Source organism: Canis lupus, chromosome 6 (genome assembly GCF_048164855.1).
Source record: "Canis lupus baileyi chromosome 6, mCanLup2.hap1, whole genome shotgun sequence".
NCBI classification, from domain to species: Eukaryota; Metazoa; Chordata; class Mammalia; order Carnivora; family Canidae; genus Canis; species Canis lupus.
In genome coordinates this window covers 20,144,844-20,433,201 of record NC_132843.1, presented here as the reverse complement: position 1 = coordinate 20,433,201, position 288,358 = coordinate 20,144,844, and the positions used below count along the sequence as shown (strand labels likewise).

Genomic DNA, 288,358 nt, shown 5'->3' with positions numbered 1-288,358 from the left:
TCTCTGTGACTATCATAAATAAATAAAAACTAAAAAAAAAAAAAAAAAAAAAAAAAGAAAAGAAAAAAAGAGTCATCATCATGAGTTCAAAAAGTTAAATAAATAAAATCAAATGCCAAATTCTGATTCTCCATAATTTCCTCTGGGTTTCAAATAGGTATTTCAGGCTTCCCCACTTTCTAGGTCCTCTCACTTTTAATAAGTGGTCTCTCAAGGACACTAGAATATTTTCACACTTGCTCACATTTTTTTCCCATTTTCTAACAGAAAAGAATCCAGTGATATACAAGAATGAAGAAAAGCTTTATGAATAACAATATTTATTATGCTGTTTTTTCTTGAATGTAGCTTCAGAGAACAATAATTAATATATATAGGAAGTGAATGAGACTTCCCATCCTCAAAGGCACTTTGTACCAACTTCTAGGCTAACTGTAGAGGTGTGGATTCTGGTATGGACACCAGGAAACCTGGGACACAAGCAACCCTGATTCTTTATGTCCCACATCCCTCTACAGTCCTCTTCTATCACCGGGGGTAAAAAGATTTCCCTTCCTTGTTATTTTTTGTTGGATGAATAACCCCATGTTATTTCAGCTCCAAGTTTGGCAGCATAAAACCCACCCCAGCAATCCCCATAATTTGTGATATTGGAAGGAACTCAGTATCAAAAATATCCATTGATTTTTTTTTTTTTCAGATCACACACATCTGGGGTCGAGAAAGTTAGAGAATTGGAATGGAAGGTTGAATTAGAAGTATGAGTATTTATATGCTTTAAAAACTCCCCAGGTGATTCTTATTTGACCCAAATCCTAATTCCCCAAGAACTACTCCATAGATGCAACACTGCCTCTAAAGCAAAATGAAATAGAGTATGTTAAAGAAATCAAATTTAGGATCAAGGTATGATCTACTATTTAACACTCTTTGTAGTCTGAATTCTTAGCAAATTTGAAACAGAATCACAATCCCCCTGAGCTGATCTAATTTGCTTGTTCTGCCACAATTCTATGGCACATGATGAACCAAGGCGAAGCCCTGAAGAGCAGTAGCAGATCTCGCTGAAAATCTTATTTAAGGGGCAGGGGCAGTGATGTTGCTGAGGCCATGGCTAGCTAACCTCTATTTTTCATTCCCTAATAATTATCTCAGAATAACACCTTTGGGTATACAATTTATCTTGCTTAGTTTTAGGCTCAAAAGTGAATTTGAGAGAGAAAGTCTTTGGTGAAATTCACTAGGTTTTAAAGTTATGCTTCTGTGATCAGCTGAATTGTCTTTGCTTCAAGATAAACCAGCAGAACTTGCTTCAGGATACACTACTAGATGTTTACGGCTTGATTTCAACCCCAGAATGGCTTATTTTGAAAGTCAAAATTATGTGGACATTCTAATATGGGCAATGATAAGTGATGAACAAAATATTTCTTGTTTACTGGAATGTTCAAAGCATAAGATAGCTATGAACTAATGAGTCTTTCCTCCACACTGAAAAATAGATGAATAGTAAACGTTTTCTCCTTAATTTAATCACTATGTCTTCAAAAGAGAAGCCATAAGCGATTCATTGGAGAGCACATAATCATTGTAAAGTCCAGTAGTTCAGCCTGACATTTTTCCAAATAGAAGAAGACAGACTTTTAAAATATGCTTTTGTCAACCAAATCACAACTTGAGTTTTGGTGATGGGTAATTCGTGAGCTACTCAGAGGAAAGACATATAACTAAGCCTTTGCATCCAAGTACTTGTTATAGTGTCAGATACTGGATAAAACCACATACACAAATAAAAATCAATAAAAAAACAAGCAAATGACAACAACAAAAAGATGAGGCAGGCCTCTGGCTTGCTATTATCAAGTCTTTCAAAAAGGAAGGCCTAGATATTCTTTGGCATTCCTAGGTTTGGTCATCACCCAAATAGAGTGCTAAGGTTAGAATCTGGAGGGAAGTATCTGGAGTGCTCACCAATTAGCAAAGTTTCAAATGTTTTAAGGTCAGTTAAGTGTTGGATAAAAACCACCTTTAAGAAAACCTATCACAAAAAGCTAGCTAATTATAATTTTTATGTTTGTTTGATTGAAAAAAACACTATTGAGGGACATCTGGGTGGTTCAGTCATTTGAACACCTGCCTTTGACTCAGGTCATGATCCCAGGGTCCTGGGATTGAGCCCTGCTTTGGGCTCCTTGCTCAGTGGGGAGCCTGCCTCTCCCTCCCTTCTGCTGCTTCCCCCTGCTTGTGCTCTCTCAATCTCTCTTTCTCTGTCAAATAAATAAATAAAATATTTTCTCTAAAAAAAAAAAAAAAAAAAAGGAAAGAAAAAAACACCATTGAAAGCAGGAGGTGACATTCGAATCCTTCTGTTCATTGTTCATTTTAAGATGTGGTGATTTCGGTGCTGGAAAATGGGAGCAATCAGAAGAAAATACTCAACAACTTCTTCAAAGCAAAAGTGATTTTCTGTAACATATCAATGTAAAGAATTTCTTTGCCTTCTTATCTACCAATTTAGCTTGTTGCCCCCATCTCCTAACCACAGTCCCGGACCCCAACCAATGCTTGGTTTCCCCTTCCCTTTAGCTATTCAATACCAGGGTAGGCTTGGGCTCTGTAGTCACCTGCAGCATGGATTAGATTAGATGCAGGTTAGATTAGATACTACTCCAGCTTCTCACGTTTGAATATGCTGGCTTCTAACTTCAACTCATGAAACTCGTGAAAATTAAATATACCTCTTCCTAGTACAACATATATCTATTTATTTCTAGTATAATTGGTACATTTATTTTCCTATATAACCTACAGCTGCACGAGGGGAGGGTATCTGGAATCTAGTCAGTTTGGGGTGAAATTTCTCTTGTGTAATTCCTGGAGAAACTCTGACAGTTTAATGGTCCTCTGCAGTTTAGCTTCTAGGACAGGGGTGGCATTGCGATGAACTTCAATAGGAACTGGCTTCTCCGTGAGCCATCTGCAACAGGAGGGAGGGGAAGTGGTGGCTGATGACATCAGGCACGCTTACTGGCCTGCAGGGAGGCATCTGGTGATGCTTTACTCACCACCACTCAGGCCTGCAATAATCTTCACAGCAACAAATAAGTTCTAGAAAGTATAATCCTGATGAATGCATTTCTGAGAAAACCCATTGATTAAGAAGTGCTCAAAAAATATTCCTTCTATACCTTTATTGTTCGGTTTTTAAAATAATTGACTATTTTTAATTTTGCTGCTTTTCTTCAGAAGTAAACCTTGGCATTCCTGAACATGAGACTTGATACCTCATGGCATCAAATAGAGAGAGTGTCTGAAGTCTTGGGAATACTAAAAAATGACAATTAGGAAAGTTAAAAGGCCATCCATTGACATTATCGGCTGTGGTGTTTGATCTGCCCTCTTCTATTTATGAGTTTAATGAATGTATTTGACCCCTGCATGTGGGAAGCACAGTACAAGGAGAGGGTGAAAGGAGACAAGAGAAAACAAACACCCACCTTAGCCTTCCATGGTTATGTGACAAAGAGTAGAAAGAACAAAGTATTGCGAGAGCACTAAACAGAAGCAATAATTTCTGCTTGCGAGATCTCATGGAGAATAAATCATTCACATGGTTCAATTTCATCTCTCTTTACAGATAGATGCCAATGATATGCCCAGCTTCATGCAGGTGCGAGGGAACTAGGAGGGCCCTAAAGCCTCCCTGCAAGGCTCTGAGAGTCTAGCCAGGAAACAGAAGCAAACGAACAACCAGGTTTGAATAGAGGCATGAGTGAACATGGCCCATCTTTGGAAATTATTATTTCTGGGTTATACATTGAAATAAGAGGAAGTGATTGGAAATACGTATGAGCTAGATGAAAGACAACTGTTTCTGTCATGCAAACAACTTAACTTTCACATTAAAATATTACATTTTGTGATTATGAGAGGCCATCACCAGCATTAGAGTGACTCCAAAATATTTATCCATACTCCTATCGTAAAATATCTGATACATATCTTAATTTTAACTCAGTTTCTCTTGCCATATTCTAAATTCCTTCAAGATAATCAACATATCTTGATGGCCATACCTCATCCAGTAGGTGCTATGTAAATTGATTATCAGCACAAATTATTTTGGAGGAAAAACATACTTAACACAGACCAAATACACCAACTACTTCCTAAGTGGTAGTTTTCAAAATAAGCTGGTGTTTGCCAAAATCAAACTCACTTTTTCCTTTAGACAGATCTTTGCTGAAAATACAGCCTCAATTGCAAGCATAATTGCTTCTATAATTCTAGAACTAGCAGTGAATAAAAATTAGAATAAGTAATAAACAGCAAATAGTTTGCCGTTATTAAATAGTCCCATTTTTATGGAAGATTTGGTGGCATGTTTATACCCATGGGAAAAAAACACCCTAAATTCTTTTATCCACTGTAGGCTTTTTTTTATAAAGAATCGTAATACCTGAATATTGTCAGGGAATCCAAATGATGCAATCACTTTCTCATGATTTAAATATTTTTACTTTTAATTAGCCATGATCCTGGTAGTTAAAAATCAGAACCATCTAATAGTGTTCCATTTTTTAAGAAGATTTTATTTTATTTATTCATGAAAGACACAGAGGCAGAGACATGGGCAGAGAGAGAAGCAGGCTCCCTGTGTGGAGCCGGATGCAGAACTCAATCCCAGGACCCCAGGATGGTAACAGAGCCAAAGGCAGACGCTCAACCACTGAGCCACCTCAGTGTCCCTAATGTTCCATTTTTAAATCATGTTTTCTAGATTATTTGGGATGCTCAATCCTTGACTCAGTTTAACTACTAGTGTGCCCCTTATGTTCTCAAGGGGTATGTGCAGAAAATCCACACCAGAATGAAGCATAATTTATACCTGCCTGAGCTTCATCTCTGAATCTCTGGCTGGGCCCTTCCTCTGCTGAGCTACATTTCCCCGTGGATGCAGTACAAACATCCACTTTGTTAAGAGCAGACAGGAGAAACCTAGCTCCTGCCTTCATTCTTCTGGCCCCTTCTTTGTTTTCACTCCACTTTCCAATAGAGAAGGCTCCTACTATCCTGGCTACATAGGAGCGATAGAGGGAAGAACAGCAAGCTATGTGAGGAAAGCAACTTTCAAAGGAGTTGTCCAGACCTGGACTACTCATTTCCTCTTTAAAAGCTACACCCCTTAGTAAAATAACCTAGTCATACATCTTTGGCATATCTTCTTTTGGAATGAGAAGAATCCTTGATTCATGCTGAGAAATGAAAGAATGTGACCAATTTGAAACTACTTAGAATTGCTGTCAGAGGGATGCCTGGGTGGCTCAGTTGCTGAGCATCTGCCTTTGCCTCAGGGCGTGATCCTGGGTCCCAGGATCGAGTCCTACATCGGACTCCCCACAGGCAGCCTGCTTCTCTGTTTATGTCTCTGCCTTTCTCTCTGCATCTTTTACGAATTAAAAAAAAAAAAAAAAAAGAAGAATCGTCAGAGCTAGAAGAGACTTTTTGAGGTGCTCCAGACCAGTGGTTTCCAGCCCTCACTTTGCTCCCTGGCCCCTGGAAAAAGTGACACACTCCATTGGGAACATGGAGGGTGGTGACTAGTGAAGGGATTCTTCAGAAGGGAACACAGAAAGGGGCTCTGAAGGGTAGTAGAAGATTTGCATAATTTTAGAAGACCAGCCTGCCACCAATGCCATGCAGGACATTCTGAGACATGGCTTGGCACAGAACTGCATAGGTGTGTGTGGGGGTACATTTGTGGATTGTTGTTTTAAACAGTCCTTTCTATTTAGAGGGGAGAAAACTGAAGCATAGGAAGGTTAAGAGATTTGTTCTCATCCCACAACCAGTTATCAACTGAGTCAGATGTAGAAACTGTAAACCTTACCTCCTTGAAATGTTTTTTTATCACATTCCACTGTTCCTCATTAAATTTAGATTCTGTTTTTGTGTTTTTTTTCTTTTTTAAATTTTCATTTATTTATGATAGTCACACACACACACACACACAGAGGCAGAGACACAGGCAGAGGGAGAAGCAGGCTCCATGCACCGGGAGCCCGACGTGGGATTCGATCCCAGGTCTCCAGGATCGCGCCCTGGGCCAAAGGCAGGTGCTAAACTGCTGCGCCACCCAGGGATCCCTAAATTTAGATTTTGTATAGCATTTCTCTGTGCCCAATTAGAAAGAAGGAAGGAAGGAAGGGAGCATGGAAGGAAAGAAGGAAGGAGAGAGAGAGGAAAGAAAGGAGGATATGAGGATGCCAGGGAAGGAAGCAGGAATAAAAGAGGCAATCAGCAATAAAATATAAAAGAACAAACACGGAGTGCAGACATGCCCCAGAATGCCCTGGTAGCGGAATTCAGACTGGACACTGCCGAACAGGGACCAGGCTCTGATCCTCTATAAATAAGGAATGGAGGGGTTGATAGATCGACAGTTCACAACAATTGCTTGGGAGGACTTCATCTCCTACAGGCCATGCGGGGAAGAAGGATGGCTTCTATTAGCACAAGCTCCTCCCTGGATCACTGTGCCATTCTCCTAGAAAGTCCGTAGTGTCCCAAAAGGGGACAACTTCATGGAGCATCAGCCAGCTAGAGCCTTCACCTGTCAGACCTCATCCATTCAGGAGAACCCTTGGAATTCTAATTCTTGGAATTCCTTTTCCTTGAGGTTCTTATTTCTGTTAAAATGTAAATAGCCCAGAGGAAGCACCCAAGAGGGGTTTTGATAAGGGTTGTGTGATGAAAGTAGGAATCCACTGGCTGTGAGGAGGTGGTGATGAAAGAGAGTTACCTCTGAAAGTAGAGCAATTCCAGAAGATTTCGAGCAGCTTGTGCAGTGAAGATGAACACGACACTGAGTAAATTTCTGTCTAATGTGGACCCTGCTCAAAGGAAATACTTGCCTCTCATTTCCAGTTGAAGTGGAAAGAGAGATCTCTTTTTCAAGAGTCATGGACAAACTGAAAAATAATAAATGTGGAAATGTTTAAATGAGTGTGTTGGGGAGCATTAAAAAAAGACACTTTTGAGATTAAATGTGTTCTCGAGTTTATTTTGTTTTATTCTGCACCTATTAATAACCCAGAATATATCAAAATACATCATTAGAATTGTTTATTAAGTACTATGTTCTTGTCACTATGCAGATTGTTTACTGACTTTTTTAGCTCTTTGACAGGGGCCAGGGTCCATCCAGCATCTCCTTCACTGTCACAGTGAAAGAACACCTGCCTCCTTCCATGTGATCTGGAGATCTGCCATCCTGGTATCCCACACACGACTAACCCCTCTGTTCCCTTCCCTATTCCCGTTCCATTACTTTACCCCTCAAGCTTGCTACATGGATCTATGCCCATGTCCTAAGTGAGATGGATTCTGTCCCAAAAATATACATTTTGAACAGAGACACACAAGGGAACGAAGGAGACTGAGTTGAAGATTCTCATGCCGGGAATCTGCAGGGTGGTCTCTGGTTCTTGCTGTTGAGATCACAGCTACCCGAGCACGCAGCTTCCCTGAGGCCTGTTTCCTCTTCTTTTGACTCATTGAGTCCCTGTTGCTCCCAATTACTCCCCTCTTTTTTGGCTTAAATTAGTCAGATATTACTCTTTTAAACAGAAGAAACATTTTGAACATAGAATTACAGGAATAGAGAGGTGAAGTAAAGTCCCATGACTGCTAAGATTTTTATGGAAAATTGCATTTTCAAGAGAAAGTTATTTTGCTGATTTGTTGTTGTTTCAGACTACTTGTCTTTTTTTTTTTTTTTTCCTTTTTTTTTTCTTTGGCATGGTCATCTTACTCTTTTATTCTTTTAGTTAAACCAACTTCAGTGCCAGAAATGAAAAGAATGTCTTTGGCCACCTTAAGAAACACTCTAATATTCATTTTAAGTGTATAAATTGAAATACAGTATAAAATTCTGATTAGCCCTTCTGGTGAACTCTGGAGTTGCAAGTATGTTTCTGAAATGTGATTGTTTGCACTTGAAAGGATTTTGTTCCATCCTTTGGTGTCCTCAAAGCATCATTTCTTCTTTAACATTCTGCATTAAAAACTCAAAGCTACTCTTTTCATTTTCCAAAGTTTTTCTGAAAAACATACTTTGTTTGAAATAGACCCTAGTGTACGTAGAGCAATGGCTGATACGGATATTGGAGAGTGTTGGCTAATTCTTCCATTTTTATTCTTGTGAATTAGCAAATGCATTTCTGATTATGACCCTTAAATCAAAAGCAAATGTTGGATAAATTCAACATTATAAATAATTCAGTAAGTAGGATGCATAATTTTATCTTTCTTTACAAGATAACATGCTGACATTGCTGTATTCAGTAAGGCTCATTTAAGTAGATATGATTAGAGACTGTCTTCATTTAAGGGGCTATGAATACTTTTCTTTATTTTTAGAAAGGATACATGAAATTCTTCTTTTTCCTAACAAAGAATGGTATTTTTGATCTTGAAAACAACAAATATTCTGATAGAGATAGAAATTTAACATATTACTTTGGAGTCATCTCTTTCATTGCACACTCCTTACTCTGTAGAACACTAATTAAACTAGAGCAATAGATATATTTTCATGACAAATCTCTACGTAATGCTAAGCAGAATTGAGAAGTTCGTAGAAAATGTGCTGGGTAGCCATTCTAATTCCCCCATTTGTCCAGAGAAGTTTTGGTAAAGGAAATTGTGTATATAACCAAGTAAATAAAACACAACAACTCAATACCTCTTGACCAATTTTTTTTCACTAGGCACACAATTATTTCCATTCATTCCCCCAAGTCTCTACTATTAAAAAGATGAGTAAATTGCAGATTGAAGCTTTTTAAAGGTGCCGAAGCACAAAGAAAAGATTCTTTGTGAAATGATTTCACATTTCTGAGAATTATAGTATTGCCTTTAGAGTGAGTTTTACTTATCATAATATCATGTCATTCAATAGAAGTTAGGTAAAAGCAAATGGTATTATTGTGTTTAGAAATCGAGAGGCAAATGAAACATCCAAAATATATACTTAGATGTAATTCTCTCAATTTTGGTAGATAACCTAGTAGTAGTTTTCTTTATAGCAGCTCAGAAATATTTTTGTCCTTTTGTCTCTTTATATTATGAAATGAAATAAAGGGATTCTAAGATACTTTATAAAGACAATTTTATTTAAATCAAAATTTATCATATGTGAAAAATTTATTTTATCCTTATGTTTTGCTTTGATTGTAGATATTAACAAACTAGTTTAAATATAAATTATAAATATTTTTATCAATAGCTGAAACATTTCAAAATCAAAATTATTTGATTACTTTATAAGCTTCTCTGCTATCTAATATACAGAATTGTTTGGAAAATTTGTTTAGGGATTAATTCATTATTTTGTGAGACAAACTTGGATCAATTGATTTTTAAAAAATATTTACTTATTTATTTGTTTCTTTATTTGTTTATGTCATCTCTACACTCATTTTTTAAAATTTTTATTTATTTATGATAGTCACAGAGAGAGAGAGGCAGAGACACAGGCAGAGGGAAAAGCAGGCTCCATGCACCAGGAGCCCGACGTGGGACTTGATCCTGGGTCTCCAGGATCGCGCCCTGAGCCAAAGGCAGGCACCAAACCGCTGTGTCACCCAGGGATCCCATCTCTACACTCATTATGGGGCTCAAACTCATGACCCCGGGATGAAGAGACACACACTATCTGACTGAGTCTGCCCAGTACCCATGGATAGACTGATTTATTTATTTATTTATTTATTTATTTTTTGGTTTCTTGCTAGACTTTTAGTAATTGTGTGCCTAAGCTAAGAAATGGTCTGCAGAGCTGAAGACTGAGCCTTAATTAAACCTAAGAACTCTTTACAGTGTATTTAAAGAGTTCTCATACCTTTTCCTAAGTGAAAAGGATATAAAACAGTGTTTGGTTGAATAAATATTCACATCCACATCTTTGGGCTAAATACAAAGCAAGTGAGAGTAAGGTGGAACTAGGATGAACTCTTTATTACCCTGGAGGTGGTTCATAATGACAACAGCTACCGGTTGTCCAGCACCATAGCGTGCCTAGGACCTCCGTGGTGCTCTCCTCACATTATCTCATTTAATCCTTTTAAAAACCTTATGAGCAATATGGATTTATGAGCAATAGAAAATGCTAAGCAATTAATGGAGTTGTATGGCTTATAAGTGGCAGGGCTGTATTTTAATCTGACTCTAGAAGTTGTTCTGTTAACTGCTAGGCTACAGACTAGCATTGTGTTTTCAATCTTGGCCTCATTTTCTCCAGTTCATTCTCTACCCTTGATAATCATGTTTGACTCTTGGTTTCACAGATTTATAATATAATAATAGATGGCCTGTGATAGTCTCAGCTGATACCTACTGAGTCTTTCTTGTGCTCCCAGTCTTGTTCTAAACGTTTTATTATCCCTGTTTTAATGACCAAGAGTTTACACCACACGGCTAAGGGGGAAGAGTAGGAAGGAAGCTGTGTTGTGCTGAGTTGTGTCCCCTCAAAATCCATGTGTTTAAGTCCTAACCCCCAGTAGCTCAGAATGTGGTTGTATTTGGAGATAGGGTCTTAAAGAAGTGCCTAAATTAGACCCCAGTCCAATATGATTGGTGTCTTTATATGAAGATGACATTTAGACACAGACATGTATGGAAGGAAGACCATGTGAAGACAGAGGACAAAGATGATCATCTGTAACCCAAGGAACAAAGCCGCAGAAGAACTCACTTTGCCAACAGCTTAATCTTGGGCTTCCAGCCTCCAGAATTGTGAGAAAATAAATTTTGTTGTGTAAATTTTCTGTTATGTATCGGTCTGTGGTACTATGTGACAGGAGCCCTAGCAAATAATATTGAAGTCAATAAAAAGGTTATTTTCTAGAATAAGGGTTTAAGCTAACATGTGGAATAAATTTATTTCACAATCCCTATGACTTGCATTGATTGGAGATCATATCTAAGTAGGTTGAACTGTTATTATGCAGATATGTTAAGTTCGCTTCATTCTGAGCTCTCACAACTTAGACGGTGGAAACATGCAAAGGATAAAATCTAGGCCATTTTTTATGTCTATTAATCAGTAAAGACTGGTGCTTACATCAAATAAGAAAATGGCTGTAAGATAAAAATGAATGGATTCATAACAATTGATTATCAAGGCAAAAAGCAGGAAAAAACATAAAACACTGAGTAATCAATGAGAATTAAATGCCAAAAAGGAAGAATTTAACAAATGAGAAATATTTAATGATAAGACATGAAATGAGAGTTGTTTCTGTTATCATTTGTTTCAAGAAAGGTCATTGCTTTTATAGATCAAATTGAACTCTGAGAATGTGCTCTCCTTCTCTTTGCCCTATGAGGATTCATTACTATAATGCATGACCACCAGCATTCATCACAACTGGATTTTCAAGGGGACTTTCCAGAGTTCTTTGAAAACTTCGTTTCATGGTTCTTTATTTCTTTGGTGGGAAGTAAGATAATTAACTTTTATCTGCCTTTTACTTGTGCAGTCTTTAAAAGAGCAAAGAGTATTTCACCTGTGACATTTTCCATTTAGCCATCATCACCTCAGAGTAGTGAATCCCAAAGTGTCTTACAAAACTCCAATTCCACAGACTATTAATAGAAATTGCATCTTCCTACTTAGAACTCACTTTTGAGAAATTTGTGTTGTATAACTACCTCACATCCTACCAGTAAAGGTCCATATTTTTATTTTAACATCCGAAATTTCCAAAATCAAAAGTTTTAGAACTTTATGAAATTATTTTAAAATTATTTTTTTAATGTAGACTAACATTAAAAGCCAACTGGCTGGAAGAATCTGAGAGGTAGATTAATGAAGTATAAAGTTTCAAGGACCTGAATAGAGAAATTTAATTTGTATCTAGCAAATAATAAGGATGATGATGATGGAGTGACTGAGTGGCTCAGTCATTTGAGAGTCTGACTCTTGGTTTTAGCTCAGGTCATGATTTCAGGGGCTGGGGATCAAGCCCTGAGTCAGGGTCCACACTCAGCAGGGAGTCTGCTTGTCTCCCTTTCTCTCTACAAGTCCCCTGCTTGTACTCTCTCTCTCTCTAAAATAAATAAATAAATAAATAAATAAATAAATAAATAAATAAATCTTTAAAAAAAGGATGATGACAGTGATGATGATAATGATGACAATGATGAGCATTTATTGAGTAGTTACTAGGATTCAGACCATGAACTTACAACTTCTTAGAGGCTGTGTGTGCTAATGTACATTGTGAAGCTCTGATAGTAGAATGTGGTATGCACCCTTTCTTAAAATAATTTCACCTCAGTGATGCCTCTTTTTGTGAGTATCTAGAGTATCTAGTAGGACTCATGCTTGGATGAGGACAATTTGGGAAAGGTTAGGGTAAGCTCACATTTGCCCTTAAAATTAACATCAGTTTAAGGCACTAATTGCTATTAGTATTATAGAGTTAACTCTTCCTGGGGACCAGAGAGGATGCAATGTAAGCCCTTTCTACCGTCTCATGACATTTAGAAATACTTACAACAAGTGTATGAGTTAGCTATGTATGCATAAAAAGCCCACCAAACTTCAGTGGCTTAAAATAGCAATAACCATTTATTTATCTCACAGGTCTACAGATTAATGACTTAGACTGGGCTTAAGTGGGTGGTTTTTCTTATCTTTGCTGGGCCTACTCTCATGGCTGCAGGCTGTGGAGGATGGGCTCTCTCATGTGTCTTGAGCCTCAGATAGAGCAACTGAGTTCTCTTCCAAGTGGTCTCCCATCTTCTAAGAAGCTAACCTAGAGTTGTTCACATGGTAGGTGCCAAATTCCAGAAGACAGAAGGGAAGCATGTAAGGACACTTGAGGCCTAGGATTAAAACTGGAACATTGTCACATTTTATTAGTCACAAATGCAGCCCTGCTGACCCAGCATTAATTTTAGGTTGGTCTTCAAACCTGGTTTATAGTAAATTTTTACTGTTCATAAATAGTTAAATAGTATAATTTACCAATTATTAATATATGGATTCTAGACTTGATGTCTTATTTAGATAAGCTAGTTTATTTGATGATTTTTCCCTAAAAATTTTAAAAAATAATAAAAGTATAAACTTAAAAACATTGAAGAAAATATGGAGATTTTAAAACTAACTTCAGTATGAAAGAGGCCTCCTAAACTGAAAAGCAGTAGAAGAAATCACCAAAAAAGAAGGCTCAACAGATTTGCCCTTATAAAAAACAAAACATGTGTCACTTTCAGCTGATGAACTTGCCTTCCGATTTAGTAAGAAAACAGAAGCCAATCAGAAGGAAACTTTTAAGTTTTTACCAGTATATCTACCCATCTACCAGCATCCATGTCTTTATCTTTTATCTTCCCTCATGTCCCTATGGATAAACCATCCATATTCTTGCCTAAAGTCAAACCTTCCATTGGTCTAGTAGATCCCAAGTCTCTTTGGAACTCAGTACGTTGCTGCATTATGTCTTCTCTAGTTTGAATCTTTTCCCTCTCTCTAGGTCTTTCTCATCAACATATAAACAAGCCCTGTTACTCTATCTAAAATAAATCCCGCTCTTATTCACCTTCCCTCTAGCTACCACTCTTTACAGCGAAGCTCAACCCAAGCATTGTCTTTACTTGCCACCTCTAACTACTTTGCTCCTATTTTTCTCTCAAGCCTGTTTGAAAAGGATGTCATCCAAACTCTTCTTGTCAAGGTGATCCACAATTTCCATGTTGCTATATGCACGGCACGTATGAATCTCAGTCTCCATCTTACCCAAACCATCACTAGTATTTGACCCCATTGATTTTCTCTCTTCTTTGAATTCTTTCTCCATATGTGAGCAATCTTCTAGCTTTCCTCTTCCCAAACGGCCACTTTAATTCTTCCGCTTGGTATTCTCCAGAACTTAAACTTTATTTCTCCTATCTTTACTATCTATAGTCACTCCTTTAAGCGATCTCAATCTCATTTCCTGGATTCATGAATTAATCATGTGTGATGACTCCCAAATGAGTATCACTAACTCTAAGTTCTCTCTTAAAGTTGCTTTTTTCCAAATCATTACCGATCATCTTCATGAACATTCCATCCTACTAGTTGCTCAGGCCCAAATTCTTAGAATCATCATTGACTCATTTGCACCTTCCAGAAACTTACTTGAGTAAATCTTGTCAAGTCTTCCTCAGTGTATATCTTGAGTCTGACTATGCTATATTCCTAATACCCTGTTCTATCTCTTGTTTGGATTATTATAGTAGCCTCCTGACTAGAGTACCTGCTTCCACTTATTCTCAATATGATACCCAGAATAAGCCCATAAGTCAAATGCACTTACATACATAAAATTCCTCAATGATCCATTTCTCATTCAAAGTGAATGCCAAAGTCTAACAATGGTGCACCAGGCTTTTCATGATTGAGGTTCCCATATCTCTCCTACAGCATCCCAAACTCTACGATTCTAGCCCATGCTAGTATTATCCTTTACTTTTTCTTAAACAACTGGAATATCTCACTTGTCAACTTCGCACTTGCTATTCCTTCTGCCTGGCTAGCCTCACACTTCTTTCAAGTTTTTGCTCAAGTGTCATCCCTCCTGAACCCTACTGAAAATTGCAACCTCCATCACTAACATCTTTTATGTCCTCTGTATCACTTGGATCCATGGTATTACCACCTTCTAATAAAATATAAATTTCTATTTGTTGTGTCCCCCCTCAACTAGAATATAAACTTTATGAAGGATAAGATCTTTAATTATTTCTTCGAGTTTCACAAAGGTCCAGAATTTTTATTATTCATTCCTATATCACAGGGCTCAGAACTGTATGCAGTCCATTGCAAGCCCTCAGTAGTTACTTCATGAATGAATGTCAAAAGGCACTCTGAACAAAATTAAAATAGAAATCAAAATTGGGAAAATATTTAAAAAGTTATCATTTATATATTTGATATGTAGTGTGTTTATAGATAAATACAAACACTAACATCCCTATTTAAAAATAAGCAATCATTTATGAAAAAAATTTCAAAAATATACATACAAAACTATGCAATCTTATTATATAATAAAAATACACATTGCAATAATAAAATTTTATGTTCTTTCATGAATTTGGTAGAGAAATAAGTTTTTAATATTTAATTATATTAGGTTTGTGAAGAAATGGATACTTTGATATGTTTTTTATATCCTTTAAACAACTTTGTAATATACATAAAAAACCATGGTAATTAAACATTTTGATTCCAGAAGTTTACTTTCAGAGATTTGTCTTACTAATTAGAGGTACCTAACAATGCATAAGAGAAAAACAAACAAAAACAAATAGACACCAAAATCATTGAAATATCTACAATGGGGGAATGATTTAAAATATAATAACTATATCGTTAAATATTGCATGGCTATTAAAAGCATGCTTCATAAAAATATTTACAACTATAGGATAAACTTTTTCTAGCAATGACCTTGACCTTGAATCTATCCATAAACCCAAATCTAAATTTAACCCTTACCTCAAACTGAATATATAATATAAACATAATCATAATTTTACACGAAGAATTTAAATATATATATGCACACATAACATTGGAAGGAAATGCAATATCATTTCAACAATGGTTTCCAGTACTGTGGTAGCTCTAGGAATAAGTCTTATATATTTCCTGTACTTTTCTTACTTCTCTGAATATAAAAATGAACACTTATTTTTGACAGCCAAAACCAACACAACTTAAATAATCTAAATAAAAATAATTACAATTTTGCATCTGTTTTCCTAGCTGGCTATGGATGGTCTTCTATCTCCCCACAGAGTATCTGCTTACAACATACTTCTATGTATTGATGTACTGATTGTACTAAGTGGAATTTAAATTCCCCTCAGTGGGTAGGACAGGTATCTTGTGAAACTAAAGCTGCCAGTATCTACATCTAATTTTTAATTAAGTACAGTAATTCCTAGCCGGTACCAGCTGTTATCATGTTTCTTCAATTCTGTGCCTTGATAAATAGCTCAAGGAATGTTATATGAAAAACATAATCATGCAAACCTCTTCTCACTTTTAAAATAAGCTTTGAAAATAAATTCCCTTTGAATTTCTATTTTCTCAAAAAGCTGTGACTGGATGTTTATTGAAAATAACCAACACATACCCACACCCACACATCACACAATTTTTTTCTTCTGTTACACCTTTTTAGTATCAGATTAAAGCAGTTTTTCAAAGATTAATGGAAAACCTTGAAGAAGGCACAATTATTGTTCCATTTTACAGCTGAAGAAGCATTGCTCGGTAGAATTTTTCATTCCTGGGCTCTCAGATCCTTGATCTAGTTCACGCTTGGTTTATTGGCTTAGCCTCTTGTTGCTCTTTGCTTCTAGTCAGAAGTTGCCAATCTCTTTTCCTGTATTTCAAGGTATCTTGCATTTTCTGAAGGCTATTAGCACCAGGTCTTCAGCTGAGATGTTCTGATCTATGCTGTATATTTCTCACAACCGTAAGTGGACCTAGGTGAAAGTTGAGAGACATCTGTCTTCCACTGCAGTTGCACACTCCTTATCCTTTGTGAAGTATCTCCAGGTCAGCTACAAAGGGTGAAAGAAAATGATAATAACATTTTGCTTTAAAGTTGCTATAAAACATGGATGGATGGATGGATGGATGGATGGATGGATGGATGAAGGGATGGAAAGATGAAGGAAGGGATGGAGGGAGGATGGATGACTAGCTAGCTAGATAACTTATTCAGTGTCTTCAACAGACAATTATTGAGCCCTTAAAGATATTTTTAAAAGTCTTATCATGGAAACAATGGTAATCAGTCTATTTGCAAAACTGGATACACTTCTGTTAGAATATAGAAGCAGAGAAAGAGGCTTCTGTTTGAAATGTCAGATGGCAAGACTACCAATTTTAGAAGAGTTCTCCATGCTATGGGGGTGTGTAGAGCTATGGGAGGCAAGGAGCTCCTTGAGGGCAGAGACTGTGCTTATTTCACCTGTGTTTCCCAGGCATGTGGTTCTGGTGTCTGAAGAGAGCTTGCAAAGTAGGAGGAAAGATGAGCGTTATTTCTGGTGTTTAGACATATAGGTGAAATACAGTGAGGTGAGATGTTTACATTTTACCCCTGCCCATGTTTGCCTTGCTAGCCAGGTATTTATTTATTTATTTATTTATTTATTTATTTATTTATGATTTTATTTATTTATATGTGTGTGTGTGTGTGTGTGTGTGAGAGAGAGAGAGAGAGAGAGAGAGAGAGAATATGCAAGGGGAAGGTCAGAGTGAGGAGTCCCAGCACGCTTGATCCCAGGACCCTGAGATCATGATCTGAGCTGAAGTCAGACACTTAACCATCTGAGCCTCGCAGGTGCCCTGCTAACCAGGTATTTAGACATTTCCGTTGCTCATCAAAGTTTTTTTTTTGAGGGCCCACCCTATTTCAAACATTCCATGATGACAAATAATGTCAATCTATACCAGTTAAAATAACATTGGGGCAATCCCCAAAATCTGTGTTAGGTACATAAAAAGAATATCTTGTTGGCTTTAGGGAGGGAAAAACGTGGAAGTTAAAGGAACAGAGAAAAAGCATAATAATGTACTCTTGGCATCCATCCATCCATTCATTCGTTCATTCACTCACTGAGTATTCATTTTATGAGAACTCCACTGAGTGCTGAGGAACTAATGATAAGAACATCTAATGTGGTCACTGCTCCACTGGAGCTTCAAGGATAGTGGAGATTAAGACATTAATTACATAAGTACACAAATACATAAACTGGTGATAAGCATGAGGAAAAAGATAAGGATGCTGACTGTGAGTTCAGTTGTGGATCTGACTTAGGCTGGAGAGCCAGGAAAAGCTTCCTTGAACTGAGATCTGAATGTGAGCAGAGCTCACTCAGATGAGGGATAGCATGTGAATGGACACTCAGGCAAAACATAAGTACAAGGAACAAGAGCTAGGATGTTGGGTGAGTTGGCCAAGGTAGGGAAGGAGATGACACAATTGCTGGGAAAAATGAAAGAATGTGAACAAAGCACCAAGAACAGTGAAAGGATGGCATAAGATAAGCAAGAGGGGTAGGTAAGGGTGAGATCAGGTGCCATATTAATAGAAGGACGTTGAGGCATCTTAAGAGGCCAGGTGTAGGGAAACATAGAAGATAGGGGTTGTGGTGATGGTAATATGATCCAAATTGGGTTTTGAAAATGTCACTCTGGCTCCAGAGTGAGCACAGACTGAAGTGGGAAGTAGTTTATGTAAGATGATTGGGAGGTTGTTTGAAACGCAAGGTGAGAAGTGATGGCAGCTGAAACAGGATGGTGGTAAAGATAAACTGAATCCTTGAAGGGCCACTGGGGATTTAAAAACTGGATCTTCAAAATAAAAATTTAGAAATTTATATAAGCAATGAAATCCTCAGGGAGAGGATGTCATGTTGAGGTAACCAACTGTAGCAGCTTACTTACACAATGAAGTAATTCTTGTCATCCTTTGGACAGGTTGATTATTAGAAACGAAACTCAACTACCTATAAAATGTGACAAATTTAATAAGACAACAGAACCAGATGGGCTTTCAGCTTAATTTTGACAAAGTTATGCCTGACATGCATAGTTTTTTTTTTTTCCTTATAGTTTTTAATGATACTTTGAAATCTGGGAAGTTGCCAGAGTCAATAAGAAAGGCCATAGTGAACCTTCCCAAGAAGCTAAGCCAAATTGAGTTTTAAATTGTGCATATTGCCTGAGTTATTTTATTTCGGTTTAACTACAAGGATAGCATTCTAACAGGAAATTGTTACTGAAATCATGAGTAGTTTGGGAGAGGGAGGATTCCTTAAAAATTGCACTCCTCACTGTATCTGCTGTTGTGGTTACACTGTTGACTTCTGGTGACAATCAGACAGAATTTGACTAAGTTGAGCTGTTGTAGGTTAGATTCTGGCTTTGTGAGGAAAGGATATTAGTATCATGAACTTGAAAACACTAACCAACATTATAACAAAAGTCATAGTAAAAGAAAGAAAAACAATCACATTTCTCTAACATCCAAACTGCTTTCATTTACCCAAGCTTTAATTAATAATTTTGCATAGTTAAATTAATGTTTATAATTTAATTAATAATCAAAATAGAGATATTTTATGGTATGAGATATTATATAATAAATATATTTCCACATTGATCTATTATGTTAATGAATTGCTTCAACAACATAAAGTTGATGGTCTGCAATGGATTTAACTATTTTCTTATTGAACGTAAGGGTTTTTATTTTTCCAATGTGATGTTACTATAATAACTTGCACTATCTTGATGCCCATTGGTATAACCTTTCTCTTGTAATTTCTTACATTCCAACAAGTTGCAATTCAACCAAAATGGTAGAAACATAATTTAAAAACTTAAGATGTATTCTCTACTCTCTACCATAGTTATGTTAGCTTACACTGCTACTATCAATGCATTGAATACCTAACAAGATTGGGTATGATTGCCATCAAGTTTTAGTACTTTAACAGATAGAGGTATATGCCATTTTCATTTTCGTATTGTTGAGAAAATGAGGGTACTATTTTTCCAAAGTTTGCTTACAATCTATCTCCTTGTGGGAGGAACACATTCATATCCTTTTTCAATGCATCCACTGGTCATGTTATTACTCTGTATGAACTTGGCTCATAGGAAAAGAATAACAGGAAATAGTAAGCTGGGTTTTTTTCTTTAATATGTTCCACTTTACGACTTCTCTCACACCCCTTTGAGTTATGGGAGAAGCTGGTGGAGATTCCTCTTTTCCCATACCAGCTAAGTGCCGTCCGTTAGTTGACTGACAAATTCGCAGTCATCCCTGCCCCCAATATTCTCAGTATCACAAAATTCATCTAAAGAATAACCAAACTCTATCAATACAAAATGATGGAGGAATAGTTTGGTGAAAGTTTGGAAGCAAAAGAGCATGAGGTGTGTATGGAATATAAACGGAGCTTTTGCAACACCTGGTGCTTTGCTCCCAGGAAAGGGTGAGTACATGCAGGGAGCCAAGACCTACCCCCAAGCAGAGCTGCTCAAAGCCATCTGCTCTCTGCAGGTGCACCTGGAAGATTCTTCTACTGCCAAGATTATGTTAAGAGCATCATGAAATAGAATTATGAGTATCCGAAGGAAAAGTTGTGGCATTCACTGTGTATATTAAAAATAATATCATAATTCTTAGATATTTTTCTTGATAGAGGAAAATAATAGAGTGATCATTTGGAAACTAATATTGAATTTTTTTTGAGTGTTACAAGGTTGGCACTGATAATATCCCTTTAAGAACACCAAATTGCTATTTTTTCTAAAGAATATACACACGTATTATTTTATATCTATGATTTTGATACATCCCATCACTAATTAGGAAGTTAACACAGGTATGTTTTTTATTGTAATTATGTGTGAATTTAAAGCCTCAGTAAATTTTAGAGGTTCTTAGCACATTAAAAATCATCTGCTCATTAATGCAAGATCACAGATTGTATTTGCATTTTTGAGGTTTTTTTTCCCCCAAGTTAGAATTTCCCCTTGGGTGTGCTAACATTTTCTACTGAAGATCATAGACTTTAGGAATCATCTATATGTCATGAATACGTTAAAGACCATTTTGGCTATCTGTCTAGTAGTTTTCAAGGATCGAGAGAATAGTACAACATATTTGGCCTATGAATTCATTTGGTTGGAGCTTATATTTGCAATGTTTATCACATTCTCAAAATTATTCATTTCTCTCTGCTACCTTGCCTAAAGCAGACATAGTACATTTACTTATAGAAATAATTCCCTTCTAAAACCAAACAGAAAGAAAGTAGAAAAGAAGCATGGTTTTTTAGGGCCACTGCTCGATTCTTGGGGTACTCACACCCCAATTTATGGAAGATTTCGGAAGTAATGACATATGAGCTAGCGTTTGCTTAATGCTTTAGTAGAAGGGACACCTGGGTGGCAGAGCGGTTGAGCATCTGCCTTCAGCTCAGGACGTGATCCTAGAGTTCCAGGATTGAGTCCCACATCAGGCTCCCTGCATGGAGCCTGCTTCTCCTCTGCCTGTGTCTCTGCCTCTCTCTTCCTGTGTCTCTCATGAATAAATAAAATATTTGTAAAAATGCTTTAGTAGAGATCTAAGGAAGTCACAGTGAAATTTAAGAGAAAAACATATTTTTTAAGACATCAGCTTAGAGATACAAAATTTGCTAGTGAAGGTAGATTTTATTTTTTAAAAAAATATTTATTAAAGATTTTATTTATTTATTTACTTACTTATTTACTTATTTATTTGAGAGAGAGATAAAGAAGGAGAAGGAACAGAGGGAGAGGAATGAGCAGACTCCACACTGAGCATGAGCCCAATGTGGGGCTTCATCCTAGGATCCTGAGATGATTTGAGCCAAAATCAACCCACTGAACCATCCAGGCACCCACAAGATAGAGAATTTTAGACCAACAGGAAACTTTAAAAACCATGAAAATATGACATACTGTATTCTATACTAATAATGCATGTGGATTCTCTATGTTAGGGACTTTATTAGAATAAATATAATATTTATTAATATCAATGTGATATTTACTAAGACCTACAAAAACCAAAGATATTAATAAATATCACACTTACTGATGGGGCTATAGATGGTATGACATTATCTAAAACTGACTCATTAGAAAGGATAGGTCTTATGTTTCTCAATCATCTTTAATGTATTATTTATTATTTGAATACACAGGCAGTGTTCTGAGAACTTTTCATCTCATTTAGTCACAGTATTTCTAGAGAGTACGAACTATTATTTTATCCATTTACAGTAGGGAAAACTGAAATTTAGAAAGGCTAAAGTAATTGTTTAGTGTGACTCAGTTGTCTAGTGTACCCAAGGTAAGTACTTAGACATTCTAAAGCCTGAGCTCATGCAACTCTATACTATTTTATATTGCCTTTTATGTGGGTATTGGACATGGGTATTAGAGCATTGAAGGAATTTACACTTTAAACCTGGTTATCTAATGACCTAACTGTATAGGGTTTGACACGCTATATTATAATTTGGGTTATCAGCAAGTAGATAGATAATAGATATTGACATTTTCTATTGCTTTGTGTCCACTTTAGTAAGTTGCATCTTTCTAAGAATTCTTACATTACATTGATGATTTTTAACATATTGGCATAAAGTTGTTCATAACATCTTCATATTATCATTTTTTTTAAAAAAAGATTTATTTATGTATTTAAGAGAGAGAGAGAGAGAGCGCGCGCGGGAGATGGGGAAAGGAAGAAAGAATCTTAAGGAGACTCCTCGCTGAGCATGGAGCCTGGCTTGGGGCTTGATCTCACCACCCTGAGATCATAACCTGAGCCGAAACCACAAGTGTGCTGCTTAACTGACTGTGCCACCTAGGAGCCCCCGTATTATCTTTTTTTCCCCATATTATCTTTTTAATACATATAGAATTTATTGTGAGGACCCCTTTTCATTTCTGGTATAGTGGACCTGTCTCTTTTCTTAATTGGTTTTGAAAATTTTTACTATGTTAATTCCCTCTGCTATATATTTTTTTCTCTTTCATGACTCTCTCTTCTTATTACTTATATCTATCATTCTATATTCTTTGTGATTAATATATAATTTAACTTACTCCATAAAATGCATATTTAGATGATTCATTTTCAACCTATTTTATTTTCTAATTAATGCATAAGTTACTATAAATGTACCTCTAAATATAACTTTAGCTGCATTCCTTAAGTTTTGGTGAAGATTTAGAACAAACAGAGCTCTTATACATTATTGGTGGAAAATTGGCATTTTCTACTAAAATCGAATGTAATAATTCCCCACATTTCAGCAATTCTAATCTTTTGTTTGTTTGTTTTTAAGGATTTTATTTATTTATTCATGAGAGACAGAGAGAGATGGCAGGGGGCAGAGACACAGGCAGAGGGAGAAGCAGGCTCCGTGCAGGGAGCCCGACATGGGACTCGATCCCGGATCTCCAGGATCACGCCCAGTGCTAAACCGTTGGCAGTGCTGGCTGCCCAGCAATTCCAATCTTAAGCATATGTTCAATAGAAGTATGTACATATGTGCAAAAATAAGCGCACAAAAATTCATCTTTTAATCTCTAGAATTCTTTTAAGTAGTTCCAAATGGGAAACAACGCAATGTTTAACCACCGTATAATAGGACAAATAAATCAATCAATCCTGCAATAAGATACTACACAGCAATTAGTATAAATGAATCATTGCTAAGTGTAACAACATAAATAAATCTTATAAATATAATGTTGAGTGAAACAATCCAGACAAAAAGACATACATATTAACTGATTTATACAAAATTCAAAAATACGTAAAGTTAATCTAAAGTATTATAAGATTACCAGTATCCCTACTCCTTTATTCTGCCCCAAAGTAACTCTATCCTAACTTCTACTTCTAAAATTTTTTAAAACAAGGATTTATTTAAACAATATTCTTGACTTGAAGAGAAAACTGGAATTTATTTTATTTTATTTTTTATTTATTTATTTTTTTTTGGAATTTATTTTAAAGTAATTTCTCCCTATTTAAAGATTAATTACATGTTCAAAAAAGTTCATAATTCATTTTTCTGAAGACTTTTGTGTAAGTATGTTGTACTTCAATTTAAAAATGCAAAGTAACTCATCCTGGATTTCCTATAAAATAACAGAAGAGGATTAAAGGACCCTAATGTCTTTTTAAGTACAAAATTCAATGCTCCTGTAGTGTATTTATTAAATTATGAAGCATTATGATTGCCTCATTTAAAAAGTGATGGGTAGGATTTTTTTTTACCATGATTATTTTATATTTTGGTTTTGAGAAATACCTGGAAGATTATCTTTCTGGAGCTTTAGATGGGCTAAATAAAAAATAAACTTATCTGCATTCAGAGATGATTTCATAAATGACTGTAATATATATTAATATATCCTTCTTTCCAATTTTAACCTACCCATCTTTAGAATTCAGTCATTAGTACTAAGCAATAAGTGTAAATCCATGTATTCTTTATTTTTTCAATATTTTATTTATTTATTTTAGAGAGAGAGAGAGAGTAGCAGAAGGAGAGGGAGAAGCAGGCTCCCCTCGGAGCTGGGAGCCCTATGTAGGACTCAATCCCAGGATCCTGGGATCATGACCTGAGACTAAGGCAGAAGCTTAATTGACTGAGCCACACAGGCTCCCCAATCCATGTATTCTTTTAAAGAAGATTCTATATGTTGTAGTCACATAGTTGTAAGTTCTATCTCAGGTGGGAAACATAATTCTATCATCTCCTTTCCTATGCTTTCGGTCTCTTCTGCACTGCAGGATTTACTTATCACCAGTTGGGTTCTACTCTACAGTAGCAATCCTTGTGGATTTAAAAGTTACTCCCTAATCTGACATGAACTCAAATTCTTTCTCAGATGCTATCAAACTGTGGCTGGGTAATAGCCATCTTCAGACCAGGAATCACTGAAAACACTTTGAGGCATTTTCTCTGGGAGGAAAGAGTGCCCATCCATCCAGTGTATGTGGAAAAAGGCACTGGGGCCTTGTGCTCAGAAAAAATCCAATCGGAGAATTCATGTTAAGAATGAGTCTAGGGCTGTGGCTGTAATGAAATGTCTTGGTACTTGATTTCTCACCCAAAAATAAAATAAATATCCAATTCTTGCTGGGACACTGTAGCTTTTCTATCAGACCGAATAAAAGCTATTTCCCAGTGTTGAAGAAAAGTGAACATTCAAAGTACTCACAGTTGTGTTCATCTTTCTCTACTAAGATCTTCTCCATGGACTCAGAACAGAATGAAGATCAGTTGACGATTTTGAGGCTCTGGTTCAGTCTCTAGTAAGAAGCCTTATTTTTCTCTTTAATGGAGTTGGATATACTACCAAATTTCATTTAAAGATAAATGTTTTTACTAATACCAAACACTTTTCAAAATAACATGCTTTGTGGGGCACCTGGGTGGCTCAGTTGTTGAGTATCTGCCTTTGGCTTAGGTCATGATCCTGGGGTCCTGAGATTGAGTCCCACATGAGGCTCCCTGCAGAGAGCCTGCTTCTCCCTCTGCCTATGTCTCTGTCTCTGTGTCTCCAATGAATAAAAAAATAAATTTTAAAAAAGAACATGCTTTAAAAAAAAAAAAAAAAAAAAAAAAAAAAGAACATGCTTTGCCACATCTATGACAGATACATTTTTGGTTGGAAGGGACATGAACAAAAGGTCAAGTCTTAGTTAACCCTAACAGCTTTTCCTGACCAATGCCTCTGCCCACTTAGGAAACCATCTCCTACCTCTCCCCATCTGACCCCATCAACCACTAAGAACCTAGAGCTTATATCTGTGTATTAGATATTGAATACTTCACACCCAGTGTAATTCGTGGAAGTTACCAAAGCTTGTACTGCACTCAGTCTCTGAGTAAAACAATTAGTTGCACAAGAGAAAGTGTACTGTCAACCACCAGATCGGGTTCAACCATCTCCTGTATGCTTTATAAGGCCTGCTCTTGAGTTTCTGGGAGTTCAAGAAAAAAACCACATAGACAATTAAAAACATCTAGGAAAGCGACTCAAAGCTAGTAAAAAATAAGTAAAGTAAAACGAAGTCCCTGGTCTCCGGAGGCAGGCTCTGACTCAGGCATGGGGTGGCAGAGAAAGACCAGGACTGTGGAACATTTCACAGCAGTCCCCGCATCCCTCAAAGGGGCAGTTCTGACCGACTGGAGAGTGAATCTGCTGGCACTTTAGAGAGCAGCAAAGAGTAGAGGCATTACGTGGATAATTTCATGACTATAAGGAATTAATTAATAACATTTCATCTGACCTACCTCTCATTTTTGGCTTCAAAAAACAATTGTGAGGTGTTTTTCCTTTTTCTGAATTATTAAGAGAAAAATCCATGTAATTTTGGACCTAAGCCAGAATTTACAGATGTTTACCAATCCAATATTATGGATTGAATTGCACCCCCCCCCAATTTTATATGTTGAAACCCTGGCCCCCAGTATCTCAGAATGTGATTTATTTGAAAATAGTGTTACAAATGCAGTAAGTTAACATGTGGTCATTACGTGGGGTCTTGATACAGCATGACTGATGTCCTTATAAAAAGAGGGGTTTGGGGGTGCCTGAGCGGCTCAGTGGGTTAAGTGTCTGCCTTCAGCTCAGGTCATGATCCCAGGGTTCTGGGATCCAGCCTAGCATTTGGCTCCCTGCTCAGCAGGGAGTCTGCTTCTCCTCCTCCTTCTGCCCCTCCCCACTGCTCATGCTCTCTCATGCTCTCTCTCTCTCTCAAATAACTAAAAAAAAAAAAAAAAAAAAAAAAAAAAAAATTTTTTTTTTTTTAAAGAAAAGTAAGTTTGGACACAAACATGCATAGAGGGAAATGATGTGCAGACACAAGGAGAGGACAGTCATCTACAAGCCAAGGGGAAAGGCCTGAAAGAGAACCTTCCCTCACAGCCTTCAGGAAGGATCAGCCCTACTGACATCTTCACTTCAGACTTCTAGTTTCTAGGACGTGAGGTGATACATTTGTGCTAAGTCTCCCAGTTTGTGGTACTTTGTTATAGTTGCCTTAGCAAATGAGTACATTTTTTTTTTTAAATAATTAAAGACGTTACTACGGAAATAGGGGGAAATTTGCTGAAAGTGGCACTTATGGCTGTGAGGAGAGCAGGGAGTAATGTTAATATCCAGAGATTCAGATCAGGCTCCTTCCACCTCACACGTTCTCACAAACAGTCCCCTTCACTGCTCAAGTCCTGTCTAAAGTTATTTCTCACAATATTCCTTAGCAGAAGATAGTAGCAGAAATGGTCTACTCTGATGCATGGAATTTCTGAGGATTTGATGGAGGCAATATATGTCACAGTTTGTATCTTTTCTTCTCACTATTTTCCAAAAACAAGTGCTCTTCACGGGCCATTATATATTATTTACATTTTCCTAGGGCCTTGCAGAAATACTTGGTTCTCGGGTTGAGCTGTAAAGAATTGTGTTCATCATGCTCTTAATATACAGCAAAGATTAAATTTGAATCTAGAGAAATTATATTTATTTGCACTTGTTATCTATTTGAAGGAACCCAAATGTGCTCCACTCCTGTGGAGTTAAGAATAGCCATTCCCCTTGCCTATGGGATACAAACCTTCAGAACTAGAATCTAAGGTAGGAGCAGCAATTGAAAGAACAGTGGCGAAGTGGTGACAACAGAATCGCACTTCTGTCCCTGACCCATCCCTGACTCACTTCAAGATATTTCCCATCAATGTATTTTTATTTTTGGGGTTTTTTTTAAAGATTTTATTTATTTATTCATGACACACACACACACAGAGGCAGAGACATGGGAAGAGGAAGAAGCAGGCTCGAAGCTGAGAGCCTGATGTGGGACTCGATCCGGGGACTCTGGAATCACACCCTGGGCCAAAGGCAGGTGCTCAACCGCTGATCACCCAGGCATCCCCAGTTTGCTGTTTATAGAAAACCCAGTGGCTGTTCATTTTAAAGCTCTTGATGGAAACCAGACTCACCAGAGTGATAACACCGATGAGCACAAATTTCCTTTCCAGTTGAAACTTCACTGATATAGATTAACCTTCACGGGTAGTAGAACTATCAAGAAAAGCGGTTCACAGAAGGAGAGTAATACATCCTTTGCATTCAGGAAAGTCTCGATTTCTAATTACTCAATTAAGAATTACCTGGGGGGGGTGCAGATATAATTTCTGTAATCGAAGCAACGTGGCCTGTGTATTTTCTTTGTAACAAAAATAATCACTGATCTGATAAATATTTGCTATCAGTATAAGATAAGCCCCGACGGATACTGAGTGGCAAGGGGCTGGTGCATTTGTTAAAGGAACAGGAAGTAATCAGGGGGAAGGGATGGGCACGCTTCACTGAGCAAATTACATTTTCCAGCCAACGCTGGGGCCTATCAAATATCGCTGCGTGGAAGAGCATGCACATCGTGCGCGCTGGCCATCCTGGCGAAGAGCAGACCGTTCCCTCCAGGATTTATTTATGGCTAAATCAATTGTACCTTAAAGGGATAGTTTTTCAAATACTTTTGCTCTTGCAGGCGGCTCAGGCAGCAGCAGCCACCCTGAAACCAGAGAAGCAAGGTGGCTTAAGGTCTTCCAAATCCAGGTCATGGATCACGCTAGTCTCCTTTCTCCCGTGTCCCCGATGCTGCACAACTGTCGTGCCTTGGGATTTCTGATCATTGAGGATCCAGGGTCAGGACAGGGTTGAGGCAGTCCTCCGAGTCATGACAATTCTTCTTGCTTCAGGTGGCTAAGTTCTTTCCGTTCCTGATCTTTTATTCTGTGCTTGGGAGGGATTCATAAAATTACACACTGTTGTCTCCGTTGTTGGTGTTTTAAGACTTTTGAGTCAAGGCAGGTCCCTTGGGGGACAGAAATCATGGATTCCCAAAAGGTGCTTGTAAAACAAAACTACATTTTCACCTGTGCCAATGTCACACACACACACACACACACACACACACAGAGGGATATAAAAAAAAGAAGAAGAAGAAGAAGAAGAAGAAGAAGAAGAAGAAGAAGAAGAAGAAGAAGAAATATGCAAAAGAGGCCTTGTGGCTTCTTGCTTTGCAGTGCCTGGCCCCAGAGCAGCAGCAGGAGGCGGAGAGGCAGGCCCGAAAGGCGTGGGGCAGCCGGGCCTCCAGGAGAGCTGTGGGCAGCTGGGAAGCCGCAGAAGCTGCAGAGCCAGCCTGGCAGGCTGCAATCAGGAAGGACACGGCTTCCCAAGAGTGAAAGTTCTGGCTGACCAGGAATTCCTCAGTGCCATGCCGAGCCCGAGCCCTGGAAGGAGCAGCTGCAGCTGCAGATCAAAGGGTTTTGCGTGCGGACAGCATAAAAGGCAGTGCTGGTCAGACGCTGGAATTCTCTGCCATGTTGTCATCATCTTTTGTCAAGGAGCTTCTACAAAGCCAAGGAAAGCTATGTGTTTTCTCCTTTGGTTTTGTGTGAAAGTGAAGCGGGCTGATGGCAGCTGCTAGTACCTATTTGAGAATTACAAGTAGTTTCTTGGTCTATAAGGATTAAGAAATTAGCATAACCTGAATCTGTCTATGCTGGGAGAGTTTTCCTGGGCCTCACAATGATATTAGCTGGACACATGCATGTGCCTATATACGTGCCCACCCACACAAACCCAGGAGACGCTAGCCACCCACCAGCCTCAGCAGGACACACGCAGCACGGAGGGGCTGAGGAGGGGGAATGGGCTTACTTCCAGGTGAAGGAAGCATATTCCATTTTGAGTCTAACTGGAAGAAAGGAATTAGGCTTCTCCAGGAGAAGCACAGGAAAGAAGTGACTTGAGACAGCCCCGAATGCTGTTAGGACTCAGCCTCTGTACCTGTCCGCGTCAGGATATGTCCATGGTGGGAATGGCCACCTTTGTGCAGTGTACAACCACAGCATCCTTACATGGTGGGTCCGAAAATGGTCGTCATTCACCTCTTATCTGTGTTTGAGGATAGACCTTTTAGACTTTTTATGGAAGAAATATTGTAAGATGGATGTAGAAACAGGGAAAGAAATGAAAAATTCTTTCATGCTGCTGGTATGCGGTAGTTGCCTCTCTTTTTGGCTGCTATGTTTGCATGTGCAGATCTCTGTGCATATCCTGCAAAGTCTGTTATAATCTTTTTTTTCTTCTCCCCTAGAAAATAATTTACTCTTGTACCTATTTGTTCTTTTTGTCTCCCTAGACCCAGTGCCTGGAAGAGTGCTGGCACTTAAATCTATTGAATAAAAATCCCATGAGTCACAATGGAAAGAAAATCAGGGTAACTCAGTTATTTTGGACAAATATATTGTGCTCTTCCTGACATCCCCGCTTCCAGGGTCAGGTCACACAAGTGTTTTGCCATATGTTCTGCTCTCTGTGCCATAACCAGTAAAACACTAGGGGCTTGGTCAAAGTCTTTCAAGAGAACCTTGAGATGTTAGGGATCACAGAGTTGTTTCTAAGAGGAAATGCCCTCTTCTTAAGTGACCACTTTAGAGGATCCTCAAGTGGTTTCCAGTAATAGAAGGCAACATTCATAGTTAAGTACAAGTCTCCAAAATTGACAGGTTGTCCTCAAGTATTTGTTTGCCTGGAAGCAGTTTTGCTTCAGTGGTTTGCATCTCTAATTGTTTAATGGAGAATGTATCGTTTAGGTCCAAAGAAAAAAACAAGAAATATCCATGTTGCATTGTTGGGTTTAGTAAATGCATAATTAGAATTTAAATCAGCATTTTAGGTTTGATGACAGCTATTTCTAGACAGGCCTGATTAGAAGGCATGAGGGATTTGGAATGCTTCCTTTTGGGCAACACAATTTTTCTCTGGTGTGCCCTGCTGACCTGACCACATCCAAACCTATAACTTAATATATTCAATCAACAATTATTGGTTTTTATACCTGTTATACAGGAAGTTTCATAGTAAGCCTTAGGTGCTGTGTTGGTCTACTTGAGAGACCATGTCTCTGAGCATCACTGTACTTTATGTATTCCTATGGATGCTTTTGTCTGTATTAGATTATGGCCTCGGTGCTTACTTTAGAAGCTAACCCCATCATAAAATTGTACTGCACTCTAAGGACTATATTAGGATCCCAGAATGCAGATGTCTAGCAGATTACTGTATATTTAGGTCTGATTCTCAGAGGAGAGTTTGGGAATAAAATGATGGGTAGACACCCATTATATTTGCCTTTTATTGTTGTTCCATTTTTTTCCCACAGATATGTTTGGTATTTATTTTGTGGATTAAGTATTGAATAAAAATAGTCAGGACCTTTACCCTCATAGAGTCTACAATACAGCAGGAAAGGCAGACATCACACAAATAGTGTCAAGTATGAGGGGTGCTCCAATAAGGTAAGAATAAGGTCCTAAAAGCAAGTTACAAGGAAACCTAATTTCATGCTATGAATAGAGAATGTGACAGGTGAACTGACATATTTTGGGGTACTAACAATTTAGTGAAGACCTGAATTGGCTTCGAAAGGGAGAAAGATATGTTCCCTCCTTGAGAATGTGCCTTTCTAAATGAATCTCATGTTTTTGCCCAGTTCGTGGATGGAGATGCTCTAAAATTGGAGAAGGTAAGACTGTGTACATGATTAGTGTTAGTCACAATTATCCATGCTCACTGGGCCACATTGTCATTTTCCTGAAGCCAGGGACATATGGTGGGAATGTTCTGATAGAGAAGACAGAAAGGGGTGTATGCTGGTAGGGCCAAAAAAGAGGAGGAGAAAGTGTTCGCCTCTGCTTCTCCTTCTGGCTTGTGATGTTGGTGTGAGGTCTTGTGACAGGAGGCACTCCAGCTGTCTAGTGGGGGTGGGGGGAGGAGACTGCCAGGTGAGCTAATTAAATCAACGTATCGATTAAACCATTGTTCTTTGAGTACTTTCTTACTTATGCCTGAAAGCATTCATAAACCAGGCAAAAGGAAGCTAGGGAAATTAAACAGGGCAGATTGTTCCAGATGGACATGAACAAAGGCCCAAAGGTGAAAGAGCATGTGGTCTAAGGATAGAAATAAATTTCGTGTAATATAGGGTTCCTGTAGAGTGTTTGGCAATATGGTAAAAGTGGAAAATCCTGTCTATTTTGAAATAACTGATGTTGGATGAATATATCCTCCTCCTTCTTTCAACATTTCGTCCCCTCCTCACCTTTACCTCCCTGCCACATTCCCTTTCTCCTCTTCTTTCCCACTCCCCTTTATCTCTCACTTTTTCCTCTCCTCTTTTCCCTCTGAGCTCAGGAGAAATTAAGATAAATTTCTGGACAAAAACTAAGTGAGCTAAAGACCAGAATGACAAGCAAAGCTGCAGATGCTCTGAGCATATTTATCTGCATGAGGACCTGAAGCCTTTGGCGTTGCCAGCTGGTGTGGCCAAGTGACAAGGTTTTGGACCTTTGCAGTGAACAGAGTTAGAAATGAGATATTGCGGAAAGCTAGGGCCCTCACGGGCCACATAGGGAGGGGGTTGGTGAGAAAAAATCGCCTCCTGGCTAATGCACATGACAGAAACACTTGTCTGTCCCAATGCATTTATAATCAGGCATGAGCTCTTCACACAAATTTGGAGATTAAATAACCCTATTTTGTTGTTATGAAAAATCTTGAGACAAGAAAGTAATTTCAAGTGGACTTCAATTGTCATGTCCAACAGCACTTAGTGGAATCCAGATTCATACTGAAAGGACAATCTCTCAATCCGGTGTCCTCCAAATCTAGAGTCTCATCAGTCAAATATAAATTCATAGTCCAAAGTATTGAACACACAAGTAAATGAGCCATTATGCCTCCACAAGGACTTTAGATGACAGAATCATTATAAAATACATAGAATTTTAAGAACATTTAAAAAATCAAGATGGAGTGAAAAAACAAAGGAGAAACTGATGATAAATATTATCAAAAAAGTTGAAAAAAAATGAACAAAAGTCTATAAATTAAACAATACACTCATTACAATGATAATATATTAATAAATGAGACTAGCAGCATATTAGACACACATAAAAAAAGAGGCTGAATGAATCAGAGCTGTGCTTTTCAACCTTCAATGTACCAGGCAATGACCTAGGGAATTTGTTAAATTCAGATCCCATTTCACTAGGTCTGGGGTGGGACTCAAAAGACTGCATTTCTAATAAGTTCTCAGGTGATGCCCACACTTTGAGGAGCAAGGGACTAGAAGATAGATTTGAAAAATGTGGCCCAGTGAGACAGAGATAGAAAATATCTCTAAGGGATGCTTGGGTGGCTCAGTCCGTTGAGTGACTGACTCTTGATTTCAGCTTGGGTCATGATCTCAGGGTCAAAATTGAGCCCCAGGTGGGGGGTCTGCATTTGGCAGGAAGTGTGCCTGAAACTCTCTCCCTTTCCCTCTGCCTGTCCCCCAGCTCTCTCTCTCTCCCTTTCTCAAATAAATAGATAAATCTTTATTTAAAAAAAACCTGAATAGCAAGAATAAGAACAGCAATATTTGAATATGAAGCAATTTTTGAAAAGATAACAACAGAGAATGTTCCAGACCAAATGAAAAACATGAACTCACAGATTAAGGAAACCAGAGCCAAAGAAGGAAGGAAGGAACATAGGGACAAAAATCTTACCTTGGAAAACTGCCTATTATTAAACAAAGGGAAGATCTTAAAATCAGCCAGAGGAAAAAAAAGTTTACCTACGAAACAACAACAAAAAAACAACCAATGATGAAATTAATGTTAGAATTCTCAACAGTACCAATGAATGTGGAATAATATTTTTCAATGTGGAGAGAAAAAGAAAAAAAGAAAAAATCCTGTCCATCACCTATTGGAATTGTCATGTATCCATGACCCTTCAAGAGGAAAAGACAAATTAAGTCATTTTCCAGACAAGCAGAAGCAGAGTTCATGACCAACTCTCAGAGTATTCTAATGATTCTCAAAGAGTGGGCACCAGCAGCTTCAGCATCACCTGTGAATATGAGAGAAATTCAGCTGTTCCGGCTCCACCCTAAACCCTTGAGTTAGAAATGCCACAGTGTAGCTCAAGCTCTCCCAGTGATGATATGTGGCTCTGATTAGAGAAACCTTGCCCTGGAGACTATGTGAATTAGGAGAGAAAACAATTCTGAGGGAAGGTCTGAGACATAAAATGGAATCTTGGTCAAATAATTTGATAAACTTTAGGTTAACTTAAACCCAATATTAACTAAGTAAAACAATAATATCAAATTTAGGGTCAAAAATAAGAAATTTAAAATATTGAACAATAAGAAAAGTAAGATAGGATGGGGTGATTGTAGTTCACATGTTCCTAAAAAAGGCAGAAATCAGATAAAATTTTTCTGACTATTACAGTAATAACAATTATTCAATGACATGATCGCCATGTTAGCCATATTAATGCTACCTATGATACTCAGTTTAGAAATATTATAAATTACACTGTTCAAATGCTGTTAAGTGCATTACCTTATTTAATCTTCATAACAATCCTTTTAAATTAATAGCCCATATATATTCTCCTTTAAATAGATGAGACAACTAAGGGACATTATAATGACCAAAATCCCATGTTGGTGTGGCCGAGATAGAATACAAGGTTTTGGATTCTAGGCCTTCATTCAGCCTTTTTGCATTATCTTACCACTGCCTTTTTATCACTAATACAAATGTTACGTAAGCATGCTCTTCTGTGGAAAAATATATTCTTTGAAAAAGTTTCAGGGATGCCTGGGTGGCTCAGCGGTTTAGCACCTACCTTCAGCCCAGGGCATGATCCTGGAGTCCCAGGATCGAGTTCCACATTGGGCTCCCTGCATGGACCATGCTTCTCCCTCTTCTTCTCTCTTTCCCTCTCTATGTCTCTCATGAATAAATAAATAAAATCTTAAAAAAAAAAGAAAAAATTTCAAAAACAATTTTTGTATCTCCTTTTATATAATACAAAGAGAAAAGGAGCTAATTCTTTTTTTAAAAAAAACTTTTTTTTTTAAAATTTCAATTGTAACAGAGCTCTGTTCTTTCTATACATATGCTTAAATGATGTATGGCTTTGTTCTTCCCAGAGAAATAGACTCAGAAGGAGAAGATAAAATGACAGCATTATTTTTTTTTTCCAATGTGAAATCTAAGAAGACTTGGAAAAACTTCCTCATAATAATATTCTTTTAAAGATAAGATTGGTTCCCATCAGTCAAATAGAGTGGATAGTATAAATGACAGAGTTAACCAAGTGCATCTGCTTTGGACTCTAAGACTAAGTGTTTCTTGAAGTGTCTTTCATGGATTCTGTAGAATAGCTGGTGATGATTACACTATAATGAAAGCACTGGCCCCTTTGCCTGCAAACCATTGCAGAGAATAAACAGCAGATCCTCCTTCCACAGCAACTAGAAATAATATCTGTCTGTGTCTAAGGTTGGCTGTTACCAGAGCCCCTTAGCCTTATACAGTGCTGTAGAATTTTCTAGAACCTTTATCTATAATTAGATTTACATTTTAAAACTAAAAGATCTTTTGATTTTAAAATTTACTCAGGGTCAAAACCTGGTGAGTCATTTATGGAATTTTTTTCCACAATAATTGAAGAAATTTTCCAATTGGAACAAATGCCAGGATGAATTTCTTGGCCTTCTGTAACACCTTTCATGTAAAGGTCTTCATGTGCATTGCAGACACAAGCTCATTAGCTTCCTGACAGCCTTGGGAGCCAGGTAAGTGTTATCAGATGTGGAAACTGAGGAGATTAAAATGCAGTGGATGCTGGTCCATCTTAGATTCAAATCAGGAGCTCAGCATCTTTCCTTGGAACACAGCTCTTTATTTTTACAGGACGTAATAATTACATGTTTTAGATTGCTCAGTATAGTTTGAAGTGACTCAAATATGGAAACATTCATTACATCCTTTGGGAGATGATTTTGATCTTGTGGATGGTTTTTTCTGTCTAACTTGTTATATATATTTTGATTCAGTAAATCTCATTCCATCTAAGAGAGTTCTTTTCCCCCTGGGGGAGGGACTTGTTTTTCTTTTTAGTCTCTCTCCTTTAGTTTAATCATTTTGAAACATATTCTTTTTTTTTTAAATAAATGTTGTGGAATACCTACTACATGCTCATTTCTACAGTATATCTGATACACAAAGATAAGTAAAGCATAGTCTTTTCTGCATTGGAAGGAGGCATGAGATTAATCTATAGATGGGAATTAAGGGATTAAAAGGTATGAATCTTGCTTGAAGTACACCATAGAAGGACTTTTTTCCAGCAGAGAGGGACTGGTAGGGTGAATTTCATTATGTCATTATGCCTTCGCCATAAGGGGAAGGGGGAGGTGATCTCATTGCCCTGGACTTTGGCAGATGTTTAGAGTAACAACAATAAAATAGCTTCAAGGCTGTCACAGAATGGAGGACATGAACCCAAGCCTCCAAATGACTTGAGTTCTTGGGGAGAGCTTTCACTGCTGGGTAAAGAAAGGAAAAACAGGAAGAGAGAGAGAGAGAGAGAAAAAAAAAAAAACTTTGAGAGAAGTGGTAGATGAACACCCTTATGGGTCAATCTTGGCTGCTGGTGTACTGTTTGTCTAAGTCTATAAGACGTGTGTACAGCAGCGTTAGTGGAGTCAAACATTTATTTACTCACTAAATGTTTATGTGGATCAATTCTGTCTCATGAAGCTTACATTTTCCTGAGGGGGGATAGGAAATAAATAATGAGACAAGATGCATTCAGATAGTCGTAATTGCTATGCATTGAATATTCGTGTCCCCTCAGAATTTATATGTTGAAGTCCAATGCCCAATGTCCCGGTATTAAGAGGTGCGGCCCTTGGGAGGTGCTTCAGTCACAAGAGTGAAACCCTCCCGAAGGGGATTAGTGCCTTATTAAAGAGCCCCCAGAATGCTCTCTTTTATCCTTCTGCCACATGAGGTTACAGAGACACTATGGCCATCTGTGAGCAAGCAGGTCTCTCTGGAACTAAGAGAAATAAGTATTTGTTGTTTACAAACCACCCAGTTTCAGTATTTTGTTCTAGTAGCCTGAGCTAAGACGATTGTTATGAAGAAAATAAAATAAGATGCTGTGATAGTGATTTGAGGAGATTTATTTTAGATAAGACAGGACTGGTCTTTTTATCTTAGACGTAAATAATAAGGAGATAGCTTATATAAGGTCCCAGAGAAGCAGCATTGCAGAAAGGACAACGGTTTCTGGAAAGACTCTAAAATGGGAACACATTTAATATCTTTAAGCAATGGAAAGAAGTGGCACTACAGCTGGAATGAAGTGATAGGGGGAGTAGTACGATGTGGTAGGGCTCAAACAGTATAGGGACTAGACTAGTAAAATGCTTGAAAAATATTCTAAGTCTGGTAGAAATTTGTTGAGGTATTGTAAACAAGGGGATGACATGAGTTTCAAGTGACCTGATTTGAAAAAGAAAAGATCCTTATAAATGTCGTATACAGAATAAATGATTATAAAGAAGCAAGTGTAGAGGGACGCCTGGGTGGCTCAGCGGTTGAACATCTGCCTTCAGCTCAGGGCGTGATCCTGGGACTCCAGGATTGGGCTCCCTGCACAGAGCCTGCCTCTCTCTCTGTGTGTCTCTCATGAATAAATAATTTTTTTTTTATTTTTTTTTTTTTTTTTTTTTTTAATTTTATTTTTTATTTATTTATGATAGTCACACAGAATGAGAGAGAGTCAGACACAGGCAGAGGGAGAAGCAGGCTCCATGCACCGGGAGCCCGACGTGGGATTCGATCCCGGGTCTCCAGGATCGCGCCCTGGGCCAAAGGCAGGCGCTAAACCGCTGCGCCACCCAGGGATCCCATAATTTTTTTTTTAAAGAGGCAAGCATAGAAATTGAGAAACTAGTAGGTGGTAAAGCAATTTAGGCAAGGGCTGAAGACATCTGGATCAAGTGATGGAGAGAAGTGGACATATTTGGGTGGTACCACTGACAGTTTGCTTATATCATGCCTTAGTGGATATTAAGACAAGGCACCATTTGCCAAATAAAAACAAAATTTAAGTTAGAATTTTATTATACAAACAGAACTATTTTGGGGGCTGCATGGGATCTAGTCTAACTTTTTAATAATCCAAGTGGGTAACAGTTCTGGCTGAGGCATATACATACCCAGTCACAGACTCTATGGATACCAGGAGTATCCCCTCTCTGGCACCCCAGCCCCTAAGCAAGCAATTACACAGATCTAGAGTTGTGGGTATGTGTATGTGGGTTGGGAGATGGGATTCAAATTCTCCGGAATTCTACTGGGACTGGGCTTAGCTGCCTGAACACAGATGTTTCAGTGAATGTGTGTATGCACATGGTGCTGTGTACCCATGTGTGGTTATGGAGGAGGAAGCTCGGTTGTGCTCCTCTAGCAGAGGAGAGTTATGTGTTACTGTGAAGGTTTACTCAGAGAAGGAGTGCTGCTCTGAGCCAATGATTCTTGAGCTGATATTTGAAAGATAACTCTGGTATGTAGCTCTAATAGGTCCAACTGTGGCTCCCCAAAAGATATGTCACCGGTACTAGGGGTGAACATAACCTTATTACAAAAAAGTCTTAGCAGATGTAACTTTGTTAAGGATCATGAAATGAGATCATCCTGGATTCACCAGATGGGCCCTAAATTCAATAAGAATTGACACTGTAAGAAGACAAGAAGACACAGAAATAGGAAAAACACAGAAAATGGAAGTGAAAGGCCAGGCAAAATGGAGGTGAGAGGCAGAGTTTGGGGTTATGAAGCCATTAGGTAAAGATGGCCAAGGATTGCCTGGAACCACCAGAAGTTGGAAACAGCCAAGAATTCTCCTTTGGATGCTCCAGAAGGCCTTACCATCATCTTGACTTTAGACCTCTGGACTCCAACTGCAGGATAATAGGTTTCATCTATTGTAAGCCACCATGTTTGTGGTAATTTATTATGTCACCCCTAAGACATGAATAGAAGAGGTGAAGGGGGTGGAGAGATAATGAGAGTTTACTACACAGAGGAGGGACATATAAACAAAAGTTCTGTGGTGGGATTGAACACAGTGTTGTTTAGGAACAGCATAGTGACTGTGGCTGGTGCCAGTGAAGATAGAGCTAGAGCAGTAGACAGGAGCAGAGAATTCTCAACTTTGAAGGTTTGTTAAACACAACGATCTTTATTCTAAGGGCAGTGGGGAGCCAATGAAGTGTTTTTAAGTAAGAAATAACAAGATCATGCTTGCCTTTTAGCATATCACTTTGGTTTTATCATGGAGAATGATTTGGAGGGAGCCAAGAGTAGCTATAATGAAACTGGATAGAAAACTATTGATTGCTATAGTCCAAAGTCATGGCATTAAAATCCAGGAGAAATAAAAGAGTTATTTGGAAGAAAAAATCTATAGGACTTGACTACACTTAGGATATGGTGAGTGAAGGTAATGAGACTGAAGTATCAAGAAAGTTCTTTATAGGAATGATTAGGGATACCTGTGACAGTAAAGCCACCGTATTTCTTGGGGAATGTGATGGATAATTTTATGTATCAGCTTGACTGGACTAAGGGATGTCCAGATAGCTGGTAAAACATTTCTGGGGGGGTCTGTGAGGCTGTTTCTGGAAGAGAGTCACATTTGAATTTGAAGACTGAGTGAAGATGATTGCTCTCATTATTGTGAGTGGGTGTCATCTAACACACTGAAGGCCTGACTAGAACAACAACAAAAACAACAAACTGAGGACAAGTAAGTTTTTCCCTCTCTGCTTGAACTGGGACATCCATCTTCTCCTGATGTAGGACATCAGTACTCCTGGTTCTCAGGCCTTCCGGTTTGAACTGGAATTACACCACCAGTTTTCCTAGGCCTCCAGCTTGTAGAAAAGAGCATGGAACTTCTCAGCTTCATAATTACAAGAGCCAATCCTTCACGATAGGTTTCTAGCCAATCCTTCACGATAGGTTTCTTTCTGTATGTCTACATATATTCTGTAGGCTCTGTTTCTCTAGAAAGCCCTGACCAACTCAGAAAAGGTTATGAGTGCAAGTGGGCATTGGGGGTTTGTGGTCTTTAAGATATCCAAGCAGAGCCAGAAGATGAGCAGTTGGATCTGAGAGACTGGGCATCAGAGGAAAGATCTGAGCTCTAGGCATAAATTTAAACTTTTTTGGATATAAGTGGTCACAGAAGTACATGTGGATGATACTTCTTGGGAAAGAATCAAGAAAAAAATAGCATTGAAAAACCATAATATTTAATGGCTGGCAGGACAGTGGTATCCAGAGAGGCATGAGAAAAGCCAAGATTGTTGAGTCATGAAAACTTAGTGAGGAGAGAATTTCAGAAAAGAGGTGGTGTTCAGAATTATGGACATAAGGTAAGATGTCAACCCTTACTAATGTGGAGCTCTCTGGTAACCCCAACAAGAACTGTTTCAATGAGGTGATTGGGGTGGGAGGGGAGTTAGGGTCCTTTAGGACCTATCTATATCTATGATGTTAAGGGTTTTGGCGTGTTTTAGTGAAAATAAGTTATTACTTACAATATGGAGCCAATCCAATGACAACTTTAAGGAAATGATGAGTGAGCATAGAAATGTCAAGGCCCCTTGCTCCCCACCTTTCCTTACCACCATTCCTTCCAAAGATAAAACCACAAGCTTCTCATTGCTCCAGTGGCTAATACCACAACTCTGCTTGCAAGAATGTTATTCTTAGGATTCATAGTGGGAATCAAATGCCAGGGGAGAGAAAACTTCAATTACATTGTTAGATTTTATTTTTAAAGATTTTACTTATTTATTCATGAGAGACACAGAGAGAGAGAGAGGCAGAGACACAGGCAGAGGGAGAAGCAGGCTCCCTGCAGGGAGCCCGATGTGGGACTCGATCCCAGGACCCCAGGATCACAACCTGAGCCAAAGGCAGACGCTCAACCACTGAACCACCCAGGTGTCCTACATTGTTAGATTTCTTTCTGCTTTTAACTTTCCTGATTCTATGATTTAAGGGTGGTCAAAAAATGTATGAAAACAGATTTGAGGGCAGCCCCAGTGGCTCAGCAGTTTAGCCTGGCCTGCAGCCCAGGGCATGATCCTGGAGACCCGGGATCGAGTCCCACGTCGGGCTCCCTGCATGGAGCCTGCTTCTCCCTCTGCCTGTGTCTCTGCCTGTCTCTCTCTCTCTTTCTCTCTCTCTCTCTGTCTCTTTATGGATGAATAAATAAATAATCTTTTTTAAAAAAGAAAAGAAAACAGATTTGACATCAGGGATAGGGAGAGAAGGGGAGAGTAAGGAGTCTCTGGAGCAGGAATGGCAAGCACAAGGAGCAGAGTTGTGCAAAATGGGATACTGTGGCTGCCTCTGGCTCCACTTTTCACAGGAGCTATTAAAGTGAGGATAATTCAAATGTTAACTTCCTAGAACCTATAATCTGGATGCTGCCACCGGATTGGAGATTGTCAAGAAGGCAGAGGAACAATCACTTCATGCTGGAGATCTACACATAGTTTCATTAGATTCTCCTCAGGTTATTATATTATTTCTTAAGACTTTATTTATTTATTTATTTATTTATTTATTTATTTATTTATTTATTTATATTTATGCGAGAAGGAGAGAGTGAGAGTGGGAGCAAGGGGAAAGGGACAAGCAGACTCCATGCTTCACACAGAGCCTGACACAGGGCTTGATCCCACAACCCTAAGGTCATGACCTGAGCCAAAACTAAGGGTCAGAGGTTAACTGACTGAGCCACCCAGGTGCCCTTCTCCTCTGGTTTTATAAGAGGAATATTAAAGTTCTCATTTACAGGTGAGCAAATTGAGAGTTAAAAAAAAAAATCCTGTGCTGTCCACCCATTATTAGTTTGGGTACTGGGTTGGGTTTTGTTTTGTTTTTTTATGTATTTATTTATTTATTTATTTGAGTCAGAGACAGAGAGTACATGTGAGTGCACATATGAGCATGAGAGGCAGAGGGAGAAGGCTCCCCACGAGCCGGAAGCCCAACTCAGGGCTCAATCCCAGGACCCCCAGGATCACCACCTGAGGCGAATGCAGACGCTTAACAAACTGAGCCACCCAGGTGCCCCTGGCTGCTGTGTTTCTCAAATTTCAGATTGTTACACCCACTGTATAGTTATACCCACTGATGGAAACTTGCTAGAATGACTTCGCTGTGGGCACAATATGTGCTCAGTTTCTCTAGGAGGGGAAGAATGAAGTAGAAACTTCCAGATTTGTTTGGGAGGGTGACTTAGGAATAAGTTCATATTGCTCCTGGCAGCAGGCTCAGCAAATCTCAGGGTAATCAGCACACCCAGCCAGTTCCTTTCCATGAGCCAGAAATAAAGAATGAAATTGAATGTTTTGGGTTGTATGGATCTCTCATAGTTCTGCACCCCCGCCCTCCATCCTGGTTCATGTTTTCTGGTGAAATCTCTGTGCTAAATGGCCAACGGCAGACAAATTAGAGCCGGGAGCAGAGTTAAACTGTCAATGCCATAGTTCTTGGACTTTCAACATTTTACCTCCAATGAATTGATGTCATTGTTCCCTTTTCTTGAGAATAGAGAGAGTGAGTTGCTTTTTCCACATTCCTCCTGCCCTTCCTCCTTTTTCTCCCCCTCCTGCCCTAGTTTTAACTCAAGCATGTAAACATAATATGGTTTTGTGGATAAAACATTTAGTCAGAGAAACAAGGATGCTGAGTTCCTTTTGTGGCTCCTTCCCTGACAGTAAGAGAAGAGGAGAGGAGATAATTTATTTCCTTTTACTAATTAGGGTATTGAGAGGAGAGATTTAGTGATGGAATCAGAGTGACAAAATTGGCAGTGACTTATTCACAGATTCAGGAAGATCTCCTTTCGGTTTGTTTTTTGTTTTTTTTTTTGGGGGGGGGGGATTCAATTTTTTTTTTTTTAGATGCTGATTTTAAAAAAATAAAAATTGAGCACCATCACCCCTAGAGGTGGGGTGGAGAATGAGTTTGAGCAATGGCGACAAGCACAGTACTTAGTGCTTCCATTACCATGGCCACCGTTACTCTACCAGGCTTCTTTGACAATTCCCCTTCACGAGAGGAACAACAGCTCTTAATGGGAAAATAAATCTCTAGAGGCAGACAGCTCTGGGTTGGCGTCTCACCTCTGCACCCTCCACCTTTCTGAGTGAGCTGAACTTTTCTCAGCCCCTTCTTTAACCTGGAAACAATAGGAGCAACCTCACAAGTTTCTGTGAAGATGTGAAATATAATAGGCATGTTTCCAACAATAACCACATATTTAGGTTGGATCTGAATTAGATTAGCTAACTTTGTATGCTGCCTCTAGTGCCTTTGAATCTGGTTTGTATTTAGTTTGAGCCAAGAATCTCATATGGATATGGCTTATGTAGGTCTGATTCTAGTAGGTTCTATACTACTCTAGAAGAGATTTCAGAGCTGAGACACAGGTCCTTGCTATATCCTTGGGAACAGGCTAGTGGCCCATGATTCTCCTATGCAGGTGTGACTCAGAAGCAAATGGGTGGCTGCATGTCAGGCTACCTTCTGGTATCTGAAGACAACCAAGAAAGCCTTTCCATATAGAGGTTATTTGGAGAGCATCCAGCATGTATCAGAAAGTCAGACCCACATTTGCCAGATTTCCCAGACCATGTAGTAGATTCAAATCCTGCTCAGGTAGTAAACAAGAATCTCTGCTTTTTCAAAGCCATGCTGTGATCAACAGAATGGAAAGGCCCAGATAAAAATAATGCATAACTCTTATTTGTGGATTTTAGGGGTTCTAAAAAATAACATTGCTTGCATCATTTGTGTTTAGTTACTTGGTATTGACCCTGTCTTTCTGAGGATGCTTAGAGGTTTTCTTCTGCTTTGGCCTTTGAAATTGCTTCATCAGTTTTTTCCAGATGTCAACCAGTCAGCACAGGATAGAGGCACTGCACATTAGTACAATCATCAGCCAGGCAGCTACTTTCAGGCTTTCATTGAAACCTCCTGATTTAGATAAGTGCCATGGTGAGGCCATTGGAGAAATCATTCATTTTAGTGACAATGATCAGTTGTACCAATTGGTTGAGTAACCACCAAATACAAACCAACTTAACTTTTCCAATTTATAGCTAGTTATATCATCCTGTAGACAAAGTCATGGGGTGTGGTGAGACTCTGTCTTGAGTTTCTTGCCATCCTATCAGTTCAAACTAAATTATGTAAGTGCTAGGAGAATCATAACACCTTGGCTCACTACGTCCTCCAGGGCATAGATACAGATAGAAATCACCAGATGAGCTGATCATGTCTTTGGTGAAAAAGACACATCTGAGTGTTGTGTGCCAAGGGACTTAGGAACCCTGCAGTCATATCAGTTTGAGAACAATCTCATTGGCTCTCGTAAATAAAGCAAGTGCAGAACAAGCCAGTTCCTGGAGAGTAGATGCAGAATCTCCTGGGGAGACTCAGTAAGTAGTGCTAGGAATCCAAATAGCACTTCTCCCTTTGCACTGATGATAAATCAGTACACAGTAGGAGGCTAGAGGTTGCCTTTTAATGGGTTCTTCTCTTCATCCAACTTCATTCCACATGGTCTACCAAAATGACTTTTGCACTTACCTGTATTTTGAGGTGAGTTCTTTATTCCTCCCCCAAATGAAATACACCTATTTTCCTCATCACCTATCATGGAAATAAATTCTTTAGTCAGGATCCCTGGGTGGCGCAGCGGTTTGGCGCCTGCCTTTGGCCCAGGGCGCGATCCTGGAGACCCGGGATCGAATCCCACATCGGGCTCCCGGTGCATGGAGCCTGCTTCTCCCTCTGCCTGTGTCTCTGCACCTCTCTCTCTCTCTGTGACTATCATAAATAAATAAAAATTAAAAAAAAAATTTTATAAATTCTTTAGTCATATTCTCCTCTTGCTTGTAGCTACAAAGATGTATCATGACTACTTTTTATTTCTCCAAGGAAATGGTAGAGTTTAGAGGTGAATGAACGAATCTTCTTTAATATAGGTAGTAAAATGCTGTTGATCATTGGATTTAGAAATAGATATGAAAATGCAAGTTTGCTCTCATGGTTTATCTTGCTTTTTACCCACACACAGAGCTCATGCTGGGGCTGTGTAAGTCCCCATTTACCTGCCCCTTCTTCCAACTGTGAATGTATTATGCTGGTTCAAACGAAGAAAGTTTCTGATGTTTTAACTTTAATTTTATTTTTCATGGTAAAAATGCTTAACCATAACCTCTACACCTTTACTTGTGCTGATCTACCATTTGAACAGGGTTTCATCGTGTCACTGCATATTTAATGTCATGTCTTCTTAGCTATGTCTCGTGTAACCAGCTTCTAATTTCAGCTTCTGCTTAGTTAAAACACTTTGTCAAACTTCCCTATCACATACATTTTTTTTTTTCCTCTCACACATCATTTCATCCTCGCTCCTGAAAAATCTGTTAGTGGCAATTCCAATATTGGCAATGTAAGAGTGAAAAAGAAAATTAAAAAGGGAAAACTGAATTTGAATGTCATCATTGTAAGAAGGAAACGTTGATTGAACATTCTCAGTGAAAGGGCACATTGCATCCCAGATAAGTGTGGGCTGTTTAGCAAGAATTATTACACAAAGGTTAAATAACATGTCATTCACTAAAATAAAAGGAGTCACTTAAATATTTATTTAAATAGATATTCCTCCAATACTTTTAAGCTTGGTTTATGTATAATTAATGAATTGAGAGAAAGATTCTGGAGCACAGAAACATAAAGTGTGAAGAACTACTGCCAATTGAGGTTCAATAAAAATGAAAAAAGAATGTAATCCTTGAAATGACAATGCTCTTCACTTGGAAAATAGGATTCCATTTTTAGACAACTTTTTTGGGAAACATATCTTCTTCATAAAGCACTGTGTGGTTATGTAGTTAAATAGCTTTAGACAATGCAGGATGTGTAAGTATAGTATCCCCTCCCTTATCTACAGGGGGATACATTTCAAGACACCCCAGGGGATGCCTGTAACTGCAGATAGTACCAAACCCTATGTATACTGTTTTTTCCTATATATACATGCCTAGGATGAGGCATATATATATATATATATATATATATTTATGCATATTTATATATATGTATATATTTTTAACTTATAAATTAGGTGCAGTAAGAGATTAATAATAACTAATGATAAAATAGAGCAATTATAACTAAATACAGTAACAAAATGTATTATTGGACTGTGCTCACCCTTTTTCTTGTAAGGATGTGAGGTGATAAAATGCCTGTGTGAGGAGATGAAGTGAGGTGAACCCCGTAGGCACTGTGACCTAGAGTTAGACTGCTATTGACCTGATGATATGTCAGAAGGAGGATCATGTGCTTCCAGACCTGTGTTTGACTGTGGGTAACTGAACAGGGAAAGCAAAAACCACGAATCGGGGGGACTCCTGTAGCCTACTTGCAGGAAAAGGGCATCAGAGACTTAATCAAACCTGAGTGTCAGAAATGGCCTCCCTGAGGACATCACCTCTGAGTAGAGACCTGAATGATAATGATGTGAAAAGGTCCAATTTCTGGGAAGAGTAAGCATCACACGTGGAGTCACAAAAGGCCCGTGAGACCACGGAGCACTAGAGGAATTGGAAGATGTTGTTGGAGGGGAAAATTCTACCTCTATCGTTCCAGATATTCCAACTGCACTGAGAACCCAATTCACATAAAACAGATTAACAAGAATAAAAGGCCCAAAGTTTTATTACCTGTGCACGGAGGTCCAGTTATGAAATTGAGACCCAAAGAAATGACCAAGGTAGGCAGTTTTTATACATTTTAGACAAAGACAGTAAATTCAGGAGGAATTTCCAGGACAAAGAAAACAGGAGCTTTAATTAGTAAAGAATTCCAAGTGGGTTGATGGTAGTAGGGTAGTAAAAAGTAACAAAGTTTATTTTCCACAGTTCTTTTGACTTTAAAGTCCCTTATCTCTGGTGTTAAGGATGTCTTTTACTTCTTACTATGGGGAGGGCATTTTTCATATAGGAGATTTGTCTCTTGCCTTCAGAGGGATAGAGGAGAGTCTAAGGGTCCTTGCACTGGCTATTTCCCAAGTAGCTTTATTTCAAAATAATCAATATGCCATTGTGGTACATTTGGGGGCAATGTCTAAAGGCTGAGCTTAGGCGTGCCTGCATGGCTCAGTTGGTTAAGCATCTGACTCTTAATTCGGCTCAGGTCAGGATCTCAGGGTTGTGAGACTGAGCCCTGTGGTGGGCTCTACCCTCTGCATGGAGTCTGCTTGGGATTCTCTTTCCCTGCCCCTCCCCTTGTTCATGCTCTCTCTCTCCAAATAAATAAATCAATAAAATCCTTTTTTTTTTTTTTCTTTTTAAAGGCTAGGTTTAAAAAGCAAGAAAGAAATTGTGGAAAAGTGAGCTAAGTGTACACAGGAGCCATCTAGGTGTCATCTGGTAGAAAGAAATGAATGCAGTTAGGTGTAGATCTTTTCCTAATTAATTCTGAAACTTATAATTTGGGAATTTGCCAAAAGAAATGCATTTTACAGCAATATTTTTAAGACAGATAAGGTTTCTTATATCCAATTAAGTACTACGTTTTGATATTTTAACCTCATTATTTGAGAACCATTGCTTTGGGATACATTTGCTCTTGATTTATTGATTCACTTACATATTATTATACACATGCAGATATAAAGATAAATAAGACAGTAGTTGCCTTCAGGAGATGATGGTATAGTGTGGTGGTGTAGGGTGCAGAGTAGGAGACAAAGGAAAGGCTATGAACCAATAGGCTAAGGAGGCAGAGAGATAGCGAGAAAAAGAAGGTGATATTAGATCACCATATCATCAAAACATATGGCAAAATATGCACAACACTAGAGACAGATGCCCTGCATCTCTCTTACCAGTAGGAAGCTTCTGTTTTTATAATAGTTTATTTTGGTGGGATCTCCTGGTTCTTTTGGGGGGTAGGGAATGTGGGATTGGGGAAATGGCCAATGATAGCAAATCTTCATTAACAGGTCACTTTACACAACCCCAAGGGGACCATTCACCCTGTATCCTATCTAAACGAGGCTGTGGTGACTCTCAGAGAATGTGAAAGTTCTAGGAGTCTGCAGGACTGATCCCTATGATCCTTTTCCTTTCAGGTCACTCTTCAATACTTCAGCATCAGCCATTATACCTGGACCACGGTAAATAGTGAAGCATATATTTATAGTGTCCAGTATTGTCAGTTAGGAAGACTAGTCTTAACATTGACTTCTTAGGTTCCAGAATTCCTGTTTAGTGTTCTAAGTTTGGTCTCCTCCCACCCAAAGTTGGTCATTTTGGGGAAACAGAGTTTTTCTATTTAGCTTGGGACATACCCACATAGACACACATGCACACATGTACACTTACTCCTTCCTGTATTTCTTTTCTCACATTAAGTCTTGCCTAACTTTACAGAATAGCATGTTCTCTTGACTTACTGAAGACTTTCTTTAGTTGGTACACTTTTCACTCCTCCAGTATATAAAATCCTTTCCCGCTGATGGGTTTTTTTCCAATATTTCTCTCCTAGATCACAAACCAATATTCACAACTATATTTTTAAACATAAATTATATATAATATTAACAAGTGGTCCTTTCTTGCAGCCAAGAGAAGTATACTATTGAATAAAAAGAATAAAAGAAGAATATGTATAATACTTTCCTGTTGGTGCCAGCTCACAGAAACAGAGCTTGACCTTACTTAACAAAATTGCCTATCAGTCAGAATGTTTGATCTTCATTATATTATTTTCAACCATTGTGGCCTTAATTATTTGTCCTGAGACTTTTCAGAATTTGTGTCTTTCATTAAAATATACCCATATAACCAGGGACTATTTGGAGTAAGGTTTGGCCTCCAAGAATGCGATATGGGAGCAGAGTTTTGAGGTGGGGGACTGTTCAGGTAACACCACTGTCACAGCCTGGGTGGGATGCAACGGGAACCAGAACAAAGGGGAAGGCTGTGAGGATGGAGAAAAGATACAAAATAGAAAAAATACTGGAGAGGTAAAAATGGAAAGGAACTAGTGTCAATGTTTTGAACTCAGACAAATCAAAAGTGAACAGATGGAGATGTAAACAAGATATCAAGAGAGATTAATTTAAAGAAGGGATGGAGAAGGCAGAGTGATGACCTTTTAGGTTTACTTGAGCTGCTACTAGGAATCCACCCTTTGAGGGCCAAGCAGAGGCTGAAGCCCACTTGGGCTACTCTATCTCTCGCTTTCCTTCCCTGGCCTCTCCTTTCTCATCTCCCTCTTTCATTTTCTTTTCTGCAGAGTCCTCCAAAAGGGAGTGAGGTGGTAGCTGCTCTGGCTCTTAGTCCAGTTGGAGAAAAGTGCCTTTGCGAGGCTCATCTGCAAGCTGAATCTATTTGATTTTGCCAGTTGGTCTGGCATGCAATGAAATATTTGGGATTGGAGCTCAAGAGAAAAGTCAGAACTCTGCACAGCTATTTGGAAGTCCTCTGCTTAGAGATGGGCATGGAAGGGGTGATAGCAAGCATGTTTTCCTGGAAAATAGGGGGCCAAAAAAAGAACTCCAGGGCTGAACCCAGAAAGGAAGAGTGGAGGTGAGGTCAGGGAAGAAGCAATTCTAGGAAAACACAAACAGGATGAAGAGTTCCAAAGGAGAGATTTAGGGGAAAGGATGCTGATCAGCCATGTGATGTTGCAGAAAGAGAAGACAGTTGACATGGTGGTGGATTTGGAACCAGAGGAAGAGCAGGGTATGTGAGCACAATGTCTGGATGCAGACTGTGGGCTGTCGAGAATGAGTATGCATTGGAGACAGTAAATGAAGAAGAATTAAAGACAGAAACAGTGGCTTGAGGAATTAATTTTAAAAAGGGTTAAGTTTTCAATATGTGTATACTTTACAGACTGCTTCCTGGCTGAGTAGAAATATCCAATGGAAAGGAAGAGTTAGAACATATGGCAGAGAGTACAAAGTGGACCCCCCACCAACACGCACACTCACATTCACACACATATGAGCCTATACAACGTCAAGACAAAAGTGTCTTCCCCAGTGGATGAAGGATGCGACCCCTCACTAGAGCAAGTGGCTTGGTGAGTAGAAAAAGGAGGGTTCCATGGTGCCCCCCTCCCCGCCCCGCTGCTCCTCACCATGCAACTTCCAACCAGTACAGAGTTACATGATAACACTCGATATAGACAGCCTGCTGTGTGCCTACTTGGAAAAAGCATTCATGTCCACTCCACTTGGTTTGTCCTCTGTGTTCAGCCACAGTCATTACTCTCCTCAGGATAGAAGCTTGTTCTTACTTAGAGCCAGAAAATCAGTTAGTCAATGTCCAAGGCCGAGCTCCCTCCAAATGCTGCCTCCCCAGGGTCCACAGAGTCATTCATGTAGAAAAGTCCCTAGCTGAAGCGTGTGGCGGCCAGTAATCACATTATTAAGGACACTTTTCCTTTGTTGACGAACCCAGTCAGCTCCTTTCCTGCCACTGTTCACTGGGACTTGGTTATAATTTTGTGGTGTCGGTTATGTTTTGAAAACGAAACACATTTTTTTTTCTCTATTCGAGTAGGTAGCTTCTAGTTAGAAACACACAGTTTAATCAGAGTATGCCAGGAACAGAAATAATTGGTCCTTTTTCTTCTTTCCCACTTGGAAATGAATGAAAAAAAAAAAAAAAAGCAAAGTTAGTCTTGGGTATTATTTAATTTCCTTGGGAGGACGCAAGCCATCAGGATTTTAGCATTTGTGCTTTCTTTGTGTGAAAATGTCGCAGGTATATTTTTAGTAATTTCTTTGGGGATTTTATAGAAGAAATTTTCTATTTTAATATATCTAGATGACAATGATCTGGATAAGAATCCACAGAGGAATTTAGGAAAGAGTCTGTCAATGAACAAAGGAGACAGGAGGGAGCCCTCTAGCTCCCTGACTCCAGATAAGAAGGCCACTTGCCTGTCCCCTTCTTTGTGTCGGTGGCATTGTTTGCAAGAGGAGAGAAGAGGCTCCTATTTGTAGTACCAAACTGCTTGGATTACATTTCTCCCTTCCAGCCTTCCAGCAGTCTTTGCTTTGAAAGCATGATCACCTCATTATCCTCCCTATCTCTGTTTCCATCACTCACCACCAGAAGTGAGAACCTCATGTCATGCCTCATTCCCCTAATCTGAATCCCCTTTGCCCCAAACCCTGTGCAACCTACCCTCTTCATCACCGCCAACTACCACACAGAACTTATTTGTTTGTCTTCTCCCCCCAGTTAGAGGGTGAGTAAAGACTTTGGTCTGTTTTGCTCACTGCCATATCCCAGGGTTCTGGAACAGTGACAGGCCCCCTGTAAGCACCGCATAAATATTAGTTGAGTGATGAATGGGAGAAAAAAACGAGGAAAGGAAAATTTGAACTTGACATGGGCTTAGATGTGGTTTGTGAGAGACCAAGGATAGGCTCCAGGATAGTGGGCCTGGGATGTCTCTAGGGTCGCATTCAGTGCGTGGTAGCAGGAGGGGCAGCCGTAAAGATAACAGGCACAAGGACCAGGAGGTCTCTTTAGGTAGAAACTAATTTCATATAATGAGATGCCATCTTATCAATTTGCTGCATGCAGAATATTGCTTTTTTTTTTTTCAAAAAATCTTCAAAGCCCTTGAGTAGCAGTGGCTATCTACATGATGGTTTTTCCAACACGAAGGCAGAATTTATGAATGCCTGTTTTCTAGGTCAGTGTTTGCCTTCATGCAAGCTGAAGTATTTTAAATAAAATGCAAAGAGAGTAGAAGCTCACAGCATATAATTGGTGCCCAACTACTGTTTGTCAGGTGAGCAGAGATATTCATGCCTGGGCAAAATTTGAAGAGTCTATTTTCTACCTCAACTTTGTGGGACTGTTTCTGCCCTGCCATGTGCCACCCATCACGAAGGGGCCTTTCACAGACAACTTAACTTCTCCTTTGCCTGTTCTCCCACCCTGGATGTAATTGCTTGACTTTTGGACTTTATTCCTGCAGAATCATACTTTCTCTTGTGAGACTTAGTGATACTGGGTTAATCAGACAAAAGAATTCTAGCAAGTTCCTTACTATTTTAATAGACAACAGCACCCAAGAACTTAGCAATGCCTAAAACAAGTCAAAATGATCAAGTTTTCTAAAGGTCCCTATGGTATGATGCTGGTACCAGAAATGTCAGGCAGTGTGACAAAGACAGTGATGTGGGTATTTGAGAGTGACCAGACTTTTGGAGTTTAGAATTTAAAACCTAACCAAGAGGGGAAAGCTGTACAGATTCAGAAGCCATTTTTTTCTAAGATAATCCTTTCATTTCAGTAAGAGCTTTGAATAGAACATTTAGACATCCTTATATGCACACAAACAGTATGATTTTCATATATTCTTTCTTAATAGGAGAAATTTCAGGTTGTAATGTCAGATCTCCTCATATTTCCACATCAGGAATAAATTGACCATGTGTTAGAGCTCATAAGATAAATGTTTTGTGATTTTTCTGTTGCTAAAAGAATCAATGCATTGAAGACACCGTAAGATAGATAGCCAAGTGAGAATGTCAGTTTATATCTAATTTCCCATTGTTTTTGTTTTGGAGATAGTAGAGTGAGTATCAACTTTCAGGGAAGCTTACTGGGGATTCATGATCTGCCCCTGGAGTATGAAGGAATGACGGCACAAAAATTATATATTAGAACACTTCAGTTACACCCCTTCTTGCAGTTGGATGGATAAAGAAGTACAAATAGATTTTATTTCATGTTACTGTGGAGTAAATCAGTTAGAATTTTTAAAATCAAAATTTGTTGTACTAATGTATTATTTTAGAATATTTCTGAATGCCTAACCATATTCTAAATACAAAGGATCTCTCAGATGTATACAATTTTCTCGGTAACAATTCCATAAGTGGGCAATGTTAAGAGGAAAAGTTGCAGGTCAAGTGGAGAGATGGTGAACAGAAAATAAGAGAATAAACCGTTTTGAGTAACTTTTAAATTCGAGTACATTCTCATAAGGTCTTTGAAGCTTCACGATGGGATCATGAGGCAGATTCAGTTAGAACAAAGGATTTTGATTAGCATCGGGATTTCCTACACCACGTTCTGGTAGTAATGTCAACCTTTAAAACTGCCAACCTGCCTGACCTTTCCTCTTCCTTCTCCTCAATCAGACCATTACAGGATGGTTTATAAGAATATAGCTGGGAGCCTGGGGGGCTCAATTGGTTAAGCATCTGTCTTCGGCTGAGGTTGTGATCCCCGGGTCCTGGGATGGAGCCCTGAGTCAGGCTCCCTGCGGACACCTTGCTTGTCAGGGAGCCTGCTTCTCCCTCTCCCTCTGCTGCTCCCCCATCTTGTGCTCTCTCTCTCTCTTTCTCTCATAAATAAATAAAATCTTTTACAAAAATAAAAAAAATAAAAATATAGCTGGACTTGGTAATTTAGAATTTCCTCTGTTCAAAGAAAAATACTATTTTTTAAAAAATATTTTGTTTATTTATTTGAGAGAGAGAGAGAGAGAGAGAGAACATGACCACAAGCAGGAGGAGCAGCAAGCAGAGGGAGAGGGAGAAGCAGGCTCCCCACTAAGCAGTCAACCTGATGTGGGGTTTGATTCCTGGACCCTGGGATCATGACCTGAGCAGAAGTCAGATGTTTAGCTGACTGAGCCACCCAGGTGCCTCAAAAAATACTTAAAAAAAAAAATGATTGGGCAGCCCCAGTGGCCCAGCGGTTTAGCGCTGCCTTCAGCCCGGGGTGTGATCCTGGAGACCCGGGATCGAGTCCCACGTCAGGCTCCCTGCACAGAGTCTGCTTCTTCCTCTGCCTCTCTCTCTCTCTCTCTTTCTCTGTCATGAATAAATAAATAAATCTTAAAAAAAATAATGATTACTTAAAAAATAACCTGAACCTTCCAATTGTTCTAAAACATTTTTTGCCTATAAAACAATAGCTTTATTTTTTTATTTTTTCTCTCCTAACTTTTATTATTATTATCATCATCATCATCATCATCATCCTTAGTATAACATACCCTAGCTCCATCTGTGTCATCGAAAATGGCAAGATTTCATTCTTTTTGATGGCTGAGCAATATTCCATTGTATATGTATGCCGCATCTTCTTTATCCATTCACCAGTTGATGGACATTTGGGCTTTCTCGGTAGTTTGGCTATTGTTGATTATGCTGCTAAAACATCGGAGAGCATGAATTCCTTCAAATCTGTATTTTTGTATCCTTTGGGTAAATACCTCGTAGTGCAGTTGCGGGAATACAGGGTAGTTCTGTTTTAAACATTTTGAGAAAGAACCTTCATACTATTCTCCAGAGTGGCTGTACCAGTTTACATTCCCACCAACAATGCAAGAGGGTTCTCCTTTGTCCACAACTTCACCAGCACCTGTTGTTGCCTGTGTTGTTAATTTTAGCCATTTTAACAGGTGTGAGAAAATATCTCATCATGGTTTTGATTTGTATTTCCCTGATGATGAGTGATGTTGAGCATATTTTCATGTGTCTGTTATCCATCTGGATGGTTTTTTTTGGAAAAATGTCTACCTATTTCTAAACTGGGATATTTGTCTTTTGGTGTGTTGAGTTTGATAAAACTATATAAGACTTATGAAAGAAATTGAAGAGGAGACAAAGAAAAACATTTTTTTTAACAGAAAAGACATTTATTCATCCAGAAATCCTTATGACAGTTATAAAAATTAAGAGTTAAAGTTCATAAATACCCCAAGCTCTGATTATTTTCATGAAAAACCTGCCACACTGGAGGAAAGGCAGCAAATTACAGCTAAAATTCCTTATTTATTGTATGTCTTTAACTTCTTTTTAACATTTTTGCCATCCCCAAATCATGGAACTATGAATGAAATGGGTGAGTTGGTACTCATGTATCACATAGTTCATTATCTTGTAGTACAAATAAGGAATGAAGACTCTAGCAGACATTTGACATAGTTTTAGCTAATATTCCCAGGGTTTTGTCTAAACTGGTGGGCAACAATTATTCAAGATGAAAATTGCCACTTTGTTGAATGATCCCCTCCTGTTATACTCAACATTATAATGTAAAGCAAATGATACTAGCATCCCTCCTAAATTTAGTTTTATTGTTTGAAAAGGGATTTGTTTTCAACTTTGGGTCTAAATCAGGGATTTTTGGGTCATTTCCTAGAATAATTTAACTGTTACTTAAAAAAGTGTTTCCAGGGATCCCTGGGTGGCACAGCGGTTTGGCGCCTGCCTTTGGCCCAGGGCGCGATCCTGGAGACCCGGGATCGAATCCCACGTCAGGCTCCCGGTGCATGGAGCCTGCTTCTCCCTCTGCCTGTGTCTCTGCCCCTCTCTCTCTCTCTGTGACTATCATAAATAAATAAAAATTAAAAAAAAAAAAAGTGTTTCCAGGTAATTCTGATGTGAAGTCAAGTTCAGAGGAAGAGTGACAAGGTGGCATGCAGGAGGATGTGTTAAGGGCTAAAGTGAACTCAGGATGAAGGTGGCTAAAGAAAAGAGACCAGACCGTGTGAAACTGGGACACCACCCAGGAGCGGCAAAGAGCAAGTACAGAGAAGAATTGCCAGGAAGGAGAGCGCGAACAGCTGCGGGAATGAATATGTCATGGATACTTAAAAGAACATGAGAAGGCTAGCTTTTGAAGGTTCACTTTGCAAAGTGGAAGAAAATATTGTAGGAAAGGGAAGATTTATTGTACTATGCCTGGCACATAGTAAGCGCTCAAGACATATTTGGCAATTGAATACGTAGGTGGACCAGATTATGGAGGGACTTTAGAGAGAAACAAAATAATTTGTATTTCTTATTCACTATATACTCCCAGGGACTGGCATATATTAAAAACTCTGTAAGTAATTACTTAATTATTGATCAATTAATGTGCCTTGCACATAGTATGCACTGCTTAAATGGTTGATATTGCTCAAATTACGATTATCGTGAACACCTTTGTTTTTCAGATGGAAAATGCAATGATTTGTTTGTGTTAGGAGATAGTTTCTATTTTGGTCTGATGGAATAGCTCAGAGAAACCATATTGTTTAAAGACATTCCATCATGTTCCAAGGGGACATTTTACAGAAAAAGCATTACATCACCAGGTATAGAGTTAGAGTTCCTACAATAAAATCCTCCCATGAAACATGAAAATAATGAAGCTATCCATGTAAGAATTCAATTAAGAATGCCTACTATGGACCTTCTGAGCAAAGGATAAAAACATTTCTGTCTCCTCTATAACGCTTACACTCTTGAGGGGAGCAGAAAATAAGCAAAAGATATAATACTACAGAATCTGGTAAATGGTAAAGAGAAGAAAAGAGTGCAGAATGGGAGTGTTGGTGGGGGAGAGGTGCAAAGAGAAATTCCGGTGTCAAGAATGGTGGCCAAGAAAGGCCCTACTGAGAAGGGGAACATTTGAGTTAAGATCTGAAGAGTGATGAAGGAAGTCATGGAGATGAGTCTATTTGGGAAAGTGTATTTGAAGCAGAGGGAACAGCAGGTGTAAAGGCCCCGAGGCAACAGCAGGGAAGTGGTCAGTATATCTTGAGTGAACCAGAAAAGAATGGTAGCATATCAGTGTAGGACCTTCTAGGTCACAGGAAGGACTTTGGCTTTACCCTGAGTGATGTGGGAAGCTAGCTGGGGTTCTGATTTAGTCATGTTCTTGGCAGCCACAAGCCTCTCTGGAAGCTGTCCACAATTGTTCTAACTAGAATTGATTGATGTCTCCTGGGTTTTCTTAGTATTTCTTTCTTTTGGATTACCACACTTCCTTTATTTTTGATAAAAATAGGTAGTTTTCCTCCTTTCCCTGGGTTACAAATACCTTGAATGTACCTTGTTCATATTTATGTGTCCAGAGACATCTGACATAAAATCTCTATATAGACATTTACCAAATATTTCATATAACTTTAGAGCTTTATATAACTTTATATCTTTAACTATATAGCGTTTATATACCTTTTCAACTTCATTTATGGTGAATTATGATCATATAATATCACACAAGTGCAGAACAAGTGACACTGGCTATGCTTCTTTGACATGACTAAATAAAACTTGAGCATTGTTTGTATGAAAAAAAATTGATTGTATTAGTGTGTTCTTTTTGAGCAATAAATTGATGTGCCATTCCATGGATAGCCAAAAACACCTAACCATGTTGCAGTCTGAGTCTCATCTGTAGGCATTTGAAATAATCTGGCAATTCCTTTAGAATTCACTCAGTGAACTACAGCTCTGCAATTAGTCATGCGTGTGATTTGAGGGTACTGAAAGGCCCCTGCTTGCCCTAAAATATTTCCACTATAAAGACTGCCTCCTCCCTGTCCTTACTCAGATCCCTTATCCTTCAGTCTGCACCTCTGGAGCAATTTCATTCTCATTTAGCAAAGGAAAGGGCATTGCTCTTAGAAAGCTTTTATAGAATGCACGCTGATGCTAAGCAGTTGGAATCACTCTGAGCACAGCCTGGTGGAGACCTTGTTAAAAATTATGCTGTACTTGCACCTCTCTTAACCAGCTCAAGACAGAACCAGTGTTCGTTCTATCATCTATCTATCTATCATCTATCTATCTATCTATCCATCCATCCATCCATCATCTAACAGAGGGCCTCTAATTCTGCAGCCCTAATGACATAGTGAGCAGCTCTCTTCTGCACGATCAGCTATTGGATAAAACAATTCAATCAGCTTTGATAATTTGGAATAACAGGACTCTGCCAAGGGACTGGCTCTTCTGATTTGAAAGTAAATGTCTTAACCTCCCTCGCCATGACATTTATTTTCCATAAATGGTGCTGGCTTTGCGTTGGCATTCTTTTAGCAGCAGGAGACCATTATCCTGTGAGAATGTTCTCTCCCCTTTCACATTATCTCTTAATTATTGCCCTCTTTTCAGCAGACAATGCCTTTAGGAATTTTCATGTGATTTTCCCCTCCGTTCCTCCTCTGACTTGTACCGCCACGGGAGAGGATTTTTGGGTATTAACCCCAGAAAGTCTACAATAATGAATCTTATAGACAGTTGGCTCAGTCTCCACGGAATCCTTTGAGAGGGGCTGAGATGCCGTGAGCAACGTGCAAGGCAAATGCTTGGGAACTACAACATTTGCATGGAAGCCTTCGAGGGCAAGGAGGGAATGACAATGCAAATCTCCGAGCTGGCGAGTCTGGCTGGAAGATTTAGTTTTTCCCACATGTTAGGCTCTCCAGACCATCCCTTTTATTTATTTATTTTGAAGAAAAGGTTTCGCCCCTCCCACTAACAAAAATAGCCTTCACTAATGTAAATCCCATTTCTGCAGTTTTGGTGAGTCTGTAGCCAGCCAGATTAAAACAATAGCTGCAGAAAACCCAAGAACTCCCCCGATGCATCTTAATGGCTGTTTGTTAACTTCAAAACTGACCATTTAAATGCTAACCCTATTTAGCAAGTAATCCAAAACATAAGCACCCAGCTTGAATCATTAGCATTTAATTGTGTAACATTTCTATTGCTAGTCAGGGCCAATTCTCCTTGTATATATATATATACGTTTTTCAAAAAGCACTTTAGGACTCAAATTTATGTTCTGGCATAAATGCTTCTCTTGCATTATTTATGAATCCATGGGAGCCTAGGTTAAGGTTACATCTTGTGCAGAGGCAGAAGTGCATACAAAACTTAAGAAGAGCCCCCCACCCCCTCATATATTTGGAGGTTAGCGGAAGGGATCCACAGTATTCTGTTGAAGTTGTCATCAATATTTATTGATGACGACTGTGATGTCATACAACAGGGAACACTGAGCTCCACACACGTTTCTGGCAGCGAAAGAGTGGGGTTGAAGGTCCCCCCCCCATTTCTTTGAAAATACAGGAAAAAAAAAAAAAAGAAATTCCTGGTGCTTTTTCAACATAATATAAAGGTCACTGACAATAGCCCACCTATAGATGGTGATGTGTGACATTTAAACTGAATACAAGGAAAGCATGATAAGCATTAAAAAGAACTAGTCACTTTCAAGATAATGCTGTTTACCAAAATCATTTCTCTTTGGAAAAAAAAATACTATACCATTTCATTTTATTTCTCAGATATTTCTTGAGAAACATACAGTGTCTTTGGGAGAATGTGAATAAAGAATAGACTGTCCATGACTCTTATTTCATCCACTGATTTATGAATAATATTTTAAAAGCGTGGCCTAGTAGGCCTTGGAAACTGGCCCCGGGGAAGAAATATCTTTGGGTGTTATTTTCAGTTGTTATGTTTTGGTGGAAAAAAAAAAAAAAAAGCATTGAGGTGTTTGTGGAGTGCACGTTGCCAAAACTAACAGTTGTAAGAAAAGAAAGTCATTTAGAAAATGGTTCTATTTTTACACTTCTATCGGACGCGACCAGCTGGACCGATCCTGCTTTCTCTCCGTGGAGTCGAATTGTTTAACTGCGTGCACGAGACCTCCCCGTCTCAGCAGCGGGCCAGAGGGGGATCTGAGCGTGGGAGAGGGGTGAAGGAGGGGTGCTGAGAACCCTTGCCCCCATTAAGGCTCCTGAGAAACTGCTGAGACCTGGCAGGTTCCTGGAGTCTGCGGGGGAGCCAAAGAAAAAGAAAGAGGAGCATTAGAAGGGGCAGGAGCCCCACTGGGAATGGGGATCTGTCTACCCTGTAGGTTGGGGGGTGGGGTTCGGAGCAGGCCCGTGGGAAGCGGTGGTTCTCCACGGCCTTGGTACCGTGCACCGCGCTGCCCAGGCCACCCCTGACACCGAGTGACCACCAGGACGCGGGGCTCGGTGCTGGGCCCCAGGCCTTGCTGATTGCTCACCCCCCCTCTCCCCGCCCCGGGGGTCGCCTTCTGAGTCAGAACCGCGGGAGGGTAAAGCGGGAGCGAGCTGCGGCCCTTCCCATTCTGCAAGCGCCCCGCGCGGGTAAGGGAGGCCCGGGCTCCTGAGCTGGATCCGGGCGCCAAGAAGGGCCCTTTTCACCCCTGCGGGGAAGGTGAGCGCTGAGCTCCCGCGGCGGCCCGGAGCCGAGAGGGGCGCAGGGCAGCCTGCGGGCGCCACCGGGTCAGCCGAGCGGCGGGGCTCGCGTGGGCCTGGCCCGCGGCAGGTGCAGGAGCGCGCCGCGTCCTGGGGCGGGGGGGGGGGGGGTCGCTCTCCGTTGCCTGGACGCTGGGAATTGTTGCTTAAGCAGGAGTAACACGCTGATCCTTTTGAAAAGCGGAGCTAAAAGCCAATGACGCCTTTCTGTTTCTGCAGTGGCACTGCGACCTCAGTATCAGGAGGACATTGGGGGGGGGGGGGGCAGCAGGCCAAGCAAGCACCACTATTAATTGAATGAGGGAAAGGAAAACTATCCCAGTGCCTACTACTCCCAGAGTGTAAGACACTCAGTATTTTCAGTGAGTTTGCATTTAATCCTTACGATACTGTAAGGCTTTACCCACTTCTTAAAAAAAGAATTATTTACTCATGAGAGACAGAGAAAGAGGGAGAGAGTGAGGCAGAGGGAGAAGCAGGCTCCATGCAGGGAGCCCGACGTGGGACTCGATCCCGGGTCTCCAGGATCACGCCCCAGGCCAAAGGCAGCACTAAACCAATGAGCCACCTGGGCTGCCCAGACTTTATCCATTTTGTAGCTAAAATCTTTGAGCGTAAAAATTACATGAGATGACTATCGGCCAGGTAAGTTTAAAGTCTAGGACCAAAAAATAAATAAATAAATAAATAAATAAAGTCTAGGACCATATTTAAATAATTGGCTCATAGGTTAACTGGAAGGAGGTTATGGATAGCAAACCCTGCGTTTCAATTTTGCTGTTAGGATTATTCAACCCGAAGTTGCAAATGGTATTTAATATTTTGGAAGACAGACTTCCGATGGAAAACAGACCCAGGTTAGCTGCGATGATGGTTCAAGACCAAGAACGTGAGATCAATCACGACTCCATCTATTTGGCTGCGCATCAGTTAAAGAAAAGTAACCATTTCAAAACTATAGTTGAGAAACCTGAAAATGGCAACTCCTGTTAAAAAAAAAACAAAAAACCCTAAAAACTAATGATAGTGCTTGAGTTCTTTGTTCAATGTGGGCTGCCAAAGAAGATAATGGCACGTTAGGTGTTTTGATGGGTAATACATATTAGAATTGGGGAATACATGCAAAGCACTTTGCACAGTGACCAGCCCCAAAGTAAAGGCTAAATTATCAGCTGCGACTGAATTGGATCTTAACTAAGGAAAGTCCCTGTGCTGAAGGGGAGACACCTGCCCCGTAATTCCATGTGTCAGACATTTATTATGCTTTCCAGGAATCTCCTCTTACCCTAATGATAACCTGGTAGTTAGGGGGTATTATTCCCATTCTACAGATGAGAAAATGGAGCATTGCTCTAGGTTATTTAACTAATGCCTTGTGGAGCTGGGTTCCAAACCTGGGCATTCAGACTCTGGGAGTGGGTCCTTAAGGTTCTAAGATTCCAATCATTTTGAATGTTCAGATTTTTGTATAATATATGTTATCCAAATATAGGACTTCTATCTCCTTTGTATACATGCCTACTCATGCTACTAATTGCACATAATAATAACCTGTTAATGCTATAATTTTAGCAAGTGGGGCCATAGTAGACTAAAAGACTTAGCTTCCAAATATTAATAAAAATAAGTTTTTCTTTGGTAATACTTGATATTTTCACATTATTTTTCACATTTCAGAGTGGGGGATCCCCTTGCCCTTCTTCTCTATTCAGAAATATTCTTTATTATTTTTTTAAATATTTATGTATTTATTTATTCAGAGAGAAAGAGGCACAGAGACATAGGCAGAGGGAAAAGCAGGCTCCATGCAGGGAGCCCCACATGGGACTCGATCCCGGGTCTCCAGGATCACACCCCGGGCTGCAGGCGGCGCTAAACCACTGAGCCACCGGGGCTGCCCCAGAAATATTCTTATATGCATTTACAAACCCGTGGCCTTTTTAGGAGAACTGCTTCCACTGGATATATTGCCAATTTGTTCTTGCCATGTTTGTCAGAGTTTCAGAAAGATCTTGTTTAAATTTTTTAACTTCCTAATGAAATGAGGCTTTTGGGAACCCCGAGGCTCTCCTTGTTTTATTGAATCCTTCCTCCTGTAGATCTTCCCTGTTGACTCCTATATCCAGGCACTGTTACAGGCATGGGATGTATAGTATTGAACACAAGGCACCAAGCCTGCCCTTGGACCACTCAAATTCTCTTCCTGCCTTCACCATTTTAGACTTCTGCTGTTCTCAGACCACAATTAGTGGTGTGAAAAACCTTGTTCTTGGTTATTTTTTTCTATTAGTGGATACACATGTGTGGTGTAATCTTAACCTGTTAGACATCTTGGTCTCTTCTCGTTTAAACTCTTTAAATTAAATTTGGTCTCTTTTGGAAAATCTCATCTTTGGAAGCTTTGGTTTATCCATTTTCTCCTTCTACTGGGCTACTTCTAGCTTCCCAAATAACTACTTGAATCCAATCTGCTTTGGAGGCAATGGAAGCTAAGATACTAGGTATGAAAAGAGTGAATTACCAGGGGAGAGATATTCTAGATTGAAGGAGATTATAGATTCAGCCTAAGTGGAATTAAAATCAGCATCATGATACTGTTTATTTTCTTTGAACATTAGGTCTTCTTGTTGTCAAACTTTCCTGATAGTAGTGCCCTCTCTGTAATCTGTAGTTTTACGAAAGTCCTTGCTGATTGTAGAGGGGAAAACACCATGAAATACCACTCTGAGACTTCATGTTCCAAATATTAGAGGAATGGCATTCCACAGCCACCTCAACAGACATGAGTCACTGGTATAACAAAATGTCTTATACTGATAAAATTCAAATTTCTAAATCTAATAACATAAGATAGTAGAAACTTTAATATTTTACGGTATAATAAAATGAATATATTTCTAATTCTCCTTTTCAATCCCTTATGCAAGCCTTCTATGTGACTTGAGTCTGATTTGAGAGTAGCCCTTTACAGATGACACCTGTAAGAAAAGGCAGGAGCAGCAGCAAATCAAATTTTTATTAACGTAGTAGAAATAAAGGATAATGTATTTTGAAATAATTGGTGTTGTGTTTTTTCCTTTGGATTTCTCCCCATGTAATCCTTCAGCTTTAAGATCCCTTTTTTTTTTAATTTATTTATTTATGATAGTCACAGAGAGAGAGAGAGGCAGAGACACAGGCAGAGGGAGAAGCAGGCTCCATGCACCGGGAGCCTGACGTGGGATTCGATCCCAGGTCTCCAGGATCGCGCCCTGGGCCAAAGGCAGGCGCCAAACCGCTGCGCCACCCAGGGATCCCCAGCTTTAAGATCCAACAGTGGGACTGTAGTGGGCAAAAGGTGCTCAGCTCTGCCGGGAAGCTGAGAGGCACATGTTGGAATTGTCCCATCAGTGGGGAGGAAGCTGGACCACCACTGGGCCCTTGTTGATGGAGTGTGGCTCCAGGAGTGTGAACTATGGCCTGCCCTCCATACTCCCTTGGCTTCCAGGAATGAGGGAAGTTACTAGTATATATGGGAACATCTCATAGATGACCCCCTAGTAGTAGATAAGAGCATATGGACAGGGCATCAGTTAGTCAAATCAGTTATTCAGTAATGAATACTGATTAGTAACTTAGTATAGGTGGGTAGTGGAATAGCTTGCCAGGGCTGCCATGACCAAATACTATGGACGGGGTGAATGAAATTATTTTCTCATAGCTTTAGACGCTGGAAGTCAAGATCAAGGCATTGGCGGGATTGGTTTCTTCCGAGGCTTTTCCCTTTGGCTTGCAGATGGCCACTTTCTCCCTGTGTCCTTAAGTGACTTTTCATTTGTACAGAATTCCTGATGTTTCTCCTTTGTGCTGATTTCCTCTTACAGAAACAGATTGGATCAAGGCTTACCCTAAAGGCCTCCTCTTTCCTTAACTCTTTAAAGGCCCTATCTCCAAATATCCCATTCTGTGGTACTTGGGCTTAGGACTTCAACATATGAAATTTGGGAGAACACTGTTCAGTACATTAACAGGTGCTATTAGATGCATAAGGGAAACCAAAGATGTATCCAAATTATAAAGTAGCTTGTGAAATGTGGGTCACTATAGAATATCGGTCACGTTTCTGTGCAATGGGCTAACTTCTTGATGTTTTTGCCCTGAAGGAACAGTTGGAGATTAGGTATAAATTTACAAAACTGAATGGCAGCCTTTCCAGCTCTTTTCATCTAATTGGGGAGGGGGTGTCATCTTAACTGAAGTATAGTTGATACACAATGTTACATTAGTTCCATGTGTCATCTGATTTTTTGGAACTTGTATGCCTGGGCAGAAAATGGGAAGTTGTTTTCCCCCACCTAAGAAACCATATGAAACAGGTAATGACACTTGTTGGAAGGTCTGCAAAGAATTATCCAGTTCGCATTCTGACTATCCTACAAGTAAAATCCAAAGTCTCAAAAATTGGTCAAACACCAAAACTGCATTTTATTTAATCCCTCATTCTAAATTATGTAAGGCTATCAAAGGACCATAAGCTATTTGAAGAACGCCTCTAACATGAAAATGAACCAAAACAAACAGGAGAAAATTGGAGGTAGAAGCAGTGCAGAGAACATTTTTTTTTTAATCTGAAAGACAAACTTGTGATCTGATAATTAAAAAAAAAAAATAGACAAAAACGCTGAAATAGCAAAAAAAAAAAAAAACAAAACAAGGGGGGGGGGCATAATGGGATAGAAATGAGACCTCTAGGTACCAGAGCATCTGATATCTAGTAGTCCATAAAGAGAACAAAAACTAGAGGAGAGAAAGTTATCAAAGAAATGATAGAAAACTTCCCAAGAGTGAAGGGCCCTCAGAGTGCCTGCTACAGTGAATAAAGAGGTCTATGAAGATCTATTATTCAGTAATAACACCCTGAAGATTAAAACTTACAGAAAACTATAGTGAATTGGGGGGAAAAAACATGGCATTGAACCCTAGAAGGTAGTAAGTGCTAGGGAGAGACCTTGTAATTCTGATGAAAAATGCTTTTTAACCTGAGATTCTAATCACAATCAAGTGGACCCTCAAATGTCCAAATGAAAACTTTTTTTTTTTTTTTAATTTATTTATGATAGTCACAGAGAGAGAGAGAGAGGCAGAGACACAGGCAGAGGGAGAAGCAGGCTCCATGCACCGGGAGCCCGACGTGGGATTCGATCCCGGGTCTCCAGGATCGCGCCCTGGGCCAAAGGCAGGCGCCAAACCGCTGCGCCACCCAGGGATCCCCAATGAAAACTTTTGAATGTGCAAGAACTCAAAATCTTAACCTATGTTGAATCCCTTCTCCGGAAGTTCCTGAAAGATGTACACCACCAGAATGTATGGCACCAAGTGAAGATGAGCTGGGGGTCAGGAAAGAGGTCCTCCAACATAAAGTAAGAATGTGGTGGGGAAATCTTTACAACCAATTCAAACTCCAGGAGAATGTTCTCTAGGGAAGAATGGAACAGATAGTTTACCTGATGTATTTGCGTAGGAAGTATTACTGAGAAGAATTTTCCTGAGCTGTTGGAATACAAGTAATTGTTACCTCCAAAAGAGCAACAAACATCGTCATGGTAAATTGGTTAAAAAAAAAAAGCTCCCCAAACCCCCTATATTTAGAGTCCTAGTAGTATAAAGAATATTTGCTAAATATGGCAATAAGAGTCAAAAAGTAAAGCATTAGGAACTGGAGGTGATATAAGAAAATGAAATCTTCATCCTCATGATAGGAATGTCTAAAATTGATAAATTAACAAATAAAGTCCGCGTGTTTAATAATACGAAAATAAGTTAGCTAAAACATACTTAAGTGGTGGTAATACAACCAAGGAGCTGCTATTTTATAAGGTTTTTATATTTTTGACCTATGTACTATATTAAGAATAAAACCAAAAATCTAGAAAATCAACAAAATAACAGATTATGCATTTAAAAAGTTTAATAATCCATTTCATGTATTTATATACCTTTATAGCTGTATATATATCTTAAGAATACATAGCTATATGTGAAGATATGCTAACATTTATTATGTTTATATGTGCCAACACCATACTTAATATGTCTGTCAGTCATTGCACTAAGTATTTTACATATAGTTTCTTAATTTTTGCAATAACACTTGAAGAGATCTTATGACCCCATTTTAAAGATGGAGAGTCTGAGGCCAAGAATGTCTTCTCCAAATAAGATTGCTAAAACAGAGTACAGTGGTTCTCACTATTAGGGAGCATCTGAATGACTTAAAAGACTTAATAAATCAAACACAGCTGGGTCTTATCAGTTTTTCTGATGCACTAATCTGGGATGGGGCCAAAAACATTCCAGGTGGATGCTGATGCTACTGGTCCAAGGACCAAATCTGAGCTGAATTTGAGTTGAAAGTGAAACCAGGGAGTGCAATTGTGGGCACCTCTGATTCCAATTACACAGTAGTGCTTATCTGAAACCACACATAATGGGGAATATTGACTGTGTGGATGCAAAGACTTAGGAAAAATTTTGTTCCCAGAGTCCTCAAGTGAGCAGAAAGTGGGCTCTTAGGCCAAATATGCCAAATTACATAGAGCCTCTGAACATGATAAAAATGATCATTCCTACATAGGGGTTAAGTATTCCAGTAAACACTGTTAAAGCAGTTCATGCTTACTGGAGCCAATCTTGATTATGCCGTACCAGTTGCCAATGACTGATTTAGAAAAAGGCTTGTGATGCAATTCTAGCCAATAGGATCTGAGAGGAATTCTCCAGGTGGACTTCTGGGAAACCCGTTCTGGCTCTTAAAAAGACCTACTTAAGAAGAGATGTCACCATTGTAGACCTGAGATCTATATTCATGGCAACAATTTGGTGCCCAGGAGAGAGCTATTCTGAGGGCCAAGCTGATGTCTTAAACAGTTGTGTGGAAAGATAAACTCCTGGTGCTATTTTAGAGCTGCTGAACTAAGCAAATCTGGAACTCAACATCTGGATTTCTTGGTATATGAGAGAATAAATTTTCTTGCTCTCGATAGCCAATTTAGGTACTTATATCTGTAGGCCTCCTAAATGCTAAAAGTACATAAAGATACACGTGAAAGATCTGGAAACTAAGTGAATGCCAGACAGGAGTAATTTGGAGAAAAATCAGAAGGGAGAATAAAGTTTAGCAAGGGGAATGGACTGAGCAGCATAAAGTGTAATACCCTCCTTCCCATTTTATCCCCACCATGGATGTGGCTTCCCCTGGAATATCTGTGTGCTCTAAAAAAGGATCTATAATAATGTAATATACTTCAATATAATAGCCTAGTAAAATAATACAGTATTGTAATGAAACACTTTTAATATTCTAATACATAAGGATATATCCTACTATATAGAAGGCTCAAATAGGTCTACCATATAAAGTGTTAACTGATCTAGAGCTACTTGCTATGTGGGCAGCTTACCATGGGTATGCAATAGCATATTCTGTTAATTACCGTGTAACAAACCAACCCCAAATTTAATGACTTAAAATAACCAAGTATGTGACCTGTACTCTGTGGGTCAGCACTTGAGGCTGGCCCCAACTGGATGGCTGCGTCCTGTGTCTGTGGGAAGAGCTGCAGGCCAGTTAGGATTCCTTGCCTCTGAGAGTTAGCTTTCTGTCACCTGGGCTGAAAGCGGTGACTGGTTCATGTGGTCTGGCACTCTAGGGCGAGCTAGCTGGGCCTTTTCTCTTGGGGCTGTGGAGGTCTAAGAAGCCAAAGTAGGTAAGGCACATGTCACCTCTGCTACATGCTGTTTGCCAAAGCAAGTTGCAAGTCCAACCCAGATTCAAGGGACAGGGAAATAGATTCTACTTTTTAATGAAAAGGAAGGAAGGAAGGAAGGAAGGAAGGAAGGAAGGAAGGAAGGAAGGAAGGAAGGAAGGAAGGAAGGAAGGAAGGAAGGAAGGAAGGAAGGGGAAGGGTGAAGAGAGGTCCTTACTTTTTTTACAAGCAATCTGCCACATACATCCAATGGAAAACTGAGCAGAGAGCCATCTGACAAGTCAGGCAATGACAGTTGCTGCAGAAGTGTGGGCAGCAGCTAGTTGTATGGGAGGCAAAATAACTACTTGGCTGTGGACCGCAGTCAGCATTGACCTTCTGAGGGGGTAAGTGAAGTACGTGAGCAGCAAAATCTGTGCCTGGTAGCAGAGCATTCCTATAGGATGGCAGGCAGCTAGGGCTGTAGTAAGGCATCTGTTGAAATCAGGAGAAGTGGGAGAACGTGAGTGGACTTGGAGTACCTGTGCAGCACTCTTGGCTTTTTCCCTCCCCTCCCTAGATGTAACAGGAAGAGACTATACCGAAGGAAGAGTGGTGGTGAGGCTCTGTTGGGATGGCTGGGAGATGTGACACACAGGTACTGAAATTACCACAGGTATACCTGCCACTTGTCTTAGAGCCATAGTAACTAGAAAATACGCAGCATGATCCAATACTAATTTCCAGCTGTCTTCAAATGAATGAATTACCTCCTTGCAGTCCAGGCCAGTGTCCTGTCCAGGACCTGACTGGATTCTCCTGGCTTGTCATCCTGGTTCCAGCTTGCTACCTTTTTTGGGAATCTCTGTTCTTCACCCATACTGATTGCATGAAAACAGCAGTTTGTGGGCATCAGGCTATCCCAATTGTACAGATTTTTCAGACTCCTTAGTCTGAAGATGCTACAATTCATACTTCAAGTACAAAGTTGATATTTTAGTTTTAGTGATCTCTCTTTTCTGATGATGCATAGACGTGTGTGTGTATGTGTGTGTGTGTGGACTTGGGCTGAAGGTGTTGGATTCTTTTATGATGTGTACTCCCTCAGGGGAATGATGCTGTCATGCTCTGGTCTCCCTCTTGTCCGTCTTGTAAGTGCTACAGTTTTGGAGAGTTCTGTGGAGTTCATCTTATTCTTAGGCATCCGAAGAGAAGCTCCCAATTGATAAACCTTGACCACCTCCTTCACTGTGCAAAATCATTGACTCCTTAGTATTTTATCAAGCCTTATTTCCCTTTTCCCTTCTTCCCTAGTAAGTAGCCTACTGATCTAGAGGCCAGTTGGGGGTTACGCTTATAATCTAGCTGGAGTAATGAACATACATGAACAAAATAATTACATGCTAAGCCTTGTGTTGAAGGAAAACCTGTAGAGAGAATATCACAAGGGGTTGTCCTTATAGAAAGCTAATACCTGAACAGTGTATGGAAAATTTGAACAGGCGGATGACAGCAGAGAAAGTATCCTGGACAAATCCTCGATTTAAAGACTGAGAATAATGTATTTTAAATATATTAAGAGTGTACACGTATTAAATACAAAATGTAAATTAAGCCACAGATCTGTTTCTAGAGGAAAGGTGAATTGTAACACATAAAGAACAGCTGGCTCCTAAATTATCAGATATGAAGGATTATTAATGGTTTATAAAATTTTCTCACCATATTGAAAGTTTCGGTGTATAGCTTTTCAAATAAATCCTTCATTAAGCATTTGATAAATATTCCTCAGTGTTAAAAATGATTCGGGCTGTCCTATTTTTTAATAGGATATGTTTTGAGAGTGATGGCATGTAGGGAGAACTTTGAATCAGCAAAGGCTTTTTTCCCTCCCTTTGCATTTCCAAACCAAATCCTGTTTCAGGAGTTCTAGTAATACTGTTGGAGTGTGGATTGTTAGGTGTGAAAATTATACGGTGGGAGCATATTTGTTAGAGTATGTTTAGGTGGTGGATAATACAAGATACACAGCTCATTTTTACAAATACTTAAGACAGTGGCAGAACAGAGTCCGTTAAGGATGTTAAACTTCCCTTGGGGGCTGAGAGAGTATGGAGAATGGCCTGTGTTACCGAGTAAGGCCCATGTGCCAAGATCAGTTTGCTCAGTCTAGCAGAGATGAGTGAGGTTGCTCCATCCTGGCAGGGGGCTCGGTAACTGGGACCAAAATGCCAGTCTTCCAGTTTTCCTTCAGATGGTACCAGGACATTCAAATGTGTGGATCAATCTGGCAACCAAAGGAGAACAACTTACACTGTGGGGTGTTTGACCCCAGCTCTCTAGTTTGTCTGGAGCTCCCCTCTCATCTTTTCTTTCTAGATCATTTTGTCCTTCTGGTAAATTTGTGGAACAAGAAGGGAAGAAATAAGGGAATAATCCTAAATATCATTTTAAAAAGCCAAAAGTCTCTGTCTTCCTCTTGATCCTTTCCTTAAAACACACACACACACACACACACACACACACACACACACACACCTGCTGGGAAGAAAGTTAAGGAACTTTTAATTAGTATTTTGAAATTTAAATCAAAGTCTTCAATATTCAAACTATTACATAAATTATGAAAAAGTTGAGATATAAGGTACAATAGAGTTCTTTGTAGTAAAACTTCCTCTTATGTTCTACTCCTGTTTTTGTAGACTTATCCATATTTTAACTTGGTCTCTAATTTTTAATCCCCAGTGTAGAGATCATACTTCTTCATTGAAGAGTATATTTCTCACATCTTGACAAAGCCCTTTTCATCTTGCTATTAATAAATTGGCATTTAGTTTTTCTGAATGTGTTGCTTTGAAGCATTTCACTTAAAAACTGAAAAATACTCGTTTTATGTAAGGTTTATATTTGCAGTGAAATATTGCTATAGGAAAAGTTACCTATTTTAAACTTCAGAAAATTTGATTTATACCTTTCATGTTTTCAGTCTTGTTTGCTATTTGATTACTGGGGTTCTTGATTATGAAGTCTTTTTCAACATGGATCATGAAGCACTAGCCATTATTTTGAGAATGTTACATTTTCTGACTATTACTCAAAGAAATGACTCATATTGGATTGCATTCTAGGATATTAAATTATAAATGGTTTCTAAGGCTTCACACTTCCTCTTTTTCTTATTATCTTTGACATGAATCCCCTGAAACTGGATAAATGTAGTTTGAGATGGTAATAGAAATTGCAGGCAATCCCTTAATTGCCTACCAAAATCCAACAAGTGCTGAAAACTGACAAATCTCTCATAATTCATTTGGTAGCATTCTGACCTGTCCTGAGATTTTTCATTGGTAGAATCAAACCTGAAATAATCTTTTTATAATCTTCATGTAATTTTTATGTAACCTTTATAATCTTTCACCCTATGAAGCACAAATATGTTTCACTGAAGACATACTAAGATGTTTGCATATGGGGTGCTGTCCCACATACTGCTGGGGAGTTATCTATATCTAGAATATAAAAATACATATAAAAAATACATTTCTGCACCTTCTAAAATCTGACTTCTAAATTCCAAAACCTACCTGATCCCAAGTATCACGCAAGATTTTCAAAAGTAAAAAACCTTTTTTTTTTTTTTTTTGGCAAATGTAAAATGAGCTCATGTCAAAGATTCTATTCAACTCATTAATGAGAAAACCAATAACCTACCTACTAAAGCTGATTCAAAGAGAATTTGAAAAATAGACTTCTCTAGTCAAGGCGGTCCAGCATTGCTGAAATTTGTATGAATAGATTTAAAAAGTAGCTAATGGCTTACAAAGGTGAGCACTCTTACTCAACAAATTTACACATCATGCAATTTCAACGTATCAGTATTCTGATTAAATATTAAATAATAAAGTCCTATATAGATGCGTTCTCCTAGATATTTATAGAATCCTTAAACAATGACACTGAAAAGATATCTGCTATCAAGATTTTATTTCCAGATTTTGAATTTTTTCCACTGTTTTCTCATCCCTACATAATCTCTAAAGTTTATTAGTAATAAGGTCTTGGCCTTTTATGTGTTTACAACTCTTGCAGCGTGCAGTCTGTTGTAAAGTAATGAAAAAAAATAACTATTTTAGTTTTTTAAAAGAACCTTGGCTTGGACTTTTTTTTTTTTTTTTAAGGTTTTACTTATTTATTCACAAGGGACAGAGAGAGAGAGGCAGAGACACAGGCAGAGGGAGAAGCAGGCTCCATGCAGGGAGCCCAACGCGGGACTCGATCCCAGGTCTCCAGGATCACGCCCTGGGTTGAAGGCGGCGCTAAACCGCTGAGCCACCTGGGCTGCCCTTGGCCTGGACTTTTAAAAGCCTCTGTTTTGAGTCTTGGAAAGCAAGGTCAAGAATCTCCCTTTATGAGATTTTACTAGCAGTACCTACAGTGCTTATAGGTTGGGGTGAAATGTTATCTCCTAGATAGTCCCAAAATTTAAAAAGCTACTGACTCCTGGAAAGTGGCCTTTCTTATCACTGTAACCTAAATAATAGAACAAGTTCCATAGCAGTTTTCCTAGAAGGATTTGATAGCCATTGGTTCCATACATCAAGTATGATTTTTATTGGTAAGCTTGTTATACAATATCAAATAGGAATCCTTTACAGATAGGATAGGCTAGATATATGATCTTAGTGACACCATTTGTTAGTTGTATCCTAGTAAGGACAGACTCCTTGAATAAATGTATATTACCATGTCTTCCTTAAAATGAGAGGCAAATAGCCATATTTTCATTTAAAGTAAGGAGATTCTGTAACAGCATCTGAATTCTGAGGTCAACAAGAAGTTTACCAAATGGTTAATTTTAATCCACAGAAGCATGCTCTACTAATTTGAGAGATTTTTTTTTTAAAAGAATTTTCTCCTATACTGATTAAAAAATAAGACACTAAAAATACTAAATACATTAGAATGGCTACAGCGAAATTTCTCACTGGTTCATTTAGTCTGATATAAACTTTTTCATGAGCTTGTCTGCTTTTAGAATAGTTTTGCAAATCCTGATGGTTTTCAGGAATAATGAATTGTCTAAGTGATGTCACCCACCCAAAAGCTCCAAGGCCTGATCTGTGAGTTTTTGCCTTAAATTCTGAAATGGACCTTCCATGAGTTGCTGAGACCATCTTTCTGTGTTGAAAATACAAAATCATGCCTGTAGCTTCGTTTTCAGGCAAGAATCAGGGTTAGACTGAACTCTGTTTGATAATGGGGCTAACTGCTGTGATTAACTTAAGTAACCGATAACCTAAAAACAAAGGAGTATAAAATTCTTTATTGCAATGAAATCTGTAAATCTTTCCGGTTTCTCCTGAGGGTAGGAATTTATAATGGGTGTTATAACAAATAGTCTAGGGTCTCTCAAAGAGCTCTGTAAAACAATAGTTTTCAAACCTTATCAGATTGCTGGGTTCCACCCTAAGAATCTCTCATTTGATAGCTCTGAGTGGGGCTCTAGAATCTGCATTTCTAACAAGGTCCCAGGTAATGCTGATGCTGCTGATCTGGGGACCAGCTTTAAGAAACACAGTAAGAGGGTATAATCTTAAACACTTTTATGAATATTTAATCAATACACTTATCCTGTCACCTAACTTAAAATACTGTTCTTACAATTGTGTTGAGCTGAGAAAGAACATACCAAATATGCCCTATCTTTTATAGTCATTCCCCTTTGAATAAGGCAAAAAAATATATATATTTGATTTATCCAGAGGCTAAATGGGAAATCTCAGTTAGCTTTACATAACAAATACATTGAAATTTGTCCTTCTAAACAGATTCTGCCCTCGAAGGCAAAATCAGGAGTTGTGCCAAGAGCTTGCTTTTTTTTTTTTTTTTTTTTTTTTAAGATTTTATTTATTAATGAGAGACACAGAGAGAGGTAGAGACATAAGTAGAGGGAGAAGCAGGATTCCTGTACGGAGCCTGATGCAGGACTTGATCTCAGGTTCCCGGGATCACAAACTGAGCCAAAGACAGATTTGCTCAACCACTAAGCTACCGAGGTGCCCTTTCAAGAGCTTTCTTACCTTCGTAAGAGAGGATCCTTGGTTTCCTGAGATAAAGTGCTTGGCCACCTATTGAATACAATAACGGTATTTGAAAATGAGCATAGGAGAGGGTATGTGACTGCAGAGAATTGTGGTGGACATGAGGATGAGCTGTTCAGGTTGCTGTTCAGGGAGAGCATTGTTGTCCATGTGTCAGCATGCAGCCTCAAGCATTCTGTTGCCTAGTCCAAGCACATTCTTTTCAAGGATGGCCCATATCCAGTGATCCCAGGTAGAAAGCCTGGCCAATTTGGCCTAACGTTGGATATCGTGATGAGCCACGTTCCAGAACTCCCTATGGGGTTGGTTGAAGTGCTGGGGGTCTAGCGTCGGCAATTCCTGCTTGTGTCTGTGGGATTTCACCTTGTGCCTGCCTCTGCTTCTAACATACTCTCTTCACAGGTATTGATCCCTGCATGCCAACAGTCTCAACGTCTGTCTGTTCATGTGCAACCCCATCTCTGACCTTAGCACTTTCACAAGTGAACAGATGTAGTCTTAAAAAAAAAAAAAAAAAAAGACTTGATAAAGTAGTAAAGTAGTAAAAAGCACAGAAAATTATCCTAGTGAGTAGACTTGTATTTGGACATATTATACAGAGGTAAAGAGGAACCATTTTACTACCTATGAAGATTAAATATGTCAAGATTATTTGCCATTTTAATAGCAAGAAAGGCCAAGTTCTAGTTTGCATTAATACAGTATTTGGCAATAAAGGGTTCTCAACCTCTTTTACAAGATAACATGAATAACCCCATCAAAACTAAGCAAACTTTGTTGAAATTAACTTTTCAGGGGTGCCTGGGTGGCTCAGCCCAGGTACATGGCTGAGCCTTTGTCTCAGGTCATGACCCAGGTATCCCGGGATCAAGCCCCAGTTTGGGATCCCTGCTTGGCTGGGAGTCTGCTCCTCCCTCTTCCTCTGCCCCTCCCCCTGCTGTGTGCTTACATGCATGCTCTCTCTCAAAATCATAAATTAACATTTCATTCCTCTTAAGACTCCAATGTTATAAATCAAGGTAAAATTCAGTTCCCTAAAAACAACTACAAACTCAAATTTTGTATACAAACTCGATTTGGTATACAGACTCAAATTTTGTTCTCCACTATGTTTCATATTCTGGAGAACCATACTTATTTTCCTGGAAAAACAACCCCATCCCATTACCTTGCACACACAGTTATAATTCTCTGACGTTTGTGCTGCTGGTATAATTTCAATTTCCCATAGAACTCTTACAAAATTCCATTTTGCGGAGAGGTAGGTAATTGATAATAGCTTATCACGATTTAGCAAACTAGCAAAGCTCAGTCCCAATAGCCACAGATATCCAATTTTATACATTTTTACAGTGGCAAGAATAAGCATGTTTATTAACATTCAAAATTATAATCACTCTGGAACATCTTAAAGAAGCAAATGTTAGGTTTATTAAGTTTGTGCTTGGATTTCAGTGTTCATTTTACCTAGAAATTACCCTGGTATCTGAAGATTATCGAATAAGCTATCTAAAATCTTAATCTAAATCTAAGATTTAGTTAATTGAGGGATCTAGAAAATTGTTTAAGCTGATTCTCTACAGAACATAAGCTTTTAAAAAACTTTTTGCTCTCCCTTCCCATGTTTTATGTATATATCCTATTTTACATCCTTTAATTTGTTCCCTTGACTGATTTTTATAGACATAATTCATTTTCCTGCTTCTGTGCTTTAACATCTGTGTTGGTTTTTATAAGTGATTGGTCTGCTTCTATTATGTTTGTATGTACCTATGAAATTTTCCCCCTTTTCTAATTTTCTTATTCCTGATTGTGACCTTTCCTTTCTACTCAAAGAATTTCCTTTAACCTTCCTTGTAAGGCTGACTTAGTGGTGAATTCCTTTAAATTCTGTTTGTCAGGACTCCTGGGTGACTCAGCGGTTGAGCATCTGCCTTTGGCTCAGAGCATGATCCCAGAGTCCCCGGATCGAGTTCCACATTGGGCTTCCTTTTTTTTTTTTTTTTTTTTAATTGGATTTCAATTTGCCAACGTATAGCATAACATCCAGTGCTCATCCCAGCAAGTGCCCCCCTCGGTGCCTGTCACCCAGTCACCTCCACCCCCCACCCACCTCCCTTTCCACCACCCCTTGTTCATTTCCCAGAGTTAGGAGTTTCTCATGTTCTGTCTCCCTTTCTGATATTTCCCACTCATTTTTTCTCCTTTCCCCTTTATTCCCTTTCACTATTTTTTATATTCCCCAAATGAATGAGACCATATAATGTTTGTCCTTCTCCAATTGACTTATTTCACTCAGCATAATACCCTCCAGTTCCATCCACGTCAAAGCAAATGGTGGGTATTTGTCGTTTCTAATGGCTGAGGAATATTCCATTGCATACATAGACCACACCTTCTTTATCCATTCATCTTTCGATGGACACCGAGGCTCCTTCCACAGTTTGGCTATTGTGGACATTGCTGCATCGGGGTGCAGGTGTCCCAGCGTTTCACTGCATCTGTATCTTTGGGGTAGATCCCCAGCAGTGCAATTGCTGGGTCGTAGGGCAGGTCTATTTTTAACTCTTTGAGGAACTTCCACAGAGTTTTCCAGAGTGGCTGCACCAATTCACATTCCCACCAACAGTGCAAGAGGGTTCCCCTTTCTTCGCATCCTCTCCAACATTTGTGGTTTCCTGCCTTGTTAATTTTCCCCATTGTCACTGGTGTGAGGTGGTATCTCATTGTGGTTTTGATTTGTATTTCCCTGATGGCCAGTGATGTGGAGCATTTTCTCATGTGCTTCCTGCAAGGATCCTACTTCTCCCTTTGCCTATGTCTCTGCCTCTCTCTCTCTCTCTCTTTCTCTCTCACTGTGCCTCTCAGGAATGAATAAATAAATAAATCTTTAAAAAAATAAATTGTCTAGAAAACTCTCTCCTATTCTGAATGATAGCCTTTCTGGATAGAGCAGTCTTGACTGCAGATTTTTCCCTTTCAGCACTTCACACTGAGTAAAGAGTGGCATCTATTCAAAGCTTTGGCTGAAAAATCAGCATAGCCTTACGAGGTTTCACTTGCAGGTACTGTTGCAGCTTCCAAAATTCTCTGTATCACTACTTTTTGCCATTTTAATTACTATGCCCCTTGGTATAGACTCCCTTAGGTTGGTTTTGTTGGGGGCTTTCTGTGCCTTCGGATTTAGAAGTCTGTTTCTTTCCCCAGATTAGGGAAGTATTCAGTTAGTTCTTTCAAATTTTCTTTCTTGTCCTTCTGAGAAACCTATAATGCGAATGTTACTATGGTCAATGGTGTCACTCAGTTCCTTAATCTATTCTCATTTCTTTCTTTTCTTCAGCTTGGTTGCTTTCTGTTGCTGTCTTCCAGGTTGTTGATCCTCTAACTCTTCTCTGCTTTTGCTCTTGATGCCCTCTAGTGTATCTTAAATTTCAGTTTTGCGTTTTTTTTTTTTTTTTCATGTCTGATTGGTTCTTTTTTATAGTTTATATCTTTGCGGAAGATCTCACAAGATCCTCCACTCTTTTCTCCATCCCAGTGAGTATTTTTATTACCATTACTTGGAATTCTGTGCCCGGCAAATTGCTTATCTCTTTCATTTAGCTCTTTGGTTTTGATTTTGTCCTGTTCTTTCATTTGGGACATAGCCCTGCTTTCTCATTTTGGAGGGTTGGTGAAATCTCCTGATCTGGAAAGTAGTGGCCTTATGAAGAAGAGGTCCTGTAGTGCCTTGCAGTGCAGTGTTTTCTGTTCCCCCAGACTCTAGTGCTTCAGGTATTGCTGAATACCTGTATTGCTGAACCACATTTGCCTTTAGTCCAGTTGTCTACAATTGCTTTCTTTGCCTGTTGTGGGTAGGGTTTGGTTTCTTTGCTGTTAAGGCAGCCCCAAACTGGTCCCTTATGTTTTTCATAATCTTAATAACATAGGAGTAGTATTAGCTTATTTGATCAATAAGCCAGTGTAAGAAGTTTTTGGAAATTCATAAAAACAAAATCAAATCCTTAAAAGTGTATTCTTTTATAATACTGAACTATAATCTAATCACAGAAAAAATATATTCCTGTTTTCTTAACCCAGACTATCAAAGACTATCAAACCAGTCTTATTTATCCAATGGTTCATCTTGATTATGTGAACTTGAAATCTTATGTAACCATTCTTCTGGGCAAGCAGTTTACTTGTTTTGTCTTAAAAGGCTATCACATTTAAAATTCAGTTTATTTTCCAGAGAAATCTTAGGAATGTTCCACTTACATAACAGTTATTAATCTCCATAAATTAATATAAAACTGGCTTGAAGTATTTGTCCTCTAATTCATTAATACCCCTCAGAGGCAGGGCAATACTTCAAATTTATACAGTGAGAAGTTAAAGCTTTTTCTCAATAGTAGACAGATACATACTTATACTATCTGAGCCACAAATCTAAGTAAACAGAAACACAGTCACTAGTTTCTCGAAGAGCAGTTTTCCTATTGAATGTGTGCAAAATATTTTCTTAATTGCCATGAAAACATCAAGGGATAGACAAAAAGTTCTTTCTCTCCTGACCGAGCAGATGTCTATCATCTTGATAGAGATAACCACACTGTCAAGCCATAAAACCAGATCCCTACTGCTGTTACCAGTGGGAAATAATCTATTGGCTATGCACAAACTAGTCAGAACCAAATGTAGCCAAACCAGAAGCAGAACAAAAATACAGGCAGGAGACTAAAAAAAGAGAAACCGAGTCGGCAAGCGTCTCCTGCTGCTTGAAATTCACTCTGGATACCAAGAAAACATGTGCCTGGGCTGAAGCAACACAAATTGTATTCTTTGACCAACAGAGTTTAATTGGCTTTGGCAGGCAAGTGCATTTGTGCATCTCCATAGAACCTCTAAAGCTGCAGAAGCACAATTCTCGAAATAAAAACCTGACTCCCCTACAAATGAATACATGTCAATATTTTGATTCCGCCCATTGCTTCATGAAAGAACTAGTCAGATGGTGAGATAGGCTCAAGAGAGAATTTGAAGAGTGGAGATTTATATGTAATCAGTCAGATAAAAGAATATTGGCATAAATTGGCTCATAGATGCAAACCTGGTTAATACCTTATAGGACAACAGCACTCTAACTTTTGTGATTCTCTTTCCTTATGAATAGAGACTTTTTAAGTTTATGTATAACTTTACAATGCCTAGGTGCTAATTAAACATCAAATAGCAGATGCTTTCCCTTATATAATTAAATAATCCTTAGGTGAGCCTGTTAAACAATAGGGTTGAAATGACCATCTTTATTTCTAAAATTTGGCAACTTTAACAAAATTCTTTGACTATGGGTTTGAATTTACTTTGGCCACTTGGGTTATGTTATTATTCAATATTTAGCAGTTTGTGAATTTGTGAAGGCTCACTTTCCTCCCCCACCGTGATACCTTGGTCATCAAATAAAGTGATTGCCAGGAAGCACTGTTTGACCCATTCAGTACCTAGAACATTCAAGATTCTAGTAGCCTAGATTCTAGCCTAGCCTAGTTTCTCAAAGGCTGTTCCATGAAATAACTGTGTTGGAATCACCTGGGATACTTGTTTAAAAAAAAAAAAAAAAGGATTCCCGGGAAGATCTCAGGCCTACTGAATCCATCTCTAGGGGGTGAGGCCTGGGAATATGCATTCTACAAACTATCTTAAGTGATTCTTATGCCCATTAAAGGTTATAATCACTTGTCCAGGAGAGGGGAAAGATGCCCACTTTAAAATAAGTTAATACCAAGAGAGGCTCAAGAAAATAGGTCTAAATCATTTCATGCCTCCAGAGATCAAGTCACTGTTTGAGCAAAAAAGGGTTATTGTTGACAGACTATTCCAGGGTTAAAATCGTGCATGTACTTAAGGGACCTTGTATCTCAGTAGGGTATTGGTGTTACTGAACACTATTTACGTAATCTTAAGTATGATATTGAAAGCCCTTGTTGGTTTACAATCTTTAATTTAACCTCCATGTAAAGTTGATAGTGATCTTTGCTGTGGAACAAAATCCCAGACTCAAAGGAAAGAGGGTCGATTTGTCACAAGAGGTGTGCATGCTGTGGGGGAGATTGAGTGGAATCCCTTTTAAGAAATTTAGATTTCTATCATTTTACCTTCTTTTCTCCTTGCCTACATAAAACTTAACCAATCAAATTTTGTTTGAAGAGAAAATGGTCAGAAGTGGTACGAGAGTTAAGTTGGACATTTTCATAAAAACAATTGTAGCAAGGCATTTATTTTAAAAGTATAATCTTTTATTCTGTGGTCTGTATCAGAGATAAACATTTGCTAAGTTAATACTTCATCATGCTTAAAAATGGAGCTCTTACAGTTCTTTCTCATCAGCTGTTGGTTTACTAGTGTGGGTGTGTTATATAGTGTGGGGAATGCAAAAGGAGGAGTGGGCAAAGAGGGGAAGATATACATATTAAAGAGTAAACAAAATTATGAAGTGAAAAAAAAAAAAAAAAAAACCACAGTAGCAAATCTTATTCCTTATCCCAAGTCATTTTAAAAACAATTTCTTCCTGGCCAGAACCTTTAGGCAATATAATATCAAGATGATTGCAAATAGTATTTTGAGATCTATTTTACTCCGAAAAATTCATTTTCTTTGAAACAGACCTCAAATTTCTTCCTTTGACTTTAAAATCCCTTTATCAACAGGCAGAGAAAAACAGGCCTAGGGAATGTGTCTTCAGCAGGAATTGAGGTTTGGGGTAAGAAAAAATACAGGAGATCTAAAATCTTTCCATTGAACTGTCAAAGTAGTCCTGAATTAATAGGAGCTGAATTTTATTGGCTTTGACCTGATTTTCCTGCTGGAGCTAATCAGTAGAATGCTGGTAGCAGGAGTTCTGGAGGCTTAGCAGTTTCCCTTAGCCACTTATTAGCTATGCATCTGCTTATTGTCATCTGGGATCCCCAAAACCTACACACTTCACAGCAGAGCTTGCTTTCACCATTCTAGCAGCTTCCTCAGAGCACAAGGCCCCAAAGATATGTAGATCGTTAAAATAAGATTAAGAAAAAATAGAAGAGGTGGTGTTGTCAGAACTGCCTTATACTTGGGTAAGAGAAATCCTGTAGAAGCCAGTGCTTTTAGAGGGCCTTTTCTGGAGGCTTCCCCAGGCTGTGCCCTCCCTATAGAAGGTGAGGCTCTAGGCCAGAGGGATGTCTACACTGGGCCCCTTGTCTCCTAGGCAGAAAGACAAAGCTTTTCTATCCATTTGTGGGTAAGAACTACCTTCCCTGCCTTTTTAAGAAATTTCCTGTTGATGAATGACCAATACTTCTGTAAAATACAAAATCCTGTACTTGGATATTACAACAATGTCAATTTCTGTGAAAGGCACTAAATGCTTGCTTTCTTTTCTTTCTTTTTTTTTTTTTTTTAAGATTTTTATTTATTTAGTTATAGACACAGAGAGAGAGAGTCAGAGACACAGGCAGAGGGAGAAGCAGACTCCACACAGGGAGCCTGATGTGGGACTCGATCCCGGGTCTCCAGGATCACACCCCAGGCTGCAGGTGGCACCAAACTGCTGCACCACCGGGGCTGCCCCAAGTGCTTGCTTTCTATAGTGACTTGGTGCACACTGTAACAGTTCAAGGACCAACAGGGTTTCAAAGATTGTCCTTTAAATAGTATGTTCCAGATCATGCATGGGTTCCCAGAATCCTCTACCTGAAGGGACCTGAGCTTGCTTCAGGATCTGTGTAGAACTGTTTACTAAATTCTAGACCCCAGAGCAGACCTCACCACTCAATAGCCAAGGGACAGCTATGGGGGTGGGGGTGGGAGTGGGGGGTTGTTGTGAATAGTGTTTGAACATGTCAGGTGGGTGACCACAAATGTGCATGCCAGGCCCCTTGCAGTGTGGGGGTAGAGCCAGGGCTTGAAAGAGTGTATGTGGAGGGGAGGTGGGGAGAGATAGAGTGCCATGCTATGAGCTGAGGTCTTCTAAATGTGAACTTGGCCTTCCAGGCCTTCTAAAGTATATTTATCAAGGTAGAAGTATAGAGCATATCTAATAGCTTGTTAGATTGACTTATTCTTTTTAGTATTTAGGCAGAAGGCATATGGACTTTTTGTTCTTATCCAAGGCCCTACCAGTGAGAAAGGGTAGGTCTGGGTATGGTCCAGAATCTTACTTGGCAGATAACAAAGTCCCCTTTAATAAACTCCGATACTGTTAATACATGTCATTATTTAAAAGTCCTTGGGGGAACTTAGTTTTTCTCTAGAGGTTCTACGTTTTAAAGACCATGGGCTTAGGATTGACCATGTAGCTCAGGATCTGAGCTCCTCTTATGCTGTAATATGTTGTAACATGAGAAATTTATGCAAGTTACTTAATCTCCATGGTTCTTAGTTTATTCACATGTAAAATGGGCACAATAACTTCCTATATATCCTAGGGTTGTGTTAAAAACATTACTCATTTAATCTTAAAGTGCCTGGTATGTAGTAAATGGTAGCTGCCGTTTTTATGAAGAATTTTTCACTGTAGAAGCCACCTTGCAGCTCTGGTTATAATCTTGCATTTCTAGGTATAATTTTAGAGTTAGGATGGTGACCCATGTGCCAGCAAGTGGCAGTTAAATCAATAACCCTTCTCACTAAGACTGAAAATCCGGTCCTGTGTTGAATATGGCAAAACCAATCCAAAGAGCTACGTCTGCCAACTTAAGCATTTACCTCTCTGGGAATTGGTCATCTGAATTTGGAGTTTGAAGGTTTTGCTCAATTTGAATAATATGCTGCTGATGAAAATCCTTTGCCTACTCTGGTCTTAGTCCTCTCTGCTTAGCTTTTAAATTGGGATTAAATTTTAACAAACCCTCAATTGTGTGCTTATGTTATCCCAGAATGTTATATCAGGCATTATAAATAATTCCTAGGCAATATTTAGAATGGCTGCAAGCCATTTTTAGAATTGGAAGAGAATTATTTACAATACCTTGCTCACACACTTTGCCTGTTGTATGTTTGCTATGTGTTTTCCTTAAAATCCTCTGAAGCAGAGAGGGTACCACTGCTACCCAGGGGTTTATTCCTATGCCAAGTCAAGGATGGTAGTAAACATTTCTTTTTTTCCACTCCAAAGCCTGAATGAACATGCAGTTCCACGGACTCACCATTGTCTAATTTGCATCCAGGTGTGGCTCAAACCATTTGTCTAGAGCCCTCTGTTTCATGTTTCTTTCTTGTCCATCCTGCCCATCTCTCTGCTAACCCTTATCAATCCAGAGGGCTTTTTCTTTCCTTGGAGTTCAGTTTAGGCACTGCTTCATACAAGTACCTGTGCTTATCTCTGATCTGTTACTTGGCCTGACTTTACCAGTACACTAAAAGCTTATCAAAGACAGAAATGGTCTGTGTACACAAATACTTAACAAGTGATAGTAAATATTAATGAGCCTGGCCAGCTGATTAAATACAGCCCTAGGGGTCCCTTGCTATATGTCAAAGTGAAGGAGAAACCAGGAGGGACTTCTGAGTGACCACTGAACACCTTCAGTGAATCACCATGTGTCGTATAGAGCACCTTGTTCTTCAAGGCTAGCTGATTCTTTGGAGTTTGGATCTTTCATCTTCTTTGAGCTATCCTGCAACTCTAGAGAGAAACTGCAGGAAACTTATAGTAATGCAAATATCTGTAGATATGCAAAATATACTGTCTGGATGCCTTTTCTCCCCCCACTGTAGAAGCCAGTGTTGTACCTATTAAGTGAATACATTTTCACATATCTCATGGGCTTATATATTTGATCTTTGAATTCTCCTTTGAACTGGTTATAACACCTTTTCTGATTCTCTCAATTCATTAATTAAATACCATCTTTGGCAGGGTGTGTGTTTTATGTATGTGGGAGGAGTCACCTTACTTTTTTTCTTAAAAATTATCCTTAAATAGTTGTAGAGCTCCTGGGATGATTTAAGAAAAACCACCTAATGAAACAGCTTCCCCCCTCATAAAGGAACTGAGGTTCTTTCTAGTCATGGCATCTTTATGTTTACTTTTATTTATTTTATTTTTTTATGTTTACTTTCAAATACTTTATTGTTACTTTGATTAAATAGGTTAACAGGTACTTCAAGTATCTGTATAAGGTCCTATATTAATCAGACATCCAAATTTCCTCTTTATTTTTGCCTTCAAAAAGTCAAATTCTTAATATAGAAAAAAGACCTTTCCGGGTATCTTTTATACCTGAAGCTATATTTGAGATTTCCCAGAAGAGCTCTAGAAAATTACAATGATTTATTTCTATAAAGTAATGCTAGAAATAATTAGGTTTGTATAATGAGTTACCAAATCAGAAGACATGCCAGGATTTCCCTAGGTTACATTTGAATACATAACATGTATTAATATAAATATTTCAGAAATTATATATTTTCATGGGAAATTCCTAGAGATTGTTCAATGCCCTCATGGTCCATAATAGGTTCCTATTGATTAGAATTCTGGTGGTAGCTTGCCTGCTAATATTAGGCAAAAACAGTGTGGCCAGTCAGCTTCAGTTATTTAAATGTTTACTTGGAACAAGCTTCTTTTCCCCTTCTCCCAAGCCTTATAGAAACATAATTGAGATATGCATTGTGAATTTAGGTAAACAATGTGATGATTTGGTACATATATATTACACAATGATTACCACAATGAAATGAACACATCCATCCTCCCATCACTGTTTTATAGTGAGAGCATTTAAGATTTATAACCCTAGCAACTTTGAAGTATATAATGTAGTATTAACTATAGTCTTCCTGCTGTGCAATAGATCTCTGGAACCTGTAACTTGAAGTTTATACCTTTGATCAATGTCTCCATATTTGCCCTACCGCCTCAACCTCTAGACAACCACCATTCCATGTTCAGGTGTTTTTAAGATACCACATATAAGTGAGATCATACATTATTTGTCTTTCTCTAGCTTATCTCACGTGGCATAATGCTCTCAAAGTCCTTCCCTGTTGTAGCAAACTGAAGGATTTCTTCTTTCTTTCTCTTTCTTTCTTTCTTTCTTTCTTTCTTTCTTTCTTTCTTTCTTTCTTTCTTTCTTTTTCTTTCTCTTTCTCTTTCTTTTTCTTTCTCTTTTTCTTCTTTTTTCTTATGGCTGAACAATTATTTGTTCATTCATCCATTGATGAACACATCTGTTTCCATGTCTTGGCTGTTGTAAATAATACTATAATGAACACGGGAGTGCAGATCTGAGATGATGATTTCATTTCCTTTGGATACATACCCAGAAGTGGAATTATAGTCATTCTAGTTTTAATTTTTTGAGGAACCTCCATATTGTTTTCCATAGTGGCCACACCAGTCTACATTCCCATCAACCATGCCCACAGGTTCCCTTATCTCCACTTCCACAATGCTTGTTCTCTCGTCTTTTTGATAATCTGCTTTAGTTTGAATCTAGCATCTTCAAGGCCAGGGCTTCTAAATTGGACATGTACACCAGACTTACCCATAGTTCTATAAAAATTTCTTTACTTGACATTCTTTATATAATATCTCAGGATTATTGTACATAATAACACAAGATTTCCTCTATAAAAATTTATGTATTTATAAATCAGGTGTAACATCAGAAAACAGACTCGCTTATTACCCTTGGAAACATTTTGCCTAAAAACATTGGGGTGGCTTTGTGTCATGTCTGGCACATCATCACGTTTCCTGGTCACTTTATTCTGAGCTCTCCTCAGATTTCTTGGAAATTAAGGTAATAACCTCACCTGTGTTACATCTTTTATCTACAGATTCTGGTTTATGGATCCTCACCTGAGTGAGCAGAGTTCCTTTTTTAACAAAGCTGCCTTCATGTTCCAAGTACTTCAAACTATTGACTCTTCTAAGAGTAGAGTCTTGTGTGCAGATGGCATTGCCTGCCAGTGGGCTGAGTCAGGATTTTCAAGCTTTCTTTAGTCAAGAAGCAGACGGCTTCCTGCGTCTGCTAGCTCAAGATTTAGCAGAACATGACTTAATTACATAGGACTGAGGAACTGATGAGGGCATTTTTATTATGGATATTTGTTTAGAATATTGACTTTTTAAAAAAAATGTTAGAGATGTAAGCACGTTCTTCTTATTCTTAAGCTATCTAGAACCAATAACAAGTTAGCAGACCCTTCCATTGTTAACATATCACTTTCAAATGATGTCTGATTCTCACTAAGCCTGTGTTCCTCACCTCCACTGGAAATGCGAAACTCTTACTAAATTTCTTTACTGTTTAACAGTATAACTTACATATATCCAATAAGAACATTTCCTTAGTACTGGGAGATGATTGGAAAAGTGGGTACAAAAGAAGTCTGACCTGGAATGTCTTAATTGAGAATTGTAATTTCATCAGGTAGGATGGTCACTTTTAAGGGATATAAAGTGGACTTTTTTTATTTAGGCTTTTTTATGAGGAGATGCCTATGAAAGCTGCTCAGGGAAGATTGGCCTGGAAGCTGGCTTGAGTGGGTCCAGTCTTTATAGAGGGTGAGGAAGACCAGCCACCTCCTAGAAAGCCAGGGGCTCTGAGACAGGGAGTCACCAACACTTATAGGTACTGCAGGTTAAACTTGATGAGTTTTTTTGACTTGGATTCTAGCCTTGACATAATAAATACTAGAAATGTTAAAGTGCAACCTGAAATTCCTTATGAAAACCTCCACCAGGGGCACCGCTGGGTGGCTTAGTTGGTTGAACTAAGACTCTTAATTTTTGGTTCAGGTCATGATCTCAGGGTGGTGGGATTGAGCCCCACATCGGGCTTCCTGCTCAGCAGAGTCTGCTTGAAATTCTTCCTCTCCCTCTGCCTCTATCCCCACTTGTGCTTGCTCAGGCTCTCTCTCTAAAATAAAGAAATCTTAAAAATACCCCAAAACTTTCTACCAGCTTGTTTTGTTATCATTCAATACTATAGAGCTCTAGCTTTCCAAAGCAAACTTGAGAAAGCCTCGTGCTGCACCTATGCAAATGAGGCCAAATCAATCAAATGAGAGCAGCTTTACAAGGATGATTTTTCTTCAGGATTATTCTTGATCAAAGGAGGAAGACTATACCAAAAAATTGAAAAGACTTAATTGGGCCAGAAGAAGACCAGGTATCTTCAGTGGAAAGCAATGCATTATTTAGAATGTTCACAATGATATGATTCAACAGAGCTTGTTCTTTTGTCTTTGAGTTATTTTACAACTCTACAGAAATTACTAAATATAACTATATCCACAGAAGCTAACTTGTACTTGTTCTAGAGCAAATAATTCTTGTCTATAAACATGGAGGTAGTTTTGTGCCTTGGAGTTTCAATTGATTCCCTCTCCATCATGGAAGAATCCAGTTTTGCATCCCTTAAGCAGAGGTTTCAACATTCCTGATGGGCTTTGTATCTCTGTCCCAACTGGTCTTTTTATTCTCCTTTTGAGGTATTAGTGACCACTTCTTCAGGTCCCTCATGCATTAGTTAAATCTTTGATGTTTAGTATTCCAGGTGTATGAGAGTCAGGGTTGTCCCTTGTTTTTTTTTTTTTTTTTTTTTTGTTTTTTTTTAAACAACTATCCTTTACCTACAGGCAAACCTTTCTGCTGGGTAATGAGCCACTCTTGGGGGCCCAAGGAAAGGAGGTACCTGGGGAGCTGGAGTTCTTAGGAATCAGCTGGTAAAATCCCCTCAGCATTTCAAGAATCAGCAGGTCTATATCTGGGCATCCTGCCTGAAGAGTAGCCCTGGTTACATCTCTGCATTTACAATAGTACCTGCTTGGAGGGTGGCACTCAAAAACTGCCCATTGCCCAACATTCAATCACAGATAGAAAAAAAGACCCATGAAGGTGATTGGATGGCTTGATGTTCAAATTTGCTAATTCCTCAACTGACTCATAACCCAATCACAATTTTTCCCCCCCGGCGGCTGTTACTAACTTAGGTAAGGCAGTTTTAGGGAACTTCTTTGAACTACTTCTGATTAAAACAACAAAACTTACGTTTTATACTGTGTGCCTGGAACTATTATGTTACTCTTGTTCCCTAACTTAATCCTATTTAGACCTAAAAACAAGTCACTCCTATCAGATCCATTTTTATTTTTTTTATTTTTATTTATTTATTTATTTTAAGATTTTATTTATTTATTCATGAGACACACACACACAGAGAAGCAGAGACACAGGCAGGGGGAGAAGCAGGTTCCATGCAGGGAGCCCGACGTGGGACTCGATCCCGGGTCTCCAGGATCACACCCCGGGCTGAAGGCGGCACCAAACCGCTGAGCCACCGGGGCTGCCCCAGATCCATTTTTAGATGAGAAAAGTAGAGCATGGAGCTGAATTGTTGAATTGTTCAGGTTATACAACCAGTTACAGATGAAAATCCTCACCCTTCTCTTTAATATTAGATTCAATACATTCAATTAGTCTTGTGGTCAAAATTTTATTTTCATGCAATTCTTACAATAGTCCTATAAGTGAGGGCTTATTACCCCCATTTTGTAGGTGAGAAAATGGAGGTTAAATAAATGGTCATTAAACTTGAAATTTATCACAATATGGTCTGGGATCAGCATACATGGTCTTCTGCTGAATTAGTCCCTTTCCTCCTTGTGTGCGCATGTGCTTTGCCTAGTTTAAATCTGTACAGCTGCTTGAACCTGCTTTTCCTACACAGTGGGTGTGTGGTTTCAGGTGCTTCGCATGTCTGCTTAAGGTTTGGAGTGTTTGGCTCTACCCCTGTTGGAGTTTGCATATTTTCCTCTAAGAGAGGCTGATACACTCTCTTAAAGGCACTTGGGAAACTGCTGTTTTAGGAGGTTATTGTCCCTATTTATGGAAGATCTAGAGAGAATTGCTGATCAATCAAAATGGTCACAAAGTATGAGCCCAGAGACCAGTGCCTTCTAGGAGAGGGGTGATTCCCTCTTTGTTTTTTGCCTTGTTATTCAATCTAACTAGCTTAAATGTCACTGCCCCCCACCCTTAGTACCATTTCCCAGCAGGCCCCACCCTTGCCCTGCTCTGGCCTTCTGGCAGAGTAAGAATTGCAGCTCTGCTAATTTGGTCTTGCTCTGTAATGACTTCCTCGGTGTGTTCTTGGCTGCCTCTAGTTTGATTTCAGCTGGTTTTTGTTCACCCAGTGGCAGATTGTTAAATAACATGTGTTTTTTATGCACCAAGTTCCTCAACCATGTGGCATCTGACATTTTCATTACTGCTTGTCACAAACTTCACAGTGTCTGCGTTGTAGTCCTTAGCTATTAGTTCAGTATTTACTTAATGCTGGGTCTTCGCTCTAGCACATGGAGACCTTGCCAGGCCTTGGGGAGTCAGATCTGTCTTCTATTTCTTGCAGCCACTGTGTGTGTGAAAGCTAAAGCTCCGTTCCTCCTCTTGGCACAGGAACACAGAACCTCCAGCCTTGCTGCAATAAGGGGACAGATGAGGAGGAGGTGCGCTCCCTCTCTTGGGCTCCAAGCCTCTTTGTTCCTAGGATTTGTGAATGTACTGCAGTGCAGGCACTCTTGTTCTAGCATGTTTAAGATCAAGCACTCTTCTCTCAGCCTCCCTCCTTCTGCTAACGACCATTTCCCCATGCAGTCCTTCTCAAAATCTGGAACTCTGTTTTTTTGTTTTGTTTTGTTTTTGTTTTTTTAATGCTTTTTTATCTAGTTGATTGTAAGCCCTAGCTTGTCTCTTCCCACCCTCATCCTGATATTCATCTCCAAACTCTGTTTAGTTCCTCAGCATCCATAGCTGTTTGTCTAAGAATTACATACAGTCAGCACCCCTTCCCCATGCTTTCATGCAGTGGTCCACCACTGTATTAGGTTCTAGAAATATTTGCTCAAGTGGAGGGAGGTGGTATCCTAGACAAGGTGTCTGTCTTAATACTAAGGCTTTGAATTTCAAAACACTGGCAGCTCTGTTCCGATGAAGGGAGCTGGGCTTTGAGTTTGAAAGACCATTTTTCTCTTTAGTCTCTTATGGCCTGGACAATATATAGCTTAAGCTACATATGCCCAGCATTTCCTTATCTGAATCGAACTCCGTCTATTTTGCTTTGCAGGGGAGCTGTTTGCCTCCCAAGCAGGAGGAGCTCCAGTAATTTTTCCTATAGCAATCCTGACTGCACTACTACTAATCAGAGGAATGAAAGTTAAGTGTCAAATTATTGAAAATCCTCCATGCCCTCCCACCTGTTCATCATCCCTACTGAGGCAACCCCATTCATTTTCTTTCTGGATTCCATTTTGTCCTTGGCATCCCTCTACAGAGGCATCATTGGGGGAGCAGTGAAGGAATAGGTGACTCAAATTGGATTCAGCCTTCCTGCCTCGTGTTCCTCCCAGGCGGTGCTTCCATCGGGTCTGTGGTGGAGCCCGCTGTCAGACGTGGCTTCTTAAAATGTCAAGTCACTACACTACCTTCAGTAGCTTTCGAAGCAGCTCGTTACTTTCAGAATAATGGCCATATTTCCCAGTCTCTCCTCTGAGCCTCCGCCTGCCCCATCTCCCGCCAGTTTCCTTGCCTCACCCGTGCCCAGCTGGACTGCAGAAACACTGCTCCTCATTACTGGAGATTGGCCACTGCATTATTCAGTAGCTCGGCTCAGGATCTATACCTTTGTGTTCAGTGAAGTGGTTCTGCACTCTGTGGGGTGCAAACACGAAAAGGTTTTATTTTTATTCAATCATTGCTTTAAACCAAGTTCTGTTCACTGGGTCTTTTGTCCTTTGGTGTCTGGGAATGGCAGCCTATTCATTTTATGAAAATCTGGACAAATCTAAAACTCAGGTGTTTTCCCTGGCCCCCAGCCAGTTCAGGGTTGATCCATAGCCCTGGGGGATCCCCACGCAGCATGAAAGGGAGTGGTCTGCTGGGTCACTGCCCCTCTTCACCCTCCTCTGGGGAGGCTGCAGGGATAGTTTCCTGTGGCTAATGTGGCTGTGGCTGGGCATTTCTTGGCTATTGCTATTCTCTGCTCTTTATGAGGCCTCATTTACACCCTGCTCTCTAGGAGCCATCTTCAGGTGGTCCATGGTGTGTGAAGGATTCCCCTCTTGAGTGGGACTTCTACGCCTCTACAAAGACCTAGAAATCATACCCCCAAGCCAGTCGTTGACACCATAACTAGAAGGCAGAAATCCAAGTATGTTCTTGGAATTGGCTGTTCTTGGGTCATCTTTCTCCTCAGAATAGCAACAGAGAAAAGAACTCTTAAAAATAGATCCCAGAGATGTGTACTTTGGGGTGTGCAGCTAGCACTGTATTTGATGGCTTAGCTTTCTTCTTTGGCTAAGTTAGCTGAGAGGACTAGGGAAGGGAGTGACTTGGCACAGAGTCACTCTTCCTCTGTGTGGGGGAAGAAGTGTGCTTTCTTCTGCTGTAAAGCACTTGAGTAGGGAAAGTCAAGGCCTGGGATCCTGATGACTGCCTCCTTAAGTTGCGGGAACATTTGCTCATGTTCCTGGATGTTTTTCCCCCCACCTCCATTCTCTCTTCCCCAAGAGCCTTTCTCTTACATGGAAGTCATCTTTTTTCCCTCTCTCCCTTTTGCAGAGGGCTGAGGCTTATTCAAGATGTGGGCTAAGTTCCCAGTAGAGTACAATCAATAATCGGCCTTTGTGCCTTCTGGGGTCCCTTCAAGCCCTGGTGGTGCCTGAAGTTTTGAAAAACTTTATTCTAAAATTAACACAGTAAAATTGTCTTATGTGCAGTTCTATGAATTTTTATACGTGTGTATATTCATATAAGCACCACTACAATTAGGATACAGTATAGCTCTACTACTTAAAAAACAAAAACAAAAACCTCCCTGTGTCTCCCTTTGTCTTCTCCCACTCTTAATTTAACCCTGTTGTATCCTCTGATTGGTTATCTGTCACCGTAGACTTTTCAAGACTGTGATCCAAGTACAATCATATGGTATGTGACATTTTGAGACTAGCATTTTTCACTTGGCATAATGCCTTGAAGAATCCTCCAAATGGTAGATACCATTTTTTCGGAGATATAATTGACATAAAATACTAGTTTCAGGTATACAGCATAATGACTTGATATATGTATATATTGATATGATCACCATGGTGTCTGACATCTGTCACCACACTGCTACAAATGTTGTTTTCTTATGAGAATTTAAGATTTGCTTTCTGCAACTTTCAAATATGCAATACAGTATTCTTATAGTCATGTTGTATATTTTATTCTCAGGACTTTTTTTATAGCTGAAAGCTTGTACCTCTTCACCCTTCACCCTTTTTGTTCATCCTCCTCACTCCCTGCCTCTGGCAACCACCAATGTCTTCTCTTATCGATGAGGTTTTATTTCTGTGTTTGCAGAGTCCACACATAAATGAGATCATAGGGTGTTTGTCTTTCCCTGTCTGACTTATTAACTTAGCATAATACCCTCAGGATCTGTCCATGCTGTCACAAACAACAGGATTTCCTTTCCTCTAGCTGAGTGATACTCCTTTGTATATATACACCATGTTTTCTTGATTCATTCATTCACCAGTGAACACTGCAGTTGTGTCATGTCTTGGCTACTATAAATTATGTTCTGAGCATGGAAGTAAAGCTATCTTTTTGTATTAGTGTTTCTTTGACTAAATACCCAGAAGGGGAATTGCTGGGTGATATGGTAGTCCTACCTAATTTCTTGAGGATGTGTATACTGTTTTCCATAGTGAATGCATGTATCAATGGTTAATTCCTGTTTGTTCCTGAGCAGTATGCCATGGTCTGGATAGAAAGTTTCCTGGTGGTGCTCTGGGGACTGTGACTACTCTCTCTCCAGGGCCAGATCCTGGTTTTCCTCTGAACCTTGGTATTGATCTTGTTCATTAATAATTACTGCTAATCCCAGTCCCTAACTTTGTCTTCATTGAAGCAGCAAATAGAGCCAATAAGAGTTTTGCCCTTTCTTTCTGTAGCTTTCTTTCCAGTAGGATGTGACTACTCACTCAAGTTTAATGCTTCCCTTGTCCACGGACTCAGGGCAAGTTCTAGAGGGATCATAGACCACATGCAAGACTGCCCAGTCTGATGTTTGGGTATTTTTAGAACTCTGAAGGGATTTATATGTTTTATGGAGAACTTGTAGCTTAGGGCAGGGACTCCAATCTCACAGAACTCCATTCTAAACCATTCCAGGTTCTCTTGCTAGGATCCTGAGATCTCCACTTGCTCTCATATGAGTCTCTTTTGGATCTCTCATGTCATGTGCAGGATGTAGGTGATTTTAGAGTAATAAAATGGAAAATAGTGCCTACAGTAAAAGCACTTTAGTCTCCTTTAATCTTTATAACAACTTTATATGGAGGAGGGAGAGACTAGAGTTGACAATCAATGCCTACTATGTGCCAGACACTTTAGATCTATCATCACATTCAATATTAGGAACTTTATGTAAAATGATTCTCATTTCCAACAGGAGTAATCTGCAGCTCAGAAGTTAAATGAGTTGCCTAAAGTCCACTAGTAAATAGGCATTAGGATTCAAACTCAGGTTTTCAAACTCCTTCTACCATACTCTCTGCAAAAACAGAGGGATCTAGGAAGGGAGAAGTATGCAATTTATGTGATGCTTGTATTTGTGTTGTATGACTCCTGTAATAAAATACCACAAGTTGGGGCACTTAAAACAAAATCTGCTTCACAGTTCTGGAAGCTACAAGTCCAAAATCAAGATATTGGCAGAGAATTCTTTCATTTCTCTTCCTGGCTTCTGATTTTTTTTTTGTTTGTTTTTTTGTTTGTTTGTTTTTTTGCCAAGTTTTGGCATTCTTTGATGGGCAGCTGCAGAACCCCAGTCTCTGCCTTTCTTGTCACATGGCATTTTCCTTGTGTCCATCTTCGTATGGGCAGCTCATGAGGGCACCATTCCTACTGGATTAGGGACCCACCCTACTCCAATATGACCAAATCTTAACCATTCACATTGACAATGACCCTATCTTCAAATAAGATCACATTCTGAGTTGCTGGGGGTTAGAACTTAAACATTTTTTAGGTGGATACAATTCACACATAATGCCTATTGTGTATTGGAGTTCATATTAGACATTTAGACAACCACACAGAGAAAGTAACTATCCTTACCTTCCTTTTTTTTTTTTTTAAATTATCACGTTGGGCTGGCTCACTCTCCAAAACACTTTAAAGTAATCATTTGGAAAAAATGTTGTTCCATAAGAGCCCTAATAGAAATTATAATGTTCATATTCTAGGTCAAACTGGTTGAATTGAAAAGTCCATCCCCTCAACTTCCCACAGTGAATAGTCAACATGCATGGTAGTATGGTAGTGTAATGTTAAGTTAAACTTTGTAGTTTTCATTTTCAGGTCTCATAATCTAGAATGTCTACACTTTGTCTAATCTTTATTTAGCTTTTAGGAGACTCCTTTCTGAGGACATGCTTTGTGACTCTTGATCTGTCAAGCTCAAGATGGCGATAAATTGTGGCTGCTATTCCATTAATTTTACAACATATTGAAGGAATTTAGTGTTTTCTAAATTTTCTGTGAAGACGAAGACTGGAGAAGACTCACATAGGGCATTTTGATCACATATTTCAATGATTGTCATTGAGATTTTCTTAAAATCCACTTTCAAGAACACAATGCTATTTTAGAAAACCATTTTTACAAATTATTGACATTCTGTGATAGAAAGTTAATTGCTTATTGCCTTTTTAAATTCAGCTTTTCTCTAAACACATCTCATAAAGTATCCTATATGACTTACCGCCATATTGAATTTGAAATTCCAACTCCCTTGACAAAGATCATGCCTAATACACTGGTCTTACCTGTCCATCTCAAATATTTAATATTTACATACAACTATACTACATTTTACACCTACAGTGATGAAGTACCTACTTGCATTTTATAAGAACTATGCACAAATCTTTTCTAAAGATATTGGTAAAGATATTGGCACAAGTGCATTAAAAGCTCATCTTGATAGTATCTTTGACACAAAATCTAAGGTGTGAATATAAAAAAAGTGGATGAAGTCGTTAAAGCTTTTTTTTTTTCTAATGAAACAACTTTGAAATCGCTAATTATCTAGTTCTTGTTACATGTGTATTGCTGTCCTACCTTTCATCCTTAACAGCAGAATCCTCAAGAGCAGATATATAGGGTGTTTTACATCAAACTGATTTTATGAGCTTTATCTCTTTTCATTGGTTTTGACCAAACTTCTATGTGGTGATGGACTGTTCTAGTGCATTACAATCTTTAGGAGTTTCTTGGAGACATATTGCTATTTTCTGAAAAAAAATTTTAGGTGATTTGAAGCAAGACAGCTATGTTTTTAAAGAAAGTCAAGAGAATGACCTAGAAATAAGAATTTTGGTATCTTAAGATTTTATTTTTACTTACAGAACATTTGGGAATTCAATCTTTATTGCTGCTCTATTTGTATTTGGCTATTTATACTGTCCAACACTAGGCCAGAATCCCAAAATATTAGGCCTTAGTATTTTTTATTTATCCAGAAACTCCCAGAGCTAGGACAGGGTGGTGGTTATGAGCACAGACTCTGAAGCCATACTACCAACTGTTAATCATGTGACCTTGGGCCTCTGTCTACCCTTCCGAAGATTAAATTAAATGAATCCATCAAATTCTGAGAGCAATGCTTGATACACAGTAAATGCTACTCAAGTTTTACTATATTTCCAGGCTGGCTTTGCTTCTATATTAGCTATGTGATCTAGGGCAAATCCTTTAAACTTAGGTTTTATTATTTACATTTTACATAACTGACAAGCTTTTCATGAAGATTAAATTAGATATTTTATGTAGAAATCCCACGCACCACATAGCTTACTGCTTTTAACTATGCCGAAATGTCTATATATTTGGAGGGTTTTTTCAAGACCTTCTGGTGACCAAAATGGTTAACGTGTCTTCAAAGACTCTTAACACCTATTATTTCCTGGGAGTTGTTTAGATATTGTGGACAATCTAAATCATCACTGCTAGTTTAACATGTTGGTTATTACTGCAATATATTACATGTGTATGTAGTATTGAAGTGTAAGTGTATCCAACCACTTATAATTCAAGCCATAATCAGAGTAGTTTATCAAACTGTAGAGTATCAAAGTCCCTTGAGTAAAGATCAAATAGGAGACAGCATTATTTGTTACCCTCAATATCCTCATTCTAAGACTTGTCTTAAGGAAACCACTTGCTGTTAATAATAAATTTGGTTATGTAAACCCCAGCTGTGACTTGCACAAGGTTAGAGCTTTCAACTTAAAAATATTGTCACCTAGGGGTGCCTGAGTGGGTCAGTTGGTTAAGTGGCCAACTCTTGATTTCAACTCAAGTCATGATGTCAGGGTCGTGAGATCAAGCCTGGTACTGGGTTCTTCACTGCATGTGGAGCCTGCTTAAGATTCTCTCTCTCTCTCTCTCTCTCTCTCCTTCTCTCTCTGGTCCTCCCCCATTCATGTATGCATGCACGCACATGTGCTCTCAAAACCACAAATATTTAAAAATATTGTTACCTAAAACTAATAGGATATTGTATGTGAGTTACACCTTAAAAAACCGTACATCTTTGTGCAATAGTCAAAATACAGCCTAATGTTTTATTGAAAAAGAAGGGTTAAAATATTTCTATAGTTTTCTCTGAAGTTTGTGAGAACTGCCTACATCCTTTGGAATAATTTGGAGACATTATAAGACTTACTGGGCTGAGGTGATGATATCAAGATTAGAAAGTAATATTCTTTATCATTTGTGAGTGTAGTAATTTCAAAAGAGTGCTATAACCTTGTTTTGTGTTTCTAAGTAGCCTGACTAATTCAGTTCTTGGGTTGCTTGGTTCATTATGTGATCATCATTCCATATGGTGGTGTTCTCTTCCAGCTCATATTTTCATCCACTAGCGCTAGCTTGTTGCCCATTTAATGATGCAGAAATTCAAATTCATGGATGGCAGTTTCAGATGTTAAAACACCATTGCAAATCTACCTAAGGGAAATGAGGAAAAGAACATTTTAGCATGCAGGGCAAAATGAGTCTTTATGCTAAGGAAAAATTCTTGATCCTCCTCAGTTCCCATACCATATAAAAACACCCAATTATAGAATGCCTATAATAAGAATTTTAGGGTCTTGTGGGCTACTCTGAATTGAATTAAAATAAGGGAGGAATGTATTTTAACTCCAGCCATGTGCGTTAGGTTTACCAAATTGCCATAAACCTCTCATTTGTTAAAATGATTCAAAGAGAACAAACATGTTTCCACAGATATTCCCGGTTTTCTTTAAACCTCAAAATTAAGTTCTCTTAAATCCACCTATGATTTTCATGCTTTAAACATCTGGCACATGCTAGATATCCTTAAATTGAAGATGACAGAAGCTAACACGTGAGTTGAGCTATTCTGGTGGGTTAATGACAACACAGAACCATGTCAGGTTGTGAATTCAGTCACTGAGCAGAATTCTAAGCCCTTGGTATGAAGTCCATGAATCTCAAGATAAGTAGCCTGGTTGAGGACCTATAGCCATGTGACCACCACTCATTGTCTTTAAAACCACTACCAAGGTCTCTGTTAGGATCCTTCAGATCCAGGAAGGTTGCCCAATCCTTCTTCTTCTTCTTCTTTTTTTTTTTTTAAAGATTTTATTTATTTATTCATGAGAGACACACAGAGAGAGAGAGAGAGAGAGAGAGAGAGAGAAGCAGAGACACAGACAGAGGAAGAAGCAGTCTCCATTCAGGGAGCTCGACATGGGACTCGATCCTGGGCCAAAGGTGGTACTAAACCACTGAGCCACCCGGGTTGCCCCCAATCCTTCTTTTGACAGGCTGGAGAGCTATGCCCATGACTGCTCAGTGGGTGCCTTTTCAGAAGAGGTGAGTGTGGTTTCTATAAATGAGATTCCTAGATTTTCTTTCTCATTACTTCTGTCTGGGAATTAATCTTTTTCACACAGTAGGTTGTATTTGTTTTAAAGTTTGCCCTGGGTTCCTTTGTGGGATTTGAAAATGGATTCTTACTATTTCATTGATTCTTAGTTCCAGCTCTTTGTTATAGCCAGGCAATACACAAACTGCTAGAAAAAGGTGTTAGTAAGTGATGAAGTGGCATAGCTAGTGAGTGAATGGATTTTTTTCTTTCCTTAAGCAAATGACCACCCTTGTTTACCTAAATAATTAGGTCCTAGATGTCTTACAAATAGCAGTTCTCAAAAGTTAGTGGTAAGAAAAAAGGCTCATGTATCCTCATTTGAATAGGCTATTGGGCCCATCCTTAATTCTTCTGTTACAAGCACTGCCAACAGCTCAGATCCTGTAATTGGACTTCATAGTTTTTATTCATGATACAAAGCAATGCTTTGTATGCTTAAATGTTTTGAAACACACAAAATGTGCTTATTTGTCAAATACTTAAAAATCTATTTTTTTGTCACTTGGAACATATATACATGTGTAGGAAAAATGTCACTGATCATTGGTCAGCTGCTATATCATCTGAAGGCTAAAATCTAGTGGCTGGGAGAACTTGATATAACAATTTTTAATTTCTGTCTCTAGCACCAACTTGTTAGAATATCTGATATTGGTCACAAATCTTCTGGGCCTCCTTTTTTATCTCTAGATGGCAAACACACATCCCTTTCTTTGCAGGTCAGCTGCAGATTTAATTAAGCCTGAGGAAGTAGCTGGATGCTTGCCCTGAAGTCACCAGGCAGGTGAGAACTTGAGTGTACCTACCATATATACCAACCAGAAAGCCAAATGGCATTACTTTGTTCTTTCTCTTTGCCTCAGTCTTTTCCTATCCAGATTTCAAAAGCTTTTATTGAAAGAAATGAAATGTTTCCTTCTTAATGAAATCAACAAGAATATTTGTGTATGTGGGCATAACTTATTTCTCAGATCATGGCTCATCTTGGGGTAGATATTTAAGGAATGAAAGGAGCCAAGATAGCTAATATATTTTAGAACATAAGCAACTGACTTAAGTAGGTTGAGGGGCAATTATTGGTTAAGAACTCAGAGCATGGGTTTTTCACAGCTGTGAGTTGAATATACAGTGACAAGAATCACAGAGCAGTCCATAATGATATTCTCTTTGTGCACTGGTCAAGAACATTTCATTTTATGTATCATTTATAAAGTCTGTGCTATGTCAGTGTCATTCCCAAACACAAAGTAAGCATAAAGAAATGCAAGGCGATGTGTCCACTGTCTGTGGACTGCTGATACCCTGGGTCACATAGTATTTGGAAAAAAAATGATTCAAGAGCCCCTTCACAGCCAAGGAGAGGAAGATTCCGTTGATTTTTGAATGTTCCATTGTGTATTTGATGCATTTCATTGAGTTCTAACTCAAGCCAGCCTTGGAATAGTTTCTCCTTCCACTCTTCTGGAAGAAAAGCAGGAGTTTTTTACTTCCAAAAATGTGCACAGATGAATACTGCTTCATTGTCATCTTCCTAGTTAAATGCATGAATCTGATTTAGCAGCCTTTTCTTGAATGTCTGTGTCACTTAGGAGTTTTCCTCTGAAGTCCTTTCCACTGAATCTTTAGTGAAGGTAGACTTATTTCAGGCCTACGGATCATCACATAGGTTTTCTCCAAGTGGCAAACTTCAGACTAACCTTATTCATCCTCAGTCCTGTCCCTATGAAAGAGTCCTGCTTCTTTGCTTTTGAGGTTAAAATAACCCAGTTGTTTAAAGCTATCTTTTCCTTTGATCTTGGAACATTTCCTTTCCATATCAGCTTGTATGCTCTGTAACACTCTGACTTACCTTCTAACCTGTAGGTTTCTTAATTATCCTTCTAGTCAGTGGTTCTTATTCATACCCAGAAATCAAACATCTCTTTATACTCTCTCTAGGCTAAATAGCTGAAGTATGGAGTCAGTACAGAATGATGGAACTTAAGGAGGGAGTAATAGTGTGGACATATGAGGGCCAGATGGCTTTCTACCCGAGGTACTATTATGTTGTGTTATTACTATAGCCCATGGTCTCCCTCCCTACTATGTTCAGCACTTCATAGACTTGGAAAGGCTGACTCATGCTAATCAAAACTGCATGACACTGAAATACATAAACCATAATGAACATTTAGAATGGAGATACGCTTTTCTCATGATGGAGAAGAATATATCTACCAGCATCCCTGAGAAGTAGACCTAACTAGAGTTGCCTAGTGAGTGGAGTGAAAAGGCAGCCTTCAGGAACATTTCAACAAAGCTATTCTAAATCTGTTGAGCCATCCAGTGGGGGTCTTCATGGTCCACCAACATATAATTAAATACTAAAATTATTTGCAGATTAAAACTAGGGAGTATAGAAGCTCAGCTATGATTCTGTAAATCATTCGTCATTAACCAAATAAGTTTGGTTTGTGAGTATTTCTCCACTGTAGCCTAACTGCTAATCATGAAGCAGAAATCTATTGACAAGGAATTCACTCTTTTATGGAATAATCTAACATATTTTGAGACTATAAAGTATCAGAAAATTTCTACTTGAGGCTACTTGCAACAGCTTCAGATTCATTTATCATGAGGGTAGTTTCCATGCCTCTTATAAGAGAAGAAGAATTTCCTGCCCTTCAAGATCCTTCTAGCTGGACTAAGAATCAAATTGACGTAAGACAGACTAACAGGAGAAATAAAGATTATGTATGTGGAATCCACATATACATAAACATTCCAAAGACTGATAAAATGAGGTATGTCCTTTTAAAATGAAGGAGACTAGAGGTGCCTGGGTGGCTCAGTCAGTTAAGCATCTGCCTTCAACTTAGGTCATGATCCCCAGGTCCTAGGACTGAGTCCTGCATGGTCTCCCTACTCATCGGGAAGCCTACTTCTCCCTCTCCCTCTACCATATGCCCATGCTTGCAAATAAAAAAAAAAAATCTTAAAAATGGGATTTTTACTGTCTTAGGGCTCTATGCCTTTCACAGAACTTTGAATAGAGCTATGTTGGGATAGAGCATCTAGAGGTTAACAACCTCTGTGGTCCATAGGAGCCACTGGAAGGAGGACCCAGGGAAGAATTTGCCATTTTCAGTGGAGAACAAGTGGTGATGACTAGTTATAATGACTATATACTTTGAATCTGGATTTGCTGCATTTTTTAAATAGTAAGACCCTCAACTGCTTAAGAAATAAGGGTGTTTTAATTCTTTAAACATTTGGGGGGAAAAAGAGCATTTTAAGAGAGGCAGTCTCATTGAAAAATAGATCAAACTCATGAATTCATACTAGATATATTTGTAAATTAATGGCATGAATCCTTAGTCTTTTTTTTCTGAAATATGGAATGTGATAATTGTTTATTTGGGAAATATTCCAGGATCTGGTCAAAATATGTGATTTAGTTTTTCTTGGTTTTAAATCTTGAGATTTTACTTAATTTTTTACTGCTAGGTCATAACCTTGTTAGTAATCAATGGTAGGAAAGAAAAATGCAAACTGGGGCACCTGAGTGGCTCAGTCGGTTGAATGTCTGACTCCAGATTTCTGTTCAGGTCATGATTTCAAGATCATGGGTCCAGCCCCACGAAGGGCTCCATGCAAGGCATGGAGTCTACTTGAGATTCTGTCTCCCTTTGCCTCCCCCTACCACCCCTATGTTTGCTCAGTGTGTTGCCCCACTCTGCCCTGCTCATCTTTAAAAACTAAATATCAAACTGGGAAAAAACCATGAATGGTAATGTGGGTATAGGGGTTTGGGACTTTGAGGGGAAAGAATGCAATTTCTAGAAAGATGAAAAAGTAAATTTTTGGTATATATTTGCTAGGCCTTTCAAAAACAAGACAGAGGACTTGGATTAGAGTGGCCTTGCTAGGTTCCTCCCTATCATACATAGTTCACATTATAATGTAGTTCTCTATGCTGAAAGTTCTTTCCCTGGAGCAGGTTCTCCTATCTAAATTCTTTTAGGCAGTTGTGGAGGAGGTAACAGAGCTTCCCTTGCATCTGCTGCGTTTTGATTTCTTTTAAGTAAAAAATAATCTTCCTGTCAAAGTGGCCCATGTTGAGGCAGCCTGTCCTTGGCCCCTATACTCATAATCATTTTTCTCTTTCAACTACATCTAGATTTTTTTTAAAGATTTTATTTACTCATGAGAGATGGGTGGGGGGGGCCGGTGGGCAGAGACACAAGCAGAGGGAGAAGCAGGCTCCCTGCAAGGAGCCCGATATGGGACTCAATCTCGGATCCCGGAATCATGCCCTGAGCGGAAGGCAGATGCTCAACGGCTGAGCCACTTAGGTGCCCTAGTTTTTTTTTTTTTTTTTCTTCCTGTTTTCTAAAATGTTAATGTCTAGAATTGAACAAGTATATAATTTGGTCTGCAAGTAACCACTTTTGATTTCAAGTCTCCAGTGTTTTTTTAATACATCATGCTGTTGGTACATAACAAAATTGCGATGAACTAAGACTCAAGGTACTTCTTACAAATCCTGATAACAAACCAAGTTGCCCTGTCCTATGCTGGCACACACAATTCCTTTGATTCTAGGTACAAATGTTTCATGTACCTTTGCTTTGTCCTCTCCTTGCATAAGTTTGTCCTCTTACTCCCTCAGGGCCCTTTGAATTCTTATTTCAGCATGTAGTGTATTTACCTGGTATAATGGGAAAAAATACAACAAATAAAGACCCCGGCCTTCTATACCTCAAAATAAGACATTGATAAAAATACTGTATTCTAAAATGCCAGATAGAAGCTATGATGTTGCAATATAGGGTTGTATTTCATTAGTTTACTAATTTATTCAGTGCTCATGGAAGCCTAGTATGTGTTAGGTGTTGTGCTAAGCCCTGTGGAGGCTTGGTGAATAAATAAACAAGGTCTTAGCTTTACGAAGCTGAAATCTTCATGGAGGAGATGGAAAATAGTGTGGTAGGAAACAGGGTAGAAAATGACAGAGTTGGGTAGGTGGCCATCGAATTTAGAGGGAGTTTCTGAATAGGTGGCATCTAACAATGCCTTCAGTTTGACAAGGAGTCAGCTATTCAAAGAGCTGCGAGAACATTCCAGCAGAAGGAAATAGGAGATGCAAACAGGAAGGAATGAGCTTGGTTAAGAATAGAAAGTCACTAGCATGACTGAAGCTTAGTGAACCCAGGAGAGAAGTAGGTGGGGTCGGCTCTGTAGGACATTGTAGATCATGATATGGAGTGTAGGTTCCCCCCCCCCCCTTTTTTTTCTGGATTGCTAACAGCTTCTGAAAGGTTCTGTATAGTTGAACAGACTCCAACACTACTACTATCCAAGCCACATTCCTCTGTGGTGGCCTCGAGTGTATCATAAGAGAGTCAGACTATGGCAAAATCATGGTTTCCTCTATAGTTTTTCCTGATGCATGATTCAAAACAAGTAAACAAAATCCCTTTAATATTTTTAGTGAATTGTTAGCTTGCTCAGTTCTTGAAATCAACTAGGTGAATCCATTATGGAATTTTATCAGGGATTGGAGTCAATGTGAACAGTGTATGATTTCTAGAAGTTATGTTTTTGAAACTTGAGCCAAGAATTTTTGTATCTTTAGTCTATTCAAATTTCTTTCTCCCCTGATTGCACATAGATGACCACAAATGGTTCTTGATTGAACTTACAGGATGGTTCAATACTTGGCAAGATAATTCCCTCTATTTAGAGTAACTAGATTTTGTCTCACTACAAATATATCAAAATTCTGGTTCATTTTTCTTTAAGTCTGGAGGCGCTTTTCCTTAAAGAAGAGGGGAGCAGAATAATTAACTGCCTGTGTCCCCTCTCTGATCTGGCAACTTCATGTGTCTCAATACCTCACTTCATGGCTGCCGGGCCAATGTTCCCTTACATTGTGTTAAGCCTCGCTAACATGATACCAAACAAAAGTCCTCTTAAGGATAGCAGTTAGCAATTTTTTTTTGGACAAATCTTTTGTTGGAACAAACAAGATTCCTGAATTCCTAGATTATCTGTCTTCAGAAAAAACACAGGTAAAGTGTTTCACTTTCTTTGCCTGCTTCTGCTGACAATGGCAGCCCATGATGTGTGGAGAAAGTAAGAGAAATGGGCATTGTAATTCCTGCTCCAAACTGGGAGCAAAGGCCGGCAGTGTTTGTTGAACTCCCTTTCCTTGTGTAACCATGGGGGCTGGAAGTAGTTGACTATGACTATTCACTTTCCAGTTGAAAGTTCTAACCTTTGTGGTTGACCGCTGAGTGAAGCAAATCTGTACTACAAAGCTTAGAAGACTTGAATCTAACCTATCTCTAAGAAGACTTGATCTAACCTATCTCTAAAAAGCTAGCAATGAAGATGACCACAAGCCACTTAAATTATCTGGCCCCTAGTTTTCTTACCTGTAAATATTAAGAGGTTGGAAAAGTCCCATGAGATTCTTTTCAGCTACAATGCTCTACGATTGTAAGAAAATAGTTTTAACTCCTGAATAGAAAGTTTGATTTTTTTTTTCTTTAAGGAAATTGAGGCAGAGCTGTAATACTCCCCACCCCCCAAGCAATTTGATATATAACTTAAGGCACTAGAAAATCGGATCAATTTTCTTTGGAGTTTTCAAATAACTTTTAAAATATATTTCCTTTATTAGTTAAAATCCTCTCTGTGCCATATGAGGCAGTGTTATGCTGGATGTTAAGAATCACATGATCATTTGTAAACCATTTTCCCCACTGAAAGATTTTTATGATCCTACATTTAGTTTTCTTAAAACCAAATACAGTAAGAAGGTATTCATTAAATCTTTAGTCTTTCGTGTTGACCAGTTTGGATTAACAATGCATTTTATTGCAATAACTTATTTTTCACCAAATGATACATAGATGGATAAATTTTAAGCCTTACCAAACTTTGGGAACATGTTTGCAAAAAGAATGCCAACTCCTTTTTTAGATGTTGGTTTCTTAAGTTGAAATACTCATTTTATCTAGAGGGAAAATGAATTGCTACCAACATCAATTCCAGTCGGACTTTATATGCCTTTAATCCAGAGACTTAGAAACGAATAGTCCTAGAAAGTATATTAGGAAAGAATATATATATTAGATAAGCTAGACACTAAAGGTAAAAGTATTAATCTTCAGTCTCCTCAATTTGTATGGGCTCTTTGGTTAAACATGACTCAGGCTATTCTTAATCAGGAAATTGAATTAAAATAATTATTTCAGAAGAAAATATTTAGTCTTTATGATTTATATCAAGGCTTGAAGTTTGAGGGGCAGCTAAAGGTTGTTTTGGTGATATTCTGATTGGAGAGGTTAGTAGGGGTTAGTGGAAGGAAGAAAGAAGAGACCATGAAAACACTTACTTTCCTACTTTCCTTTTCTATTCATTAAATACTATCTTCATCTCTCTTTTTTTTTTTTTTTTTTTGGATGCTTGCTTCTGAGTCTCAACCAATCAGCTTCTAGTGTAATGTCTTTGAATCCTGAAAAGTAATTTGCAGGTGTTTCATAAATTTTGACTGTAGAACCTAGTTTTTCAGTCTGGCAATACTGAAACAAGATATAAAGGTTATTTCAATGCACTTAAATAAATTGATGTATTAACTTCATTAATTGTTCTAAAATGCATGGAAGTCTGGGTTTGAATGAATTCAGATTCTGATCTTTGTTCTCACAGGAACAGGAGACCATGGTATCTTTTTTTTTTTTTTTTTGGTAATTCTTAAGCAGTACTGTGAAACACACAAACTTATTTATAGTGTAAAATAAAACAGCATGCACTGCCCTTCTCCATGTGGATGCATGTACATACATGTCATTATTGCTACCACCACCACTCAGAAACTCTTATGATTGCATTTCCTCCAAGGCAAATAGGAATGCTTAAAGGCTGAGAAAACTTTGGGCCCTAACATTAGGCCCACAGCATGTCCTATCGCAACAGACTGGTTCTTGGACTTTCTCCTCTTTTGCAAACTGTGTACACAACAGATTGATATTCTTCTCAATTCTCCAAGAAGTAAAAGAGATGTGTTTGGCCAGTTTAATAGGGAACAATCCATGGCTGTTGAGGAAAAGTAGGAAGGAGTGTTTCTTGCATAACTTCAGTCCCTGTGTTCTGCCAAAAGGTAACTTCCTTGGAACCATCTCTCAATGGACTGGGTTTGCAGAGCTCTGAATGAAGAGTGGCTACAGGCTGTAATTCTAATGGGGAAGTGTTTCTTTCTGACAAAGGCAACTATTCTGTTCTTTTGTTTAATGTGAATGACTCTGCTTCTTCACCATCTCATCTTTAATTGTTGTGAAAACTTATCTCAAGGATTTTCCATATCTAATTTTCACATTTTCTCCCAGAAAGCATGTGTTTCATGCAGGTGCTCTTGAACATGTTACTTTCACTCTTCCCATTCAGGAAGAGTTGGTGTTAACATTTATTGGGAACATCAGTGTTACATTTTTTTTTGTCGTACCACAAGTGTAGTATATTGTCAAAGTGAGAGACTTTAGGGCCAGCATTCTGTGCCTGTGAAGTGTTAAAGGGAGTTGGAAGAAGACATGCAGGCATAAAGAGTGGTGTGGATAGAAGGGGTTCCCTGAAAAGGCTGCTGAGCATGGCGTATTCCCATGATTTCCTATAATCACAGCCCAATTCTGGTCAAATAATACAATGTATTCCAAGAAGAATAATTGTAAAGGGCATAAAAATATAGCACAATGCTTGATTTATTATATAGTGCAGAAGGAAACATGGAACCTGAAGCATCTGTTCTTTAATGGTAGGGGGTATCAATAATACATAAGGCTAAATGGAAACGTTTTTGGATGGAGAAACAAGGATCCTCATGTTTGGGGAAAGGAGAGCTAGTTGCTTCTGGGGATGCTGGATTGGAAATATGCCAGACTTTGGTAGTGTGTTGACACCAGAGTTAAGTAAAGAAGGGTTAACCAAGGCAGGATGTTACTTTGCTCAGATAAATAACCCCAAATAATCATCACAAGGAACCAAGGAACCATGGTATGTGCACGTGTGTGCATGTGTGTGTGTGTGCACATACACACGCCTCTCAGCCTAGAATTTCTAGTTGGGCCTTAGCTAAAGAAACCCTATGCATTATTAATAAATTAATAAATGATAGCAATTATCTGCTTTCAGAATAAGGGATGTAACAGATGGGGACTTACTGGCAAACAGGTCTTGTCCTAAACCTTCCTCCACTTCAAAATCATCTAAAAAGGATTAAAAAAAAACAAAAACTAGGGGCCTAAGCCTCACTTTTAGAGCTGCTTACTCAGTAGGTCTGTATTGATACTTAGAAAACTTTATGTATAAAAGTTCTGGGTCCCAGTGAGAAGAAAAGTTAAAGGAAGACAGGGGGGGAAGGCACTCAGCCTGGAGAGTCCCCAGTTCTCCTTTCCATCACTTGGTGGAAGATCCCTTCTTTGATCTTTTGCCAACCATTTACCAAAAATGGATTCAGAAATGATTCTGTGAAATCCCATGAAATCCCAGACTTTCTGCATGTATACATGCCAAGAAGATATTTCAAGCCCAAACCAAAACAATGTCAAGTGAAAACCAGAAGCCTAAAGAGCCTACTTGAAGATATAATGGCTTAACCTGGCCTGAATTATTAGATATTGGGACACCTGAGGTGGCTCAGTGGTTGAGCATCTGCCTAGGGTCCTGGGCTTGAGTACCATATTGGGCTCCCCACAGGGAGCCTGCTTCTCCCTCTGCCTGTGTCTCTGCTTCTCTTTGTGTCTCTCATGAATAAATAAAATCTTAAATTACATAGATGTCTTTTTACTTCACATGCATACAGGTATTTAAACTGAATAGCAAAATATAACAAATATTGTACATGACAAATACACAAGCAGATGTACATGGATTCAATGGATTCACCAGTTGTGTAGTACAAGTGCCTTTGATGTGATTGGTAGTGATTTGTTATTACCAAGTCACTGTTTTTAAGTCTCTGCGGGTAATAGCTGGTGCTATTTTTATCTTTCTGTTCAGGTTGTGAAGGGTGCAGCAAAACAGGGCCTTTTTTTTTTCTGTAGGATGAAGGAATAAAAGAAGGAAATGGCATTGGGTATTCTCTCCTTTCTAAGCACATCTTGCCCTTCCCTACAGTCTATTGAGCGAAATACCAAACATATTGCCTCCTACTAGTTTCTTATACTTAGGATTTGAAAATTGCTCCCTTATTAAAAGTTAAAATTAAAAAACAAGGATATGTTGTAATGGGGGAGGAAGAGGGTATGGCCAAGGGACATGGGTTCAGGGTGGTGGGGAGGGAAACCTGCTTTTCGGGAGCAGAGTGGAACAAATGCTACCAGCAACAAAAGCAGTCCTATTTTCTCTCCTGCTAATACTAAACACTGTATGAAGATAGGAGTGGTATCACAAATATACCAAGGACGAATCATTCACAACTATGAGTTAAGTCCTACTCAAAAATTTTGAAATATGTTGGGTTGTACATTTTTTTGTAGATGAATCAGAAATGCTATTGCCTAATGGGAGGATCATTACTCTGTCGAACTTGAATATTTAGAGAATTATAAGTTTTGGTGCTTTGAATTACTGTTCTAAAGTTGAAAATTATAGGAGTTGTTTCCAGCCAGGTAGCAACTGAGTACAGCTGCTGGATTTTGCCTGAGTTTATTTTGAATCCATGATAAAGGGCAATTTTTGTTAACACAGGTGGATCCAGGTCTTTATTTTTTAGTGCAGGGGAAAAAATCCATCTCAAATTACTTGGGTAGGAATGTAAATACAGAAGAAAAAGTTCCATTTACAAAATTGTTGTATCCAGGGATAGACTTTTGCACAATTCCTTGTGTCCTGTAAATGCTACCTTCTGTATTTTTAATCAGTGTCTCTGCTCAGAATAAATGGTACTGGAACAAATGAATTTAGGCCTTTGGGGAGGGGGGGCTTGGGTGTACTTCAGAAATGTAAAGACCAGTGACTCAGAAGCAGGTGGCAAAGAACAGGAAGTGGTTCTACCAGCTGCTGAAAAGCCTTGGTGGTGGAGGCAGTGCTCCAGAACTGAAACTCCAGAACCAGAACCCTTGGGGGGATGACAGACTTCTGAGAAGTGCTTTGTGGAGCAGACACAACTATCTGCTTAAAAGTGGTCTCCCTTTTCCTGTTGAAATTGAGAGTAGGCGAACTATAGTTATCCAGGAATGCCTGCCCACCTCTCCCAGTTTTTCCATCCTTAGCTGCCCTTCAGATGGTAAACATCACTGCTGGAGGGTGTTCCTGCTGGCTGGCTCTGCTTCCCCAAGCTCATAAACACAGCTGCTTGCATAGCGGAAGCAGCCTTGGGAATCCTAAAACCTTCCTCTTTGTTTTGCTGTTTTGTTTTGTCTTTGTTTTGACCTTCTTCTTTCAATGGCCAGAAATGGAAATAAAGGGAAGCACTGGGACACCTGGGTGGCTTAGTCAAGCATCAGACTCTTGATCTCAGCTCAGGTCTTGATCATCTCAGGGTCCTGAGTTCAAGCCCTACCTTGCGCTCCACACTGGGTGTGGAGGCTACTTAACACACACACACACACACACACACACACACACACACACAAACCATTGACTCAAGAATCTATATCCCCAGAATTCCAGGCCATTAGGCACTAGGGATTGGGGGTGCAGTATGAACATGGCAGTGATAGTCCTGCCCTCATGGAAGTTACAGACTGATCTTGTATAACAGAGTTAAGTCTCCACCCCAGTGACCTCATGTATAAAAAAAAAAAAAAAATGGCATCATACAGAAAATGCCACATGGTGTTGTGAAAATGTATATAAAAGGACCTATTTCAGTGTGTGGCTCATAGCAGATCATCAGTACATGCTTTTTTCCTTTCTTCTCCCCAGCCTGAAACTTAATTGTCTACGTAGAAACTTTGAAAAAACAATGGACAGATGGTCAGCTGCAGATTCCTTATACATATAATCAGCACTCCAACACTGTCTTTATCATCTAGCATTCCCTCTTTATTCTACCGCTTGTTTCCTTTTGGTGATGATTTCATTTTGCCTCCAAGGTTGTCCTTGATGTTCTTTTTAACCTAATTCCACCCACATACCATATGCCAGAGGGTGGTGGTATAGTGAACAGGCACTGAGATTTGTTCTGCATCCTGCACCTGCCTGGGGCTGGACCTGCCTATATATAGATAAAAATGAGCAACAGGAATCTTTGAAATGTCAAGCCAAGGGAACAGGAGGTCCCTTTGCTTTGTTTAGGGAGTGTGCAGAGTGGTATCAATAGATTGGTAGGGCAGTGCTCTCAAAACTATGCACAGATACAGTGATCCAGTTCTCTCCCCATCTAGATCATTCTTAGGTTTTAGGCTATGTTCAAAGCCAGAATACTGCAGGGCGGGGAGGGGGGGGGGTGTCCTACAGCTGCTTTTATGATTATGTAGGCTCCAGAGTTTGACAGACTCCATTCAAAGCCACCTCCACCACAGTACAAGCTGTTACCTGTGGCAAGTTCATAATCAATGGGAACCTATATTTCCTAATCTTTAAGAAAGAATTCAAGTATAATAATACCATCCTTTATATTGTCAATAAATGGGAACTTCATTGTTTCTGTTCAGAAACAAAGGCTCTGGAGTCATCCTTAATTTTCCTTTCTCTCCTGCAGTTGAATTATTGGTATAGCCTATTGGCCAGATTTTCAACATAAATCAAGAATCTAATCCAATCATGTCCCTCACTTCCTTTTTCCCAGGGCATCTTTTCTGAGAGCCTTGCCCTGACCACTCTGTAACCTACCCATTTGTCTTTTCCCTTCTCCCAAGTTATTTTGTCTCTGGGACTTTGTCCCATTTCATGTATGATATATGTCTATTTTTGTTTCTCACTAGATAAATTCAGTGATGAGAGGGATTTTGTATGTTGTGTTCACTGCTGTATCCTTGTCAATTGGTGCATAGTCTGCCATAAAATCATTCTTGAAGATCCATGTCAAAGAAAGCATGTAACCCTTTGATTAAACCAGAAAATATATGTAAATCACCTAGCAGAGTACCCCTGTATTTCACTGTCATGCATTTTGAATCATAGGGAGCTTTTCTTTGATTCTGTTCAGCAACACAAACTTCAAATTCTTGGACATTGCTTTGTGAAAATCTCTCAAAGGACAAGTTGCTAAATCCCTTTTAGAAGGGAAAAAACCTCAAGCTCACTATGGCAAAAGCAATGTTCAAAGTTTGCATAGAAAGCCATGATGCTGATGCTTGGATGTGACTTCTTAATAACAGTATTTCTGAACACCTAGTTCCCACTAACCAGCATCAGAATCACATGGGGTGTGTTAAATACAGATTCCCAGGACCCAACCCTTTCTTTGAGACCTACTTTATAGCCGTGCTTTGTACATTGCTCTTCTTGGAACATTTACATCAACAGAAGCATCCTATGTCACTCGGTGTCAGTGCACTGAGTGGCCCAAGTGATCAGGTGCTGAACCAAGAAGAAAAATCACACCATCCTTGCCCCAGTCATCTAAAATACATAGGATAAGCATAGCAGTACTGGATAGATTAGAATATACTAAACCTACAACTGAATGTGAGATCCAGTATTTTTATACTCTGAGCAAATTAAGAGGGTTGGGTGGATGAACGTGGTTTGTGGTGTAAAGAAAAAGATGATGGGACAGTAGGCCTCTGGCCTCTAACTAGGAATTATAACTGTCTAATCTGGTGGGGAGAGGGGAAGAATCCTTCCCAACAAAGCCCAATCAAGACTTCTAGTCAAGACCTCTGTTGGTTTTATCATCTGGTGATGATAGGAGATAAAATGACTCTTGAAAGCAAGTTATTTTTCAAGAATTTTTTAAAATGACTTATTTGAGTAATTTTGAATGAAAGAAGCTTTTACTATTCTTAGAAGTGAAAGATTGAATTCTACATTTTTAATAAATATACTAAGCCAGGGTAATATTTTTCATAGATCTCCCCATTGTCCTACATAAAAGTCATCATGCTTGTCCTATGGCTTTAGAATGGACTCTTGACTGTGTACTTAAAACCTTCTTACTATTCTAAATTTATAAAACATAATCCATCACCTATTTCCATCATGGATTCACTCAGCTGCCTATGATAGTGATGAAACTATTCATCATAGTACTTAGGGGTCTCCACCTGATTATATAAGATATTTGGGAACCCTAAACATGAATTCCAATAATTTATTCTAACTGGGATGGGCATCTGTATGGAGGTTTGGCAGCTGAACAAAAGAATGAACTACAGGCTTGTAGGGATTTCTTCTTCCAAGGTGACTTACAAATTACAACCCCAAACAGAGATAATATTGTGTTTGAAAAGAGAATTGTGGTAAAGCTACATTTGAGTAGCAACTATAGTAGCCCCTGGAGCAACCAGGGGGTTGGGAGTGCTAACCACCCACCAGTTGAAAATTGATGTATATTTTTTTTTTTCTTTTAAGGTTTAGAGTGAGTAAGCAGGCGCAGAGAGGGAGGGAGAATCCCAAGCAGACTCCCTGCTGAGTGCAGAGCCCAATGCAGAGCTTGATCCCAGGACCCTGAGATCATGACCTGAGTCAAAACCAAGAGTTGGCCGACTGAGCCACCCTGGCATCCCTAAAAATCAATGCATAATTTTTGACTCCACAGCAACTTTACTGATCACCTACTGTTGACCAGAAGCCCTACCTATAACATAAACAGATGATTAACACATTTAGTATGTTTTATGTCTTATATGCTATATTATCACAATAAAGCTAGAAAAAATGTTAAAATTATAAGAGAATTACAGCATTGTACTATATTTATTGAGGGAAAAACAAATCCTACATACATGTGGGCTCTTGCAGTTGAAACCTATGTTCAAGGGTCAACTGTACATGGTTTTTAGGATATATGTTACTAGAAAAAAGAATAAGCTTTTCAAAGATATTTTCTCAATTTTATATAAGATGTGAATAAACACATCAACTATCAATCCATATTAAAGAATCAAACGAAAAGTATTGGTAGGGGGAGACTATTAGAGCCTAGAGCCTTGTAAGTCACACCATTGGTTGGTTAAAGAACTAACTGTAGGCAAAAACATGGCCATCCTTTGCTTTCTTTTTTAATGTGGCACATGGGTCTTGTTTCTATGTTTCCTGTAACCTCATTTCATCGGTATTAACAAATGTCCTGCCAGCTTAGCACCCTGAAAATTGTTGACGAGGCAGTTTTGGGATGCTCGGAAGAGCAATTATTTGACCTATTCCCTTGATAATATTTCTGGTGCGATAGTCTGATGAAAACAATTAAGTTGGGCAATTAAGTTGTTTCGTGGGGAAGACTAACAAGGGTTTCTAGTTCATGGGGATGTACTCACTTTTGAACAGCTCTGATTCTGAGACCAAATTAAATTTGAGTCACAAAACTTTCTGAATACCTCTTCCTTTTCGAACATAATGGTCCATTAGTGAGAAATTTGTGAGAATACGTGCTGTGAGAGTCCACATTTTACAGCAATACTGTGATTGAACCTGATTACAACATGGCCTCTTGGCCAATGTGGGTGACTGAGAAGACAAACCAGTTTTCGTTGCTATTGCTCTGGTGGCGTAGAACTCCCAGTGGTCCAGGAATGGACCTCACACGTGTACCTATGGAATAAGAAATTGTTAAATATTGGAATATAAGGAAGTAACTAAACTATTAAATTTGAAGCAGTCTAATTGTCAGTGTCAATATTTAAATTGATACCTTTTAGGATTTAACCTATAAGAAGCTTGAAAAATCCAATGTGATGCGAGTGATTTACATTAATGTCTTTGTTAGAATTGTGCAGAAAAAACAAAGAAAGTAAACTCTTTAGCACAAGTTCTATTTGGTGGCCTTTGTGGGGCCTGTCTAATGAGTCCATAGCTTTAGTACACTCTCTGGTTGGAATGTCACAGCACAGTAAGTGCCAATATTGACAGTCAGTGAAGCGGTGGGTGAACTGCCTCAGACTCCCTGAAGCAACATGTTTATGCCCCAAGCTTATTCCTGACTAATGTGGGGAACTTCTTAGATTCGAAGTTGTTCTTATCCATCATATTTTGTGAGTGGTATATTTTAGTGTGAATTTATTTTTTAGTGCTATTAATTTTGGTTTACTGGGTAAGATGACATTTATTAAATAAAAAATTTTTTTTGTTTCTCACCATATTGTGACCCTATAATACTGTTTTTAGTATTGAAAGAATAAGATTTTCTCTTCATCAAACTGTTGATCTGTGTCAGCAAGAGTATTCTATGAACCATGAAGAAATATGTCAAAATTCACACCATTGCCTAATTAAGCATTTTCTCCAAACATATTCCCTAAAGCTCTACAGTGTTTGTAAATTGTTACTTAGTAATAGAATTACACATAGAAATTAACTCTTTAACATAATTATGATAGGTAATTATCTCCCCCATAATACTTATTCATGAGAATATTATTATTTTGGTCTTTCAATTAATGTCAGTCTTAGGAACATGACTTAACTGCTACAGGGTAGAGGTTTGTATAAAGATGATTGATAAAGGCATGAAGAAGAGAGAGACAGTTTCATTATTCTGTGTATAGTTTTTAAAGTAAACCATATTTTAAATGTCACAGGCTAGCTTATAATTTAGAAATACCAAAAATTAGTGAACTACTTTCTGTGTAATGTGAGTAATATTTCTATTCCAAATTATCTGTGTGTTCTTATATTTTTCAAAGCCAGGCAGACCTGTGGACATGTATTTTAAAATTAAATATGGTATTTAGCTTAATAGGATGTAAAACACACTTCAGTGTACCTGTACTGTTGCCATAGTGTCTAAGTCTTTTAAAAAATAGTAATTTCTTGGAGTTAATTATCCTTTACATGGATAATCACAATACTGAAAAAAAAGCTATTAGCTTTATATTAGGAAAACAATAGACATTCAAAAGCTTGTAGATCTAGGACCAGAAATGTATTTTATGAGGGCCCCAAGGCTAAAAGAACTCAGGAGAAAGGACAAAGAGAGGTTTGAGCAGCAGATTAATTAACCCTCAAATGATTCCATTTACACAGGGGGGATTTATGGAGATCTTTAGGAGCATGGTTATGTGGTTGCCTTCTAAGCTGTGGAGATACTCAAACCCAAAACTCTCCTTCATTTTCAGGAGTGAAAAGAATGTCTAGTATAGTAGAGAAAGACAATGAGCTGACTGTAATTATCTTTTAAATCAGAATAGTCTGCTTTTGTAAGCTTGTAATTGACCTTTTTAATGTTCTTTTACATGCAGGAGTCTTTGTGAGTTTCTTGTTTTCCTTAGAAAATTTAGCCTTTTTGTTATGCTGTTTAATTACTCTATATTTGTTTAGTTCCTAGAGTAAATAAATATGTACAATCACATAATTAAGTTAGAATCAGTAATTATGTGTGATTGTGATATACATTTTCTACTGAGCTTTGTCAAATGAAATGTCCTAAGCATACATATCACATGTAGATCTCAGCAAATGACTTTTCAAATCTATTCTTTTTCAAAACTATTGATTATACTTCCTGTGTTTAAAAAAAAATTTTGTAATTGTAAGCTGAACTACATGTGTTCTCATTAGCTTCGTCTGGAATACTACATAGTTAATGTCTAACTTTGGCCATTTGTGGAATGGTCAAGAGAATGTGGTGGGTGGTACTGCAGGAGACTGCTTATTAGGTAGCTGCATGACAGACTTCCTGGGAACCATAGGTGAATTGACCAGGAGACTAATGAAGACAAGCTCAAGGCCAGGAGAGGAGCTCTACCCAGGTCTTAGCATGATAATGTAATTGGTAAAATTTGTCTTTACAAACTCTCTCCCTTCCATTACCTATTTCCCTTACATTGTTTGGTTATCGGAGTGGCTACAGATACTTTTGGCATCTGGCTAAAGAATAATCAAGTTGGAAATATATTGGGTTGAGTTTGGGACATATTGGTGTGGTTTTCATTCAATTCTATGTACAGTTCAGGGAGTGCTAACTGTTCTGGCATAGCCATGGCTTCCTGGCATACTTTTGCTGTCCATCATGCCAGCTGACCTGGCATCTTGGCACAAAAAGACATTATTGAGTGACTTGAGAAGATTATTTGGAATGTTTCCATAAAACATGAAAGATTGGAATCGATTGGGAGATATATATGATGAGTCCCTTTTGTCTTCTTTAAAGTGATTTTTAAGGAACTGAGAGAAATTTCAGATTTAAAAAATGCAGAAATATGAACCAAAGTGATTAAAGTGAATGATGAAATCAAAAGAAATTATGCTAACATTAAGCATATAATTATAACCAAAATTTTTTCAGAGCATAGCAAAAGCAATTAAGAGGGAGTGATAAATTCTTAATAGAAGTGGTGAATAGGTTCTTAGATTGAATCCTATGAGTGAATGGCATAAACACTTAAGGAAAATATTAAAATTTCTTGGTGACTTAATGTAAAATACCATAACAAAGATACTTAAACTCATACATTGAGGTTTGCATTGAGGTTATCAATGGCAAACTGGTTAGTATCAATTCAAAGAACACTTAAAATTAGTCACAGCAGAGAAAAAATTAATGCTTTTATATAAAAGGAAGTTTTTCAGATTCAATAGCTATAGCTATCTTAAAATATACATTAATGATCTGAGAGACTCAAAGTAGCTATTAAAAGTTATCAATAATAAACAGACATGTCAATTGAAGTAGAACAAAGATTAGCAAACCATGGTCTATGGTTTTTGTATGGTCCATGAACTGAATAATTTTTACATTTTTAGAATATGGGGAAGGGGAAGAATCTTACTCCTTTGTGAAAATTACATAGGATTCAAAAATTTTTATTGGAACACAGTCCTGCTCATTCATTTATGTTGTCTGTCACTGATTTTGTGCTACAGCAACAGAATTGAAAAACTATTCAATTTGAGAGACCGTATGTTGCAAAGCCTAAAATATTCTCTGGCCTTTTCTATAAAAGTTTGCCAACTCTAATGGTAGAGAAAAGACTCATTCACTCCATAATAAATATTATCAAATCTCTGCTATGATGCATTTGATTAAAGAGTATATACAGCCACAATGGTTAAGAAAGAAAAGTATTAATGGGGATGAAACTAATTTATAAGCACATCTTGTGGTAATTCTGGATTTTATAGTTGTAGTATTTTTTTTAAGATTTTATTTATTTATTCATGAGAGACACAGAACGAGAGGCAGTGACACAGGCAGAGAGAGAAGCAGGCCCCATGCAGGGAGCACAATGCGGGACTTGATCCTCGGTCTCCAGGACCACGCCCTGGGCTGAAGGCGGTGGTAAACCTTTGAGCCCCCCGGGCTGCCCTATTTTTCTTTTCTTTTCTTTTTTTTTTTTTTTTTTTTTTTAAGATTTGAGAGTGCATATGTGCCTGGGCATGAGCTGGGGGAGGAGCCAAAGAGAGGGAGAAAAATCTCAAACAGACTCTGTGGCTCCTGAGATCACAACCAGAGGGCACCTGTGTGGCTCAAAGCATCTGTCTTTGGCTCAGGCCATGATCCCAGGTCCTGGGATTGAGCCCCATATCAGACTTCCTGCTCAGTGGGGAGCCTGCTTTTTCCTTCTCCTGCTGCAGCTCCCCCTGCTTGTGCTCTCTCTTTCTCTGTCAAATAAATTAAAAAAAAAAAAAAAATTTTTTTTAAAAAGATTCTGACCTGAGCCGAAATCAAGAGTCAGATACTTAACTGACTGAGCCACCCAGGTACCCCATGTGTTGTAGTTGTCAGCCTTTCAAACTTTATTGGTTGTGATTATTTTTCTCATTCTAAATACTTTCATTTTAAATGTTTACCTGTAATTTAACTTTCTTGAACACCACCCTCTCAATTCACTTAAACTCCAGCTCTGACAAAACTGGATACACCAGTATGACAAACTATGTTTTCTCTTTCAATGGGAGCTTGAATGCAGTTCACCAGCTGCATGTCTGCCCTATTTATAAACATCACACATTTAGATTTAAATTAGTTTTCAGAGGGCAAACAAGCATCTAGGGTGAAATAAAGAAAAAAATTCTGCTAAATGTTTTGCCTTATTAGAAGTTGACCCCCTGCTAAAACTTTCTCAAATATTGTTCCTAAACAGTAGAAACTGCTGGTTTGAGTCTTGAAATGGCGCATTATTGCTCAGAGGGATTTTTTATGACTAAGTTTAAAAGGGAAATGCCAACAGGTTTAATTATGGTACTGCTGCAGAGGGCACAGCACATTAGCATTATTGCATGAAAAAATATCAATCTGCTCTATGAATATATTGAGCACCTTTAATATTTTCATTTGCATTTACAAAAACTCACATTTAAATTTTTCATGAAAGCTAAATAAGACTGTACAGAGAAATGCCCTCTCAAGATCTTTGTTTGAAATACCTTATTTTAGAAAAGGTAATAAAAAAATGGGAAGAATTCAGATTCTTGATATAAATTAAATGGGCTTGTCATTCTCCATTGTGGCCTTTCTGAGTATGATCCTTGATCCATTTTTCTGGAGGGCATATAGTATTATAATTGGCTAAACTTCAACTGTTAATGAATTTAAGAGAAATGCAGTTATACATATGTATTTAAATGACTCAAGGCAGTGCTATAATAAAGCTAGATGGAGCCATTGACTAAGATATTTTTGGGCCAACTTTTTTTTTAAGAGTCCATATATATGGCAGAACCAAAAACTTACATGAACAGACTTTGTACCTTCTAAAAATGTGGTTCTGTACGTCAGTAGACCATACTCTCACTGAGCTTTCGTCTTCTCCAAGACATCAGATGGTTATGAACGTCCTGAACTGGTCCACTGCTACTGACAATCTGTCTCTGTCCAAACTCTAGCATAGCTTCTAGCAGTTTAAGACTGTGTCACTGCTTGTCTCTAGTCCCCCTTAGAATGCCTACAATTATAAATTTTTTTCTATTCTTTGAGCCATAACTCTTCTTCCATCTAAAATTGTCTCCTTAAGGACCTGGAAGCAACCTCTTTGGAGAGAGAGTGCTCACTGTTTCCCAGTTCCTGAGGAAGGGCTGGTAAAAAGCTGTGATGGCACCCTGCTCCAACTTGCACTATTATACCTGCTGGCATAAAGATATGAGAAGTTTATTTCTTCTCTGGGGAAGTTCTAATTAGCAAACACAGATGGTCTGGTCATAGGGATGAACCCCTCTACCTGTTAAGACCTTTGATTACCGCGTTTAAGTCTCCTGCCTTCTGTTTCAATGGACTTGAGCTCTGGTTACACTGGTTTTCTCTATCACAAAAACTACTGCTGAATGAAAACAGTGTTTATCACTTTTAACTAGTCTCCATCCTTGTTTTTCCTTGATGCTGTGTTCACAATAAACTAATGATGATTCCATGTAGTTCTTTATTAAATATCTTAGAGTCAGAAGGGACTTAAACCCAATTTATTTCAGCTCCCTCTTTTACAATGAAAACATTGACACTTAGAGTAAGGGAAGCATAGGCCAGTAGCTGGGGGAGCTGAGGTCAGAAGCCAGTGTTCCTGATCCTCCTATCTGCTCTTTTTTTTCATTGCTAGGTCCCTGGTTTTAGAGCAGAGGTTCCCTCTCTGTGAAATCATTTTTATGGTAGAAGGAAGGATTGTATTGGTGCTATAGCAGCTTCTGAACTTTAAAAACAAAGCAAAACTTTAGATTTAAGTGTTAAGTTTTACAGACGTCATGATAAAACATATACCTGTGCTCAACAACAAAACATGACTTCCTAAATTAAGCAGTAGCATCCAACAATTTGATCAACTAAATGCCCACTGAATTAGATATTTTTGTTCATTTTGTGGTTAGGGCTGAAGATGACAGCAAATGTTAGAGGGTATTGGAGTGGTTTTAATGCATAGCTCCAATTCAAAGGCTTAAGCATAATTGCTCTGTACATTTTCTTTTATGTAATTTCTTATATGGGTTTCCTATCCCTTCAGAGTGAGACTTAGTTGGACATATTTAGCATCAGTGATGGGACAGACCTAAAATCCTTTGATTCTCTTATCTCTATTACAGATATGAGTAAGCAAACTAAATTAAGTTACTATAAAAGACCTTTGGGGCCAAAAAGAATGAAAGAGAAAATGAGCTTTAAAAATAGAGATGTCTGTACTTTTTTTCTTATTCTGCACATGAGAAAATTGCAAGTAATAGTCTACTAGGCTATGGGTGTCATTCACTGCATCTGGCTGGGCTTTAAACAACTCTGGGCTACACAGTGCATATCTGCAGGCATGAGGGTGATTAGGAGGAAAATGGTACAATTGCAGTGAAACCAGGCAAAACCCAGCTTTTCTAATGGTTGTGAATTGAGATCAATGATGACACAGTTCAATTATAGCATTAGTTCTTTATGTCAGAGAGGGGTTAAAAATGGATCATAATGACTCTTTAGCTGATAAATTTGGAGCAATTAGAGGTCTGCAAATGTCGCTTTATGTAACTAAAAAAAATAATTACCCTTAAATTATCTGGGCTGCAGAACCTGTTTCTTTTGCATGTTAGAAGCTGTTTAAAAATTCTATTGCTTCTCAATATGGACTTAATCGACTGAGATTCTAACCCCCAAATCTCAAGCGAGGGATCAGATTAGACTTTGAGTTAGTATGGACTACAAGTATTTTAAAATATGAGTAAATTTTTTCCATAATATGTTTACTTGTCTTAAAACCTAACACAGTGCCTTACAGGGATTAAATGCCTGTTGAATTAAATTATGTTTTCCCAAAATAAAATAAAATAAAATAAATAAAATAAATTATGTGTTCCTTCTTTAGATATGGTTGAAGAGTACAAACTAAATACAAGTCAGATCAAGCAATTTAGATCAACTCAACTGTCCTGTCCCCCCAAATATTAGCCTTTATCTTTTGTTTGATGCATATAGAGTTGAAGAAACTGACTAAGCCAACACAATTCATTTATGTAGATTGGGTAGGCTGAGACTGTCATTTCTCAGTTAAGTTCCCAGGCTTGCCCTGGGAAGTCTAGTCATATTGAAGCCAGAAGCATTGTTCTTATATTTGTTTTTCCCCTTGTTAGGATTATTGAACTGACATATTTATTGCTTTATCTCAGCCATAGATGTGTTTTAGGGAGGAAAATTTAAACTGATTTGCACAAATGGACAGAGAGACACTTTGGTTTGTAGGCATTCAGTACAAATTAGCAAAGCTTTCATCTTAGCTACCATGAGACAACCAGACATTACATAAGTAAAAAGAAAAATGTCCTATCATGTTCTATCTCTTCCTCTTAACCTTTGCATTAACCTGATTATTTAGTGTTCCTGGTTCTTTATCCCCTTGCTCCTTTATCCCCTTGCTCCTTTTGGATCTCTTTATTTTCTTCTCTTTTTGTAAGATTTTGTTTATTTGACAGAGAGAGAGAGAGAGTGAGCACAAGCAAGGGGGAGCAGCAGAGAGAGAGGGAGATGCTGGCTCTCTGCTGAGTAGGGAACCCGACTTGGGGCTTGATTCCAGGATCCTGGAATCATGACCTGTGCCAAAGGTAGACACTTAACCATCTGAGCCACCCAGGGACCCTGAATCTTTTGTTTTCTATGCAGTCTTTATTCTCCCAGCTTGTTGTGACATTTAACTTAATGTCCATATGGAGAAGGCATAACGGGAGAAAACAGATTTATTGTAAATTGTTTATTGATGTTCCTGACATGTTGATCATATAATCTCATTTAAATCATATATCAATACTTAGATGTATGTATTATTACTTTTTATTTATAGATGAGGAAACTGGTTCTGAAAATTTAAATTTGCTTATTTTTGCACAGTGGGTATTTTGTAGGGTTAGCTAGCTTAAAATGATTGAAAGGGGTTTGTCCAAAGATCTTAGACATTAATGATATAGACTTGTAATGCTCTGATGTTGACATAATATTTTCAAGGTCAATAGCTTATTTAGTTTGATTGGAATTCTTCTAGGAGTTTTATTGTTAAAGGGTTTTAAAGCAGTCATGTGTTTCACTGTATTCTTAACAAACACATATCTAGCCTATTTTCTTTTTTTTTAAAGACTTCATCCATTTATTCATGAGACACACACAGAGAGAGGCAGAGACATAGGCAGAAGCAGCAGGCTCCCTGCGGAGAGAGCCTGATGTGGGATCTGATCCCGGGTCCTCAGGATCACGACCTGAGCCGAAGAAAGATGCTCAACCACTGAACCACCCAGAATCCCTCTAGCCTATTTTCAAGACTTTATATTTTGAATTCTTAAGATGCTCTTGAGGCTGAGGTTATATATATGCAGATGCTATGTGTTCTTCCTGAGGGCCTAGGTCACTCATGATATGTAATAGAATTATTTTGTGAATTTCAGAGCCAAGGTATATTGCACCTACACATCGTGGAATTAGATCACCTCATTCAAAATTCCTTTAAGATTGTTTCTCAGGAGCACCTGGGTGGTTCAGACGGTTAAGTGTCTACTCTGGATTTCAACTCAGGTGGTGGTCTTAGGTTGTAGTGTGAGATAGAGCCTCTCCTCAGGCTCTGCACTCAGTGAGGAGTCTGCTTGAGTTTCTCTCCCTCTCCCTCTCTCTGTTCCACTCATGCCTGCTTGTTTTCTCAAATCTTTAAAAAAAACTTTTTTCAAAAAGTTGTAGATCTTCACTTTTCATTAACACAAACAATAAAAATATCCTCTCCTATACTCTTAAAGTAAGTTTTCTAATTCAAATGGTATAAATATCAGGCAACATAAAAATAAAGGTCTGATTATCATGTGGGGCTTAATCTTTTATTTCAGGGTTTAAAGTCACTTTCTAACTGAAAATGGGTCCTTTTGGCTGATTGTAGTTCATATACCTATGTATACATGAAAATTTCACTTTCTTTATAACACTACTTTGAGTATTGTTTTTCAGTTACAGTGAAGGGATAAATCCTCCAGATATGTTATCATAACCCTATGATAATGTGCAAGAATCTGATATAGGAAATTCAGTGAACACTTAGATAGAAGCTACTGTGTTCCAGGTATTATGCTAGGTGTTAAATCCATAGAAAGGAGGAAGACCTATTTCCTGTTCTCAAAGATCTCACAAGGTAGTGCAAAGCCAAACATATTAAAATCCATGAATATCAGTTGAGCAGAAAGAAAATTTAAGGGAGATGCTGATAACCAGTTCGATAGCATATGGCTCATTGGCCCTTTCAGAATTGTTCTCCAGATATTCACTCATCCCTCATAAGCTGCAGATATTTAAAAGGGACATGGAGACTTGCAAGGGCCACATGAGAATACTTTGTGATGTCTTGGTTTCTTGGCTCCCCAAAGCTGGGATGATCATCCTTTATTTGGGAAATCTTCCCTCTTGAAGCATGCAGCATGTAAAGAAAGAGGAGTGGACGTGTTCATCAAATCTACAGCATGGTATTCTGAAAATCCTTTTCAGGCTGCAGGGCATTTTCTGGACCCATGAGAATCCATGTGCAGAGCTATTTGGATCTCATCTGGCTCCATATTCTTTGAGAGGCCATGGTTCAAGCTGGTGTACATGGAGAGAAGGATGTGTTGGATGATGGGGTAGTGGGGTAGCTGGATTCCATGTACTAATTAATGCACACGGGGCTATCCACAGGTCTTGAAACAATTCTGTCAGAAGCATCTTTTGCTATGATATGTTGTGATCTCTACAGTATCAGTGGATATAGGAACTCAGAGTGGGTTTTCAGGAGTAAGGAATGAAATAAAGGGGACAGTGAATGGTGAAAACACTAATGGAAGATCTCAGGGCAACCTTCCAGGATTAATGAAGTAAATGAAGCAGTGGACAGAAAATACTCTATTGTCTGGCTTTTGCTGCCCATCATTTTCCAGGTCTCTCTTTCTACACTGCCAACACCCTTGACAAATATAACATTTATCTAAGTACAGAACAGCTGCCTGTGAGGATAAGAACACCCTCACCTCCCACGTTATGGCACCAAAGATGCAGCTCCTATTCCCTAGGGAAGCTGAATTTGAAAGAAGAGTGTGTGTGCCACCCCCATGGTTTTCTACAGGACATGGGGACGTGCAGAAACCTAGAAATGTGTCAGCTAAACAGTCTGGTCGCAGGTGCTGACAGAAAGGCTGTGTAGCACAAATGTTTAGCTCCATAACTGAGCACAACTCAAAGTATGTGGGCTGATGATGCAGAGGAGATGGGCTCAGTTATAACAGCTGTCTCTGCAGCAGCCTCTTTCAGAAGTTTCAGGTAATACAGCCTCTGGAATATACCAGAAATACTCTTTGGGCTATTGTCCTCATTTTCACTTCTCTCTGAGCCTCTTCCAGTTAGAAGTCTCTTTTGACAGCACAGACTCTGGTGGAGGCTTAATGGAACAATTGAACTTAATTTCTTCCTCAGAATTTCTTGCTTATTCTGAGAAACTATGGACAGGTCTTCCAAGTTGATCACATATAATCTTGGTGTAAAGCCACTGGAGTTCAGTATTTGTTAGTGGTTTCTCTCTTTATAGGAATATACCAATTTCATTTATTTGAGAGAGAGTGAGAGAGCATGAGAGGGGTGAGGTGCCAAGGGAGCATTAGACTCCTCACTGAGCAGGGAGCCCAATGTGGGGCTTGATCCAGGATTCTGGGATCATGACCTCGGTAAAAGGCATATGCTTAACTGACTGAGCCACCCAGGCACCCCAGGAATATTTTATATCAAAAATCTCTACCACATTTCCCATATTTATGATTCAGCAGGAATTGAGTAGACTCTGTAGGAGAGAATTGTCTAGAAATCTTTTGAATTAGATATGATCCAGAAATCAATATAGAAACCTGGATTTATTATGCTAGAACATTTCTATATGCTATAAGTTTTTCAAGGACCAAGACCCTGCCTTATGAGTCTTTGAACCCTCTGCAGATTCTAGCACCATCCTTTAAACAGGGAAGATTCTCAAATAATTTCTGGTAACACAGGTACTTCTGAAGCAGTATTTTCTTAGGTTGAATGAGTTCTCTCAGGACATTTTAGAAGAGTGAGATATAATTTTTAAAAATTTCTTGGGGCACCAGTTAGTTCAGTCTCTGACTCTTAATTTTAGCTCAGGTCATGATTTCAGGGTTCTGAGATTGAGCCTGCATTGGACTCCATGCTCAGTACGGAGTCTGTTCCAGATTCTCTCTCCCTTCCACCCCGCCCCCACTCCCCCATCTCGTGCATGCTCCTGCTCTCTCTCTCTCTCTCTCAAATCTTTAAACAAAATTTTTTCTTATACCAAACTCTTAAAATTACTTTCATCAACATCTTTAAAAAATATTTGTAAGGAGCTATTTAATAAATTCAGGCTTAAAATTCCCCTTGGAATTACTGTGATCTGTTTGGGGGAGATAAGAGGGGGAGGATATATTACAATTTGTAAAATGAAACCTCAGTCTGGATTTGGCATTTGTCAACCATACACATACTCGTGTTCATATCCTAGAGTAAAATTATTAAGAAAAACTGCTGTACCATGTCAATTCCCTCTCCCCAAAATGTTATTTCTGGAATTGATAAAATTCTAACACTTCTTCCTCCTGCTACCTACAGTGTCTCCTCCTTTGTGCCTCAGAATATCTCTACTGAGGAATGCCTGGGTGTCTCAGTCAGTTAAATGCCTGGCTCTTGATTTCAGTTCAGGTCATGATCTCAGGGTTGTGGGATTGAGCCCTCTGTGGGGCTCTGTGCCAGGTGTAGAGCCTGCTTGAGATTCTCTCTCTTTCTCCCTCCCCCTCCTCTGCACACACATTCTCTCTCAGAAAAATATTGTTACTGAGAACATTATTTGCAGTGCAAGTTGAGTTTTTCCTTATTCAAAACACACTTCTTTGATGCCATAGCAATGTTATCGCGCTCACATTTTGCTTTTCTTTCTCAATTTTCTGTTACTGTAATCTGGTTTTTCCGGCTACAGAAAAAGTCAGGAATTTCGGGTTGAAGCTGGTGCTCTGACCCATACTACTCACTGGGAGAAGGAATAATTCCAGCAGCAAGAGGGTCTGATCTGCGCACCTGCCCGCACATGTGTACACCCTGGTAATGTGGTCTCCCCCATCTTCTCCAGCCTAACACTAATTTGGGATTCCCCATCTGATGGGCACTTGCACAATGATCTTTTATATACAGGGTGGTAATTTCACACTAAATACTTCAATTATTTATAAATGGATCTCAGAGACAGCAACTAGCAGCTGGCCTATAGAAGCTGCTTTGACTCAGGCGTGGCCAACAAAACCACATGCCACTTTAAACAGTGTTATTAATATTTATGTGACTTGATCAGCTAGTTGAGATGCAGGTCTTCCCTGGGCTGTGTGGAAGAAGCCTTCCTGTTTTCACTTGCCCATAATTATATGCTGATTCTTTCCTTTGCCAAACTTCAGGGGTATTAGAAGGTTAGGATCTTAGGCTGAAGAGTGTGCCAAACTCATCCACGTCATAATGCTTTCTCCACTTTTCTTGTCTTTGGGACGCATTAAACATAGATCTGTGGGGCGCCTGGGTGGCTCAGTGGTTGAGCGTCTGCCTTTGGCTCAGGTCATGATCCTGGGGTCCAGGGATCAAGTCCTGCATCAGGCTCCCCTCAGAGAGCCTGTTTCTTCCTCTGCATAGGTCTCTTCCTCTCTCTCTGCGTCTCTCATAAATAAATAAATTAAGTAACTAAGTAAGTCTTAAAAAACAAAAACAAAAAACACAGATCTAGGAAGCCGAAGCACAGACTTTGAACCTTGGAGGGAAGATTATGGCTTTAACTTTTGATAGAGTAACATCATATTTGTGAATAGCAGTATGTAATCTGACATGAGGGAAATTACCAAAACAGGTTAAGAGTTGGGTCAATGAATTCACACCTTTAAGAGAGAAATACAGAGAGATGTGAATGTGGCAGATAATCTGTACACTTAAAGGACACTACTGCAAACCCCAAGTCTTGCTTCCTGATATTTTTTTTTCAATAAGGATGCATTGTATTATTTCTAAGGAAGGATCCCAAGTGTTCCATATCTATTAATGAAGGAGTATGTAGTATTGGCTTCTGAGACTCCATCAATTTTCAAATCAAACACAGATGCAGAAAAGTGACAACTCTAGTGCTGATTTAAACAATATGACTATAACAATGTGAGTTTGGTTTACAATCTGTCTTCCCATTGCACATCTGAGGATGACCCTTAGGGTGGTAGTTCAACAGCTCTGTTCTGGCAACTTTAAACCTGTAAGGTGACAACCATTAGAGGGCAGCACTGCTACATTTTCTTAGCAGGAAACCAGAGGGAACAAGGATATAAATGTTCCTTGCAGGGGTCTTCATGATTAAGGCAGTGCTATGTCCCATACCCATTTGTTTACCTCCCCATTCAGACGGATGGTAGCCGTTCATAGGAATAAATGAAGCTGTATCTGTGAAATGGCAATGCAGGAAGACACTCCAGCTTTTGTATAGCCATAATTCAACCTTCTATTGAAAACTCTCCTTTTAGTACCTTTTTCAGTCTTAACCACTCACCGTTATGCTTTAGTTTTTTCATTATCATTTGTCCCTTTGAGATTTGTCTTGCATATGCATAGTTGGGGAAACCATCAGTAAACATGGATGACTTCCTTTATAATAAAGTCCAAATTCCCAAGTCTTCAAGACCCAGCATTTATAGCAAACACAGCTATTATGGAAAAGATGGGTTTAAATACACACAGAACTACTGACCTACAATAATGACAAATTCACCTCTATGGCGCCTCATTTGTTAGCAATGGACATCTTAGCTGCAAGCTGCTAGGGAGTTGAGATCTGGATAAATAATCTGTAATTACAGTGAAGTAGATGAAGAATGATTGGTGAAGGGAAGTTTTATCCTTTGGGATCAAAGAACTTTTCCTTTTGACTTTACCGAGGAATTAGTCGTTACAAAATAAAGAGGGTAGCATGCTATTGACTTGAAAATACTCCCTACCTGTGCAATATCTCTGTAGATGAAAGAGGATCTCAGGAGTAAGAATGAGCTCAGCAGCTGGAGGGGTGGAGCATAGAGCCCAGCCAGTGCCCCAGAACTGAGAGTGACCCAAGAGCGTTCTTGTTCCACAGGCCAGTGGGCCGGAAACTGGGGTAATGAGATAATCGGCTCCGTCTTTAAACAACCAAAGCCAACATCTTCCTCAATTCCTTGCTATTTTCTCTCATCTCCCAAGAATCTGCTTTCTGCTTAGGCAAGGCTTGACAGCAACAATTCAGGGAAGCTGAATTTGAAAATAGAAACAAAATTTAAATGTAGAAGGACAAAAAAGAACCAAGTTGCAACTAATTAGTATGTAGGCAGCTTTCTCACACTGAACATAGTGAGATACTTGCTTTCATTTTTACGGAGTGAGAGTAAGAGGTAAAAGTTGGAAGGGGTTCCATTCGGTTCCAGGGGCTTGAATACATATCATCAAGGGAAATAGAGAAACTCAAGTAAATACTCAGTACTCATTCCTGAAAAGAAATGGAAGCTTACATCACTGAGTTAGCTTTTCAGTCAACTAACCTAGCAGTCAAGACCAATGTTCTTCTATGTACTTGGACATTATTTTTGATTCTTTCAAGTACTAACAGCTCTGGCTGAACTGAGCTTTGGGGAGCTTGACAACAAGTGGAAAATAGGCATAGCTATATCACTTACAATTTGACTCGTGTAATTCTCACTATTTCTCTCAATCAGCACCATTTATAACTATTAAGTTGCATAGACTGTGAGTCTAGAGAAGGATATACCTTTGCATTTCTCTTTATTGATACTGCTCTGATCTGTGCTCCTAAAGCTTTTGTCAAGCAAGCTACAGATTGGTGCCCAGTGGGGAATAAATAGTTCTAGGCATCTCACCCTACTGCATCATTTAGAACCCCAAACGTACTTCCTCTCACCCATCACTCTAAAATCTCCTTGTCATCAGAGGCAGCTTATTGGTTCATAATATCCCCTAAACTGAATGGTTTAAACCTAGAAATTCAGTTTCAGCTTCTCTCTGGGTGGCTAGATGCTAGAGATCGAGATGTCAGTGGCAGCTCATTGCCATCTTTGGAGGTTGTAGAAGCATCGTCCTAATCTTTGCCTCAACTTCACACGGCGTTCTCCCTATGTGTACACATTAGTTTCTGTCCTTGTCTGTGGCCATATTCTCCCTTTTTAAAGGACACCAGTCATGTTGAATAAGAGCCCCCTCTCCCCCGCCCCCCTCCGCCCCCCCAACCCCACTCCAGTCTGACCTCTTCCTAACTTGAATGATACCTGCAGTGACCTTATTTCCAAATAAGGTCACATTCCCAGGTACTATGAGTTAGAGCTTCAGTAGAGGAATTTGGGGTGGGGGACACAATTGAACCCATACCAGGCAGGAACTTGGTTAGTGATGGGAGTTGAATTTCTGTAAACATAGCCTTGCATTTGGCCCTTTACATTTTATTTGTCCACAGTGAGCCATAATGGTTACAGAGGAATAATGGAAAGACTTTTACGACGGCTTCCGTATTTCTTCACTTCTTAAATTGAAATAGAATATTTTTTTCTAAATACTGAGCCTCTATTTCTTGGAATTAATACAACCAAGTGAGACAATAGGAGAACATTTATTTTGCTTCCATTCCTTCAGCAGAAGAGCTCTCCAGTCAATCCAAAGCTCCCAGGCATTTCTAACAAGCCCATTATAATGCTTAATAACCCTCAAGACCAAGTTCTTTTTGCCTCCAAATCCCCCAGGCTTCAGGTTAAGTTGCTTTCTATTGTTCTGCCTTCATGAAAACAAAGAGCAGTTGGCCAACTACTTTGTAGGACTCCTTCCCTGATGAGCATTACTGGGTTTCCTTTTTACATTCCATCCAATAAACAAAATAATTTAACTTTTACTTTAGTTGTAGTCTAACACTGAATTGCCTCTGTGGCTCTTACAAAACCTCTTCAGGATCTCCTGATACTCTTGAGTGAGTTATTTCAGAACTAGGGATGCATCCCTGGGCCGGTCTGACTTTAGGGTAGAGAAGAGCAGACCCTTGTGGATTTAGGTGTGCCTGTTTTCTTGCACAGCTGCCCTCAGGGGAAGTGGCAAGCCTTGCTCTGAATTTCACACATTTCTTCTCTGCTGAGCAGTGCCCCATCTATATTTCATTTCTTTGAAATATATTTATTTAATGCTTTTTGTGAGCTTGATACTGGGGCTGGGAGCCAGAGATATGGTAATCGGACTGGTGGCAAAGAGATTATGGTCTAGAGATGTAGATCTTAGATCTGTTTAGGATTTGACACTTTACAGTCTCAAAAATTGAATACCCCAATTAACTTTTCTTCATATTAATTATATTGATATTTTTCATATTAGAAAGTAAAATATTTAAAATGTTCATTTAAAACACTAAAAACTCATCACATCTACATAAGTAACATCCTTAATGAAAAAAAATAGTTTTTTTGACAAAAATGAACCAAATGACGTTAACATTTTTGCATATGTTCTTAATTCCTGGCTTTATAATAGAAGATAGTTTAATTCTCCTATCTGTTTTTGTGTGCAATCTATTATAATCTTATTTTGGTTCAAATATAAGATGATAAGTAGCTGGAAAAAGGATGAGTATTTTAATTGCTTTTCAGATAGTTGTAGATCTTTAATGCTACACCAAAATGCAACAAATGATAGTTCTCTAAATGTTAGCTGCAATGTGGATTTTGAAACCATATAAATGAACATTTCATACTCTATTAAGCTCCATTGGTTTATTTTATACTTTCAATGAATATTTTACTATGCATTGGTCAATTGGAAAATACTGGCTTAGTTATGCAGATTTTCCAAATGTTAATACATTTCATTACACCTTATCAAAAACTCATATTTGTTAATATCAGCACTGATTGTATCAGAAAAATATAGTTTTTAAAGATTTTATTTATTTGAGAGAGTGGGGAAGAACAGAGAGGGAGCGGGCAGCAGAGGGAGAGAAGGAAGAGAGAATGGGGGAGAGAGGAAAGGAGAAGCAGGCTTCCCGCTGAGCAGGGAACCCATTATGAGGCTGGATCCAAGACCCTGGGATCATGACCTGAGCTGAAGGCAGATGCTTAAGCAACTTTGCCACCCAGTCACCCTAGAAAAATCTTTATGGGGAAACTCAAGTTCATGATGATGTATAAGTGTGAATTTTATCATTAACAAATACTTTTAATTTTTTCCCTTGATCTGACTGATAGGCTCACTTTACATTTTCAATAAGCTGTCTGTCAAATACTCAAGTAGCTTGTTTTTCAATTTTGTTGGAGTGAAAGTAGAACACTATGAAAAAGAAAACACCTAGTTCCACTATTACATAGGTGCTTTTCCCTAAGACAGTGATCATCTTTTGGTACAATTTTGATACTTTGTGCTTCTCACTTCATCACAGAAACTATGAAAAAGATGCCTATGGAAAAGATACTCCATCTGAGATTTAATTGAAATAATATACTGCTTCATCAGGGAATTCTTTTTTTAAAGATTTTATTTATTTATTCATGAGAGACACACACAGAAAAAGAGAAGCAGAGACACAGGTAGAGGGAGAAGCAGGCTCCATGCAGGGAGCCCAATGCGGGACTCAATTCCGGGTCTCCAGGATCACACCCTGGGCTGAAGGCGGCGCTAAACTGCGAAGCCAAGGGCTGAATCAGGGAATTCTTAAGTGAAACTGTCATTGCTTTCATTATATGTGGCAGTGAAGAATATATGGTTACTGGTAAAGTTTGGTTTGAGCTAAGGTACTAGGACTTTTTATCCATCAGTGCATATGTCAACATAGGGAGGAAGGCAAATAAAATCTGCATATTTCTATGAAAACAGTTTTGATTTTGTGGACACTATGAAAGGATCTCAGGGGATCCCATTGGGTACGCGGATCACACTTTAAGAACCACTGGTCTAGTTTGGTCAGGAAACAGGCAAGGGCAATCCAGAGTTTAGGTAATAAACTGGAGTAGGCTTAGTAAAGTTAGGAATTAGGGGCATAGGGACAAGCTGCTCTGAGGATGTGACATAGAAACCAAACTCTGGAAAACAAATAGAAATTAGTGTTAGGAAAATGGAGAAAGGTAAGTGAGAGGCTAAAACTTATACAAGCAGTGATTCAAGATGAGAAAGAATGGTACTTTCATAGTTCTGCAAGAGTGTTCAAGGTTTTTGAGGAATATAATGTGAAGATGTGAAGTGAAGGAGATAAGCAGGGACTTCTGTAAGGTCACACATGCTGCATAATGACATTTTGAGTTGAAGACCTTTGAGCTGTTGAAATATTCTTTCTTTTTTTTAAAAAAAAAGATTTTATTTATTTATTCAGAGACACACAGAGAGAGAGAGAGAGAGAGAGAGAGGCAGAGACACAGGCAGAGGGAGAAGCAGGCTCCTTGCAGGGAGCCCGACGTGGGACTCAATCCCAGGTCTCCAGGATCACACCCTGGGCTGGAGCCTGCACTAAACTGCTGAGCTACCCCTGCTGCCCTAGCTGTTGAAATATTCTAAGGAAGAAAGTATAGTGGCCTAAATTAGGGTGATGGTATTAGGAATGGAATGTATGGATTCGAGAAATCTTGAAGAGCTAAGAATGGGAGGTCTAAGTGGTTAATTGGATGTTAAGGATTAAGGGGAAAAGGAGCCAAAGATGACAGCTCAGTTACTATTTTGATACGGAGATAAGGTATACTGGAGGCAAAGTGAATTTTGGAAGGAGGGAGAAGCTAGTGAGTTTATTTTCATATGTTGCTTTTCCCTGGGCCAGCCATCAATGTTGAGTTTCAAGAAAGGATCTGAGACTCTTTCCTACAGTGATGTAACAATACAAACCTTACAAATGAAGTTGGAGCAAAACTTGTATTTTTCAAAGCATCTTGGAACCTCAGTGCATTTATTAGCCTTTATTGCAAAGACCATGTTTCAGAAAGAAAGCCTCAGTGCTTTGTCCTCAAAGTCTGGAATACCTGGCATGGTAACGTTGGCTGCAACCCACTGATGCTAGCAACAGTTCACATTCAGCTAGTGCTGTGGAGCTCACAAAGTGATTTCACATTAAATCATAAAATACCTGTGAGGTAGGTACTACTCTTATGCAGTTATTTATAACTCGTGTTTTTTTAAAATTTTTATTTATTTATGATAGTCACACAGAGAGAGAGAGAGGCAGAGACACAGGCAGAGGGAGAAGCAGGCTCCACGCACCGGGAGCCCGATGTGGGATTCCATCCCGGGTCTCCAGGATCGCGCCCTGGGCCAAAGGCAGGCGCTAAACCACTGCGCCACCCAGGGATCCCTATAACTCGTGTTTAATCAAGTCTTGCTGCTACCCAGTACCATACTAGTTCTACGCAAAGTTCCCCTACCATGAGCTTTCTAGGAGTTTCCAGAGGTTTTCCTTTTATGATCATAAGTTAAGTGTGGTCGGGATACATGGATCAGCCATGCTCCTTGTCTCTCCTTGCTTCAACTACCTGCCCAGATGTTGTAAACTCATGCTTGTCAGATACTACAGGTGAGTCTTTCAAAAGCAATCTTGTCTGCTGAGCTTTGGATATTTCCTTCTGACTTCCCACTCCCTGGGATAGTTGGGAGTTTCATTGGGGACCTTCACTGATCTAATAGAGCCTTTATGTTGGCAGAGGTGACTTGGAATCTGCTGGGAGCAATTAGAACATCTCTTTCCCATTTGTACATCATTAGAAGCGTTGTTTGTGTCCCAAACGTCTTAGTCAAACATCTCTTCGAGGTTCAGTGATGGCCTAGGCCTTCTGACTCTGCATTCAATAAAATCCCAACCTCGTTTTCTGCAACTGCAACCCATCATGAGTGGCAACATCTCTTAACATTTTTTTCTCTGGGCCTCTCTAAGCACTTCTCACTAATCATTTTGGTGCTTATTGACTGTTGACAGAGATGACTAGAAATGCTGGCTTCTTCCTGTCTGTGTTTCCAGAGTTGCTAATTGCTTCAATATATATCAGTAGAAAAGAGCAGTGGTGGATGTAGAAACATTAGCAGTGCTTCATGCTATTTTTCTTTTTCTTCACGTGCTTTCTCACATTCCTCATTTATGCAGCTACCTTCATTTTTTGTTTGCTTTGAGTGAGGGTTCTGTAGAGAGCCTTGACAGAAGTTGTAGGATCCTTTTTATTCCCTGTCAGACTTTTTTTGGAGGGGAGGGGGAAAGTGAGCTGGCCAATTTATTTAGGTCTCTGATGCCCAGAATGGCTGGTTGTGAAGGATTGTGCTCATCCTGGTTTCATTTCGTATTTCTCTTTGATCAGATAGATGTGAGAAAGAGAGTTAAAGTGGTTGGAGCAGCAGACGCAAGATGAAGTCAGAGCATAGAGACAGTGGGGTAATTACTTGTATTTGAGACTTCGGCGTCTAGTCTCTCATTGAATGTTAGCCCAAACAGAACAAATAAAACAGATTTTAAAGTGACTGGGTGGGATGGCCTCCTCAAAGCTGTCCCTTGCGTCTACCAGAGGTTCTCTGCTGCCTTCTTGCCCACCGTCTCTTCTTAGGTTCTCGTGTCTGCTCTGTTCAGCTCTATCTTCCTCACTTACCATGTCTCTTATTAGCTCGCTTCACAGTGAAACTGGATAATTACAAAGGAAAAGAAAAGCCTCCTTCCTCTATCTCATTTCCCATAGCACATTCTGAAATGAGAAAGAACAGTGTCTAAAGGGCCACTTGGGTCAGGTCATGAGTGATTGTTCCGACAGAAGGGTGATGAAAGCTGCTAAGTTTCAGGAAGATCTGAGCCATTCTCTTAAATACTAGGAAGGAGAAAGAGGTTTCTGGGTTCCAGGAGTAGCTAAAAACCAGCGCTCCATTACCTAGGCTCCATATGATGTGCCCCGAGAAGCAGGTGATGGGTGCTGTAATAAGGATGATGGTGGTAGGCACAGAGCACTAAAATTTGCATCCTGGGGAGGTGAGGGAAATTGGCATGGACATTAGATGGAGCCAACTTTCTATAAGAGCACTGACTTAGGGGGTGTAAAATAAGAAAAGACAAGGCCCCTCCACATCTGTTCTGGATTATGGATGTACCGCAGGAAGTGAGAGCAGCCCTGAGATGGGGAGAGGTAGCATCGGTAAGGACAGTGCACCTGATGCCATCATAGTGAGATGGTTTCTTTAAACATAGGACATTTAATTTAAGCAAACAAGAAAGTAATTTTTGTTTTTTACATCCACCCTTGCAGGGTTAAAATTCATGGACACTATACAGACTTTTGATTTCCACGACTCCGATTACTGGTACTATCGACAACGATGACGATGATAAAAGCTGATATTCATCAAGCTGTCATCATGTAACAGACCAAATGGATCAATTGCATTTTCACAAATTTAAGAGGTTACTATTACCGTTTTCTAACTAAAAAACAGGCTGGAGAGTTGATGCAGTATCTCCGCATTCACAGGATGATTCAGTCGAAGAGCTGCATGCTCTTGGATTCCCCAGCAGCCTCTCCCTGTTGTGCCTACACAGTATGCCGTGCTGCCTCCCTGGTGACTGAAAGAACTGGCACACTGCATAGTCATCCATAAGAGGCCTGGACAATTACGTGATTCTTAATACTTACAAATGGAAGGAGAGTCAGAACTGGTTTTTGAAGAAAGAAGATAGTTTTAAGATCTATAAGGAGCAATTGAAGAGAGTGTATATGCTGATGCAACAAGGTGTCAGTATAGGGACGCCTGGGTGGCTCCGTTGGTTAAGTGTCTGACTTCAGCTCAGGTCATGATCTCAGGGACCTGGGATTGAGCCCAGCATTGGGATCCCTGCTCAGTGGGGTGTCTGCTTCTCCCCCTGCCCTTCCCTCTGTTCCTCCTTCTCCCCCTGCTCCTGCATGCCCTCTCTCTCTCTCAAAAAAAAAAAAAAAGAAAGAAAAAAAGAAAAAGAAAAATCTAAACACAACAACGACAAAACCCAAGGTACCAGATGGATGTATTAATACACTAGAAACTGCATCCCTGCTCATTACCCCTGCCCCCCTTCCTCTTTATGACACCATGTGACTTTGCTCCTACAGTTGAGGTTGTACATATTACATAAGGAACTCTCAACAGTGTGGGGAGGTGACTAAGCTGGTGAGAACGGTCTCCTACCAAAAAAAGAAAATTTAAAAATTAAATTAAAAATTAAAATTTAAAAATCCTCCCCCACGTCCCCGCCCCACCCAGGGAAATAGCAGAGGTTCTGGGTAGATGACACTCAGGGGTCTCGGCTGCAAACAGTATTTGCACCTTAAAAAGCAGTATTTGCAGAAAAAGAATTTCCAGGAGGTCCAGCAAGCTGCCATCTGAAGCTCTGCAGCCAGGTATAACACCCGGCCCACTATAGGGCATTGCTGCCAATTAGCGCCTGTGAGCCTCAGATTCCTCAAGTTCTGCCAGAAATTCCAGAACTGCCACTGCTCCCCGGGCCTCTGTGACTGTGTTTGCTAGAAAACTTCGTCCCATTCCCATGACAGTTCTTCCTGTCTCTCGTTTCCAACATCGAGGCACGTGCATGTCTCCTTGTTACAGTCCTCACTACAGAATCTAGAGAGGTGAGTTTTCCTTTTGTACCTTGGGCAGGAGGGACTTTGGATGTGACAAATCAATAAAGGATAAGGAAGGTAGTCAAAGATGTTGGGTAGCCCCAGATGAATAAAATCTACAGGGGTGAAGATTTCAGAAGTGTACTGTGAGAAATAAAATTCTAGCCTGTATCACACGTGGGGGCCAGTGTGTTCTACTTCCTAAAGTGGGGGAAGAAAAGACCTAAAAGCTCTGAAACTCTTGGCTCACTAGCAGAGGTATGTGTCTTTTCCGTGGTTATATATTTGAATTAAGATCCAAACAAGAGGGATCCCTGGGTGGCGCAGCGGTTTGGCGCCTGTCTTTGGCCCAGGGCGCGATCCTGGAGACCCGGGATCGAGTCCCACATCGGGCTCCCAGTGCATGGAGCCTGCTCCTCCCTCTGCCTGTGTCTCTGCCTCTCTCTCTCTCTCTCTGTGTGACTATCGTAAATAAATTAAAAAAAAAAATTAAAAAAAAAAAAAAAAAAAGATCCAAACAAGATCCATGGGTTGCTTTTACTTGCCACGTTAGCCTCTCTCTCACGTTCTCCTTCACTTCCTTTTCTCATTCCTTTGACTTGTTAAAGAAACCAGCCCATCTTTCCTGCGGACTCCATTTAGATGGCTTTCTTCAAGGGCCCTTTAGCTTATTTATTCTCCGTTTTCTGAAGGTTGGCAGGCTGATCCGGAGAATTCTATTCATACTCAGTTTTTGTTTTGGTGAGAATTCTTCACAGGTGGTACTATGGCTTTCCTACTGTGTTCAGACGTTAAAACATAGGCGGAGAAGCTCCAGCTCCCCTTTGGGTGAGGCCAAGGTCAATTTGTTCATTCCTCTTGCTCCATTAATTTGCGTCTTGTTAAATTGTCAATCACCTGTTCACCTGATAGTTTTATTTTTTTAAAACTAATTATATGCTATTCTTTTTTTTTTAAGATTTATTTATTTATTTATTTATTTATTTATTTATTTATTTATGATAGACACAGAGAGAGAGAGAGAGAGGCAGAGACACAGGAGGAGGGAGAAGCAGGCTCCATGCCGGGAGCCCGTCGCGGGATTCGATTCCTGGACTCCAGGATCCCGCCCTGGGTCAAAGGCAGGCGCCAAACCGCTGCACCACCCAGGGATCCTCTCACCTGATAGTTTTATTTTATTTTATTTTTATTTTTATTTATGATGGTCACACACAGAGAGAGAGAGAGAGAGAGAGAGAGAGGCAGAGACACAGGCAGAGGGAGAAGCAGGCTCCATGCACCGGGAGCCCGACGTGGGATTCGATCCCGGGTCTCCAGGATCGCTCCCTGGGCCAAAGGCAGGCGCCAAACCGCTGCGCCACCCAGGGATCCCCACCTGATAGTTTTAATGTTTATGACAATTGTCTTGCTTCATTATAGTTTGACTTCATTAAAGTCAAAATGGTGACTTTCTTTCTTTCTTTTTTTTTTTTAAGAGATTTTATTTATTTATTCATGAGAGACACAGAGAGAGAGAGAGGCAGAGACACAGGCAGAGGGAGAAGCAGGCTCCATGCAGTGAGCCCGACATGGGACTCGATCCTGGGTCTCCAGGATCATGCCCTGGACTGAAGGTGGTGTTAAACCACTGAGCCACCCGGGCTGCCCAAATGGTGACTTTCTAAATCTGTAATTCTCTGTGCTTTTTTTTTTTTTTTTTTGGTAAAGATTTTATTTATTCATTCATGAGAAACACAGAGGCAGAAACATAGGCAGAAGGAGAAGCAGGCTCCCTGCGGGGAGCCTGATGTAGGACTTGATCCCAGGACCCTAGGATCACTACCTGATCAAGGCAGCTGCTCAACCACTCAGCCACCCAGGCACCCCTCTGTGCATTTTAAAGAGCATTCCCTCACCAACCTCCTTACATACTGTTTGTACAGAAAGACAAATCTTTTTTTTTTTATCAGTTTTCAGAGTAAGCTGGTGCTCTAACAACTTCCTAGGATAACCAGTGTATTTTTAAATTTTCAGTTTCCTTGTAATTTCATGTTTTGTTTTTTTTTAAAGATTTATTTATTCATGAGAGACCCACAGAGGAAGACACACAGGCAGAGGGAGAAGCAGGCTCCCTGTGGGGAGCCCGATGTGGAACTCTATCCCAGGACCCCGGGATCATGCTCTGAGCCAAAGGCAGATAACTCAACCACTGAGCCACCCAGGCATCCCATTTCATGGATTTTAAGTACCACTCTAAATATAGGGATTTTAGGAATGTATTTGATATGCTTTGACACATTCATTTTTCCTTTGCTCAAATTGTCTCCGCTTTTGGCCAGTGAAGGCTCTTGCATGTTGGCTCATGTGATCCCCTTTAGTCTTTGATAGTTTCCTTACTTTCTGGCCTATTAAGATCTCTCATGCTTATTTTGTATATTTCCTTTCCAAGATCTAGAATAAGGAACTTCCCCAAGGGCACTTGTCCTTTATAGTGACAAATGGACTTTAGAAGACTGAGTGATGTCTGCATTCATTGCTACTGGGGTATCATTGCTTCTTGGCTTTTCCAATGGACAAAACAAGGAAATATATTTTCCTTTAAAATGTATATTAATACTACTTCAAAGTATTTTGCTTTAAAATGTATTTATAGTAATAGTCCTACTAAATTTGCTTTAGCCTGGGAAATTGGTTGCATATGCTGAGTTTACCTGGAGAATGACAGATCATGGAAATGAAAAGACAGGGGCTCAAGAATTCTGGATTTTAGAAGAGGAGCCCCAGGGATTTGGGGCTTAGACCTCTGAGGGCAAGGTACTCTAAAGGAGCGTGTGAAACCAACTGCATCCCTGAGATGACATACTAGTCCTTATGTCAAAGTTTCTTCATCCGCTTTGGTCATCTGAAGCTCAGGTCAGCCCTCAGAAAGGGCTCATGGGAATGATATTCCCAGAGTTCTTATAGGTTGACAAATGTGTTTTTGTCACTTTACACTTGAAATCCAGGTTGGGTGCATATAAATTCATGACATCACATTGTTTTTCTTCAATATCTTATATTTATTATTCCATTACATTCTGGCATAAAATGTTACTAAAAAATTAAAGCAACAATACTTCCTGCCTATCTTTTCCCCTAATAAGCAACTTGGTTTTATTGCCTGTGGGCCCCCCAATTTTTTTTTTTAATCTTTGTCTTTAAGGTCCACTAACCTTATTAGGTAATATTTCAGAATGTGTCATTCTGGGATGTTTTTCCAAGATACTCAGCATGTCCTTGTAATAGGACATGTCTTTTATGTCTTATGTCTTTTATTTTGGAGTGGGGGTAAGATTTTCTTAATTTTCATATTCTGTTCCACCATTTGGATTTCCTCTCTAGCAACCCCTTTATATATGTGTCGGCTCTTCTTACACTCTATCAGTTGTATTTGCCACTCTTTCAAATACTTTTCATCCTTTTGTTTTCGCTGTACATTTTGTTTTTGCCTTCTACTTAAATCATTATCTGTTTGCTTTTGCATACATTCTAGTTCAGGCTTTATTTCTGAAATAATTTTTATTTCTAATTCTTTTCTTAGTTCTCACCCCATATCTGATTTTTTAAATCCTAACTTGTGGTGTTCTTTAATTTTTAAATCACAAAATTCCTTTAGCTGGTTGGAAATAGTTGGTTACAATTTTCATCTGTTTAAAGGCTCTACTTACTGAAATACTTTCAATATTTGTAAGGAAAGTGTCCTACTCCTTGCTCTGTGGTTTTGTTTCATCCTGTGGAATTTTGATACAGTTCTGTTAATTGCTCACACTTGTCTGATATTCAATTTACTGAACTTTTAGGAGGACAGGGTAGGTGCTCGCTTTGGCAGCACATATACTAAAATAGGAGGACAGGGTGGGTCAATTAGCTTTTCTAACCTTCACAGATATAAACTTTTTTTTTTTAATCTTTGTCAGATGTTTACATTCAAAAATCAATAAATACGACCATCTGCTCTCTGAGATAGTGTACCTCTTCTTTCCTACTTTTATTTGTACCTTCCTTTATCCTTCTATGAATTCTGACTTTAAAAATGTGGAACCTATCCTCCTCCCCCACCACCCCAAGTCTAGGAGGAAGGGGGGGCTTTGTTTGCTTAGTTCTCTGAGTTCCTCTTCCCAGAGCTCCAGCTCTTTCAGACACATACCTTATAATTACCTGTTCGTGTTCAAAAGCTTCCCAATTTTATTTTGACTTGTCACACTTTCCAGTAAATATCTATCGATCGTTTAGGGCTTCTTCCATTTTCAGGTCCAGTAGATATCATGTTGCTTTCCTCATCTGTCTCCTGCACAGATGCTGATACCATGTTTTGTCTATAGGCGCTTCTATTTTCAGGATTGTGGGGATACTTCATCATTTAATTTTTCTGCCGATTCAGTTTTGGTTTTGCATTTCTAGCTGCTCTGTCCATTTTTCTGAGTACATTCTGGAAGATTAAGAAATGCCATCGCTGCTGCCCCTGTGTTCCCAGAAATTCCATTCAATCCACATTTACTTGTTTTTTGTTTTTACTTCTTCAACTGTATAGCTTACTAGTGCTTTCCTTTAATGACGTTGAGTCTTTTTTGGCTTATAACATTAATGTAATTATTCTGTCTTGCCATATATTTATAATAGTTTCAAAATAATAAAATTGATGCATTTGCACTTATTATTTGTCCTAAAATTTACATGATTACAATGTCCTGGTTTGCCTAAGACTTTCTCAGTTTTAGCACTAAACATCTTGTGTCTCAGGAAACTACTCAGTCCTAGGTAAAACCTGGATGCATAGCTACCTTACTTTCACTACTAAAGATAAATTCTCTCTCTTTTTTTAAAAATTATTTATTTATTTATTTATTTATGATAGTCACACAGAGAGAGAGAGAGAGAGAGGCAGAGACATAGGCAGAGGGAGAAGCAGGCTCCATGCACTGGGAGCCCGACGTGGGATTCGATCCTGGGTCTCCAGGATCCCGCCCTGGGCCAAAGGCAGGCGCCAAACCGCTGCGCCACCCAGGGATCCCTAAAGATAAATTCTCATTTCTGACTCTCCTCTTCATATTCTTGCAGCTTGTGTAGGTTGGTCATTTTTATTAGATTTTTGGCTTATTCTTCTGTTTCTTTTTGAGAAAATATATTTGTATATCTCCAAATTTTCTTAAAAGTTGTTTCACTCAGTGCTTTCTGATATTGTCTCTTACAAATACATCCTGAAGATAATTTCATATCTGTATTAGATTTTCTTTATCTCCTTTTACAGATATACTCATTCTACAGTATGGATGAACTGTGGTTTGTCCAACCCAATTCTTCATTGCTGGACATTAGGTTGTGTTTTGCATTTTGCAATTATAAATCATTGCACAACTACTAGCTTTCTTTAAATACCATTTATTTTTCGTCAGTGTATCTTTGGAAGGGAATTCCAAAAGTAGAACTGACTGCTGGATCAGAAGGGATGTGTATATTTAGTATTACTAAACATAAGAGTTGTGCCATTTTGAATTCCCCTTTAGCAAGATAGGAAAGTACCTGTTTCATGACACCTTGGCAAGAGAGAATAAGTTGCTCTACTTGTGAATATTTGACAGTATATGTGAGAAATGGTACCTCAGTGTAATTTATAATTTTCTGAATGAATTTGAGCATATTTTCCTTTGACTAAGGGTCGTTCACATTTTATTTATAACCTTTGCCTATTTTTTCCTATTGGCTTGCTACCGTTTTTGTTAATGTTTAGAAGTTCTTTATAACCCTTTGTAGATATATTACAAAATATTTTTTGTCAATATTTTAACTTATGTTGAGTTCTCTTGGCCATGCAAAGCTTACTTTATCGTTTTTATGTAATCAAATTGCTAGAAAATTAATTTTGAATCCTAGTCCAGGAAGCTCTCCTTACTCTTAGTTTTATATAAGGAATTCATCATTTTTTTTTCCTACTACTTGTGGAGTTTTATGTTTATATTTGGATGCCTGACCATTTGGAATTTTATATTCATATTTTAATTTTTTTATAAAACTATTTTTGCACTCCATTTTTGAGAGAGGTATGTCAAAATCTTATTAATCTTTCCTAGTGTTTCTGTTGATTTCTGCTCTGCTTATTTTGTGGTTATTAGGCACATACAGACCAAGAGTGTTCAAACAGCTTGTTTAAAATTTTTATGGTATGATCCTCTTCATTACATTAAAGTTTATTTGAATAGCAAAACCAGATTCTAGTATATTAGTAAATGGAAAGTTTCATAAATATATTCTATGGTCTTTATTAAATCAACCAGCTGTGAACACAAGAAAACCAAGCAACACTAAAAACCACAATCCAACCGCAAATAAAAACATGGATTGTCTTTGTGACTAGTTCCTAAAAAGAGAATGGGAAGAGTGTGAGCAGGTGATCACCTAAGCTCATTTCTATCACTTAATGCACTAGAGAATTGAGACCCTGGGAAATGTAGTCAAAGTCCAGATGCCTGGGTGATAGCAACACGTGGTATTGAGGAGCAGCCTTATGGAACTCAAAATATTTTGATGCAAAAGTGCTATGGCTAGATAACCAGGAACCCTTGTTCAGGACCTTGGAGTTAATTCACTGAGACCACGAGCCCCCATCACTGATTCCACACCGCTCCCCCTAGTGGAAGGAACCTTGTAGGAGAAGGGCAGTGATAGGGAAGAATGTAAAATGAACTCCATCTGCACTCCCTCCAAGGAAAGACTAGAATTTCATCGAGCAGTTTTCTGGTCTAGGCATTCTTGTCCCTCTTCTCCATGGAGGAGAAGGTGACGTTGCCTCCACTCTTCACGCTTTGTCACCCCACTCTTTCCCCATGCTTCTTCTAACTTTGCCCCCGACCCTGGCCATCTTTATGTACCACCTTGGCTTTGGTGGGGTCATGGCATCGGCTGTCCATGTCCATTTTCACCTGCCCAGAAGAAGGAAGACCTAAGCACAGAATTGGCATGGAGACTTTGCTGAACCCAGTAAGCTCCTTTACCTTTCCTGACCTCCCCACTGCTCCAGGACAGCTCTCCTGACCCTTGAGTTAGCCTTTTGTCAACACTCTTGAAAGATGGCCAGCCTCCTGCACACACCTGGAGATATGTCCCTGCTCTCTGTCCACACCCTCTGTGGCTGAGACATTAGTCAGCAAAGGCATGGTGTCTGCGCCTCCCTCCGTTTTGGTTTCTATGTCAGGTATACTCACCACCCTAGTCTGCCCTTTCTACTGGTTACTGTTTTCACTGACTCTTCGGGCTCCTGTCTTTCTATAAAAGAATTATCATGAATGTCTGTCAAACTTATATTTTTGGGTTATCAGTTTTGTCTCTATAAATTAGATTCTGAAAAGAAAGGTAATATTAAAAAATTCCACTTACTGAAACTTTAAGTCCAGATCCTTTGGGTCCATAGAATGAAGAAATTATAAACTTAAATATCCTTTTATCATCTGTGGTCACCTCTGCACTTTCGGCTGTTCACTATCTTGAAGCTAGTTTCTTATTAGAGACGATGTAGACTAGACTTTGAACCCACATTTTTTATAGTATTTTTAAAATTTTATGTTTGCTGCAGTATGCTATGAAACAGGCTTAAAGAGAAGGAAGAAGTTTTATGATAGTTTAATAAACTAATATTTATGTAATATCTAAGTAGAATTACGGGATTAATATGTAAAAATGGTATTGATATCTTGCATTGGCCACACTCACCCCTCCCTCCCTCCCTTCAGGCTCCTTTCTGGAAGAGAGGAAGAAGCAACCAGAACAATCAAGTATCACCAACTGCTTTCAGGCTTCTCCTATTTACTCAGAGCACAGTATCAATATTTATTTTTGCACAGTGACACGTTTCAATGGGCTGCTGTGAACAGGGAAAGAGCTGTATAAGCCAGGATTCTTACTCTTCACAGAACTCAGTTCAAAAGTCTGCAGGATGCTCTGTATACCTAGGTTGGTAAATGCCTCCTGAAATTTTTAGGAGTTGGTGGGAGGCAGAGTTTGGGGACTTTGGGGTTGGCTGGGTCATGATACCCAGGTGATCTGATTAAAACGAGTTTACCTGTGATATGGTTGTAAGTCTATTAACTGCCAAGATTTCCTTGGGAAATAGTCACAGAAGCCCTCGTTCTGGGAGAGACTGCTGCTTTTTTAAACAGAGCCCACCTTTTACTCTCTGGGTCAGTGAAGAGATGGAAAACTCTCTAGGCTGGATGTCTCCTATCATGAGTATAACCTGAGGCTTGAGTAAATGAGAGGAGCTGATGGATTCTAAAACCATTACCCCTGCAAAAGAACATTTTGAGCCTAATTAAACTGTTTTCTAAATTATGCAGTTTTCCTTCACAAGGATGCTTCTTTCTTTTGAATGAAACCTTGGCATGTCAGTGGGGACACTCCTAATACTTGCAGGCTCCTGCCATGGTGGTGGGAGGGGGCAAGATAAATATTCAGAAGCACCTCCCCAGCTATCATTATCAGAGGTGAAACAACACTGGGAGCGGTTGACCGTTAGAGCCACACAACTTGTCATCTTTGCTGTGCTGTTGTTCACTGCAGACTAGAATGCAGGCACAATTCTTGGAATGATGGAGCTGAATAAAGATGGGCGAAATTGCACATTTTCCATATTTAGATTTCACCATATTTCTAGGTTTAAATTGATGTCAGTAAAAGTGTTCCCACTGAACGAGGTGGTGATTCTTGTAAGACTTACACTTTTTACCCCGTGGTATCCAGACAGAGTGTTCCAGAAAGGACTCACTGCCAGCACTACTTTGCAGGGGTTTGTTCATTACAGATCCAGTTCTGCGGTTCAAGGCAAGGTATTTGCAAATTACTACCCATAATGCACAACTAACCCCCAAGTAGCTCAGTTTTTTCCGCACTCTATTTTATGATACAGGATTATGTTGATGTCATGAAAATTTAAAAATGAAAATTCTTGCCTGCGGAGTAACAATGCTCAATGAAAACCCAGGAAAGATGAGACTTCCTAATTAGACATTCAGATGAGCAATCCGAGCACAGCAGAAGAAAGTTGAAAAGGAAAAAAGTTTCTAAACAGTATTTAATTTTAATCCTCTTAGTATAAAGTTGCTACTTTTTCTTTTCAGTTAGAGCTTATTGAAATAGTTAGACTTGTCAACAGAATGACACTTTTTTGTACAGGCCAAGAGGAAAGCACCCCCAGAAATGAAGAGCTTCTCTTTCAGTGTGAAGTGCTCAAGCAGAGGGTGAATATGGGGAGGTGTGTGTTGGGGGGTATAGGATATGACTGTGACCATAGTGTGGCAGGAAATCTCTGCTTTCAGTGCCCATGGTTCCATGGTCATGCTCCTTAGAAGAATGAAGAGGTAGATTAGAGTGGTGGGCAGCAAACCAAAGTTTATTGAGCAATAGTATAAAGCTCTCAGAGAGGGTGGGGGCCCCGAGAGGGTTGTCCTTGGAATTTCGAAGTCTTAGAGTTTTTATGAGCTCTTTTGCAGAGGAACTATCTTGAGCCATCAGGGTGTGAAGAGTCTGCCCATCAGGGCTTTGATCACATATCTGTCTACCTATTAGGTGAATGTCTACGTGCTGATGGTCTTTTTTGGCTGATGTCTGGGGGCTTATGTCTTAACTGCCCCTTGCCTGTGATAGAGACAAATGGCTTGTGGTTATTGTCTTATTTTAGAATGTTTTGCAGAAGTCATTTCTGCAAAGGCTACAAAGGAGAATGCTAATGTGGTCCTGTCTAAGCTGCAAAACAGGATGCCAGTGCTGTTATCCCTTAGCCATCCTGACTTTATATTTTCTTGTTGGAGACCTTGGCCCTGACTACCTGTCTGACTCCTAACCAGAGCAGTAGCAATTGGTAGTTTGTAATGGAGTTTGATAGGCCAGTATGATTTCATTCACAGTTTTTAAATTTCCGTGTTGAATTTGCTCATTTGTCTGATTAAATTATCCCCAAATATAGAAAAGTGGGAAGGATAACTTTTAAAAGGCCATAGTTCCACAACAATTTATTATTAATTTGATGGCTTTTTGTCTTGTCCCTGGTTTTTAAAATCATTTGCATTTAAAATCTAATAGTTTTATCATTTTAGATGTAACATTGTGTAGTTTTACATAACACTTTCTAATGACCATGTATAATTCCATCAAAGGGATTAACCATTTTCTGTAAAGTTAAAAAAAAATCATAGCTAACATTCATCAGGCATCTTTTATGTCCCAGACACTAAGTGTAGGTTTTTCCTTTTATAAAAATAAGTAAACAGACTTTAGGCAAGGCAAAGCCAGAATTTAAAGCATTTCATTACAAAATCTGTTATTCTAGCCCATGTCTACCATGATGGCACAACTAGTAAAATGGTGCATTTGTCTAAGACTAGTTGCACGTTCTATTGTGTTCTGAGGCCCAAAGGAAATGGACTATAGATTTTTTTTCTGTGACAGCTTTCTGTAAAATTTCACCTAAGATTAGATCTAAAAATTAAGGTCCCCAGAAAATAAGAGGATTGTTTTGGTAACCCAACTATATCTAGACTCTAAGGATAGATACCACAGGGGTGGATGTGGCCTCAAGCAATTGACATTTCGTGGTCAACAGAGTTGGCTTCCAAATGGAGTGTGGAATCCTATGGAAATCTAGGACCTTCACTGACTTCAGTTTCTCTTGAACTAGACAGGGTAGCTTTAGGTGCTTCCTAACCTGCCAAATCAACCAAAGGATTGTATTCCCCAAAGGTTAATAAATGTCCTTCTTTAAAAACATAGAAAATTTAGTTAATTTAAATGATCACATCTGTGATTCAAAGTACATCTGGCCTTAGACACAACAGCTGGGTCCAGAAGCCAAGCTGGTGAAGGCTGAATACATTGTAGCGGGGAGATAATTGGTCTCAGAAGTAAAGATTTCCAAAAGCACAGCTATTCAACATTATTTCAAGGAGTGTCTCTGGAGGAAGATTGATCTTGACATGCCATTCTTCTTTCTGTGGTGTCCTCTGACAGTACATGAAGACAATGACAGTTAGCAGGGGAGCTGGAAAGAAAAGCTCCCAGAGCGCTTGCAGGAGATTCATTCCTGTGGCAGACAAAGTCGATCAAGATGTGGACTCTTTGTTCAGTCCACTGTCTTTAAAGCAAGCCCTGACTCTCTGAGCAGAGGAGTAAGACCATTTGAAGAGGCATCAAATGGTTGAGAGAAAGGGTGCACATTTAGCCAGTCCTTCATGACAAAGATTCCCAGTCTGTGGGCTTGAAAGCCCTGGGAAAATGAGTAACAACTGTCATCGCTGAGTTTTTAGGTCTAGTGAGTTTTGTGTACCAAGATTATTCAGAGGGGACTTTGGTTTTGCGTGTAATATTCAGCTTAATAAAGTTGGTCATCCAAAACCCAAGTTTTTCCTTAAACTTACAAATCTTAACATTCTGTATACATAACACTGGTACATTTTTCAGTCTATTAATGTTTGGTATCACTTACAAACTCCGATCATTAACCTCCTTTAAATATCTTAAGCTGCATTTATAAATGCAATCTTTCCTTTTTAAAGTAATCTGATTTAACAAGCTTTCCAAAGTTCTTAAGTCATTTTTGTGTCTAATAGACTTACCTTATGAATCAGGTGAATCTTCGGATCTATAAATCAGTGTTCCTCAAGGTGTGGTCCCTGGGCCAGCATCAGTATCCCCTGAGAATGTGAATTGGAAATGTAAATTCTCAGTTCCACTCTAGATCTACTGAATAAAAAACTAGGGATTGGCCCCCCAGCTGTGTTTTAGCAAACTCTCCAGGTGATTGGCAAGGTTTTGAGAGGCACTTTAAATGTTTCGGTATTCTATGTAAATTTAAAAAATTTCAGGTTAACTTACAAGTCTAAATAAATCCCTCAGATTTTCCATCAACATCCTAAGACGTCTGCATTAGAACAACTTACTATGTCAAATCCTCTTATGTATTCTCCATACCTGAAATACTTCCATATATAGGTTATTTCTAAATCTAACATGAAAAGTAGGAGTGCCAGGAGGTATGATTTAGTTAATTTCTCTGTAAAGAATTTGTCCTCTGAGGAAACCATTGTGATTTTTGCCTGCCAAGTTTTAAATTACCTCTTTAGCTGCAGAAGGTTGCTAATTGACCAAAGATTTTGGTTCCACTTGTGACCTGGAACTGGTGGCATGTAAGGTGAGCTTCCTTTCATAATCATTACACCACAGAACCCACAACTTCCCAAAGGGATGGATCACCTTCGCCCACCACCTTAGGTATGAGGAGAGCTCATTCTGTGCTTTTCGAGAAAAATTCTACAGCCTCCACCCATGTAAACCATGGTGCCTAGCTTTTGTTAATCAGTTTGGGATTTCTAAATTCTTGCTTTTCCTATCTGTCTCCTGTAACAACTGATCTTCATATTCATGACTTTCTGATTGAATTTGATGTATCACAAAGCTGTCTGACTTGGATTTCACTTTGTACAGAGGCTATTTCCATGACAATGACGAAGGGTCTTTGAAACCCTATGCACCCCACATGTGGTCAGTGAATTATAAGTATTTGATTTGGTGCATACACCTGCAATTACTTTTCAGTTGAATGGAGATGCTGTTGTACCTATAAAATATGGCATTTTCAAGCATTACTGATTTTATAGTACCTTTTTGTCATTATGTATTTTCGTCTGTGGGTGCTAAAAATACACCTGAATGTAAGTATTCACAAAGTCATTTTCTGTTAAAAAGGGTCCTCATTTGGAAAGTGCACCATAAGCAAGTAAAAGGATAGGTGTGCTATGTGAAATGCATTTAGTTATTTGTCTTATTATTATCTAAGAGTAACACATTTTCAGCCAAAATGAAGCAGTTGGGGCATAGAGACTGCAAATACAAAGTGAATTTTGGTATAATATGTAGGTCTAAAGATGATACTGCTAACCTAGCATCACAAGAGGATATATTTATAATAGATTTTTCAGTGGAGTGTTGCAGATATAATTCTGGCTCACTTGTGTAATTTCCTATTTCTATTTATGTGAACAAGCTACTTAGCAACACCTCTACTACCACCACTTCAGGGCATCTCTCATCTGGAATACCGCAAGGGCACCTGAACTGGCCTCCCTGTCTCTACCGTCACCAACTGCATCCCCAGAGTTCCGCCCCCTCCACCTGCTTCTATAAGCTTCCCTGGTGATCCTGTCCTCCTCCGGTGCTAAATCCTCCAGTACCTTCCCAGCTCGTGAGGAAGGGCTATGCATTAAAATGGCCTTCAGGGCTGCCTGTGATGTGACCTTCATTCTTTCTGACTTCACTGCTACTTCTCTCTTCTGGCCACACGAAGAAACTGTTTGCTAAACACCCCAACCATATTTTGCCCCCGGGGGTTTTGAATTTGCACTTGGCCAGGTAGATCTTCCCTTGGTGTTCACATGACTTCCTAGCTCACTTTCTTGACGTGTTTGCTGAACTACTAGCTCTCCAATAAAGCTCTTCCCATCCACTGACCTTAAATGGCAGAGTCTGCTGCTGTGCTCTCTGCCCCTTCCTGCTTTTGATTATACTGTCGGCTCCCTTTTCCCTCCTAGAATGTATACTCTCCATGAGGGTGGGGATTTCTTGTCACCTGTATTCCCTGTTCTTGAAGTAGTGCCTGCATGCATGGTCAGCACCCAGGAAAAACTGGCTGAATGAAATAAATGGAATCCAAAAAGAGATCAGTTTTTTTTCATTCCCATGATCTTCTGCTGATGGCCCCAGAATCTAATTCTACAAATTCTGGCCCTGATTCTCTGGAGGAATGCATCTTCCCATGGATGTGCTGTGAAGAGCTCTTGTAGAGAGCTGTAGAGATTCTCTTTCCAGATCTAGGGTGAGCCAAAAACAGGGTGGGGGGGTCAGAGCTTCATATGCATGAGAGGAGTATGGCTCCCAACTGTAACTGTCAGCTCTAATCAGGGCTCAGAACTCTGGCAAAGTTCCTCCTTTAGCATGGTCTCTCCCTGCCTTCCCATCCCCCAGCATTAGAAGTGGAGAGGATGGGGTCTAGTTTTCTGTCATTCATTTCCTCGTAGGAACATTCAGGATCACGGCAATCTAATATGAGTAGTGGCTTTTTTTGTTTGTTTTGTCTTTGTTTTTTAAAGAGCAGGTTTAATTAGTTAGAATATTCTTCTGATTTAGATTTATGATCCAGCCTAGGTCCAAACCTGTTTATCTGTGCTGGACAGTATCGACAGTTCCATTTTGTCAGCTCCACACTTGCTTTCCTCTTTACCCTAGCATTGGAAGATGGCAGACTCCATCTCCCAAGCCACCGTTGCCACCTGTCCTCTTGGTATGCCCTCCCAGTGAAAGGTCCTGATGGGAGATTGTAAAGTGGGAAGAGGAAAACCTATATTGGAATGCCTCTGGTAGGGATAGCCATGGCCAAGGTGGTTACCAGTGGACATGGACTCTAGTATTGTTGCTGGCAACTTTAGCAAAATAGGAGCACAGCTCTCATTTTTCTACCTAGGAGTGATGTTGTTTCATCAAAGAACCTGTCTGTGTAGACTCCTTGGATCCAGTCCAGGAAGGTGGTGCCTTCTTGACCCTGGATTAACAAACACTATGTCTTTGACTCTTCTACTACCCCTCTTTTCACCTTCAAGGCCAACTCCTCTATAACCAAGGTCTTTCCTCAAGGTTCGTCTATTAAAATGCATGGAGTTGTTTCTCTTTTCCTGACTGGATGCAGATTCATTGTTTGGATCCTAAACATAGGATTTTCTCTTTCTCAAATGTACAAATCATAACAGTATGGCTATTCTCTAAAATCAAGAAAGTGCAAAGAAAAATGTTCTGTTGACAGGCTAAGAGTAGGTATCCTATGTGTGGTTAGGAGTGGCCAGGGATTCATCAAGTCCTGCCATTTGGGGCTGATGGATACAAAAGTTAGTCACCCTGAGCTATTCCTAGAAATAGCAGTCTAACTTCCGACAAGTCTGATCTACATAGACGGTTTCCTGAGCTGATGATTATAAATAAGAAGGATATTTCCTGGATAGATTGCTGGTCATGGGTCAGAGTTCTATTTTTATATTCTCTTAATTGAAGTATGGTTGACATATGATGTTGTATTATTTTCAGGCATATGACATGGTGGATCGACAATTGTATATATTATGCAATGCTCATGATAAATGCATTTACTGTCATCCTACAACATTATTACAGTATTGACTCTATTCCCTGTACTGTATTTGTTGTCTTTCTGACATTTTATAACTGGAAGTTTATCTCTCTGCCCTCCTCCCATCCCCCCTGCATCTTTCTGGTAACTGGCAGTTCTCTGCATTAGATTCGATTTTGTTTTGTTTTATTTCGATTTCACATAAAAATGCAGTCATAATGGTTTTTGCCTTTCTCTGACTTCTTTTGTTTAATAAGATACCCTCCAGGTCCAGCCATGTTGCCAAGAATGGCAAGATTTTGTTCTTTTTTTGTAGCTAATATTCTGTTCTACACACACACACACACACACACACACACACACACACCACATATCCTCTATCCATTCATCTATCAGTTGGCATTTAGGTTGCTTCTATAAAAATAAAAATTGCTATTGTAAATAATGCTGCGATAAACATATGGTGCATATATCTTTTTGAATCAGCGTTTTCATTTTCTTTGGGTGGATACAAAATGGAATACTGGGTTATATGGTATTTTCATTTTTAAATATTTGAGAAACTTCCATACTCTTTGCCACAGTGGCTGCACTAACAGTGTAAGAGGCTTCCCTTTTCTTTATATCCTTGCCAACACTTGTTTTTGTTTTGTCTTTTTATATTAGCCATTCCTATAGATATGAGAATGGTATCTCTTTATGGTTTTGATTTGTATTTCCCTGATGATTAGTGATGTTGAACATCTTTTCATGTGTCTATTGGCCATCTGTAGATCTTTGGAAAGTCTATTTGGGTCATCTGCTCATGTTTAAAATTGCATTATTTTTTCTCTGCTATTATAGGAGCTCTGTATATACTTTGGATAATAACTTGTTGGAAATATCATTTACAAGTGTCTTCTTCATTCCATAGGTTGCCTTTTAGTTTTGTTGATGGTCTCCTTCACTGTGCAAAAATTGTTTAGTTTGATGCAATACCAGTAGTTTCTTTTTGCTTTTGTTTCCCTTGCCTGAGGAGCTATATCCAGAAAAATGTTGCTAAGGCCCGAGTCTGAAATATTACTGCCTATATTTTATGGTTTCAAGTCTTACAGTTAGGCCAGCAATCCATTTGGAGCTTATTTGTGTGTACGGTGTAAGACGGTGCTCCAGTTTCATTCTTTTGCATGTAGCTGTCCAGTTTTCCTAGCACCCTTTATTGAAGAGATTATCTTTTCCCCATTGGATATTCTGGCCTCCTTTGTCATAGATTGGCTGTGTAAATGTGGATTTATTTCCGGGCTCTTTATTCTATTCTATTGATCTGTGTCTATTTTTTGCCAGTACCATACTGTTTTTTTATCATAGCTTTGTAGTATATCTCAAAATGAGGGGTTGATGATACCTGCAGCTTTGTTCTTCTCAAGAAGAAACTCTCTTAAATAGCTTTGGCTAGTTAGGGAAAGTTCTATTTTTATATATGGTCTGGCTATTGTCTATTTATATATGTACTCTTTCAGAGTTAATGGTTTCATGAAACTCTCTTTCCTCCTAACCTTGAACAAGAATGTTGGACCTCAGCCAAGGCTATAAGCTTAAGTAAAAGAGAAGACAGCCGTCTTGGATCTTTTAAGCATTTTAAGTCAGGTCGTAAGCAACATAGAGTGAGAGTTAATATCAAAAGACAGATTTGGTATTGTACCCTATGCCAAAAACTCAGAATTGCCTGTTCAGTCAGCCTACTTTCTTAAGCTCTTAAGTTCTAACTAAAATCTAGCAAAACGTGGAAAACAAATTTTAATAGCTATATAAATTGACAATTTTGTTTTCTTTTTCTTTTTTTTTAGAATTCCATTTTAAAGAGTTTGCAGAGAGTTCCAGTAACCCTTAAGCAATATTGTACACATTTGATCTCTTTGTCAGTTTTGTTTTTTTTTTAAAGTTTTGCAGGAAAGTCCCCAAAGGAGTTAACAATTACAGTTATATTGTATGGCGTGGTGGGTGTTCCAGTCTGTCTGGAATGGGACCTTAGCAATGCTCTTTGCATGACATAATTATAAATGAAAATACATCTGTGATGAGTGCAAGCATTTGAGACCATACAACTGATCCTGCATTATGTCACATTCAGCTGAGAAGTCATGGCTTGTTAAAAATACAATATATTTTCTGCTAAAAAAATTCACTGCTTCTATAACTAATTTTCTATTTTGTCAAAGCAGCTCTGGGTTTCTTCATGAATTCACTTAGTACCAGTGGACACAGTATGAGAGAAAGAGAACATGACAGAGTTATTACACAAGCCCATTGCTGTGGCAAAAGTCAGAAGGAAATATAAACACAGAGCCTTGCTGTCTCCATATTAATACTACAAAGCTATCAAGTAACATTTGCCTTTTTATTCCTCTCTTACTTTGCACCCGAAAATGATCTAGATCATATTCACTTTGTGGAAAGCAACCACCTCTGACTCTAGAAGCCTTCTCAATAGGCAAGTTGTACTGATTTCTTTAAAATTCCTTTTGCTGGACTGACTGCTATTCTCAGCTACTGCCTTTTGTGATGGTGACACAGCACTGGCTCAAGTGTCTAAACAGTCCTCCCTTTTTTTTTTTTTACCACTTCTGGAGACAAAGAAGTGTTCCTGTCATTTGATATCCTTGAAGCAGAAGCAGGAGCTTCAAAGGACACCCTGGAGAGCCACGGAACAGGTTCCCCAGCTGCTTCCTGAATGATGCATTTCATTTAAACTCATTCCAAAACCATTGGCATCCTCAGCAAAAGGCCCCATGAAATTTATCTGGAGGTGGCATGCCTTATAGGAGGGTTTTTTTTTTCTTTTTTAGTCTATGTTTGCTGGGGGGGTGTGTTTTAGGCTGCTCCCACAGCTATGAAAATACACATAGGCACACTGAATGCCGAGACACATGCATGTGCCTTTATATGTGGGCATTCAGCATTATTGGTCATGTGTAGTAATCCATTTGCGATGTGAAGAATCTGCAGCATGCTTCTGTAGTTAGTTGATCAGCTGCATGCTTGCTAAATTGCTGTATAAAAGTAGACATTTTCGGGATTTTATTAAGGAAAGAGCCATTTTACTGTGAGTCCTCCTGCCCCCGCCACCACCACCCCGCCTCCAACCAAATGTGTTTTCCACATGAACAACATGGTACGATGCCTTTATTTCTGTAAGGAAGATTCATGCATTGCTCCCTGAAGCCCCCTCTAGCTTAAATGGGTACAGAAAGGGCTTTCCTTTTGACCCTTTAAGCCATAAGCAAGATGCAACAGCTGGGTGGTAGTTTTTTTAATTTAATTTGGTTAAACTGTGTGATCTTTGGGAAAGCATGAAGCAGTAATTTGGATCTTGGCTTTCACCGTGACCTCCTTGGTGATCCCTGCCCCTTCCCCTTCTAGCCCTCTCTCCATCTCTACCTCAAATAAAAAGGGAGGCTACAGTGTTGACACCCAGGGGGCTCGACCTTGCTTTGGAGAATGTGATAGAAACCCAGGCTGCCAAATTCCTGATGATCAGAGAGGTCTTGCTGAGGACCAATTTAAACTGGAAAGCACATAAGCTTCATTGGGCTATTTCAAAGTTCACGCAGCTTTAGTGCTAATCCTCTTAACATATTAAGCCAAGTGACTCACATACCATGATGGCAGTGGCGTAAAGGCCTCTTGAATTTTATTTACATTTCTCTGCAGGGTAGAATGCAAGTCCATCCATTCTCTTCTGAGAGCCCTTCCTCACCATCATGCCCTGCCCCAAGGTGGTAGAAATCATTTGAAGGCCAAACTGCTTACACTAACATATTTGAAGATTTTACATAACACTGCTTTCCCAAAGTCCTGGAACGCTTGCAGTACATTGGCTTAGAGATTCCGTTTTTTTCCCCCTTCTGCAAAGGATAACATCTTGGCTGTAGACAAGGTAAGCATTTCCAGTATGAATGTTTAATGAAGATGAAGTCTGCATGCAGCATGATGTTTATTTTACTTTCTAATAAACCCATGCTCAGCAATAATCTTATTACTGCTGCAACTTCTTGCAACAATTTTTCAGCTGCTGCTTTGCTCAAAAGAAATTTTTTTCAGCATTACCATTCTTATGATAAACTAATTACGTAAAGCATGAAGAACCCAAGGTTGTGAGGCAATGAGCTAAAAATAAACCCCTAAGAAATTTTTTTAACCTCCAAATACCATGTGCATGTTCCTGTGTGACAGTGCAAGTAAGCAAGCTCTGCGGTTATTGGAATATAGTTCAGATTCCAAATCGGTCAATAGATGTTGTGGACACTACCAAAAACAAACAAACAAACAAAAAAAAACAAACAAAAAAACCCCTGCTCATCGATAGAATAAAAATACTTGTGTATTTTACACAATAGGAACCAGAAAAAGACAGACTCGAAATGCTAGAAGCAAGCAGGAAAGACTGGGAAGACACCAAAGGGAACGGAGCATTGGCAAATTTAAAAGATTATGTTCCAGAGGTGCCTGGGTAGCTCAGTCAGTTAAGCGTTCAACTCTCGATTTCAGCTCAAGGCATGATCTCTCAGGGTCTCGAGATCAAGACCCCGGGCATGGAGCTTGCTTGAGATTCTCTTCCTTCCTTCCCCACCCTCCTATCCCCACTTGCACATGTGCTTGTTCACTCTCAAAAATAAGTACATAAATAAAAATGCTTGTTTATTAAAAATATGTTTGAGGCTTGGCACAGTTGTTAACTCGCTGGACTTGTTATAAGAAAGGGTCACAGTAACTTGTCCAATGTCAGCCATGGTTATGATGGTCATTCATCGAGGATTTATATGCTAGCCAACTATGTTAGGCATATATATAGGGGTGTGTGTATATATATTGCCAATGGTGAGATTTTTTGTGTGTGTGGCTAGTAGTATCCCTTTATGTATACACTACATCTTTTTTTTTTTATTTTTTTTACACTACATCTTTATTCACTCTTCCATCGATGAACACAGATTGTTTCCACATCTTGGCTGTTACAAATGCTGTAGTCAACATAGGGGTGTAGATATCTTTTCAAATTAGTGTTTTCATTTTCTTTGGGTAAATACCCAGAAGTGGAATTGCTGGATCATATGGTAGCTTTATTTTCGTTTTTTTTTTTTTTGAGGAACATCCATACTATTTCCCATAGTGGCTGCACCAATTTACATTCCCACAACAGTGTACGAGGGTTCCCTTTTCCTCACATTCTCACCAACACTTGTTGTTATTATTTATTTATTTATTTATTTATTTATTTATTTATTTATTTATTTTTTGATTCTAGACATCCTAATAGGTGTAAGGTGGTATCTTGTGGTGGTTTTGATTTGCATTTTTCTGGTGATGAGTGATGCTGAGCATCTTTTCATGTGTCTATTGGCCATCTGGATGTCATCTTTGGAAAAACGTGTTTTCAGAAACTCTGCCCATTTTATTTGGATTTTTTCTTTTTTCTTTTTGCTGCTGAGTTGTATGAAATGTTTATGTATTTTGGATACTAGCCCCTCATTAGGTATATGGTTTGTAAATATCTTTTCCCATTCAGTAGGTTGCTTTTTAATTTTATTGTTGATTTCTTTTGCTGTGCAGAAGCTCTTCAGTTTGACGTAGAAGTTACCTTTTATTTTTTTGCTCTTGTTTCCTTTGCTTTTAGAGTTTGATCCAAAAAACTCTTATCAAGACCAATATCAAAGAGCATATCACCTGTGTGTGTTTTGTTTTTGTTTTTGGTGACTTAAAATGGCAAATTTATTTTCTTCCCAGTTCTAGAATCCAAGCCCAAAATCCGTATCACTGAGCTGAAATCAAGTTGTTGCCAGGGCTATTTTCCCTACAGAGGCTAAAGGAAAGAGTGCTGCCTTGCCTCTTCCAGCTTCTGTGGCTGCCAGCATTCTGTGGCTTGGGGCCACGTCACTCTGGTCTCTGCCTATGTAATCACATTGCCATTTCCTCTTTGTATGTCAGATCTCACTCTGCCTCTCCTTTTATAAAGACATTTGTGAATATTCAGGGCCCACCCAGATAATCAAGAATAAAGCTACCTACCCATCTCAAGATCTTTACATATCTTATGAAATTCTCAAGCTGTTAACATATGTTAAGCACAGACTCCTCCCCACCCATGAGATAATATTCATGGGTCCCAGAGATTAGGACATGAATATCTTTTTGACGGGCATTATGCAGCTTACTAGCAAGCCATGAGAGGATAAGAGCTTGTAAGAGATTTTCACACGAGAGTGTTAGTGCTAATTCTACTTAATTATTTTTAAGTGATAAGGATTTAAGAAAATAAGTCTGTATATTCTAAGAACAGTTGTATTATTTAGAAATTGTATTCACTTACTTGCAATAGAGTGTCCTAGAGTGACTACCCTTTTCTTTTTTTTTAAGATTTCATTTATTTATTAATGAGAGACACAGAGAGACGCAGAGACATAGGCAGAGGGAGAAGCAGGCTCCTTGCAGGGAGCCCGACGTGGGACTCTATCACACCCTGGGCCAAAGGCAGAGGCTCAACTGCTGAGCCATCCAGGTGTCCATGACTACTCCTTTCAAAAATGGTAACTTAAACAAGATAGAAATTTTTCTTCTGTGTAGAAGAAGTAGGCAGCCCAGGGCTAATTAGTCTGTGCCTCTAAGAAATCATCAAGGACCTGGTATTTTTCCACCTTTATGCTGTGTCACTCAGGGTTACTTCATATTTCAGGATGGCTGCTGAACCTCCAGGCATTACATCCAGATATCCAGATACTAAACATCAGAACGGCATGACTCCAGCTTACAGCTTAATGTCTGGAACATACTAGATGCACTGAGATGCAAAGCTTAGTTTTCTACCTGGGCAACATTAGCCAATTTATTTTTTTAAAAAGGGGAGAAGGATGTTGGATAGCCATTAGTCATCTTTCCATAATAGTAAGCATTCTTACAAAAAAATTTTTTGATCCATTTAAAAATTTTCTCTGAAGTATACTTGACCTACAACATTTTTTTCAGGTGTACAACATAATGATTCAGTATATTATGAAATAGTCACAGTCTACCATCTGTCAACAGAGTTGTTAAAAAATTAACTGTATTCTCTATGGTGTACATAACATTCTCACGTCTTATTTTATAACTGGAAGATTGTGTCTCTTAACTTCACCTCTCCTCTGGTTACCATCAGCTCTCTGTAGGAATCTGTTTCTGCTCTGTTCATTTTTTGTTTTTTGTTTTGTTTTGTTTTGTTTTTTTAGATTTTGTGTGTAAGTGAAGACCTCTGGTATTTGTCTTTCTGACTTAGTCTAATACTCTCTAGGCCCATCTTTGTTTTTGCAAATGGCAAGATTTCATTCTTCTAATAGCTAAAATTCCATTATATGTATGTGTGTGCATATACATACTCCACCTCTCTATCCATTCATCGATCAATGGACATTTAGATCGCTTCCATATCTTAGCCATTGTAAATAATGTTTCAATTAACATAGCATGGGACACCTGGGTGGCTCAGTGGTTGAGCATCTGCCTTTGGCCCAGGGCATGATCCTGGGGTCTCGTGATCAAGTCCCACATCGGGCTTCCTGCATGGAGCCTGCTTCTTCCTCTGCCTGTATCTTTGCCTCTCTCTGTGTCTCTCATGAATAAAAAAATAAAATCTTTTAATAAAAAAATGAACATAGTGATACATGTCTTTTTAAATCAGTGTATTCATTTTTTTCAGATAAATACCTAGAAAACTGGGTATACAGCTGGACCATACAGGAGTTCTATTTTTAATTTTTTTGAGGAACCTCCATAATGTTTTCCATAGCAGTTGTATCAATTTATATTCACATTATATTCCCACTAGCAATGCACAAGGGTTCCCCTTTTCTCCACACCCTCACCAATCCCTGTTATTTCTTGGCTTTTTGATGATAGCCATTGTGACAGATATAAGGTGTTATTGTGTAACTGGGAACCTGCTGGCTTTAGCAGAGCAGCTGGAGAGTACAGGAATTGTGTGTTGTGCCAGTGGTAGCAAGGTTAATTTGGGAGTACAGAAATGGCACCACTACCTCTATCTAGAGAGTCCCAATAGGTTCCTGAACCTCTAGCAGATACTGTAAGATTAGCAAATGGATCTCCTTTACAAATAGTCTAGGCACTTTTCAAACTACTGCTTTTGTGCTGGGCCCTGAGTTAAGTTAGCTGGCAGGTGCATTAAGAGTGGGATCTCCATTACCTACAGCCCTTTGGATCTCTTGGACATAAGCCTCGTTGTTTTTCAAAGCTAGATGTTGTAAGGGTCTTGTTTCTCTAGTGCAAGTGCCAAGAGTTATGGTTCCTGCTGTAAGAACACCAGTCCCTATTTCTCAGGGACCTCTAGCTATGTGAAATCCTTCTTGATTATGGCTCACTGTCCTGGAGATGGGGTTTCTGGTAATATCACATCTATGCCTCTCCTCCCCATTTCTGTGTGTCTCTTGTTATTTTGGAGGAGCTGTTCAGCCAGTTTTCAGATGTATATATTTTCAGAATCCTTAAAATTACCTGCAAAGGAAGGTATCATTTACATTATTTTAAAGTTGTAAAAACCAAGCTTGGATAATTATCTGCCCAATGTCACACGGATTATAAATGGCAGATCTGAGATTCACGCTCAGGTTTGTCTAATTTCAAAATCCCTTTTTAATTGTGTTGTACTCACACAGCTGGCAAAAACTCTAGTGGGTTTTGATAAATATGGAGAAATAGTTTCAGCCATCTATTTTCCTCTTCCCTTCATGTATAATAAAAAATACTCACTCTGTATGTCAAGTTAGAGTAATGCTGGAGAAAGAGAGAAAGAAAGTCTATATTTGTTCAGATTTGGAAGACAGTTTCTGGTAGAAAGGAAGGAACCAGAAATGAAGGGTGAAGTATTGGAGTATGTGCCACTGTGTTTAAAAGCCCACTTAGACCAGTTGGGGAGTAGAAACAAGAATAAATTAAAAGTCAGTTATTGTAAAAATAAATTTAATATTTTAAAAGAATGAAAGATTCCATGTATAAATTGGAAACTCTTCCAACCTTAACTAGGCACCAATAAATGTTGATCAAGATACTTTGTGTGGAAAAACTAAGAGTAAAAATTATAAGGTTTAATATATTTTTTTTAATTTTTATTTATTTATGATAGTCACAGAGAGAGAGAGAGAGGCAGAGACACAGGCAGAGGGAGAAGCAGGCTCCATGCACCGGGAGCCTGACGTGGGAATCGATCCCGGGTCTCCAGGATCGCGCCCTGGGCCAAAGGCAGGCGCCAAACCGCTGCGCCACCCAGGGATCCCAATTATAAGGTTTAGAATGCAATTCTTTATGTGATCACTGATGCCTCTTACTCATATTTTATAATTAGACTGAAGAGATTAATTGATACATTACTAGCTAGAGATAGGAACACTGATCTAAATAGTTCATGAGGTGGGAGGACCATCTGACCCATTTTAGAGACGATGCAATGAAAAGACCATTGGTTTTGAAATTAGAAGACTTTGTGTCACATTTCCACAGTTTATGACAGTGGGAGGGTACTTAGCCTCCCTGTGTTTTGGTTTTCATTTCTAAAATGAGGCTCATAATACCTACCTCCAAAGTTTAACATTAAATGTGATAACATACATAGAAGTATTTAACAGTTAGTGGCATAGGGTAGAAACTCAAACTCAAATCCTTTGTTTCAGAGTTGAATTTAACTTATTCTACAGAAGAGGTCAGTAGAAGCAGAAGAACTATCAAAGATAGAACTATCACTATCTTTGTCATGGTGATTTTTCAAGTGTCTGTGGATATACAATGTCTACTTAAGCCTTGGACTGTCCTTCCAAACTATCATATAGATTCTGAAATGTCTCATTTTCACTTTTGAGTATTCTTTCTTCCTGACTCCCAACGTGTCACTGGTTTGGGGGATACAATATAATATAATCACTAATAATATATTAAGAACTTTGATTATATAGTTAGTGCTAGATTAAAATCCCATATTCAAGATTTAAAATTTGTATGATTTGGAGAAACCTATTTGTCCTTCTATGACTCAGTTTTTTTCATTTGTAGAATTAGGGTAACAATAGTGCCTAACTCATTTTTGTGAGTTAATAGTCCTTGGAAATGCCTGGAAAGTAATAAGTACTAATAAGTACTAGCTGTCATAGTATCATATTTAAGAATGAGAACTTATCACTTAAGACTGTCCTAACTATCTAAATATTCTGTGCATTTAATATGTTCTTTGAACTCTTCTCCACACTTTTACTTATATATTTACATGTGTCTGCAGGCCATGTGTAATTATTTTCATAGAAACAGGATGATTGGGGCATGTGGATGGCTCAGTAGTTGAGTGTCTGCCTTTGGCCCAGGTCATGATCCCAGGGTCCTGGGATGGAGCCCCACATGAGGCTCCCTACAGGGAGCCTGGTTCTCCCTCTGCCTATGTCTCTGCCTCTCTCTCTCTCTCTGTCTCTGTCTTTGTCTCTCTGTCTCTCATGAATAAATAAATAAAATCTTAAAAAAAAGAAATAGAATGATCTAGTTGGATATATGTGGTCTCAATTGTATTCAATGCTATCAGATTGAATTGAATATCTCTTTGAATGTTCTTTTGCTATCCCAAGTTAAACTGATGAGAAATTGTTGGTCATACAGTTCGCTTGTTTTTCCATTTGGGGTGCTTGCCTCTTGCTGGATTGTAGAAGTTCCTAGCTTATTTTAAATCAGAATCCTTTGTCAGTTATAAACATCAAGAAGCAATGTTGCATCGCCATTACTAGCACAGCGTTACATCAGATTGCCTTGGTTTGAACATTGGCTCCCTGTTCACTAGCTTTGTGACCTTGCTTTTAGTTCTTTCACTCTCTGAGGTTCAGTTTCCTCATGTATAAAACGGGATGATAACAGTAATTTCCCTCATGCAGAACTATAAGGACTAAATGGGTCAATGCCTGCAAACCACTTTGGGGCCTGGCACAGAGTTTTCTTTGGGAAACCTTTGATATGCCTAATACAGTGATTTTCACTGTTTTGCTTTTTGATCTGATTGTTTTATCCTGCTCTTATATTTATTCAACTTCATTTATTCTCCTTTATGAAATTTTATATTCTTTGTGTCAGGAAACATGTCTTGGCAATTTTTCATTTCCAAGTCCTAAATAAACAGCATAGTCTATAGAGGTGTTCATTAAATGTTTACAAAATGAATGCATAGATGGGTGCTTTTGGTGTCCTATCACCTCTATTAGTACTAAAGTCCCCTTTCATTTCCTTAAGATACAGTTATGTGACACTTGAAGGGCAAGTTGTGTTCTTTTACTATGCCTGTGATTAAATCTGTGGAGGAACTCTTTTTAGGATTTATAATAGCTTGGATTCTGAGACATAGTACACAGAACTAAATGCTTCCCACATATTACAATTGTCTGCAAACTTAAAACATTTATTCCAGTCCCATCATGTGGGTCAGTTCTTGAAGCTTAGATGTCCCTGAGGTATGTGAATGGAAAAACACCACTGATCTCTTGATAAAAATTCTATAAGTAGGGCCCAAGCACACCTGTGCAGAGCCAAGAATGAATTGTGGATGGACTTAGGATGAACCATCCCAACCCAACTTACAGGTGAGTTGTTGTTTTTTTTTTTTTCCTTTGTAGTTTAAAATCCTAGAAATATAGAAATATTTAGATTATCTCAAGAAGTGACCTTGAGTTTCAAGATCCCCTGAATTCATTAAGAAAAATATTTCCAACCTTGGCAGCTGCCCTTAACTTGTCTTTGAGCTTCAATGTTGATAAAAATCAATAGAGTATCTCACAGAACAAAAAATAAATGATGAAAAGTATGTGTTTACGCAATTTAGAAGGACTGAGAATGCAAGGAGGAATGAAAATGAGTAGATGGCGTGAAGTGACTTTGAATGATAATTAATATTGTTTTTACAATACATTAAAATCTAGTAGGCTCTTTTTTCAGAATTCAAATACTAAATATTTGGCTAAAACTGTGAAGATAAATAGAAAATAAGAAACATAGGATCATAAATATTGTCAAAGTAATAGAAAAGGTGTATAGTGAAATACTTGCTATTACTGTTAATGTATAAATGAAAATATGTGACCCCTAAATGAGGTCTCATGTAGGATTATGATTAATGAATTATTATTTATTCTGTCTGGCCTAGTAAGTAGAAGACTTCCAATGGAGCTGAGCCATAGAAAATATGGATGTAATACAATCTCGATGTTTCCTCTTTATTTAATCTATCAGTGCCTTTTGCTTTTTGACTGTCTTCAACCAAGTTGCCTTAATGAGCTTTGCAATTTTTAGATAATGGATGGGAATTAGTACTTAGCAACTGAAAAAGTACCTGGTACCTGTATCTTTTCCCCTCTTTACCTAATCTCTTCTGGATCTCCTAGGCAAATCACACTGATGTAGCCTGGGTGTTATACTTGGATTGAACAACAAAGTTGTGGTTTTCATTGATTATTTCCAACTGAATCTTTCCTCTCCTGCTCTAAGCAGAACTGTGCACAAACTCAGAGCTCCTCTCATCCCTCAATTGTACAAGCCTTTTGAGGTTTGTTAATAATAGATTAGGACCAGACTGGCAATGCATGGATTTCCTCAGCCTTCTCTTTTCCCATTCATTCATTTATTTGTTCATTCAACAAATAGCAGTTAGGTACCACTTAGTGGTGGAAATGCAGTGACAATAGAATGTAGTCCTGTCCTTAGCGAACTGAGGTCAAGTGAGAGACGATAATCAAACTGTTATTCTGTTGTAAATTAAGTGTTTCGGGCATGATGGGAGGTCTGAGAGGCAACCTCACCTATCCTTAGAGGGGAAGGAGTGGTAGAAAGTCTTCCTGCTGGAGGAAGGAGGTAAATTGGCCTTCCAAGAATGAGTAGGGATTAGTCTGTAGAGAGGTGAACTAAGAGCATTCCAAGCCTTGGGGAACGATGTGAACAGTGACTCAGAGATATAAAACCCTGTGTCTACGACAAATCTCTCCCTATTTACAGGAGGAGAAGAGTAGAGATGAAGGATACCAGAAGAGTTAGGGAAGGACCAGGATGGAAGGGATATTGTCATACTCAATTATCTGGGTTTAATTGTGAAGACAGGGATGACACATAAGACACATAAGACACATAAGAATGACATAGGAGGTCTAGGTTCCCTCAGTTTATTATTTTTTTTAAATTTTTATTTATTTATGATAGTCACACAGAGAGAGAGAGAGAGAGGCAGAGACACAGGCAGAAAGAGAAGCAGGCTCCATGCACCGGGAGCCCGACGTGGGATTCGATCCCGGGTCTCCAGGATCGCGCCCTGGGCCAAAGGCAGGCGCCAAACCGCTGCACCACCCAGGGATCCCGGTTCCCTCAGTTTAAAGGGAGAAGGGGACTGATAGCAAAACTTAAATGGGGGTAAGGATAAAAGGAGGAGCTAATGATATTTCCAGGTTGCACCTGAATATCTGATCTATTGATATTTGGAGGGAGAAGATATTTGGGAGGAAAGAGGAATTCCATTAGGGATGTTTTGAGTTTCAGTTACAAGTGCTACCTCTCAGTCATCTAGGTGACCTCAGTATATAGGTATCATGGGCCCAAAATGCATCTGGACAGTCTGGTTGTACTGTGCAGGTTGTAATTATAGCTTCAGAGTAGTAATGCTCACTCACACGTTCATTAGCAGGAAGTGAAATTTATCTTCAAGCTTCTCCTTTCCCTCCCTAATGTCTAGTAATACCTGTGTTCTTAGTTACTGGTGTCCAAATTTAACTTAAGTATGGGTAGATGGGAAGATAAGTCTCTTCTTAACATCCTTCTCCTAATTCCTGCAAAGAGCACTGTGCTGAAATAGGTCTTTCTCCAGTGAAGATGTTCTGTGATGGTGAGGACATGCGGCTTAGAATGGGAAAGTGTGTACCCGTGGGTTGAGTTTTAGGTCTGAAGAGCTGTGACGGAGTAACCTACTCCTAGGTTCCCCTCTTTCCAATGACTTGCAGGTGCTATAGCAACTCCTGACCCCATGCTATGGATTCCTTAAAGGGGGATGACCTCTTCCAGTAGATACTCAGTCAACAGTAGTTCATGACAGGCCGGTGCCCTTATGGTGATAGATATAGCATGTTCCCACTGTTCCTGTAGTCCCCTCCTTGAGGATGCATTCTGATCCCCCTCCCTCCTTTCACCTTTCTCCCTGCCTAGGAATGCTGGGTTGGCCTAAGTTCTGGAAACTAGATCATCATCTACATTATCTTCTGTGATGATTCAGGGCAGAAGCGGGTTCATTGCTTATGTATTCTTCTAACCTGTTATGGACTGTTGGTGTTCACCCCTGCCCCATGCAAATTCATATATTGAAATCCTCACCCCCACTATGATAGTATTTGGATATGGGGCCTTTGGGAAGTAATTTGGGTTAGAGTAGGTCATGAGGGTAGTGCACGCATGATTGAATTAATGCTCTTACAAAAAAAGGAGACATGGGAACTTTTTTTTTGCTTTCTGCCATGTGAGGGTACAAGAAGATAGCCATCTGCAAGCCAGGAAGTTCAACGGCCACTGGGTCTGCTAACATCCTCATCTTGGATTTCCAACCTCCAGAACTGTGAAAAATTAAGTGCATGTTCTCAAGCTATTCAGCCTGTGATATTTGTTATAGATGCCTGAATTAAGATACACACCAATAGAAGTGTTATTCCAGAAGTGTTTCTTCCTTTTTTTTGACCTGCTTACATTGTTTATTTTATTTTAATTTTTGTATATTTTTTATTGGAGTTCAATTTGCCAACATATAGCATAATACCCAGTGCTCATCTCGTCCAGTATTCCCCTCAGTGCCTGTCACCCAGTCACCCCATCCCCCCGCCCACCTCCCCTTCCACTACCCCTTGTTCCTTTCCCAGAGTGTGTGGTCTCTTATGTTCTGTCTCCCTCACTGATATTTCCTACTCATTTTCTCTCTTTTCCCCTTTATTTTATTCCCTTTCACTGTCTTTTATATTCCCCAAATGAATGAGACCATATAATGTTTGTCCTTCTCCGATTGACTTAGTTCACTCAGCTTAATACCCTCCAGTTCCATCCACATCAAAGCAAATGGTGGGTATTTGTCATTTCTAATGGCTGAGTAATATTCCATTGTATATATAGACCACAGCTTCTTCGATGGACACCGAGGTTCCTTCCACAGTGTGGCTATTGTGGACATTGCTGCTATAAACATTGGGGTGCAGGTATCCTGCCATTTCATGGCATCTGTATGTTTGGGGTAAATCCCCAGCAGTGCAATTGCTGGGCCATAGGGCAGATCTATTTTGAACTCTTTGAGGAACCTCCACACAGTTTTCCAGAGTGGCTGTACCAGTTCACATTCCCATCAACAGTGCAAGAGGGTTCCCCTTTCTCCACATCATCTCTAACATTTGTTGTTTCCTGTCTTGTTAATATTCCCCATTCTCACTGGTGTGAGGTGGTATCTCATTGTGGTTTTGATGTGTGTTTCCCTGATGGCCAGTGATGCGGAGCATTTTCTCATGTGCTCGTTGGCCATGTTTATGTCTTCTTTGGTGAAATTTCTGTTCATGTCTTTTGGCCATTTCATGATTGGATTGTTTGTTTCTTTGCTGTTGAGTTTAATAAGTTCCTTATAAATCTTGGATGCTAGCCCTTTATCTGATATGTCATTTGCAAATATCTTCTCCCATTCTGTAGGTTGTCTTTTAGTTTTGTTGACTGTTTCTTTTGCTGTGCAGAAGCCTTTAATCTTGATGAAGTCCCAATAGTTCATTTTTGCTTTTGTTTTCCTTGCCTTCATGGATGTATCCTGCAAGAAGTTGCTGTGGCCAAGTTCAAAAAGGGTGTTGCCTGTGTTCTCCTGTAGGATTTTGATGGATTCTTGTCTCACATTTAGATCTGTCATCCATTTTGAGTTTATCTTTGTGTCTGGTGTAAGAGAATGGTCTAGTTTCAGTCTTCTGCACGTGGCTGTCCAATTTTCCCCAGCACCATTTATTGAAGAGACTGTCTTTTTTCCAGTGGATAGTCTTTCTTGCTTTATCGAATATTAGTTTACCATAAAGTTGAAGGCCCATTTCTGGATTCTCTATTCTGTTCCATTGCTTATGTGTCTGTTTTTGTGCCAGTACCACACTGTCTTGATGACCACAGCTTTGTAGTACAACTTGAAATCTGGCATTGTGATGCCCCCAACTCCGATTTTCTTTTTCAATATTCCTCTGGCTATTTGGGGTCTTTTCTGAATCCACACAAATCTTAAGATGACTTGTTCCAACTCTCTGAAGAAAGTCCATGGTATTTTGATAGGGATTGCATTAAATGTGTACATTGCCCTCGGTAACATTGACATTTTCACAATATTAATTCTTCTAATCCATGAGCATGGAATATTTTTCCATCTCTTTGTGTCTTCCTCCATTTCTTTCAGAAGTGTTCTGTAGTTTTTAGGGTATAGATCCTTTACCTCTTTGGTAAGGTTTATTCCTAGGTATCTTATGCTTTTGGGTGCAATTGTAAATGGGATTGACTCCTTAATTTCTCTTTCTTCAGTCTCATTGTTAGTGTATAGAAATGCCACTGATTTCTGGGCATTAACTTTGTATCCTGCCACACTGCCAAATTGCCGTATGAGTTCTAGCAATCTTGGGGTGGAGTCCTTTGGATTTCTATGTACAGTATCATGTCATCTGCAAAGAGGGAGAGTTTGACTTCTTCTTTGCCAATTTGAATGCCTTTTATTTCTTTTTGTTGCCTGATTGCTGAGGCTAGGACTTCCAGTACTGCTGAATAGCAGTGGTGAGAGTGGACATCCCTCTCGTGTTCCTGATCTTAGGGAAAGGCTCCCAGTATTTCCCCAATGAGAATGATATTTGCTGTGGGCTTTTCGTAGATGGCTTTTAAGATGCTGAGGAATGTTCCCTCTATCCCTACACTCTGAAGAGTTTTGATCAGGAATGGATGCTGTATTTTGTCAAATGCTTTCTCTGCATCTATTGAGAGGATTATATGGTTCTTGTTTTTTCTCTTGTTGATATGATCTATCATGTTGATTGCTTTACGAGTGTTGAGCCAGTATTGCATCCCCGGGATAAATCCCACTTGGTCATGGTGAATAATCTTCTTAATGTACTGTTGGATCCTACTGGCTAGTATCTTGTTGAGAATCTTTGCATCTGTGTTCATCAGGGATATTATTCTATAATTTTCTTTTTTGGTAGGGTCTTTGTCTGGTTTTGGAATTAAAGTGATGCTGACCTCATAAAACAAGTTTGGAAGTTTTCCATCCTTTTCTATCTTTCAGAACAGCTTTAGTAGAATAGGTATTGTTTCTTCTCTAAACGTTTGATAGAATTCCCCTGGGAAACCATCTGGCCCTGGACTTTTGTGACGTGGGAGGTTTTTGATGATGGCTTCAATTTCCTCCCTGGTTATTGGCCTGTTCAGGTTTTCTAATTCTTCTTGTTCCAGTTTTGATAGTTTGTGGTTTTCCAGAAATGTGTCCATTTCTTCTAGATTGCCTAATTTATTGGCATATAGCTGCTCATAATATGTTTTTAAAATCGTTTGTATTTCCTTGGTATTGGTGATGATCTCTCCTTTTTCATTTGTGTCTTTATTAATTAGTCTTTTTTGTTTTTTTTTAATAAGACTGGCTAATGGTTTATCTATCTTATTAATTCTTTCAAAGAAGCAACTCCTGGTTTTGTTGATCTGTTCTACAGTTCTTCTGGTCTTTATTTCATTGAGTTCTGCTCAAATCTTTATTAACTCTCTTCTTCTGCTGGGGGTAGGTTTTATTTGCTATTCTTTCTCCAGTTCCTTTAGGTGCAAGGTTAGCTTGTGTATTTTTAGTTTTCTCCAATTTTTTGAGGGATGCTTGTATTGCAATGTATTTCCCTCTTAGGACTGCTTTTGCTGTATCCCAAAGATTTAGAATGGCTGTATCTTCATTCTCATTAGTTTCCATGAATCTTTTTAATTCTTCTCTAATTTCCTGGTTGACCCTTTCATCTTTTGGCGGGATGCTCTTTAACTTCCATGTGTTTGAGTTTCTTCCAAATTTCTTCTTGTGATTGAGTTCAAGTTTCAAAGCATTATGGTCTGAAAATATGCAGGGTACAATCCCAATCTTTGGTATCAGTTGAGACCTGATTTGTGACCCAGTATGTGGTCTATTTTGGAGAAAGTTCTGTGTACACTTGAGAAGAATATGTATTCAGTTGCATTTGGATGTAAAGTTCTTTTTTTTTTTTAAATTTTTTATTTATTTATGATAGTCACACAGAGAGAGAGAGAGAGAGAGAGAGAGGCAGAGACACAGGCAGAAGGAGAAGCAGGCTCCATGCACCAGGAGCCCGACGTGGGATTCGATCCCGGGTCTCCAGGATCGCGCCCTGGGCCAAAGGCAGGCGCTAAACCACTGTGCCACCCAGGGATCCCTGGATGTAAAGTTCTGTAAATATCTGTGAAATCCATCTGGTCCAGTGTATCACTTAAAGCTCTTCTTTCTTTGGAGATGTTGTGCTTAGAAAATCTGTCATTTGCAGAAAGCACTGTTTGAAGTCTCCCAGTATTCGTGTATTATTATCTAAGTATGTCTTTACTTTGGTTATTAATTGGTTGATATACTTGTCAGCTCCCACATTAGGGGCATAAATATTTATGATTGTTAGGTCCTCTTGTTGGATAGATCCTTTAAGTATGATATAGTGTCCCTCTTCATCTCTTACTACAGTCTTTGGGATAAACTTTAATTTATCTGATATGAGGATTGCTACCCCTGCTTCCTTTTGAGGACCATTTGAATGGTAAATGGTTCTCCAACCTTTAATTTCAGGCTGTAGGTGTCCTTAGGTCTCAAATGAGTCTCTTGTAGACAGCAAATAGATGGGTCTTGCTTTTTTATCCAGTCTGAAACCCTGTGCCTTTTGATGGGATCAAGCCCATTCACGTTCAGAGTTACTATTGAAAGATATGAATTTAGTGTCATCATAATACCTATTCAGTTCCTTTTTTTGTGGATTATTTCTTTGGGCTTCCTCTTTCTTTTACAGAGTTCCCCTTAATATTTCTTGCAGAGCTGGTTTGGTGGTCACATATTCTTTCAGTTTCTGCCTACCCTGGAAGCTCTTTGTCTCTCCTTCTATTCTGAATGAGAGCCTTGCTGGATAAAGTATTCTTGGCTGCATGTTCTTCTCATTTAGGACCCTGAATATATCCTGCCAGCCCTTTCTGGCCTCCCAGGTCTCTGGAGAGGTCTGCTGTTAATCTAATAGTTCTCCCCATATAAGTTAGAGATCTCTTGTCTCTTGATGCTTTAAAGATTTTCTCTTTATCTTTGGAATTTGCAAGTTTCACTATTAAATGTCGAGGTGTTGAACAGTTTGTATTGATTTTGGGGGGGCCTCTCTATCTCCTGGATCTGAATGCCTGTTTCCCTCCCCAAATTAGGGAAGTTCTCAGCTATAATTTGTTCAAATATGCTTTCTAGTCCTCTGTCCCTCTCGGCGCCCTCTGGAACCCCAATTAAATGTAGATTTTTTTTTCCTTCTGAGGCTGTCATTTATTTCCTTTCACCTTTCCTCATGGTCTTTTAATTGTTTTTCTTTTTTCCTCAGCTTTCTTCCTTGCCATCAACTTGTCTTCTATGTCACTCACTCTTTCTTCTACCTCATTAAACCTCATCATTAGGACCTCCAGTTTGGATTGCATAATTAATTAATTAATTAATTTTGGCCTGATTAGATCTAAATTCTGCAGTCATGAAGTCTCTTGAATCCTTTATACTTTTTTCCAGAGCCACCAGTAGCTTTATAATTGTGCTTCTGAATTGGCTTTCTGATATCGAATTGTAATCCAAATTCTGTAACTCTGTGGCAGAGAGTACTGTTTCTGATTCTTTCTTTTTTGATGAGTTCTTCTTTCTAGTCATTTTGCTCAGTGCAGAGTGGTTAAAAAAGAGTTGTACTTGTTAGAAGCGCAAACTCTTCTCTCTGTAGTGTTCCAGCTGTCGTCTCTTTAAATCTCAGGTCAAATTCATAGATTTTCAGGATGATTTGAAAGTTATCTAAGTAAGTTGGTGGGGACAGGTGACTTGGGGACCCTATTCCTCAGACATCTTGCCTGCCCCTTTGTTTCTTCCTTTTGACACAGATCCTTGACCTGGGTCAGCCCAGCTCACTTTCCCATTTGCAGCATTGCAGGGAATGTATTGGAGGCCTTAGCCTTCTTCCTGCTAGAAAACCCCTGTGATACTTTTGCAAATGGACCAACCCATCCTTTAAGCACACACATTAAAGTGGGCAGAAGTTTGTTAAACTGCACAAATAGAACTAAAACTTTCCCAAAAGGGGCTGTTACACCCCCCAGGGCAAACAGTGCTGCTTGTCCTTCATTTATATAACTAAGAGCAACACTCTGGTTATCCTTCCTGCAGTAGGGAAAATGTCTCTTCAGTGACTTTCCCTCCTCCCAGACATATAAATGGTTGATAGTGACAAGGCACCTACTTACATAAGTCTGGGGCTTCCAAGAAGTGACAGAACATAGAGATCTTGAGTAACTACTCACAGAGTGAGATTATAGGGTAAGCTACAAAGTGACTCTGTTTAGGGAACACCAATAGAGAAGAGAGAGGAGAGGAAGAGAGGAACGGGATGTGGAAAACGATTGGTCAGAGGGAGAAAAGTTGTGCAAAAAGGGCCAATTGGGAGAAAATTTCAAGGAAGGAGTGGTCCAGGCAGAGCATCAGACACTCGGGAATTTAAGTGAGACAAAGGCTGCAAAGCGTTTTCCTTTTCCTAGAGTCAAAAGGCAACAAACATGGAGCCTTGGCAGTTGTGTTCACAGTAGGGCTCTGTGCAGTGGGCTGAAATAAGGGTGTATGTGACAGCATACCTTGTGTATGTCTAGCCTAAACATTTTGTGAGAGAATCAAGGCAAAATAGGCTCTGAGATGCCCAGTAAAATGGGGTGATGGTAGAGGATAAAGCAGTGTGGCAGAAGTTTGAGAATTACAGGGACCAGAATTACCCTTAGACATTTAGGGGAGATGAGGGGGAGTAGTTGTGGGGCAGGCCCTCTCCTTCCTTCAGCTTGGTTGGTCCTTGCCCATGGCTAATCCTGAGGTAGACCAGGAGGTGAGAAGTACCTGGGGAGGGAGTTAAAGGTTTTATTTTTAGGAAAGCGCTCCTTAAAGAAGGGGAAACAATGAGAGGTAATCCCAAAGAATCTGGAAGGGATGGACAGAGACTGCTGGAAAGGGAATAAAACAAGTTACAATGTAAATAATTCAATCAACACTTCAACACTTTAACTGATTGAATATTTAAAAGATATTGGATTGATTAAGTTTATTTAGGCACCTCATAAGACGTATTAAACAACCACAGTTTTTTATTTTATTTTTTTATTTTTTTATTTTTTTTGAAAAAGGAAAATGAGCCCATCTATATGGTTGTATTGTTCTCAACCATTTTTAAGGCTTTATGTTGCCAAAACAAGCAGTTAACTTGGTTTAGTCAACCAGCCAGTCATTTCAAGAGGAAAACAAGGCTTTCAGAAGAGTAATGTTTCAACACGCGTGCCCTAAGCCCCAGCTGTTTGGCTGGACTTTCCACTTTTTATTTATTTATTTATTTATTTATTTATTTATTTATTTATTTATTTATTTGTAATATTGGCATTGAAAGACCTAGATCTTGTGGCCTGGAGTGGAAATGAAAGAAAGGCTGTTAAAATGTGAATAGTAGTTGAGGATTAGAGCAAAAAAGATAATCCTACACTATCTTTTCATGATATAGTGACTGTCTCTCTCTAAAGCTTTATACTTTGTTGTGTGATTTCCCATAAAATCATAGGGATAGATGAGAGGCAGACATGAGCATTATTTACATTTCAGAGAAGTAGAAACGAGGGCCTCAAGAAATTACGTGTTTGGAGCAATTCCAGGCAACACATCATGGGCAGGACCATAAACAAAGCTTGTGTTTTTCAAAATCCCACTCTGAGCTTCATCTGTTACACCACGTGATTTCCATGTTGTAATGAAACAGTCTTCCTCTAGTGGCATGCACCCCGCGGGCTCTCAATGCTTATTTGTTGAAGATGATAATAATGATCACGATAATGATCATCATCTGGAATGAGCAAATGGTAAGTAGCCAAAGGGAGCCAAATGAGAAAGAAGTGTTTATGGAATTTTATTGTTAGTCATAATGATATAAATGTAAAAGTGCTAGAACATCTAACGGAGGGAAATGTTGGAGATAAGGCCTATCTTCATTTCAGTTTAGTTAAACTTTGATTTTTATGACACTGAAATAAATGGAGTGTTTTAAAATTAGTTCTTAACAAAATTAGTTCTTAACAAAAGAAGGACGTGATGACATTTTTGATAGAAAGCAACTGATAAAATTCTAAGTGGGGAATACACATTAAAACTGAGCATCTAGTATAACAACCAGCAGATGTGGAAACTCTTCACCCTGAGGTCACAAGGAAATGAATTAATGAATTCACAGGCAATTCTTTTTCTATCAGTCACATAAGAAAACTTGAGGCAGTACCAGAATGCCCATGGCAAGCAATTCACTTGGCATTTGAGTAATGCCAGTGTCAACCCTCATATGTTGTAATGTTGGCCTAAAGACTTCAACGATATTCTTTGCTACTACATCCACAAGATGATACACAGCAGGGCAGCTTTGGTTGTGGGCTTTTTGTCTGTTGCACATCATCTTTGTTTTCTGCCATAGTTGACATTTTTTTCTTGCCCATTTTGGAAATAAGACCAATCAGGGTTGGAATTGGCTTTCTACATTAGTGTAGCATAATCTGATCCAGATACAGCCCACTGCTGGCTAGAACTTTCTATTAAATTCTTCTTCCCCGTTAAATGTTTAATTGGTTGTACGACTTTGGGCAAGTGACAAAGGCACTGGGTTTAACTTTCCTAGTTTATGAGTTAGGTTCTTTCTAGGTTTAAAATTATATGGTTTCTTACTAGTTTCACCTAAGTAGTGAGTTACTACACATATTACTTTCATATAAAATGTAACAATTGTACAAAAAAATCAAGGCAGAAATGGCTATAGTGACATTATTGAGATCAAGGGAATTATATGGGTATTTGCTGTGGGGCCTCGGCAAGGCAGGCAGAGGAAGGAGGAATAGAATGAGATGAAGGGCACTCCCAGAGCTGCATTGAGTATTACCTGGGGAAGTCACCTGCATCCTTCCCAGTTGGGAGTAGGCCCAAAAGGCTGTGTCTTATCTTAGGTCAATATTTTTAAAAATGTGTTCCACAGAACATGAATTCCAGGAATCTTTCATAGAAATTACATGGAAGAGGGCTCTGTGGGAGTATAAATTTAGGGACATGCGGGGTTCCATAAAATCAGAATTCTTCCCTGGAAGTATTTTCAGAGTCCTTGATAGACTAATATACAGCATTCTTACTAACTCCCAGTGTCCAGTAGTTCCCAAACTCATCTGAATGTGAAATGCTTTTTTTAAAAACAAAGATTCTCAAGGGTTACATTTTTTGACAAACATATTTTTGTGAACTTGCTTGGTAGTGATCTTTGGCAAGTTCAAGTTTACCCCAGAGTGGGACCCAAGGGATCACTCTGATACGAGACCTGTTCTTAATCAGCCCTGATATGATAGATAATTTTTGGTGCAAAACCAGCCTCCAGAATGTATAAGTTAACCTTCATCTTTTTTTGTTTGTTTGTTTGTTTGGAAGGTTTTTCTTATTTGCTTGATCTTCACCTCCTGAGCAAGAGTTAGTTCAGTTTTGAATGCAAGAATATTTTAAAGATGTGGCACATATTTGTGTATTTCCTCCTGAGGACTTACTAACACATATTCTTTTTTATTCGTATAGAATTTCAGAAAATATTTTCTCAGTCACTTCATCATAAACCTGATGAACCTTACAACTTGTTTGCTGAATGGGCATCAGAAATCTCTATCAATTTATCTGCTTAATTTTCATATATTCAATCACATTAAAAACCCTTCCTACCTCATGTAATTCATAATATGTAAAGTTTCAAATTTCTGAAAACCTGAAAATTCTATTTCCTAGAATAGGATCAAAATTTAAGAACTGACCAAAAGATGTATAATGCTTCTTTAGAATTTTTTAAAACTTCTTGAATGAGACAAAACTCATTTTGGAGATACACAAACCAAATGAAAACTTGAGATCTCCAGGTATGTCTTTTCTTAAACATAAGAATATAGTAATATTTGGGAAAAACAAATTTGAATGAAAGCAGAACCCCTATTGGAGGATGAACCTACAACTACACAGTCTGTTGCCACTGGACAACAAAGAGTCACCTATGTCCAAGAGGAATTTAATGTTTCTTTTTTGTTTTGTTTTTTTGTTTTTTTGTTTTTTACCTGCAAATAACCAAGAAAAACTATGAAGATGGAAAAACTGACAGTGATTTTATCAAGGTACTGCACGGATGCATTTGACAAACACCTCTTGGTGTTTTTCAGATGTATTCAGTTTGATGGGTCTCTTTGATTGGAAATATGCTAAGCAAAATCATATTGTTTGAAAGCCTTCCTATAGGCCCCGAAAATGCTGGCTGAGCTTTATTTAATTTTAGCTTATCAGAATAGTGTTAGGTGAGAGCTATTTGGAACCCAAACATTTCGCCACTCTGCCTAGAAATAATTTTATTAACCTAAAACACTAGAGTGGAGGACAGAAGTGTAAGAGTAACTCATATTTATTGGTATCACAATATATCACATAGTACTAATACCATATTGATCACATCAGAAGCAGAACCACCTATTCAAAACACTTTATCCTGATAAAAGAAGAGTTGAGATGAGGGAAAAGAGGTATAGTTAAACATTTGAGCCCACAATGTAAGAGAGTTTTAACTGATTGCAGTTAGAAGGTACACACTTTCTAATTGTCCATTTGAAAGTTGTTGGGAGAGTAGATCTTAAACGTTCTCACCACAAGGAAAAAAAGTTAGGTAGCTATGTGTGGTGATGGATTATAGTGATCATTTAGCAATATATACAGAACACATATTATATACCTGGAACTAACACAGCATATTTCAAAAAATATATATTAATTTTTTAAAATATATATTAATTTAAAAAAGATAAACATTTTGTTGCTCTATCACCTCTTTCTCCTCCTGAAATGGCAAACACATTTCTTGGATTTGAAAGATCTTTATTAATTCAGTCAGCAACTGCTATACTTTTTGGTCTCAGTAACCTTTGCATTTTCAAATATCTTCAGGACTCTGAAAAACTTTTGTTTATATTATGTATCAACATTTACAGTGTTAGACGTGCAAGAGACTTTTTAAAAATGCATGCATGCATAAATACACATTTCATTAGTTATCAGCAATGACATGATAGATCATGTAATTTTTGGAATACTCTGTTGAACATCTCTAAGAAGAACACAGGCAAAAAAAAAGTGTTTTAGTACTAAAAGTTTTACCCTTAGAAAGGGACTCAGGGACCCCATTGGGCTCCTGGACCATACTTTAGAACTGCATTAATTCATTAACGTAATAACAAATGTCTACTTTATGAGCTGGGTGCTGAAAGAGATACTATAGATGTATGATTAAAGAACTTGACGTTTTGATACTTTTATATCTTAAAGAGAATGCAGTCTATACACTTCAAAATAAATTTCTCTAAGGCAAAGGTTATGTTAGCCTCAAGATTCTGTAGACATACATTGTAAATACTTAATAAACATTTGCATAATAAATGGGCAGTCCAAGGCTTATCTGCACTAAATGGCTGCCCTTTATCTGTGAACCTGTGATAGCACACTATATCTGAAAATGCTCAAAGGTACACCATTTTAAACATGGATAGATGACCCTCTCATTTGCAAAATCAAATAGAGTAAGAAAACCATGACAGGAGAAACCAAATCAAATGTCAGGACCAAGAAGACCTAAAAGTAAGTTGTTACTCAGTTCTGTAGCATCATTCTCTGAAGAATTTGAATGCTAACAATTCATAGTTTATGAAACAGATAAAGCTCCTGAACTCAGCCAGATCTAGGTCCATATGCAGCTAGGTCAGTGGAACCATGGAAAACCAGTGGAAAAAAGTTTTCTCCCAGCTGATCCCTTCTCTAAAAAAAAAAAAAAAAAAAAAAAGGCAGGGAATGGTGGGAGGAAAGAGGCTATTATTAGGAAAGTCAGATTAGATGGAAGTGAATAAAGTTTAGCACCTTTAAAAGATGATGCAAATATTACAAGCTTTTTAAATTCTCATAGTAATGTCAAATTATTTGCATTGACTGAGAAAATAGAAAATAACTCCAAGATACAGGAATGGGATGAGATGGGTCCCCAAATCCTTGATGAATTTAAGGGGGATGAGATTATTGACCTATAATTGGAAGGGCCTCTGATGACAATGACTAAAAGCAGAAGGTGATGTAGTTATGAAACTTGTTCCTCAGAGGAAGCCCCCACCTCCACCCCTGCCCTGAACCTCCCAAGGAGGGCAGAGGTGAAATGATTTTGAAAAGCAATGTGGGGGATCCCTGGGTGGCGCAGCGGTTTAGCACCTGCCTTTGGCCCAGAGCGCGGTCCTGGAGACCCGGGATCGAATCCCACATCGGGCTCCCGGTGCATGGAGCCTGCTTCTCCCTCTGCCTATGTCTCTGCCTCTCTCTCTCTCTCTGTGTGACTATCATAAATAAATAAAAATTTGAAAAAAAAAAAAAAAGCAATGTGGAGTCCAGAGGCTATTTTATGCACTCTGGCTCCATGATCCATGGCTAAGGCTATTTTATGCACTCTGGCTCATGATCCATAATAGAATGAGAAGCCTGCTTTTCAGTGTCATGATTTCTTGGTAATTCTATTTGTTATTGAAATTTGGGAGGTAATTACATATTTATAACCGCTTCAGGAACTAGAAAAAAGTGAACAAAATGGCTAGAATCTTACCCCTTAAATGAAAGATAAAAAAACAGGCAGTATATTTGAATTAGAAATATTCCCATTTTTTTTAGTCATGAAAACTTTTTCTTTCTAGGACATATTACACATTCAAATGCCAAAACATTTGTTTTCTAACAGCTTTATTGAGATATAATTCACATCAAGATATGTTAATTTGAAAAAAAATATATGTTAATTTGATGAAAAATAAGGCTACCATACAGGACTTCAATTTTAAAAAGAGCCATTTCCATTTATGCCTATATAAGAATTGGTTTTAAGGATGCTTTTGTATTTTTTTCCTTCCATTTTCAAATAAGGTATATCTCTGAAAAAGATCTCTAATTGTTATCCCAAACAGTCAACTTAAAACTAACTTTGGCTTTGATGAAGATATAATGCTAAAATTAGGAGAAAGGGCACTGAGAAATAATTTTAGACCAATGTAAAATATAAACCAAACTGTCTAGATCACCTTTTAAATTTACAGTTACTGCAGAAAAAATGAGTTATTGAATATAACTATTTTCATCCTGGTTAAAGATTTTAGGCATGCATATGAGTACAATTCCTTTCAAGAGCTGAACACTTGGATACTTATCAAAACTCAGAATTGCTTGTGAATTGATTTTGTCTCCTTAAATTCAGTTCTATTGATACCGAATAAGAATCTTTCACCAATTCAACAGCTTAATCTGCAGACACTAGGCTCTGAATTCACTGTGTAGGATTGAAACTTACAAGAACTCTTGTTATGCTGGGAAGGGTATAGTACTTTAATGAAAGAATAGAATCCTATTGCACCAAAATATCTAAAAGCAGGATAAATAAGGAAGTATTAAGCAAAGAAGCTGTGCCCATATATGCTATAAATATTTGTATCTGACTGACTTATTCATTCTTGTTTGTTCTGATGGTGGTATCACATTGATTCATTGTTTTGTTGGTGATACAAGAAGGCAGCAGGCATACTTAAGGCAGAAACATTTGTAGGACTTGGGTCATTAGGCTGTACTAACTTACCAAGTCTAAGTAAGATCTTAGCCGCTTTTGTCATATTTTTGTCAGATAAAAATTAATCATAGCTTAGCTAGAACACTGTGATAAATATAAACATCTGACCCATAAATTTGAAAACTAGATGAATTAGAAAAATGTGTTGAAAATTACAATTCCATAAAACCAAAACAAAGAGAAATAGAAAATCTTAGTTGTCCTATACCATTTTTTTAAAAAAAATAGGATCCATAATTTAAAACTTTTCCATAATGAAAATCTTTGGGTTCCAAGGATATAAGCAGTTATTCTTTCCAAATAATTAAACAATAAAAATAAACTACATAAATCATCCTGAGAATAGAAAAGGGATACACTCCCAACTTACTTTGTGAAGTTAGCATAACTGATACTAGCAAAAATTACATGGCAGTTTTTCTTATGAACATAGATATAAAAACTTTAAAATATTAGGAAAACCACTGAATCTAATGATTTATAAAAATGATCACCAACTTGGGTTAAATCCAGAAACACAAATTGGGCTTAATATTTGAAAAATCATCACTATAATTCATTGCTGAATAAAGAAACATCATAACAGGTGTCTAATAAAATCTAATATTTATGACTGAAACTTGAAAATCAGTTAAGGAATGGAAGAGAACTTCTCTAATATGATAAAAATCCTATAGCTACCCTCAAATTTAAATAATGAAATATAGAAAGTTTGCCCCTTAAGTTGTGAACAAAACAGAGATTGCCAATCACTTCAGTTCAGCATTGCTAGTGCATTTGGGCAAGAAAATAAAAGATAACAATTGGAGAGAAAAAGACTTAAAACACATAATTGTTTATGCAGAAAATTCAAAATATTGTATATACCTTTAGAATTAATAAGTGAATTTAGTAAAACCCTTAGACACAAGGCCAGTATTACCATACAAAGCAAAAAAAATTAAAAATAGAAAAACATATTTACAATAGCATCAAAAATATTAAGTACCTAGGAATAAATCAGCAAAACTTTAAAACTTTAGAGAAATAAGACCTTAATACATTAAAAGACTCAATATATTGAAGATAACAATTTCTTACAATTTGTCATTAAATGTAATCTCAAGATTCCAGAGTTTTTTTTTTTTTTAATGGACAATCCATTTTAAGTGCATATAAAAATTAAAAGGTCCTCAAGGAGTAAGGACAGTCTTGAATACAGTTGGAAGACTTACACTATTAAATCTCAAGCCTTACTATAGGGTTATCACAAAAGAGTGTAAAATTGGCTCAAGGATAAACAAGTGGACTAGTAGAACATAAAGTCCAGAAATAGACTCACACATATATGGTAAACCAATTTTCAGGCAGGGTGACACTGCAATAGAATTTTTTTAATGTTTCTGGGCCAATATGGTATATGTTTAGTAGAAAATATTGAATTCTAGCTCATTCTATGTAAAAAAGTCAGTTCCAGATGAAGTATAGGCCTAAATACAAAAGTTAGAAATTCGACTTCATTAGTCATCAAGGAAATGCCAATTAAAACCATTAAGGCAATAGTAAATGCCAGAGAAAAAGTCAGCCTTCCTATGTACTACTAGAGGAGGGAGGGGGATATAAATTTGTACCACCTCTTAGGGAAAAATGGTAATATTGACTACACAGACCCTATTTGTCATTTTGTTTTGTAGTAAACTTTTTAAATAGTCACCAAGTAAGTTGCCATTTATTAAGTTAATTCCTAGATGTTTTATGATTTTATTGCACTCTAAATGAGATTTTCTTTTCCTTCTGATTGCATTTTCTAATTGGTTATTACTGCACTTTAGGTGAGCTTTATTTTCTCTGTTGGTCATGTGTGATTTTCAATTATATATTTAGGTAGAAACTCTTAGAATCTCAATTAGTATTAGTTTTATCTCTCTTTATTCCACACTTCTTTCTATCATTGCTTTGGCAAGGATCTCCTCTAACACGTATGAATAGTAGTGATAACAACCAAAATATCTTGTGCTTGACAATGATAAGATTTCTAATATTGTATTAAAAATCATGCATTTTGTTTTTGGCAACTAGTCTTTCAGGTTAGGGAAGTTTTCTTCTATTCCTAATTTTCTAAAATTTTATTAAGAATGAGTAATGAACTTTATAGAATCCTTTTTTGCATGCCGTTAGTAATTAACATTTTTTAGTATACATAATTTTATATGTTGTTTTATATATTTGCATGCCTTAATGTTGAAAATGTTTTTTCACTCTTATGTTATTCTTTATATATATTTCTGTATTCTACTTGGAAGTTATTCAACTGTGTGTGGGGGTGTGTTTTGTATCTGTGTTTATTTACCCTTCCCATGCTTCTGAATTTTTAAGAAAATATTTTATTTTATTTATTCATGAAAGACACAGAGAGGCAGAGATGTAGGCAGAGGGGGAGAAGCAGGATCCCTATGGGGAGCCTGATGTGGGACTGGATCCCAGGACACTGGGATCATGCCCTGAGCAGAAGGCAGATGCTCAACCACTGAGCCAACGAGGCATCCCTGAATTGTTTATTTTAGGATCAAGATAATGCTAGGTTTTAAAATTAGTTGGGAGGTTTCTCCTTTTTTTCTCTTCTCCATATCACAACTAGCTTTTTCTCATTGGTTTTAAAGATCTTACCCACAAAGTCATTTGGACTCATTCTTAGGACTGAATCTTCCTTTGGGGCACCTGGCTAGCTTAGTCATTGGAGCATGGGAGTCAATCTCAGGGTTGAAAATTGGAACTTCACATTGGGTGTAGAGAGTACTTAAAATCTTTTTTAAAAAAATTAAGAATATCTAATTGAATAAATTTTATTAAAAAAGTACATCTTGTCTGCCTTTGACTATCATTTTTAAAAGATTATTTGTAGGCTTATGAACTATTCTTGGGTCAATTATGTACTTTGGGAGGCAGTGACATTTTTCCTAGAATTTCAAATTGATATATGCATATTTTACATTAATTTGTCTTTTATATATATAGAGAGATTCCTATCTATATTACCTATATACTATTAATATGTTTTTTCTTTTCTTTTTTTTTTTTTTGAATAGATTTACCAAAGTTTATCTTCCTTTAAACAGTTTTGTTGTCTTTTCGATGATCTGGACTTTTGACTTAATCTGAGGGTTTTTTGTTTTTAATTATACAAGACACTCATGTTCTTTGTGCTTTCTAAAATGCGTGGTCCTTGTCTGTACACTTCCTCTTGGAACAGTTTCAATAAACTAGTTACCAGTGAGTGTTCTTCTATTTTCTAAATTTACCTTAAAATAGACTATGTTTAGGGCACCTGGGTGGCTCAGTGGTTGATCATCTGCCTTTGACTTAGATTGTGATCCCGGGGTCCTGAGATCGAGTCCCACATCCAGCTCCCCATGGGGAGCCTGCTTCTCCCTCTGCCTATGTCTCTGCCTCTCTCTCTGTATCTCTCAATGAGTCTGATATCTCTCATGAATAAGTAAAATCTTTTTTTTTTAAATAGACTCTGTTTAAAAATCTGTAAAAATGTAATTATGGCTGGAGTCCCTTTTCTTCAGTTAATGAGAGCATGAAGTCTAGTTCAATGATACTAGGTCAACTTTTTATTACTGGTAGATCTCTGCTATTTGCTGCTTCTCTCTACCCTTCAATAATTAAACAGACTTATCCAAATCTAATATTCTGTTGTTCACACAGATTGCCCCATCTTGGTTAGAATTACAATTACTTTGCTTTATGTCTTGTTTGACATTTTAAATATCAGAGACCTCAGGGCACCTGGGTGGTTCAGTCAGCTAAGCATTTGCCTTTGGCTTGGTCATGATCTTGGGGTCCTGGGATTGGAGCAGGTATTGGGCTTCCTGCTCAGCAGGGAGTCTGCTTCTCCCTCTTCCTCTGCCTCTCTGCCCTCCTGCTCATGCTTACTCATGAGCTCTATTTCAAATCTTAAAAAAAAATATCAGAGGCCTCATAAGATTCAGGACTACGAGTAATTTCTGTATGTCTGTAACAATAAAGCAAACATTTCAAGTGCTATTTGCTTGTCTTCTTGACCCAGTTCATCAAATTTGAATGGCTTTGAATAAATGAACTCTACAATATAAAATATTTTACTTAAATAATGCTCTCAACATGTTTGCTCATTCAACTCTCACTAGTAGTGAGGAAAATGAAAGTTGAAATACTTTTTGAAAAACAATTTTTTGAAAAGATTCACTCAGACATAAAGTTAAAGCATGCTATACATCAGTGCTCCTCTCCCCCCAATGCTCCCCACCACTGTGGCTTAAAGTGCCGCAAGTCACTGACTTAACAAAAAAATCCTATTAGTGGATTTACTTTCTTCGGAAATAAAGGTGATGTCCCTATAACTACCAGTAGCACCACTCAAATTGAGATGCACGCACACTTTTACTTCAACTAGAAATGAAGTTGCCATTTCTTTGATGGTTTCAAGTCTCAGAGCAAACATTGGTTGAAAGCTTGCAGTCATTCTGTTGCTCACTTCTGATTTACAGCTTTCGAGGACAGAGGGATTATTCTGTAACAAAGACAGATGGTTGGTTAAAAGAGTTATGCTAAATTGATAATTTTGCTTCTAGAGAGCATGTACAAAAAAAACTTTGCAAAAAGTTGTGTTGTGTACATGGGTGTTTAACCTTTCCTACCTCTCTTTCTCTGCTTTCATAGTCAATCCCACCTCAGGTCAATTTTGCAGAGATAAATTAGGCAGATTGGGCTGCTCATTTTCACCTGCTCTAAACAGACACAGTAGCTGTATGCCGCAAAAATAAGCTACCTTTTTCGCTTTTGTTCTCTTTGGGTCCCAGTGATTGCTAGAGTTGAGCTGATTTTAGTGGAATAGGGGGGAAAAAGCCACCCCCTGCTCTGCTTTGCAAACTGCCATTCATTTCAGGAAATAACTCTCTGCCTGTTGGCTGGAGATCCAGCTGCTTGTCATGTTAGACCATGTGGTGTCTACTGCTGAGTCCAGCTGTACAGCCAAGATCAGTGCCCTAAGGACTGAGCACAAAAATGCTGTGATCCCTGGCGGTGACAGGGTCTCTGCTAACAAGCCTCTAGACATTCAAGATGAAATGTCATCACCCCAGCACAGCTATCACAGAAGGATGAAACAAAGCATCTAAAGACCTTTAATGGTATCCGAGTCTGGGAAATAAGTGAGGCATCCCAGGTGTAGTTCCTCATTCTCTAGAGTTGATGTCAATTCTGTGAGCAATTGTGACCCCTTCTTTATCACCTTTATTCTCAATACTCAGAGATGAAAAGATAACTTATAATAACACATTTTCCCATGATGGAGCTTAAAACATTTTTAGATCTTACTGCTAGTTGTCTATTACGTAATAATTATTAAATGTCTATTCTGTGTAAGTCCCTCTACTAGAAGTTGAAGCAGACAAAGAAATTGGTAGTCAGAGTCTCCACCTTAATGGAGTAGCAGGTAAGGATCAGTAAATTTTTATTTTAGCCAAGCCTATACTGGCCTTAAAGCAGTGACAGGTGTTTTTATAAGAGGGAAATTTGAACACAGATGCAGCAGAAAGAAAACCATGTGCAGGTGGAGGTAGAGATTGGAATGAGGCATCTATAAGCCAAAGAGTGCTAAGGATCTCCAGCAACACAAGAAACTGGGAAAGAAACCTAGGACTGACTCTTCCTTTGGCTCCAGTAGGAACTGACCCTGTTGACATCTTGATTTTGGACCTCCAGAACTTTACTACCATAAGTTCCTCTTTTTCAGCACCCAGTTTGTGGTAATTTGTTACTGAAGCCCTAAGGAACCAATTCATTTTCTGTACAATTCTTGGGCTAGTTTATAAAATAGAAGCTTTCAAATTGAGTGTAGTCCAAAGAAGTTGAGCAAGATGCAGAATGCAGTAAATGGTCAATATGTAGCACTCGACTGTGATTTATTCCCTTAAAGCTCTATTAAGGTCATTCTGTTTTGTAACAAATAAGAGCCACAATCCCTTTCTGTGACCACTTCTACAAGTAGTGCCACCTGAAGAAAGTTTAAAAGCTGAGCACTGAAAAGGCCCATCTGTCAGAATACTTTTCTCTAGGTCTGTTCCTTTGTAAGAACAAGTAACACTCAAGCCCTAGCTTCTTTCTGGCTGTGGCAAAAACAAGTCATGTGTGCTATCAGTGATCTTCTGGCTTTGTCAAGGATGAAAGCACAGACACTAGAAAACGATATTATCCTGGCTATGGATATGGCTAAATTTTTACTGGATCCAGTATTTTTTGGCACTATATAGTGTGTGACCATAAGCACTGAGTGTGCTTTAAAAACATGCCAGGACTAATACATCCCAAGGGCTATCCGTCAAAATTGTTACTTTGGCCCCACACACCTCACCATTGTCCTCACTACCCTGAGTATTACTAGAACTCCTCTTCTGCAATTTTCTTCAGATCTGGTTAATGAACCACACCAGAGAATCAGCCTCATAAATTTATAGTCACACATAATTTTGACCATTAAGAATGTCATTGTGCTTGATGGATCTCACCCATCTCATCCATCAGAATTGACTTGGAATAACTTTTGACCAATTCCCCAAATAAAATCCACCATCCATGGAGAAATATTTGCCTCCAGTGAGCACATTGAAAAGAATGATAGCTTCTAAAAATTCTTTCAAAAGAATGCTTTGCACAGTGCCTTGCAGATGGTTGGCACCCAATAAATATTTGTGCAATTGCTTTAAGTGTACTGAGTGAGTTCTGAAGATAACACCAGGGGAGTAATTCCAGAAATAGTAAAACAGGTCTATAGCTTTCTAACATGAATTGTAGGAGGGAAATATTCAATTATATATTTAAATTGTTATCCATGTTAAAAATAAGCGGTATTGCCTTATTGCCATATTGATAGCAAGCATATCTTCCTAGCCATTAGGTGATACAGTTTTATGGGCTTTCTGAATTATAAGCACAGAGTACATGTACAGCTATACTTATGATTAAATTTTGCTTTTGTTTACTTTTTCTTTTCTTGGATGATAAATAGCATAGTCAGACATGATTTCACAAAAATTTTATTTTTTTGTTTCATTTTGTTGTCTGGCACCATCTGTTCATTTTCTTGTCAAACTATAACTGTGAATCCAGAGGTTACATTTGTAAAAGCAGCGGGAAAGCAGTTAGGCTGATACAAAGACTAGCACTGGGGGAACTAATGCACAGATTCCATGAATTGTTTCTTCACGCCAAGAACTCTGTTGGATAAGGTTCAGGGAGGAAAGAATGGATTATAACTGAGGGATTAGACAACAATTGTGACTGGCTTGTCAACAGAAAAAGTGACAAGATGTTAAAGTGTTTCAATGATTTAGTGTGTGATAATGTAGGTTTTCTCTTAGTAGACTTATTGCTTAACTTGACTTCTTGGCCAGTCCCTCTAACAGATGTGAAATGACAGATTGAAGCAAAGCCACTAATATATTTTTTAAAGAGCAAACATGAGATATTAGGTTTTAAAAGTGGCTCAAGTTACAGGAATGTAAGATGATGCAGCCACTTTGGAAAACAGTGTGGGAGGTCTTCAAAAGGTTAATCATAGTTACCATATGGCCCAGCAATTCCACTCCTAGATATGTATCCAAGAAAAATGAAAGCACATCCACATAAAAACTTGTACATGAATGCTCATAGCATCATTTATAATGCCAAAAAGGGGAAGCAACCTAAATATCTATCGACTGTGAATGGATAAAAAGTGACCTTCAAATACAATGGAATATTATTTGGTAATAAAAAATGAAGTATTGATACATGCTACAACGTGAATGCATCTTAAAAACATGCTAAAGGAAAACAATTCATAAAAGATTATAGGTGATTCCATTTATATGGAATGTCCAAAGTAAGCAAATCTGTAGGGACAGAAAACAAATTGGGGATTGCCTGAGACTGGGGAGAGAAGGGGAGTTTGGGGAGGGACTGCTAACTTGTACAGAGCTTCTTTATGGGATGATGAAAATCTTTGAAAGTTGATCTGGTGATGGTTGCACTACTCTTTGGGTATACTATAAATCATCAAATTGTACACTTTAAATGGGTAGACTGTATGATATATGAATCATATCTCAATAAGCTGTTAAACAATCATTTTGAAAGCCTCAAGCCTTGTGTTAAAAGGACTTTCTCCTTAGGTGCTATTACCTCTCACAGGTCAGAGATAAGGACTGAGATTGAACTTTCAGTATCTAAAAAACCCTCCAGCTTCTACTTCTTTCCCAGCAGGAAAACTGGGTTGAGTCGAATTTGGGGTAGAAATGTTTTAGCTACTTTGTCATCAGGTTTTTTGTTTCATTTTGCAGAGCATACCATGCTTACCATGAATCAATAGCTGTTTACATTTAATATCTTGCAAGCCAAACTAGCTCTTAGGAGACCATACTAGCTTCTGGTATTTTCATGCCCCCTCTCCCCCACCATGTCTCCAAAGTTAAGGCCATCACACTAAGGATTTCAGGAACATTCAGTCTTATATATATCCTGAAATTCTGGTCTTGCTATGGTTACTTTAGGAGGTCAAATATGACTGCTGTTCCTACTGTTGTTAAAGTCTCAGTTATTTGTCATTTATTTGCACCCAGAGCTTCCCTAATTTTGTGTGTATCCTCTCATTTGATGCTTACAATAGTACACTGCACAACGCCACAGAAAATGGACACAACGTCTGAGGCATCAGGTCAATGAGGCATTTCATTATCGTAGCGTGGGGTTCAGAGCCTTTCCAAGGTGACATAGCTGGTAAACAGTGAAGCAGAATGTAGCCTTTGGCCCACTGGACTCAGAAAATGTAGTAGGTGCGACTCTGGATTGAAAGTTAGTAGAGAAAGTTGGTTAGTATAGTGAAGGAGACCATGACAATATAACATAGACATCAAGCATCAGGGCTCTAGATGCAAATACTAGTTGTATCAGTTAATTTTGTGGACTCTGATCCATTAGTTATGCTCTTTGGCCTCACTTTTGTTGGCTGTAAGAGCCAAATGTTAATTTTATGTTTTTGAGGTTTTATTTTATTTTATTTTATTTTTTTATTTATTTTTTTTGTTTTTGAGGTTTTAAATGAGATAATCATTCCAAAGACATCAGTACAATGTCAGGTACACTCATCAGCTATCAACAAGTAGCAACTCTTAAGGTGTCTATGAGTTTAGGACTTTATAAGGCAATTATACTACTGATTTTGTCCACACTTTAGAAGCAACAGTCAAATGGCGGGACAATCCAATTATTCTGTTTTAGTGATAGAGTTGGATCTCTCTGTCATTGGTGGATTAGTGAAGAGTCAGTCATTGATATTTTACATGCCTAAATTAGCTACAAAACATCAGTGCATTGATCTCAAGTGTATGTGTACTTGTAAGTTCCCTGACCCTTGAGCATGGAGTACTGTGTTTAAGAATACATGAACTATGCTTTATGGAGCTGGAGGACTAGAGCTTATTTTGTCTATAGTTGTGAGCAGGCATGGAATGTTTAGTTATTCCAATTCCCCTGCACAAAACACTTGAATTTGAGAAAAAGAGAAAAACATATTTGAGAAACAACCTATATATGTACTTAAAAATATGTGTGTGTGTGTGTGTGTGTGTGTGTGTGTGTATATATCACCAAAAAAAAAAAAAAAAAAGAACCCAACAAAAACAAGTTGCAGAACAGGGTGATTTACATGATAAAATCAGAGTAAAGATGGCAGGGTCAGGGGAAAGGATGTGACTATGTCATTGTATCTTCTCACCTAATGCAAAATGATTCTGTGGATGAACAATAGCTACCCCTAGAGCAAATGAGAAGTAGGAGGATGTGAACAGCTAGAATGGGAGAAGGACTCTTCACTTTAGGCCATTTTGCACTTGTTGATTTATACTTGTGAATGTATTATTCCAAAAGTTAAACACAATTTTTAAAAATCTCTCCAATGACTTTGAGGTTAGGAAAAGTCAAGGATGCATACACAAATCACTTTCTAATAAACAGTAATTGCTGGACAGAGAAAAAAGGGCATGGTGAAATCATGGTTACACTTAAGGAAAAAATGCAAATGAAGAGACAGTTGTTTTCAATCTCCATATTTATAATTATGAACTAGAGAATAAAAAAATAGAGAACACAAGGAGAAATCCCAGGTGGTGGTGGCTAGCTAAGAAGGGGGAAAGATAGCTGAGCATCCAGACTCTGTTGCCAGGGAGAAGATCAAGACCTTGAGACCAGGTAAACAGGGACATTCTCAAGGAGAGTCAAGCTCAATTATATTTGCACTAACCATTTTAAACCACAGGATTATTTTCTCATAATTAACAAAGAGCTAAGAGTTCAAAAACACTTTGCTTTAACACACCATCTATGTTGTATAATGTAAGACATAAGGTATGGTTAAATATATGCATGAGATATTTAGTAAAACGTTGAGTTAGTACAAATATATCAAGGAAATTGACTGTTTTGCTTTGAAAAAAAAATAAGGCTTATCTGAAATTGGAAAAAACATTCAAAGCCGGAAAGACTGTATCATCTCCACATGCCCTGCAGTACAGCAAACCACTTTTCTATTATTGTATGGCTGATTTAAAGGTTGATTATTTACAAACGTAATTTAGAACAATTTCATTACTTGGATTCATCTGAGGGAGGAATAATCTGCAAATTTTAAGCTCCTTGAGGTCAAGATGATGTCTTATTTATCTTTTACTCCATTACATAATAGATCCTAAATAACATTTTTAAGAATGAATTGAGGATGACAAACTCAGCTATGCCTGTTTGTTTTTCAAATTAATTTAGGGCTAACAAACTAGGACTAGCTCTGCCTGAGTGAGCCAGGGGAGTGGAGGGGTGAGTGGGTTGATGTTATTTAGGATCCCATGAGGAACACTTTCCCCTTTTCCTTTCAGAAGGGAGATTAATCCAAGGATAATAAACCATCCAGTCTGAGACATCTTGTGTTATAGAGTGAATTTAAAAAAAAAAAAAAAAAAGAGGAGGCAGCAGAGTTTTACGTTGACTTGAGTTTCCTCCCCAGACTGTCAGATTACTTGCATGTACAGGAAGGAAAAGAAGTGAATCACTGAATGGTTTGAGCACTCAGGCTCCTCTGCCTTTAGAGATTGCTTTTCAGATAAAAGAGAATATTGCACAGCAAACAAAGAATGTGAATGTAAGTCATAGCTCTGCTCCTTCCAACTGCTGTGGGCCTTGGACAATTCATTTTACTTTTAGTAAAAAAAAAGCTTTAGTTTTCCCCATTGGTAAAATGGGGAGAGGGGGAGGGCAGATGTGACATGGCTGATTTTGACAACCCAGACCACTAACACCCTTTGTAGATTCTAAAAAATATATTTAGGATATTACATCAGACTACTGAATACCTTCTTATTTTTAATCCCCACACTGTGATGGTTTATCCATGGATTTTTGTCAATTCATACCACATGGGTTTAACTAGATGGCTTTGCCCTATCTAGAATTTGGCAAATCATGTTGTTCTGAGTTACACGCTGGGTATGCCTCCCCTAGGCTCTGGTCCACTTGACCCCTACCTCTGCGGTGTCAGCCTCAAACTTCCCAAACTTCTTGACAACCTTTTGCTCTCTGGTTTAGTGTTTTCTACTGAATTAACAACTCAACTTTGGTACTGCAACAAGACAATTTCTAGCTCTAAAATTTTACGATTCTTAGTGAAATGGCTCCTTGTGAAAGGAAATATTTTTTAAGTCTCTTTATTCAGAAATAAATGCACTTATCCCTAAAATTATACTGAACACAATCAAATTTTTAGTGATTCAGAGGCATCCGGGATCTTTCAGTGACTTATAGTCATTATTATGCATATCAATTTTCATTGTACGCCAGCATGAAGGCATTTTGATTATTGGAGTTTACTGCAAATTGGCCTACATCCCTGTTATAAATGGATCCCACTGTTGTTAGCTAGCATTTTATATAGCCTTTGTATACTTAGGACTGTTCTGGGAAAAAAAAGAACTATTCCATACTGTCTGTTCTTGCCTTGAATTTTTGTACTGACTCTTTTATCAATTCCTATAGACAGTTCACCTCTTATTTTTTAATTGCTTATGTATGCTCGTATAGTTTTTGCTAATTTCATCTCTACACTCAGATTTTTTCTTCATCATTTAGTTAATATTCATCTATTTTAATCTACTGATATCCATGGAGTAAGCCAAATGAATTGAGAACATGACACATAGGAGTGCACATGCATTTCTTAATCATGCAGAGAGTAAATTAAATATTGTCTCTCTAGACTTTTATACTCTGTACATTTAATAAAAAAAATAGATGTTCTCAGTTTATTTGAAACAAACTATAAATATACACATTATGAGACAATGATGGCTCTAGATGTAAGTAGAGGAGAGTCACTTTATTGTGTTAAAAGACAATAGAAATTTTACCTTTCCCCAAACATCTTCCCTACAAATCTATCAGATGCCAGGTGTTCCCACCCTAGACCTACTTGCTTTGTTAAAGTACTATACTCAAAACATCTCTATTTTATGCAGACTCACTCCTTAGGGAATAGGGCACATTTACATATAACCCAAATGAACACATTTTTGCAAATATTTTTTGCCAGGTTAGTTAGCTACCTCCTAAGTGAGAGGGCAGGTTAAGTCTGAAGGAAAAGTAAAGAAGATGGAAGACCAGTATACCCTGAGGTGAAATTAGAGAGAAAAGACACAGGGAGCTATTTAAATTATGAAATACAGAGTAACAAAAGTTGCTCGTCATAGTTTTACTCAGGCTGTAGGATAGTTGTTTGGGTTTTATGCAAGAAACAGAAACAGAAGATTGGACTGAAAAATTGGTGCATATGATGATAGTCTGGGGATGAGGAAATGAAGCAGTGGGCTGTGCCAACAGGTCAAGGCGAGCTGGAGTCCAAGGAGAGGCTTAGAATGCAGAATGATCACAAGTAAACCAATGGAAGGGGACAGCAGAGAGATCTGGCTTGTGAAGTTTCACACCTTTATTGGTGGCAGGGTTCGGCCGCTGACTTGCTGGGGGCTGCCCAGCTAGGGGACTGGGGCAGGGTGCCCGGGCTTCACCTGGCAGACAGTGACAGAGACTTCCAAGGCCATGCATAGGGCTGTAGCTACCCCAGCTAGAATGTCTGGGTGCACATCACACTGCAACCCCGGAAACATCATTCCACACGCAAACTATCTAAATTTTTCTAAGCCCCGTCCAATCACTTGGGCATCTAAGCCCCGCTCCTTGGATTAGCTCTCTTCTTTGCAAACAACGTGCCTCATTAAGATCCTTACGGGAACTGCCGGGAGGACTTGCGAGCCTCCCCTTTTGGAGGTCTTAGCAAACACAGCTTAAAGTGGCATTTTCATACCCACACTCCAGCCGTCCTTTCTGCTGATGGAAACTTTTGTGGCAGCGTGCAAATAGCTCCGCAAGTGATTTCAGGGTGGATGTGAAATGTCTGCCGCGCTGCCACAGGGGGATTTCTCTCCGTGTCAGTCCCCACGAACATCAAGCGGTGCCTAGTGGCAGCCAGGCTGGCTCTCGCCGCGTCCCCCGTTTGTGCTGATGCTCCGATAGGGTTTTGGTGTCAGCGTCTGGATCGCGCAAGGATAACGGGGGAGCTATCTGATCCGTCACCTTCTCCTGGGTTCCTGAAAGGGCAAGCAGCAATTTTGGTTTGGCGAGTGGAGGATGTGGAGCATTTGGTGAGAGAGAGCCCTTGGCTAGGGGAGAAATTGCAGGGAGCTTATCCTGTGTCCCAGCTGGCTCACGTGGGTAGACTTCAGAGTGAGTGCGCTTTGGGAGAAGGAGGGCGCAGCCCAGAATAAAATCACATCCTGGGGCAGAAAGAGGAGAGACAAAACCTTATGAGAAGGATACCGAATTAAGAAAGATACATGATGGGCAGCCCGGGTGGCTCAGCGGTTTAGCGCCGCCTTCAGCCCTGGGTGTGATCCTGGAGACCCGGGATCGAGTCCCATGTCGGGCTCCCTGCATGGGGCCTGCTTCTCCCTCTGCCTGTGTCTCTGCCTCTCTCTCTCTCTCTCTCTCTCTCTCTCTCTCTATATATATATATATATATATATATATATATATAGAATAAATAAATAAATCTTTAAAAAAAAGATACATGGAAAAGATTCCGAATACATACTTCAATATAAAGTACAACCTTAGTGGCAATTTAAGTGCGACCGTGTTGCCTCCAGAATACATTTCAAGTTAGTGGTGGGTTGCACTGATTTTTACAAATAGTTTTAGTTCTCAAGAAAGTGGTAGCCAAAATGAATTTGGAAAGCCAGAGTGGGATATTTGCCGCCACTGGATATTTGCTAAACCCATTTCTTGCCGCCAATGGATATTTGCTAAACCCATTTCTTGCTTTCTTTCCTGAGCTCTATCTACCTTAGTTGCATTTCTCTGGTTCCCACATGTTGCCATGTGACTGACTTGTAGTAAATGAAATAGAAACATAGTAACAGGTGCCACCCTACCAGGCAAGCGCCCAGCTACCTCCATCAAGAGATGCTCAATGCTTTTGCTTCTTCTGATTGGCTGGAAAAGGGGTCATTTTCCATCGTTTCTCCAGCCTTGGAAGCCACAATTTGAAAGGTGACGCCCATCTCTGGGGATCATCACCTGGAATAGAGGTGCCCACTAATTAGGAATCCCCAGTTTGGGCTTTGTGTAAACAAGAAATGAGTTTTTACTGGGTTTGAACCTTTATGCATTTTGGTTTGTTCCAGCAGTTTAACAAATCCAGCCTTAACTAATGCAAATAATCCTCAAAACTTTTCATGTGGAAGGTCACTCATTTTTCTTCCAGTTTTGGCTCTATCAGAGCTAACCACAGACACTAAATCTTGGATAACATACAGCTACACCATCATGGTGCCAAATAAGATTTGACCAAATAAGAAGACACTAAGAACATATCAATGAAATATTTTTCTTTGCTGACATATGCAAACTGACTTGAGTTCATAATGAATTGCATCTAAGGCTATGAATCTCTAGGCTACAGTGATGTGAACATTTGGTAACCATCTATATAATGCCAGTAAGTTTTTTTAGGACTCTGCATCTCTCAGGGGAATGTACCTTATTCCTTAACATGGAGCTCCATAAGAATGAGGGAAAAAATTGCTTTTGAAATAGTTCTATTAATCCAGACTTGTTCTTAACATATTGTAGAGGGAAGCTCCTTCTGGTGTCCAGCTGCTCTGGCTTCTGCCAGCTTGCAATCTTAGCCACTCAGGTGATACATATAGGGCGGACAGTGCTTCCCTTGGAAATCTGTGCTAGGAGGCAAGTGACTGTATTTGAACACTTCACAGAGACAATGGAGAATCATCTCTACAGTGGCCATATATACTTTGGTACATTGGAAAAAACAAGAAATGGGCTTGGCAAGCAAGGGCCCATGGAAACAATGTTTGAAATGATGGCTGGAACAAGGAAATCCTGAGAAGAGCCAGTGGCCACCTCAGAAACTCAAAGTAAGCGAAGAAGTGAAGAATTGAGGGAAAGGATTTTCCATGAAGGTTCTTGTCTAGCTTTAGACAAGAGCACAGACTGTTAGGCCCGTGATGAAACATCCAAGATTTGGGGCCCAGAAAGTAAACTTCCGGTGGGGGGGCGGGGCGGGGGGCGGGGGGAGATGTGGCTGTGGTGTCATGATCCTTGACTCCTAAGCAAGTGGCTTTCTCTTATCTTCATAGTCAAGGAGATCTCATAGAGTTAGGACCATTCTCCCTTTCAGTGCTTTGTCTGTAGTCTGGCTTCAAAAATCTTGGCTCCTCAAAGTACCATTAAAGCATGGCAATGTTCCATATATTAAAAAAAAAAAAGCCGATACCAACTCAAAGGAAGAAAGCATAAAAATTAAGAATGGAAACAAGCATCTCCATACATTCCTGATGCCATAAAAAATGCAGAGTACCTGCAGACTCGAATGTACTGGGCTTTTCTGGTTTTGTGCCCTGAGATAATTGGCCCAAGGGCTGTTCCCTTGGAAGATGTGTTCACCTTTTGAGACTTTCAGACCCCACAGGACACTACCCACTCATCTATGGCTTTCACAGGCAGGTGAAGAGAAAGGGCCCACTTAAACATGCTTATGGAAAGCCCTTTCTCATTTGTAGAGGCTTCTTTATTCTAAGTGTAAATTGCAAGACTGTTTACTAATTTTCATGAGTTCCTATGCATTGAGTCACTTAAAAATGATTAACTTCCTAACTTTTTAAAAAAAAAATCAGAACCTATGTTCCAGGAAAAAAATATATCTCAGTTATGAAATGTTGGCTAAAGTTTCCATTGTAGACCAGGATGTGATCATTTTTTTCACAAATATTTCTTTGATATATATATAAACATATAATTTCTATTTGATGGATATTATATGCATTGAGCTTATCAACTAAATAATTCTATTCCTTTATGTCAATGACTTACTTTGTTTTCTATTTCTTTATTGAACCTTTAAGTTCCTATTTGCTAAGATTCAGCAATGCGTTATGTGCTTCCACTAAAACAAAAATATTTTGGTTCTCTTATTAGATTGGGGGTCACATCCTTACCCATTTATTTCCTCTGTCTATTTTCTATCACTGGGACCTTGGGGCATGGGCTTCCACATTATCATGTTTGTTGACACTCCACCCCACTCAAGTGTCCCCTACTGCCAAGGCCACCCCTACCCAGGCTCAGGATTTAGGGGAAGAAACACTTTGTAAAAAGATTTTATTTATTTATTTATTTGGGGGTGGGCAGAAGGAGGAGAGAGAAGATCTCAAGCAGAGTCTGCACTGAGCACAGAGCCCCATATGGGCTCTATCTCAGGACATTGAGATTGTGACCTGAGCTGAAATCAAGAGTTGGATGCTTAACCCACTGAGACACCTCCTCCCTGAAAATCATTCGGGCTGGTGTTGCTCTTTCTCTCATCCAGCCAATCTCTCTCCAGAATACTCATTTTGATCCACCACCATCCAGAGCTTACTTCTGGCCCCAAATGAGAGGGTTCTGGCTCAGTTCTCTCCACTTAGACTTTAGAGGAGCTGAAGGCCCCACTTATAAACTCTAGGTCTCTCTCAGAGACACATATTCAGAAGTTATCCTGATGATGGAGGGCAGAGGGTCACATTTATTCTGACTTTCCTCAGTTCCACTTTCTGCCTTAGTGCTGCACCCTTCCTTTGGAAAGACTCTACCATTTGATAACCTTACCATCTACAGCACTGGAATTATGCCCTGTTATTAGCATGATGGTTATCCTGGATGAGGAATGGATCATTTCACTCTTCTTCTCTTCAGGCTTCTACCCTGCCATCATTCAGAGTATCTTTTACAGACAGTTCTTTAAGTCATAAAGGCAAATATCTCACCTTAATGGAACTTACTAAGAAAAAACTTTATAGTGATGACTGTGGCTTTTCAGGGTCTTCTGAATATGTAGTCCATCGGTAAGCTTAAATTTCTCTTTGTTCTAATAAGAAAACAGCGATTCTCTGGGCAGAGGGTTACTGAAATTGTTCTCAGCTTTATGTGTGTGTGTGTGTGTGTGTGTGTGTGTGTGTATGAGCATGCATGTGTGTGTGTATGTGTGTATGCTTAAAACAGTACAGAACCTCTTTGCTTATGTCATGCAGGGATGAAAAATTCTTTTCCTGATCATAATATTACTCCAGAATGTCATTTGATAATACAGAAAGTTCATAAGCCATTAGGATAATGATTCCTAACATTACTTGTCAGTAAAATATGGAAATCATTTCTTGTTACCCATTTGTACTAATTTTATCTTACATTTATTTAGTCAGCAGCAAAGACATTCAGAGGTGATTGTTTCTCACTGATTAATTCTCAGATCTAACAGATCACCAGATGATATACAGTAATATTTTCTTAACAGTGCACTTTTGCAGAAATAAAGATTTACCTTAGCTGATTCATTGAGGTGGTCTCATAAATGTGAGAGAAATGGCCCCACATTTTGCCACTGGCCTGTTCATGCTTATCCTTGGAAACTCAGAGACATGGCCAGAGTGTCCTATGAATAAAGGAAGCTTCGGTGAGTGTCCCTTATAACTTACTCACTCACTCACTTCCCATGGTGCTCTTCTCCTGACCCTGCCTCTGGTCCCTTTCACTATTCACTCTGGGCTCAGAATTTAGCTATGACTCCAGATGCCCCCACAGTAGTATCTGAATCACTGCCCAGTGTCTTAGGTTGCAGATCCCCCATCATCCTTTCTCCTGAGTATCTAGTCAATTAGGTCAGTCCCTCTGCCTCATTTACTCACAGTTCTTCTAGCCAGATATTGTAAACTAATTTGAGTTGATAGATGGTGGTTTCTGCAAAGTGTCACCCTTCTCAATAGTATTTGCATTTTGATGAGCTTCAGCAGAGCAAATCCTGGGATTATGGTAAGCATTAGTGACTGGTGTGAATGTTTGTGTGTGGAGAAGCAGACAATGAAGGGAAGGAGACAGGAATTTAGAGTGTCTTTTACAAATCTCTCAATCTCTACATTTATTTCCTTCTTGAAAAGCTTAGACTTTCCCATTGGTGGTGTTTTCAGGCACTAAAAATTTCATCATCTTAATGGGGTGTTTTTTTCCTTTGGTGATGATAACAGTAATAATAATTGCACCATAATGATTTTTAACGTTACACAGTTCTTAAGCATCATTATCTCATTTTATTTACTTTGTCCACATAGCAACAGCAAAAGATGAAAATCTACCCCAGTGCTGATAGTTGAAAGGTTTTTGAGATGGGAGCCCATGAATAAGAATGCAACCCTATTCACTCACAAATATAAAGAAACTTTTTTTTTTTATCTTGATAGAGGAAAAAAAGCAATATTAAAAACTGGCGCACTGCAGGGACTCTCATCTACTTTATAAAAGCTATAACTTCCTACTCAAGGCTGACCTCTACATAACCACACTTAGCCATGCAAAGAAGGCACTTTCCCTTTTCCCAGGAGAAAAGGTGCAGTTTTAAAAATAGAGAGATGATAGACAATGGGAGAAAAATCACACAGTCATCCTTTTCTGTCTTCTCTTTTTCTCTAACAGTATAAATGTCGGAAAAAGAAAAAAAAAGAACCCAAACTTTTACAAGGAAGAATTCACAATTCTCAGGCAAACATCTCCAGTAAGACAGACACTCTGTCTCATTGTAAGCAAGAGTGGCACCCTTAGGAGATAAGAATTGGATAGGATTATGCAGAAGATGGAAGGCCAGGAGAGGAGCATTTAAACATATTAGGTAATCCTAAACCCATGTCATTAGGATCAAGATCAGGCTCTGTTTCTTAAGCAGAGAAAGGACCTGCTTTGGTGGATCCCAAGTGGCAAGCCACAGTGCTGTGACATTGATCCCATACATAACACTTTAGATGCCTTTCCCAGAAGACAGGCAGACAACCTATCTGTAAGTAGATAAGGGGATATTTAGCATGTTTTTTTCCTAACTCTTACAAGGGACAAAGCTAAGTATTTACTTACCTTAATGCTCGGCTGGAGTAAATATGCTTAATACATAATTATAACACTAAACTGTCAATTAAACATGACAAAGATTTCTCGGTTGGAATTGTGTTGGAACACAAGGTAATCCCAACTGTCACTGAGCAACCGTGTGAAACTTGCCTTCCAAACAAGGTTTTCCCTCCAACGTCTCTCATGTGTTACAGTGAAATTCCAAGGGGCTTTATCAGTTAATTGGAAGGCAAATACTGACAGTAGCTTCGTGCACAATACTTAAAATTTAACTGTAATAACACCAAAGCAAAAAAAAAAAAAAATGTTTGTTGAAATTGAGTTCAGAGTGAAATGTGACTATGACTCATTCCTGATGGACCATAAGGAAAAATGTCACATGGAGGAAAACAGAATAACTGAAATTGTCCCCTAGAGGCTTCCCGGTAAAAGTCCATTGACCCCTGAGATGGCTCGACCTTGGTAGGGAAATGATATTTTGAAGTAAATAGCTGTTGACCTCTCTGAATTCTCTTCTGTGAAAGTCTGCCCGTTAGCTCTGCTCTTAGTGTCCAGGGATTTGTTTTGTATTAAAGCATTGATGGGATTGGCTAAAATGAAGGATAAATACAGAGATGTTTGAACATTGCCTGTCCATTCTTGATATTCATGGAATAATCTTTTTTTTTTCCTATCAGGGAAGGATGTCGAGAGAATTAATGACCTATATTTTGGAGTCTCTCAGAGCTGTGTAAACAAAAAGAAGTGGCAATAATTGAAGAGGGCAGAAGGAAATGGATTCTGGTACAGAAATCAACGAACCAAAGACTTCAGCTGGAGCCCAAATCCACACACACGGTAATGAGAACAGCAGCAATTTCTCTCTGCAGCCCTGGTTCACACACTGTAAACCCAATAAGCAAGAGGAGCCAAAGCTTCAAGACCCATAGCAAAAGTGCAGACAACAGCAGTTTTGTGCATTGGGAAAGGCACTTTCATTTGAGTCAAAATGTCTGGCCCACAGCCCCTCATAACTAGCACTAGTCTGAGGAATGCGTAGCAGCTGGGCTGGGCTGGGCCCTCAGTATTTGAGAATCCCCAGGGTCAGTGAAGCATCTTTCAGACACTGCATTCATTATTATTCCTGGTAGGAAGATAGGAGACATAAGATATATGTTTTACATTCCATGGATAAAAAACCAACAAAACAAGAAACAGGTCTTGAGAAAATAAGTAGGCTTTCCTAGGTGAGGCAGAAACAATGGTATAGAGTTAAGGCCCAACTATAAAAACAGTTTTCGTTGATTGTGGCAAAATGATGGAACATGATGAAGCTTACTAATGTGTACTTAAGGCTAACTACTTTGACATTAAAAATCAAACCACCCAGGCAAAACAAGGAAGGACCACCAAACGGTCACTGAAGGCCCTGGCCATTCTGTATCTTAAAAATAATTTTATATTCAAAATATTAATGTACCAATTTGCCATTCATGTGAAATATTAGGCAGCAAAAGTGAGTAAGTGCTAAAGTGACCAGATTGTAAGAACTGGTTTCTGATGGCAACTTGTCTCCTTTTTCAACATGGGTAGGAGGTCCATTTGTGCCAACCAGCCTCTGCCTCTAACTTCAGGCAAAAGTGATGCATTCCTCCCTGAATTCTAAGGCACTTACATTCTTTGAATAGAAGTGTTTTTGTTTTTGTTTTAAATACTGCCTATAGTATGATTTTGGTTTTGTATTTTATTTTTTGGTTGAACAATAGGTTTCTTAAAGGTAATCCTTGGCTCATATTCATGCTGGAGTCCTTATCCTACCACTCAAAGGCCTTGCATGTTGTTAGGACTCAATAAATGTGTGTTGAGAGAATGAATGAATGAATTAATTAATTAATATGTATCTAAAGAATATTCCCCCAAAATTTATACAATGAAATTCCTATCAAATGACAAAGAAATCACAATATAATTACAAAGAAAATGCAAAACCAGTTGATAGGCCTTCCAGTGTTCTCACATGGCATTCAGAATAGATTGTAGAAAAAATATGTACCTAGTACTGTGTGTTTTAATTTTATTTTTTCGTTTAAAGGCAAATAAAAGTCTATTTACACAAGTAGCTCATTCCAGATTCTGTTACTGGAAGGTTCTTGTGCTCATCATGAGAAAGAATTCAAGGACAGAAGTACAGTGAGTCACACAGCCTGGTTTTATTAGAGTGGGAATATGCTCTCAAGGTGGGAGAATGGGCAGGCCAGGGAAGGCAACTGCATCAGGGATTAGGAGGTAGGGGTTGTTAGGTTTGTTTTTCTTCTATGCTCGTATGAGTTTGGGGACATAGCTAAGGTAGTCTTTGGCTGAGGTTGTCTCCAGTCATCTGAGGGTCTTCTACAGAACAGGAAGGGGAGATTTTAGCCCTGTATAGTCCTTAGCAGAATTGTCATGGCAGCCATCCCTTGCAAGGGAGGTCAAAGCCACAATGCAAATGAGCTTTCTGGGGCTGAGCCAGGTCATTTTCTACCCCATCATAGTTATAATTGCAGCTCTGGTGTAACCACAGGGCAGGATACACCTGTACCTGTGTCACTTCCCAAATGTCCTCCCTGCCTGCCCAACAGTTCCATAATCATGTGTAGACTCCTCACACTGAGCCCTATAGCTGCCAGGTAAAATATAGTATGTCCAGCTCAATTTAAATTTGAGAGAAACAATATATAATTTCTTAATATAATTTTTTAGTCAAAGAATGCCCCAAATATTGCACAGGCAACACAGATTAAAAGCATTTGTACTAAAAATTATGTATTATTTATCTGAAATCTAAGCTTATCTATACTAGAAAATGATTCATCATTTTTCCAAAATTCAGATTCAACTGTCTATTCTGTATTTCTGTTTGCTTAATCTGGCAACCCTAGTAGTGAGTAAAATCAAAGAGGAACCAAAGATTTTGCCTATGTCACAGTCCAGCAATGTGAAACTCCTTGCTTGCTAACATCTGATCAGATATTTAAATTTGCTTAATGTATGATTTTCCTGAGGAAGGCTACATGAGACTCACATTTCTGAGCGTGGTCCTTCTTCCAGGCTGTACCAATGTGGTCAGATCTTGAAGCAGAAGTGAGTTTGCCATGGCTTTCGTAGAACCCTTGAGAAGAATGGTGAAGCTAGCTCTAAGATAACCATGCCATTTTACCTCATTGCCCTTTTCTTTCCATAGATCTTTATAGGAAGTTATTTTAAATGGGTAAGATGAGGGACGCCTGGGTGGCTCAGTGGTTGAGCATCTGCCTTCAGCTGAGGACATGGTTCAGGAGTCCTGGGATCCAGTCCCTCATGGGGCTCCCCGCAGGGAGCCTGCTTCTCCCTCTACCTATGTCTCTGCCTCTCTCTCTGTATCTCTAATGAATAAATTAATACAGTGTCAAAAAAATAAAAATAAATAAATGGATCAGATGAGAAGGAACCAGACATTTCAACTGAATAAGATTTCTTTTCTTCTTCTTTTTTTTTTTTTTTTTTTTTTGTCTAAGTGAAGTCCTCAGTTTTTCATAACCTGGGAGCAATAGGCAGACCTTTTCTCAGCCTTTTAGAAGGGACAGGTTTGGGAGGCCATCTCTGTAGGAAGGAGAAGAGAGTGATCGAGCAAAAACCCTGGCAGCTAAGAGAGAAGGCGCTACAGGAGTGGAGCTTACCACCAGCAAGCCTTATCCAGGGTACCACTGAGCTTGGTAGCTGTGTGACTTTTAGCAAACACCCCAGTTCTCTTAGCTTCAGTTTCATCACTTGTAAAATGATAAAAATAGCTTTATCCTTCAGGATATCTGCGGATATTAAATAAGCTTGTCTTTTCCCTGGCATATGGTAAGCACTCTGTAGATGGTGTGGATGATTATTTCTGTGGTTCTTTATTTTGCTGGTTTGTGTTTGTTTTTTTACCTGTGTCTGGATGGACAAATATCTCCTGGCGATGGTCAGCTTCCATTTCTCCAGGTTGAAGTGAATTATGCATACGTTGGCTTCAGTGAATTTCAGTGGTTAAATGCCTTTTACTTCATCATTTTGTAATATCACAACACCCAGTTTTTATCTGCAGCCTGACTCCAAAAGTGAAAGCACACATGTCATCAAACAGTCCCAGTCGTGGTCCCTGGGGTTGGAGGAGGAAATAAGGGCAAAGCCAAAACAGAGATTACAAATTCAAACAAACAAAAAAAGGTGTGTGTGTGTGGAGGGGGGGGGATGCTTCCAATTTTAGAGAAAAGATCATTTGATTTCTAGAAGTTACAGGCATCAAAAGATAACCATTTGTACGACAAAGTCGAACGTTCCCTTCCTTCTCTCACTTGTCAAGAGTGCTGTGAAGTCTAGTTGAAAACGAATGCTCACTGGCTCATCTCTTCCTTAGAGAAGATGAATAGCAAATCTGCATTCGTGCAGACGAGGACACCGTGGGCCACTCCACAGTACGTTTCTAGGCTATCTTTCGAATTTTTGCCAATAGACTCTTGAGTAAACAGTGCAGGTGGAGAAGTTTCATCCTTTACTCTTTTCTACATTTTTTTTTCATTCTTATTCCCTTCTGCTCCTTCTTCCTTTCTTTTTCTTTCTGGTTCATAATAGATGCACCTTCTAATCACTGCCTTTTCAGATCATCAAAATGACTCCCTTGGCCTCTGGTAGAGGATTCATTTGAGCAAAGCACTAAGGATTCTTTGTTTGCTAGATTCCTTTGCTCATTAGGGTTCAATGGAGCCTTTGCCAACAGACAATAGGCTTGATCTGTGGCCTTTCTGCTTGGCTTAACTGCTCCTAAAATGCTAACACTGAAAGGCACTGGATAAGATTCCTATTACCAAAACCCAAATCAGTGACAAAAGAATCAGCAATAAGGGTTGCACAAACCAGGGAGATTTTCTGCCATGAAGCTATTGATTGTCCTCCTCTACGTAATCTTTCTACAGACAAACAGATGGCCCTGCCTACCCACTGCACTGCCTACTTATATTATTGTGAACCAAAAGATGGTCTGGATGTTGTCTCCCTGAGAGTGATGATCTTAAAGCCTGCTCTCTCCTTACTGACTCTAATGATTCTCTAACGGCGTTGCTTTCATTACGCTCCTTTTGTTCTGCCACTGAGAAATGAATTTAAACAACAGTTATTCAAGAGCCTTGGCATTTATCGATTGGATAAACACCAGCCTGAGATTTGGTTGTGTTTCTTCTAAGTCGGCCAGCTCCCATTTTCCACTTAGCAGCCAGGCCAGTTTGCCTCCCAACTCCTGGAGGGTGATTTTACAGTTCTGGTCCTGCTTTGTAAAGGCAGGCAGGGAAGGGGCTGCAGAAACTTGCCTGGCATAATCCTAAATCTCCCTGTGGCACAGTCCTGAAGGCATCTCCGGACCCCTATGGGGTCTGTGTAGGGATACATGAGACAATGAAATTAAGAAGACTCTGCTTTTCAGGGGATTGTGGGCAGGTCCACTCAAATAGTGAACCAACACAATTAAGATCCATTGGAATTTATGGTTGAACAATACAAGAACTATGACATTTCATAGGTCAAGTGTAACAAATGTTGGCATTTAATGGGATTTTTGATTAGGTTTCTGTCTACCGTTTTAAAGGAATCCGTCAATTCGGATGAAAGAGATTGTGCGTTTTTACCACATAGAGGTAAAAGCACCAGCTGAAACTGCTCTAGAATGGTAGTTCTCAACATTCACTGCAGATGAGAGATGTCTGAGATTTTATAAAATTCCCAATGACCAATCTGGGGGCCTCATCTTTTGAAATTCCGATTTAATTAGTTTTTGGTAGGTCCTCAGCATTAATGTGTTTTTTATAGTTCCTCAGATGATCTACTATACATCTACTGTGATCTTCTTATACAGAATTGCTGGAGCTTCGCTGCACATTAGGATCACCAGTAGAACTTTCTAAACAGATCCGCCTCTGGTTCCACTCAGACCAAATCAAACCAAATCCCTGAGGCATGAACCTAGTCATCTAACTTTTTAACAAAGCCTCAGGTAGCTGTGAGTCTGAGCTGTGCCTGCAGTGAGAGCTGGGGCCACCGTGGTAGGTGAAGGGGACCAGAATAAGCCACCTTAAAATATGATACTTTGGCATGAGGATTATTTTGACCTGAAGGCAAATGAAAATCAACAGATGTAGGAAGAGTTCTCTACCCTTATCTGCTTAAAAGCAGGACACATAACTCCCTTTGAGGAAGATACTCCATACCCCCACCCAGACCAGAAGGGAAAGAGAGACTCTTAGCATAGAAGCCAATAGCCAGCTGAGTTTGCATTAAGAGACCTTACTCGAACACCTTTCTCTTTGTTAGCTCCCTACTATTTCCTGGTCATTTCTCCACAGTTTATCATCCCTTAAAGTCCAAACTCCCTTTCCTTTGTTAAGAGGATCCTTATGCCCCCCAAGTTCAACTGCTTCTTTGAGTTTCAACTTTTTTCTGTGAACTCCTGTGCACAAAAGTACTGAAAAAAATTCATGTGCCTGATCTCTATGTTCATTTAATTTGCAAGTCCTCGGAAACTTCTATTCAGGCTAGAGGAAGATTGTTCTTCCCCAACATAAGGATGTGATGCAAAGATAGGTTCTGGTTTAATGTTAGGAACAAAGTTCTCATAACTGAAAACCGACTTTTATAGACTTAATTCTAAACCCTCTCCCCACATTTATATGCTGAAGCCCTAATTCCTGACATGATGGTAATTAGAGATGGAGCCTTTGGGAACTAATTAAGTTTAGATGAGGTCATAAAAATACGGCCCTCATCACAGGATCTGGGTTCTTATAAGAAGAGACCAGAGAGATTGCTCCCACGCATGCCATCTCTTTGTCCACGTCCCCTTCCCCTAATCATGTGAGGATACAGAAAGAAGAGAGCCATCTGCGAGGCAGGAAGAGAGTTCTCACCAGAACCCCACCATGCTGGCACCGTGATCTCAGATTTCCCAGCCCCTAGAACTGTGAGAAATGAATGTCTGTTGTTTAAGCCACCCAGTCTATGGTATTTTGTCAAAGCAGCCCAGCTGACTAAGACACTGACCCCAAATATAACTACTTGATTTATGAGATTATGATAAGTTTCCTCTCAGTGTACTTGACACTGATGAGACTTGACAAACACTGGCTAACAGTTTTTGCATTGCATAAAGATATAGATAAAAATCTTTTCCAAATTTAGGACCTCATGCCCACTGCTAGGGCATGTGAGGCCTTGGGCCCAATTTTTTTTTTTTTGGCCAGGTCCCTGCCTATTGAGAGTTCCACCTAAAACATGCAGTATTAAATGTGTGTATTATGGGCATTCATGAGGTGTAGTGATTTATTGATGAAGATATAAAATAATGGATAGAAAAGAAGGACTCCTATATTTGTGCAAGCAATGTCCATCCCTTTGCTAGCACCACTTAGGACAGTCTGTAGAGAAGTGCAACAAACACATGGATCAGAGACAAGAGAGGACATAGATTGGCAATGTCTATTGGTATGTGGAACAATACCCTCAAGAGCCCTGGGAGGAAATAGTGCATCTATCTACAGGAGAGCCTGAAGCTTGGTGTGGAGGCTGTGAATGGGGTGGGGCTGCCCTGGGAGCAGGGAGCACCCAGGAATGCCTGGCACCACATTATATCCCCAGGTGTGGAAGACCAGAGGCGATGCTGAATTCCAAATATGGATGGCCAGAGTCACACATGAGCCTATATCCATAGCTCAAGTCTTATCTTAAGTCTGAAATGGTTGAGATTCCCTCAAATCAGCATGTCAGCACCATTCTGAGGGCCAATCTCATGATCCTGTGAAAAAATACAATGCCAGAGAACCAGAGTGATCTGGTTGCTTGCTCTGGCGTCCCCTGAAATCTGGGCCTGCCACAAGGATGACTCCATAGACATGAACATCATAGGTCATCTGGTCAGCGCATATATGGAGGTAAGCATGGAGGTGCTCTTGGAGAGCACTCAGAGAGCATCCTAGAAATCAGGACTAAGGACCATGTGGGTCTTTGTCCTGGCTTGGGGCACCCCACCTGGGTGGTGCTGCTGGCCTTGGATGACCCCAGGTACTGAGGGGTCCTTAAATGTGGGGCCCTGAGCAATGCTCCAGTTGCCAGGATCTAAGTGCAGTGCTATAGGAGCATTATAGGATTCCGGGTCTCAGTGATACACTGATTGTTTATATGTGATCATAAAGTTATCAGAGAATACTGTAAGGATACGTGTGCTATTCATTGTAATTCTTCAGAAAGAAAAAGTAAGAAAATTAATCTGAGTTTCATGTACATCAACTATACATTTCCCTACCTTTGGAACTGAATTTTGTAAAGCCAACTCTAACTTCAGTTTTTGGATAGCAATTCTATATTTATGTCACACAGAAAAAACCTTTTACATTTTGTTTTGTTTACAATGACTAAATGTTGATTATGTAATGGAAATATATCCCTCTTGGTGCTTTCATGGTGGCTTTACTAGAATTCCAAATATAAAGGGTCAAGAGAAATAATCCAACATGTGGCTATTTTGATAAACGAGTAGTTGTATAATTATGGTTGTGTATAAAAAACCTTCTTCCTTGCTAACAGAAGAACACACTGGGTGTTATCTTAATCTTATTCTTTCCTTAGACTTATTGATCTCCTAGATATCATACTCTCATATTTAAAAATTAAAAAGTGCTAAATCAGATTCCCAGAAGTAATAATTTCACAGTTAATCTGAATCCTCCTACAGCTCATCTAATCATTATTTGATCAAATCTAATTCTTACAGAGTTATTGTCTCATAGGAGTGAAAACATTAATGATCTCCCTTTCAAAGTGAACTCACTTATTAATGAATCACACCTGCTGGTATGAAGCATTCACTCATTGGCATCCATAGTATTTCTTCTTTGTGTGGGTTTTTTTTTCCTAAAGTCATTTATAAATAATATGTTAAACTGGTTCACTGTGGAAGGGTGCTTAGAACAACGGCAAAAGGGAAATTACTTAAAGTCCAATGGGTAGTTATTAACACAAAATAGATCATAGATATTGGGAAAGCAATTTGCCAATCTGCATCTAAATCCAAGCTCAATAATATAACAGGAATAAATGAAACTCACTAATCAGAGAAAGGTGCACATGAATTGGAAAAAGATTTAATAGGAGCTATTAGGCGATTCACATGCATTATCAAAATCACTTGCTCTAGTTTCAGCCTAAGTACACTTTACTTCAAAGAACAACTCAAATCAATAAATATTTATTAGTGCCTACCATGTTTGGACAAGGAGTAAGCTGAGTTCGGGATATCAGAATGGGTTAGTCATATCTAATTTATTTAAACGGAATTGATTGAATGGTTTACTTAATCACTGAAATGTCTGTCTAGACTTCAGACTGTTAGGCTTTAAAAACAACTTAAGAAGGTATCCAATATTTGGTTCAACATGGGTATGATTAGACCAAAGGTTGCCATTTTTCTTAGTATTTCTTTTAAAAATTTGATAAACATGTAAAGACAGAAAAAGACTGTCATTCTAGAAAATATTTTAAAGTAAAAAAGAAATGGGAACTAAAAGTCACTTAGGGTTTATGTTGTGTTCAAAATAATAAGGGATTATAGGAAACTAGATCTTTATATATATGAGGACGACATTCACTCCCAAAACCTCACTTTCTTATTTTTGTCCCTCTCAAAATGTGATAATTGAATGAGATTTCCTATTGAAGGGCAAACATGGTGTTGTATTATTAAGTGTCACGCAAAGGGTATTAGGAAATATACAAGCACCTTAGGGAAGCCATGGAAACATGTGATTCAGTGTAGGGCACTAAATGATTAATCAGCTCAGCTGTGTTGTCTTTTAAATTATTGTCATCCACTTCTGTAAGTGCTCAAAGGGAGTACAATCCAAGTCTGGGACAGTTTATCACCCAGCAGGAGCTGAATAATAACATTTAGCAGAATTTCATTGTTGTTAAATTCCTATCACATCATTTAAATAAAGAGAGGGAAAAAAGGAAGCCTTGAAAGAATCAAATGGCACTTATAAGAAATTAACAATAGTGGTACCTGCATTTCACCAGGCTCTGAGCTAGGGAGGTGCTCTGAGGATATTGTTCTATGCAATCTCAACAACTGTCCAAAAGGGAGTTCATCCCTATTTCACTATAGAGAAATTGAAACTCAAAAAATTTAGGAATTTGTCCCAAAGCCTAGAGACAAAATATGAATTCTGGTCTACCTGATTGCCATGAAGCAAGAAAGAAATTTGGATTGAGGTGGCCCATAGTTATAATTTAGGAACCATGTCTAAGGTATTTTCATTGATTGGTTAATTGATTGCTTGATTCACTCATTCATTCATTCAACAAACTTACACTGAGTATTTTAGTTTGGAAAGTGGGTAGGGTCCTAAAATGTCAAAATACCCCTCTAGCCAAGGAGGTCAAAGTCTAGGGATTACATTTGATATCAGCGTTAACTCTCTCAGAATTCATATTCTATCAAAGCAGTATGTAGGTGGTGAGGCCCCTACTACAGAAATTATGTTCCTAACAAAAGACTTCCACCAACTGTGGAGTGGTGAGGTTGTGTCCTCACTCCCAAGCAATAATCACTAAGTGTTTTTTGTGTATTCTACAAATGTTCTAGGTATATTGAAATACATAGATAATATATTTTAAAATAATAGACAAAATATTCTGCATTTTCTTAAATGTAATTGGGCAAAGAAATAGAGATTTTAATGGAGATATTAGGTATGTTGTTTTACCTTCCTTGCATTATCCATCATCCATTTGCTCAACTACTATTGCTTTCTGTAATGCTCATGTGCTATGGGTGAGCAGTGGCTCTGCCAAAGTTTCTGAAAAAAGGCTGGTGCATTTTAGGCTCCATAAAAGACCTTCTGCACTTGGACAGGTATTACCTGATTACAAAATTCCATCCTTGGAACTGTTTTAATCCTCCTAACTCTGTGCTCTGGGCAACCTCACTCAATCCAATCAATAGAAGTTGACATAGAGAGGAAACTATTTGTCATTTGGAATCTAGTTTCTGCTCTCAAGAAATGCACATTTTCCAAGTGTATATACAGAATTTGCATGCAACTTAGAATTTCATCAGTGTCTCAGAAGGGCAAAAATGAATTATCGATGAACAGAAGGATTTGAAAAAAGAAAAATATCAGTTTCAGACGGTTAGAAACTTGGACACTTCTGGGGTCAGAGGAAACTGAATTCTATCACTTCATTAATCTACTTATAAACAATAATATCGTTTGGAAGTGAGAGGGGATGGAAGGCAGATGCATCTTATAACACCCACCCTGGTCATAGATTTTTCCAACAAGAAGTAAGTGCCAATTATCAGCAGGTGCTAAGGTTTGGTGATTTGTAAGGGCTGTTGGCCATCATCATTCTCCTGGTCCAGCTAATTTGACACAGCTGTAGACCTATAGGTAGTGTCTTCTGATGGGCAGTACTGTCTTCATACATATTGTGATCTAGTGTCACTTCCAAAGGACTTGCTTTGTAAAGCACATTTCCCAGAGAGGGGAAGTGCTGCATTGAACTATACTCATTACAATCAGCCTTTTTTTTTTTTTAAGGTAGCAAACTTTGCAATAATACTATTTAGGGCTGGGGATGTCATCTTATTCTGCATCTATAAGCATAATATTTCTGCTTATTCTGCATCCAAGAGCAGAGGGAAACAACTGACCCATTCAGCAAGCAAACATAATGTAGAGGTAACTTTCCTTGTTAGACTTTAAAATGACTTAAGATGGGTAGCCCAGGTGGCTCAGTGATTTAGTGCTGCCTTCAGCCCAGGGCATGATCCTGGAGTCCCGGGATCGAGTCCCACATCAGGCTCCCTGCAATGGAGCCTGCTTCTCCCTCTGCCTGTGTCTCTGCCTCTCTCTCTCTCTCTCTCTGTCTCTCATTAATAAATGAATAAAATTCTTAAAAAAAATAAAATGACTCAAGATGTTAAAAAATGTAAAATAACATTGAGATCTGAAATGCTCTTATGCTTACTGAGGGTAGGTGCTCATGGAACACTCAGAGATCCAAGGGGCCAGTGATCCTTGAATATAGAAAGTTTAATTGCAGGTCTGTGTGGCTTTGACGGGATAGAGGGAAATGACCTATAACTTTTTTCAGACTCTCGGAGAGCCCATAGCTCCAGCAAGGCTCATACCTCTTGTTTATCTAGTCCAACTTCCTAGAACACTTGTGACTTAACCAGGACCTTGTCTGTCACCCACAGCCAAGTTTGAAGTGGTTTATTGAAGTCCATGTTAGTGCATTTTCTACTGCACCACTTTCCCTGGCTTCAACTAATCTTGGAAAATATGCCTTTTTCTTATCCAAACTTTTTGCTCTGTCTTTTGATAGGAAAGCTGAGAAAATGATTAGGTTTATGGAAGAAATCTTTTTTTCAAAGAAAATGAAACAAAATTTCATAGTGATTTTCTCTGAATGGCCTTTTACGTTGCCTAAATAAATAGTAATTACTTGAGATTAGAAATTCTATTCTTTTCATCTGCCTCCCCATCCTATACTTTACCTCTCGTTCTGTTGATGTTAACCTGTGCTTATAAGTCAGGGCTAGAGCGAAGCATAGGGCATATCAAGGACTCCTAAGAAATCCAGAAGGCCTTGACATACATAATTTATGCCTATTCATACTTAGCCCCATGGAGCCCCCATTTATTTTCTTATGTATTTTTGTATTATTCATCTTTCAGAAAGTAGTAGCCAAGTTTAGTAGAACACTGACTAACTTACTTCTTCCTCAGTGACCCAGCCTTTAGCAAAATGAGATGAAAGAGTTCTGAATTTATTTGAAAGTAAAGCTGAAGTCTGTTCAAGAGAGAAGTCTTCTAAATTTCTTTATGTTGAAGTGGAAGAAAGAAAAGCATCTCATAGGATGTCTATGGTTATCTCAAACCTCTCAGAGAAAGTATTTGAAATACCACCATAATTACATATTTATGAAGCATACTGTGCATGTATTATGATCATTTTAATGGAAAAGAATTACCTGAATAGATTGAACTATAGTGCAGTGGGAACCTAGCAGGTATTTACACCATCTATAGTAATCTGAAGGAAGTGTGGAAACTTGGCAAGATGAGCAAGCAGTTGGTACTGTCAAGTAATTATGGAACACTTGAAAGCCCACAGGTAAGTACCTCTTCAGAGCTGGCAGGCATCAAAGGATCATTAATTATTCTCTTCACTGTTGTTTTTCTTCCACAAGTCATCTCAAATCTCATGGGGGAAACAGGGAGACAGGCTGGATACAGTGTTCTCAGTCAGCCAAGGAGTAAGAACAAAAGGGAAAGAATTTGGGCAGTCTTCAATACATCAGGGAACTCTGTGGTTATCTCCGATTCCAAAGTGCTTGGAAGGACTGAGGTTAAAATAGAACAGCAATTGTCTTGAGGGCGATGACAGCAACCAGAATCATCAGGGCCTCCTCTACTTGGCTCAGGAAAGAGGCGCCAGGTCTATTCATATATCTGAGAGAGGTATGCTTCTTGAGAGAAATTTCTCCAGGGAACCAAGCAAAGTTACAAAAAGAGAGTATGCATCTGCTATAGACATGTTTGTGAGAAGAACTTTGCACTATAGTTTCAACTTTAATTTGCCCAAGGATTTCACTTTTGATATAGTGAAGATGGGTATAGAATGAAGATGTATATGAATCTGAATCAACATCTATTTCTTCTTTTCTTTCTCCTCTCCTCTCCCCTTCTTTTCCTTTTCCTTTTCCTTTTCCATTTTCCTTTTCCCTTTCCCTTTCTTCTTTCTCCTTTCCTTCCCTTCCCTTCCCTTCCCTTCCCTTCCCTTCCCTTCCCTTCCCTCCCCTCCCCTCCCCTTCCCTTCCCTTCCCTTCCCTTCCCTTCCCTTCCCTTTCCTTTCCTTCCCTTTCTTTTTCTTTTTTCATGATTTGCTTATTATTGAACAAATGCTATATTGAAGATACTGAAGACAAAGTGCCCATCCCTGAGGAGTTTACAAAATTAGCAACTTGGAGGTGAAGGTGAGTATTTGGGGAAACAAAATCCCTAGAATAGGCTGACTGTTGTTTTCAGGTATAGCATGGTTGAAGTTTTCACGTATAGCATGGTTGAAATGGGGCGCTATAGCAATGAATACATGGTATTACTTGGTATCTCACCACAGCTCCTGGAGCTTTGATGGAATTGCGTATAGATTAAGGGTAGGATATTGAGCAAGGTTTACTTCATCCAGTTCCAAAGTTTGCAGGTACTCTTTTGTTGTCTGAAGAAAGAGATAGGATTGTCAATATAACTTCAACTTTTATCACTTCATGATTACAAGAAAGGTTGACAAAGTTGGAAAGGTTTTATGTATTTTTTTCGACCTTTCACCTATAAAAATATCATTATACTTACAGTTTACAACCTGGTATTCAATCAGACTAAAGAAACAAGACCTATGGCAGTCTTATGTCTGTATTTTCTGCGTTTACTCATGTTTTTTTTTTCATAGTTTATAACGAATTAGTGATCTTCTAAATTATGTAGATATTTTGTGTATGATCCTTTCTTCCATGGAAGTGAGTTTGGGGGACACTAATTTTATAAGAAAGAGTTGAAGAATATCACAAAATAATGAAGATATATTGGAGCTAGAGTTAAGGTCTATCCTTAACCTTGAGTTAAAGTCCAAAACAAAGAAAGAGTAGTTGTTTATAGATCTGACCAAAGTCAGGACACCAGATACAGAGAGCATTCATGGGCTTCCAGGGAGAAACCATCCATGTAAGCTAGTTAATAGCCAGTAAAAGGTTGAGCTCAAACCTGGAGTCTAGACAGAAAGAATGTAGACAGTGAACATATTAATACTGTGGCAGTTAGGCTACCAGTTCTGGGCATGAAACAGATATTAATATTGACAACAAGATTTGTGCATTAAATTATTCTAAATGAACTTCTGTGATTAAACTGAATATCCCCCTATTCGTCTATTTGTGTTTACTTTGTATTCTTTAGGAATGTTTAAAACCACTGGAAGTAGGAGAAATAAGAAAAAAAAGAAATAATAATAGATATAATGAAAGAAAAATATTTCTAAATAAAAGAGACCTAAAATATACATGCAGAAATGCTCATATTATAGCTGGAAAGAATGGAAAAAGAGAATCATGCTTCAACACACACTATGATTTTTCCTTTTCAATTCTGAGGAAAATCAAATCTTGTAGTAAAAACATCTAGAAAAGTTCCTACAAGGGAACAAAAACCAGATCAGTTATATATTTCCCTGCAGTTTGAGATATCAAGGGAAAGTAGAACTCTAGAACCACAGGGCTAGGAGAGAAGGATTGTGCCACAAGAAATCGATACCCAGAAGTTTTAGGGATAGAGACAAAAGGCAGACATTCTTTCAGGAAATTTTCCAGGAAAATTACTCTAAAACACACTGTAGCCAAACGATAGAAGATCAAAGTAAAAATTCAGAGTCCTAGAAGGAATAATTTTGAAATGACACTTAAATCAGTTAGAAGTAAAATTAGGTTGAATACCAAAAGTAGTCCTTGTAAATGCTAAAAATTCCAGATTATAATAATAAAAGAAATAAGAGACTATTATAAGGGAATATAAATATTTCCTAAATACCTAGGTTTATATTGGCAGTATCAAAAGAATGTTTCATACTTGACTTGAGAACAACTACAACAAGAAATGCATACTTCTAAGGAACTTACAGTGTCCCACAGAAGTTCTAAAAAACCAACAGTATGTTCATTTCAAAATCCGTAGATAATAATGCAAATCTCTAAAAACAAACAGAAACTACAGTCCACGTAACAAAAGATAAAATATAAAGAAAACATGAAGGAATAATAAAACTTTAATCAAGAAAAAAAATTTCAGAGTTAAGATTAGGCACATCAGGCACTATAAGAATAAATAGCTTAAAATTCCATAATAAAAGACAAAGAATTAATAGAATAAGAAAATAAACTCTAACCATAGTTTCTTACAAGAGATAGAAATAATCCTAAATAACACAAATCATTAACAATATAAAAATAGACAAAGATTTATTAGTAAATATGAAAAGAGAAAACTAGCTTGTTGATTAATTGGTTTCAATCTGGATAAAAATAATTACCTTCAAGAAGGGAACCGAGAATCTTTCCCGAATAAGGACAGCCTAATTCTTAGGTGTAAATATATTTGAAGCATAAGGAGCCTGTTTCCTTTGTAAGAAGCTTGAGATACTATTTATTGTCTGACTATACTTGTAAATAAAGATCTACTCTGTTGAGTGGTATGTTCACTCAAGGGATCCTAGTACTGCTGTGAGCTACTAAAAAATGTCAGTTTGTTCTCATTCTGGAGATTTGTATACTTGAAGCATATGCATTTTCAAGTTCTTACAAATACATAAGGATTTGCAGGCATATCTACAAATACATATCCTCAATTCACTGGACTAATGTAAAAAAAACCATTCATAATGAATTTCCCAACTTTATTTGTTGATTCACATTCATTTCCCAAAAAACCTACCCTCCCTAATCTAAATAGTCTAAAGGAACTTTGATAGTTTTCCAAGCAATTTCACTGTAGAGATACAAATAACATAATTTTTTTCTTCCTTCTGCCTATTTTTGCTCTTTAATAGGAATAAATGATTAAAACCAAAGCTATTATTAACACAGAGATACTGAAAACTCAGAGACAAGAAGAAGCATTAATTATCTTTCTAAAAGGGGTTTATGGGTTAGATAATACATCCAGGAATAGTTCGATTTTTAATTGGAATTATTGCTATCATTTTAGAACTGCAGGAGTCACAGTGTTGCTGAATCAGTGAATTTTAATTCTAAATTAACCAAGTAGGTGAGATGGACAGGTGCAGCTGACCATTAATTTCATCCTGAGGGAGAGTAAAGGACAAGGAGGCAGAGGGAGTAAAAAAAAGAATAAACAATAAAGAATTGCAGGACTTTTAGTCTCTAGAACAAAAAACTCCCTGCCCCACTTAATTTTCCAGACCAATAGAGGGTGTGCTAGGACTTTTGAAAGTAAATCCTTATGTCTTTTAAGAAATGTCTTCTCATGAGGATGAAATACTCTGTTTTATAAATGAAACTCTGTGACTGGTTTTGAGTAGTCTGTTTTAAATGTATGCAGGTGTATTACCTACATTTTGACAGTCAAAAAATGTGATTGAACCGGATCACTGATCCATTATTTTTTATGTTCACCAGCTATGAAAGAAGGAAGATTCAAGCATTTAATCCATCAGCCCCTGCCTCCATCCAATAACACATCTTAACACCTGGAATGCATCCTTCCATACTTTCCTCCACGTACAGGGTTTCCATTGTTGTTGTTCATTTTCTTTAAAAAAAAAAAAAAAAAAAAGGTATATTGCACACTTTTCTGGGTTTTTTTTTTTTTTTTTTTTTTTTTGCTTAAAAAATACTTCCCGGAAATTTCTCAAAGATGAATTACTATACCTTACCTTCATTCTTTTTAATAGCTGTATATTATTCCCTACAGATAAGTCAGCATTATTTAACAATTCTCTTTTGAATAGCTTCATATTCTTTAGGATTCTCTTTCTAGGAGATTCATTATCAAGAATGAGACTGCTGGTCAGAAAGTATGCCAATTATTAATTTTAAGAAATGCTGCTAGATTGATTTCCAGAAAGTGCAAGCACTTCATATTCCCACTACATTATTTTCTCACATTCTCACTTATATGTTCTCAGTCTTTTAAGTTTTGCCACTCGGATGGCTATAAAAAGATATCTAATCCCTTTAGTTTGTATTTTCCTATTTGTGACTGAGCTTCTCTATATTTTTGGCCATCAAGACTGCTTGTTTGTGAATTGTTTACAATATTCCATTGGTTTATTTCCTTGTCAACATAAGATGTAATGCTTATGTAAATTTAAATATTAGTCCTATGACTATTTGCTATTTGCTTTACCAATTTTTTTTCAAAATACATCATTTATTGACTTGGCTTTTGATATTTTGCTCTGTATCTATGTTATCTTTTATAATTTTCTGGATTTTACAACTAAGTAAGAATCTCTTCATACTTTCTTGTACAAATTTTACTATTTTATGTTTTGCATTAACACATTTATCTAGAAATTACATCTATGTGACTTCCAGTTTTATTTTCTTTTAGGTAGATGGCCAATTGTGCCATTTACTAAATAATTCTTTTTTACATAATTGAAATACCACCTATTTTCTTATATTAAACTTAATAAATATATGATATATGAATAATAGTATATACTTCTGGATTTTTCCAGATCAACTTTCTTATATATTTCTAATTTCACTGGACTATGATCAGACATAGAGACCTATGAAATATCAACTTTTGAGCAATTGTTATGATTTTCTCTCTGACCAGAGTACAGATTGTTCTGTAAATGTTCCATGAACAACCAAAAACTATACATGTTCTGTTAGATGTAAAGTTCTATGTTTCCTGATTATATTAATGAATTCTTCTATGTCCTTATTTTTTTATTTATATTACATATCTAATTCAGTGTACAATATTTATATAAAACATTTGACTAAAATTTTTTATTTATGACATTTGACTAATTATAACATTTAACCTTGCATTATACTACACTGCAATTGCATAAAGCCTACCTTGCATTTCTGATAGTACTCACTTTATATATTTAGGTGTGATGATACATGGTATGCATGCACTAAGGTCTGTGATATTTCCTTCATATATGACTTTGTATCCTTACAGTGTTCCTCTTTATCCTATATTATGCCTTTAATCTAAAGGATCACCTGGTGTGGTATTAACCATGCCTGCTCTGTTTTCTCTTTTTGTTTGTATTTGCTTGCCATGTTTTAATCCATTTTTATACTCAACCTTCCTTTATTACTTCATTTTAAGTAGTTTCAGGTAAATAGCATATAGCTGTGCTTTGATTCTGACCTACCTGGCGGACCTGTCCTTTCAGAAGTGAATTCAGTCAGTTCACATTTAATGTAATGGCCAAGATTCTTGCTGTAATATTCTTCCATTTACTTTCCTATTTGCCCTTAATTTTCCCTCTTTTTAACTTTCTTTGTTCTTGTCACTTTGCTTACATTTCAGTTTATTTCATTTTTCCTCTCGTAAATTAGGAAGTTCTTTGTTACATTCCTGTTTCATTAATGATTGCCTTTCTTTTCTTTCAATGACAAATTTTTCTACTACTATTTGAAAACTCTTTCACTCACTGGGATCTTCTATCTGCCACTATTCCCACCTATAACTCCTTAATTTTTATGAAATAGCTTAAGACTTTTAATTTTAAAACTATCAAGTTTATTGATGGAATTATGTATTATTTAATTTCTCTATGTCCTTATTTTTCATTCACTACCATGTACTATAATATCTTCCTTGTAGTAGGTCCCTTGTGCTCTAGGGGGCCTCATCATCAATCATTAAGACACATTTTAAATCCTCTAACGCGTCTTTATTTTTTTAAAAGATTCTATTTATTTATTCATGAGAGACACACAGAAAGAGAGGCAGAGACATAGGCAGAGGGAGAAGCAGGCTCCCTGGACCCCGGATCACAACCTGAGCCAAAGGCAGACACTTAACCACTGAGCCACCCAGGTGCCCTTCCAATGCATCTTTAATCTGATGTTTAATATTAACTGCAGTCTTTCACAATCTCACCTCTCTCCCTTTGCATGCCATTCTGTTTTTCTTGTTTTGCTTTTCATCAGTTTGCTTTTTCATTTTGTGATTCATGAATTCAATTGAGACTGCCAAAAAATATCTAATGTTTTATTATCTGTAATACTTTTCATAGTTTTTCTGAGTATTTTAGAGACAAGGTGATTTAACTTTCCTTGTTCAGTGACATTTCCCCTTCAAGCCTTTTTAATGTTTTTCTTTTCTTTTCTTTTTCTTTTATTTCATTTTCTAACCAGGAGCCATCTCTCCAGAATCACCATTTGTTGACAGACTGAATGTCTGTATTTTCCTTGTCTACTTGAATCTCTGTCCAATTCTCTTCTTAAACCTACAGCTGAGAAGATAATCCATGGCTACATCATTTCTGTGATCCAGATAGCCTTTATCTTCTGTGGCCCTGCTAAGTCAAAAATAGCATCTTCCCCTTCCTCATCAGTATGTCTCTGATATTTGGGATCACTAAATGTAGGAAAAAGTGGGTTGACCATTCAGCAATGTCAATAGAAATCATCTAGTGTTCTTTATGTTCAGAATGTATAATGCTGTCATTGACTTCCTACTTCTTACCTTGGTGGTTTTCCAAAAGTCGTACTTTCTGACAGGACTCAGTAAGAGAAGTTCCATTGGTAATGGCAAGGGGAAGGGCTGTGGGACGGTGGCTTCCACGTATTCTGAAAGGCAGCAGACTGTGGGGAGGGCCAGGATGCCTTCCTTACACATCCTCAGGCAGTGATAACATGAGTGGCCACTCAGTACAGCCTGAAGTGAGCCTCAATTTATATGTAATATGACAAGGCAATGATATGTTTTTAGCAGTAATTTAAAAAAAATTTTTTTTTAAATTTATGTATGATAGTCACACACAGAGAGAGAGAGAGAAAGAGAGGCAGAGACACAGGCAGAGGGAGAAGCAGGCTCCATACACCGGGAGCCCGACGTGGGATTCGATCCCGGGTCTCCAGGATCTTGGCCCTGGGCCAAAGGCAGGCGCCAAACCGCTGCGCCACCCAGGGATCCCTTAGCAGTAATTTTTATCTGTATTTTTAAAAACTCTCTCTTTACAAAAGCATTACTAACAAGTTAGGGAAGGCTACCTGGTGAATTGTGAGCCATAGACCATTCACCCTCCTAATTAGGCTCTGAAAACTTCTACTCTTTTGTACTTTTAAAACTATGAATTTCTTCTTGCACACTTAATATTTTCCTCTATTTTCTCTTGCTAAATAGAGAACTTTTACAAATCTTGTTTTTTTAAATGTTTATTTCATTTGTATGATAATTTACAGTTTATGTAGTTTATATTCATAAGTTATTTGGCTAAATGAAATGAAATGGACAGAGAACAATCTAAAAAATTTAGACATTGTAATTATATTTACATTATGATTTTGTGGTCCATAAATTAATGTGGCTTATCTTAAATGGAAATTTTTCTATCTCACTAGTATGGCTATTTTATTCTCACATATTTTGTATTTCACACTAAGAAACCAAAGTAGTCAGTATTTCCACACAATGATACTTTTCAAGGAGGCTAGAGTTCCATGGGATTTCTTATACATTGTTGGTGGGAATGTAATTTGGGCATTACCTTCTGAGTTGAACACTCATTTTACCATGTCTCAGCAAATTCCATGTTAGGAGAAATCTCCATTGAAGAGAGAATTCTGCATTTTGCAAAGGAAACATGTGCAAAAATATCCTCAGTACCATTTCTTTTTTTTTTTTTTAAGATTTTACTTATTTATTCATGAGAGACACAGAGAGAGAAGCAGAGACATAGGTAGATGGAGAAGCAGGCTTCATACAAGGAGCCCAGTATGGGACTTGATCCTGGGATACTGGGATCATACCCTGAGATGAAGACAGATGCTCAACCTCTGAGCCACCCAGGCATCCCCTCAGTACCATTTCTAATAGTAAAAACTGAAAACAACTCAGATGTCCATTAATGAAAGAATGGATAAATAAACTGCATATTCACACAACAGAATATTATCAACCATATCAAAGTGAATGGATTATAGTAACAAGCAACAACGTAGAAAATCATAGCAATATAATACAGTAAAAAATGAGTCCTAAAAGATTATATGTAGCACGCTATCCTTTTAATAACTTCAAAAAGAACTAAAATAAACTAACAAATGCAGACACAACAAATAATTTTTAAAGGAAAACCAGGAAATTATGAACACAGAGTTTTGGATGATGACTATCTTGCATAGTAGAGCCAAGAAAGATGTGCTGATGGAGGAACCATGTAATTAGGTGTTAGTTATGCTTAGTATGGTAGCTTTTGTTTTGAGGTGGTTAATTAATAGGTGCTTGTTATATTATTCAAAAAACATTAATTGAGTAACTAATCAAAGCAAGGCACGTATGGATCAATGATGTCAGTGTCACAGCACAGAGATATAATTCATCTAATACTGTATATCTGAGGTTGAATGGGAAAAAATTGTTTAAATGAATGGTTTATAGTTAAAGCCTAAAAGATAAGTTGCTAATTGTGCTCTGCTGTGATTATTATATAGTACCATGTTTTTAGCTGAAACAGAAAACTCTCAGGGTGTATGGTCAGAGACTGGACAAGAACCTCTTGTTTAGAAATGATACTTCTGTCAGATGCAGAAATATTTTACTTTAAATAGCTGTGTTGAGATCTAATACAGAAATCATTTGCTTCATTATTTGTTTGCTTGAGTTCAGGAAGAGTTCATTTCAATTTGATTTTTCTTTCTCTCTCTAGATAAGAAGGTATTCTTGAGGCTCATAAAATATTGTTGAAAACTATAAATTCTGAATCTTTCAAGCCAGAGTTTGCTTGCTAGTTTCCTTTTTCTTTTTTCCTCTTTCTTCTTTTCTGTACAACTGTGGTAGGAACAATATTTTTCATGCAGTGTCATCTTTTACACTTTAGTTAATTGCCCAAGTTTGTAGGAAATTATTTTGACAACAGTGGCCACTCACGTTATATTTCAGCCTTAACCAACTACCAGCCTCTGAATTCCCTCCTGGTACTTGGAGATTACAATACCTTTTTAGCAACTGGGTATTTTTGTTCACCTTTTTATTCAGTACTCAACACAGGGTGAATTCCTTGTGTGTTTATAGCAGAGTATAAATAAGGAGGCATTTCAATCAGAAGGCTTTTGTATTTCAATAGGCATGTTATATTCATTTATGTTGAGGAGTGGCACTCACACCACCAGGAGGACTTATTCTTTGTTGATAGTCATTTTGCTGGATTGAAAGCATTTCTATGTTATATTTTTAAATTATCCATATTCTTCATGTTTGTTTTCCTTGAAAATTTGATTCCCAAGGAAAGAGTGCCTCTTGGCAGTTATTTTATATGCTAACTATGTTCATCCCATTGGAAACTAGATTGTTTGTATTACAAAAAGAAGACATACATATGGTATTCAAGATCTTTCTTTGAATATGTTAATAGGGCTTTACTGATTATTAAAATACTGGAATTTTTCTAAACTGGTTGTTAAATATCCACTTGCCTGAGACTCTCAAATACCCCTCCATTGCTCCAGACTCTCTCCTAAGACCTGCCACCAAATGATCAGTGTATGGCAAATAGGAGTTAGTCTACTTCTATAACAATGTCTTCTATTACAATCACTATTAAAGCAATTGTGTCATATCTATTGTTAAATAATTTTTTACAATCCCCCCAAATACTAATAATGGCTTAAATCTTCATAGGAAAACGGAGGACTGCTCAAATTTTTAAGAAGCAAGAGCTAGTTAGTAAGGTTTCTTTAGGTTGATAATTACAGTCTTGGCAATGGATGTAATCCCTAAGGCTTATAAAATGCATTTTAGTAAATTATAAATAATACCTACTCCATCTTCTACTTTATTAAGCAGATTAACACATTTACTTGTATGAATTGCCCAAGAAGTAGACATTGAGACAAGGACTCAAGATCAAGTCTTTTATTTGGAAAGTACAAGAAACACCAGCAAGGAAACAGGAAAAGTGAAACAGAGAGGGAAGCAGCCCATGAGGTATCCATGTTAACATAGTGTGAGACATGCTTAATCCCACAGGAAATCTCTGAGAATTGTTGAGATGTGTACTTCAGAATTACCCCACTCAAGGGCCAAGGAAGTTGAGGTATTTATACTCTCACACCATTGGTCACTGATTGAGGACTGCTCCTCAGAATGTTAATTGCTTGGTACTGCTGATCCGTGTGCCTCAGAACAGAGCAACCTATTGGAAAAGCCATCAGGCATGGAGAACCCAAATACTGGTGTGTAGAAATCCTTCTTTCTGAAGGGATAAGGACTGATGGATCCGGGCTGGGCACTGGCAGCAGCTGCTATAACTCCTTCATTATCATCAGAGTTAGGTTCCATGTTTTGCAGCTCTTGAATTGCTCTTTTAATCTCTCCTCGTCGAAGATCCATTTTGCTATGTTAAAGAACTATTTATTTTAGCCTTTTAGGGAGAGATGGAATTAAAAAGCTTCTTTTAGAAAAGGTCATGTTCCCTAAAATAAAAAGGCTTAGTAAATTTGAAATCTTTGAGGATTTAACTTGCCTTCCAATTTCAAGATTACCTCCTATGTTCATGCAAGGCTGTATTTATTTCCATCTGTGCAGCCATCAGTGTGTTCAGTGGGTAATGGTCTACCTTTATCCTTCCAAATATTTAAAGAATAGTGGGGTAAGGTTTTGTACTCCACACGTAGATGTTGCTATGCAGAATGGAAATTAAAATGATAGTTCAGGCAACTTAACTGTTCAGTGCCATCATAAGAAGCCGCTCTGTTTTAGCTGATGATAACATACTTAAAAAAAAAATAAAATGTGGAGTGCCTGAGTAGCACAGTCAGTGAAGTGTCAGACTCTTGGTTTTGGTTCAAGTCATGATCTTGAGGTCCTGAGGTGGAGCCCCACATGGGGCCCCACTGGGCTCCACATCAGTGCAGAGTCTGCTCTTAACTAACTTTCTCTCACTCTGCTCCTACCCTGCATGTGTTCTCTCTCTCTAAAATAAATAAATCTTTTAAAAAAGAAATAAAATAAAATAAAATAAAATAAAATAAAATAAAATAAACCAAAATGTGCTTAATAATATACCCAAAGTTTTACAATCTTTTCAGGAAATCTGGATGATTCAAAATATATATAGAAAAAAATAAAAATCACCAATTTTACTCTCCAGCAATAACCACTATCATCAGTTGTCATATTTATTTACATTATTTTTATGCCCATTTTTACATCATTAAAGTAATACATATAAGCACATTTCTCATTCTAAAGTAAAATGCAAAAAAAAAAAAAAAAAAAAGTAAATTCCCTAGATTAGTAGTTCTTAAATTTTAGTGTGCCTCAGAATCACCTACAGGCTTTGATAAAACACAGATTACTGGGCTTTATTATCTCTGAGCCTTTTAGTTGGGTAGGTCTAGGAGGGAATCTGAATATTTTCAAATTACAGGATCTAGCAAATTCCCATGTGATGTTGATGCTGTCGCTCTGAGGACAAATAGAACCTAGGTTTTTAAACTTTTTACACATTGGAGTGAGAGTAATTTTCTCTTTGATTAGAGCATGGATATATATGTTTATTTTGTAAAAGTTCATCCAGGATATGAATTTATTTTAAAGATTTTATTTATTTGAGAGACAGAGAAAAAACACAGAGGGAGAAGAAGAGGGAGAAGCAGGTTCCCCACTGAGCAGAGAGCCTGACATGGGGCTTGATCCCAGGACCCTGAAGATCATGCCCCAAGCTGAAGGCAGACAGTCAATCGACTAAGCCACCTAGGTGCCCCAAGCTCTATGAATTTTTATATGAATTTTATACATTAATAAAATTTTAAAGAAAATTTCAAAAACATGCTTATAATGACTTAGTAATATTATCTCTATGCACATAATATAGTTTACTCAACCATGACCTTAATTTCATGTTTCTAATGAGTAGTAGGGTATTCTATTATTAAAATCCTAATATTAATGTATTAAGATTTTAGAAAATTTCAAATTGTTTTATAGCAATGCAAGTACAAGTTAAAAATGGATATAAATATTTTAGGACCTTTGGTACATATTGCCATAATGCCTTCCCAAAATTATAATAATTCATACTTCAAACAGCAGTTATACAATTTCTTGTTTTATTTGCTGAATGGGTGATTGTGTTCTTTGCCTAAAGATAGTGTGACATGTTTCTCTATTGTTTAGGTAGATTTTTAATATTCAAAGCATAAGTAAAGTGAGTGAACGACCTATATGGTTTTCTTGTGCCATGCTTTCAGAACTATGGGCAATAGTATTCTTTGAGAGCTCTAAATTCTTTGAAAATATCTACATAGCTTTGTCCAGGGTAAAAGGCTAGAGATTAACTATCTTGTTTTATAATTTAAATATTAATATTTAATATTTTAAAAGCTAATACTGTAATTTGAATAAGCCCAGTAATTTTTATGTTCTCCAGAGTACTCCTTCAACTATTATACTCTGGTCAGAAAAAAGTAAGAGGTTCTCATTAATTTACTTCCTCGTTGAAAAGTAAAAGCTGTGACAATCAGGATTGCTATTTAAAAGGCAGTAGTGTAGAGGAAAAGAATTATCATAGCTCCACTAAATATATTTAAAAATATGGTCCTTAAGTTCAGCTCTCATTGAATTACAAATTTTTAAAACATTCTTAATTGAAAAATAGGCATTACAAATAATCAGATTTTGTGTTTATTTCTAAATGTGTAGTCAACACAATGCATTAAACAGAAGTGTTTCAAAGTAGCCTTTCATATACATAAATAATAAGTAAGCAAACATATGATTTTCCTTAGATTCTTGAACCCAAATATTAATATAGACTGAAAGATATTTTCAGTACAAATAATTTTTCTGACTCAGAGAGAATTACAAATAAGGCAATCAAATATTGCTATGTCATTCTTCTTCTTCTTTTTTTTTTTTTTTTTTGTATCCAGTAAAAATCCTTACAACTCTGACAAGTAGTCAGCTCTCTCTGAGAGTTAATGGAATAATTTCCAATATTGATCACTATTACCTGTTTCTCATAGTTACAGATTCCGGGTAGCACTGTTACATGTGTTTGGGTAAGAAGGAACACAGTAAGTGTAATATGCAGGTGGAACATTTAAGAAACTGACACATGGTACTCAGTAAATACTTGATATATGACTACATTCAAACTAAAGCTGAATATTCTTTAGCTGGAGCATGTTTCTGGGATAGAAGCACAAAGTTCTGATGATGGATTGCAGTTGCTCATTGTATGCCAACACGTCGAATACCAACGCCTGATATCCTTTCTAAGTGTTTGGGAGATGAATAATAGAGGTAAAATTTGAAGATAAGAGAAAAAAAAAAACACAACATGCTATGTTCCCCAATTACTACCTGCTTCTTGCTTCTTTTTTAATCTGGATGTTTGCCCTAACTGTTCCACAATCTGAATTTAATTATTAATAAAAATAGAAAACATTTTGCATAGTAGTGTATATATTTTAAGATCCTGTGTTTTCCTCTCAGTCTTTCTCTTTCCTTTTTATTCTTTTCATATTTATAATTTGTAACTAAAATTTGGCTGGATATATCATATAGCTGCTATAAACATTTGATATAATGATCTACAAAAATGAAAAGATAGTGAAACCTGTGCGAGAAATCTTCCATGGGTCTTCACTCCTTTTGCTCTCCAGTGACTAGTTTTATTAGGAGTTGGAGATGTTGGTTTAAATTTTACCATCTTAGAAAGTTTTTAAGAGAGAAAAAAGGCAGTCATTTACAATAGTATATTATGACACACAATATAATAACAAGGTTGCATGAGGTATGCAGCAACAGGATGATGTAGTAAAGAACTTCCTTCTCTCTCTCTTTCTCTGTGTGTATATAAATATAAATATATTTATATTTATATACACACATATATGTATATTATTTATATATAGATATATAGATATATCTATATATAGATGGATAGATATGTATATTTATAGATAAATATCTATATATAGATAGATTTGGTAGATATATACCACAGTTCATCTAAAAGCACTGAGCACTTTGCAGCCAATTACTGGTCTTAAATGTCAGAGAGAGGATGTGTTAATTTTTAAGCAAAACCAAAATGACTTTCCTATCTGAGCAGCCAGTGAAATTCTGCATCTAAGGGATTTTCTCCCGCAAATGCCAAACTGGATATATTTGCATATGTTCTTTCTGATTTATGAAGAAGTTAGAAATTGCACATGAATTTAAAACAATTCAAGGAATTGCATTTACAAGCTAGGTGTTTATATCTGTGTATGATTATTTTAATTTTTGCTGTTAGTTGATTTTTAAAAATAATAAAAACTGATTTCTGTTTTTTTTTTCTTGTCTGTTACCTAAATAAGTTACACTTATTTATTTTATTTTATTTATTTATTCATGACAGACAGAGAGAGAGAGAGAGAGAGGCAGAGACAGAGGCAGAGGCAGAGGCAGAGGGAGAAGCAGGCTCCATGCAGGGAGCCTGACGTGGGACTCGATCTCAGGTGTCCAGGATCAGGCCTTGGGCTGAAGGTGGTGCTAAACTGCTGAGCCACCGGGGCTGCCCAGTAAGTTACACTTTTAATGCTATAGCTTGATACTCAATTTACAGACTTAATATAAAGTATAATGACTATTCCTAGACCAAAAATGTAAACAGAAATGAAATTTGGTACATCAGGGAAAGACATATTATGTTTAAAAGCAAATAAATCAATTCAGTTTTATTATGTCATTTGTAACACTTAAGTTATTGGGAACTTCTCATTAAACCGACTATAGAGAGCAAGTAGTCATACTTTTCCTTTTTTGATTAATTAGTTGGTTAACTAGCAGCTAAAATTCATAAGCAACAATGGTCTCAACCCCTCTTCGCTATAGGAAACCATTTGTCACTAAGTTAACTCTTTCATATTATATTCAGAGAACCCTAAACTTCTTTTTTTTGAGAACTTTAAACTTCTGATTCATCATGTGCCTTTACGTAATCAGAAAATTCACCACATACTTCATAGAAGCTTCTGAATAAAATTTAGATTCAAAGTGACAACATTCCCATATGAGGACTATATTCCTAGTAATAAGGTTATTCTGGCACTGGCACATCTCAGAGATTATTTGTATGAAATTATAGTAAAGTAAAAATAACAAATAGGTAATAAACACTATGATAATTATGCGGAATTGCTTAATAGCCTATTACTATTACTGCCCAAGTTTTAAGCACTGATCTTTTCCTGCCCAGCCACCTAGGATCACCCCATGAAGTGCCACCTAGGATGAATACATAATATCTTTTAAAAATTACATATATATAAATGCCTAATTAAATGGGTAGTTTTGCTGATGAGCAATCAAAGAAAAGAAGAAGAGGAGCAGCCATTAAAATAAAAAAAGACTACAATAATTAGGAGAGGGGGTGAAAAAGGTAAAATGAGAAGGCATTTCTTTCATACTGAATGCCTCTGATTTCCCTTGAAAAGGCAGAGGTACATGAAGAGTTTTCCCCACATACACAGTCTTTCACAGTTAGAAAAGAATTTCCTTGAATTTGGAATTTATATTTTGACTGAGTGTGTGTGTGACAAAATCCATCCAGAAATTATTTATTGACTGTTGTATGTGAAGACACTGTAAAGGAATAAAAAGCAAAGATAATCTACCCAGTAACCCCCTTTAATATTTTCCTGTAATTATCATACCATAGTGGAAACTGCACTATTTCACTTCAGCTTGAAATGAGCTTTTAAACTGACACAGATTGTTTCTATTTGTTCTTCTTAATTTCCATTACTAATAGGTTAGTTAGTGAATATATAATGAACTGTTGGATGCAGGAGCACAATAAATCCTCATATAACACACCGGTATATACCAAGCATTGTTGTTTGTTTTTGTATTTGAGAGAGAGGGTGGGGGAGAGAGAGAGTTTTTTGTTTGTTTGTTTGTTTGTTTGGTTTGTTGTTGTTGTTTTTTGAGAGAGAGTCTTAAGCAGGCTCTACACTCAGCTCAGAACCCCACGCAGGGCTGGATTTCATGACCCTGAGATCATGACCTAAGCTGAAATCAAGAGTCGGATGCTTAACCAACTGAACCACCCAGGTGTCCCTATACCAAGTGTTGTAGTGGAGGCTATGAAGATGAAAACAAATAAATGTTGAGACCTTTTATCTAAATGGTATTAATGTACAGTTAGAGGTTTTAAGGACTTAGTGCTAAAACAAAACCAACCAACCAACCAACCAAAGAAACAAAACAAGAAGTAATAGGTCTGAAAGGGAACACATTTTCTAAAGTGTGGCTTCATTGGTATTGAAATATTCGATGACTAACACAGATCTTACCTTCTTTACATCAAGGGATGGTTTATTCAAATCAATAAACCCACACATTTACAGAAATGATTTGCACAGCAACTATGAAAGACAGCTCCTTAAACGCCGTCTATTGTGGTGATTGCAACTGGTCCATTAAGAACCTCTGGGTGTGCACATCAGTCACTTCCAAAGTGTTGCTGTTAAAAAGGAGTCACGAGCTAATGCCTCCTGAGATGGAGTGTGCTTGACCTTGTCTGAGCTTAGGCATTCGCTCAGAGGGAAACATGCTGCATTTAGGTAAACTACAGGTGAGGTCTACATTATGATCAGAAAACCTGTTTACAAAAGAGGCCATTTTTCTGAGGCCAGATATTTTTATGTGCTTATTTTCGAATAAGGTGGGGAATCTGTTACTTTTTCTCTTGTGTGGTTTAGCTGACATCTCTAGTGATGCACTGAGAACTTTATGGATTTTCACAACGATAACATTTTGTGTTTCCTATGTCAGGATTTCAAAGCATTTTATTAAGAACATGAGTGCGCTCACTGGCTGAAAATGAGGAGTAGGTTGGTCATAAATCGGGGATGGGAGTGGCGGGAGGGGATTCTGCTCACTGGTTTACACTGCTCTCATTCAGTTTTATGGCCCCCTGTGCCTGACATATGGCAGCATAATGGTGTCAGGGACTCTACTCTCATTGTCCTCTTCCTCGAGACAGTGTGGCCTCCTTACAGTGTTTATGAAGTAGGGTGAGTCTCTGGGGAGGCAAGTTCTTTGTTTAGTTACGGAGCCAGGGGGATTGTCCTTCATCTTTATCATTATCTTTAGATACATTGTTGAAAGGGCTGAACACCTTCATGACTGGGCATTCTTTCTTTCACGAACACACATGTCACCAGGCAGAGCCTGTTGGCAGGCATTGGACATTCCGGGACCGGCATCTCCTCTCTCTACACGAAGTCTCTTACAGATGACATGACATCAGATTTTCTGCCTTATGTTAGAACTTTGAAGGCTGGAGGTGTGAAATCTGGCTTCCCCTGAGGCTCTCATGTGAGTCTGAGTGTTGGTTTCACAAGCCATCTATGAAAAGAGTGTATGAACAGACTGTACAGATGCTGCGTCTAGTTCATTGTGCCAAAGAAATTGAGGGTACTTCTGCCACCAGGTTTTCTATTTTAAGACAGCTTATATGTTTCTGCTAGTTTAATTTTTTTACAAGATATTTTGTTGTTGTTGTCGTCGATAAATGACGTAAACCTGTGGTCAGTAAAATGAAACACGGTTCACATGTTCTTTTCTAGCCAGACATCTCAGATTTGCGAAAGGAGTGAAATCCTCCAGCGAAGTCCTGTTTTCACATGGTAAAACACCATTTGAATTTTGAAAATAAATAGGATTAATATCTTCGTCTTTAAAGGATCTTTATTCAAATGCAAGTGACTCATGTCTCTTCTCTCTTCTCCCCCAGCTCCCTTTCCGAGGGATCACCTGCTTGTGAGCCACTGACTCCTGGGCCACACTGCTTGAGATGCCTGTGCGCCACAGTGAGACTAATATCAGGGTACATCTCTGGACCCCACACCTATCATTCTAGGACCCAAGCCTCATCTGTTTCCCCTTCTCCTTTTGGGCATTTTTGGTGTCATAAGATCCCTGATGAGCTAGCCCTCAACTTGTATGTAATGCTCAACATTTTCCTCCCTTCCTGAGATTTCTCTGCCACACATGTGGGATGGTCCTACCTACTGCTCTGGCCCTGGGTCCCTTTTTTGCCTCAGTTGGTTCCAACTGTCACCCCAAATAGAAGGCTCTGGTCATGATCTGATAGAGGTAGGCAGTCAGGCCATTCTAACCCAACATCTTATTTTAGTGAATGGCTCTTTAGATTTTTATTTTTTATTTTTATTTTGTTAGTAGTACTTTATCATCCCAGAGTTCAGACATTAGTCCAGGATAAAACAGGAAGTTCTCATAAGAATCACTCTTTCTGGGGCACCTGGGTGGCTCAGTGGTTGAGCATCTGCCTTTGTGATCCTGGAGTCCTGGGATCAAGTTCTGCATCGGAGTCCCTGTTGCGAGCCTGCTTCTCCCTCTGCCTGTGTCTCTATCTCTCTCTCTGTGTCTTTCATGAATGGGCAAATAAAAGCTTAAAAAAAAAATCACTATTTACTTTGGAGACAAGCCCACACTGCCCTAGACCAAACTTATTCCTTTGGGCTGAGCTCTTTCCCAGGAGAGACCTGGCCTTCCAAACATATCTTGAACATGTCAGAGTAGAGTAAACATAGGTTCCTTGTCAGTGGCATCCCTGATCCCTTAGCATTACTCCTTCATTGATGGGTTAAAGATAGTAAATACATTAAATTTTGAAAAATCTTTATCAATAATAATAATGGTTATTACTATTGATAAATTCTTAAGCTTTTTTTTTTTCACTCTCCTGAATGCTGATCCAGTACTCATGGTTCAAAATATGCATCTTGTGGTATTATTTGTAAACATGCTACTTCTTTACTCAAATGGCCAAGCTGCATGAATACCTTGTCATTGCAAGGTAGGGAGGCAATAGGTCATGAGAAAAAATACTTTTGCAAAAAGTTTGGACACTGCATGTCTAAATTCTCTGGAACTCTGACACAATGGGAAAAAGTTCTATATTGCATATATGACATTTGCTAAAAGATTAAATCTTAAAAGTCCTCATCACAAGAAAAAAGAGTTTTGTTACTATGTATCATGACAGATGTTAACTACACTTCTTCTGGGGATGATTTTGCAATTATAAAAATATCAAATGTTGTATACCTGAAACTGACATGTTATATGTCAATTACACCCCAATGCAATTTTTTTAAAAAGTTCTGGACATTTAGGGATTCAGATAGAATTAAAGAAAAATCAATTAAATCTTAGAGTAATATCAGCTATATATTAACTTGAGAGGAATAATAAATAGGTTATTAATGCAGAAGAGACCTATACTAGGTGACCTTATTTGTCTATTTATACGATGTTTTAAAATATAAAAAGAATAATGTAAAAAATATAGACATTCATATATAACATATGGTATAGGATGTATTTTTGTATGTATATACAATATATAAAACATAAATATATAATACAATTATAATAATATAGTATATAATATAATATAATAATTTGGTACATAATATATAATATAACAACATAGTATATAATAATATAATATATAATATATATTAAGAATATAATATATTTTAAGATAAACAGAGGGCAAAATTCAGAAGGAAAACATAATAATCCCAGAGTTATAGGAAATCAGTCTAAGACATTGGTTGTAAGGAAGAAACTAATATTCTCTTATTTAGCAAATAGTTCTGTAGACAAAGCCCCTAGTTAAAAGGAAACCCTGAATGTAAATTTTTCAGCAGAGACTACTCACTCACCACATCTGTTCTTGTCTTCTTCCAGAATGATAAAACCCCTGATTTTTAGCTAGGTGCATGGCCTCCTGAAATAGCTATATTTACCAGACTTACTTAAAGCTAGTTATAGCCCTAGAAATATAAACAGAAATATCTTACATGATTTCCAGAAAGTAACATTTTAAAAAAGAGAGTGACTGGGGAACCTGGATGGTGTAGTCAGTTAAGTGTCTGCCTTCAACCCAGGTCATGATCCTAGGGTCCTGGGATCAAGCCCCGCATCAGGCTCCCTGCTCAGTGGGGAGCCTGCTTCTCCCTCTCCCTCTGCCCCCACTGCTCATGCTCTCTCTTTCACTCTCTTTTTATCTCAAATAAATAAAATCTTTTAAGAAATTTTTAAAAGAGTGATTCATATCCAGAATATATAAAGAACTTCCAAAAACTAATGACAACAGAAAATAAACAACCTGATTTAAAAAACTAGGCAAAAGACTAAAATAAACATCTACCCAAAGAAGATACATAAATGGCCAATAAGCACATGAAAAGATGTTTAACATCACTGATCATTAGGGAAATGCAATTTAAGACCACAATAACATACCAGAACATACCTATTAGAATGGCTATTATTAAAAAATAAAGAAAACAGAAAATAACAAGTGTTAGCAAAGATGTGAAAATATCAGAAATCTTGTGCATCACTGATGGGAATGTAAAATGGTACAGCCACCATGAAAAAACAATGTGCCAATTTTTCAAAAAATTAGATATAGAATTATCATATGACCTAACAATTCCAATTCTACTTCTAGATACTATATAATAATATGTATATTCTCAAATATATATAATACTATAACATATAACATACATAACGATATATGTAATAATTATATATTGCCCAAGAAATTGAAAACAGGGACTCAAAAACATATTTTTTTACACATGTTTATAGCAGCATTACTCATAGTAACCAAAAGATTGAAGCAACCCAACTGTTCTTTGATAAATGAATGGATAAACAAATTGTGACATGTACATAAAAATGGAATATTATTCAGCTTTAAAGGAGAAGGAAATTCTAACACATTCTACAACATGGATGAACCTTGAAAACATTATGCCAAGTGAAAGAAGCCAGTCACCAAAGGACAGATATTGTGTGACTTCACTTACACGAGTTACCTAAAGTAGTCCAATTAATAGAGACAGAATGTAGAATAGAGGTTACCAAGGGCTGAGGGGAGAAGGGAGAGTGGAGAGTCATTGGCTAAGGAATGGGTAGAAACGTTTGGGAACACGAAAAAGTTATGTTAATGGCTGGTGGTGATGGTTACAGAACAGTGTGAATATACTTAATGCCACTGAACTGTATACATAAAATGGTTAGAATGGTAAATTTTGTTACATATATTTTATCAATCAAACACATCAAAAAAATGTAAAAGGAAGGGCATGTGATTCTGTTCCTTTCTCTTTCTTTGGCTGGAATGCAGACTTGGTGGTGTAAGTTGAGCGGTCATCTGGAATGGTAAGTATGTGTTGAAGATGGTGGAGCAGCAGGACATGAGTCTGGGTTTCTGATCATCACAGAGTTGCCATTCCAGTACCAGGCAACTCACTTTGAGATTCTATTTGAATGAGAAATAAACTCTATTTTGTTTGAGCTACTACTTATTTTTCTATCACTCTTTGCTGAATTTAATCCTATTTTTTAAAGATTTATTATTTATTTATTTGTTTGTTTGTTTAGTTATTTATTTTTATTTGAGAGAGTGGGAGAGAGGGAGAGCATGCTGGGGAAAAAGGGCAGAGGAAGAAGGAGACAGAATTCTCAAGCCCACTCCTCACTGAGCATGGAGCCCATCGCAAGGCTCAATCCCTGAGATGGTAACCTGAGTTGAAATCAAGAGTCAGCTGCTTGACCAACTGAGCCACCCAGTCACCCTAAATTTAATCCTATTTTAACCATCTTCCTACTGATTTGCTTTGCTATAAATGAGTGCCCTTCAAATTTTTGACCAGAATATTTGATCATGCTTTCCACAGTAGTGCGCTATTATCCACTCTGACTATGAGCAACATCCACAAATAAATACACAGGCAATAAGTCCTAAAAGTGATGATTATCATTCTCCTTCACAAAGAGGAGGTGCAATAAAGCAGGTTAGAGTGTATGACTTTAATTGAAGTTTCTCTTGAACTTCTCTGTGATTTGGGTAGATCGTTTCTGTAATTGGTCTCGGTCACTTGTAATTTTAATCTGTTCTTCTGGGATGTCAGCAGTCTGGTCATCCTGGTGTCATTCATTGCTTAATTCTCTCAGTTTTGTAGTTAAGATGCTCATAAAAATATTAAGTGATACTAGAGGCAGTGTCAAGTCTTCAGAAGAACCATTTGAATTTCCAGGCAGTTGGAGATCAACCAAAAGATTGCTCATTTGGGGGCAACAAATGCGGGCACCTTGAAAACAAACATGAAAAGTAAAACTCAATTCTTTGAACAATTTGTCCTCAGATCATTACTTAAAGTAGATTTAAAAATAGCGTGTATTATGATTCATACAAGTTATAAGGTATTTTATTGAGTGCTTGACAGACTATCCATTAACTATTACATATTTAAACCCATAATAACTTAAATTAAAATTGTACCATTGTTTCATTCTGGAGGAGACCAATTGTCATACTCTCAAATCCTTGATGTTTTGCACGTAATTGTGATCACTTCTATAGTTTTGGAATATAATTACCATGCATGAAATACAAATATTTATAATACCTAGTGAAAAAAAAATCCCATTGTCCTTTTCCATGTAAATATTTATTTCTCTATTTGGATTAAATGTTACCTATCAAAAACAAAAAAACTAAGCTTCTGGAAGCCTCAGGGATTCTTTTATGTTTACTTGCAGTGTTCCAGGCAAGCTAACATTTGACCATTCCCAGATTACTAAGTGACTCATTTGGAATCTTGACCAAACAAAGGTACCCAGTCTGGTGATGGCTGGAGTTAGAAAGGTGAGAGGGGAAAGGGATAAGGACACTCCTTTGCCTCCACATCCCATCCCCTCCCTCCCTGAGAAAATGACCTTATCATCAAACTATTCCCTCAACTCTTTAGGATTCCATCTACCTTTTTATCTGCTTCTTTCATCCACCCTTCGCCTCTCCTTTCCAACTCTGGAGGACCAGCTATGTTGAAATTCAAGCTGAATCCTCCACATAACGTATATCTCCTTGTCTCCTCTGAGTCATTGTGCATCTCTTTACCTTCCATCTCTCTTGGCTCGGTCCCCTCAGCTGATAAAAGTGTTTATGCCTCTCCCTTCAGTACAAAAATTTGACCGATTTTTTTCCCCCAGTTCCATACAGTGATCTTGTTGCTACCATCTCTCTGGCTCTTCACAATCAAGCTACTTGAAAGTGTAATCTATACTCACCGTTTCAATTGCTCACCTATCAGCCACTCCTAACCTGGCTTCTATGGCTCCCACTCCACTGAAAGTGCTCTTGACAAAGGTTACTGATGATCTCATAAACACTAAGTCCAATAGGTGGTTTTCTGTCATTATTTTACTAGAGCACTCCGCTGCATCTAGGACTGTCGAATCCCCTTTCCTGAAAACCCTCTTGATTTCTAGATTACCCTTGATCCCTCTTTCTTCTCCTGATTCTGTGTCATTTGACATTTTCCCTCCATCTCTCCCTTAAATATGGTTGTGTTGCCTGGGACTGTATCCTTTGTATTCTCTCTTATTCTCTGCCCTATACCTGGGAAATCTTACCACCCTCACAGCTTTATCTACTGCCTTATCTTTAAGATTTATTTCTCTATCCAGCCCAGACAATGAGGATGGCTCCAGGACCCAGTCTTTCCATTTGGATGTCCCATGGATATCTCCATCTCAACATGTGCGAATTTAGGCTTATCACCAATAAGCCTCCTTATCCTCCTATAGTCCCTCTCTTGAAGTATGATGGTACCCAGTCTTTCTTGCAGCTTCCTCAATAAATAAGATATACTTTCTTACCTTTGGGCTTTTGCACATGCTAGTCCATCTTCAAAGAGTATTCCCCTAGCCCACTCTACTCAGCTAGCACTTTTTGTCATTGAGATCTCAGCTGAAATGCTATGTTTTGTTTATTATTGTATTGACAGAGCCCGGGACATAGTACTCGATATATATCTTGAATGACTGAATGAAACTAGATCCCTGGAAGTTATCTGAAACCCCTTCTTTTTCTCCACAATGCACTAGGTTCAAGAATTCAACTTCCTGCATTATTATTGAATCAGTTCCTTTGACTTCTTCTAATGTGGGTTCTCATCTGGTTATTGCAGCGGTTTTCCTGCTTGTCACACTGTCTCTAGGCATATTCCTCTCAAATTCATCACTGGAGCCAATATGTTGGCTCCAGAATTTTTCTAAAATATAAAACTGGTCATGCCACTTATCTACTTAAAATACTTCCATGGCTCCCCATCTACCATGATTGTCAAAACTACAAACACAGTAGACAAGAGGTTCATGCTTTGTTCCTTGCTACATCTCCACAGCCATCTCTCACCTCCCATACACTCACTCCCATTTCAGTCTTGCCAAACTTGGCATAGTTCCCCAAATGAGATGTCAGATTTACCCCACTGTGCCTTTGTGCAAGTGCTTCCTTCTGCTTAAATATCCAGTTAGAAAGTTAATTTTTAAAGCTCTTCTTAGGTTTTACTTCCTCATGCAGAACTCTCTTGACTCCTTTAGACCAAGTGAGGTGCCCCTCCTCTATGTTTTCATAGAATCTTCTGCATAATTCTTTATTTTAATGTGGGCTAGAAACTCCAAGGGGTCCTTGGATACTGACACATATGTACTTTTGAAGGCTGAAAGTCCTGATGTTACCCTATAGCAATTTTACCTCTCCAACTAAATTTATTTCCTTTGAGATTTTTATGATTTGTAAGGTTTAATGATAAAATCTTCTCACATTTTTCAAGGCTGTTTTCCATTACTACAGACTGAATACTTTCAGTCTGCTGGATGTTAAATATCAAAATAGAAGAAAGACCTAGTACTTCTCCCTGGAGCATGGCTCTGCGTTTCCTTTGTAAATGTACTCATTCCTCATAGCTGTACTCTTATGGGCAATTTTCTTTCCTTATATGTTCTCCTGGGATTGCATTCTGTACCTGCTTGGGAAAGAGAACACTGTGGCACATGGCAGTGTTTCGAGAGCTGCCAGGAGAAATAAAAGAGATACTTCACCGAGCAGTTATGCCAAAAAGCACCTCCAACCATGTGTTGGGACTCTGATCTGATATGCTTCTTTTCAGTGCAAAAAAAATAGAGCTGAGCAGTGGGCCTTACTTCACTTCACTCATTCATTTATAGTTCCCAAATAATTATGGCACTACTCATTGCTGAGGATTCAAAAACAAATAAGGTAGAGCTCTTTTCCCTATATGACTTACAGTTTAGTAAGTAGAATAGGTAAGTTTTTTAAAAAAATGCCTGCAGAAAGGTCAATGATAGACAAAAAATAGTCCCCAAAGGCAAGCTGATCAATTTTAAGCAGTAGAGAGAATCAGGAATGAAAGATGATAGTTTTGGTTTCATCCATATAGGTTTTGAAGTGCTTATGTGACATTCAGGTGGAACTGGTGCACAGGTAGATGGCATTACAAGCATGATACTCAAGAGATGATCCTATGCTGATAGTATAGATTTGGGATTCCCCAGGGGAAAGAAGTTATTTGAGGCTGTGAAAAAAACTGATAGAAGATTAATGGCAGCAATATTTAAGGGACATTAGATGGGGGAAATAGTGATCTCAGAAAGAACTTGAGCTGAGGAAGACATTTCAGAAGCTAAAGAAGGATATTTATGAAGAAAAGAGTGGTCACAAGTCAGATGCCAGCAAGAGGTCAATGACAAACATCAAGAAGGGCCCATCAGTTTTAGCCATCGGTGACCACTGTCTCTGAGCATATGGAACAGAATGTGGGACCAGAAGCCAGACTGGGGGCCGATGCAAGGTAAGGCAGTTTAGATTATTTGTCAAGAATTGTGTCTATGAATAGAAGAAGAGCAAAAAGGAGAAGCCAGGAGAAGCATGGCTGGGAGATACCCCATTACACTTAAAAATTTTCAAAGATGTGAGAATGTCTAAATGTTGAGGAAGCTTCACTGGAGTGGAAGAGATTGAAGATACACAAGAGAGAGTGAAGAGCTGATGACAGAGTAAGATCTCAGAGAAATAGGACAAGATTTGATCGTGCTCCCCACTTCACATATGGGGTTGGGCAAGGGAGCAATTCATACGGATACACAGGAGCTCTCAAACACCAAGCATCACAGATGCCCTTACGAAATTTTGCCTGGCCCCTTTCAATTATATCTTGTGTAGAAACCTCAGCAAATGTGATGAATTTATTTTTTAGTTCACATTAGCAAAGAAGAAAAATGTACCCCTGAGTGCCACAGAAGGAGTGCCAAACATTCACTTCTTTAACTAGAACAAATCTCTTTGGTTCTCTCTGGTACTGCCGAGATCACTTAACTGCTGCACTGAGAATGTTCAACCTCCCTCACTTCACTGATCATCCAAAATGAGCTTCCGCTGCATCTCGAGCAAAGCCCAGACTGTCTTTACAGTTCTTAAATCAGACTGAAAATCAGATCACTACTGCAGTATTTATTAAGTGCTCAGACCCCTCTGATCTTTTTCTCTTACCAATAGTCCATAATTCATTCCTAAACAAATGCCCTACAAATCGTGATGATCATAAGTAATTTCATTCTCTCTTTATTTAAAATAAAATCCATAATAGTTTGACCAGCTGGCCATCACTAGTGTACTGTATTTAACCAAGGGTTGATATGCACGAGCATTTGATATCTCTAAATGGTACTAAATAAATGCCTTCTAAATTGAGCAGCATGTTGTATTCTTGTGGATCAATAATATTATAATACGAAGTGAAGATTATGTTATTGTGCCTACTAGAGGGTAAACAGTTTTCTTTCAAGGTAGACATCTGCAGTTGGATGGTCTTGTGACACAGGAGTACAGTGTTTGGGACAGAAAGGGTTTATTGTTTTCTGGGCTGGAATACTGCTGCTTTAGGTTTAAGTCTGGGTATGTCTCTTTCTGGGACTCTCTCCTCAAAACCTCCAGAGTGGGTGAGGTATTCCTCTTCTGAACGCACATCTCACCTGCACACACAGACAACTGCAGTGAAATTGTTGCTTCGTCTGCACCACCCAACTAGATGGTCTTCTTAGCTGTTACAATACCTGGTCCTAGGGCACGCTCTGAGTTATAGCTGCCATTTAATAAAAAGTATTGAATAGTGAAGTGAATGAATGTTTGTCTCCAAATCTTATGATTTTGATTTGGAAAGCCACAAAAATAACATGCCTGATATGGTGAGGGGCTAACTCCCCACTGTGGTGTGTTTTCTGCTGCTTAAAAGTCATGATTCTCTCAGCAATTCAGAGTGGAAGGCTTCCTATCATCTTGTGTCCTTAGAAAATCCCATATTCTCAGAACACCTAAAGGGATAGCTCCTACCTCTCAATTTAGTGGATAATTTTCTCATCCTTTCTTCAAATTTTCATAGCCTTTTGTGCCCTTTCTTTTTTCCTTTCTGGCATTTCTGAGACTCTGAGATGTAATAGTGCTATTTTAAAAAATCATCCTGTTTCCTTACTGGTTTGTAATTCGCTTGAAGAAAGGGATTGCACTTTATTACCTCCAACGGTGCTTAACATTGTGCTTTGCTATAGGTAGTGATTAATAAATAGTGATTATATTGAACTTCATCAGCAACTACCACTTAAATGGGGCAGCAAAATGCTAATGGACTTTGATGTAGCTGGTAGCCATGGACATGGGACCAATGGATGGTGCTAATCACCACCAAGTGATGGTTCCTTGAAACAGCACACTCCTTAGGCTCTGACACAGCCAAGTGCAATGGCCCAGGCCTCCTGCTTGGCAAAGGCTGGTAATGACAGTTAATGTGTCCCAACTGCCAGCCAGTCATTTACTAAGTAGATCAACATGGTGAAAGAAACTCAACCAAATGGCAAGGACCTCAGAGAGACTTAGGCACTTTCTAAGCTAACACTTCTTGGAGGAAAACAAATCCCAATACTCCTTAAATAATAGAATTTCATTAAGAATTGAGATTTCTCGGGGTACCTGGCATTGACAAGTGACATAGGATTGAATAAAATAAGTGAGAAACTTATAGGATTTTTTTTAATGACAAAAATACCCATTATAGCCAAATAGATAATCTTACCATAACATGTAAGATTAAATAGTCAAATATCTACGTATATGAAAAAGGGATGGGACAAGGTATATTCAAAGTCAATGCTAAATATTGCCTTTTGTCACATCATGCTCCTTAATATATTTAAAAAATGTAAGAGTGCATTCCACAGCAACAATTGATTCCAGCAATGCTTAAAAGATAGCTTAATGTGTTATCTTTTCATTTGCTAAAAAAAATCAGTCATCCTATAAAATTATTCAACATCTATAGGATTTATGAAGCAGAAGAAAACAGCCTTTCTAGTTATAAAAGGACTAAGAATACAAAGATTAGCCAGCCCATCATTTATCACACTTAATAAATTAAGGTGATTTAGAGAACTGTGGGGTAGAAAACATTTCCTGCCAAACACTAATACTAATTTTCGGAAACCTGAAATTATTTAGGAGATAAAAGTGTTGATATCTCAAATTCTGATTATGTGGAAGCAATCATATTAAGAAACGATGTCTATATTAGACTTTGAGTTCAAAATACAAAGGAAATATTACAATTAAACTCCAAGTTTAATGATTTCTATTATACCTAGAAATTACACAGGGATCTATGATTGTTGAATTAATTGTAGTAGACAACAAGCTGGTTAAAAATTCTTATCTATAAGAAAAAGTGGTTAGTTTTAAAGTATCACCCTCAGATTATTTAATTACAAAAGAAAAACCCTTACAGTAGAGAAATCTAGTGGACAGCACACTAAATGATGAAACCTAACATTACCAATAATGGACAAACACATACACATTATCTTAACAAAACTGTTTAACCTTGGTCTAGTCATCAGGAAGCAATAAAGCAAATCCAAGTTGAAGGACATTCTTCAAAATGATTATCCTATACTCTTCAAAGATGTCAGGTTCATGAAAGACAAAGAAAGATGAGAACTCCTCTAAATTGAAGGGGAACAAAGGATGTGACAACTAATTGCAATGTGTGATACTTTACTGGATTCTGGATACAAAACCCCAGAAAGCTCTAAAGGGCATTACTGGGACAACTGAAGAAACAGAACTATGGATTGTATATCTGATGATATATGTGTATCAATGTTAAATATCCCAGGTGTGACAATTAAATTATGGTTATAAGGAAAGATGTCTTTGTTTTAAGATGACATATTTGAAGTGTAATTTAGTCTCAAACTGATTGATTAAGAGAGAATAGATAGAAAAAAAATTAGCAAAGTGTTAACAATTAGTGAATCTAATCTAAAATATATACTGTATTTGGGCATTCATTGTACTATATATATTTTTCAACTTTTCATAGACTTGGTATTTGTCAAAATATAAAGTTAGTAGAAAAAAGACTCAGTGGTGGTCAATCCTAAGTTTGAATAAAAATCACCAGAGGTATTTATTAAAAATGTAAGTTTCTGAGCTCTAGTCTCATATCCAGTGGGACTAAAGTGGGGTCCACCTGGACAAGAACTATGTAAGAATACATGAATTAGAAGTTTCAGCTTTCTAGAATAAATTAGAAGTTCCAGCTTTCTAGAATACTATTTACAAATATATTACTGTTCTCTTGATTTGGTTCTTTATCTCCATCCCCTCACCAAGCTGCCATCAAAGCCAACAAAAGGGCAGCCCGGGTGGCCCAGCGGTTTAGCGCTGCCTGCAGCCCAGGGTGTGATCCTGGAGATCCCGGATCGAGTCCCACATCGGGGTCTCTGCATGGAGCCTGCTTCTCCCTCTGCCTGTGTTTCTGCCTCTCTCTCCTCTGTGCCTCTCATGAATAAATAAATAAAATCTTAAAAAAAAAAAGCCAACAAAAATGGGAAGGTGAATACACATTTCTGGGTTTACTGGTCTGGGACCATCCTATTTCCAATGAATGCAAGTCCTAGGTGAAAATTCTAGCCTGTCCACTATCAATGGGGTGAGGTACTTTCCTGTTTTGTGTACAGGCTTTCACCTGCTGGTGGCCCTCCCAGTTATCAGCAACAGTCTTGAGTCTTACCTTTTAAAAAAAATATATATTTTTTTATTTTTTATATTTATTTTTTTTATTTTCTTATTATTTGTTTGTTTTAAATTGATGACTCTTACCTTTTGGGGAGTGTGGTTGAGAAAGCTCAAACACCAGTATAGCTGGCATGTAAATGTCCTTTGAATTGAGCCAACTTTATCTAATTTGGGTTTTATTAAGTTCTATACATTTTTAAAGTGAAGATGTCATTGACACAGCATACAATGCACTCATGCAGTATATAGTTTAAAAGTGATTTTTCTCACATTTACCACATTGTACAAGCATCACCACTAATTTGAGAACATCTTCATCACCACAAAAAGGAACTACTTACTAGTAGTCTGGGGGTGCCCGGGTGGCTCAGTCAGTTAAGCATCTGCCTTTGGCTCAGGTCATGATCCCAGAGTCCTGAGATGGGGCCCCACATTGGGTCCCTGCTTAGTGGGGAGACTGCTTCTGCTCCCTCTGCTCCTCCCTCCTGCTTGTGTGCTAGCTCCCTCTCTCTTTCTCAAGTAAATAAAATATTAAAAGAAGAAAGAATCTCTCTATTAGTAGTCAAACCCCATTCCCCACTCCCTCTAGCTTCTGGCAAATGTAATCTACTTTTTCTGTCTCAGTGGATTTGCTTACTCAGGACATGATATATAACTAGAATAATACAATGTGTGGCCTTTTGTGTCTAGTTTCTTTCACATAGCATGTTTTTAAAGTTCATTTATGGCATAGCATGTGTCAACTAATCGTGTTTTAATCATCAAATAATATTGTATAAATATGATACATTTTTTATCTATTCATTACTTGATGCACACTTGTTTTTTCCCATTTTATGACTGTTCTGAGTAATATTACTATGGATATCTGCATAAAAGTTTTTGTGTGGACGTATGTTTTCATTTCTCTCAGTTAAACTTATCCAGAAGTGGAATTATTGGGTCATATGGTAGCTGCATGTTTAATTTTTTGAAGAACTGGCAAATTGTTTTCCAAAGTGTCTGCACCATTTTATATTCCCACCAGTAACACGAGGGTTCCAGTTTCACCATATTCTTACCAACACTTGTTATTTTCTGTTTCTTTTGTTTTTATATAACCATCCTACTGGGTGTGAAATAGTATCTCATTGTGTTTTTGATTTGCATTTCCATGATGATTAGTGATGTTGAGCATCTTTTTATACACTTATTGGCCATCTATATATCTTCTTTGAAGAAATACCTATTTAAATCCATTCCCCATTTTTAGATTAGGTTGTTTATCATTGATGTCATTGAGTTGTAAGAATTCTTTCTACATAGGATATTAATCTATTTTTCATTTTGTTGCCTGGGCTTTCAGTGTTAAATTCAAGAGGTTATTGCTAAATTCAATAGCATGTAGCTATTACCCTATGTTTTCTTTTAGCTCTTACATTATGTCATTAATCCATTTTGAGTTATTTTTTTGTATATAAACCAAGTTAAAGTCCAACTTCATTTTTTGTCTGCAGGTATCCAGTTTTCCCAACACTATTTGTTAAAAATACTGTCTTTTCTCCATTGTATGATCTTGGCACTCTTGTCAAAAATCACTTCACCACATATGTATTCATTTCTGGGATCTCTATTCTATTCTGTTGGTCTATATGTCTGTTTTTAATCCAGTACCACACTTTTTGCTAGTATTTTAACTTTGTACTAAAGTTTTGAAATACGAAGTGTGCGTCCTCCAATGTTATTCTTCTTTTTCAAGATCCTTTTGGCTATTTGGGGTCCCTAGAAATTCCATATAAATTTTTAAAAAGTTTTTATTTAAATTCCAGTTAGTTAACATACATTGTAATGTTAGTTTCAGATGTACAATTTAGTGATTCAACACTTCCATGCAATATCAGGTGCTCGTCACAAGCGCATTCCTTAATCCTCATCACTATTTCACCCACCCCACCCACCCACCATCACTTCTGGTAGCCATCAGTGTGTTCTCTGTCATTCAGAGTCTGTTTCTTGGTTTTTCCCTCTCTTTTTTTCCCCCTACAATAATTTTTGTTTCTTAAATTCTATATATGAGTGAAATCATATTGTATTTGCCTTTCTCTGGCTAACTTATTTTACCTAACATAATACTCTCTAGTTTCATCCATGGATTTTCTTATAACTGAAAAAAAAGTCATTGGAGTTTTGGTAGGAATTGCATTGAATCTGTAGATTGCTCTAGAAAGTATTGTTATCTTAACAGTGGAAGTCTTCCAATCCACAACGATGGGGTATCTTTCCATTTGTTTGTGTCTTCTTTAATTTTTTCAGCATCATTTTATAATTTTAAGTTTTAAGTATTTTGCCTCCTTGTTTAAATTTATTCCTAGGAACCTTTTTGGTGTTACTATGGTCTGAATGTTTTCATGTTTTCATGTTTTAACTCTGCTCCCCAGTGGAATGGTATTTGGAGATAGGGCCTTTGGGACGTAATGAGGTCATGAGGGTGGAGCCTTCATGATGAAGTTAGTTCCTTTAAAGACAGAAACAAGAAAGACCTTCCATCCTGTTTCTCTGATCTCCACCATGTGAGGACACAGCAGGAAGACAACCAACTGTGAACCGGGAAGAGAGCTCTCACCAGAACACAACCATACCAACACCCTGATCTCATATTTCCCAAGCCTCCAGAACCAGGAGAAATAAATGTTTGTTGTTTCAACCACCCAGTCTATGATATTTTTGTTATAGTAACCTGAACTAAGAGAGATACCACTCTGAACAATGGTGCTATTGCTTTCTTAGTTTTCTCTTTGATTGTTCGTTATTATTGTGTAGGAATGCAACTGATTTTTGTGTGTTTAATTTTAATTTTTCCTGCAACTTTGTTGAATTCATTTATTAGTTCTTACAGGTTTGTGTGTGTGTGTGTGTGTGTGTGAGTGTATACGTGTGTTAATTTTTAGGATTTTCTACATATAAGATCATGTCATCTGCAAACAGAGATGATTTTCCTTTTTCTTTTCCAATTTGGAAGCCTAAACTTTGATTTTTAAGCCCAAGTTTTTTGGTGATAAAAATGAAATGACTGTCCACATATCCATTTCTGTTTTGAAGTTATGCTTCAAGTCTTACACATAATTGTGAAAAGAGAGGCTTTGCTATGTCCTGCGTATTTTCAACAAATGGACAAATTATTAGTAAGTACTCAGTAGTACCTGATGTTTTTGTCATCCACAAGACCAGGTCCAAATTTGGGCAATGACATTTAAAGTCAACTGATTTAACCTCTTTGACTAGCAGGACTGACTTGGAAAAAGAAAAGAAAATCTTATTTTACTACCTACATTTCTCTGGCTCTGGGCTAGATCTATATAATTGATTCTTTCGCATTGACTGTTGACAATTTGATCGGTTCTTTGTGTCCAACATTAGTGACAGAACCCAAAACAATTTGGCCTACAAATATTGAACTTGGTCATGCTATGAAATGTAACTCACATCAAGCAGCCATATAACAATTCAACCACCAAACCATTAGTTTTGAGGAAGGAAAATGAGACTGAAAAATAGCCGTTTGAGTGATGGGGCAAATTCTTCCAGGTCAATTCCATTTGGAAAACATTCTCCCTCCATCTAAAATCCAGGGTTCCGTGAAACTTTCCAGAGCAACAATAGAAACATAGTGAATTTGCATAGCCAAGTGAATGTTATGTGTGTGAAAGTTGTATCACAACAGGCAATAAGCACTTAGTCCATCCAGGATGCTGATGTTGGGGAAATACGAAATAAAACAAAAAATAAAAGCAAGGATAACAAAAATGAGAGAAATCAAACTTCAGGTGTCTCACTTGTGTGCTCAATACTGAAAAGCTCCGGGGATCCCTGGGTGGCTCAGCAGTTTGGCGCCTGCCTTCGGCCCAGGGCATGATCTTGGAGTCCCAGGATCAAGTCCCAGGATTGAGTCCCTGCATTGGGCTCCCTGCATGGAGCCTACTTCTCCTTCTGCCTGTGTCTCTGCCTCTCTCTCTCTCTCTCTCTCTCTCTCTCTGTCTCTCATAAATAAATAAATAAAATCTTTTTAAAAAGTACTGAAAAGTTCTGACCTCTAAGGATCCTGTGGACAGGTGTGGCGAGAGAATCTAAAAACTGTTACTTTCTTTGACCCCAGAAAATGAGAAAACAAGTTTTCTAACTTGAAAAATAGCACAAGCAGTGCTGTGTGCTTATGTTATAACTCGTTAGCAGGTAAGGTAGAGGATTTATGCTTTAAGAAATTTGGCTTTTTCAACATAGGAAATAAGAAGGGCTTATTGCTACTACCACTGGTCTGGCAGGATTTAACTAATCAGCATCTGAAAGAAAATCGTTCTGGTTTGAATTTTCCAAGTACCACTGAAAAAGGGGCTTGTTTATTATAGTAATTATGCTATCAGCATACATTTAAAGAAAACTGCTGTGGGAAATTTGATGAAAAGGGGCTTCAAGCTTTCTTTGGACACCATGATTTAAGCTTCCTTTTAGCAGGGCAATCTACAAAAACCTGAGGCTGCAAAGTGGCATTTTTCCACCCATCTAAATTCATGTTGAGTATTAAGCACTGGTAGGGTCTGAAATGACGAACAAACAGTCACTTAGACAGCACATATTGCAGAAATATCCCATAAAGATGTAAGAGTCTGCATTAATCATCTGAGTGGGACAATGGGTGACCTTTTCTAATAAGAACTGGAGCATCTAAAGTGAGCATTAAATTTCACTGCAGTCCTATTTGCTGTCTCTCTGTGGCATTCATCACTGCTGAGATGTAAATGTCCTGAGACTGTTGGAATCTGACAATCATACTTCATGGAGAGGGAATGTTCTGAAGAGCACAGGAAGCTTGTTCACCCCCAAATTTTGGCACCCTTAGGGCCATTATGGCTTCGTTTCTCTTTCATTATGAAAGCAGAGCAGCTGTTGAGCGAGCAAGGTTAACAAACCTTGGAAAAACATTAAAGTTAATTTGTTTTTAGGGCTTTCCTAAACCCAGAAGTTGGAAGAAGATTATTTTATATGGACCCATTAGTCTTTCAATAGTCAAATCTGCAGAGCTACTTATAAGATTTACTCTTTGGGTTTTAAGTAGATATTATCAAGGGTGGGCATCTGTTTAACTGGCATTTGGAGTCACTAGGGGCGGATGGGTTGGCCTAAAAAGTGCTTTGGACTAATGACCTGTTCAGAGACTGGAGACTCATGAAATCTCAGCTCAACTCCTGACATTTAAAAAGGCTTTGAAATTAACTGGTGAGCGGGGTCGATGTTTATATAGAATCAAAACAACTGTGGAGAAAGGAAAAGTAAGTATAAAAGGTTACTTGGGTGAATTCAAACTTTTAATTTAAAATCAGTGAATTTAAGTCAACTGAATTTGAGCAGGCAGTTTGGAAATAGTCAGTCACATCTGCTTTTTAGCTACCCAAAAGCTGTGTGCTCTGCCCTGAACCTCAATTTCTTTACCTTGGGATTGTTATAATGAGTGTGACCTACAGATTTAACCTGAAGACTAACTATAGTAAAATAATCCGATTAACTCTAATAAAGTCCTCCAATCTCACATTTACATGGTTGGCGATGTACGCAAATGATATTGGGGCCTTTACAAATGGTCTGGAATGATCAGGAATTTTCAAGAAACTCTAAGAGTTCTTTAAATAGAATAGGTGGAGTATTTTCAAACCGAAGTGATTACATCTTAACTGGTGAAATTTTAGGACTGTGGCAGATGGACAAGAAGGAAGATATTTTTTAGGAGACTGGTCCGCTGCTACTTAAAACATACTGGTTGAGGTTAAATATTCCAAATTTAAATTCTAGTCTAAATGCTGTCTATGTAAATCAATAATTTTCTTTATTGTGGGCCATGAAGCAGTATCATCTGTTTCTAGGTTAGGAGTCTAGAAGCTCGGTGGCTGATAGACGAATGGTGGTCGACATACCCACCAGAGAATTGGAGATAAAGGTCAATGCAGAGGAAAAGGCTGGGTCTGAGTCTATGAAACTTGAGATTTGGAAGGACAGAATTTTTTTTCTAAAGCTTTAGTTATTTATTCATGAGAGACAGAGACAGAGAGAGAGAGAGAGGCAGAGACACAGGCAGAGGGAGAAGCAGGCTCCCCACAAGGAGCCTGACATGGGATTAGATCCCAGGACCCCAGGATCATGCCTTGAGCCAAAGGCAGATGCTCAACCACTGGGCCACCCAGGTGTCCCTGGAAGGACAAAATGTTTGAAGCACTAAGGACCAAAGGGCTGTATTGAGAAGCCCACATCCAAAGTCATGAGACCTGTGGGAAACTGGGCATAGCCTGGAATTATCACCACCCTATTGTGCTCTATTTAAAGCTAGTTTACCTCCCTGTCCTCCAATCCGTTAATGGCCTCAGATGTTTTGCTACAGGCAGAGTGGTTGGAGGTTCCAGAACTGTGAGATTTTACTGGGTCCTGGGTCCTGTCAGGCAACAGGTTCCATCTCAGATAGGGTGGGTAGTAGCCTCGCACACACAAAATGCTGAGCACAGTGTCTGTCACATAATATAAATTCAGGGAATCTTATTATTCTCAGAAGAAAGAGAATTGGAGGGATTTCATAATTTCCACTAGGCATTTGAGCACTCACATGTCTGGGCATCTTGCAAGGTCAGGAAGAGCTCTGTGTTGAGTACTCACTGCATGTTGTCCCAAGGGCTTTCCCAGGAGAAGGATCTGTGATAGCAGGAAACCAACTATCATTTATTTTTAAATTAAGGGGGCAAAAATACAAATATTTTAATTTAATATTTACATTTGTCAGGGAGCAAGATTCCTGGTCTTGCTCATGGTCTCAGTCCCCTTCAAAGGTTCCTCCTAGCTGGACTAAGAATCAAACTGACATGAGACAGATTAACAGGAGAAAATAAAATTTAATAGCATATATCTGGTGAATTTATGCAGACATGGAAATTCTGAAGACAGTCGGGCACAGTGAGTATCATTTTGAACTAAGGAGAAAGGGGTAGGGGTCTGGGACTTCAAGGGAAAAGAAAATAATTCATAGGCATAAGAAGAAGAGCAGATGTTTGTTATTCAAATGTTTATCCTACTGTACAGATAGGTCATTCAGATAAAATTCATATCTGCTAATAACCATTATTCTGGGAAAGACCCCCAATTTAGATTCTTCTATGTAGTTAAGGGAGAGGCAAAAAGTTTCTCTTGAGCCTGTAGGGTCTCAATTGTCTTCAGCTCAAAATAATCTTCACGCCAGGGCATCTGGTGTCTCAGATAGTTAAGCATCTGCCTTCGGCTCAGATCATGACCTCAGTGTCCTGGAATCTAGTCCTGCATCAGGCTCCCTACTCAGTAGGGAGCCTAGCTTCTCCCTCTCCCCACTGCTTGTGCATGCCCTCTCTCTCTCAAATAAATAAATAAAATCTTAAAAAAAATAATCTTCATGTTGAAGTGGCCCATTTTGGGGTGGCCTGCCCTTGGCACCCATACATTTTTGCTTAATGAGTTCAAAGAGGGAAGGGAAGCAATTATAAAAATAACAAAAGCAAAAAAATATATTTTTGACATTGAAGAGCAATGGTAGAGGTACTCTACCTTTTCTGGTTCACAAACTTTGTGTCAGAACTGTGTTAGTGACTTTAACTCATTGAATATTCTCACTTTAAGCCTAAAAAGGTAGTAGTATTATGATCACTTCGATTAAACAGAGAGCTTAAATAATTTTTCCAAGATCCTAGAGCAAAATCAAGACTCAAATCCAAGCACTTTAGCTCTGGAGTCGACATTCTCAATCCCTATGCTAAGTTCCCTTTTGCTTGTCTTCGTCATTCTCAATGCTACTTAGTTTTTATAGATTTGAATGTTGCCATGATGCTTTGTATCATGAACATTCCCATGGAAATATAAAAACCACCTTTGTTAACCAGAAGTGAACATGACTAACATTGACAAATACAATCTGCTCTCAACTTGTTGGAATCAATTTATGTAAATTAGACATAACCACAATGTCTTTAGAAGGAACTCATTCATTAACTTAACAAGTACTCATTGAATGTCCACTACATGGCAGGCATTAAGCTAGATATACAGAGATGTGTGGTGTGGTAAAGGCCATCCAATAGCCTCATCTGACTCTTTGGTGACATCTCTGAAAAGACAGCATCCATTGAAATATTCTGAATTATCAAGTGTCAATTCATCCTAGAGCTAAACATTAGGGCCTCAAGAGGCTGCCTACTTCTGATAGGAACCAGTAAAACAAATAAGCAAAAATATAAATATCAGTTTACATATTATGTACAAATAGCGCATATGCACTCATATAAAGGAAAAAAAATTTGAAAAGATCAACCAAATTACAGGGGAGGGGGAAAAATGTTTAAATTTATCCCTTTGTAGTATTTCTACCTTAGCAATAGCACTTTGGGAAGAATGCCTAGGAGGGGAGGAGTGGGGAGGGAGAGTGGGGAAGGAGTGGTATTTGAAAAGAAAACAATGATTTGATGTAAATCAATCAGCAAGCAAGTATAGAAACGTGACAAGAGTTTTGGTCAAAGGTTTTATGCCCCATGCTTTCAATGACCTCTGAAAGCACAGTATCAGACAATTGGTTGGAGAAAGAGTGAAGGTTGCAGTTCTATTATATAGTAATTTCATGTCAAACTGGAATTAATTGTCCAGTCCCTTTGTGCTTTTGATAGTTGTGGTCAATGAATTGATCTGACACTGAAAATTAATGCCTGCCATATATTTTGTGTGAAATGATGATACTATGCTCACCAAGTTGTCAAGGCAGGCTGTTACCTTCACTGAGAAGTCTCTCTGAAGATTAGCTTTTATAAAAAATTGAAAAGTCCATCTGTTTTATCAATCAACCATACTTTCTATTCAGCAGTGAAGTTCTGGGTACTCAGCCAGAAGATCAGAGTTATCCTGAGTCCCAGGTAAAGCATAATGGAGGCTATTTACATGTGGCACTTTGATGACAGCTAAGTTAGAACAACAATGGAGAACTGATGAAATGGGCCATGCTCTCTCAGCCAGCAGCCATACAGAATAGTCTGTTTAGGAATTTGGGAGGTTGCAAAATTCAGATTTTGTTTGTAATTGACATATAGTAGGTGTACATATTAATAGTTAAATCTTAAGATGGACTCAAGTTGGATTTTTTTTTTTTTTAGAAGAGGGAACTTTTCTGCAAAACGTAATACACCATTCTTGAACAATGTTAGGGACCAATGAGGTAATATATGTAAAATGAAATTGATCGTTCCAGGAGAAAAAAAAAACAACGAACTCATCTAAAGGCTAAGTACTCTGTATGTCAATTTTTACCTGATCTTTTTGTTAATGAAGCAAATTAGCACCATTAAAAAAAGTCGACATTAAATAGCAAGTCCTTTATTTAACAGATGCAAGGTATTTTTTGGCTAGAATAGAGAAAATTTAAGACTCAAAGTCATAAAGCAGATAAGCATTCCATTTAATAGTTTGAAATATATTAACTATACTTTGTTTTTACTTTACATTTATTTTGTTTTCATTGAAAAAACACACAGTCAGCTGAAATACATTCTCTTGGATAATGATAAGTATAATTATTATTTAATATGTACTTGATAATCAACATCTATGCAGGATACAAATCTTTAAATAGTAAGCTGAATATTTACATCTTCTTTTACTTGTGTCTACTAAGGACATTATATATATACATATGCACACACACATATACACATATACACAAATATTCTTGTATAGTATAGTTTAAAATGTATTTAAATTTTTTAAAGACATTGATTACTTTTTAAGAAGCATGATTTTCTCCTGTTTGCATTATGCATTTTAAAAATCTTTTATACATGTTGCTGCTTCGCTAATTACAGATTGGCAAGTGATCAAGAGAACTAATAAGAGCATGCAGATTTCTTTTAAAAATTCTGTTGTAATGTTAATAAAAGGGGTAAAGTTACAATGTCAATTGAAGAACTGTTTTCTTTTCCAGACACTTGTTCTTAATGATGACTTATACTTGAGGAAGACGGATACTGTTCTTTCCTAAAGAACTCATTTTTTCCCCCATGATGGCATTTTGAAGTCTATGATTTGTCAAAACTCTCAGCAGGAAATATAATGGCTAAGCATGGCTTAACATGTCATTTATTCAAGTAACATGGTCTCAGTTCTGTGGGTGATAGAAATTCTCAGTCCCTGGTTTACCCTTGGCCACCATTTTAGTCAATGATTACAATGAAAGAATGAAGTTTGTACTTGCAGAAGTGATTTATTCTGGGTGAAATTCAGTGTCACCTTGTTTTATCCTTAGAGAATAGTGATTCCACATCATCCGGTAAGGACAAAATGACATTACCAATCACCAGTACCTTAATTACTTTCCCATATGTGGAAAGTAGGCTCAACTGCCTTGCCGTATATGGTGAAAGTTTCTAGGGAAAATACACAGATGAAAAAAATATACATGTTTCCAAATATTTTTGAAGAGCCCAGCCCAAATTGTAATGCCCAGTGTAAAGAAAATGGTAGCCTTACAGAAATCATAGATTAGTCCAGGTATTTGCATGAGTACGCTGTAAGATATAGGCATTGGTAGCTGGATGGAAATCATATGAATGGAAATAAAGTCATCAGATTTGAGTTCCTGCCACTCAGAGGAAAGGCCACCAGGAATGAACTTTTCCCCACAATGTGCTATTTGACACAAGTCCTTTATCTTGGTTTCATGGGATGTGTACACCACTTCTTTACATTTTGTTTCCTAACCTTTCTCTCTTAGATCATACCATATCTTCCAGAAGTCTACATGTCTTTTGGTCACAATTTCAAAGACCCCAGTTTGAAATGTAAACAGTATACAATTTTCCCCAAGTGCTATGTTCAGCATCTACCTAAAAATTTAAAACCTCAAATCTTGTTAAAATATTCTTCAACAATCCTTTGAATAGTTGATGAAGAACAGTGCAACATACTTGATTTGATATATGTAACCTGCAGATATTTTCAAACTTTCTATGAGTCAATGTTTCCCTATGGCCCTCAACTAATTATTTAATACTTTTCTCCAGGATTTAAAGACCTTGCCATCACCCACGTTGCTTGGGTATCTTTGTAAATGGTCAGAAAACCCTCAAAATCATTCCCCTAGTCCTTTCTTATGTTGCACTAGTGCATGATAACTATGTAAAGCTTGATTCCATTCATTGCTTGCAGTACCCACTCACTTGAGTGGTATTTCAGAGGAACTTCCTAGACTATTTAAAATGCTACTTTCTTTTCTGTCTCAATACTTTTATTATATATTTACTATAGACTTTGGAATGTGAAATAGTAAAGGTTTCTTGTTTAATTTAAACTTTGAACACTATCCACATACAAAATAATATGGTTTTTCTCAACTTTGATTTGTCAAATTATACAGGAATTAGCCCAGTTAAAACAGCAGTTTGCTTTTTGTGGAATTAAAGGAAATCCCTGTGGGTGCAGGCATCATCTGCTGAATAAGCAAGTTAATATAGAGGAAAGAGCACAGGGGTCAGATTACCTGGATTCAATTAAATTTGGCTCTGCCTTTTCCTGTGTAGGCAATCTGAAGCTAAATTTATTACCCTGTTGTAAAGCCTGGTTTCCGCATTTTAATAATGATGATAATTATATTATCAAGTCCATAGAATTAATTGGGAAGTTGAATGAGATACTGCCTAAAAAAAATCAGTTGTATGAAAAAGTGCCACATAAATATTGTTCCTTTTGTTTTTAAGATTTTTTTTTAATATGCAGGTTGGAGAACAAAGCAATGTAATGAGTTTGAATAGTTATATCCCAAATGGCTTCTTCCTCTAAGTTGTTCATATGGCCTTATCACAGAGCAATTTAGAAAGAGCCGCTGAGGAATAGAGATGTCCCTCCCTGTACATGTGGACCCTTCTTGTACATGACTAGTTCAGGACTCAGGTAAAGCTGTATGTGTAGGTTTTATTTGTTAAGTTTCCAATAAGTGACCTGGGTAAAAGTTATGAGTGATTTTTCTATTTCAGAGTATATTCAGAATAGGACCAGGTCCTCCCAACTGAGCTATTTATCACCAGTCTTCATTCTGCTCCCCCGTCTCCCATCTTATTTCCCCACAAGCAGAATATCTCCATAGTGTATAACTGAGACCTGAGTAGCTGAATAGCTATTCAGAAATAGAGTATAAAGACTCCAATCCCATGCACTGTGTTTTCTACATCAGAGTGATACTTCCTAATTGTTGCTCACATGCCCGGGGTCATATAATAGGAGTGCTCTCACTTTCTTTACACATGTATGATCACCACCCCTGCTGTTAGATCTCCACTCTTGCCATGTGGCTGTGTCATCTGAAGCAGTATTTACTGAAGCCACTGTCAGCTGCCCCATGGCTTAGCCCTGATGCTTGGTTCCCCGTTACCTTGGGACATTGGATAGGTTGGTCACACCTTTCTTTCACAGACTCATCTTGGTTTGCCTCGTAATTACTAGTATTTCCTCTCAGGGTCAGTTCTTAGTCTTCTTTTCTCATTGCAGAAAGAAATACTCGATGAGATCATCACCTCCCAAGGTTTTAACTGGCACTTAAACAACCATAATTCCCAAATACTTGTCTCCAGAGCACTGCTGTGTATTTCACTGTCTGACAGGCAACTACAAACCCAACATAATGCTAAAATTCAAGCCTTCTTATCTTCCTCACTCCTTTGCAAAAAAACAAGAAAACTAGAAAGAAGAAAGAAAGAAAGAAGAAAGAAAGAAAGAAAGAAAGAAAGAAAGAAAGAAAGAAAGAAAGAAAGAAAGAAAGAAAGAAAAAGAAGAAGGAGGAGGAAGGAAGGAAGGAAGGAAGGAAGGAAGGAAGGAAGGAAGGAAGGAAGGAAGGAAGGAAGGAAGGAAAGAAGGAAGGAAGGAAGGAAGGAAGGAAGGAAGGAAGGAAGGAAGGAAGGAAAGAAGGAAGGAAGGAAGGAAAAGAAACTTGCCATCTCTCTTATAATTTCTGTTTCAGTTATATCTCTTTTCACCCAATCTGGGAAGGCAGAAAATGTAAGAAAATCTTTGCTTCCCTATGCTCCTTTACTCTGCATAATGATCACTCAGGGCACGCCTGTATTGCCCGTTCAGTAATGTCTCTTTAATCCACCCATTCCTTCCACCACCACTGTCCATTGTCTAGTGTGGGTCCTCGTCAGCCTCGTACCTGTGGTCACATCAGGTGTCACATCTAATACCTCACCCATCTCTTCTTCCTTCCATTGCCTTCTGCACAGCCACCTAACTTGTCTGTCTAAAGCAAAAGCCAACTGTGTCATTCCTTTTCTGCTTAAAAACAAAACTCAAAATAAAAATGACTTATTCCATGTCCCCTTGAGGTAATAGTTCATTTTTAAATTCAGCAGAATTCTTTCAGAGAGTCTCTTGTACTCAAGACCTCTACTTCCTCTGCTTCTCGCTCTCTCTCTCTTTCTTTTTAAGGATTTATTTCTTTATTTTGGACACACACAGAGAGAGAGCATGAAAGTATGAGTAGGGAGAGGAGTGGAGGGAGACAGTCATTAAGCAGACTTCCTGCTGAGTGAGGTGACTAATGCGGGGTTGGATCCGTGACCCATAAGATCACGACCTGAGCCAATACCAAGAGTCAGACGCTTAATCCACTGAGGCACACAGGCTCCTCACCTCTGCTTCTCTGCCTTTCTTTTGATTTTACTCTAATTTCTCACATCCAGCAATCCACTAAAATCTCTCTGGTCAACAAAAGAGTGACTTCTGTGTTGCTGTTCAAAGTTATTTTGGTTTTCATTGTACTCTATTAGCATCATTTAACAAAGGTAATCTCTGTTTTTGAAACACTTTCTTTACTTGGACTCGGGGCCGCTGTTCTCTCTTGAATCTCCTCATTTCCTTCCCAAGATTCTTTACTGGTTCCACCTTATCTTCTGGATCCCAAATATTTGAATGTCTGAGTGCCTGAGGGCTCAAGCCTCCAAGCCGTCTCTCCCTCCACTCTATAGTTGATCTCCCCCGTGCTCATTGCAATAAACTGGTATATAAGCTGACTCCCAAAACTATACCTCTGGCGTTGACCTAATTCCTGAATTTCAGACACATTTGTGCAATTGCCTACTTGAGATTTCATTTGGATGTCTGACAGGTCTCTTACGTGTTCAAAATTGACGTCTTCCTCTTCATTACTGTCAAATCTGCTCAGCCTGTGGTCTTCCCATCTCAGTACTTGTCAAATCCATTGTCCCTTGTTTAGGCCAAAAACCATGGAAACGTCTTTGACTTTCTTTTTTGCTCACACCCTACATCCAGTGAGATGAGTTCTCACCTTCCTCTCTGTTACTTTCCTAGTTTGAGCCAAGTGATGGCTACATTTGCAGCATTGCAGTGCCCTCCCAGCTTGTTCCTCTGCTTCCATCTTTGAACTCAATTGGTCTTTTCTCAGCATAACAGCCAAAGTGATCCTTTAAAATATAAAGAAATTATATCATTACTCTTTTCAAAACCCTCCTGCCTTCTTGGTCTTACTCAGAGCAAGCCCCTAAATTCTTACCATGGTGCCAAGACCTTCTATGACCTTGCTTCTTTACACCTCTCACACTGTGATCACCTGCTACCTCTCTTCCCTTAAGTTCCCTCAGCTGTGACTACACCAGCCTTCATCCTGTGTCTGAAAAATGCCAAGTATGCTGTGGTCTCAGGGCCTCTGTACATTTTTTCTTTGCCCAGAAGCTTTTTCTTCATATCCAAATTGCTTTTCCCTTTACTTTCTTCAGGTCTCAATTGATCATTCTGTATCTCCTTATCTTACCACTGAATACTTATCACTTTAGAAATATTAAGTATTTAAGTACAATTTATAAAATTAGACTGTTAGCCCCAGTGAGGACTAAGGACTTAACTGTTTTTATTAATTGATAGTTTTTTGGGGACCTGGATAGATGCATCATACCTACTAGGAATGATAAATATTAACTGAATAGACAAATGATAAACATTGTGTACATAGAACTATGTGAACAAGATTAAACATTTAAAGAAAAACAGGAAATTCATCACAATTTCTGGTAAAACTACTCAAAATGACGGAGGGTGGTTCGTTATTTCAATAATCTGAAGAGGGCAGTACATGGCATTTCACCTAACATTTTGTTCGGAAATTTATAGTAATTTAATTTTTAGCAAAGACCGTGGCTTCACAGGACAATTAAGCACTTGAAAAAGAAGAGGATTAACATTAGTGAGACTGGAAACCCAAGAGGAACTTAATGATTAAATCAATATCACTGTTTGATCTTGGCCTCCAATCAGCCCATACCTGCCAGTTGACCCCATGGCAATCACGAGGACAGCTTTTGCTTTTGCTCTCACTCCGTAAAGGCTAGTCATAGTCCTACACATCGAGAGGTGGGTAGTTTATAGCTGGGAATCGGTTTTTATTGCAATTAGAGTGGAATGAACCCCTGACAGATTAACTGGATCGGCGGTTTTCAACCATTCTCCCCCCATAGCAAGATACCTGCCAGGTAACATACATCACTCATTTGACTTGGCTGCATTGGTAATAGACCCCATGGGCTCTGCACAAGTGCAGTCACTACCTGAATGCCCTGTCCCCAGAGTCATTTCTTCTATCAGTTTACACACTCACAACAGCCTGGGAACAGTTTCTAGATGCAACCTGTCATTTTTTGAGAAGCAGTCTTAGGCCAACAGAGAATAAATTCACCCATGATTACGGAAATAGGAAATTAGAAAGCTCAGAAGACTAGGAGATCTAAAGGATTGAGAAAAACATTGTGCAAGCCTGGCATTTGTTTCTCTCATGGTGGGAGATGAAATACACAAAGGGGCAGTGGCCAGACCAAATATAAAACTACAACTCTGGCTCACAGCCTGGCACCACCAGCCCAGGAGGCTGACCTGCTATCTACAATAGAAGGCCAAACATAATCACACAATTGATCCAAAAATGCAAGGACATGATTAATAACAACTTTTTGCCCTTTCTTCCAACTTAGAACCAACCAAAGTCAAATACGCACCCCTAACCAATCCCGTAAGATGCTCTACTCCTATGTAGCCCATACTGACAGCCTCTAATCAGGGCATACCTGAAGCCATCCCTTCTGCCAGAAAATTCTCCCACTCTTCTGCCTGCCTTTGAGTTGCTGCCAAACACAAGTGATGGTGGCTGGCCCTTTGCTTAGGGCAAGTTTTGAATAAATAATCTCTTCTTGTTCTCATGTGAGTGGGCTTCACTTATTTCCACAGCTCTCATGGGTATGGGGTATACATTGCCCATTGCTACAGACCCCATTCTTTGACCCCTACTAGAGAGACACAGAGGCCTTGTGTGCTGAGCTGCAACTAGTTTGCCGAGTCTGCACTGACATGGTAAGTCAACAACTGGTCTGGACTTTGCTGTCTTCATATTGAATCTCTCAGCTATTTATTCTCAGCTTGGTACCCAGGTTTTGTTATTGGCTGTCACTTGTTTGGCATCCTTGGTGAAATTCTTTAGCTTTAAACTTAAAAGCAACATAAAAACCCAATGATAACAAACATTTTGAGTAATAAAATCTATGAGACTTGGACAGGACTGAGAAATTAAAGTATGCTTTCATTATTTAATTTCATGTATATAAAATATTACTATGTTAAAAATGGCAATCCAATATTTCTAATGAAATCAGACTAAGATAAATTATATTAAACAGCATCTTGAGGGATGTGTGTATACAGGTGCAGAAGCTAAGTACTAACATCTTTTTTATTCCTAGCTTTATTGAAATATAAATGTCATATAATATTGCATAAGTTGAAGGCGTGCGACATGATGATTTGAAAATATGCATATATTTCAAATGGTTATGACAATGAGTTAGTTAACACATTCACCACCACAGAGTTGCCATTTGTGTGTGTGTATCCGGTGAGAACTTTTAAGATTGAACCTCGTAGCAAGTTTCAAGTATATAACACAGTATCGTCATCTGTAGTCACTACGCTGGACATTATTACATCCCCAGAACTGACTCAACTAATGACTGGAAATTTGTAGCTTTTGACCAACTTGGATCATTCCCCCCTCCCCCTGCAACCCATAACCAGCAATCTACTCTCTGTTTGGACACGTTCAGCTTCTTAAGATTCCACATGTAAGTGAGATCTAGGATTTGCCTTTCTCTGTCTCACATATTTCGTTTAGCACAATACCCACAAGTTCCATCCATGCTGTGGCAAATGGCAAGATTTCCTTCTATTTTATGGCTGAATGAGATTCCGTTGTACATATGATGCTACAGTTTCTTTATTCACTCATCTGTCAATTATCACTTAGGTCGTTTGCAAGTCTTACCTGTTGTAAATGAGGACTAACCTGTCTTGAATTCCTACCGGGTCCAGGAACTGCAGTGGTGCCTTATTACACATTATCAAATGACTTTGTCTTTCGTATTTCCATAATTCCACAGTGTGGGATGTGTTTGTTATTTTCAAAAAACTTTACATTATTTGAGTAGTATTCCTAGTGTTTTAACACTCTGCTGGAACTGCTGGCAGAGGAATTTTGGCTCACTTGGTGCATTTATTTAAGGCTGGTTCTGGGTAGACGCTTTTTCATTCTTCCATGGCCTCTTGCAAGACACTTGCATATGATACACATTTTAGCCATTTGTTTTTCTACGTGGGCAAGAAACAGAAGTTTCTACAAAACATCAAGCTGATACTTATATTTTTATTTGACCTTACACTAACCCCATGAGGCTAATCTTGTCATCTGTGCTTTAAAGATGAAAACAAGGATTGGAAAGATTAAGTAACTTGACCAAATCACGCAGCTGGTAAGTGGGGGATTCCAGATGTACAAACCTGCTCAGGCTAGCCCCATAGGCTACATCCTTTCCGCTTTGCCACACTGTGCATCAAAGCATAAATACACCGTTTGGAAGCGGCAATAATAGGATTTGATGAAATAATGGTAACACAGAAAGTGTTCAAAAGAATACAATTTCTTGAGGAGACCTTTGCTATGGTGGAAAAATCCTGAGACGTTTGCGTCTAGAGCACTCGCTCCAGGTCCTGGCTGCGACAGTAGGAATTCCGCACAGCACCTGCTTCCCTGGTTAATGAAGTGTGTGCTGTCCTCTACTGGCGTAGAGGAAACACGACAGCCCACGCCGTGTGTTGGCTCTGCATGGTTTCTAAAAACCCAAATTGTCAAGTTTCTTTACTTCTGCCCAGTATTAGACATTTTCAGTGGGCCTGGGTTCCTTCTAGTGGATTTTATCCCAGAATCACCTTATGCACTTCAGCTCCTTTCTTCGCTGATCTCACATGGCCGTGCCATTCCTATTCATGTGTTTAAGCTTTAGCAAAGGCATCTAGAAAAACTAAAGCAGTATCTATCTGCCTATATGTAAATCCGGGAGATTAAAAACTGGACATATATGTTAGGGTTAAGGATGCATTAGTCCCTGTTATTTTCTCTTAATATTGCCCTAAATTACAGGTGACTGATACGCAAACTTTTGAATCCATTGTTCTTTCACATGCTGTATAAAACAGACTATTGATTCTCAGCAGGGCAACTTTAATATTCAGCCATCCATTTAATCATTCATTCATTAAATAAAGACTCATTAAAGTCTGTTTCGTGCCACCATGCTAGTGGTGGGTGGGTATAAGTAAGAGTAAGCTATCTCCAGTTCAGTGGTGTCGATGGGCATGTGAACAAATAATTGCAGTGCAGTTTAAATAATACTATGATATTTACAAAGTGCTAGGGGATCTCAGAAAGAATGAATAATTTTTGCATGAGTGTGACAAGGAGGTTTTACAGAGGAGGGTGTGTTCACACTAAAAGATGAGAAAGCATTGACGTGACTAAAAAAAAAAAAAAGGAAAGTGCTTTCCACTGGAGCAATTCTCATGTGCAATGATGTGAAGATAGAGAAATATGGAAGGCAAAGTCAGAGCACCGAGTTCCATATGTTGATCATGGGGAGTACTCAGAGAGTGGTGTGAGTCTGGGGCATACAGGAGGACAGAGTTACAAAGGGGCTAACTTTGCAGGAGGAATCTGGACTAGGTGTTACGTGTATTACATATATAGAGGGAAGGAAGGAGGGAAGGTGTGGATGGATCCTACTCTAAATCCATGACTATTGTGCTGGTTCTATCTAGTTCAATAAAGTGAAAATCTGACTACTGCAAGGGAAATTTGTCAATGTAAATACCAATTTCACTCTAGAAAATGCAAGCCTTAGGTGATATTTTCTGAAACCTTACCAATGCCCAAGATAAGCGGAGAACTACTGAATTCCACTTAACACTATATTATGTCACCATATACAGGCTTAACAAAATTAAAGTGAATTTGAGAGACATTTTGCGAGTGTCCCTTGGATAAAAAGAGAAATAACCCACTGTTCACTCCCTTTTCGAAAACATAAAATTCTCCATTATATTTTGTTAGTATGAAACCAGTTTGTGGCTATACTTTATCTACTTTATACCTCTCTGATTTTTTAAAAAATAAAATTTACTTCAGTAGTATAAAAGTAATATTTGATATAAAAGATTCAAAAAGGAAAAGTAGTTAAAAATATCCCCTTATATTCTTTTTAATGAATGTGAAAATGTTCCTTAAAAAAGATTCTCATTTATTTTATATTTTTTATTTTTTATTTTATTTTTTATTTTTATTTTTTTTAAGATTCTCATTTTTTAAGTATGTATTTGTACAGCCCAGGTAGTTAGGAAAACTTTGCTGCTAATAGTTTTCCATGCTACATGCTTTATGGTAAGACTTAAAATATCTCGTCATTTATAAGCCCATATGGCATCTGATTCCAGTAGCACCAATCTTAAGTAATTTTGGTATCCAGACGAACTTTCCAGGGCCATTGTAATTTATTGTAGTGAACTAATAGTTAATACAAGTTTAAAACAATACCACTTTTCACAGTCTGGTGTGGTTACTGCTTTATTTTCTTCACCATTAATTAATTTTCTATTTATAGGGAACCAGTAAAGTTGCTGTGGAAAGTCTGCCGTGTTATTATATTTAGCTAATGAGTTCTTTTAAATTAGTTTTACCTAAACTCTTATTAGAAAACTTTTCAATTAGGCAGCAATATCTTATTGGGTGCTAGGGTGTGGGAGAAAGTGATACGAAGGAAAGCCTCCTGTATTAACCAAAGGACTTACTAAAATTTTGTCAGTAGTAGATTCCTGCTCAAATCCTTGCTTCTAAAACCTGTTCTCACTTTCTGCTTCTCTACTACTTTTGATATGAATATATACAAGACTTACTTAGATTCCATAATGTACAATTTAAAAATAATATCAATTCCAAATTCACTTTTAAATAATCACCATCTATTCTCTTATATGCTGGAAACAAAACAAAAACATCCAGAAACATGCGAAGAATGATGTGCCTTAATTCTTTTTCCTTTGTCTCTCCAATTATCCAATAGTAATTCCAGATCCTATATGCTCTTGCTTTTTAAGGGCACTGCCTCCACTGCAGTTGATGTAGCTGAGAAGCTGGCTGGGAAAGCCAACCTAGTAGTCAAATTGGCTCTGCCATTTAGAAATTTGCTTACTGAAAGGCTAGTCTCATAAATACCACCTTTCCCCAGATGGAGCATGCCTCTGTTTCTAAAGCGGGCCTGAGTCAGTAGGTAAAGGCTCATAATTCATCTAAAAACAGGCGCTAAGCTAGATATTCAAATAGGAAGGCCTAGCAAGTGTCACCTGTTCCCGGTGTTGAGTGGAGCTGTATTCATTTTTCCATAAGGAACATTCTCCAACTGCATCACTTGATTAGAATAATATATGCTGCCACAGTTTTCCTTCCAGGAGCTGGGTAAGCATCAGTATTGTCTGAGATTAACCTACCTCTGAGATGAACCAATCCTGTTGTCTCTTTGGCTGATTTTGACTAGCCTTGGTGGTCCTCTGAATGATTGCAGACCCTGGAGATTCTTGGTTTTGCTATAGATAAATATTAGACTTATCATTGGAAATGTGCTGTTTTCTTTGAAACTTGAGAAAGAAAAAGTGCTGTCTTTGGGATTCCTTTATTTGCAACCCATCACCCCCACCCCAACCATCTGCTCCCACCCTGTTCTTTGCTCTACAAGGCTGATTTCTGTGGATTGTCTCAATCAATCTCTGTGGCTCCTCTTGATTTTCTATTGGATTGGCAGGAATGGGGGTGGGGGCAGGTGGGGAACTGAAAGAAAGAGAAGATCTGGCTTTTATTCCCCTCATCCTCCTGCTCAGGCCCCTCCTGTTGGCAGTGGGTCCTGAGGGGTGTGGCTAGAAGTCTCACCCAGTTCTGGTCACTGTCTCACCTTTTCCCTTCATGCCTGGTAGTGGCAGAAGCTTCCCAGGATCTAAAGTTTCCCAGGGCCTTATGGGTTCCCCTCAACTCTGCTAAACCTTTGTAAATAGTCCTGTGGCAGACACACCCTCAGGTGACAAGTCTCCTCCCACACACACACAAATGGGTCATGCCCATATGTAATCCCTTCCCCTTGAGCACAAGTGGAATCTATCATTGGTTTCTAATCAATACAACATCTCAAAAGGGAATGGAATGTCCCTCCTTAATTAGGTTGTATTATATGAGGCTCTGCAGGCCTTGAAACAGCAGCCCCGTTGAGCTGCCCACAGAGAATGGCAGAGAACTATGGGTGACCTCTAGAACCTGAGGCCAGCCTCTGCTCAGCAGAAAAATGAGGACCTAAAACTCTAAGGGGGTGAATTCTCCCAATAACATGAGGGCACTTGGAAAAGAATCTTTCCCCAGTTCAAGCCCATGTTTCCACCAACGCCTGGATTGTGAACTGGTGAGACCTGGAGCAGAGGATCATAGCTGTACCCAGATTCCCGATCCACAGAAACTATGAGATGATACATGCCACCAAATTAATGGTAATTTGTTCTGCAGCAGGAGCAAACGACTGTAAGTCCCTTCATTAGATGCTCTTTTGAGGGTGACATCTGTTTCTGTCCAGGACCCTAAATGCTACAGGTTGACCAGGAGTCAGCAATTATTTTCTGTGAGGGGCCCCAGATGATAAATATCTAAGCTTTGCAGGCCATAAATGATGGTCCTTGTGTATCCTCTCTTTTATATTCCCCCAACTATTTGAAAATATAGTAGCCATTCTTAGCTCAGGAATTATACAAAAACAAGCAGTATACTAGATTTGACACAGAAACTGTATGTAGTTCACTGACCTCTGCATTTGACAAACATGTAGTATCTGAAAGATGTGCATGTTGCTGTATCCTCATCAAAACCTATTTCCTCTACTTCCTGAGCACAAGTCTTGGCCAGACAATATTTCCTCAGCCTATTAAGCATGTGTGTAGCTACATGTGTGAGTTCTATCCAGTGGAATGAGGGTGAAAGTGACATAAAGCCATCCGGGTCTGACCATATAAGTGTCTCCTGCAAGGCTGCACACTCGATGATTCTCTATCCCCTGGTTGGAGAGAAAGGGTCCAAGGTCCTACTGATGGAAGTCCCACAAATAGAGGTGCCCCACCTCTCAGCACCAAAGACTACCTATAGAACACCTGTGTTTAACTGGTATATGAATGAGAAATAAAATTTTACTGGGGCTTTAGCCATTGAGATTTGGCAGCCCATTTCTTTGTATATATCTTAAAGCTGAAGGTACCAAGAAGTAGCTTCTGCTATATGTATTTCCTGAAGAGAATGTTCCATAGATTCGTGTCATTGATAAAGAAAACTTTCCCAGTTTTATTTTGTGCAGGTATGGTCTGTGGGAATAAGCAAGAGTAGGAATGACCCAACAGAGTTAGACTGTGGCTCAGAAATGCACATCAGATTAATAGAAGAGTCTATATCTAGAGAATGGCAGTCCTGTGCCCTTGTTACTACTTTATGGCTCCTCCATTTCTAAGATAGAACTCTCCTCTCTACTGGGCTCCAGAGACTTCCCAGATCTCTGGACACATACCTGCTCCATTTCCACAAAGCAAGGGCAATCATTGTACCCTCCCTCTCTTGGTACCTGCTTCTCCTGTCATCACACACTGGCCACTGGCCACTGGCCACTCCAGCTTACTCTTTACCACGGAAATCCAACCCTTTGCATTTCTAACAACCGTCCATGAATAGCTTCTATTGAATGGCATATAATCACCCCCATAAAATGGATATGAGTCTTTAAAGTCATTTAAATCTCCTTATTTTAGACCCTTTGAAAGGTAGCTCCTATTCAATGAAATAATTTCTCATGCAGGAAAATTATTGTACTTTGTCTGACTGATTCAGCTGGAATACGGTAGTGGGATTCTTTCTTGAGCTTGTCTTTGCCCTATAATGCAAAATGACTTGATGGTCTTCGAATTTCTTCTGAGACCGTTGGCTCAGTTATTGACAACAACATCCTTGGGGGGTTGGAATCAATAGGGATACAATACAAAGGGCACACAGCTATTACACGTGGGTTATTGCAGCATACATCTATTTATAGAGAACTTCATCAATATGAATGATTGCCTTAAGCTACCACATTGTCTTTAGTATTCATCGATTTAAAGCCTTCAAAGAATTCAAATGCCAAGCATATTAAAGAAGCATGTCTGGAACCCAAACTATTCAAATATAAAAGAGTCAATAGAAGGAGACAAAAGTTTCCTAAATAATTAATTACTAAGATCATTGCTAAAGTAACTGATCTCTTTTTCTCTCTCGCAATACAAAGAATGGTGTCTCTGACACACGAAGGCAAGGGATCCAGCCGAGGCAGTGCTTGTCCAGTAACACTAGGTGGCAGCAGTGGGTTTTTAGCCAAAATGCTCCTTTTTCCAATGGGCAGAAGTTACCATGATTAAGAATTGGGCAATTAATTGAAGAACAAGGACTCTGATTGCAAATGAAGACATGAGTTTTCTTTTAGCACATTTTTAAACAAATAAAAAATATGTCTAAATATTATCAGAGGGTGAGAAAGCAAATTTGCCATCCAAGAGGGTAGGTACTAGGAATGGTGTGATTATAGTGTAGGAAAATTGAATATAACACACATAAAACTTCTTTAAATATTAAAATAAATCTCTTGTAGAAAACAAACTATTCCTTTAGGAGTAGTAGTTTCATAGGAGACTTGCATTTTTTTTTGAAGACTTGCATTTAAAACATTAGCAATTGCTACCAGTTAGACAGTTCTTAGCAATTTGTAATTTAAAAGGGACAGACGTGTCAACATATGATTGATATTTGAAAGGTAACTTGAACTTTTGTTGATTTATTTTCTGTAATGCTACTCAGTATTTTTAACACTCTGGTGCAAATATCTCTTAGCACAAAGGAAACCCATTAATCTTTCTGGAAATAACTAAATTGTGGGTCAATTTTTGAATCAAGAAATAATGCAAGATTAACAATCTGACCTTAGTCTGGCATAGTTAGAGCAAGAAATTAAGATAGGGTATGTTGTCGGATTCTTCCAAGGTTTTGCTCAGCATTTATATGAATAATTGAAAGCAAGTTCGGACTAATGTTACCAATTAAGGCAGGTTGATAGGGTGGATGGAGGTCTGGACGGAATCTGAGTTTTATTTCTGGCTCTGCCTCTATTTTATTTTGTGACCTTGAGTCAATATTGTAACAATCTTAGATGTCAAATATTCATTGTTAAATACGTAAAGTGTACATATTGTTTAGATGGATTCTACGTTCTAATCTGGCATTTTAATCAGCAGATTCCAATTTTTTGCCCAATGACTAGTTAGCATATGTATTTAGTACATAGTGCAAAGAACTTGTGTGTGTGTGTGTGTGTGTGTATGCTAGAGGACTGAACTCATTTTAGACTCACAGCAAAAACAACATAGTCATAAGTGTTCTTCTTATGCAGGACTACACTGTGTATTTATTAATTTATTTTACAAATAGCTCTTGAGAATGTTGTTTGTGCAAGTCACCGTATAATGTTGTAGCCAGATGAAGGAAAAGAGGACAATAACAAGTGATTTTGTTATAACCACAGAGGATTATTTGCATTTTTGTCATTATTTTCTTTATTCTCATTTACAAAATGCAAATCAAGCACCTGTACATGAAATCTACCACAGGGAGCAATTTCACTATATTCATTAGGTCTTGGCTTAGGCTCCACAGAGAGCAAGCACTTTCAATTTTGCTAAAATGGAGAATATCCCTGAGGCGGCCCAAAGAGAGACTGGTAAAATTTAATCTGCTCAGTGTGTCACACAGATTGTACCCCAGACATGCTCAAAAACTGTGAGCTTGGGATCCCTGGGTGGCGCAGCGGTTTGGCGCCTGCCTTTGGCCCAGGGCGCGATCCTGGAGACCCGGGATCGAATCCCACATCGGGCTCCCGGTGCATGGAGCCTGCTTCTCCCTCTGCCTGTGTCTCTGCCTCTCTCTCTCTCACTGTGTGCCTATCATAAATAAATAAAAAAAAAAAAAAAAAAAAAAAAAAAAAAAGATTAAAAAAAAACTGTGAGCTCAATGTGGCAACTTTCAGGTCTTCCTTGATTAGAAATATGTGATGACACCATCATCCAGTTAAATCACAGTTATGCCCTGTCATGAAATTAGGGGTGACAGGAGTTTGAGTTTATGGGAGTTTAAAATTCTACATCGGACAACAACCAGCAATTATTGAGCCTCTACCATATGCTAAGGTCTGTCCTAAGTGCTTCCACAATAGTATCTTGTTTATTCTTCACATGGGAATATGAAATTTGTCTGACTGTTTTATAGACAAGGAAACTAAGATGAGGGAAAGTTAAGAAATTTGCCATGGTAATAAGTGGCAGAATCAGGATTCGAACCCAGGAAGTCTTGTTCTAAGAACTTGTTAAACCATCACTTCAGGTAAACGGTCTCGGAGTTGAGTCTCCTGCTGTGTAAGCATCAGGGAGAAAAAAATAATGGGACTTTGTGAGGAATGAATGTGACCAGTATAGCAGTTGTCTTTCAGGTTTGTCAGCCTCAGCACCGCTTTGCCTGTTAGGGAAAAATTGGAGTACTGATGCCCTAGGAGAACCATCAATCTGTAAAAACTCTTCCTGCTTCTCTGAGATCCATAGTGGAAAGGCTTCATGCTCTTTAGTCAATACCACATACTTTAAAAACAAACAAAAATCTCAACAGTTTTTGAAGGACTGTTTCATTATTTTCAGATGAGTCACATCAAAAGATATTGTCATTTTCTCTGAAAGAATCATATCCCATCTCTCTTTATTACTCATGTCTCTTATTACTAATGTGTCCATTGTCAATACATCAATACTGCTCAGGAAACTTCTATTTGTCTCCTGTTAACTGTTACAAAAGAAGGAAGCACAGATAGTTAAAAAAAAAAATAGCATAAACTACCGCTATTAAAAATTGCCTTCCCCAATACTACTTGGTATTACTTGCAAAAAAAAGAATAAATTACATTGGTTAGCTTCTGACAGCATATGTATTCCACAGCTATAAATTGGTTGCATTATATATAATTCTCAAAGGTGTAGGAGAGAGTAATAACAAATTCCCAATTAATGGAGAGGTGCAGACTCATGGGAAACCATGTCATTTGACCAATGATCTCTTCATTGGGGGCAAAATAATCTCTTTGGCTTTCATGTACTGTGGAAGTTACATTTTTCCTTACCTCAACCAAAGCTGAATATCACCAGGGATGATCATTTAATTTCACATTTTATTAAAACACTTAATGCAAAGCCATGTTATAACTGAAGGCAAAACACAGAGCCTGGTGTAAGAAGCTCTTTTTCAGAACATAGTAATGAGAGAATTACCACATTAATCTATGTATAAAGGCCCTTTAGAGATTTTCATGCCTCCTGTGGTTTCATTTTCCATGGAAATGTGGAGTAAGAAGGCTTCAAACACAATTATTCATCGTTAAACATTTCACTTTTATAGGTACTGCTCTGTCAAGATGCCGCTTCCATGGAGACACACGGTGTGACACTTTGTTTCAGCTGGGTTCTTCATACCATACACCAGCAGTGACACACCTTGATCCTGTGCACACAAAGCTGTCGCTCAGCCAGTGAATATATCTTGGACAAATGGAGACTCCTCTGTTATATAAAGGGACATCCTCCAAGTAGCAACTCCATTATCCATCTGATAATTGTATCCGATTGATAGATTGTGGCAAATCGGAAGAACTCAGGGTAGGGTTCTTATAATGCTGCTCACGAATGGCAGCCATCCAGCCTGGAATATCACTAGCCTGCTCAGCTCTCTTTGAAGTTTCAAAAAGGGGGAAAAGATTAGAGGTGAGACTAAAATTATTTTCATAAGTGTGTCTGCCCCCAGGAGTCTTGCCCTGTTTTCTCTGGTTCCAGGAATCACCCAACCAGATAATGAAGTGAGTTGCAGTAAGATGGAGCTTACTCTGTGAAAAGATGAAGCCGTATTCATCTGAAGCACCCTCCGTATTTTCCTCATCCTGGCAGATGCCTCTAGTTGACCAAGGTTTCAGCACAGGATTAAAGTTATCAAGTCAACAGTCAAGGGTAGTTAAATGGAAAGAGTGTGAGAAGTTCAATGAGAGATGGTTAAAAAATAGAAGAAGAAGAAGCCTATGCAGACATACTTAGCAGCATTCTAAAGTTTTAGGGATATGGTACTAGGATCGCTTTAAACACCTTTATAATAGGCTAGAATACTGTCTCCTTAGTAACAAAAGATAGTAGACTTTATATCAGCTAAAGCCAAATACAACCTGCTGTCCAGGCCAGTTACCAAATGGATCTTGTTGCTATTAAAATGATCACCAGGGAGTTCAAGGACTAGGGAGTCATTTGAAATGGCCTTGGAAAATATGTTGAAAGGATTGCCTCAAACCATTTTCCCTGGTGCTTGTTCTTTGTCCCAGTGCTCTAACATACAGTACATGATAAAATATATCCTGTATATTTATAGTGTGTCCAGAAAATGCCAAAGTGCTTAAGGCTCTGACATTGTTTTCATTAGAGATAGATACTTCAGGGAATGTAAATGCCAACTTTTCAAATTTGCTGTGAGTAGAAAATCCAAATGGTGCCAGCTTTTAAAAATATGTTGTATTGTGTGAGGCTCTGGACCAGCTGCCTATGAATTAACATGGAGAAAGGCTCTTGTGGAAGATGCAAACAAAAGCACAGGAATGACGGTGGTCATACTTGCCAAGAGCCCGGAACTTGATTATTTAGCTAACCTCATCTTTCTTCAACCTCACCCATGCTAGTTAGTAAATCTGAGAAAGGGAAAATAGACCTACAGATTAGTAACCTTTAACATCACAATATAGCTCTTTCCTTTCCTGGGGCCTTCTTCTCATCCATTTGCACGAACCCGAACCTGCAGGAGAAGTGTTCCTTTATCATTTTTTTTTTTTTTTTGGAGTCCTTGTGCACAAGGGGCCACAGCTTCTATGCTGCTAAAAAGTACCAGGCACAGCCTGCCCTCATATCTGTCCTTTGCTTTCCACTGGGAAACCATCACGTTAAATCACTATAAGAGCAGGCCAGGCTGTCTGTTTTTGCACCCTCTAGTCCCTCTATCATAGACTCTATAAGAATTCAAGTCAATGCTTTTCAAATCATCCCCTGACTGCCTGTGAATGAAAAGCTTAGAGTCATCACCCATTCCAGGTAGGAGGCCAGATGACTGCAATTTTTCTTTAAGCAGAGAAGATGTAGTTATCCTTTCCTCAGCATGGGAATAATAGAAGGATGATAATACCTACTTCCAGTCATGGCGGAAGATGAGGATGGGCATGATAACGATGCCTCCTAAGCTATAAAACAGTGCTTCTGTTGTCTTCAATAAACATGTATATCCCATATAGTTTGTGCCAGGTACTGTGTCAGATATTGGAAGTACAGAGAGGAATAAGAAACAATTCCCGTTGTTTAAGGAATTCACAGTTTTCATAAAGGAGCTAGATTTATCAATACCTAAGATGGTGCAGGGTTATGAGACCTTTGATGATGGTAGCCATGCAAACAGCATTATTGGAGTCACATAGATGAGGTCTCCTACCTAAAACTGGGCAGGTCAAGAAAAGTTTCTGGAGGGGAAGATATCTGAGCTAAAAATTCCATAGTGAATAAAGTTAATCAAAGAAAAGATTTGGATCAGGGAGTGGTATCTGGAGTAGAGACCAGGAGGAGGATGGATTAGTAAAGAAGGAGGAAAGCAGTTCTAGTAGAGGAAGCAGAAGCAGGAGATTAAGTGACAAATTTGGGAGACTTCAAGTAGCCATGCATGTGTGATTATAGAGCGCACTGCAGAGGCAAGTAAGGACAGCCGAGGACGAGAGGCCAGCAGAGAGCTGACCCTGAGGGGCTCTTGGTATGAAGGAAGTTGGTTGCCAAGCTGAAGGTTATGAGGAGCCAGTGAAGAATTTCATGTGGAGGAGTAACATGATCTTGCTCATTTTAAAAGATCACACTGCCCTTGAAATGGACTGTGACCCAAGTATAATGGAATTCAGAGGTGAACTGAGGACAAAGAGTGGGGAAAATCTTACATGGCATTTAAAGAGGAAGATACTTTTGATTCCTCTTTTGGCTATTATTTAGCTTAGGATTCTCACATTTTATATACATATTTTTAAGAAAAATATATTCACACTATCATTAATATTTTTAGAAATATCCTTTTTTCCCCCTAGAAGGTGAATACATTTAAGCCAGGTATGAGAGAGAAGATTTTGCTTAATATCCTCAGACTTTCTTTTTAATAAAGATTTTATTTTTAACTAACCTTTACGCCCAATATGGGGCTCAAACTTACAACTCTGAGATCAAGGGTCATATGCTCTACCAACTGGGCCAGCGACGTGCCCCAAGATCCTCAGTCTTTCTAAATCAAATTATTGCTGCTGGAGCCCAGGAGAAATGAGCTATTTGAACCTAAATGTGGAGGAATCAGTTCATTATCCTATGTCTTTCAGGTCTAGGAGGAACTTTGGGATACTTACACACTACATTCAGTCAAGTTGGTAGATTATGTTGTACTGGCTTCTTGATCAACAGATGTTGAGTTTAGTGGCTAGATCTAATTCAAATGGAAACATTTTTCTTTATCACTTAAATCTTGGCTAACATTCATTGATAACTGTATTAAAAGAATCATGAAAGCAGGTTGTGCCTACATAATCAGCAAATTGTCCATCTAAAGTTTCATTCAGTGAATCTGGCTTTCTTATGCGGCAAACTCAATTGACTTGTCGAGTGATCTGAATTGGCCATCAGAACAATACCAAGTTGCTCTTTTATATCAAGTACACATGGCCTAAGTTTAGTTTTGCTTTCTAGTACTATCTCATCAAATACAAAATTTATCCATCAACTTAAATATGGTGGTCATAGTAGGCATTTGTTGTGTTTTTGGTTAGGCAATACATAGTTTTCTCTTCCTAACAGCATCTCCATTTTCTTTGAGGAATTTATCTTTCCCTCCTTATGTGTCATCTTGGAAGGCTTGTAACTGGGTTACCTTTTCCTCTTGCTAAGGAAGCTGACAGGGCTTTGGAGGCTCTTTGTGGTAGATTTCTCTCACTGTTCTGTTGGGGAAAAGGAGGTACATCTGTGATCTAATTTGAGCTAATCAATTCTCCCTTCCAGAGTTTTGGATCTCAGGAGAGGCCCACACTGCTGAAAGGGACAGCTGGAAAAGAATCATTCCAGCTTTGGTGTTAGGTAAGAGCTATTCCCACTTCCAACACCTTCTGTAGCTCACTCATTCTCATCTGTGCCAAGCCAGTTATTCAACATTCCCTTCCAGTCTCTGAGCCCCTTCCAATCGTTCTGGTCAAGTCACTCTTGCTTGGGTCAGCTGTATGTGTTTTCTATTACTTGCCATCAAAGAATTCTAACTCATAGATTGGTAATGAATAATTTGCTTTCACAGAAGCTGACATGCTTTGCTCATGACTCACACAAACTCTAACAATATGCTTCTGAAATATGGAGAAACCAAGGGTATTAACTCCATTTTAAACAGAAGCAGCTAAAGTACTAAGACATTGAGGATTTGGTTTACGTCATGAAGCTCATCAGAAGCAGAATTAAAAATAAAATAGGGACCTATTGGCTCCTAACTATGCCAATAATTAGTGGTGTAACCTTGAGTAAGTTACTTAACCTCTTTGGGCTCCAGTTTCTTCAACTGTAAAATTAGAGGATTGGGTCAGATGATCTCTAAGGTCTCTTCCACCTCTAAGATCATTTGGTTTTTCATCTGGGGTTCTTTTCTAGAGACTTCTGCTCCATGGTCAGAGACCCTAGTCCGTGGACAGAATATATTAGTAGCTGAGATATAGTGTTCCTAATAAAATATATTTTAATCATCTGTGAAAGCAAAATACGAGAATAGATTTCTTATTTGCACTTCCATAGGCTCTATGGCTATCTCTCCCTAATAGCAAAACTGTCCTTCTTTTCCCAAATAGAAATCTGAAACATCCTAAATGTTTATTGTCAAGGGAAAATCACTGAATTTATCAGAACCCAAACTGAGACCTTTTGGCTTTGCCTAGTGGTATATTTATATATTTAAAACAATTTAAAGAAATAAAACAAACGTATCATGAGGCAAAAGTACATTGGAGTCAACATTTCACTAATGTTCTCACATATACTATCTTTTCACTTTCTGAGAGACATCATCCTCATGCTTACCATCTTAATAGCTAGAATTATAGTCTTGTAAATCTCAATTTGGGGAATACTTTGTTTCATCATCCTGTCCAACCTAAGACTTTAAAAAGCATATATTCAAAAAAAGAAAATCCTGCAGTGAAAATTTGTATATGATTACATGTGTGTCTTTTTTTTTTCTGCTCCCAATAAGAACAGTGAAGCAAATGAAAAAAGCAAGTGAAGTACAATTGTAAAGTGGGAATATTTAATTGAAGGAATTGTTATCATATATTTGATAATCCATGTCACTCATAAAATAATGAAAGCACAAATGAAAGTTTTCAAAGGCTTTTGATATCATATTCCTCTGATGTTTTGAAGCACTCGGTTGAAGAAAGAATGGCTTCTAATTAGAAGAGAAATAACATCATGAATTGATTTTCTCATTCTTGATGATAATACCCAGAAAAGTTCAAGCAAATCCTATATAAGCAAAAAAGTACTAAATTAAACTTAAAAATTTATATTTTAAAAACTCAGTCTAAAATATGTTATTTTTTATAATTGAAAGCTAGTAGTTTTCACAATATTTTAGTTTGGGCTTGTTATGTCAGAAAAAGCACAGGTTAATACATATATACATGTGTACCTATACATATGTATGTATCATACATGCATACATACACACAATATGAAAGTATATACGAGAAGAGTTAATCCTGTTTTTTTAATAAAGATTTTATTTGTTTATTCATGAGAGACACACACACACACACACACAGAGGCAGAGATACAGGCAGAGGGAGAAGCAGGCCCCATGCAGAGAACCTGATGTGGGACTCCATCCCGGGTCTCCAGGATCACGCCCTGGGCTGAAGGCAGTGCTAAACCATTGAGCCACCCGGGCTGCCCAAGAGTTATTCCTGTTGATAAACAATTAATCATTTGAAGCAGGTGTAACTGGCCACCAATTTCCACCATAAGACAGCTATTAAAATTTCAGAAAGTGATTTAAGAAAGCAAACAATGTCCTGCTTATCACTTTTCACATCCTGCTCCACAAGATAAAAAAAAAAAGCTTACACATGTTCTGTATCAACTATAGTTGGTCTCAAGCAACAAAGAGCTCAAATTCCAAATTCATTTCCTTGGATAAGAACAGACCACTAGTTTACAGAACTGAAAATTCTAGATGTAAACAGAGCTGTGGACGAAGCTCTATCTAAGGCTTACAGCTTACAGGATATAATCAGGAGTAGCTGCTTCTTTCAGAAGGCTTGTCTTTAACTCTGAATCCACATGCTTATAGATTTAGATCCAGAGGTGAAAAAGACAAATCTCTTCCAGAACCTTCAGTAAAAATACCACTGTGACTTGGTGGCTCTAATTGGGTAACATCCAAGAATGCAGAGATCTGGTTGGCAAGGTTTGGATCACTTGCTTTCCCCTAAACTGAGGGTAGAAGTGGGCATTAACTCCAATGAAAGTACATCAAAAGGTGAGGAGGGGTGATTAAAGGAATAGAAGAGTAAAGAGATGCTGGAAAAAGAGTAACAAAAAATATTTTCTCCCCACCATGATGTTATTTCTCTCTGCATAAAAAGACAGTGTCTCCAATGCTCAGTACTCAACATACTATTTGGGGCTCTTCTATCTTATTTGAGGTTCTCATTCACTTTCAGTCCTCAGATACAGTATTCCCCCCTTACCCACAGTTTTCCTTTTCTGTGGTTTCAGTTATCTGAGGCCAACCACACTCTGGAAGCAGATGATCCCTCTTCTAAGAGATCATCAGGTCAATAGTAGCCTAATATTCTGTCACAATGTCTACACCATTCACCTCACTTCATCCCTTCGTGCAGCCATTTTACCATCTCATGTCATCACAAGATGAAGGCAACAATTTTTTTTTCATTTTTTTCGATTTAAATTCTTTTAGCCAACATATTGTACATCATTAGTCTCAGATGTAGTGTTCAATAATTTATCAGTTGCATGTAACACCCAGTGCTCATCACATCATGTGCCATCCTTAATGCCCATCACCTAGTTACCCCATCCCCCTACCCAATCCCCTCCAGGAACCCCAGTTTGTTTCTATAGTTAATAGTCTCTCATGGTTTTTCTCCCTCACTGATACCTCCCATTCAGTTTTCTTTCCCTTCCCCTATGATTCTCAGTGCTGTTTCCTATATTCTACATGAGTGAAACCATATGATAATTGTCTTTCTCTGATTGACTTATTTCACTCAGCATAATACCTTCTAGTTCCATCCATATCAACGCAAATAGCATTTATCCTTTCTGATGGGTAATATTGCATTGTGTGTATATATATATATATATATATATATATGTGTGTGTGTGTACATATATATATCTTCTTTGCCCATTTATCTGTTGATGGACATCTCAGTTCTTTCCACAGTTTGGCTATTGTGGACATTGCTCTTATGAAAATTGGGGTGCAGGTGCTTCTTTGGATCATTATATTTCTGTTTTGGGGGTAAATACCTAGCAGTGCAATTGTTGGGTCATAGGGTAGCTCTATTTTCAACTTCTTGAGGAACCTTCATAACCGTTTTCCAGAGTGGCTGTACCAGCCTGCATTCCTATTAATAGTGTAAGAGGATTTCCCTTTCTCTACATCCTCACCAACATTTGTTGTTTCCTGTCTTGTTAATTTTAGGCCAGGCAACAATTTTTAAAGTTTCAAAGGCACATTCTGATGCCTCTACAATGTAATTCCAGTCAGGATATTTAACCAAACTTTAAAAATTGCTATCTGGATCTAAAGAAAAATACAGATTGAAAGTGAAAGGGTGGGAAAGCATTTATCATGAAAATGGAAGTGAAAAAAAAAGCTGGGGTAGCTATACTTAGACATTAGAAAAAATAGACTTTAAAACAAAGACTGTATTAAGAAATAAAGAAGGACACTGCATAATCATAAAGGGAACAATCCAACAAAAAGATACAACAATTGTAAATATTTATGCACTCAACATGGGACCTCCCAAATAGATGAAGTAGCTACTAACAAACATAAAGGAAGTAATCGATAATAATATAATAATAGTAGGGAATTTTAACACCCCATTTACATCAAAGGTTAGGTCATTCAAACAGAAAATCAACAAGGAAACAGTGGCTTTGAGAGACACTTTGGACCAGATGGATCAAACAGATATATTCAGAACATTCTATCCTAAAACAGCAGAATACACATTCTTTTCAAGTACACATGTAACATTCTCCAGAATAATTCACATATTAGACCACAAAACAATTTTCAACAAATTCAAAAAGATTCAAGTCATATTAGGCATCTTTTATAATCACAATGTTATGAAACTAGAAATTAACCACAGGAAAAGATCTGGAAAGAACATAAATAAATGGAGGTTAACTAACATGTTACCAAACAATGAATGAGTCAACTAAGAAATTGAAAAGGAATACAAGAATACATGAGACAAATGAAAATAAAAATACAACAGTCTGAAATCTTTTAGATACAGCAAAGCTGTTCTAAGAGGAAGCTTATAGCAATACAAGCCTACCTCAAGAAGCAAGAAAAATAGGTAGCCCAAGCAGTTCAGTGGTTTAGCGCCGCCTGCAGCCCAGGGCCTGATCCTGCAGACCCAGGATGGAGTCTCACATTAGTCTCCCTGCATGGAGCCTGCTTCTCCCTCTGCCTGTGTCTCTGCCTCTCTCTTTCTCTCTGTGTCTCTCATGAATAAATAAATACAATCTTAAAAAAAAATAAAATTCTAAAAAAAGAAGCAAGAAAAATCTCAAATAAACAGTCTAACCTTACACCTAAAGTAGCTAGAGAAAGAACAAACAAAGCCCAAAACTAGTAGAAGGAAGGAAATAATAAAGATTAGAGCAGAAATAAATTAAATAGAAATTTAAAAACCACAGCAGGTCAATGAAAACAGGAGCTAGTTATTTGAAAAGATCAATGAAATTGATAAACCACAAACCAAACTCATCAAAAACAAAACAAAACAGGAAACAGACTGGACTCAAATAAGCAAAATCAGAAATGAAGAGGAGAAGTAACAACCAAAACCACAGAAATACAAAAGATCATGAGAAAATTTTATGAAAAAGTATATGCCAACAAATTGGACAATGTAGAAGAAATAGATAAATTCCTAGAAACATATAACCTTCCAAAAACTGAATCTGGAAGAAATAGAAAGGCTAAACAGACGCGTTACCAGCAATGAAATTGAATCAGTAATAAAAAAAACTCCCAAGAAACAAAAGTCAAGCATCAGATGGCCTCACTCATAAATTCTACCAAACATTTGAAAAGGAGTTAATAATACCTATTCTTCTTAAATTATTTCAAAAAAATAGAAGAGGAAACAGAGTTTTCAAATCCATTCTACGAAGCCAGTATTACCATGATATCAAAACCAGATAAAAACATCACTGAAAAAGAGAACTACAGGAAAATGTTTCTGACGAACATAGATGCAAAATTGCTCAACAAAATATTAGCAAACTAAATCCAACAAAATGTTAAAAAAAAAAAAAACCAAACATTCACAATGATCAAGTGGAATTATTCCTGGAATGCAACAGTGGTTTGATATTTGCAAACCAACCAGTGTGATACAGCACATCAACAAGAGAAAGGATTAAAATCATGATCATTTTAATAGATGCAGCATTTGACAAAGTACAACAACCATTCATGATAAAAGCCCTCAATAAAATAAATTTAGAGGAAACATATCTCAACATAATAAAGGCCATAGATGAAAAACCCACAGCTAACATCATACTCAATGGGCAAAAACTGAGAGCTTGTACCCCAAGATCAGGAGTAAGATAAGAAATGTGTGGGAAATATCAGAAAGGGAGACAGAACATAAAGACTCCTAACTCTGGGAAATGAACTAGGGGTGGTGGAAGGGGAGGAGGGCGGGGGGTGGGGGTGAATGGGTGACGGGCACTGAGGGGGGCACTTGACGGGATGAGCACTGGGTGTTATTCTGTATGTTGGTAAATTGAACATCAATAAAAAATAAATTTATTATTAAAAAAAAGAGAATGACCACTCTCACTACTTTTATTCAACATAGTACTGAAAATTTTAGCCACAGCAATCAGACAAGAAAAGGAAATAAAAGGCATCCAAATTGGTAAGGAAGAAGTAAAACTTTCACTATATGTAGATGACATGCTACACTATATAGAAAACCCTAAAAGACTACACCAAAAAATCTATTAGAACTGATGAATGAATTCAGTAAAGTCACAGGATATAAAATTAATATATAGAAATCTGTTCCATTTTTATACACTAATAATGAAGGAGCAGAAATAGAGATTAAGAAAATAATCCCACTTATAATTGCACCAAAAAAATAAGATGCCTAGAAATAAATTTGATCAAGGAGGTGAAAGACTTGTCCTCTGGAAACTATAAAACACTGATGAAAGAAATTGAAGATGAAACAAAAACTTGGACAGATATTTCATGCTCATGGATTGGGAGAACATATATTGTTAAAATGTCCATACAACCCAAAGCAATCTACAGAGTTAATGCAATTCACATCACAATACCAATAGCATTTTTCACAGAACTATAACAAATAATCCTAAAGTTTTTATGGCAGCACAAAAGACTACAAATAGCCAAAGCAATCTTGAAAAAGAACAAAACTGAAGAGCCCAGATTTTAAGATATACTACAAAGCTATCATGGAACAGAATAGACAACCTAGAAATAAATCCATGATTATATGGTCAATCTACAACAAAGGAGACAAGAACATGCAATGAGAAACAGACCATCTCTTCAACAAATGGTTTTGGGAAAACTGGATAGCTACATGCAAAATAATTAACCTGGACCACTTTTTACACCATACACAAAAATAAATTAAAAATGGATTAAAGACCTAAATGTGAGACCTGTTAACCATAAAAAATCCTAGAAGAGAACACAGACAGTAATTTCTCTGTCATTGGCTACAACAGTTTTACAGATATGGCTCCCAAGGCAAGGGAAACAAAAGCGAAAAATCAACTCTTGGGACTATAGCAAAATGAAAAGGTTTTGCACAGCAAAGGAAACCACTAAAAAAACAAACGACAGCCTACTGAATGGGAGAAGATATTTGCAAATTATATATCCAGTAAGAGATTAATATCTAAATATATAAAGAACTTACACAAGTCAACACACGCAAAAAAACAAATAATCCAATTTAAAAATGAGCAGAAGACACGAACAGACATTTCACCAAAGAAGACATACAGGTGGCCAACAGACACATGGAAAGATTTTCAACATCACTTATCATCAAGGAAATGCAAATCAAAATCACAATGAAATCTCTCTCCTTACACCCATCAAAATGGCTAAAATAAAAAACACAAAAAACAACAAATGTTGGCAAGGATATGGAGAAAAAGGAACCTTCTTGCACTATTGGTGGGAATGCAAACTAGTGCAACCACTGTGGAAAATAGTATGGAAGTTCCTCAAAAAAATTAAAAAAAAAATTACTATAGGATCCAGTAATTCCGCTACCGGATATTTACCCAAAGAATACAAAAACACTCATTTGAAAAGATAGCATATCCTCGGAGTGGACTTGAATAAAAGGCACATATCTCTTCATAATTATAGCTATGACATATTAGAAAGTACTTTAAGCCTTTCCTTACATGTTATCACAGATGAGTGGTTCCTTATTCTCCATCTGAATTTGAAGGTGATGATAGCTTTTATTAAGCCTCATCATAAACTGCATCTGAAAAATAAAATTTCCTTTTAGATTAAAACAAACCTAACAAAAACCAGCTGTTCTTTGAAGTAGTATGTTCATAGCCTCATAGCCTCAGCACATGCAAGTCTACTTCTAAAAGCAACATGTGGAAATTGCCCAGGAGAGGTTGCCTGCTATCCACTTGACTAACCACACTTCTCTCAGCATCCTTCATTCCACCATTAAATCAGAAGAGAAAGAAAATAATGATTCAGTGCCTACTTCAGGAAAATGTGGAAATTTAGTGACAGCCAAGACTATTCAGAAGTGAGTAAAGTCCCCTTCCTGACACACATCATAATCAACACGAGTTCCACATGGTTTTACATTTAAATATTAAAAAATGAAACCATAAAGCCATTCCCTAAAAGTAAATGTGGGTGTTTATTTACATGGTTCTCTGTAGGAAGATCTTTATAAGCACACACAAAAGAAAGAAACCATAATGACAAAGAATAATGCATATAAGTGCCTTAAGTATAGGTGTGCATACACACACATACACACACACACACAACTATTTCTGGGCATTAAAAAGCCATTAAAAAAACGGAGAAAAATTGAGAAATATTGAAAATAAGTAACAGGCAATATGTTAATATTTTCAACTATAAATACCTCTTATAAACTAATGGAAATAAGACAAACATCTTTCAAATTGAACAATTTATAAAAAGGAAATGACCAACACAAATCGATTAAAGTATTACTAATAATTCAATTTAAGGCAGAAAAGATACAGATTTCTTTCATAAAAACTGGCACCAAAAAAATGCCCAAAGAAGATTCTCAATGTTAGTGTGAAAATTGTGTATTTTCAGGCACTAGTGAACAGCTTGTTGATATGCACCAAAAGGCTTAAATGTGTGCATAACTCCATGACACAGCCCTTCCGTGTCCCTAAATTTATCACAAAGAGGTGTTCATGGATGTCTGCCAAAATAGAAATATAAATCAAAACACTGTTGATGATTCTGAAAAACTAGAATTGAACCAAACTGTCCAAAAATAAGTTTTTTGATGTGGACTTTTACCTTATTATTGAAAATTATGTTAAATAACATTAAATTACTTGTTTTTATTTGTCACAAGTATTTCATGCATGTTATTGCTAGAGAGCTTAAAAAAAAAAAAAAAACCTGACAAATACATTTGATCCTGATACAGTTCTATGAAATGAGGCAGTTCCTATAATTAGCCTTATTTTGCAGAGAAGAAAACTAAGCCCCTGAGCAATTATTGACAGGTCCGAGATCATAGAACAGGTACATGGTGAAGCTGGTCCATCTGACCATGCAATATCCTTTGAACTGATTACATTCTATTTATGTTTTGGCTAGTAGCATATTTTAATTCCCGGGATTACAGTGTTCATGTTAGGCTGACAAAATATGATGTAGTAAACTACATTTCTTCCAAATTGTGTCCTTCTACTCGAGAGCTGCATTTCAGTACCCATCATTCTATGAGGGCTCAAGGAAACAAAATCAGCCTTGGGAGCATTTCACCATAAAAGCCACTTTGGAGGATAGGCCGACCCCACTTTATATCATCCTTGCATAGTGCTCATTCAGGATCAATCCCTTCCTCGATGAATGACTTTCTGGTATATACAGATAAAGCAGCCCATTCCAATACACCCATAGTACACACACACACACACACACACACACGTGTGTGTGTGCTTCCTCCCCCATGCCCTTTGAGTGCTATCTCATGCTCTGAGCCAAAGAATGAGAGCAGCAGCAGACTGTTTGGCACATTCTTGGCCTGTGGGTTTTAGTGCAAATTCTCTCGGCCAGTAACCATTCTAAAGTGCTATACAGAACTGACTGTTTTTTACCGTGAATGATTACATATTTTGCTCTGACCTCAATTGCTGCCACGTATTTTATCTTTGGCCAGTTTTGACACACCTAAAGCTGATAGAGGATGAGCAAATGTTACAGTGCCAGCTCTGTCCCCAAAGAACCAAAGATGAGTATCTCTCTACATGTTAAAACTACAGGATACGTGTGGATACGTGTGGATACGCTGGGTGGGGGTGTGCATGGGATGGCGCATAGCTCCGGGTAGAGAAAACAGATGGCAAAGACCAGCAGACAATGAAGGACTGATGGTAATTCGTTGACACTACGGAGGACAGGGCTGTGACCTGTGACACTTAACCAAAATTGGTTGGATGGGAAGGGGAAGCTTATGACTTTGGGGAAATGAAGAGGAAAGGAAAAGTAGTTGTTAATGTAAGATGACTAGAGCACACGCTGATCCGGTTGCTCTTCCATTTCCCATTTCCCATTTCCAAGTGGATCTTGACGGGATCCACTCCCCAATTCCATTTTCTAAGAGTGTATTGGGTTTTCGGTATTGAAAAGCAGGGAATCCAACTCATACATTTTCACCAACATGAATTTAGATATCTCTTAGTCTCATAATGACCTAACAGTAAAGAGGCTAAAGCCCTAGGTTAGTGATCTTAGGCTGACCTAGTTAGCCCTACGTTAGTGCAGACTTGCTTCCATTACTGATCAGGCTGATGTGTGAGAAACCTCTTCATCTTTTTTAGTTACACTTCACAGGCTAACCAAGAAGGATGGTTTTCAAGAGTTTGGCCTTTTTCCACAGTGGTGTTCCTCAAACTTCTCTTTCTCAGAATCAGTCCCTAAGTGTCATGAAAGGAAAACAAGTTAAGTTTCCTCTGGCTAACAAAAGTTCAGGAAAACCTGAGTTCAGGGGTGCCTGGCTTCAGGAAAACCTGAGTCCAGGGGTGCCTGGCTCAGGAGTGTACATCTCCATCTCAGGGTCATGAGTTTGAACTCCATGTTGGGTGTAGAGATTACTTTTAAAAAATTTAAAATTAAAAAAAAAAAAAACCACCCAAGTTAAATAACATTCTTGTATGTTCTTCAATCCCAGATCATTCAACAACTTATCTCTGCAAATATATCTTAGCATTTCCAAAAGGGGGCTATAATATGATGTAGTGTTTCCCAAAAAGAATTGACTATAAGGACCCTGTTTCACAGAGCACACATGCCATCTCCTGGGCTGCAGCTCTGCAGGACACACTTGGGAGAATGAGCTGCAGGGCAAGATCCAACAAGCCTCTGATCTGGGGTCTTACTGTTGCCTCATCTTTTTTTTTTTTTTTTTTTTTTTCCCACTTAGCTCTCTCATGGCAAATTGTGAGGGAAAGAATTCCACCAGGTGGTAGTTTATCTGTTTACAAGTTCCCCCACGTGGGACGCATGGGTGGCTCAGTGGGTAGAGTGTCTGCCTTTGGCCCAGGGCATGATCCTAAAGTCCCAGGGATTGAGTCCCACCTCAGGCTTTCTGCATGGAGCCTGCTTTTTCCTCTGCCTATGTCTCTGCCTCTCTTTCTCTGTGTCTCTAATGAATAAATATACAAAATCTTAAAAAAAAAGAAAAGTTCCCCCATGTAATTTGAGTGTCACTGATTTTCTTAAAAGTTTGTTTTTTCACTAAAAGACAATACATACTGATCAGAAAAAGCTTTTAATGTGAGAAAAGTAGAGAGGATTATGAACATGTATAATCCCCCACCTATAGGAAAGTTGTTTGCATTTTAGTTTGAATTTTTATTCTTTTTTTTAAATTCCTATTTGTCATTATAAAAAATTATACTAAAAATCATGATACTTTTTAAAAAAAGATTCTATTCATTTATTCATGAGAGAGAGAGAGAGGCAGAGACACAGGCAGAGGGAGAAGCAGGCCCCATGCAGGGATCCCGATGCGGGACTCGATCCTGGGACTTTAGGATCATGCCCTGAGCCAGAGGCAGACGCTCAACCACTGAGCCACCCAGGCATCCCTAATTTTGTATCTTTATTGCAACTTCCCATCATATCATTATGAAGTTTCAGTGAGATTACAAATTTATGCAAATGAAATAGAATAAAATGCAAACTATGAAAACATAAACCCATGTGGTCCTCTGTCTTGACTCCTGCTTGCAGCTGAAAGATTGAACCCTTCTTCTCTTTTTTTTTAATGACACTCTGGGGACATTTGTGTTCTTGCTGGTTCCTACCAAATTTAATTCTTGATTTTCTGTTCCCCAGGATTATAGCATATCTGCTATTCTTGTGAAGTGAAATTCTGGTACCTTTATTAGTATCATGCTGTCATTGTATCATTGAAAATAATCCAAAATTGGAATTATTAGCGTTTTGAAATCAAGATAAACAATTTGATTATTTAATGTATATGAAAAGAAAGAAAGCCCACACATTTGGAGTGCTACATGCCTACAGATGAGAGTAGATTATGGTGTTGAAGATGGTCTGTAATTCTCACTGCAGCTCAAAGATATTTCAAATAAGTAGAATATAAATGTTACAGTTTTGATATAGATTCAGGCAGTTTATCTATGATACAACTCAAGGAATGACAAACTACAGGTCATTTCTGAAACTAAAACTACAGTTCCTCTCAACAAAAACACTATAGTCCCTTTAAAAAGACCAAACTAAACATATAAAAAGATTTTCCAAAAGATCTCTTCAAAGATTTCTAACAAGAAATAGGATTATTAGAAGAGTCAGAAGAAAATATTTGGAGTTAGCACAAAAATCCCTTATCATTTTCTTCATTAGTGGACAGTCAGAACAAACTTGGTGTGAAAAATTTGTGTACATTAATCTTTGGTACAAAATAATGACAGCAGTAATGAACTTTGATTTTTAGTAACTAGACTACATCATGTGACCTTTGACATTTTTAGGATTAATTAAAATGTTTTCATTGTGTGAGGGGATTAGCTTGTTTTCAAGCAATAACTTCCCACTAATAATTTTATCAGCTAATCGTTTGTTAGAAGGATGATGCTTGTTTGACTTTTGAATTTATGAATGTGTGAGTTAGCTGATATCATAATATATTTATAGATTTTTATTTTTGAAATTATTATTTAGCTTCATGGATTTTATTTTGTAAAATCTCAACTTATTTATTTTTATTTTTTTGCAAAATACTAGTAGGTCAATATTATGTAAAATAGATGAAAGACTAGGGTGTCCTTTCATTTCCAGTATTGCATTCACTAATCACTTCTTTGGGTCTCTTGTCAAATGTCACCATCTAGAAAAGCCTTTCCTTGGGGTGAATGGCGGCTCAGTCTGTTAAGCATCCTACTCTTGGTTTCTGCTCAGGTCATGATCTCAAGGTCACGATCTTGTGGTGGTGAGATCGAGCCCCATGTCGGGCTCCCTGCTAGGGCAAGAACCTGCTTCAGATTCTCTTTCTCTCTCTCTCTGTCCCTCCCATTCATGTGTCCTCATGCTTTTTCTCTCTCTCACTCAAATAAATAAATAAATAAGAAAAGCAGAACATGCTCCCACACCAGATCCTCTCAGTACCTTGTATTGCTGAATTTTCCTACCTCTTAGATATTGTTCTGAAGTAATATTATTATTAATATATGAATAATTGTTAATAATTATTATATATTAATAGTATTAATTATATTAATATGATATATTGTTAGATAATAATTGTTAATATATAAATAATATTATTATTATTTGTTTACCTGATATTATGTATCTTCCCTCAAAGGCATAGAAGCTCTCTGCGAAAAGAGTTTCCTATCTGTGGCTTGATTGTATAGAAAAGTGTCTTGCACACGGTAAGGGATTAGAAAATATTTGTTAAAAAAAAAGAAAATATTTATTCAATGAATGTGGTAATAAATGAAGAGCTGCAGATTTCAGTCTTTGAATAGATAATAATTAATAATGATGACATAAATTGCTGTGATTTGGGGATTATTAGTATTGACACTGAGATGAGTATTTTTGTTTTTTTTTTTTAAATCTGATACTGTTTATTTAAGATCAGATCCCATTTTTTAAATTCCTGGGTCAAAGTCAACGACTCTTCTAAAGTGATTGGGAATCCATTTCAAAATATCCATTCAGGAAGGTTACACCAATTTACATTTGGATTAGTGATTCATTCTTTGTCTACTGTTTGGCTTTTAAACTTCTATGCATTGGCTTCTGTCTCCACTAGTAGCAGCCTCTCCCTACTTGCTTTCTTCTAAATGATGGTATTAGATCTCTTTTTCCACTAAAAGCCAAATGCCCTTCCTGACAAAAAAAAAAAAAAAAAAAAAATGATTTGAGACTACAACTTCAAGTGTGATTGTTATTTCCTTAGGTGCTCTCCATAAGGTCATGGTCAGTGATCATAAAAATTAAACACAAAATTTACTGAAAATTATCAATTTCTTCCAATATGCTCTTGTAATTATTGCTACAAACAAAAGCCAGATTTCCTTTATAGGATGGACTTGAAGTTAGTATTTTCATCTAGTTTATATACTAGCAAATTGTTTTACAGTAATTTATATAATGTCTAACATTTTGAATTTTGCCAATATACAAAGAAAACAATCCTCTTTAGGTTTTGTTAACAAGTTGTTTGTCAAAATCTGTATGTGTGCAGGATGACGAAGGCAAGTTGTTTTTCTTTCTTCTTCATTTTTTTAAATACCTGCTTTTATTTTTTTGTGGCTAATTAAATGTGGAGTACTGTGTATACATCTGAAAGGTAGCACCTTTAGCTCTGCAGGCTTTTATCCCAGACATCTGATAATAATTACCGCATAAATAAATTCATAATACCAGGCAGTTAGAAGCAGTCTAATTGCAACAATTAATTTGTAGACTTACCTAATTAAATTTCCCTGGCCAGAATGTGTTGTCTGCATACATCAAAGTTTACAAAGGAGGAGTAACAGAGCAGAATAAAAAATGACAGTGTCCCTAATAGAGTCCCTTGAGAGGGACTTCTAAGGTTAAAATAAAAATCTATCAATGCTGAACAAGAAAATATGCAGTTCAGCTGAAATGATGAATGGTTCTGCTAACCTTCATGCAAAATGATCCTGACACATATTATTATTGAAATAGAAATGAGCATATCTTTGTCTACCTTATTGCTTTTACAAAGTGGATGAAATGGTCTGGGAGTCTGAAAACTCTTTTTATGTTGTACTTGGGAACATTAAGACAATCCTGATCTCTTTCTTCCTCTTGAGAGTCTATAGCTACTTGTTTATCTG

The 288,358-nt window shown here is 38.3% G+C and overlaps 1 long non-coding RNA gene across 1 annotated transcript; it reads left to right on the top strand.

Moving 5' to 3' along the window:
- The first annotated feature begins 60,011 nt into the window (after positions 1–60,011).
- Positions 60,012–234,126, top strand: LOC140634666 (uncharacterized). Its single transcript, XR_012032067.1, has 7 exons — positions 60,012–60,393; positions 98,269–98,333; positions 134,855–136,207; positions 199,618–199,777; positions 212,933–212,993; positions 230,522–230,597; positions 233,960–234,126. It is a non-coding gene; the product is annotated as an uncharacterized lncRNA (long non-coding RNA).
- The last annotated feature ends 54,232 nt before the right edge of the window (positions 234,127–288,358 follow it).